The sequence below is a fragment of the Labrus mixtus genome, chromosome 6 (genome assembly GCF_963584025.1).
Source record: "Labrus mixtus chromosome 6, fLabMix1.1, whole genome shotgun sequence".
NCBI classification, from domain to species: domain Eukaryota; kingdom Metazoa; phylum Chordata; class Actinopteri; order Labriformes; family Labridae; genus Labrus; species Labrus mixtus.
Genome location: NC_083617.1, coordinates 16092937 through 16381294, shown reverse-complemented (window position 1 = coordinate 16381294; position 288358 = coordinate 16092937). Strand labels below are relative to the sequence as shown.

The window sequence follows — 288358 nt, the reverse complement described above, 5'->3', positions numbered from 1 at the left end:
CATGCATCCCAGGGGACAAAGTTGTGGTCACTAAAACATGTTTCCATTTTGGAAGTTTCACACAAAATCTGATCCACGAGCTGGTCCTAGTGAGGAGAAATCCTGTGGTCCTTTTTTCTTGTGTGTCAGTGTGTGAGAGAGACTCTGTGCATATGTGTGTGTGTATGTGACAATACACATGAAAGCCTTTTTCACAGTTCATTCCATTATTAAGACCATTGTTATTGTAATTCACATGCTGGCTGTGATAGTATTGCATGCCTTTTATGTCCATTGTTGCCTTTAAAAATACACGCACATATTGCTTGGGGGGGGAAAAATAAATCCTCACATATAATAGTAGCAGATGAATAAATTGGTCCTAATCTGAGTGTGTGTATGTGTGTGTGTGTCTATAACGCCTATAGTGCGTTATTCATAGGTGATATGTAAAAAGGCCTGCATTATCGGTTATCAGGGGAGGCCAAATTGACACAGAGGAATCACTCCATTGTGTGCGGATTCTAAGAGAGATGTGAGCACATTGGATGTCTCCATTTCCAATAACTGTGACCTTGAGGCAAGAGGAATAGACAGTGCGCTGTGCCCCCCACCCACCTTCAATATGCTGACTGCTGAATTCAGACAGAGCCAGCTGATTTTGGTTTGAAAGCTAATCGTGCTACCTCAGGGTTATTGTATGGGCCAAATTGAGATAGGTTTTTATTTTTCTAAACCCTTTGAATACAAATTACAAAGGTCTGTGTACAGCCTTCTGAGGAGTTTATTATTTGTCGTCCCAGTTTCCACATTTGCTTTGGGTCTGCAGCATTTATCACATCGCTTTAAGACTCTCAAATGTCATAACGAGAGTGAAAAAGATAGAAAAACAGTGGGATTTGAAGAAGAACAACTCCTGTTACCCATCTTCCACTCACTCTGATAGTGTAAAAAATAGGGGAAAACAGAAGTTATGATTCTTGCTGTACTCTTAGACATATTGTGCCCTTTATTACTGTGTTGGTTTTAGTATAGTAATGTGTTCTTCCTTTCTGACTCAATTTATGTGGTTACAATAGAGTTAAACAGTCAATAAGCTGAAGAGGGAGTGCAACAGTGCTTACTAGTCATGTTGAATTTTGCAAACTAGGCTTAAATTAATAGTGTTTCTTTCAGGCCTTAGACAAATTTAGCTGATTTCAATATATTTTCTGCATTGTAAGTGTAGGCCACTGTCTTTGTGACCTCAGGTCGTCCCTCTACTCCACTTTCGAATTGTTTTGTTTTGTGGAAGCCGACTTAAGTCAGATAATCATCTGCTTGATGTTGAACCAGTGATTCAGCACTGATCGGTCTTGTTGGTATACCAGAGCCCAATCGTCTACCTGCGTCAACAACATCACGCTCACTGCTTGACAGATGGGTTGTACATTATATACCACAGACAATAGTTCAGCAGTAATACAACAGAACAATAAAGAAAACACAAATTGTCCACGTTTGAAGGAAAATGTGCACCTGTATAACAAATCACACAAGCAATTTGGAAACATGGTCAGTCTTAGAACAGATTTTGTGGATATGCAAACTGTTTGCAAAAAATGATTTATTGTATGGATCAAGTTGACCTATTGATCATATTAAAATTGGAAACAAATTGACTGGTGACCTGTGTTAAAAAGCCATTTGCTTATTGGTGCGCGTTTGTGTGTTTCTTTTTGTTCATCAGGTGCTAACACTACTAAATTGTCAGCGTGTACGTTTGTCAGACCAGGTCCATACAAAGAAGCCAGCTTCTTTTTAGCACTCTGCCTAATTAATCCATCTCTCAGTCACAAAAGGATCCCAACCCCTCCTTTCCCTGGCCCGTCCCATTGGCATTTTGGGGTAGAGGGATTCAGCAGGACCCCCGGGCACCCCTCCTGCCCTGACCCCTGCCCCCCCACCAGGGGAGCATCTGTGGATCGATCTGGGGCCAGCTGGCACCAGGGGAGAGGGGCAGGACTGGTATACTCTGAACAAAAACACACACCCTTCTTATCTCGTTATAATATTAATTAGGCAGTGTAGAGTAACTGTTGGCAGGTTTGCGTGCTTCTTTTTTTTCTTCTTTTTTTTTTTTTTTACTGACTTCCAGAAATGTTGTCTCACGTGGCCTGTTTTTGTACGTGTTACAGTAAGAGCAAACTGTTGGTCCTAAATGATGCTCTGCAGTTTTTCAGAGATGCAGCTAGGGGGCAGCATACAGCCATCACCCCTCCCTCCTTCTTTATATCCTCTCTCTCTTTCCATGTTCTTCTTCCTCTCTCTCCCACTGTGCCCCCTCAAACACACACACACACACACACACACACACATACACATTTAGGTATTTAGTCTCTTGGCTCACAAAGGGAGAACATATTGATAGTCATATCCCCTGTAATAAATTAAACTTCTGTATTGTCCTTTCGCTTCCATTTTACACATTGTCACAACCTCCCAGTCCCCCTAATCCTGGCTACACTCTCCTAATTTTCTCTAAAACACACAAACACGCTCATACACACTCACATGCACACACACATTGATTGACATGCAGCATCCGGGGAAATGGAGCACATTTCCATTGTTTGCTGTCCCTACACAAATCTGTTGAGACGGTTATTCCATTATTGTACTGGGGTATTTGCATATCCTTAAGTATTTCCTATTTTTCAAGACCCCTCTCCCCCTTTTCTTCCCCATCCTCGTTTTTGCTAAATCCCCTCTTCTAAAGTGTTTGGTGCATTTAGCAAATTCATTCATAACGCGTCTACATGCGCTATTAGCTTAGTATAATAGCCAGAGTGTAATCTGCAGAGAGATAAGAGGTGGAGAGGGAGACTTCTGTTCCCCATCGTCCTCTTCACCTGATGGGTTGTTCTTTGGACAAGTTAAGGACGGTGGTGGGGTGATGAATTGTCATTATGTTTCCCGGCAAAAGCATCAAGGCTCAAATGTCAGCACAAAATGTCAAGTGTCTTCACTAGTCACACAGTTGTTTTCTTCTATGGTGTTCTTTTTCTCTCTCAATTTAATTGTTACCATGAGCAAGGATTGAGGTTGGGAGGTTGGGAGATGGAAGGATGGGGGGGTTAGGTGAGAGGTAGAGTGGGCTTGCGACAAGAGATAGAAGAGTGGAGAGACAGGATAGAATCAGTAGAATTGAGGTCAGAGAAGCAACATTACCAGAGCAATTTAAGATCGCTCATAAGTTACAGAGAAAGTCTGTCAGAGTTTCTCAGCCTGTCTGGTTTTCATGCCAACAACCTCTTATTGACCACATCTCTCCCACTGCTGCTTCAGACTTTGTTGCTCACCAAAACAAAGTAAATCAACGCCTTGGTCTCTTTTTGATGAAGTAATTATCATGAGGACATACAACTCAATACACTACATTATGACAACAACATACAAGCTAAATAAGAACACAATAACATCAAACATACAAATATAAATACAGTAATAATAATATAGGTGTGAAACACAACTAATCATTTTGGTGAACAAGGACTCAAATGAGTGGACACACAATCAGAGATGTTTGATTGGAAATGAGAATGGGATGACAATATCAAGATACCATGACCAAGTGTTTTATGTAATGTGGATGTCCAATCAGAGCTTACCGCTTAACATGAATCAAATCAATAGAAGCAATACATTCTGCAGTGTACCAGGGTACATTGCGATGGAGCAGCTCAAGCAGTCGCAGCAGGGGCACAACTGTTGCAATTTTTCTGCTTTTAGACCGCCTTGAATGAATACGGCTGAATCTCTTTGTCAACCAACAACCCATAAAAATGTTTTCTCGGCTATAACTTCCATTTTTGTGTAGCTTGCAATTCAAGCAAATAAATTAACTACACATCCAAGATGAAATAGTCTCTTGTTTCTCAAAGGTACCAACATCTAAAATAATGCACTTGTACCTTAACAACAACACATTTTGAAGTTTTGCTCCAGAGACACAGAGACTTTGACAACAACAGCAGGCTTTTTAATTTTTTTTATTTGAAGGTAGAATATTAGCGGGACACATGTAGCACAAATGCCTGTTACTGAAGGATTGTAAATAACAAGAGTGAAGTCACCATACTCATTATACTATGTTGTTGGCCAGCCTGCAGATGAATACTACTGTAATACTTATTCCAAAATTGCATAGGTTCGTACTATTTTCACTATTTAACCAATAGCTTTACATCTGTACTGATACCAACTCTGTATGGATGTCTATATGTGTATATGTGTATAAGTGTGTATGAATGAATACCCTGCGGTCCTCAGCGATAAGGCTGAGATTGAGTTTTCCCCACAGAGCCAAAGCCTCTGAGTTGTGTGCGCGCGCGTGTGTAAAGACATCAAAAAACAGGACAATGTAAAGAGCTTGTATCGCTTTATCTACAGGACACGCCAGAGTGTATGTGTATATGTATATGTGCTCTGAAACTGGTGTTGTGTGGAAGAGAGCTAGCAGCTCCACTTTGTTCAGAATTGTGCGCATGAGGGGATGAATCTTCAGGGCTCGATTCACAGCTGAGACAAGAAGGTATTTTTTGTGGTATAATAACACAAGAGTGTGCGTGTAGGTGTGTGTAGAGTTATGTGCTCTTTTTCATGCAGTCAAATAGAGAGGGGAAGCAAGTGAAATTTGACGTTTTAGATTGAGAGAATGTGTTTTATACCACCAGTGTTTCCCCAACCATTATATTAGGGGGGCGACCCCAACGCGAGGAAAAGGGGAGGGGGTAGACGAAAGGCCGGAATGTCCCCAACTGTTTAATGTTCATATTTAACAGTTGGTGACAAGGCTTTCTGACAGTTCTCATTTTGCACACTGTCCTCTGGTGAGCACTGTACACACACACACACACACACACACACACACACACACACACAGAGAGAGGCTCCTGTCACTGATTCCATAACTCTTATCACCTGGTCTGTGGCATATTCCCAAATTCCAATTTGACTGCTTGCCCCTGGCCCAGAGCACATCTGTGAGTACAGCGGATTGGCTTAAGCATGGACCTTTGATAGGAAATACCAGGAAGGATTTTTACAGCTGAATTAACAATGAGGAATGCAGGGCCCCCCAAATATTACCTTGCCCTGGATTTATCAGCCATCAGTGACCAACTACACTGTTTCTCTTTTGCCAGTCATCAGTAAAGATGAAAGAATACTTTATCCCCAAAGGAAGATGTGAAATGAACAAAAAAGGCCTCTTTTCTGCCTTTTGTTTTTGTTTTTCATTTGATTTCTGGACTGTCGGCTTAGAAATATGAGCTCATATTGTCCGTAATTTGCTTCATCTTTCTCTCTCTCTCTCTCTCCCTACAGGAGTCTCCATCAGGGCGGAGGAAGGCCTTGGCCACCAGCAGTATAAACATGAAACAGTACGCCAGTCCAATGCCCACACAGACAGATGTCAAACTCAAGTTTAAGCCCCTGTCCAAGAAGGTGGTATCAGCCACGCTGCAGTTCTCCCTCTCCTGCATCTTCCTCCGTGAGGGAAAAGCCACGTAAGTCTATGATCTCGTTTGCAATAAATACCAACAACTAAGAACAAAACGCGACATACGCATATACGCGATTAAACCTTCACTAGTCAATGCCAGAATTGCTGAGACGGGTATGGCTGCAGCCCTGGCGCTCTCTCGTCTCATGTGCTCTCGCGCCCCGCTCCTCCAAAAATGTACAACGGCAAGTGCGCTGGGTCAAGAAGCAGTTTCCGAACTCGTGCATTAATTCAAACATTACCACCGTGCCAAAAGAAGACAAGAGCATGTGTGAGTGCATATACAGTACACAAGAATGGCAAAATTGCTTATTTTTTATTTAGTCTTGAATGTATTTACATAAGCACTTAGTATGTTTGTAATATATGACGTGACAATTCAATTGCATGATTTCCGGAGCTTTATTTGGAAAATTAGAAACTCAGGGGGCGTGGCTTCAGGCCACCAGGCGAGAGCATCCTGACGAGAGCATCCAGACGAGAGTATCCAGGGCTGCAGACTTGCAGTCTTGGAATTGCTAGTCAGTCACCAAATTGACATTCTTGATACTGTGTTAGCCGGCTAGTATATAGCTGATTCTGAGATGATCTCAGACTCACACACGCAGCACGTTTTATGTCTGTGCACAGCAACTTGAACACAAATGGGACAGCTGTACACAAACAAGCTAATATGTTGGCAGTATGGACGTGACAGGTCCAACAGTAGAGGTGAAGAAGGATTGATACTCTGAAGTATAGACACAGACCATATCCTGGGATTTGATCCTGCAGGACTTGTTCAGATGAGACAGACTTACTCCGTGTGCTGCTTTGAATGGAGACTACCGACTGCAGTGTGCTTCTTGCACTTCACTGACAACATAGAGTCAAGTGCTACACCAATTTGTGTTTTGCAACTGTAGTATATCAATCATATCATGTATGAAAAGTCGGAAATGTGAGAAATGGAAATCAGCTAAATAAATTAAAATTTGTGAGTCTCTAACTGAACTTGTGAGACATTTGGTTACCAAACATTAAGAAATGTTAAGAAAACGCAGGACTTTGATTAAGTGATAACAAAATGTTCGCATTGATGACTTTATTGCTTTGCTTTTAAGTTATACCAGATTTGATGTCTTTTGCTATGCAAGAAATCACATCCAGTTTATCTGTGTGGTAACTGGTACAGTTTTAATTTATGTATACCCTTTAAAAAAAGTATTGGAAAACACACATGTTCACATCAATATTGTAGACACATAATGTGTGGAGATACATTTTACTCAGTCTTATATTCTTTGATTGTACAAAGTTTAATTTTACAGACTCTCGCATGTCATTTGAAGCTTTTCATTCATTGCCAAATATTATTCTTTGATAGCTCCAACTTTCATTTAAGGATACACTGAACCGCAATTTTTGTCGTTTGTTGTTCATTCTAATTTGATAGCAGCAACTTTCATTTAAAGTCTGGCTGGGACTCACACAGATGCACACACATACAGAGCAGAGCAACAAGGCCTTTGTTGTGGCGCGGGCGGTGGGTCAATGGTGCGTAACCCTTGTTAACCCTTCGGGGAATGATGTCAACCACACAAACAAACTCAATCACACCAGTTCAAATGAGCCTCTGGGTCTGGGAAACACCAAACACAAAGAACAGAGAGGAGAACACATTGATTATGATGGAGCGGTGGCATAGAGGGACTGGGGCAGAGTACACAAGACTACATTAAATACAAGAATACTGGAGATGTTGGTGCGTCAATGCATAAAGTGGTTGAGGGTGTAAAGTAAATGACAACAATGGGTGGACTGAGAAGAGTGACAGTAGGTAGAGTATGTATGAAGGACAGAGCCTAAATATGAGGAGGGGAGTTGTGTTGGGGGGTTTTAACAGTAAGGTGTAGAAATTAAAGTAACCTTAAATATGTTTGTGTACTAGATATTGCAGCTTTATTGGTTGATTTGTGTGTTTTCTCCATCTTCTATAAGTCATTTCTATGAAAATACTATTCTGATGACTTTTCTTTAATTCATTCATCTATGTCTTTCCCTTTTTTAATCTCTGATAATTAAGCATGTTTACTTTAAGTCTAACTACATGTATCTATGACCTATGAACTATGATGAGTGCTTATCTGTGTAATGGGTTATTTGACTTCTTTTTCTTTTTCCCGTTTCCCAGTGATGAGGACATGCAGAGCCTGGCCAGCTTGATGAGCATGAAGCAGGCTGACATCGGCAACCTGGACGACTTTGAGGAGGAGAACGAGGAGGATGAGGAGAACAGGGTGAACCAGGAGGAGAAGGCTGCAAAAATCACAGGTGAAAACTTGCAAGAAGCACCTTTTATTTTGTTTAAAGTTTGACACAGGTGAAGCTGATCAAAGTCACTGAGGTAACTGCTTTGCTGCAATCAACCATTATGCATTGGCACACTAATGTGTGTTTTCTGTGCTGTGAGTTAAAGCTTTTTTTTAAGGGCATTTCAGTCTGTTATACCAGCTACGGTCTCCAAACCCCCCCCCCCCCCCCCCCCCCCCCCACTTATTTTTGAAGTTTCTGCTTATTTTCTGTGTGGGCGTGTGCATTCTTACATAAATAAGAAGTGAGAATTTGAAAATTCATGACATTCATTCACAATATAATGCCGGCTTCAGGTTTCTTTAACTGCTAAGGCTTTACTCTCCCGCTATCCCAGTTACCCCCTGTTCTTTGCTTTCTTCCTGTGTTGGTGGACTGGTCCGCTAGCTCCCATACATACATGTTGAGGATTCATTTTATCGTCAGCATGTAAGCATTGGCCCTGCTGCCTCCTGCTTTGCTTAATCCAACTTTTCGAAGCGCAATCTCTTCATGTTAAGCTTCTTGCTTTCCCTTATTTCCCTTCCCTTCCCTGCTCTTTGTCTCATTTATATGTATATGCATCAAGGGCCTACAGCTATGCTTCACTAGTGTGCGTCTGAATCAAAGGCCTGGTCGAGCTGCCAAAACTCCCTGCTATCATATTCCTCCCCTGCACGCTACCTATCCTGCAAGCCAGCAAGCTACAACAGCAATACTGACGTGAAGCTAACCCGTGCAAACCCTGTAAAGCACATGTTCTCTTTTTTACCTTTTACAGTACGTAAATAATGAAAAGGGAATGTGTTATAACTCGAATGGATGCACTGTACATCTTCATGAATATGGATGTGTGTGGGTTTAAAGTGTTTTTTTCATCTTCATCTAAGTATTTACCTACCCAGGCTGGAACCTCAGCTATTAAATTTAAAATAAAGATAAAAAGTAAAGTTAAACTTTTTCTGCCTTTTTCCATGTTAGTGTGTCCATTATCCAGTTCGTTTTTTCCTACAGAACACATTTAAATTAAATGAACGAGAGCTGGTTAGAATACAAAGACATAACATATAAAGGTCTAGGCTCTGATATGAATGCATCTTTTTCAGCTATACACATACCTGTATGTGTGTGTGTGTGTGTGTGTGTGTGTGTGGAATACTCAAAAGGTTGTGTTATTTTGCCTTCTTCACTACTATTCTTTCTTCCTTCCTTCCTTCCCGTATGGCCCTGTCCTTTACAGAGATAGTAAACCAGTTGAATGCCCTCAGCTGCTTACATGCGGATGATGATGATGATGATGGTGTCCTTAAGCGAGCAAGCAAAGCAACCGCTAAGCCTGCCGCTTCCTCCCAAGGTCTTTTTTCACCTTTCTTCACCCCTCACCCTGTGCTTCTGACTCTTCCTCCACCATGTTGTGATCTTTGTGTCACCTCTACAAAACCATCATTTCTACATTTTCTTTCCATACATTTATTTTTCTTAATCCTTCCTTTTCCAACATTCCCCTTTTGTTTCTTTCTCTTTGGTTCAACCCTCACCCACCCTCTTATACCATCCTTGGTATTGTGATCGTGTCGCGTTCATGTGGTCCCATAATTTTATTGGTTCATGTGGTGTTGTGCTGTACAAGCTGCTGTGAACACATCAGTTGTTTTTTGTTCTTTTTGTTCCTGTTATAGTTTTTTTTGACAGTGTGGCCTTCACCTTTCATTTACTGCAATTGGTAGTGAACCAAACCAGGTAAACCCTATCCAAAAAATAAAATGTACAAAATATTTTCATGAAAACAAAAGTCGTGTTTTTATGTTTTCAATTGAGCTCTGCATTTGAATCTTGGTATTCTTCATGGGCCTCATGCTGGTGAGACGTTTCAAAGCATAGAAGCATTCTGGTTGGGACCATGGCGCTGTGCCATGTAAGGCCACTAATCAGGGAGCAATTGAAACATTTATACACCGAAGGCTGTTGCCTTTGGGAGCAATTCATGTTCAGTATCCTGCTCAAGGATGCTTTGACATGGGAACGGAGGAGCTGGTAATTTCACTGTTGACACCATGATTGGATGGCAACCCACTCTACCTGAGCCAGCTGCTTGTGATAAATAAAACAACTTAAATGTATACTCTTAGCTTTCTGTGATACAGAACTAACTTAACACTTACTAAGGCGCCTGACATTTTACACAAAACAAATCTTCATCTCTCCTGTGACTGCAAAGCACAAGTTGTTAGATTGTTATTCTTTTGTGTGAGTGTGAAGTGCCCCACATAACTTTTTGTATCAGCCTACATTAGCTTCATGTAAGACTTTAATGTGAAACATCAGATTTCCACAAATTCAGAGAAAGTCAAACAGTGCATCCCGCTTATGTTCAGAGTTTTAAATTCACCTACACCCCTGACCTTCTACTGCAGTGTTGCAGAGAGCGCTGTCAACGGAGGGGTCAAGAGGATGGCAATGGGGAGATAGTACCACTGTCTGGTTCATAAGAGGTTTTTGCCACTTTACTGACTCTCAACACCGGAGCAAAAATCGCAATAACAGCCGACAAACTGGAGTTGCACTGTCCTGTGTGAAAATATCCTTTCTCTTCATCCATCTCTTCTTCTGTCACATTTGTTTGGTTTGTAGGCATTTTGAGACTTGGTTAGGGTCATGTTTACAGCCATACTCTTGCTAGTGCATCGCTCCTTGTACAATGACGCAGCTAGAAAAAGGTATCGGGGTAGCTTCTGAATTTGAATTGATTATGATAGTAAGCCTAATGGTAAACATCACGTTGGTATTTTAGTCTTGGGGTTATCATCACTGCCTGAGACACACCATGCACACTTGTCAGGGTCTAAAATGGGTCATGACTGTTGTCAGTAAGCGTTGAGGAAAAATGCTGCACCTCTTATCAGCCAAAAACACTTCACATATAGACTGAAGGTCTCTAGACCACACTCACATACACACACACAACAGATTTTCTCTTTGCTAAGATTCTTACACAATGATCAGGAGCACTTCTTGGCATCTACTTCACACACATCTACACTCTTTTTAAGATGTCCCGCACCCTGGCAGCGTTCAGTTCAGCTCCAGCGTGGAAGATGAAGATGAAGTGGACCATTCTCAGCCTTTCTGGCTATTTTCTCCATAGCAACTCCAAAACTGCCTTAACGGTTTCCCAGAGTAACCGCCTAGACCACAGCGCAGAGATTTTCCCATAATGCTACTGCTGAACATGTGTTGAAGTGGACTGAGGTGGCAGAGGAGCACAGAGGAGTTCAGGAAGCTCTTTCCAGCAAGAGGGATCACTTAACCAAGACTGGATGGTCTCTATTGCTCATGGTTCACTCCAAAGTGCAGATATTGGTTTATTTGAGTTTGTGAATGTTTGTATCATTTCACTTTGGGATTTTTTTTATGTCCTGTATCTGTTATTTTGGACTCTGTTATTGTCAGTCTTCATCATCAGTCGTGAATATGACTTTATATTTCATTCTGTGGCAACAGAGCTGATCAACAAGCTGAACTTCCTGGAAGACGAGGATCAGGAAACGTCTCCTGCCATGAACAGAAATCCCTTTGATGATCAAGATGATGACCTTCAACCCAATCACTTCAACCCATTTGGTGATCCAGATGAGGAAGGTATGTTCAACCCATGCATGAGACCGTATCTGTTATTGTGGTGGAGTGATGTTTTCATTCATTTCAGCTGGTTTCAGACTTCGATCTTTTGGTCAAGCAGTAGAAGCTCAGGTGTTTGTTTTTGTCAGAGTCGGCAGGATGGCAGGTGATGCTAGTTGAAGGTTTGGATGTGCACATACCTTGAATGTGTGTAGTCATGTGTAACTGTCGCAGAAAGACCTCAATGTTCTCCCTCAGACAGCTAAACCAATATTTTTTGTCTGACCACCTGAGCAGACAGGTGTACCAGTATGATTTGTTTTTTCAAGTGTGGTGTGCTCCAACACAAATAAAGCTCCCACAGTTGTCTTAAAAATAATGATGACTGTGTAAAGGTTTTATTTTTTGGGGCCTTTTGTGTCTTTATTTTTTAGAGCTAGGACAGCAGTTAGAGTTAGAAATTGGGGAACGAGAGATTGGGGAATGACATGCGAGAGGAGCTAGTGTACAGGCCGGAATAGAGCCTTCGTACATGGCGCGTTGAGTTACAGTGATCATGTTTTTCCAGGTACATTACAAAATGTGTTAAGATTTAGTCAGAGTTCTCTCCTCTTGGTCAATCAGAGCCCCCCAGCCAGCCGGTCCCACGGCAGCAGGGCTATGAAGATCCTTTCTATGACCACGACTCCTCAAATCCGTTCAACGAGCAAGATGAACCTGAGACCCTAACAACCCCAGGGAACCCCTTTGACGAGCCCGAACAAGACATGGACCTCCAGCCAGACCCTGAACCCCCCAAACCCAGGCAGAGGAAAGGAGTACGGCCTGTAGACATGAGCAAGTACTTGTACGCTGACACTGCTCCCAACGAGGACGAGGAACTTGATGAGTAAGTTATCTCTTATTTCTTTGCCTTTAAGTTTTTTAATCAGCTGTCAGGGGGCATTGGTGAAATACTTGTATCCTGATATTGCAAATATGTTGATAGATTAACTGTTTGGAGGTGCAATGTCTAGAGATGACAATACCAGAGCTTTCATGTTTTGTCCCCCTTTTTTTTAACTTTAATTTGTATTAGTTACACTTTCACTTGCATTGGTGCAATATAAGAAAACTTGAAGCCTCTTTCTTAATGTATAGTTGTATTTAACCTTTTGTCTAAAGAAGAAGTTTGTTTATTGTTTGCTTGAGGATTTCGGATATATTCACTTTCCTAAGCTGCTAAGTGAAGTAGCACACTAACATGTGTTCTGTATCTGTGAGTAGCCTTTATTAGCAGCAGTGTAGGAGTCCAGGGAGCTCAGCTTGGTTACTGATGGCAGGCCAAGTTGTGTGAGAGGGGTATAGAAGGGTACTTGGAGCCCCCCTATCAGGGCCGAGTGACGAGGCAGCTCTTTCAACAGGAACAAGGGCTCTGTTGTTTCACTGCATTCTTTCACCTTGTCTCCTCCTCTGTCGTTCAATTCTTCCTTCCCTCCTTTCCTCAACTCAAACTTCCCCTCCTTTCCACCCCCTTTAACTTAATCATGAGACAGAAAATGTAAGCCATTTAATAGTGAAATAGAAATGAGTTTGCCTTTACTTTGATGCAGAAAGCTGTTGTTTTAAAGTTGTTTTAGATATTCAGCCTACATAAAGCAGTCACAGTGATACCGATGTTTGTGATTTAGTAAAATAGACGACCTCTCAGTATGGAATTTAGGTTTAACCATGAGTGGCTTGTTGTGCTATATATATAGTCACTATCCTTCTGTCTTTCTAATTGAACACAGATACAGTTTAAATATCTTGATATGAGACTTATTTGAAAAGGTTGCATTTAAATAATGATGTAGTAGTTAGAACAGAACAGAAGATAATTTCCTTTGGCTGCCTTTAAAATAATTTCCATGATCCCAGTGAACACAAAATATTCCATATTAGCATAAATATCATATCATTTACTTTTTTTTTTAGCTTTTTTTATGAATGGAATTTTTAAAATGGTAGGCAAAATAATAAAATATGACTAATGTTAGGGGAAAACATACAAATCTAGGAAGAAAATAAAAAGTATCTGTTAAGGGCAGAGATGTAAGACAGTGAAACCTCGTCCAACTGTCTGCATGAGATTGTGGACCAAACAGCCACAGTGACCAGCCGAAATACAAAGTCAGAATATAACATACTCATTAGCAACTGTATTTAAAAACATGCATTAACACAGCAAATTTTCATTAAAACTTAGAATGAGTTACTTAAGATCTGGAAAAAATATTCAGACTATCTTTGTCTGCATAGTTGTCTTACTGATAGTGCGTAACCCCTGTGGACAAATGGTTGTGCCTTAATTGTAAAAGCATGCTCGTAAATTTTGGCTGTTGAGTGAAGCTGTCACACTAGCCGTACATATTAGTCCTCTCTGCTGTCTAAATATAGACAGGTTATGGATCGGCTTGTTTCTTTTGCTCTGTCGTTTACATCAGGAGCAGCTCTCTGCAGAATAGAAAGTTCAAGAGGGCAGCATGGTGTTTTGACTGGAGCCTTTTCACATGTCTTTTAGCCAGTGTTGGTCTGTTAAAGCTGCTCTAAAGGCCTGTCTGATTTTCTTTACTTCACTTCTCTTCTCTCCCCTCAGTGTATCGCTCTGCCGTCAGACAGATAGCTAGTCAATCAGCTTTTCTCTTTCTCACTCTTGCGTCCCCCCCCCCCCCCACACACACACACACACACTCTCTCAGACCAAGTCTCTTGTTTGTTTAGGAACGGTCATTGCATGATGAGTGAATGTCTCAAGGCCTTGCCCGTGCTTTCAGTGCCACAAGCATGCCTGTATATTGATAACACTCCGGTATGTGTGTGTGTGCGCGCGCGTGTGTGTGTGTTTCATTGCCTTTGTGCTCCTACCTGTCCGTCTGTCAGTAGGGCACCTTGGGCATTAAGGATATGAGGTCACACTGACCTGACCTCAGTGCACCTGCGTCTTCTATTTCCTTCTCATTTGTGTGTGTTGGTCATTGGATTGCACCAAACTCTCTTTCCATGTAGCAGTTTCCTTAAGTTTCACTAAACAATGGTTAGTCAGAACTAAAGTGTTTATTTTCTCTCTCATTCATGGCTTGATATTTTAAGCTTGTATGCTCTTGTATTAAATGTAGTGAGACTGAATTTCAAAGTAATAATAATCATACCCATGAAAAAGAATGACTTATTATGTATTGTGTTTTTGCCAATTTCTATTGTAATATATTTTGTACAAATCTGTTTTAGTGCTATATTACAGCATTGGCAGTTTGCGTTTGTTGAATAAACTAACTTCATCTTTAAAGCAGCTGGGCATTCAATCTGAATCATTTTACAACAAAAAGTGACTCTGTGGCCATCAGGCATTAAATTAGAGTTGTATCTCCACTCTGCGAGTCTCCACCAAAGCACCAACGTACAGTTCAACAAATGTCCTAATTATTGAAAGCTAAGTTAAGTGAAATTTAAATAATCAAATAATGTTTTCAGGTTCGATTACCTCTTGCTACCACTACAATTTCACCAGATGTAAGGACATTAGCCCATCAGATCTTTATTATGTGAACTAGGACATTGTGATAGAATATATATACTGAATGTAAACCTAAATTAAAACATTTTCAAAGACGTTTTCATCCTACTATAATTATTTTTATATAACAGTCAGCAAATTTTGGGGCTTAGTGGCCTGTGGGGTCAGTGCCCAAATTAGTATCTATTCCAAATTATCATACACTAACTCAACACCTTTTTCTCGTCTTTTTCTCATTTGTTGCCTCTCCTCTCCCTCCATTCTTAGATCCAACCCGTTCTATGAGCCAAGGACATCGAGCCCTGTGCGGCCCCCTGCTGGCAGCCCCTCCCTGGATATGGACAGCAGCCAGAAGAGGAGGGCTCCTCCACCCCCCAGTTCCAGCCCTGGCCCCGGCCCCGGCCCCAGCCCCAGCGTGCAGGCTCCCAAACCCAGTTCGGGTCCTGACAGGGAGAGACCCCAGCCATTTGGGCCCGGTCCGGTTGCAGCAGTGATTGGGAGAGAGTTGGCCTCCTCTTCTCCAAAGGTAACCAGGTTTCACCTCCATGATATTAAAGTTCAAAAACACAGCAAACGCAAACACATTTTTCTATAAATACAGTTTCTGCAGTTTCTGCATGGTGATGCAGTGTGTTGCTTAATGAATAGGTTGTAAGAGGAAATAAACTTTCACACTTGATTCACTCCAACCCAAACAAGCACAACTTTTGAAGAACTTTGACCGAATAGCATTCAGTCTAAACTGCAAATCTCAGATTTATGTCAGAAATGGATAAAATAGATATAAGTACAACCATATGACAAATTTCAGTTTTGTTGTAAACTATAGCTATACTAGGTTACAGGAAACATATCAGTCGGTACAAAAAAATTAATCAGAAATAAAGCCTTTAGTAGAGCACTCCTTTTAGGCAGTGTCAGAGAACTGGCTAGGTTTATACCTTTAGTGTAAATAGTTCCTAACTTTCAAACAGATTGGGAAATACATAACACAGTTGTCATTTTATTTATATTCAGTACATATTTGACTTGGAAATTGTTTATTCCAAAGCTATTGACAATATTCTACTTACTTTCTCCTCTCTGACTTAGTCTTTTTAGCTTGTGTCAGAGTAAGTGTGTGTACGTGTGTGGGCTTGTGCTTGTGTGTCCACATCCAGTGGTCCTTACATTAGCTTTTTTTCCGCCTGCACAATCCCATCTCCTGCCCCATTCTTTATGCTCATGGAACTCCACAGCTCCTCATTTGAATATAGGTATTTGTTTATTGGGGTGTTTTCGTATGTTTATTTATTTATTAAAATTAGGTAAATCATGGCTGGGTCTAATTAAATGGCTGATGGTCACACACACTCACGGCAGGAGTCAGACCACTGGTGGGGAATGATTGGCTGGGGGTGTGGGGATGGGTGGGGGTTAAAATATGTGTGTGTGGGTGTGTGTTTGGGTGGGGGCTCAATGAGACTATGTGGGGCTTAAACACAGGGGGCTTAACTACAGCAGAGCGATCACAAGGGGGTGTTGACTCCCTGTGCACACACACATGCACACACACACACACACACACACACACACACACACACACACAGAGGTCCCTCGTCCTAATGCAGCTGGCCTGCTGACTGTTTTAGTGTAGCTGAGCGGTGATGCTGGCCGTCCATGTAATTATGGCACAGTGCCTTTATCACCCAGCTGCAGTTGCCTGTGACCGTGGGTGAGGGGGCCTAAACCACTTTAATTACCCAAAGCCAGTGGCCTGTGGTGGGTCACACTTCGCCAAAAGATGCCCCTGCCTCTGGAGCCACTGACAGAGTGGGGGAAGAAGGGAGACCGAGATGCAAAGAATGAATAGTGGGTGAGAACTGAAGAGGAAGAGGGGGGTGCAGTGAAGGAGAATAGGTGGAAGATAGTGAAGGGTACAGGAAAGGAGAACAGGGAGGGGGGGGGGGGGGAGAAGGGCGATGGCCAGGGAGTAGTAGAAGGAGAGATGGGATGTTCACAGTAACATACATAGGCCTACAGGGTTTGTTGACATATACAGCTAGTGTGAATAGGTTTCCTTTTCTTAATCACACTAAGCAGTATTACACTCACTTATTCACACACACACATGCACACACACACACGCACACATACTAACACACACACACATGCCTCAGCCATGTGTAGGCTGTGAGATGACCTTTGAATGTATGAAGTCAGAGAGGATTAAGAGAAGACATTCCCTCTATGAGAGGCCAAGACGAAACCAACACATCATCACACTATGAACGTGTGCAGAGTGCAGATGTGTGCTTGTGCTCACATGCATGTATGAGTGGTTTGTTCTTATAGTTTACAGCACACTGTAGGCTCTGCTCAGTGAGTATGTACTAAGGCTATTATAGCCTTTCCTCCTAAAAACTCATACAGTGTTTTCTCCATTTATATCTGACACCTGTCTATGTGGGTAGATGGAGAGGTAATGTTAGTGAAGTAAAGGAGATGTTGAGGGGGAAAGGGAATATGTATCATGGAGAAAAAATAATGTCAGCAGCTAACTCGCCCGCTAACAACTTATTCAAAGTAAAAGTGTCATATTTTGAAGTCTTTTGCATATTGTGAATTCGCCTGACCAGATTTAGCGTTGCACTTTGTCTATCCTCCTTGTCATTTCATTAAAAGCCACCACTTCAATGACAGCCTGTGAAAAATCAGGACATCTACAGGACATATGGTGTGCACCCACTTACTCAATACACAGGTATTACACATATGGAAGGATTAACATTAAGCTTAAACGAGAGCTGAAAGCTCTGGATTTTGGCCAGCACAACATATGTTCAGCAATGGTGATTTAGAAATGTGTTTTTATAAACGTAGAATACAGCAGAAGCAATGAGATGTGAAACAAATGATTAGAGAATTTACATGAAGCGTGGATCATCGTCTGATTGAGATGTGGATGTACAACTTGCAGCGTCTTTGGAGCTTCCAAAAGCATTTTGTTCTCTTTCTTTTCAGCGATAAGTAGCAAAACTCTGCAAACTCTCGTAAAAGCCAGCAAACATTGTAGAGAACATAAAATGAATGCAGTATCGGCCTGAGGTGCTTTTTTACTTCTTTCTAGTTTTTGGTGCTTCTGTCGGTCTCTAACTGATGATAGTAGTCAGTGGGTGAGCTCTTATCCTCATGTATCCGATGCACTTTTTTCGCTGAAAACTATTGCAGTAAATTCAATTCAATACTCTTGACCTCATTCATTTTAATATTTTGGGATTATGTTTAAGAGGCTATGGACAGATACAAAGTATTTTAATAACAAAGATGCAGACATTAAAGGTAGCTTGTTCACTTTGGTCCTCAAAAAGTATATTCATGTTACTTACTGCAGCAATATTTTCATCTCAGTCCAAACCAATAAATCTCTGGCCTTTTTGCCATTGTTGTTCCATTTTTTTCTACCAACAACAGCAAACAATGTGTTCCCTGTCTACACTGACAAGCATAAGTTAAGTGTACATGAATGGTCATGAAATTAAAATTAAATGAAAAACACATTCAGTATGTTTGTTGTATTTAACAGTTTTTGTCCTTAGAGTTGATGAAAATGACATCCAAGCACTTCTCACTTCACTCCTGAAATACCTGGAAATTACCCAGACTGGCTGCATGTGAAAAAGCAAATGTCAGAATCGCTTGATATAACAGACTTTAACTTACAGGCTCCTCTTCCAACTCTGCTTGGTTGTCATGGTTGTTCAAAGTGAGTAAGTTGGCCCTTTCATGATGTTTTTCACATCTAGTGTAGTTTTGCTTTATACTCTTCTCTGCTTGCCTCAGTTGTCTGTAAAGTGTTTTCCACACATGTGTCTGTAAGTCTTCATTTATGATGTTGTAATATTATCCCAGACAGAAATGCTTACCGTTACAGGAGACTTTTCCTCCTACCAAGGGTTGAAGACTTGCTACCAAGTCTTCAACCCTTGCAAAAACAAGCTGTTAAAATTCATTCTGAACTACTGGAAGTGCTCGAACAAATTCTACCTGTATGCTATGTGTGTGAATGTGCAAGTCTGAATTTCTTTTGACCCAGGTTGTCCACCAGATTGTCCAGAGGTAATATGAAAACCTCATGTTTGTCATGCCAGTGTGTCCATCTATTGTCATGTCAGGAAGATATAGATCCTCTAAGGCGTCAAGTTTAAGTTTAGTATCTGCGAAGGAGCTGGAAGGATGGAAATATCTGTGGGATTAATGTAAATGAACAGACGAAGTTCCTGTTGGGCGGGTTGTGAGCTCTGTCTGGTCTGATTCAGTCCATCTCTTTCCCCGGGGCTGATTTCACCCCTCCCAGTAATTCAGTGATCCCCTGCTCCTCCTTTCTGTTTCATCTCCATCTCTATTCCACAGTCAGGCCGCTCTACACTTAGATTCTCTGATCTTTGGATTTTCATCAAGTTTCCGCTTCATGAATTATTTGCCTTATTTTCATATAAAGAAAAGTTGGAAGCTTGTACAAGTCAAAAGTTTGAAGAAAAAACTTCTGTATTATCTTAATATTTTCTCAGAGAATCTCTGACAGAGAAAGACATCTTAAACTGTAAGTTACCAGAACACAATGGTACTGACATGTACATAGACAAGCTGACAGCTTCAAAATAAAACAAAGAAAAAATTGACTTTATTTTGAATTCCTTTGTCTCAACTTTTGTTGTCTGTCTCTGCAATAGAAAGTCAAAAAATAATAGTCCTAATCTAACAGGGATTCTTTACCACCTCTTATTACACCCACTCATTCTTTCTAGAGGAGATAAATGAACCAACACTAGAGGTATGTTTTCTTTCTCCCCTCCACTTGAAGGGCTTGTGTGATTACTTATGTTAATGAAAGGGTTCAAATTAAATTGGAGTTTTGCAGGTTGTGAGAGCTCCTGTGCCGGGGGGAGGCAGAGGCCAGAGCTCTCCTTCCTCTCCAAGACTTTGTTTTCACAGCCCCCTCCTTCAGTTCAGACTACCTCCAAATTGAAATTAGAATAAATTAACATTATTTAATTGAGTTCGCAGAAGGCTGCGATGTTTCTTAATTAGCTTTCACCGAGGTTCGCGGCAGGAGAGGACCACATCCGCACTGTAAGGTGTTACTCAGGTTGTCGTGACGACTCACGGATGTTTTTGGAGGACAGAGGGGAGCCCCAGAGACAAGGACAGTCATCAGTCTTCTGATCTTTGCCCAAGGTCTCTCATCTGGTTATCATTTTATTAGGTCCAAAGTTATTTTATCTTCTCTAATAACTTTGACATACCTTTAACAAAGACTGTGAAGTGTAATATATAAAGAAAAGCAAGCCTTTTGGACCTAACTTTTTCACAAAGACAGTGTTTTATATTTAACTTCGATATTACAAATTCTGTGTTTTTCAGAAGTTGAGATCTGAAAAGGATGTTTCCTGTGTGAGACCTTGACTTCACTGCATGTCTCATTTGCTTGTGAGAATGAATTAATCTTATGTTTTAAGCATTTTTCTCCAAACTTGGAGGCCTTTACCAATATGAGTGCTAGTATCGGTTGCTTGAGGTAAAGTTTTATAAAGGAAAAAAAAAAATTCACATCTTGCAATTATTATGCATAATTGTCAATAAAGTAGATAGATGACCATTTTAAAAGATATCAAACAGAAGTCACAAGATTTACTTTGCTTTAAAAATCTTGAAATTCAAAATGCAGATCTGACTATCTCACGCACCAGTGATAGTTTTTGAACATTTGCTCAAAATCTTCAGTCTGTTTTAAAAGGGAACTATTCATAACAACCGTTGCTCCATGATAGACTTAGTTTTCTCTCAGTCAATGGTGTGAATGTGATTATTTCAATTCTGGTTGGCAAATTGGCACTTTGCATAGAAGCCTTTGCCATTAGTGTGTGATTGTGTGTGAAAGAGTATATGTGACATGCAGTGTAAAACCCTTGGAGTAGTCAAAAGACCAGGAAAGTGCTGTATAAGTGCAGACCATTTACTGTTTACCATAGCGGTCCATTTCTAAGACCGAGGCATCGAACACTCAGTTACTCCCCTTGGCCACATTGGCCTCTCCATAAGCTGTGTAATATTAGAAGAATAATCCTTGAGAGGAAATAGGCTAAGTCAGTACCTCTCTATGTCTTGCCTTTTCCCAGTGTGGACCCCTCCCCAACTCTTTGCAGTCTCTGAGTGGTCTGTCATTGGATCTTGTGGGAGAGAGGAGACCCAGTTTCTTCTGACATGCAGTTTAGGTCCGATCATTGGGCTTCCTGTTGTTGTTTCATGCTGCAGGGCATCGCTGTCATCAAGTCTGGTCGGGGGGGTTATAAGAATACTGAACAATTTCAACTGTTGATTCTGTTTAAGGGAATGTTAAGATAATTCTACAAGGGTCAAGTTGTGTAAGGGTGCGGTGCCCAAGCACGCTTCAACCCTAAAGTCCAGTTCGTTTTGGCGAGTGTGACCGCTCCGTGCCGTGCTCGGGCACGGTACACTTCTGGCTACACAACGCGCTCTCTCTCTCTCTCTCTCTCTCTCTCTCTCTTTCTCTTTCTCTTTCTCTTTCTCTTAATCGTAATCGTGCTTAAGCCCGGATAGTCCTGTGTAGTGTGACAGCGGGCCGAGCCAGCCAGCGTGGGAATGGCGCAGCGGGGGGCCAATCGTGCTTGAGTACGGCACGGTACAGATAGCTAGTGTGACCGCGCCCTAAGGGTCTGTTTTTGAGTATTAAATTGACATGACCAAATGATAGTCAAGTGTTTGTATCAATTAATTCTGGGACTCAGGGAATAGGGAATGTTAGAGAAAATTGAAATGTTATCAAGTTCAGGGACTGTTTTAAATTCTGTTTTATGTACAGTTTCCATGAAAGAACAGGCATGAGTAATGTGTGCATCTTATGTGTGTTGTGGGGGATATACTTTGATCCAGTTACTGTAATGCTGCTATCATTTTTCCACCTCTTCCTCTGTTGGGTGCATGTCGAGTTCACAAGTTAAGCACTGCAAAGAGCTTGCTCTCCTCAATACCCGCGCCGACTGGTGTAAAAGGGCCTTCCGCAAAGCGCCTCTTGTAATCTGCCTTTGGTAAGTCCTCCTTAGTTTTATCTGCCAAGGATTACCTCACAAGCTGCAAGCAGGAGAGAACGAGGGAGACGCAGAGCACAGGAGAGAGAAATGAAAAGCAAGTCAAACAGAAAACGATGAAGATGGAACAAAATGAAAACAAATCGCTGTGTAATCTCTGAAAGAGAGAGACCTGCTTTAGAGTTGAAGGGAAGTTTCCTTCGCCGCTCATTTGGAGAGGGAATTGACTAATCCCTCCATGATTGATGTCTGCTATGAGAGGCTCTATAACCAGCTAATAGGGCTTATGAGGATGACCAGAAAGTCCTTTGTGTGTGCGTGCCTGTGTCTTCATATATGAATGAACCAAACCTTTTTGTCTTGTGTGTCCTCTATCCAGTGGTCAGAGAGACCAGGGGTTTGAATGACATAGCGGCTGAAGAAGGGGTAACTTTATCTTAATCTGGTCTTAATCTGCCCCAGTCCTCCAGGTGTGTGGGAGCTTAAACTCAGAAGGATCCAGGGTTTTGGGGTGAAGTTTAAGGGGGCTTCGGGTGAGGAGATAGAAGTCCATGCACTTGAAAACTCCTTCAAGCCCCAAGACGTCTAAGACCCCCCACACATTGTTGAAAACCGCGCTCACTTAGTCATGCCATACCTTCCTCCCGTCATCCTTAAGTGGCCCCCACTACATTTTAATTGAATTAAACCAACCGTTCTCCATAATTTAAAAAGTACCTTAGAAGTACCGTATGAATTAGTCTGTGTGATTTGTTTTTCAAAATGTGTGTGTGTGTGTGTGTGCACCTGTGCCTGTGTTTGAGGAGAGGAGAGCGAGTATAGAAATGATAAGGCTTTAATTGCCTCTGTATAAAGCCCTCCAGCACCCCTGCTGTTGGACTGTTACGGTATGCAGGTGTGTGCTCTTGGGTGTTATAGGAAATACTAAGTGGCGTTTTTTGGTGCTTATCTGGTTGATCTCGGAGTGGGATCATTCCCTTAGCTTTTAATTGAGCATTCTCAAAGGAGCTCAGTTTTCTTTCTTCAAAAAAGTTTAATCATGCAGTCCTATGTTGGTCAAAATGCATTCCGAACATGAATACATATGGCATGTTTCTTCATTTCTTCGTCTTGGTTGGATTTATGGTTAGAAAGCAGCAGTTGGGACCCCAGTTTTCAGCTGAAGTTGGTAGCTGCTCCTTGAAATCAAAGGCATTTCAGGCAGCCATTTCTCTAAACGTACAGCTCAAGAGAAACCTAACGAGCACAGCTTATTTTCGCCCAATTTCTATTTTGGTGTTTAAATTTAGGAATAGGAAGTCCATCTATTGGAAAAGAGTGGATCATACCTTTGATCCACAAGTAGTCCACAGTGAATCCAACTATGTAGTGCCTGAAAAATATGGTCACTCACTGTCTTCCGGATTTATTAACATGAAACTTACTAAACACCACATGCCATGGAATGGTGCAGCAATGGAGCGTTATTAGAAGACTTGCAAATTAGGATGTGTTGGTTCTGATGGTCAACCCCTGTCAGTAACTCACACACACCCAAATCTGATTCACCAGTAAATTAGATATGAAGATAAAAATGTGTTCCTGCATGACTGATCTTAAGAAACTACTTTAACTAATGCCTCACCTGTGTTCACATTTACTCTCCCTCCTTTTTTATCTCTTTACTTATCGATACTTCCTCCTATACTCTGGATGCTCTTGTCATTCTCTTCTTCATGGTCTCTGTCCGTTTGTGGCGTTCCTCCCACCACACCCTTCCTCCGTCTGCATGTGTGTGTTGATGCATGTGTATTCTGATCAGGAGTCAAAGGGGTGACTTTGTAATTATGTTCATTTTAATTGGCTGTGCTATCACCCCTCTCATCACTTTGGGGCCCACGCTGCACTGGACAATGGCAGTCTGTAGTGGGGGGGAGGGGGGGTGCACAACTGCTCTGTCAAGACCCCCCCCCCCCCCCCCCCCCCACACACACACACACACACACTCACTCTCCTTACCTGCGGAACATAATTCCTAAAGTGGCCTCCTTAATGAGTTTTCCTTTCCAAGGCTTAGATTAATTGATAAATGGCTGCATTATCAGTGCTGCTGATCTCTGAATCCATTGCACCACTAATTTGTTTGTTGAACATGGCAGTTAAAGGAGATTAATACGTTATAGATTTATAAGAGCCACCCCCACCCCGTCTCCTCCTTCTCCCAAAGCTTATTTATTTATCTGAGGAAGATGAGGGGATGAAGGAAGAGCAAAGAGAGGGGTGACTTTAAGAGTCTATTTCAGGATTCTAGAAAATGAAGGTCTTCAAATATACTTTTTTGGGGGGTATTTTGTGTTTACAGGAAGTGATGAGACAGTCAGGAAACAGAGAGAGGGGAGGGCAGGGGGCATAAGATGCAACACAGATCTGGACCAGCAACATTTTTATGTAACTATTATACCATCCAACATTTTCACTCTTTTTCTGTACATATCTGAAAGTCAAACACAGTTAAACTTGACTGGTTTTGTAAAGCAACAGATATTGATGTTAAAATGTTAAACATCCAATGATTTTTATACAGTATATAGCCAAAGTAGTGATTCTATTTTATTTTTTTCTAAATTTTGAGCAAAACTCAACTGTTGAAACGTGTCAGTTCTCTCTGTTTAAAAGACACAGATGTGAAATTAAGGCATGTTTTATTTACTGTCATGATTACATCATAGTGACACCACAGGAAAAAACGAATTCTCCTGAACTTCACTGATTTGGAAGCTGGTAACAGACCAAGTCAACACATAAAAAAAAGTTGCAGAATATTGGCACTGCATTTTAGTTATGTGTCATAACAGGAACTTGGCTTGAGTGTGATACAAAAATACTGTAAGGGAATAGACTCTGAACTACTGATTATAGAAGTTTTAAATTCATTGTTGACCTTTCATGATGTAAGTGGTATATGAGGAGAAGTCTGATAGTTGTTTGTAATGTCAGGTGGTTCCGTGTAAACGTAAGCAAGGCAGAGATGGATATATTTTCACCATCAATACTGTCATTGATATTGTCTAGTTTAGTTCCTATCTAGATCACGGCTTCCGTACCGCATTACCGCACACACAGGCACAAACATTCAATCCCAACCCTATCCACCCTGCGTGCATGTCTCTTTTTTTCCCCTCAGCCAAAGCCAATTTGCAAAGGCGTGAGTGTGGGTAATGCTACTGCTGTTTCCATGACAAGCTAAAGCCAGTGCTTACACCGCATTATACCCCTGTGTTACACGTTAGGCGAGCAAGCGGGCGGGTGGGCACACTGCAAGTTGGCACAGTCACTCGTTTGTCTGCCTCCTCCTCCAAACTGTGTTTATTCATGATTTTATTTTCATTGAATGCTTTTTATTTCAATTTCAAAGCCTTTTTCTGTCCTCGCCTGTTTTATTTTTCTGCTTTGCATGGTTATGCCTTTGGAGCAGAATAGGCCTTGGAAGCAAAACAGTACTGGAAAAGGGAACCGCTTTTTCCCTGATTTTTGCATTTTACATCTCAGTAGCCAACTGCTGCAAGGCCCTCTGTCTTGGCCTGCCGGTTCACTGCTAGATGGGAAGTGTATTTTCTTCGGAGCGAATCACTAGCAACCCCCAAACACTATCATAATGAATGTATTTACATATTTTCATACTTTGTGTTATTGCACATAGCCTTAGCATAAACATTTGTGAAACAAGATGGAACATACAGTCCTATTTCATCTGACAAGGTGGCAAAGCATCTGCATGCCTTGCTCAAGGAAGCTGTCTTTTATATGTTTTACCTCCCCGTGAGCTATCCGAGTGTAAAGGGTTATTATTCCTCAACTGTTCACACACACCAAATAAAGCCTGATTTAACATAACGGTGTCTACATGCACACGTGCATACGCCACACACGCCATCTCTCACGGCTCTCTTTGGATGAAGCCCCTCCTCAGTGCGATTACAACAGTAATGCGATATTTCCTTTGTATGTTAATGTGTGTTATTTTTCACGCTACATTTACTCTCCCCTCCTGTTCCAGCCTTTTGTACCCCCCTCCCCTCCATCTTTCCCTATTGTTCCATCCACTCCATATTCCATTTCCATAATTGAACTTTTGATTGGACTTTGCTCCCTCCCCTCCGCTCTTGTGCAGGCGACATTTGAAATCCGAAGCATAATTTCATGGTTTAGATGACGCTGGGCGATCATTCCTCTTTCTTTTCCCTCCCTGTCTTTTCCTAATGTGAAGACGTCGGTCACAGAATGCCGAGATTAAACAAATTGCTTGTTTTGATTGAAGGTGCAATTAAATAATTGAGAACGTTGGTAGTCAGAGCCAAGCCAATCAGATGAGCGCTTTCAGTAGCAGGCTGGACAGGCCACTTAAGTGCACTAACCTTTATCCTCTTAAATGTGAACAGGTATTAATGTTTCTCAAGTGTGTGTGTGTGTGTGTGTGTGTGTACATCTTGAAAAAGAGCTGAACTAAACTAGGTGTCTAAGTGTTTGCCTGAACTAAATGCTTCCAATGCACAATGTTTTTCCAAAGAATAGAAGTGAATATACATATAAAGTTAAACGATATACTTTAGACCTTGTTGTCATTTGAATTGACTCTGTATGTTTTCATGCTTTGCAATATGTGTAGATGTGTGTGTGCTTGGTCTTTTTTCTTCTTTCTTTTTTTGCCGTAGGCTCCTTGAGCGGATTACAAGTTTTAAAGAGTATGAGATTCAACACCTCCTCAAATCTGACACTCTCTGACACTGCTTTGAAGCCATGAAAGTAAGATTGGAAAGACACGGAAGCTCTTTTCTCTCCACAGAGTTGTGGGTTTATGTCATTGGGTCGAGGCCAGTTAAGTTTCCATTGAAGCGTTTTGCCCCAGAGGGAGAGACAAAGCTACCACTTAAGGCATTTCACTTGTATCTTTTTTATGACTCTGAAAGGCCGATAGTAGTAATGTCTTCTATACTCTTTAAGTAATGAATCATGTGTAATGTTTCACTTTGTTTACTTTTGTCCTTCATTAATAAGACTACAAGTGACTTTTTGTCAGATATTTACCACTTTTTGCAGTTATTGACAACGGTGAGGAGTCTGTCTTACTAATCAAGAGGTACTATTGAGTTATTGACTTTCATTTTACAAAAAGTACAACAACATTTTAAACACTTCATCAACTTTTCAGGAGAAAAATAATCTGAGGCATTGCCTTCCACTTGTGTCCAAAAAGTGAAGAAGAAATTGTTCGTATTATAATCCATATTTAAGCCAGGAGTGTGAATCCTTCTTAATATGTTTTACACTTCATATCTTTCCCCTACCTCATCCATGCCATGTGAAATTATTTTTGCTGGGGCGTTTAGTGAGTTAAGTGTTCTCCAGCGCACACAAGCAAGGCAATGTTTGCCAAGATGCTCTAAAAGCTTTTATAAACGGTTTTTGGACTCCTACAGAATAGAAGATCTAAGGGCATTGTCCAAATCTAAAAACAGCAGTTTACAGCTTACGTCTTTGTTTAAGACTTTATATGGACCATGGACAATTTTGTAATTCATATCATGGTTTATCCTCGGTACTCATGTCTTGAATCACATCCAGTCTTTCCAAAAACACATTACTGACACACAGGGGAAAAAAATCCTCCTCCTGACACCAACAGGATCCTGGTCTCTTCCATTCCCAGGTTTTTCCTATCTTGTCATTCAGGCATTGTAGTGAGCTTAACCCCCTTCTTTCTCTCTCACATCGTTTTTTCCCTTCTTCCATTTTTTCCCCCTTTCTTTGCCCCGTCGGATGTATGTTGTTGACACTGAGGCATCAGGAATAATGGAATCTCTTGTCAGTGGCTTGTATTTTTAGCCCAGGCTGTTAGCCCTGTGTATAATAGTAGCAGAGGAGGAGGAAGAGGGGAGGTTATGTGCCACAGATAGTAATGAATGTTGCATTTTCATTTTTTAATATGGAATGTTTGTAGTCCGAGGCAATGCTCCCCGCTAATCCTACCCTCGAGCTCAGCGAGCTACATGGCTGTGTCAGTGTAACAGACACACATCTAGTAACATTCACACAGACAGATAAAAGACAAACACACACACATTACACATACATGTGCACACCTTCCTTAAGGCAAGACAGCCGACTGTTTGATAAGTCAGGGTGCATTTCTGTTCCTCATGAAAATTTCACTCCCCCAGTGTTGGTGTCTTAAGGAAAAGCAGCCACTTTCTGTAAGAGCAGATTTGCTATTAGTTCAATACGTGATGGATGTCGAAGCTGGAGAGTGTAGATGCATTTGTAAACCTTTATCTGGAAGTGGAACGGTCTCGGCCGCCGATTGAGTAACTTACATCACTTTTGGTTGTGATGTACGGAGGGTCATTGCTTGTCATGCGCTGCTGTAGTTGGATGAAGCCCATATTGCTTCAAATCTGGTTTATCAGGAGTGATGAAGAGAATTATTAACGCAGGTTTCTTTTCCTTGCTTTAATGTCTGTGAACCCACTACCACTTTGTTATTTGGCGATTAACTACTCAGAATCATGTTTGATTTAGTAAAGTCACAATGACATTTGTGTTTTATGCGATTGTTTTCTGTTGTGCTCAGAGGGTTGTTTTCCATGAGTTGTGTGGAAGTTTATGGAAAATTAGCCATGTCCCACATGCTAATATGACTTTTTCCCACCCAATGTGTTACACAGGTGTGTGTGTATGTGTGTGTTCTCCGCTGGCGAGGGTGCAGGGTCTGCGGCACTGGAGTGTGCTGTGTGTCTAATTGCTTTAATAGCACCTGGTCTCTAATCCAAGGTAATTAGGGCGCTCAAATTAGACAGCTACTTTCAACCATCACTTGAAAATGCAGAAAGGGAAGGCCTGGAGGAAGACCACTCCACACTGAAACTCTACTAACACATACACACAAACAGTCACTTTTGAAGACACACTAACATGGTGCCAAAAAGCAGAAGATGACAGAAGAAGAAGAAGAAACAAGTTTAGATCAGTTGGTTAAGAAGAATGTGTTTTTAGGTTTTCCTGTTAGTTGAAGTTAATTATTTGACTGGGAAACAACAAAGTTATTTGTTTTTATAGACTTCTCTTCTTCTTCTCATACAGTAATTGCAACACGATTCTCACCGTTATTGACTTCCTCACTCTTTATCTCTCTTTCTCTTCTTCTTTGTTTTCCCTCCATTTGTTTGAGTGGCACGCAGGCATTGTCGAAGCTGCCTAAAAACATGTCTGGAGAAGCTGCGGGGAAAGGTTAAGGCCCCTCTTTTAAAGCCGGAAATGTCAAGTGTCCGCCCCTAAGGCTCCTGCTACCGTTTTCCCTGAACTGAGACTGCTGTAGGGGCAGCTGCATTACTCACACACACACACACACACACACACACACACACACACACACACACACACACACACACACACACACACACACACACACACACACACACACACACACACACACAGGTTAGGAGTTGCTATTAGAAATGGCCTGCAGTCTCTTTCATCTGATTTGGCCCTTGTGGCATCTCAGCAGGCTCCAGGCTTCATGGTCACAGGTTCAACCACAACAATAGAAGAGCCAGAGACATCCAGAGACTACAGCTCACTGACAAATTGTGCTATGACATCAATCTTTGTTCATGCTTGTTGACATTACCCTCTCCCTTTTTGAGTGTTGTAATGTCTGTCAACAGCAAAGACAAAGAAATATCTTATGGAGTGACAAACTTAAAATAATTCAATGTTACATTTGGTCCTGAAGTCTTATGAATTAGGTTTAAATTAGATTAGAGAAATGTCATTCTGCACTTCTAGGTCTCAGCACCCGTCTATATTTATATTTCAAATATAACATCTCAATTCTCTTTACCGATCCCCGGAATAACTTCCTGTCATGGTTTCTTCAGAAGGTTTAAACATGCAACAATTCAGCCCACCATCACTCGAATACCGCTTCCTAAATTTGTAATGACAAATTTGTCTTGGCCCGCATCAGTTCTGTTGCTCTCCTGTTCATGCAGTAGCAGAGAGTCAACAACAGAGGGGGTCGGTCGGCCACCGCAAGCCTTGTTACAATGCCAGATAATCAGTCACACTGTAGTGAACTGTGTTTTCTCCAGGCCTTCACTGTGTGTCTTAAAAACTGGATAAACGTGTTATTGTGGTCAATATCAGGTTGTGAAATGTCCTCATTCACCAGTAAAGGTTAAGCAAAGGTTTGGCTTGTCAAAACTTCACATGCATCCAGATCAGACATCAAGCTTTGACAAGAGTGTCAAGGTTGAAATTTGCATATTGCTGCTGTGCTTTTTTGTTTGTTTTAGACAGTAAACAATCAAAAGAGTGTTGACATGACAGCTCAACCAAAGGGCCTGACATCAGAAGTATGGTGGTATGTAAAGTCATATTACCTAAACAGAATGTCTTAAACATGGGTCGGTAAAGCAGATTTAGTCGTCATTTTGGTAATGTACTAAAATAGCTCTGTATATTTGTATATATTGATCCTGCAAATTAAAAGTCATCTGATTTTTTTATTTTTTATTTATACAGAAGCATTTAAAAGTTCAATTGAGCATGATGCAATCCTGCTGAAACATATTGAGTCATCTAATAAAGGAAGTCTGCCTTATTAGTTATATGGTAATGTCCTATTATGACATATAATTGTAATATATTCTTGGATTTTAAACACATTTCATAGTCTTCTTGATCACTAGCCTCTAATGAATTTAATCAAATCTCAGTGACATTTTTGCCGTTTCTCTCCAAAGCGATCTGAAAGAATTAGCCCATATCTATCGCAGCATAACCAGATTAGTGAATAGCCAGCTGAATAATCAGAGTAGCATTGGTTCTGCTGGCTGTCAAGAGGAGGACCAGTGTCTCCACGCCACCAAGGATTTGTGGGATTTTGAGTCTGGGAGAGGAAAGGCTCCTAATGGTGAAAGCTTTCAACCCAGATAAGACTTCAAAGGCGGAGCTAATTAATAAGATGTTTACATTATCCACGGTCATACACTGCTTTGTACATGACCCTTCATTATGCTGTGTGCGCGTACGTGCATGTGTTGGCTCATTGTATGTTAGTAAAGCAAGCTAATTGGTCCGGAGGAGGTTTCCAAGTAAAGCATTTTATTTAGAAGTATGTTTATAATAAAAATAGCTTTAATGTAAAGGAAAGGGGATGACAATGTAGGTAAACTCTAAAATAACCATAAGACACTTGACCATAAACCCACTTATTTTATGTCATTTATTTAACCTTTATTCAACTTGGAAAATAAACCTGCTGAGTTTCCCCTTCACTCTTTTTTAAGAGTGTCCTGGCACTCATCAATCAGTAATAAAAAGTCCTTCAAACTAAAAACATTTTTTCTCCTCTTTTCTCGATACTTCCACCATGTTCTTTTCCATCCCCTGTAATAAGCGTTATTACTTTATCTTCCTCCTCTCCTCCTGCAGCCTAGCCCCGTCCCCAGCCCAGTTCTGGGAGGGAAGCCCAACGCCAGCCAGTCACTGTTGGCCTGGTGCCGCGAGGTCACCAAGAACTACCGCGGGGTGAAGATCACCAACTTCACCACCTCCTGGAGGAACGGACTGGCCTTCTGTGCCCTGCTGCACCACTTCAGACCCGACACAATGTAAGAAACACACTTGCTTTAATTGTCTATGTATTTTTCAGTGTTAGGGTTAGAATTAAGACAAGAGAGTCTTATTTGATTTTCTGCCGTCCATTATATAGCTGGCCTTCTATTTTTAAATGTTTTTTTGTTTTGGTTTTTTTTGGTTTTTTTCTTAAAGATTTATTTTTGGGCTTTTGTGCCTTTTAATGGAGCAGTGGATAGAGTCGGAAATCAGGGAGAGAAAGTGGGGAATGACATGCGGGAAAGAGGCCACAGGTGGGATGTGAACCCGGGCCGCCCGCTTGAGACAACAGCCTCCATACACTAACCACTGCGCCACCAGCGCCCCATTAAATGTTATTTTTAAACACTTTTATAAATGCACTCTGTTGTGAGATTCCTTAAATGTTTAGTATTTAATTTAACCCTCAACATATAGAAAACCTGCAGCCCAATCAAGAGAGCTCCCATGAAGATAATTTATCAGAGCTGTGCTGTGCTCTGCTGTGTGTGTACATGTCTGTATATGTTTGTGCGTGTGTGTGTGTGTGTGTGTGTGTGTGTGTGTGTTTATTCTGCACTCCAGTGTGATATTTTTTTCATATTTTCCACTCTATTAGTTCTGTTGATTGCACTGCTATGAAATTGCATGTTACAGTTCTAATGCCTTTACATGTGATGCATATTTAAACACAACTCTTTCTCCACTATCTCTCTTTCTCTCTCTCTCTTTTTCCCCTCCTGCCTCCCCTCCGACCCTCCCAACTGTTCTTGCAGAGACTACAAGTCGCTCAATCCTCAGGATATTAAAGAAAACAACAAAAAGGTAAGAGGCAGCCACCGCTGGGCCCTTCACACCACTTAGCTCCCTCCCATCCAGCTCTCCATTTGGCCTTATGTAGAGTTCTGCCATTAATCCTTCCACATTGTGTGTTTGAGGCGTGTGCTGGAAACACAGGTGAAGGCAGAGAATTGCTTCTGCACACAATAGCATACATGCACTACAGCCAACATTTTACAATCAAAGGGTTCCTTGGACACTCCCCGTGCTGTGATGTGTTGATGTCTCCATTTGTGCCCAGAACATAACTTAGTCACCTGGCTGAGGTGAGATGGTATCATAACTGCTGAGACTTCTCCAAAAGTCTGAATAATATCATATAATAAGGAGTTTTTGCCTCGCTCACGTCATCTTGAGACTGTGAATTGTTGTTTTTAGGGCTTTCAGTGTTAACATTCAATGACGATGTAATTAAGCTCAGAAATTACTGTAATACATTTTAAAAATCCCATTAATGTGCTATTTTGTACCCTTTAAGGCCCTGACACACAAAGGAGATCGTCGGCCGACGGTCCTAGTTGGACTGTCGGTGAGCGGTCGTTGCCCCAGTTTTTGCGTTGTGTCCGGCTCCGTCGCTAAACGTCCGCCCCTGTCGGCCTTTTTTTTGGCTGATTCGACATGTTGAATCGGCGTCAATAAGTTGAATCTCTCTGATTGGCTGTTTGGAGGTTTTATTTATCTCCAGCTCTCGACACAGGTTTGAGAAAGCCCCATGAGCCTGCCACTGTAGTATCCATGCTTTCACCCATTAGTGCGGTTTCTCCTTATTTGTCGCCTCCAGCTCTTCTTTTCTCTTTCCACTAAAAGACAAAGGGCTGTCAACGCCAGTGCCATTTTAATTTTTTTTAAATATTTTTTTATCAAGACATTATTCTCGATTAGTAGGCTACCTATAATACGAGTGGTGCGCGACAACGGTGTGAAAATGGTCTTCTTGTATCATAAAAATTGTCAACAACCACTAAATTCCCTCAATCCAGCACCAAAGGGAAAACATTAAATTGAATAGATGGTAAAACATGCTGGGAATCTTTGGAAGGTTCAGCCATTTCGCTCTTACGGGCTGTTTTAATCAAACTGAAATTATTAATCCATTAATAATCTTATCTTTAGCTATATTCTTTGTAATGTATTTGGATATGTTACAACAGCCCCTGCACATGGGGGCAGATGTTTGGTCTCAATCAAATATGTGACAACTGAAAGAACAGATCAAAGTCACCTGTTGTATCTCAATGGTTCTGCAGTTTTTTTGGATGTCGCAATAAAACCAGAAACTGGTTCAATTGCCCGTTCTCTCCTAATAACTATAATCCATGTGGGAGGAGTATCACAGTCTTTGGTTTCATTTCCCTCCAATCCTAACAAATTACAACCAACATACGCACTCAATTCTAAAGCTAAACAGAAATACCTATTCACACCTTATTTCCCCCTTTGCCCTGTCCCATCATATCTGCACAATCACTGTTGGAGGTGAACATTCGCACACATCCCTATTTTCCCTCTGGCTCTTGGCTTTCACATTTACCTCTTCCGTACACAAATGCACACTGCTGATTCCCTTTCAATCTTTCACTACACACACACACACACACACACACACACACACACACACACACACACACACACACACACACACACACACACACACACACACACACACACACACACACACACACTGTCCCCTGTCCCCTCCTTGGCCTGAGGGCTACACAGAACGATATGCGTCGGGTTCCTGCAGCTTGATTTCCTCTTCTCATACACACTCTGGCTCAGCGATAACCTCTGGTGGCCCTGTTAGGCATGAATGCTACCCTGTTGACAATAACCACAGTGGAGGCAGAGACCCAATCCCATATCTGCTAACTGCCCCTCTCCCCCCTCCAGGTGCTCAAGTAGCCCTGAAGAAATTGGTTAGATATAAGAAATATGGGAATATGCCGTAGAAGGTGATACCTGGTGAATAGTTGCTGCAATGTTGCAGTGTGCTGCAACCACCTTCTCTGTAAAGATCTACAGCAGCTTCTGATGTACATTTGGCCAAGTGAGCTGAGCCTTTGCAGAGCATGGAAGAGACACAGATGAATATCAGCTAACAGTGCTCATGTGGCCTTCAACAATATATATATATATATATATAAACATTGAGAATATGCCACACAAGGTGTTAACAATAAGGAAAAAATAATTAAGTAGAGTCCAATTCTTTTTGGTGTATAAAATACCATCAGATCTGACAATATCCTTCAGGGGTTTGTGACATTTTTTGATGTTTGTCCAAAAGAGTCTTGGTACTACGTGTAAAAACTGAGGTTCTAATGCACAGCTAGTCAACAAACCAGAGAAATAACAGATTACAAGCAAACATGTGAATGCAACTCTTCGTAAGCTTCATGACTAGAACACCCCAAGCTGCTGTGGGTCGTACTACATGCTTGATGTTTTAGCGAACAGTTGTTATAGAACAGTTTACCGTAAGTATATAATTATACGTTTTAAGTAATTTGACTAGACTATGCAATTTCACTTTGTCACATGTCTATAAAAAGACATCTGCAGATATCCAGGCCCACCCGCAGAAATTTCTGGGCCTCTGAAAAGTCCAGTGAATGGGCCCTTCCAGGGTATGATTTAAATCAACGTATGTACATTCGATCAGTACTGTAAGTGCTAGCCTCCTGGCTAACATTAGCTCTCTCTGCCTGGCTCCCATCAGCCTTTGGAGTTGACTGAAATAAGTTTGTTAACACATTTATTATGGGGTCAAATGTCAGAGCCAGCCTCCTTTTCTTGGCATACTCACTTTGTGCAGGTCCTGGAATGGTTATACTAGGTGTGACATAAGTGGCATAACAGTTCAGCTCATTGGGCCCGCTTACGTTGGTAACATTACAAAATAAAAGGCTCATATGATTTTAAGAAGAGGGGGTTTACATGTAAGTAAGTAAGTTTATTTGTATAGCACCTTTCACAGATAAACATCACAAAGTACACAAGAAATGTGGAAACAGGCTACATTTAACCGAGGCAACAATAAATAACATTTAGTTATGTTCCTATAAAAGGTAATGGTGAGTATTTAGGTGTAAATTAAAATGTGGTCATGGGGCGCTGGTGGCGCAGTGGTTATGTATGTAGGCTATGGTCATCCAAGCGGGCAGCCCAGGGTAGATTCCAACCTGTGGCTCCTTTGCAGCATGTCATTCCCCACTCTTTCTCCCCCTGATTTCTGACTATCAACTGTCCTGTCTCTCCAATAAAGGCAGAAAATGCCCCTCAAAAAAACAACAAATAAATGTGGTCATTGTTGCTTAAAATTAGGAAGAGCCATGTTTTTTCCATGGGCCCTCCCCATGTGACTGGGCCCCAGGAAGCTTCCCCCCTTATCCCCCCTTATGGGTGGCCTTGCACATACCTTCCAAACATATGTCAGCAGGCTTTGGTTGTGTGCAGCAAAAATGTTTGTGTGGACTAGAGAGTAAGAGAGGCGAAACCGATTAGCTGAGTTACAGTCTGGAAACCCATTGGCCATGGAACAATGATGATACAGCATTTGATGAACTCCAAAAACAGACATCTCCAAAGGAGTGTCGAGATTGTAACTCCAACCACACTCCATTGCTGTGACTCAAGTTTGTACTTGTACTGTAAACAATGACCAGGGCCTCAAAAATGTTCAGGCAGAAATATCCTTAGCTCATAAGAAAAACTCCTGGCAACACCAAAAGCCCTGAAAATGGGTCATTACAAGATTGACTTGATTATGACACAGTTATAAACCTGATGTAATTTACAAAGCTGTTGCTTTTTAACTCCTGTCCCTAGTGTTTGTTTTACATGGACAAAGTAATATAAAAATATAAAGCTTTCTATTGATAAGCAGCCACAATTCACTACAGATAAGGAAAAAAATAAAAATGCCTTTACCACCATTCCCCATAAGTGATAAGCCCAACATTTAATAATATCAGTTTATAAAGTGAAACAGTTACTGTGACTGATCATTTTGATTGATTAAGAAAAAAAAACATAGGACCCACACTTTGTTATTGATAACTGTTATGTACTCCAAGGTTAAAATGAGTTTGACATTGACAGTAGCCCTTTTCAGACCGCCCGTCGAAGGCCAGACATTTAAGCCTCTGTGACGTCTCGCCTACACTATGAATGTCACGCAGGCGTAATGGGGGGGACGAAGTGATCCCACCTCTGTTCCACCTTCTGAGGTAGTAGAAGGGGCAAGATGGGATCAGCGGAGCCAGCTGGGGGAGAACAGCGCTGTTTGTGTGTGCGTGTCTGAGTGTTTGTGTATGTGGAGCTCCCACTGTTTCTCAGCTCGCCCTGCTTCCGCAACACCGTAATGCAAAGTGAACTCACAGACTAAGACACCAATACTTTGACGAAAGCTTTGTCACACTGCTGTTGAGAAATGTGTTGCATACTGAAAAGGGCTCGTGTGTTCATCTTTAAATTAGTTCTTAGATTAATTAAGAAATACTATATTAGGGCTTACACATTTGCAGAAGACTCCCGCAAAACTCCTGATATTTCCAGGAGGAGCTTCTGTGTGTGAACACAAAAGGCCAAATTTTTCACTCGGACTTGACCCGGAGTTTCTCCTGCCAGACACCTAGTATGTTTTCAGCAGCAAGTCCAAGTAAGCTGATGTGAGAACACGGCAGGATATTCTCCAAGCCCAATGGGAGAGGGGAGTGATGTTTATATACTGTGACTGCTGCACGATCACCACACACTTAATTAAACGGCTGCATTACGTTTTCTGTTCCTCAGTATGTTGTTCTCTGCTCTTCCGTTGAAATTGTGAATCTGTCAAACTACACGTACCATTGATATAAAGGGAAATATTGTCATTATGGCGTCGTGTAGCAAACACTGTTGCTTTGTCCGCTACTTCTGCGTCTTTATTTCACATCACATCTTACTTCAGGAGACCCCTGCGCCCCCCCGCCCATCTGACAGGGATAGTCTCCTGCTGTGAGGTGCATATGTGAACAGCCAGGTCAGGAGAATATCCAGAGTATATATGTGAAAACGGCTTATGTTAGATATGACGTCAGTGAGAGCAGTGCAGTTCAGTCACTGTACATGAATCATATTTGGTGTTGAATGTGACTGTGATTGTAAAAGCTTACTGGGTTCATGTCGCACCCTGAAGCTGTTGAACAAGAGAAGAGAGAGCCCATGATATTACCTGTAAGAAAACAGAAACCACTCACCACGGGCTCGGCTTGGGCAGCAAAGTGTAGCAGGTTGAAGACCCCGAAGAACAAACAGAAGAATGAAGAAAGAAACATGAAAGAGCAGCAAAGAAATAAATAAAATGTCTTAATAGGAAAATCAAAATGTGTGAAGCGCAGAATAGAACACGGTGATGAAAAGAGACTTGTTATTCACCCACAATGCTGTGGAGAGCTGCTTCAAAAGTAGAATGTATAGAATCTATTGAATGTGCAGCAGAAATGGAAATGTGTAAGAAAGACAACCATCTCTGCTTTTCATGGCTAGTTGATAGATATGCCCCCCGTCTCCTTTCACAGTCTATCTGTGAAGAGTGATTGCAATGAGCTCAGACTCAGCTGAATTATGACAGATAAGGACAATCAATACTGGAGCGTTGTTAGGGGGGGAAAAAGGAGAGAAGTGAATATTCAGAACATTTAAACCCTTTGAAATGATCCATTATTAATGGATTTGTGTATCTGTGTTAGACTGTGGATCATCCTGTGTCCACATGTTTATTTGTCTGGTTAGAGGCGTGTTTATTTGGACCACATGCTCCTCTGTCCTGTCTGTTTCCTGTGTGTGTGTGCGTGTGTGTGTGTGCGTGTGTGTGTGTGTGTGTGTGTAATGAGGCCAAGGAGAAGTCATTTGTCATGCCATCTGATAGTAAAGCACCAAGCTCCGGGCCAAAGCTCCCCGAGCACAACCGTAAGGGGTGGGGCTGAGGGAAGGGGTGTTGATGATTGACAACGATAGATAGCTGTCAGTCACTGAGAGGGAGTTGAAGGGGGAGGGGGGCTGCAGGGGCCTGGAGCTTCAGTGGCCTGGGGCAGGCCACGCTGACATTTAGACTGGACCAAAAGCTTTAGTCACTCAATTGATGGAAATGAGAAAACTAGATATGAGATATTGGTGGTAGAAAAACATTGTTCTAATCAGTAGATGTACATAAATGGCTTAAAACGCTATTTAAGGCTAGTTTTGAATGTTGCTAACCAAACATGTAAATCAATATAATTTATAATTAGAATGTTTAAAAATATTACTTCAAATTCTAGGGGATGTTAGCACTTATGATAGCCAACATCTTGTATAGCTGCAATTTATATCCTTGCTCTTTGCTATGCAGTACATCTGTCCTTAATACACAAAAACAGACATATTATTGAATATCCTGGACATGGCCATACAGTATAGTACTACATTTTATATGTTAAGAGTTTTGAAGGCCTTGAGTTTTTCTTTAGTATAATGAGTTGGGTTTTTTTTTGTACCCACTGACTTGACAGTGGGTAACGGTCAGGAAACCTCCCTCATTGCTAAGTCCTCTGCTGCCAAACCATTCGAATAATTGGAGAATATATTCAGCAAAGGGTCAAAGTCAGATATGAACCAATGGCCGCTGTGACCAGGCCTTCTGTACATTGGGCACATGATGCGATAACCACTAGGCTATCCGAGGACCCAATTTTCTAATTATTTTTGAAATGAGTATCAGGATTTTGATTTTACTTAAAGAACTTACCATGAGAAATAGAATTAGTGTCCACTTACAAAATGTAAAACATCCTCTCCTCTCCTCAGAGATTGAGATGGATAGTGATTTTTTTAAATATGCTTTCACATTTAAAAGTTAGAAAATAAAATGTTCCTGTTTGAAGTAAAAAACAATCTATAACAACTTGTGTTTAACTGACCCGTAATAAAAAAGGATACATATTTATGAATTATAACAATCAATATATCAATGAAAACAATCAAAAATGACTCGGATTATAATACCAAGTTTATCTTTGTCGAGTTATATTTCTTCCTTCCCTGTGCCCTTGAGCTCCATTGGTTTTCTTTTTTTATATTTAAGTTAGATTCAAGTTTTTTTCTGTGGTTAGTAAACGATAGATTACATAACCAAAGACGACCTAATCTCTTACCTGAGCGGCACATACTGTGTGATTCACCTTCAAGCAACAGGTCTTGCCTCAGTTGTCATCAGTGTCTCATCAGAATGACATCACCGGCACTCGACAAGCTATAAGAGAACATGTAGAAAAAATAAATCATGACTCTGAGGTCAACAATACTGTAGCAAATGTCAAGACGTACATCAACCATGAAACAAATCCAAGCTCGAGAGCTTCCCTCCTTTCTCTCCTCCTCCTCCTCCTCATGCAGCTTTCACGTTTTCCCACTCTCACTCTTTTCTCTTTCATTCTTTCATTCTGTCCCTATTGAGCAGCAAAGTTGTCGCTCTCTTTCACAGCCTACCCTGGGTGAGAAGGGAACAATGCAAGCACACTTTGCTCCCCTGAATACTTGTTAGAAACCCAATCAGGCCCTCTTATTCCCCATATTCTTTCTCTTTCTTTTCTCAATTTCTCTTTTCTTTCACACTCCCTTTCGGCCAGGGGAAGGAGGGGGAAACTTAAAACAGGCCTGCTGTAAAGGCAAACTCCTCTCTGTTCTCTCTTTTCTTTTTCTGGACGTCAGTTCTTTCTTCTTGCCTCGTCTCTGCAAGCACAAACACCTAGTTTCCATCATTTGAAAAGCACAAAAGAAGTGAGAGTGAAAGCGACTTCTAACAAAAGACATCATAATTGATTGTAAATTGAGAAACATCTCTCAGTTAAACCACTGTCTTGTTCTCTGTGTATCGCCTTTCTGATTGTGTGTCACCAGTTGTCTCTTTCTGTCATGGAAACAAAAACAGTTGAAGGAATAAGATTAACTACTTGAAAAGACTCCACCAGAAGTGTGTGGCAGTGTTTGTAGCCACAGAGACCCAACCCTATGTCGGTTTTTTCATAATTTGCTCTGACCTCCAGGTGCCAGATTATAAACACACATCCGAAATAGATACACATCCTATCCTGATGAAGGAGGCCAAATTGCTTTTGGATAACTGGAATTTCATCCATATAACTTTATTTTGTCTTGTATTGAGACTAAACATCAATAACAATGAATATAAATTCTTTGATTTAGTCCGGACAGTTAACATACTTTCACAATTTAGCTCAATCTGACATCACATAGACTTTGTGCTGGGGGACGGTAGGATAAAGTTTGTTGCATGTCCATTTTGACTTGTTCAGACATAATGGTGGAAGATCAAATCATAATAAACATTGTTTAATATTGTTCTAAACCCGGTACCAACAGTCCATATCTTCTAGTTTTTGAGTCAGGGATACACTGTGTGATTTAAGACTGCCAATTCCGATCTTGCATAGTTTAATGTGTTGTGATAAAAAAAAAAAAAAAAAAAACACGAATAGCGATCACAGCCCGATCCACTGCTCCCGACCTGTTTGATGAATTTCTAGCATGTTTGAAATTTTGGTCATATGACTGCATACACACACATAGTGAGAGTCTTTTGCTGATTCCCCAACTTCATGGCATATTCCCTGATTGTGTTAGCAAAACTGGGATACAGTGTATGAAAGCACCATGGCAACAGCAGGCATGCCTGTTTGATGTGACTTCCCCCTCCTATCAAATAAGGTATGGTGGAGAGAAACGTTGGCAGGAAACTGCTGTGGACCTCCAGTCTCCAGGGAATCAATTTTTGATTCAAATTTTGCTCGATAGTTAGCTTGTGGTTGTTGGTGATGCTGAGTGTGTGTGTTCATCTGAGAGAGTAATAGAGTTTTTTGATGGTGTTTATATTCAAGCCTTGCGTTTGATATAATTAAAATGCACAAAAATAGATCTGACTTCAACTCTGGTCAGTAGGAGTTTTTTTAATTGATTATTTCTAGTTTTATTTTCAGGCTTTTTGGGCCTTTATTGGAGCGATAGGTCAGAAATCAGGGAGAGAGTTAGTTGGGAAAGACACAGGGAAAGGAGCCACAGGTTGTACACAAACCTGGGTCACCCACCATAGCCTCCGTATATGTGGCGCACACACCACTGCACCACCAGCGCCCCATCAGTGGGAGTTTTTAACAGAAACTTTATTGACAATTCCCCATGCTCCATCGCAAGTTTATCATGCACAGTGTGAGCACTCTGGTCGTGCTTGACAATCAGACAGTAGAGTGTGAGCTTTGGTAGATCTAAAGTAGTGGAACCCTTAAATGAACCACTCAGTCCATCGTTAAAGATGAAGTGCCATCACTCAGAGACATTGACTGTTAAATAAGAATAGACCTCTTTTCAGGATTAATAAATCTAGGCATAAGTAGAGAGAGTGAGGACAGAGGAGGAGTTTTGTTGGAGCAGGACATGGCTGAAAAGGTGTTAGCAGACTCTTCAGAACAATCCCCACAGTAAATAAAGGTTGTAAAACACAGTGAGAGGGTGTGGATGTCAGAGAGGGAGCCAAAAAAAAAAAGAGGGAGATATTGATAGACTGGTGAGATCTGCGGAGGCAGTGAAACAAACGAACGCTGCAACAGGTTGGAATTAGATCAACACTATCAAGCAGGCTAGATACAAGCTCTGATACCTGCGAGAGATAGATGGGGAGGTTGTGTGTGTGTGTGTGTGTGTGTGTGTGTGTGTAAAAGGGGAGGTAGTGTCTGCGTGTGTGTTGTTAATCTATTTATTTACCTGTCATTGGCTGCGATAATGGTTTTCATCCCTTCCCTCTCTCTCTCTGTCTCCTTGTCTCAGTCTATCTGGTGATGGGGGATTGGGTTTCGGGTGTCGCTTGATAATCAAACCTGTATTTTCTCATCAGACTCTAATCAGACCAATTACACGCGTGACGGAGAGCGTGGGCAGGTTGATGCAGGGTAGCGATAAGGACACATGCACACACATAGTTTGGGATTAAGCGCTCTGTCTTGGGGTATCTGCGTCTCTCATCGGGGACAACCATCCCTGACATGACCTGTCAGCAGCCATACCAAAGGTATACTGTACCTGGCATGGTAAGCTATGTGTGGTACCTTACCTGCTGTAAGGTGTACCATACCAAAGGTGTCTCTTGCACACATAGAAAAATGATCACATACAAATATGGATCACGCTTGGATTGCAACAAATATGAATCATGTCTTGAAAGAAACCAGACAATTGAGTTCCATCCCTCCTAAGCATTGTTGTAACGGAGCCCAATTTTTCCTTTATTCAAAATGTGAAATTGTTTTTCCCCCCTGGTTTGTTTTCCCAGTGTTTTGTTCTACTGCAATATATTTGTACCATGAAATCCTCTTCTGTGGTGTGTGAATGTGTAGTTAAAAGTTTTAGTACTTATGTGTGTTTTTTTAATTTATTTTGGCAGGCATACGATGGCTTTGCGAGCCTTGGTATCTCCCGTCTCCTGGAACCATCAGACATGGTGCTGCTGGCCATTCCTGACAAGCTAACAGTGATGACCTACCTGTACCAGATCCGGGCCCACTTCTCCGGGGAGGAGCTCAACGTGGTGCAAATCGAGGCCAACAGCAGTCGCAGCACCTACAAGGTGGGCGACTTTGAGACGGATACAAATGCCTCCATAGACCAAGACAAGTTCTATGCTGAACTGAACGACGTGCAACATCGCCAGGCTGACTCTCAGCCTGTTGCCTCTGCTGGTGCTGAGTCTAACGGCACTAAAGCGGCTGAAGAGGAGGAGGCGATGGGTTCGGGTTGGAAGGCTGAGATAGGAGCCGTGAGCTTGCCAGCAGCAGGGCCTTTACATTCCCCCCCTCCTGTCTCGTCACCACGAACAGCATTAGCAGCCACAGCAACAAACTCGTCACACATGACACAGACAAGTTCTGAGGACAGGGGGAATCTGTTCAAAGCCAACACTTTGGACCTTAGCGAGTTACCGCAGAGGGTAGAGAGAGAGATGGAGAAGGAGAGACACCAAAAGGAGGAGGTGGGAGAGGAAAGAAGGGAAGGAAGTACTGAACCAGGGTCCCCAACCAGGAGAGGGCCCCCCTTTTCCTCCTCCCTCCTCCTCTTCCTCTCCACCCCATCAGAAACTAGGATTCTCCTATAACAGGGATGCAGACCTCATTAAGAAGAAAAGGGCCAGCCTGCGTCATTCAGAATCTGAGCCCGCCTCAGACACCAGCTCCCCCGCTGTCAACCACACAGACACGCCTCCTAAACAGGTAAGCAACCAGTCAAAAACACATTCTTATTGTAAATCCAAACTGAACATTGAAATACATGTGAAGTGACCAGTTCCTGAGAAATACATAACTCCTAAGGAATAAATAACTCCTACAATCTACCCATCTAATAAATCTTTTGTGGACATTTGTTTACAAGAAGGCAGAGGGGAGGGAGGTCTTCTTTGTCAAAGCGCTATTTTTTTTTTTTGTCAAAAATGCTCCATTATTTTCTTTTGCTCTTTAAAGTCTGCAAATAAGATTTTCTTTTTTCTGAGGTCCGATTAAATACTACTTTTGATTAAAGACAATCAAATTACCACTCCACTATTTTCAGTGATAGAAGCACATTCACTCTTAATTTTCCTTCTTAGACAGTCATGTACCTGCACGCTACCTGCTGACCTGAGGTCCATCACTACTATGTCTACTTTTAAAACTAAATTCAAAACCTCTCCAAAGCAAACGAATAGTTACTTTTTTTTGTATGTATGTTTGTGTGTATATATGATCACTCTTGTGGTCATCCTTTCTTCTTTTTTTATGCTGTTTATTGATTTTGTTTTTAACCTCAATGTAAAGCACATTGAGCTTATCTGCAATGAAATGTGCTATATAAATAAAATTGCTATAACTATTGCTTTATAATGACAGAAACTAAAACAACAAGGCCAAAATTAAATAAATGAAAGAATATACAGATTGAAAATGAAAAAACACAGCAGGAGTAAGACTGATGAGAACATATTAATACCGTCATATGTAAGGAAGATAATTTTTTTTTAAAGATATTTAAACTACTGAATACATTAAAAAAAGATTCAAACGAATAAAAGACTGAATATAAAATGCATTTAAGAAGTGGATACTAAAGTCACTATTTCAACCAGCTTTTTTTCTCCTCGGGCTGATCATTCCAAGCTGAGAGATAGCATAAAGATGCTCACCTTTAGATTTAGATCTTAACTTTGGCACTGCCAGAAGGCCCAGCTTCAGACCTGATGTTGAAAACTGACTCCATATTTATTTATTTATATAATTGGCCAGAACCAGATGCCTTTAAAATGAGCCGTTTGAATCTTACAATCTATTCCAAATCTGACAGGGGGACAACTGAACGAAGCAAGGCAAACCAATAAGACGCCAGCCTAACATCTTCTTTAAACTGTCTCACAGCTAATTATAAATCCTAAACCTTAAACAACGTCTTGCTCTGTCTGTATGATGAAGATTTATTTCCATCTTTCTACTTATGTCAGGCATTAACATTTGACAGCATTTACCTGCAGGTTCCTGGCTGGCCCCTAAATGAATCGTTCAGGTTTTTATCCTTGCATTGTGGCTTTGATTTAAATTTTCACGGCTACATCAGTCATAAGACAGAGGATGCAGTGAACATTCATCCCTTCCTGGCACTTGCTAAGCTATAAATCCCAACCTCATTGATGCCATTGCAGAGATGACCGTACTGAAATTCTCCCGTTCTGCATTAGATGTTGTCGTCGACCTGTCTCGTTGTCGAGACCAAGACGCATTGAGGCCAGGCCCTTAACATGTGGCGACTATGGAAGGCACCCAGGAGAACCCCCTGCTTTGACATTTCATTATATTTTTCATTATATTTCTCATCCCCTCAGTTGATGGCAGTTGGTGCCGTGACTGCTCAGGCGTGGCGACGCTTTGCGCACAGAACACCTCATCTCGTCTCACACACGCACTGGCTCACACCTGTATGTGTGTGTACACACTGTCACACACATTGAATACATTCCTGCCTGCGTCGGTTAACCCCAGATTACCGCTTCCTGTTTACAAGTCGAAAGGTCACGGGGCAGACGCTGGGGCGGCAGGGGGGTTATGACAGCTATGACACCCCATTTTGATCTGCTTATATCTAGTTTGTGGGATTCATCCTCGCCTGCACCCGGGTCAGATTAGACTTGTTGAAAGGATAAATATGTTTCAGTGTTATAAACAGCTGGGTTGTTATGGTATTCTGTTTAAGCCAAATGTAAAAGCTCTGTTTGCCCTGTTTGCACCCCATTACAATACAGCCTGGATTACCTTGCAGATAAAACTCTAAGCTAGGTATGTGTGTTTTGCTTTTCTTGTCAAAGCCGTCATGCTCTCCACACTGCTGGACCCAAACAGGGCTGTGAGCCCAGCTGTAGGCTGGCCCTTTAATGCCCAGGTGCAGGCCCTGCATATCATAGGGTGTATACCCTCGGCCGTTTTTATTCATTCTGTTTTATCTGTTTACTGTACAAGGATGAAATGGTAAAGCTGTTTGTACGAAAGATTGCTACTCTCAGTAAATAATCCAGTATAGATTTTTGAGGCATGCCTCTTAATTATTTCCACAAGGTCAGTAAATTCATTTGTTTAGGCATATTAGGGAAAGCATCGTGACTGCAAATGATACAAATTTGTTTTGAAAGCTGTGACTGCACCTGTAGTAAAAATATTGTATTTTTCTGTTGTAAAGGAGCCAACACCTGCCACTGTATCAAGCGTCACTGCAGAGAAGGTGAGTAAAAGTTTTTAGCCAGTAAGAAACTAAACGCGTTGAAATAATATTCTTGTATATGCACATTGTGAGAGAGCCCTTGTTTCTTGTCATTAGCATTGTTTCATGTCTTCACACTCTGTCTCTATTGTTACACACAGAAGGTGCTGTCTCGTCAAGAGGAGCTGAAAGAGAGAGCCCGACTGCTCCTGGAGCAGGCTCGCAGAGATGCTGCAATGAAGGCCGGAAACAAAAACATCCCAAACTCAGCTGTCAGTGCATCAAACAGAGCCACAACTGTCTGCGATGTAAGTCAAAGTGTGCTGTGTGTGCTGTGTGTGCTGTGTGCTGTGTGTGCTGTGTGTGCTGTGTGTGTGTGTGTGTGTGTGTGTGTGTGTGTGTGTGTCTGTGTGTCTGTGTGTCTGTGTGTGTGTGTGCTTTTTCCAAGGCTGAAACTGTTGACATTGCTCACTGTGATACTGTCGAGGAGGTCAGATCTGTGGTTATTTCAAAACAAGAAAAGTGGCTGTTATCACAGCAGAGGAAGACTCAGTTTGTGTCAGTCTGGGTCTGCAGGTTTCTGAGAAAGGGGCAGGTCTGTCTGACCTCTCCTGTGTGTAGTAAGTGAGTTTGGGTTGTCTGTTCCTGCCTCCTTGCTATACCATGCAGTGGAGTGTCGTACAGCATGCACTCAGTGTGCCGAAACAGCTAATAGAGTGACCAGCAGCCTCTTCAGCCCCTTCATGTCACTTCCACAGTTCTCTGCTCACTACACTTGCAACATGCTGGAAAAGCCTGTCCAGACTGTCTCATCCTCTGGCAGTCCACTTTGTTGAACACTTTATAAAAAGGCTTTGAGACTTTTCCTTATTAACTTCTTCTCTGACTCTCTTATGGACTGCTGAGCGTCGCAACCCAAACATGTCGGTAAGAAAAAAGTGGATGTGCTCCTTCGCTCTCTCTTCTGTCTCGTCCAGTCTCTCTTCTTGGTCATCTTAAGACTGCACAATTTTTATGACATTCCGACCTAATTTGTTGCCCCCTCAATTTCCCCCTGAACATTGAGTAAATGTTGTACACAAACACCTGTCAGCAAAAGTACATTTGTGGTTAAAAAAAAAGGAGGGATGAGAATCGCTGTACCAAAGCAAACTAGACCAGAGAGGACGCGAGTGAAATTGGCAGCTCTGAACCCAGCACGCTCCACTGAATATAATATACTGGAAGGGAGGGGGGCACACCGATGGACCAGGACTTACCCTGGGAATGCACTGTGGTCAAATCCTCAGTGACGAGAAAGGAAAGGGTGGTAAGAGAAAAATATGGCCTTCTGAGAATCGGACGACAAAGGATTTGAGGGTAAAATGAAATAAATACCCTTTGGTAATGAAATATCTAAAAGGCAGCAGCTGCATGCCCCTGCTTTTTCTGCCTGAATTCTTAAAGAGATATATGCCCTTGAATTAGATGGTTTTAAAGAGTGTGTTTGTGTGCGTTTGTGCATAAATAAGTGTGTTGTCAGTGGCAGGCAAATGTGTGCGTTTGTGCCTGTGTGCAGGAATAACCATTTCGGCATAATCTGCAGGAATAAATGAGGAACTTCCAAGGACTAGTGGTGTTAAAAGTCTTCAGAGGACGAAAGCAAATTAAAAGAGTTCTTTCAAAGCTGTTGCAGTGGCGATATATTTCCTTGGTGACAAAAAAAGGTCCTCTTCCCTGCCTTGTTGTGCGGGAAGATGGCTGACTTCACATAGATTAGCTCCTTAAAGAAGCCATGCCTACACTCAGCTCTTTCTTGCTCCCTCTTCCTCTGATTTCCTTACTCATTTCCAAGGACAATTGGTTAATAACCCCTTTACAAACACACATAAATACACACTCATCCCCCACACACATCCCCCACATGAATAAGCGCAGGAGGGAAAGGAGGAGGGGCGAGCGATATTGAATTGTTTACACTTTTTTTAATAGAAAACATTGATCAAAGGAATACGACTGGCCTTGAGGCCAGTGTGCTGATAATTGTTAGTGATTCAGATTAGATTACTTGATGTCTTGTTTTGATTAGTGTGTGTGTGTGTATGTGTCTATGTTATCAGCTGAAGAGGCCCAAGCTTTTCCCATTTAACTCTCCATCCGTCTAAGTAGGTGCTTTGCGGTTTAGCATGCATAAGGTATAATTTAATTCAATTAAAGCAGCCTTCATTCTTCCAGGGAAACGGCTAATGTGGGGGCAGCACAATGATTTGTGCAGAGGGAGAGGAGGGGGCTACATTAGATGTTTTGGGGGTTCAGAGGACAAATGACCAATCAGTTCATTTGTTATAGTAAGTATACATGTGTTAACTTGAAACATATCTTAATCAAACCTGTAGAACATGTGAGTTCTTTGTGGCTGCACATTTCTCTTTAGTGCCAGAAATGTTTAATCAGCCATTCAAAAATGTATTAAAAAAATAATTGTTCATCAAAATAATCACAAGATATATAAATATGTATACGGCATATAAAAAAAACGTATGTAAATGTTTTTTTGAACACTTTCTGGAACTCCGTAAGAGTAAAATGAAAAGCTGGAATCACGAACAGGGTCTGCTCCCACTGCAAAGATAATTCTTCAACCTCTTGCCTTCCCCGCTGACACAAGCCACTACAGTTTTACTCTGGGTCAGAGTACTTTATACTTAGTGTTTGTATAAAGTAAATAAGTAGTATAGTAAACCTCTATCAAAGTCTGGTACAACAGTTTTGGTGGAGGACTACGGATAATAATTGAACTCGTATTTCTCATCTTTCTTTTACATTTCAAGACAGGACTAGAAGTTTTCTTTGATTGTTTTTGTTTTGATGAAGAAAAAAAAAAGGTAGGCCTTTGTCCTCTGTGATAAATCAGATGCACATACAAACTGACGTATGAATGCGTAAGTAGCACCAGAAATATTGACAACAGTTGTATGTCTGTACGAGGTGATTGAAATGAAATTGAATTAGTATACATACTTCCTTACGAGGGGTGTAACAGTCCACAGAAGTCACAGTTTGGTTAATACTTCGATTTTGCGGTCACGGTCTGGTACTACAGTTTATTTTGAACTGACAGAAGCTTAAGTTAGAGGGTTTTTTTTCTGCACAGTGTTGACTGGAACTATCTGCAATAGTTGCTACAGCCTCTAGTTTGTTAAACATTAAATTAACAGTTACCAAAATTATGAAAATGTAAAGCAAGACTGAACATCCTCTGATCTGATAATATTAAATAAATAAAATGTCAAATGTAAGACACAATAAGATTTGTGCTTGTATGAGCAGTGTATCATATTAATGAAGGTGACGGTGCGTGATAAAGAGTAACAAAGACTACGGTCTAGACCTGCTCTTTTTGTAAAGTGTCTTGACCTAACATTTGTTATGAATTGGCTATGTGCAAATAAGATTGATTGATTGACTGATATTGATTACTCCAAGTTGATGAAGTTTGCAGTCACTGTGGGATTTTATTCAGCAGGGAAAGGTCCATTCGCCTGTTGTTAGTGCTGATGTGTGTGCAGTGGACACTTCATGCTCAATCACTGCTCATAAGGGGAAAAAAGGGAGACCAGGGACTGGCTCATGTACGCACAGGATAGGACATTGTAACGAAGCTTGAGCCCAACACTTTTCATAAATACTTGAGGCCACGTCCTCAAAGCCGTTAAAATGTACAAGCAACTAGCTTTATCACCTTATCTGCTTTCACATCCAGAGGCTTTTTAATAAGAGCGGGAATAAGTTGTTGGCACACCCGTTTTCATTTGCTTGACTCCAAAGTATGGCACCTCTGGGTGTTGCTGTCTAATATTCATGGCCATGTTTGAAGCATTTCCAGTGACATACTTTATAACTGATTTAAAGATACAGACTGGTCTTCTAGCTCTGCCGTGTCAACTTGCTTTATTATTCTTGTAATGTGTGTGTTTTGTTTTGTCTGCTTCTTCTCCTTCTTTGTTTGTTACCATGTGTGACTGCCTTTTTTCTCCACTCAGATATATTCTTGGTATGACTACATGCACCAAACCATGATGGGTTAGGATGAATACATATACAGTTACACTCCTAGTACGTACACGTCCACAGCTACAGTGACTGTGCCTTCAACATGAATGTAGTTCAATACAGAACAACATGTTGGTTACTTGTTTGATGTCTGTGTGTGTGTGTGTGTGTGTGTGTGTGTGTGTGTGTGTGTGTGTGTGTGTGTGTGTGTGTGTGTGTGTGTGTGTGTGTGTGTGTGCGTGTGCGCGTATGCGTGTGTAGCCCTGTTCTCTTGACCTATGCTCTCCCTCCTGCCATCCCTAATTGTAGCCCACGGTGACCAGTTCTTTGATCTAAGGTCACAGGTTCACTTTTTACTTTCTCTTCCTCCCTGTCTTCTCACTCACGTTCTCCTTCACTCTCTTTCTCTTCATTTATCCGTCTTTTTCCTCTCATTTATTCCCAGTCATGTACTCCCCGTGTTCTATGATAGACAAGCAGTACTAATAATAGTTTTAGAGCCCACTACACCCACCACCTCCTCCTGCTCTTCATAGCTAAACCTTTATATACCAGAAGTCCTTCACCATGCAGATGCCTCGTAATGGTGTAATGTCACCAGCCCCTAGAAGTCCTGCAGCCACATGTTAAAATAATGAACTTTCCTAAAAGAATATCTAGTGCAAGGACTTTATTCTTTCATTATATGCAAAATTGTGTTAGTCTGTCTTGTACACTTTCAGTCTGTCTCACTTTTATTATTTCGATGGCGAAGGGAGTGTGTGCATGTGTGTGTCTGCGTCTGTTCGCTCCAGGTCTCCTCATCCATTAGCAGATGAGAACAGTAATTTCACACCGGCCTGGCCAGGCTAATTATCAGCATACACACTAGGTTTGGGAGAAGTCTGTGCATTTGTGTTGTGTGCATGAAGCTGCACAAGTTTATTCTCCTGCGTGTGTGATTCTATTCTTCACCTCTGTGTGTGTGTGTGTGTGTGTGTGTGTGTGTGTGTGTGTGTGGGTGTGGGTGTGGGTGTGGGTGTGTGGGTGCGAGTGTGTACTTGTGGAATGCGCTTAAAGTGTACACAAATGCCTTGGTGTTTTCCAGGTAAGAGAGTTCCCCCTGCTCACTGACTCGTTGTGATTCCTATAATTGGGTCCCGTTTGATTTTTGCCGACCAGCACCCAAACCTCTGCCTCCTCCCCTCCTCCACCTCTTCCTCTGTCGCTCCCTCTCCTCTTCCCAGGAGTTGAGGGGACTCCTCGGGCCTCTGCAGTTGTGACCTGTGGGTGTTGTCATCTACTCCCATCTGCTGTCTGAACTGTGATCCTGACTTGACTGAATTCATGCCCTCGTTTTCTCTCTTTTTTGTCAAAACAAAGCCCTCCGGCTGAACCTTTGCATTCCTTAATGTTTCCAAAGAATGTGAGTGCAAATGCCAAGCAATTCAGATTTTACTGTCTTTTATCAAAGGTATTGCCAGTTTTTTAATAGTCTAAATAAACCATTGTTTGAGGCACATTAGAACAGGCTTTGTCTGCACTTATTGCTAAAACAAAAGGGACAACGGAAAATTTTGTCAACTTTTAAAAGGTGCAATAGAGAAGCCAGGATATCACAACAAACAGAGTTTATGTCAGTGTGGACTCACATTAAAGTACACATTTTTGGCTTGAACTGCCAACCTAAAGCATTTTGTGTGCCTAGAAGAGTGTGAGGAGTTGTATTCCTCTGTCCTTTGACAAATACTGTAATTTCAAAATAAAAATTTAAAATGAAACTAATGCAAATATTTTCACCCTCGGTTGCAACCACTGTAAGGGCCCCTTAGTGAAAAGCTGTCATCGCAGCAAATATAAAAACATGTCTTTTTCGAAACACAAATAAAGCCTTATGCACTCAATACATTGGCCTTCATCCTCCCCGCTCCTCCTTTTCTCTCTCTCTCACTTCTTCTTGAAGAATCGGCCCCTAATGAAACTAAATAGTTTAGTGTGTGTGTCTGTGTGTGTGCTTCTGTTTGAGTGTGGGGCTATGTGTCGTGGCTGAAGTTGTTGGAAAGGAGATCAAAGGGAGTCTTTAAATTGAGTGTGTCTGTGTGGGGGTGTGTGTTAACGAGCAAGAGAAAGACAGCTATTTCAATTGCATCACTAGAAATGATCAAGCCAACAGAGGGAAAAGCTTCACACACACACACACACACACACACACTATGAACACATGTGTCTGCTTTTTTCAGGTCTTGTGTTAATGTTTGACCAAATCGGAGTGCCAAATATTTTTTACATCCACATGCTGCCTTGGCTTCCTTCTCTTCTTATTTTTAAAGCGTCTTCACATTATTAACATTTTAAAATGGAGAATATTTTCATGTGAATTTCATATGAAATAAGTGTTATCCAACCCCTCTACATGCTGAAATAATTAGTGGTTGCCAGAAAAGAAAGAAAGATAGACTTGGCAGTCTATGTTGCCTTCTTGAGCTTTGTGTTTGACCAGTCAACACTGTTGAGTGCAACAAACTCCTTCGAAAAGAACTTCACTAATGCAAATTCAGTATGTCAAGGTTCCTGCAGCTGATTTAAAATCATCATTTTTGGGGTTTCTTAAAAAGGTTCCTGGAATACTTATAGAGGTCAAAATGGAGCCACAAGTAAGTTAAAAAAAAGTTAACCCTCAATAAGACGTCAAATATAAATTTGCATAAAGGTATTTATAATCTTAGAAATGCACAACCATTTAAATATGTTATACATGCATTCTGATAAAATCACGTTATGTATCAGTCACAACTTTCAAACCAGACAGATCTACCTTCAAACGCTGCAAGTCTTGTGTGAGAAAATTTGTCGCCCATATTCAACCTAAACATCAATTATGTCAAAGTCTGCTTTTTGAAAAGGGAGCAAGCTTATTCTGCTGTAACTCCCCTTTTTTCCTGGTAAAGGATACCGTACAGGTACAGGATACCTGTGTTTTCCTTTCAGCTCATGTTCTCCAACTCTTTCACTCTGCCTCTCTTCCTCTCTCTTTCTCTCTCTCTTTCAGCAGCAATTATCCTGTCTATTTAAAGGGCAAAACCTTCCCATCGCCTGTCACACTGACGAGCTCCTCTGACTTTTGTGTGTGTTTGTGTTGAGTAGTCTCCATGCTCCACTCTATACCTGTTCTACCTGTCCTACTATGGAAGTGCCCCTGTTAAACAAACACACACACATGTAACACACATAGCACGCAGTACTCATGTCAAACTGTTTACTCAAATGTAAAACCACAGTTAAACAGAACCTCAGAAATCAAACGTTCACAAAATTATCTACATGACAACATCAGCTTGTACACACATACACTTACACGTCTACATGTACACTCTTGTGTTTCTACGGCTTCTTTTGTTACGATAAACAAAAAACAAAGCATGATTAAAAGACTGGTTCCTATTTCAATTTCTCTTAAAAAAATTGACACCTTCTCCAAAACAACGTGCATTTAGTCCGACAAGAACACACACAACACTCTAATATTCAGACCCTCACACATACACACAGCTGTATATGACACTGACATAGATTTATATTTATGTACATATAACACACACTCACACACAGACCCCTATCATGGGCACGCACCCGTCGAATCATAATTAGGCCGTGTCCTGGTTCTTTGATAGCCATGTACAGTGGCTCTTCTTTAATTCTTTATCAAATGCATTGATCGCTGTGGGCCTCGCATGCTCATTGATCCGCGCACTCCGTCTGGAGCCAGCCGATAAGCTCTCTCTCTCTCTCTCTCTCTTCTCACTCTCCCTCTCCCTCTCTCTATTTCTTCAAAATATTTGCAGTCAGACATTTTGACAGTAGAAGTTTTCTAAATTTGGTACATTTAGTTTTTTTAAATGCAATTACATTATTATATTTTTTTTTTATTGGAAATGAGTTAGTGTAGTACTTTTGGTATAAACAAAATACAAAAAAAGCTCTTAGGAAACCTCTTTCATAACCACACCCAGAGAACAGATTTCCCATAAACCCCCTCGCTTCTTCCCCCAAAATGTTCTTACTGTTCGTCTTTCCAAATTTGCCGTGATGTAATTTGTTAGTAAACATTTTCACAATAACCATAAAAATGACAATGAAATTCCTGATGATAATTAATATTATACATTTTAAACCATTCGAAAAGTAGGTTTTTACGACACAGTGGTAGGACACTTGTAATGTGGTCAGCAGCTTTATATTAGCCATATGACCTTCACAGGGTAGAAGTTTTGTTCGTATTATGTCACGATAGCCAAGGTTTCTGTGTTATTTCTTGAATGACTTAATTACTTAAAAATCACAAGAGTATAATTAGTCAAGACACAAATTAATCTAAAGATCACTTTTAAAACCAAAAGTATCTTAAGCAGGTAGTGTGGCTAATGGCTAAGCTACGTTTTATCCTGTTTTTGTTATTTTTTACACAATGGCACGACTGAGCCATATCCTCATCTGCATCATGTTTGGATCATATTCCAGCATCTAAAACAATGTTTGAGTGTGTGATCACACCGCTTTGAAAACGAGTTTGTGTGTGTATGTGCTCTGTGGCTTTTTAGTGTGTGTGTGTGTGTGTGTGTGTTAGTTAGTTTGTGTGTGTGTGTGTGTGTGTGTGTGTGTGTTAGTTTGTGTGTGTGCCTGGAAAGATAGAGACCTAAAGCACCTCTTGACTGTGAATTAGCCTGTCATGACAAATGTCTGGAGCTGCATGACTGGCTGCCAGACTGGCTGGCTATCTGGGAGGTTGGCAAACCTTTTTAGATAGTGATTTAGTGTGCATCCCTGTGTGCGTATGTTTGTGGGGCATCACTTGGTGCCCACGCCAGGTCTCTGTACATGACCAGTGGTGCGTGTCCTCCCTCCCTCTTTCTCCTTGCCCAGAAAAGAGCAGCCAAGCCGACAACCTGCTCCCCCTGTTCAAAAAGAGCTTCCAGAGCGAAGAGGGGTCCTCACCCCAATGCCAAGCCCACAGAGGAGCCCTCTGTCTCAGCCTTGCACTCAACCGTTTAGCCTCTCCTCCACTGGATGTTCCCAGCAGTCAATGGAAGACACAGAACATGATTGTTCTCGCTGTCGCCATTTACAAAGAAAAGTCTCTTCTCCTCTTGAGCCTCTATTCTTGAAACTGTGCTACTCACTGACCACCAGCTGACACACTTTCTCTCCTCCTTTTTTCTATGTCTTTTGTCATACTGGCTTTGATCATGTACTGTAAGGACACGACTGGTCTTGTCCATGCGTTCTAGTCTAATTACTTTACATCTATTGGTTCATCCTTGTCCGGTGTTGCAAATTAAACTGCTGTAAATGTTATCCATTATGTGCAATTACCATCGCCACTTTACAAGTTTGAAAGAGTTAGCATAAATGTCCCTTTGTTTTTGAATCATGTCCACAGCATGGCCTTTCATCACTACACATCATGACAAAAAGTTTTCCTTGTGATTTTGAAAAGTTGTGCCAAGGACCCACATTTATTTATGAAAGGAGTGTCCATGAAACTCATTTCAATGGAGTTTTTTTTTTTCTCTGCTGATTGAGCTTTTTGTGAACGTGAATGTATATATGAAGCTCCTTCAGTACACATGCATCCTCAATATGATTGTTTTGTTTGAACATTTCTTTATATTCCTAGACCTTTTTCTGCTCAAAAGAAAACTTGGCCATAGAGGAATGTGATCCTACATGATGTCACTTATTGTCTTACACAACAGAAACCTTTCCTATCTTTTATTCTCCTTGTTTCACCTTACAAACACTCACTCCTATTTTCTAATCAGTGACTGTAGCTGACTGAGCTAGAAGCTAGTCTGATGTATTTTTCTGTAGCGTTAATCCTAGCCTCTGGACAGGCAAAGTCAATTTCCCATTTCCTGTCCCAAAACTGGCCAACAACAATAAAGCAGTGGGGTAGTGGGATTTGGAAGTGATTTTGGGCCCTAGCTGTGTGTGTGCTTGTATATACATATATGTATATTTATACACACATACACACACACACACACACACACACATACATATATATATATATATATATATATATATATATATATTTTGTATATGTAGATACATGTATTTATAAACACACACACACACACAAGAAGATTTAAATTGGTGGTTTTATTCATATCTGTGTAGGCCAGATTGGATGTCATAACCAGTCTGTAGCCGGGAGGGCATCAATGACATTACCAGTTATCATATTACATTTATTAAAGCAGGGAGAGGCCTGCATGAACATAGTGAAAGTGAGGCTGAAAAAAGAGACATTGGTCCCTTGGGTACAACTTTTTTTCCCCCCTAAGTTTTCATTCACAGTTGAGATTCTGAAAACAACATAAAGATAAACTTTATTGAAAACAGTCATGATTACTGTTATTTCTCTTGTGAATGCAGACCGTTTCACAACAAAGTCTGCCTTGTGGTCTTCCACAATAGTCCATCTTAGGTTCCCTTTTGTTTTATATCTATAAGCTGCACTAATGTAACATTTAAATAGATGTAAATTCAACTTCTGCCGCTCAACGGATGATAATAAGCTGTGAAAACTATTTGTATCATATTCAGTAGTATATATCAGATATTTAATATTATTTAAACTCCTCCATAGTTTTCCATTTGTGTCATGTTCTTTGGTCTCATAAACATATTAGCCACATTAATCAAATACCATAATCCTTTTTACCCCAAAACTCTGAGGGCACTTAAGTAGTTTGGATGCTTGACCTCAACTTTGAGTGTCAGTCATGTTTGTGGAATCTTGTTTTTTTTTTTTTTTTTAAGTTAAATATGTCCAAGATTAAGTTGGGAGTTATCTTTTTTTATTGTTCTTTTTTCTCAAAGAGCACTTCATTTTTTGGAAAGTGTTAGATTTAAGAACACTCAGGCTCATTTGTCTTCCTGCTTTGTTGCCGTGCACTGTGCTGAAATGGGAGCTGGAAAGAAGTGACACTCAATACTCTACAAGCAGTATCAACACCCCTTTCTCCTCCTGCTCCCCATCTCACTGTTTACCTCTCTTTCTGAATCTCTCTCTCTCCTTCTTTCTCTCTCTGATTCCCTCGGCCACTGTCTCTCTTTATCAGCCTCTCTCTAAGGTTTATTCCCTTCTCCCTATAGGTATCCCCTTGGGCTCTCTGTAACACACACATACACACTCACACATACACACAGGGTGCATTAGGGGTGCTGTATTTACAATACAGCCCCATTGTTCCGGCCTAACAATGGCTACAAACAAACAATTGACATGGAAATGGAGAGATGTAGCTCATTAGCGGGCGCTGCTTGTTTTGTTAATGGATAAATGGGCGTCTTCAATAGGCCAGCCCTAAAACCCCTGCCTCAATATGGAGAAGCCTGATTAACAGGAAACCACAGGGAGGGGAACAGTGACAGAGAAATGCAGCACCACTCTCCCTTGGGTCACCCGGTTGTGCATGTTTGAGAAAGGGGGCTGTGGGGTTGAGTCTCAGGGGTTAGGTGTGTGTTTTTGTGTAGGTTGAGTTGTGTAGGACGAGTTTGTACGTGTCAAAGCCCATTGGATTTGTTGTGCTGCTTAACTTCTGTTGTGTTTTGGAACAGGATCTTATCATGTAGCCGGAGTTAAAACAGTAAAGTTAAGACTGTTGTCTTACTTTTTGATGGGTCTTTACTGGTTACAAGTCAAACATGTGTGTATTTCTACCTGTTACCATGTTTACGCCCAGCCTGTGTATTGAGTGTTCCCTTGTGTGTGTGCGCTTGTTTGAGACGTCATCAGTAAAGTTGACATCATCAAGCTTTTCCTGTTTTGCTTTCTAAGTGTGTGTATGTGTGTGCAATGGCCTGTGCTATCAGGGGGATCAAATTGGATTGGCCTGAAAATGGCATTTCTGCCATTACTCTGACGGTGACGGCTCAATACTGTATGTCTAGTGCCAAGATGGTGTGAGTGTTTGTGTGTGTGTGTCTGTCTGTCTATGCACTCCTTACTCCATATTGCACTAGGATGTGAACATCCATTCTGATAACAAAAGTTCTTATCATTTATTTTTTGGTTTTGAAACATTATCAGGCAAAAAAAGAAAAGTTGCATATTTGTATTTTTTATTAAATCAAAACGTGTGGCTGCCTCAAACTAGCATGACTGATTATGTAGCACTTCTCTTTTCACTTGATTTCATCACCATGCACCAGAGCCACTAAACTTAATTTGTTTATCTCTTTGTTTATATTTATGTGTGTGCAGGAGCGGGATGCAGAGCGACGGAGACAGCTGAGAGAGCGAGCCCGGCAGCTGATAGCTGAGGCTCGATCAGGAGTCAAGATGTCTGACATGAGCATGCTGGACGCTTCCAGCACTGACAGAGGCAAGGGCAGCAGGGCCGGTCCTACCGGAGGTCAGTACACAACCTAAACACTCTCTCACACATAAACAATATAGCTTTGACACATACCACTTCTTGACTTGTAGAGTTATCAGAACATATTTTCAGAGTTTGATCAAAAGACCTTGTGTAAATACAAACACACACTCCTATTCTCTTCAGTGCTTATTAACTATCATACAAAAGAAAGTCAACACTAGCATGCTTTTTACCATACTCTCACTTTCTTCATACACACATGCCACGACTCACACACTTCCATTATGCTCTCTAAAGGGGTTCTGCCTAATCCTCAGAGAAAAACAAATTGCCATTTGACAACGGCTGTGGGTCTAAAATGCACCACTCTCATATTCAGAACAGCAATTTACCCTGCGACTCCTCCCTGGTCGCATTCAACCAGTAATTGTTAATCAACAAAACACATTGTGTGGCCAAATTATGATCAAAATACCAAACACTTCTAATGACGGCTTGCAGGGCAAGCAAATGCTGTTATGCACCTATCCCACTGCTTTCCATTTCCTTGAAATTGGGATTGTTTGGATAATGACCATTATTAGACCACTCTAGTCATTTGTTTCACATTTAAACCCCTCCTTTCTGTTCTGTCAAGGTAGACATGGTTTACTGCATACAAATGAAAGGTGAGAGCTTAGACAGGTGAAGATGAAGAGTTTGAGAGCAATACAAGCAAGGATCAAAGCAGTGTCTTGTTTCATAAAAGTAAATAGACTTAAAGTAGAGACGAGGGAAGGAATGACTACTGGAAATGCACTGATAAAAAAAAAAGGAATGGAAAGACTACCAAACATAGAGATGTGGTCTTTTGTTGGTTGAGAAAAGAGAAAGAAGGCTCAGTGAGAAATGCTGCTTCCACCATTATTGATTAATCCTTTTTTTCTATATTTATTGGGGAAAGGTCAGAAACAGATGACAAATACCATAAAAATCACACAAATTACAGAAAACCCCAAGATAAAATCCTGTTTGTTTTTCTGATTCCTATTATGCAAAACTAATGTCCGGTTGTTATTCTGGACTTTTGTGTTTTTCCTCCTCACAAATGAATCTTATTTGGCCGGCGAAATGTGAAAGAAAGTGGTGAAAAATGTCATCAAATCAATGTTCTCCACACCTAAGATCTGGCCCTCAAATGTCTTGTTTTATCCAAAACCAAAAGATATTAAGTTTACTGTTATATGAGAGTAAAGAAACAGAAGATGTTAACTCTACGAACTGTTTTCAGAGAAGTTGTCAGAAGTTTGATGTAGAAAATGTTGGCTTGAAAAAGGACTCCGTTTATACGAGTGCCAGTGCACTTTATACAGTGCAGTGCATGCATGTTAACTGATATTCAGCTGAAGTTTTTATGGCAAGAAGGAAAGGAGAAGCACAAGTAGGAAGGTCAGAGGAAGCAGGAGCCTGACAGTGATGAGAAGAGGGATGAGCAAACAAATCGAAAACTAATAAACCCTAAACAAGAAGCATTGAGATCAGTAACGACAGAAGAGAGACAGTGAAGGCAGAGGGAGGGAAGCATTTGATTTATTTGCTCTTTCAGCTTTTTCTGAATTGAACTAATTGTTGATCTCATTAAAAATGGAGTTTGAGAAAAGAAGGGAAGAAGAGAGGAGGGCGAGGTGAGGAGAAGGGAGAAATGCTGTTGGCTGTGATACACAAGGCCTGCCGAGCAGAACGGCTAATCCTAGCCCCACACTCTCCTCTCCTTCCCTCCCTCTCTCTGTCTTTCTCTCTCTCTCTCTCTCTCGCTCTCTCTCTCTCTCTCTCTCTCCCCCCCTCAACACCATTCACGGTCCTTTAATGCAGCCTGGGCAGCCCCCTCCAAGAGTCTGCCTGCAAAGAAACTTTCCAAACTCCATCACCATGGCCTACCATTAATTAGACCCCAGCCAGCCACGCAGGAATGGTGCTCGCAAGCACGCTCCGCATCGTAGCTAGCAAATTAGGAAAAAACAACAACAGGAAATGCTGTTATTTGACTCTCCCTCATTCACTCTTTGTTCTCTGTCTCTCTTACCACCAAGTAGTAAATAGCTGAGAAGGGAGCCTGCAATGTCAGACCCTTTTTACTGATTGTTTTGTTTTAATCCATGGTGGGTTATCGAAGCAGCTAGAGCTGCTCAGGTCTCCATTTGAGTTTCTTCTGACATGTTTTTCTCTTTTGTTCCTAATATGGAGACACTGTTGTTTCTATTGAGCCCCTCAGGAGACTTAATGGAATATGTGCTTTCATGTTTTTGTGGTTTTTGTGTGCCCTAACTCCTTTTATCTGAGGCAAGAAAGGCAAGCAACAGATCTTTGTTTGAATGCGGGGAATTAAACAGAGCTCTCAGTTTCACATCGTGGGTCGGATATTTTTGCACTGATGCACATGAAACCATATAGATAAATGGACGCCATTCAATAGAAGTCCCTCTTTGTCTCACGGGTGGAATCTGCTGTTGTATCAAAACAAGGATTTAGTAAGATGTTACTTACTTATTAAAATTAAAATTGAACGTCAACTTATTGGATTTTTTTACACACACTAAAAACTACAATAAGATTCCCATGTTGTCCTAAAAACCAATTGCCTTTACTTAGATTTGTTGATGAGTGTATTGTTAGGGATGTAATTATCCATCAATCTGGATCTATACATCGATTGGTTGACAATTATCATAGGGACATAGATCAGACCTGGACGGGCCGTCCGGCTTTATTCGGTGTTCTTTTTTCATCCAAGACTCTGTATGGATAAAAAATGATCTCCCCTAACTATCTAGCCATAGCTGAAGTAGTGTAAGTACCGTCTGATGCAGTCTTTTTAGGTTAACAAGTCCACTGTTTCGTTCCTCGTTGGATGAATACAGACTTTAAATTATGGGAACTTTAGTTTCATTTTTCCACCTGTCTTTTGGACAAAGACAAAAAGTGTGCTCTTGTTGTCTGAAAGATTTTGAGAGGGAAGCTGTGGTTACCAGCTTTGTTTTGAGATATATAAGACGGGATCTTTCAATTAAATTAATATGTACTTTTAACAAACTAACCAAGCTTTTTTTCCCTCTGCAACTCCCTTTGTCTTCATTACGGCCTTTTATTCCTTTAACACCTCTTTTTTTTTCTCCTCCTCCATTTCCCCCTCTCTTCATTATATCTTCACCTCTCACTTTACTTCCTTGTCTCACCCACTCACACCCTTTCATATCTCCATTCCTCTGTCCCACTACGCACCTCCAGATATTTTGGACGAAGTGAGATGTCATCATGAGGGTGATGCTGTTGATGGTGAAAGGGGTGAGGATGAGGAAGAGGGGACAGCTGAGGAAGAGCAACTCTATTTTGGTGGAGATGATGATAATGACGACGATGATGATGATGATGATGATGATGATGATACTGATACTGATACTGATGCTGCGGCTACATCTGCATTGGCTACTAACCCACTGCCACTGGAGGCCTCTCTTCCAGCCCCCTGCAGCACCCAGGGGTTCCTGGAGCTTACTAACACCGGCTCTGAGCTAACGTCACTGGGTAAACTGACTGGCTGAGGCTGTGTGGTGCTGCATGGTTTACTGTCTTCTTCACTTTTAACTAACTTATCTGTTTTACCTTCTTTTCTATAATTCCTCTATTTCAGCTAAATCTTTGTGTATGCTCTGTCACAGAACTGCAATTTCATACTCAGTTAATCACAAAAGAACATTGTAATACTCACACATGGCATATATGACTAAATATCAACGCATAGACAAGATGGGAAGCTAAGCCCTGCAGTCTGATCGAAGCTCTTCTTTACACTTTTGCCTTATTTTGTCATTCAGACAATTATTTTAGTAAATGTACATATTTCATGATGAAAGCCACATCATGAAAAAACCTCCATTAACACCCCCCCCCCCCCCTTCCTACAATCTCTATACTAATGCACTAAGTGCTTAACACAGGAGCGGAAAACTTGCAGTATACATAAGCTGAGTGCTGCCTTATTGGAGGGCTTTTTTTCTGTTTTCTTTCATTAAAAAACTTCTCTAAGTGGTAATTAATCAACTCTGCAAAGAGCTCCCCAGACGAAAAATAAAAATCATATCTTCAGGAAAGCATTTGCTCAAATCTTCAGAGGTAAACTAATTACTTTGTTTAGTATTTTTATTTTATTTTATTTGCTTCATTAATTCACTGCCGATGTGAGATAGGAGAAAGTAGAGCGAGGTACTAGAAGAAACTCACATGAAAACAGTCCAATGCTTCTTCACCCTTTGAAGTGCTGTATCTCTTTTGGTTTTCTTTTCAACATTAGAAAGTTCCTGCTGTTTGTTCTCTGTTGTTGCTTTTTTTATGAAGTATAAAATGAAATGGATTGTGGCGATTGTAACACGCAAGAAGCATTAGCTCCACTTCAATGTGAAAATATTTCCTCCCTAAATGTTCCCGTAGCTGAGGTCATTTAACCCCTCTTCTTTGTATCTTCTTATGTAGGACAAACTATTGGCATCTGTATGCATGCATGAGTGTGTGCAGGTTTGTATGTGCGTGTGTGTTTCAGCATGTATATGTGTGTCACAGAGAGGGAGGGGGACACATGAAACGGTTGCCCTTCTGTTCTTTCATCTTCTTCAGTGCAGTGGTCTGTCCTGGCAGGGGAGATGTGGTTACCAGTCCCTGCAAAATAAAGTACACAGCAACTGGTAGGCAGAGAGAAAGAAGCCCTACTCAGACGGCTGTTTCAAGCCACAATATTTACGCCACTGCGACGTTTCGCCTTCACTATGAATGTCGCAATGGCGTAATGGGGGGACAAAGTGATCCCCCCTTCTTCTGAAGTAGTAACAGAGGAGAGACCAAATCTGCTGAGCCAGATGGGGAGCGCAACGTGATGTGTTTGTGCATGTCTGACTGTGTGTGTATGTGGAGCTCCCGCTGTGCTTCTGCAACGACAACATCAAATGTGAACACACAGGTTTGAACTAGAATAATACGCCTGTGTGGAATCAGTATGAATGTCCAAAGACTTAAAGACGGCTGAGCTTAGTTATGGCATGTTTTGGGAAACAGAGTATGAAAGGTGTTAGGAGGTTAAGGTTCAGATATTGAGACCAGGTACGCTAATATTAACAGATTTAATATTAACGAAGGATGACTCTGCTAGCTTGTTCAGCCCTTCTTTTTTTTTCGCAAACTTCAGCGTATTAAACTGTTGCTATGGATGTATTTAGGATTTTGCTATTTTCTTAAATTAATGTTTGATGTTCTTTTTTATTCCTGAAACAGTTTTTAATTCGACCATATGGTCAGAGTCGTAAGAACAAACACTTATCATTTGAGGCATGTCCTCTCTGTCTGTCCTCTGATTTTCTCTTTCCCTCCACCTTGCCCCCATGGTTACCATGGTGATAGCCTCAGCAATGTACACTCAGTTCTTGAGCAGCTCTCAGACAGGACTTCAGGCTGCCTAGTCTGTCCAGATCTTAATCTGCCTTACACATCATATATATGTATACAGTATACTGCGTATCTCTTCCACTCATGTGCTTGTGATATATGTTCCTTATCAGTGGCTTTGCCCGAGTGTGTGTGTACATGAATGCAAAATAAGATGTCTCCCCTTCTTCTTCCTTTTAACTTTCCAGGTTTGTCCATGTGCGTGTGTGCATGTAGTTGTAGGTGTGTGTGTGTGTTTCTCTGTTTGTGTGTGTTGAGTGCTTTTGTTTAGTTTTAGTTCAGATACATTTTTTCTTCCTAGTTTCGTTGAACTCTTTTGTGTTTAATGTTTAGTTGGGTTTGTGACCCAAACACTATTTGTTGACATTATCCCCTTATCATCTCTCTCAGGAGCAAACAGTAAGCATGTGGATTTGAAGCTGAAGAAGCTGGTGGAGGTCAGCCCAAGAAAGCCCACCTCCCCTTCATCCCCGTCCTCCACCTCCTCCTCATCTTCACCCACTGCCTCTTCCACCTCCACACACAGCCCTGCAGAGGCCCAGGAGGTACGTACATTCTCACCCTTAAACGTTCTTTGTCTTATTTATTAATTAATTTTCCTCCTGCCCTCTCTCTCTCTCTCACTTTCTCTCTCTCTCTCTTTCTCTCTCTCTCTCTCTCTCTCTCTCTCTCTCTCTCTCTCTCTCTCTCACTCACTTTTTGTTTAAGTACCCATCCTCTCCACACCTTCAAAGGGTCATTCAATCAATCAGGGCCGGCTGACCCTGTGTACACATCAGTCAGTGGGACCACTTCATGTTAGACCCTAGTTTATCCCTCTCGTGTCCATATGAGTCTGCTTAAGCCATGAGACACACACGCTGGCATCATAATGCACTACATTACATGTAGCAGTCCCCGTTTATTGACTGACCTTTTCAGACAGGATATATGGGGGGGGGGGGGGGGGGGGGACAGTTGCTGCTGTCTCTATCTTCTGATGTGAATATTGAGTTAACAACAAGTAGTCGGCCAGTCTTAACATCTGTTTAATTGATTTTGAATGTCAAGTGGAATAAGGTGAATGTGTGTGTGTGTTTTGTGTGTGTGGGGTTGTCAGTACAAGTGAAACCCTTCGTGCTTATAGCAACACAGGATGTCTTTGATCATCGATTCACGTTAACACCCTCTTGTGTTCAAAGCCTAAAACGCTCAGTTCTTTATAGGCTAAGGAAAGTGTATGTGTGCGTTTGTTACAACTTGACCTCACAGAAGTAGAATAGCCATTATGTTCAACACACCTGCCCAAGGTTTGTGTGTTATACATATTTTCCTAACAGATATTTAAGTCTCCATTCAAATGAATTACATACTTGTCCTGAGTTGGTGGTCAGCACCTAATATGGCAGTTCCATCGCCAACAGGGGTTTGAGTGAGAGAGTCTATCTTGGTGAATATTAGGTCTTGGATTCTCTTAAGATAATAGCCCTTTACTAATGATTCACATTTTGAACACACTACCTCGCCCTCTAACTGGAATGTAAAACTTAATTTATAAACAATTACAGATTTGGTTGCTCATGCTTTTTTTTTGGGTCCATGTTTGGAATAAAATAAAAAAATATTAGGTAGATGTTGAATTACAGTGTCATCTAATCAAGAGCTGGAAACCAACCAACATTTAACTTGACCATTAAATATTTGTCAGTTATTTTCTTAATTACTTGTTTTGTTGTTTTCTCTGTAAATTTGCCAGAAAATGGTTTAACATTGATTATTGCTCCGAAAGCATGAGATAACATCCTCAAAAGTCATTTTTGTCTACACCCAAAATATATTCAATCTTCATATTTATAGTTGAAATCAGAGTATTTGTACTTTTTAATTCATCAAACAGATGAATGGATTTTTTAAAAATTGTTTGTGAATTATTTGAAGTTGCCAACTAACGGATAAACCATTGCAGCTTTTGTCAATTAAACATATTAGCAACTTTTTGTAATAATGTGAATGTTTTCAGCTAGTGCATTTTAGGATTATAGGTTTAACAGGTAAGATTTTTACACAAGTTATCATGAAACAATCTCAATGTATTTGTTTCTTTTTAATTACGTCGTTGAAAATGTAAAGATGACTTGATCTGTGGCTTCAAACCAGCTGACACAGTTTCCTCTCACAGTAGGCGTAGGTTGAGCTGTATATATAAGTCTATTGAAGTAAGCCATAAAGCCAGGCACTTGTTCAGTTTGTAAAAGTTTGTGATAGGATGCAATATTCAGACATTTATGATCAACTGCATCAATATATTACTGATCAAAAATGAATGGGAAGCTGCATAAATATCAACATAATCAAAACTAAACTAAAACAATTGGCATAAATGTGGCATAAGACTCTTTGCAAAAACAATATGTGAACATGTGTATACCAATGTGAAAAGTTGAATGAGTTGTTCATCTTTGGTCCTATTAGACAAAAAAGATGCACAGTTTTGTCCCAAGAGGATTGGGCATCCTAAAAGTCCTTCAGGCGGGTGGAACAACCTGCTGCAACATCACACACACGCGCGCGCACACACACACACACACACACACTCTCTCTCCCGCTCATTAGTGATTGTGTATATGCGCAGCTTTGGAAGCAAACGATAAGGACATGCAACGCCCAGCAGACTGCATCGTTAGTCACGCAGCCTCCTGCATGAACATTCACAAACTCACACACACCAAAAGCACTGACTCACCACTGCTGCAGCGATGATAGCAGTGATAAGTGATAAAGAGGGGGGAAAGAGGGGGGGGCACCCTAATATCTGCTTAGCCCAGAGTGTAAAGGGATACAGAGGGGTAGCCAAGTGGGCAGGTGTTCTGAGTGGGAGATTTTACAAAAAGACAATTCTTACGTTTCAATATGTGTTGTAGGCCAGCAGAGATTTGGTCATCCTCGTATTTGTGCCCTTTGTTGTCCATCCAGGTTTAGTGGTTTTATATAGTTTAACTTAGAAACAGCGCTTTTTTTAACCTCTGCTTGTTACCCCTTGAAAAAGTCAGACTGTCAACAGTTAAACAGTCAGTAATAATTGGTCAGAGAGCCTCAGTGTCCTAATCAGTTTCCCCTGGGAGTTTCCTCTGTTGCTACATCAACATTTCTCTGTAGATATTGCAAGGCCTTGCAGTTTTACTAGTCAACACACTGAACTGTATTTTGCCCCAAAATATGACAAGGACAGCCGTGTTAATCCCATAAATCCTTTGAAATCCAATTAACAGTGTTTGTTACACATTTCCTGCAAACAACTGGACGAGATGTTTATGATAGCAGTCTGTTGACAGACTTCTGCTCCTACTGTGGTAACTTATCAACACACTATACTATGTGTCAGTGAGAATTAAGAAATGGCCACCTATGAATGATTACTTATTGCTGTAAAAGACAAATCATGCAATCCTTTGGGTTTCATGATGAAGGCTCATTTGCCTATAAACTTCTATGATTCTGGGATGTAAACAGAGCCCCAGGTTCACTTAGAGAAAGGTCACCTAATGTGCATTTATTGAGAAATCCTGTAAAAAGTTCTGTATCACAATATCTTTTCCCCAAAGAAGAAAAACCTGTTTACAGAAAATACTTGCAGTCAAAAGATTTCTGTCTTTTTGCCACCACCCCATCAATCACATTTTATGATATTTTTAACTTCATGTTTTTGTTTTTTGTTTTACAAACTGGGACAGGTACCATTGTAAGTTGTGGGCTAATGCCCGTTTGAAACCGAACTATTATTTGCATATGACCCAATTTATTTAACTTTCTTCCCTTTGGAAGATATCTAGAGTTAGTTTTTTTAGGACGTAGTTTAAAGCCGTCAGATGCTTCCAAAAAGCATAGCAAGAAAAAACAGTTTTCTGTTAAAAGTTTCTCTTCCTCCTACAATCAGTAGTTTAATTTAATTTTTGCTCTTTTGGATTGTTGCACTTAAAGTTTACACGCCCACACAAATCATAAGCTTCCACATAGCCCACTTCTGGCCTCGTGTTTAAAAAAGTTTAATTGGGTATTTTGTGTACAAGACTTCATAAATAAATTTGCCTCCGTTTCAGAAGGTTTGATGAGGCTGCAAGAAGCTGACAGGCTAATAGACGAAGAATAGAGGACTGACTAATTGCTGCCATTGTTTTTGAAAGTCAATAATCTGAAGCTAAACTAACAACTCTGGATCTACAGCTCATTCCACACCCGCACCGTCTCTATTAGTTCTCCTTGCTCTGCACGCCCTGCTTGACTATCTCTCTCTCTGTCTCAAGCAGTGGAACATGTTTGCCCTAATTGTCGACTTTATTACACGTTTCGCCGTCTTATTAGCGTTGCCACAACGTCAATCTTAGCCCGAGTCGGTTTCTTTTCCACTCGGCTTGGCATATTTGGAGGCCTGGTAATAAAGCATTTCTGTATGCCGTTTTTGATTGTGGGAGAAGTGAGCGTGTAGCTTTTTAACACATGTTCACTTTGAAAACAATAGCTTTTTTTTCTTGCATTTTGCATAATTTGAATATATTTTCTGGCTCGAGGTTTTGTTGAAAGTCAAGTTAATTGCCTCCTTTTTGTCTCTCTCATGAGTGAGGGAGAGAATGAGAGAGAGTGTGTGTGTGTGTGTAGGGACGTGTATATAAGTGTGTGCGTGTGTGTGACTCTTCACACAAACAGCAAAACCATAATGAAGTTAATATATATCAACTTCCAGCAGCTTTATCTCAGGGTCTGTCAGTTAAGTTTTTGTGTGCAAACGTGTGTGTGCGTTTGTGTGATTGTTTGATCACATTAATCACAGAGCAGCTGTGAAATCCTGAAACCTTTCTCTAATAAAAGCCTGAGAACAGATCTAAGTGGCTGGTGGAGGTTGACAAACTAATGGACAAGATGTGGAGAAGAAGTAGACTATTTGCTGTTTTAATTTTATTTAGTCAATCACCTAAAGTTAAACCAACAACTGTGCTAGTACATGTACATCAAACAGCCATTTATATGAGGTAAAGTCTTTGACACTTAAAGTCTCATGTGTTCATCTGCGGCTGTTAGACACCCAGCTACTTGTCTGAGTCTCTCATGGTGGGAAAATATGTAAGCTGTAAGAAAAATAAATGACCCTTATGTTTTATGATGTGATGTATTCCCTTTCTAAGACTGCAGTTAGATTTATTCCCGGCACCATTTGTGACTAATTGATTTTCCTGTATGCCATGTACTCACACCTCTTATTTGTCCCAAGAGATTTGAGCAAGTGGAGGATACAGTTTGTCTTGTTCTGCACTAGATCATTGCAAACAGCTTGTATTGAATGCACTTTGGTAAATGTAAAAAAAAGTCTACTGTAATTACTACCTGTTTATGCTGCATTCTCTCTGTGTTTGACAGAATAATGCTGAGGAGCTGCGCGCAGAGCGTCTGCGCAGAGCGACAGAGAGGCTGCGTAGCCCGGTAGTCTTCAACAAGGATTCTGCAGTCAGGAAAACACAGCTCAAGTCCTTCAGCCAGTATGTGGAGACTCGACCAGGTGATGGACAGTTCAACACACACACATACACAATGCATGTGCATTATTTACCCAGGGATGGTATGTTTGCACTACTTGACTTGCATGCATGCAATTCACACCTGAGAGCAGGTTACAGGAAGGACATGCACAACCCTTTGAACTAGCAGTGGCATTACTAAAAATTGTCACAATTGTTTTTTTCATCAGCTCTAAACACATAAACAGTTGAAATTTGTGTTCAAAGTTGTGAAAGTCCTGACCTCTTAACTCATATTTGTCATAATACTTTTTTTTAAATGATGTGAAAAGTTCATCATTCACTGTAGGAACTGGATCTGACACTTTTTGCCTTTTTAACAAAAGAATATCCAGCTTTTTTATTTAAAGTAGTTAAAGTATAATAATAAAACTGCCAAAAAGTCTAATGATGACAATTATTTATTAATTTGTTTGTTCTCTGCTGTAAGCATGCTCAACCACAATAACATGTCCTGTTAGTATATCTCTGAACTTCTACATGCATCTCACAGTGAATGTACTTTTTCCATCACCAGAGGTGAAGAGACAAAAGTCTGTCCCTGAGGATCTGAGGAGGGCCGAGGAGGATGGAGGTTCACCTACAGAGCTTGATATCCGCCGACCGTTTGAAGAGGAGGTTTGTTTGGTTTTCTTTGCCATACGTAACTTATAAGTGGATACTTTTCTCCAAAGAATGACATCAATGAAATTTAAAAAAAAGGTAAATCCGTTCAATGAGAGGACTTCTATATTTAAAAAGAGAAATTGGGGGGGGATAGGATGTTGTGTCACTGAAATGTTCCTGTTATTCTGCTTTCTGTTAGTCTGTTCTGTATTGTCTTTGATAAATCTATCACTGAGCTCTTCTCTTTGCACCGTCTATGCTTAAATTTCCCTCCTCCTTTTCACCTTGTCCCCCTCTCATCCTTACACACACACACACACACACACACACACACACACACACACACACACACACACACACACACACACACACACATTCTTGCACTTACTGCCCCTCTCTACTGTCCTCTCTTCTCCACACAGACATCAAGTATTGATCTAATAGACTGCCATTTTAATTATTACAATGGTAGATATCTAGAGGTGTGCATGTATCTGCAAAGAAGCTGTGTGCCTACGTGTCCTTCAAGTGTATACACACACACAATCACTCTCACACACACACACACACACACACTTCTCAGCCTGTGTTTGAACTTTAGCGTACAGAGACTGTGTCTACAAGTAGGCTGTAATTTTAGCTAGTGTGTATTTAAGTTTGCATGCCTCTGTAGACCACGAGGTGAATCACTCTTCGCAAGCAAAGTCTCCTACCCTCGACCCTGCACCCTCCACCCCAGTCTCATGCACGCACACACACTCACACACACACACAAACACCCTCCTCCCAGTGCCTGGGCCCCAGGGTTAATGGGTGTTCAACCTTTCCATTATCCCGATCAGCCAAGAATTACCTGCTGAATGATGTTTGCATTAATATAATATATATGGTAATTTCCCTCCTCTTAATTACGGCTGGGCCGAGCGCGGCAAGGGGAGTGGGCTGATCATGTGTAAAATTGATTTGCCAAGGAAAAATATGGTGATAGAGTGAGAGCGCGCAAGAAGAGGAGGAGGGAGGGAGGGCTGTTGGGAATCGACGCTTACACACACACACACACACACACACACACACACACACACTTCCAGAAATCACACACGCACAGAGCCACAGAGTACATGATAAAGTGCTGGCCTGGGTGGAATAAAAAAATAAAAAAAACTTTCTCCTGCTCACTAGTTCCCCTTCCCATTAAGAAAAATGAAGTGCATCAGCAATAAATGGAGATATTTTTTCGGATGCATCCTCAGTAGTGAATTTGAATAAACATTTCCCTCACTCAGAGCATTTTCTCTAGAGAATAGCAAGCAGCCAGGAGACAGAGGTGAAGAGGGGTCAGAAATGGAGTGTGTAACCACTGCATTTGGTCATAGAGTGATGTGTGTGTGTCTGAGTATGTATAGGCATGAAGAGGCTAGTGTTTGTGTGTATGAGACTTATCCCAAAGGGCAAAGTGTATGTGTGGGTAATGGGAGACATTTAACCTGCAGGTAGGTGAGGACTATTCTGCAAAAATAACTATTTCAGATTTAAAACAACTTGTTATATAATGTGTTCATGTTTAGGAAAGAATTCTTTAAATCCATTTTTTCTCTCTACCACTAATCCCTTAATATTCAAGACAGGAAGCATTTTAAGACTATGTACCTGCCACATCATGGATTTCCACTTTTGAAAAGTTAGTATTTAAAGATGAAAGGCCAACACCCAGTGAGAGATGACTATTGGGTGAAGTCACCATAAATATTATCATTGATTGTAGATTGAACTTTGGCTGTCAACCGCATGAGATAGAACTGGACTGTGTACTTAGGATCAAAGTGCTATTAGAGATGTGAATTATTTATTGATTAATCAGCGCAGTGGTGTTAACTGCTCACTGCACGTTGAGCTAGCATGCTCAGAGCCTGTGATGCTGGAGAGGTATTTTGTCATAGCCCAGTTACTGTGAGAATTTAAAATAGTAGGAGGCCCAATATTTGTTCAAGGTAAAAAAAAACACACATTTCAACTTATATATTGTGAAGCTGTGGAGATTTCTCATTCAGTCAAAGTAATTGCAGTTAGTCTTTTTAAATAAAAAAATAAAAAACTCAATACAAAGGCATGAACACAACTCTTGTTTGTAAACCAGTTTTATTTAAGCACATTTTCTCCTTGGTTTAGACATTTGCAGGCGACACTACAGCCCTTCTCATTTATAGATAATAGGTTGACTGAAAGTTCTCTGCCTGTTTGGTCTCATTAAATAAAACATCATTCAGCAAATCCTACACTGTTTCTGTGCGCATGTTTTTTTGGATTTGGTTTGACTCTTTTTCTGAGCAGACATTTTCTGCATGTGTCAATCTTATTTGTGATTGCGATATATCGAGGTTACTTCAGTCTGGATGTAGTAGGAAATGTTGTATTTTTTGATTTGACCAATTAATATACAAGAATATTTGCTACAAATGTGTAACTTTTATCTTGATAGTTTGGTGTGAATTAGGATTTCCTTTCACATGTCTTCTCACTAGGTTTCTAAAGCTCTTAATGCTCTTTTTACTACAGTAGGGAGTAGTTTTGATGTTGTAAGAGAGAAATTCAGAAATGAGCTCCTAAAAACAAGAAGCAGCACCAGTTAGTCATTAACTGCAGTGTAATCTCTTATTTTGAACTACACATGCTCTTTATTGTATGTATGGATATTTAGTAGACACTGCCCATACATTCTTACATTCCTCATTTCTTTGCTTTGTATCTTCTCTTGTCATTTCTTTTGTTACCTTTTTGTTTCATTCCACGTGTGTTTATCTCCATTCTTATTGTCTCATCCCTCTAGCCTTTTTTCTCTGTCTCTGTTTAATGCTATATTGCACCACTTTTCCTTTTCTCTCATAACAATTCTCTCTCTTTTTCTTTCTTTCCCACTCTCACTCCCTCTCTCCCTCTCTCTCTCTCTGGTTGACAGAAGGCGTTCAAAGACACCAGTCAGTATGTGGTTGGGGAACTGTCTGCACTGGAGAGCGAGCAGAGGCACATAGACGCCCGAGCAGCTCGCGTGGAGAAGAGGCTGCGCTATCTCATGGACACAGGTACCCCAAGCCCAATTACACTGGAAAAACTGTTTTGGCAAATTGAGCGTACGCACGCACATACACACGCATGTACACCCTGGGAGTTTGTGTGTGTGTGTGTTTATGTGTGTGTTTGTGTGAGAGAGAATCTTTGAAGCCCCCGCTCCCTCCCTCTCGGTTGAATGTTGCACGACGGAGCGCTGGGTGGATATGAAAGGAGGGGATGGGGGGGGGAGGAGGTGGAGAAGGAGGAGGGAAAGGGTGGATGGGGAGGGAGTGTGTCTCGGGGATGGGAGAAGAAGGGAGACCTCTCTGGGCTGGGGTGATAAGGGAGCCCTTCATGGGGGAAACGATAACTGGGTGCGATAGCGGAGCCCCAGCCGAAGTCTCCTCTGCAGCCGTTTGCCAGCCGCGGCCCAAGCCAGCCAGCCAGCCTGCACACTATTGAACAGTGCGCTCAGCCATGCACGGCTACACACATACACCCTCCTTTCCCTAGTACATATCTGGCCTTCATTGATATGCTGTATAAGGAAAGACGAGGGTGAGTTAAAGGGAGGAGAGAGGGAGAGGAAAAGAAATGTTAAAAAAAAAAAAAAAAAAGGACGGGGCAACACAACAAGAGCACTGACACAGTTCACAAATCCACAACAGACACACACAAATGCTTACACACCCGAGCATACAAAGTGCAATCTGGTTAGGCGTATGGAGCCAGATTCAGAAGGTTTTTATTTAAGATTTGGCCAGGGGTAGAGCCTTGTTAAGACATGAGACAGTGTGGCGAGCCAAAAGAGCGGCCTTGGCTGCGTTAAGTCCCTAACTGAAATTGGAGAATAGCATCTCATTTGTGATACTAAACCATCCTACCACTCATCCAAGAATGCTGCTGGGGGGGGAACGATTCCAGTACGTGTAAAATCTGTGTGTGCAAATGTCCTGAAAGTGTGACTACAGTATTTCCTGTTGTAATTTAGTAGCAGCTCTCTTGCTTTTTGTGATATTTCAGTATCTACCTTGGTGGATTTAGCTCCCAAAATCCTAAATAAAGGCGACACAGGAAGGATAGAAGAGGAGGTTTTTAGAAAAGCAAACTGGGGTGGTGGGATTTGCGCTCCCCATCCCCATCCCATTTGGGTCCTGATATCGAGACTATCTCCACTCCGTTTGTTGTATTTGCTTTCCTCCTTTTCTTGCGCCTCCCTCCCTGCCTCTGTGCCCTCTTCCCCTGTCGGAGCGCGTGCCATTGTGTCAATCTGAAGGGCTGTTTTTTCCTTCTTCTTCTTCACCCACTGATAAACCGGCCGTTAGCCAGCAAGACGCCAGGTTATTTACTTCCAAACACCTTCAGCCATAAAGATTTCTCTTTATATATTTATATATATATATATATATACCTGCAGTCCCCTCCAGAAAAATATGATTCACTAGAAAACGGAAGAGGGTGACAACAGGCAAGACGAGGACAAAATAATAAAAGGATATCAGGGAGAGAAATTCACCTTGGTAGCTTTTCACCCCTTTATAAAATCAGTGGGGAATGATATCGAGAAAATGTGGTTTACACAAGTCAACACAGTGAAAAATGGAGGATGTAGTACAAAATATGTGTGATATGATGGGTTTTCTATCCTACAAATCTCCTACATTTTTTGATGTCATACATTTGGTCAGTGCTGCACCTTGTATACTCATCAGAAGGGACAAAACATGTTTCAGTTACTTTTTTTCAACCTCAGTATTTTAACTATAAAAATCCATGCTAAACTTTGATCAATATTCCAGCTCATTGGAAAATAAAAAACGAATGCATTCTGAAATTGGCACTGATTCCACACTGGCATTGCCCAGCAGCACGGGAATAAAAAGTTAGCCTCACAAACCTTTCTCACTTCCTGAAAGTGCATTTGTGTTTCCATATCTCATTTTGCAGCACTTATCCCAGAGACTCATCCAATAGGTTATGGATTGTACCTTTGGGCCGAGGTCTGGAGGCATCAGAGTGAGATGTGCAAGTGACAGGTCGTAACTAAAGTAACCTTTATCACCTCGGCTTCTGAGGTCACCTTTCTATAGGCTGTCATAGATGATAGATATTTTTCCCCAGCCCCAGAGAGTTTGATTGAAGCTGAGGCTGATTGGCTGTAAGCAAAACATCTGGTATTGATCAGTCACATCTGGCTGGAGTCTGTACTTTACCAGAAGACATAGCCAGAAATTACCACCAGCTACCGTTAAATGTTTATATGTTTGACTCTGCTGGCAAATGTCCAGAGGTCTTCGTACATGCCCCAAGTAAGAGGTAAAAGTTAAGGACTTTCCTCGAATCATAATGAGATCTTTCCTTGGCTGCTAAAAAAAAGTTATGTTTGAGTCTTCCTATCATGATGAATTAAAAGGAATGATCCTGATTAAAATTGAACACCAATATGCCAGCATGCTGTTGTGTCTTTTTGTACAGCTCACAGACTGAATCATTGCAATTGTGTCTCTGCCCAAAGTAAACCAAGACTTAAACTCCACTACTCCGCGTGTACATTTGAAAAAGCTCCTAATGCACTTAAATACAGGCACATAAGAAGTGTTGTGCTTTTCTACCTGCAAATCATCACAGATGCTACGTATACATGAAAACTTTATCAACTGTTCAATTAGATAGTTCTCAAATCTCAGTAGAAAAGTAATTGTGTTTTTTCTCGAACTTTTTATAATCATGTTCTCTGTCTGTATGAAAAGTTAAGTTACCTGAGCATGCAGACTTCTCTTTACTTACACTCTGCTTCAAAAAGTCAGCACACAGTTCTGCAAACATTTACACATGGAAACGGTTCCACGGCATCCTTTTGAAAACACAGAGCAATGTCTCACACTATCTACAGTCAGAATCAGAATCAGAAATACTTTATTAATCCCAGAGGGAAATTCGTTCATTACAGTTGCTCTAAAACACAATATAGCAGCAGAAATAAAGTTATATACAGTCAGATTTTAACCAAATAGTATTTGATCAGTATGATTTTTTTGTTTATTTTAATCCAAACTTCAGAATGTTTTTTATGAACTTCCAAACATAGCATTTACCTGTCTAGGAACAAGAGATGGAAATTAGTTGGTAGCACAATCTAGTTAACAAACAAAAAAACCTATTTCTGAGATTATTCTAATTTCTAGATAGTTACTAATGCAGATAAATTGAATACATCAAACCTAACATGAGGCAGCATTGAGAGTGCAGGCCTTTTAAGAGGAAAGCTTGGATGGAAGAAAGAAAATCAGCTCTTTTGAGCTATTTTAATTGAGCCGCCGTTCAGATGTGATCACAACAAAAGATTAGATAATAAGAAGTTGAAAGTTTGTGAATTAAGAGGAGCATGGCTCAGCATTCAGACATAGAGGTGAAGTGGGCAGAAAGTTTAAGCTGCGTTTTACGTGTTAGGAGATTCAAAGAACTGTAAAATAAAGTACTTGTTAGTGGTAGTGACAGTATTTTAGAACCCTTTGTATTCTAAAGGATTGTGTATCTCCAAATTTACATCAGAGCATCTCTTTAATACTTGTAGTTATACCCACAAGTTTATGCACTTTGTTCATAGTCAGAGAGAAGACTTGTGAAGCAGGGTAGGAGTCACAGCGGTGCATATGATCATATGATTCAGTCCTCTTACGTAGGTCTGGGTGAGCTCAGTGTGCAGTGATGCTGTGGTTGCTCACAACGCTGCAGGACTGATGGGCAGATGTGAACAGACAGACCAACTGACCCATGACTGATTGTTCATCTCTCTGCTCCAGTAGCAGAAAGCCTGGGAAGATCCACTGTGCTCTGCTGCTCCTCAATATTCCCTGCTTTGATATCACATGCTTTTGCTTTGTGATTCTGTCAACCTCTTTTTATCGTTTATTCTCCAAGCAGAGTTTGTCATTCTGCTCATTGGTGCATGTTTAAATGTTTACCCACAAAGAATAGTTTTTGTGTAGCTTAATTTCAAATTCTTCATCTTTCAAGTAACTTATCCTCATACTTTTTGAAATGTTTGATTTCTTTCTTTTTCTCTTAATTTGATTTCATCTCTCTTTGTTTCTTTTATGCTTCCTCCTTCCATCCTCTCTGCTTCTCTGCATCACTTTTTTATTTGCCCCGTTCCTTTTATCCCTCCAAATCTTTATTTTTGCCTTCTGTCTCTCACCCGGCTCTCTCCCTCTTTTTTTCCACACATCTCCTCTCCTCCCCCCTCCCTCTCCCTCTCCCCTGGTTTGGGCACAATGCAGCATTTTCTATTACGCGGCGGCCCTCCCCAGATGAATCCCAAGTAATTGGGGTGGTTAATTTATTTACTCAGAGGCAGTTCACAGCACATTAAATAATAGAGATAATTGAACAAGAATTGTCAAGTGTCTTCTGATATCAGACACATTACAGGAGGGAGTGTGCATAAAACTCCATTTCTATGCCCCCATTGTTTATGGTAATTAAGTACACAGATTTATTCCTTGGTTGCCTTCCAAGCTTATGGCAAGCGCCATTGTTGTCTTCTATTAATATGTAATCAGTAAATAGTTTAATTTTCTAATCTGCGGTTAGAGAATTCACTTTCTAACAACTCTTAATTACTGCTGGGCTCTAATGAGTCTCACCATGCCGACGCAGCCAGCCAATCAGAGGCCAGTCCCAGGCCGGGGGGGAATTTGAATTCCTTTGGCACCCCCCCTCGACTAATGAACTTGTTATTCTTGCACCACTGGGAGCACTGTCCTTCACATATGCAACATTAGGAGAATGTTCACCTCCTGCAACAGACCAAATATTTGTATCTGAGTTTATTGATTATATAAGAACAACAGAAGCTCTGCTATACTTCCACGTTATAATTTTTGACTAGAATATTATTTCACTGGTGCCTTTCCTCTTTAGGCTCATATAAAACTTGTGTAGGTATCATGTTAACTTTTGGCTAAATGTTCAACAGAGTAACAAATGGACTATCTTAAACTTTTGACGGCATCATTCAAATTGGTTTTATCACCAGGTTGATCTTTATTAGAATTAATATCCAATTCATCCTTTGTGTGTTTCTATTTCTTCCCATTCATATGATGCCTCTGACCTTGGCATTGTTAGTTTTCTAAAGGTATTGTTAGACCGAAAAAAAATATCACACAGTAGTTATTGAAAATCCAGCTTTGGGATGAAGCATTCAAATGCGTCATGTAGTCTTGGTAGAAAATCCCCTGGCCTCTGTTTGAATATATCTCAACCACCCCCTACCTGGCCCCTGCACCTATTTACACACACCTCCCATTTCCAATAGCTGTATAACCTGCAACAATGGACGCAATTATCCAAATAATGGCACTTAGCCGCACCGTAAAGCCGCCTCTCACCTACTGAGCATTTGATAAGAGATAAACAAGCAGAGAGAGGAGAGAATGAGTTTTGGCTTCCCCAGATTAACATATGTTTAAAAATTGCACTTGACGCCGATAAGATTGACACTGGGTTTTTATGGCGTGCGCTCTTTTAATCTGCCTTTGTGTCTGCGAGGCGACGAGATGAGAATGGCACAAGGAGGGATCCAGCAAGAGCTTAATGTACTTTACACATGCAGCCTATCCCCCTCAGTATCTGAGAAAAGAGACAGACTGGACTGTCAATGCCTCCATCTAGAAAGGGCTGCTGGGATTGTGTGGAGGATTGTGAGGCTTTAATGTCAACCTGTGGCTCCAAATCACAGCAAACTAATGTCTGCTGGAATATTTTATTTCATCTAATTGTACTTTTCTGTTTTTTACATTATCAGGGAGTATGTGATTTAAGACCATTACTTATGCTATATTTGAAACTGCAGCCGAAAAAAAAAGAACATTTATGCAGACTTTGTAAACATCTAGTATGTTAAAGTGTGTGTACTGACGCATGCATGTCATTAAAGAAATATTACTTTCATAGGTGAAATGTCTGAAATGATGTTGAATACTTTATTCTTTGAAAGCCATATTCCAGGCTGATGACGTTAGTTCCCTCCAGGATCCTTCATCGTTGTCAGAGTGCATGTGTAAACGTTCATATTTCCCTGACTCCACCACCAAGTGAGCCGGCCTCTCACTTCTTTTCCCATGCCTGTCGTCCTAATCCAGCATTGTGGTAGCATCAGTTTATAGTATGACTAAAGATTTAAGCTGAGCTATGTGAGTGGCATAGGGACTCACACACACACACACACACACACACACACACACACACACACACACACACACACACACACACACACACACATACATCAAGCCCTGCCTTGTCTTGTTGCAGCAACACAAACAGCGTGTGCAGCTTTAAGTATATTATCGGGGCCAGTTCTTTCACAAACGTATTGCTGAAGAAGCTTAACATTAATTATTGTAACTTTGGGCAGATTACATCCATGCCCGCCTTGTAAGCGCAGACAGACTCATCTTGACCTCCTACACGAGAGCTTGAAGACACAAGAATGGCATTTTACCAACTTTAATGGGATAACCAGTCTAATCTTTCAGAAGTGACAGAAGAAAAAGGGTTTAGACTATAATACCCTCCTCAGTTCACAGGCTGAAAGATGGAGGGAGAGTGGTTTTGTTTTTTAATAGTTAAAATAAATGTACACAGTGTTTTTTGTGGGTGCCACATTTTACAACTGCTCATGTTCCTCTTCTGTGTTTTGATCTAGTAACTTTAAACCTCCAACATCACACTCCCTCTGAATCTGTCAAAAAAAAAAGTTAGGTTTGAGGATTACCACAGGCTATGCTGAAGGCTTTTCCTCTGTGTGAATTTAGATTGTTGAGCACAGAGATTGAGACTATTGTTTATCCATGATCACACAGCCAATTCATAAGCTAAGCCCATGGCACCTGAGATAGACACAGCCAAGAGAAGATGTGCTCGTTTTCAAAGCCTTTGGTCATTTTCTTGTTGTTGTTGTCAGAGATACAAAAAGAGCACTCACTTTCAATTGCATTGTTTTGTATCAGGGCCGCAGTGGAATGTGTTTGTGGTCATCTTGAATTCACTTCAGGAACAAATGTACCGTTCTTTCCCTATGGGGGAGAAAATAAATCTAGGGATCACTCCTTTAAAACCCATTGCCTTTTTCTTGCCTTTGAGGGGACAAAACAAAGGATTTGAGTTTTTTGTTTTGTGTGAAATTGTGTGTGTGACTCAAGGTTCAACTGGGTCAGAACACAGATTAACCCCCCCCCCCCCCCCCACACACACACACACACACACACACACACACACACACACACACACCCGTTCCCGCGCATACCCTTAATCTCCTCGCCCATTTGAATGTTTGAGCAGCAAAACTATTTAATTAGTGAACTTTGAAGGACTCTGCACAAATGACCAATGCTGAGCTCCTGCGCTTTCTGTCTTCCCTGTCCCCCCTCCTCAGTCCAGCACAGTGACACCACCCTCACTCCCAGATGTGCAGAGCTACTCCCCCCACCCTCCTCCTTTTCTCCAGCACGGTGTCAGCCTTTCATACATTCTTTAACAGTGGGGATGAAAGAGGGATTTTTAGGAAGATTAGGGAACGGGATCCTCTAGGCATTGTCTGAGAATCTTCAGATAAAACGAGCTGGGTGGATGGAGTCAACGGGTGGGGATGAGTTTTTTTTTTGGGAGAGGGTGTAGCCGTTTGAGAAGTTGTGGATGAATAATGGTGGAAGATCTTAATTTCTCTGTTTAATATTATTTCCCCTTGATGCTATTTTTCTGTTATTATTTCACTTTTCCTCTAAATTAGTTAAACCTGCTCTGATTGGTTCAGGCACTTCTCCTTACCTCTGCCTGCCAGCGATAGGGACGATTAACATTTTCAGCAGAGGGGGTTAGTGGGGAAGGTGGGGGGGGGGGTGTTGGAAAGAATTGGGAGGTGGACAATGGATGCTTATGATAATCTGCTCTTTATTGGAGCATCCCGCCAATGCTTTCATCAGCCGCCTCTCTGCCTGAGACACCATGCAGCAGGCGGGCCAACAAACTATGCTGCAGGCTGCCAAACACATCGTCATGTACACATACACAAGCACTGAATACACAAGTCACACTGAATCTATTTCATACACACACTCACAGACTGCACATTCAGCTACACTTAAACTGAACTATTTGATAGTTGTTGGTTTTTTTTAAAATTATTATTAATGTTACGGTTGCAAAGTGAATATGTCCATTTTATTCCACCTCACTGCTCCACATCTTCCGACATTTTTACCCTCAACTTTCTTTCTTCTGTGTCTGAGGGAGTTAAAACAACAATGAAATAGCTACAATGTAGCTCAGATTCAACAGGCATATTTATTAACTTATTTATTTAATGTGCTGATAATGATAATTATTCAGTTAACAAACTCTGGCCCATAATTGAATTTCAACCATGCAGTCAATTAATCAACTCTTTCTTATGGTAACGTCTGTGGTGGCACTCGACAATGCAGGTTAATGACAGAGGTTTGGCCAGTAATTACACCATTCACTTGCTAACACAGCTGCTCGCCATGCTACCGTTGTCATCACCCCCCATACACACTCCTCCCCATTTCCCATTGTAATGAGCACTCCAGGCTACAAATACCAACAGCTGTCTTTCCCAATGCATTTCCATTTAAATATCTATTTAAACAGTAATTTAGCATTTGTGTATTGAATCAAGACTTGAACCAGTGGCTGTATCAGACTGCTGTTGGTGTAATGTAATGCGACTTCAAACTGAAAAGTATGTGTTTGGGGGGTGTATTTGACACATTTACTAACACATTAGGGTTTATGTAAATCAGGGAGTTTATTAAACAAACCCGGACTGATTTATTTTCTGCTTCACCTCTGAAGGTGTGTTGGCTTTTTCGCCACAAATTAAAATATTTTGTTGATTAAGTTACAGTACAGGGTGATGATTTAGCCATTGACCAGAAGCATGAGAAAGTGGAGACACAGAAGGAGCAAAGATGAAGAAGCAAATGTTTTGTAACAGAGAGAGAAGAGGGAGTGACAAGTGAATCATAGCAAAGAGGTGTGTGAAGGATGACTAATGTTGTTAGCAGAGCCATTACTGGTCCACAGATTAATTCATCAAGCAAATTCATCACTGCTCGCCTCCCTCTGCCTCTTGTCTCAAGGCGTGTAATATGACACCCCTCAAATTTGTTCTAACATCCACCCCAGGGGGGGGTCCAGGCCCCCCCCCCCGCCCCCGCCCCCACCCACCCTACCACCACCATCCCTCACACACACACACACCCCTCCCTCTCTTTGCTAATGGAGCAGGCGGAGCCACTTATGTTAAAAAGATTGCAGCTGTCAGCAGGTTGGGAGGGGGTCCTCTGCTTGGGGTTATCACTGCTTTCTCTCACATTCCCCTCTTTTTTTCATTCAGAAATGTCTTCATCATTTATTCATAAATATAATCTGCATAGAAGTGGCTTGACCTGCTAAACAATACTAAGCTACAGCTGATTTAGTTTCAGTTTATAAACTAGACACCAGTTTGATGCCAAGCAGGTTTCACAACCCATGGAATTTGTGTTGGTATTTTGTTGCGTAAAGTTCACAATAACAATACAGAGTTAATCAACAAGTGCTTCAAAAAACAGTTATGGTAAATAAGTGTATCATGTGTCTGTTTTAAAAGAAGTGACACAGAGGATAGACTGCATAAAGTCATTTAAACACGACATGCAGAATCTGAAGAACTATACATCAAATGAAGAATTTGAAGCACCTAACTTCATGAAATCATGAAATATTTTAGGAAAGAATGAATTAACTTTTGATGCCTGCTCTATGTGCTTGACATTTATCAGCAATCTTGGATTAAAAAAAAATAGGTCTTTATTATACAAAGTCCTACTCTTGCAGCGTGTATTCCCCTACAGGATGATAAATGACTCGTGGCTCATATCAGGAAACCTACAAATGTATTCTGACGTTTGTGTTAAGCTGTCCCAATTAACACCCTCAACAGGTACTGAGGTTTACATTAGCACTAAATCAACTCGTGTTTCTCCGCCCCTCTTAAGCTCCCCAAATGGTTCACACCACAGTGTGTGTGTAAACACATACTCAGGGAGCTAAACCACCTGGCTTAACCTTAGCTTAGCCCCACCGAGCCCTGGCTTATCTGCACATTTCAACAGTGATTCCACAACAGTGCTTTTAGCTCTGTAGCTGCATGTGGCAGAGAGGAAGGCCTCTGTGTTTAGTGTGGTTTTATAAAGATGTTTGTTGATCGTAGAAGCAGCCACATTCTGGAAATATAGAAAAGCTCACTTTATTATTTTCAGACTGAAATCAATGTCCTATCTTGGTCGCTGTCCCCAACTGTTCTTGATTTCAGGTTGGACTACATAATTATTCACACAAATTACCACATGAATAACTGTCTTAATATTAAGAATGTGTCTTTTTCATTTTATGTAATGACTTTCTGTATTGTTTTTAATAGATTAATTATAAACAGACCAGAGTAGATGTAGGAGAGTTTGATTGTTCCTGTAGTGAATTATTTTGAGAAATATTATCTCAGCTTGTGTTCATTTAGAGAAGTTTATAACTTTTATTAAATATATGTTGCTTGAATGTCATGGTGTTTCTCCTGGTCTTCGCGCAAGACTGAATTAACCAAGAAAGAGCAAATATGTTATACGATACATTTCTGTTAAGTCAAATTTATCAGGACTAGTTTAATCATTTTAAAAGCTTTTAACTTCTGTTAAAAACAAAAAAGGTCTCACATTTCATCGTAGAATTAAAGATATGTGTTGTCTGAGCACCCTTCAGCCAAATGGCATTGTAGACCCCCTCTCATGTTTCTACAGCTAGCTGTACTGATTATGTAAAAGAAAAAAAGGCCCTGACTCCCTCTCATGCAGAGCAGTCAGAGGGGAAAACGAACCCAGGGCCTAACAAATACATGAAGGTTTGGTTTAACTAAATCCCACAGATAATGGCCACTGTGTCAAAGACTAAAGATAGCGGGAGGGGTGGTGGTGGTGGTGGTGGAGTTGGTGGCGGCAGTAGATGGAGGGGGGGATTACTCCGGCGTTTTGCATCAGTTGCTTTCTGCTGGGTGGCCCTGCTTGTCAAAAAAAAGACGGGAGAGACTGAGGGAAAGAGAAGGAGAGAAAAGCATTTAACGCGGCACATTGAGAAGAAGAGAGCTCTTAATGCCATCAAAGCAAAGGGAGAAATCAGCCATTAATTTATTCTGGCCCTCACACACACAGACACACACACACACACACATGCAGGCAGGCAGGCACACAAGTACACACACATCCACAAAACATGTACACCCCTTCTGTTGTTTCCTCCAAATGTTGATAATTTCAGTAACATCTGGTCCACGCCAGTTTTGGAAGCCCACCAGAATCAAGCCTGACAAAATGTTCCCACTGATCCCCGCTCCTGTGTGTGTACGTGTGTGTTCTATTGTGTGTGTGTGAGGCGTGTGCACACCTTAAATGATTTGTGTGTGGATTGAATTATAGACCTGACGTGAGGAGAAATTTTTCGCCCTTAGATTCAGGAGGAGGGCCAGATGACTGGGCTATTCATTGGCTGATAAGAACTGATGGGGAGGTTAATAAGCTACACACCCAGGTCATCACAGGCTTTTTACTGGGCTACAGAGGAGAATGGAGGACGATGATGATGATGAGAGGAGGTGTGTGTAAATGTGTGTGTGCGCGTGTAGCAGGTTTTGAGCTGGTGGAGTTGGAAGGAGTGCATCTCTTCAGTGTCTGTACTCTGAAATACCTTAAATGTCCCTCAAAGTTTTCTCTGTCAAACTGAAATACCTAAATCCTCTCTCTCATGCAAATTAGTGTGGCTGTTTAGTATAAATGGTTAGTTCGACAGCGGAATGAATGTTCATTTGTCCTTAAAAGTGCTAAATCTGCAGCCCTTTACAGATCGTGATTCAGCAACAATCCACGTTTCTTATGGCTTTATCCCAACACATTGCATCAGTGATGGTGTAATAGCAGTTTCCCAGTGTGTGAGTTCACTTTTCATTACAGTGTTGCTTGTAAAGGTGAGAGGCACAGCATGCGAACACACTGCGTCACCTGCCGTCTCTGCCATTGCACACTGCCACCCTCGTCCCCCTATAACACCTCTGTTACTACTTCCGATGGCAGATCGAGGGCCAAACGACTCCCCTGACTATTCCAGCACCAAGTATTACACATCGCAGGAGAGAAATAACAGGGGCGTAAATATCCCACCTTCAGCTGGCAGTGTGTGAGAGCCATGTGAATAATGTCACATGTTTGTGAACTAGTGTGGATCTGCAGCAGTACTCCAGTTTGATTTATCAATAATAACTTTGCAAGTGGGTTCATAAATCAAGAATAGCTTTTATTACATTTAAACTGCGTTAAAACAAAGTCTTGTGTGGTATAATTTTGGCTACTTTAGATCTGTTGGTTAGTTACTTTTGTGTTAACTAGGATGGCATTTATATGTCTTGGGTCTTGTCCTGGTTTTTATCGACAATAAATTCAGTATTACAATTTGTATGAAATTATGGCATAAATTATAGCATATATGCCCTTTTTTTTACATTCAGACACACCTGTACAATGAATTATGGTGACCCACTTATTTTGGATTATTTTTTATTATTTATTTAAGACCTATAGCATATTCCTGCACAACTGTATAGATATTTCATTTAAAATGATTTACTACTTTTTACTACTTAAAACAAGATTTTTATTGTTGCAGTTTTTGCTCTTGTCTTTAATTGCTTAATATATTGTATGCACCATAATACTATGGCTGATTCCTTCCATGTTTAATCCATTGGTGTTATTTAGAAATAAAACACCACATTGTTCAGGTCTGCTTAGTGCGCTATATTCAACTTTTATAACACTACCCTTCCCCGGCTAGTTTTCACATCTTACATGTTCGTAGCACTTTTCACTCCTCCAGAGATGTCCCACTCTTGGCGTGTCTTGATATTTCATTCATATTTAATTTAGCAGTGTTTCCTTAATATACTTCTGTTCTAGTTTGATGTTGTGTTGTTATCATGGGTCCTGAGGCGCTGCGCTCTGGGTATAGCTTCATAGCTGCGACTGTTGAGTTGTGACATCATAACCTTAAACAGCTCATTTAACGGCACATTTTCCCAATACATTTCTCTATTTCCACTAATGAATGAACATGTATATTTAACAGCAAGATATACCTGTTTTACAAATTAAGAAAGCAGAGTAATATTTCTTTCTACATCATGAAGCTTTTTAAGACCAGGTCCAGCATTGCTGTCATACACAAACAGAGCTCATGCTACTTCTTCCCCCACAATTCCCCTGTGTAACCTGAGGCTAGAGGCAAGCGCCCCACTGAGCAGAAGACAAAACACTCAAATAGAAAAACAGACTAATCTCTCTTCCTCTTACTAGGAATACCCCCCACCCCCTCATCCCTTACATCCACACTCTGACTATTAACTATTTCAGCAGTACTGCTGTTGGATACTGGAAAAGATGAGCCCCAGTCCTGTAAAACACAGATCTCGAACAGCTCTTTGAGTTGTTGAAAAGTTGATTGAAATATAGACACATGGAGTCAAACTTTTTAAAGAGTTTTGACATGATTCAGATATGTTTAGAAAGTGAGCTCATTTATTAACGTGCATACCTAATATGTTTTTGTATATAGCTCAGCTAAAACAACCATGCAAATGTACAGGATTTTTTATGCTCACAAACCAGAAAACACACTTATGTAGTATTTAATTACTCATTCCTTCAGTACATAGCATTATTATTGGAACTTTTTAGTAGTACACTCTTTTTTTTTTTAATGCTAAATCAAAATGAAGGTAAATCGGGTAATGATGCAGCTCACAATGTTTAAAGTAAGAATTCCTTTGATGACTGCTCCCTGACATGATAATGGCTGGAGTGGTGCTCAGTAATAATGTGAATCATCCTCAGAGGTGGAGCTGGAGATGTTTTCCCAGTGAGCATCACTGCTGGTGTTGAGGTGATTGATTGAAGAACCTCTCCCACTTTGTGTTGTATCACTGAAGCCTAATAGAAGCCGGCCCCCGAAGCTCTAAGCAAAGGCTCTCATTCTGAAGAATAGAAAAAGGCACCAGGCAAGACCCTAGCATGGGGTCTCTTCTCTCTACGCTCCCCCTCCATACTTGCGTTGTCCCAGGGCTAATAGGGAGGCACTGGGCTCCTCTCTCGCTCCCTATCACCTACTCACCTTCATAATAAAAGAGAGCCCCCTATGGAAAGGAGCTAGCATGAGCTGGTGAAGATCACGCTGTTAATAGGATGATGCCTTTTTGCCTTTTGTCATGAGATTATGAACGGGGATAGCCTCTCCTCGCCTCTCCTCTCCGCTCTTCCACTCTTCTTTACTCTTCCCACACACGGCTACAGGCATCCTGGAGGGCCCTGTCAAGTTGGAGTGGAGACAGGCGTAACCGGGGCTTTGTTCCTCTGCTTGTATGGTAAAAGGCTCGCTAATGAAATACCTTTTAGGGGGTATCGGCAGGTGAGCTCCCCAATCAGGCATTTCAGCAAAAACACACACAGGCGCACATACACTCACATATTCTCCCTCTCTTCTCATCTGCCCCCTCTTGCTATATTAATTACCTGAAGTGCTCTGGCCTTGCAAAAAGCTCTTGATACTGCCGCTCTTCTCCTTTTTCTTCATCCAACACGACAGACACAAGCTAGCCTAAAGTGTGGGGGTGCCACAGAAAAGAGAGGATGATAATAGTGGTAATGAACACGGGTGACAATAATGAGAATGGTAATTGAGAAATGGTTGTATGGCAGGCCCCCCTGATTTTCCTTTTTCAGCCCCGAGCTAAGTGGGGACAGGTTGAAAATCATTTTATTTAGAGCTTAGTTAAATGGTTGTGAGAGAGTGGGGACTTTCTGACGCTAAAGCTAGAGCAAGCTGACAAGCATAGTGCGGCGTTACAGCTGCCTAATGGGTTAGGGAGTGTTTAAAGTCACTTTTGCCATCATAGATTTTTTTTTTCTTTTAATTTCTTATTGACGATGAGTGTCATGGTCAAACCAGCCACCAGTGCCGTACTTTTGGATTATTGTTAAACACTTCACTGTGGTTTCTTTTCTTTTCCAGTCTGCTCACTTTGGTAGTTTTCTGTCTGTGTTTCTGGATGTGAGAAATCACTCCCTGAAGGACCCTACATGCATCAAAGATTTGCTTTTCAAGCATGTCTGTGTTTTTGTTTTTCCCCTGCATGTATTCTGCTTCCATCTTATGTTTTCTATAACTGTGTGTGTGTGTGTGTGTGTGTGTGTGTGTGTGTGTGTGTGTGTGTGTGTGTGTGTGTGTGTGTGTGTGTGTGTGTGTGTGTGTGTGTGTGTGTGTGTGTGTGTGTGGACTTTTCTACCTTTCTTGCGTGTCTCTCTGTTTCCTCCTGGCCTCCTCTTGCAGGCTGTGATAGAGACAGGGCGGTCTGGACTTTAACAGACAGAGGCTGCCTCCACCAGCCCATAGTCTGCCACTCTCTGATAATGTTTATTGATTTGTGGCAAAAACACAATTTGATGGAGTGGGGTGAAGGGGGGAGGGGGAGCGTAGGAGGAGGGGGAGTATTGTATTTGTGTGATTGTCACAGCTTGGCTGGTTCTGCTAGACAAACAGAAAAAAAAGACTCCAGTAATGTTATCGATTTAGTGTTAATCAGTCTAAATTTTAGTCACCTTTAACTAATAGATGATTGATCAGCCAGTTTTTAAAGATTAAGTCAAAAACACATGTTATTTAGACAATTAGAGTAATAACATAGAGAGAGAAATAAGGGGAGAAGACCTAAATTGCGGGTGCGTGCAGATAAAACAGAAAGCTGAATAAATGACTTCTCTTTGACAAATACACTCTTCATCCCGCTGCACAAGCTGAAACAGAATAGTGTGTATGTGTGTGTCTATGTGCAAAGTGAGGACTCCTAATATGAACATTTCATCTCCAGAGTGAGTCTATTACGTGAACTCTGTTTGCCCGAGCCTCCGCCTCTTCTTCACCTCTAAGGTGGAGAAATAACACCACAGATGAGAGGTGTCTGGAGGTTGGTCTACTGTTAGCTCTGAGGTCAAATGTGTTTGCCCAAGTGTGTGCATGTGTGTGTTTCTGTATACATAGCAGAGCTGGTAGAAGAGAGCGAGGAGGTGTGTGTGTTTAAGAGAGATGAGGTTGAGAGGAGGAAACATATTAGCACGGCAAACCGAGCGTCTGTGTTTAACATGGTCTCTGAACACAAATGTTCAAACAGTGACATGATAGATGCTGCATATGTACACTCTGTTGCTCATTAAAAAAGGCTTTGGCAGCTCCACTTGCTGCCTTTCAAAGTTGATCTCCTCTTACAGCAGAGCTCATGGACAGGGCTGCAATGACAAAACGGTACAGCACCTATTTTAAAGATATCAAAGCACCAATACTAATTATTGATCTCTGACATTTTGCCCAAGCTGAGAACATGTCAGGACTTTTGTTTATGTCTGTCTCTATCAATGAAAAAAAATAAGATTGCTGCCTGATTACATTCTTGTAAAATAAAAACATTGGCAATGAATCTTTCTGTAAATACTCAATCTGAACCGATGTAAACGTGTCATTGGGTTTTAATACAACATCCATGGGCAGCAAAGATAGCATGGTTAATATTATTTATTGTTATGTGTTGGCCCTCACTATTTTTTTCGTCTTTGTGAAACATTAAAAACCTGTGGGTCTGCCCGTGAGTTTTCAAGGTCGCCTTTTCTCTCCATGAAAGTCAAATGTGGAGTTTCTTAAGTCTCCATTTAAAAGGTTGTGTAGACAAGTGTGGATTTATTCCTGTAAGATGAACTGCCACTGTTAATACACTTTTAATTAGTTACAAATGATAACATTGCAGCCCCGTGTATGATTACAGACCTAATTGATCCCTCTGAACACATAACTCTGTCACACCCGGCTCCTGCTTCTCATGCATCCTTTTTTTTGTAAGTTGTAAAGCAAGCAGTGGTTGACAAATGACACCGGTGGAAAGGGCAGTCATTGTGTGTCAGTGTGAGGGGAGGTCTTTTTTTTCTCTCTCTTTCATTTTTTCTTATTTTACTTTTCTCCTTTTTCTACCATGGGGGAGGGTAAGAGGTGAGTGTGAATCGGTTAATGTGTTCCATTCAGCAGACATTATACACAGGTTCAATAAAGCAGGAATCTGCTCTATACGCTGGGCCATTGTGCCATTGAGGGAGGCTAAAAAGGCCCCGTACAAGCCTCCCTGGAAAAAAAATAGCCCTCAGCACCACTCCAGTGGAGAGCAGAAAAGAATAGCACAGAGCAGGAGGACTCACATGTGCAATGTAGAGAAGATTGGGGGGGTTGTTTCTTACACAAGTCACAAGTGTTGTAATGTTGCTGATTTGGGGATTGCTGCAAGTGTTGCACTCAGAGTATGTTTGTCCTGAAAAGAGTTTCCATTTAACTTTTAAAAATGGGTTTCGGCTTTTTCGAGTTTAAGGTGAAGAAGAGAGAGAAGGTAGCAAGCTCTCAAATCTAAATATCTGATTAACTTAGATGCATTTGAATTCAGTAACTTAAAATCTCCTCTAGCATTAAATAAAGAAACAAACAAATGCAGGATTGATGCTGAATTTGGGAGCACCTCAACCTTTCTTGTTCACATGCTGCACTCTCACTCTCTCTGTGTCTCCTTCCTCTCCTCCCGTTAATTAAATCAAGTCTTCAGCAGGCTACTTAAGCACAATCCCCCCCGTCCCCGCCACAGACTTCTCTGATTAGGCCGGCCCCTGTCATGCATATTCAAGTCTCTGCAGTGACAGCCTTTTAACGAGCTCTTACCTAATCACAGGAAACAATGTTCATCCTGTTCTTTTTGTTCCTTCTTTTTTTTTCATTTCCTTTAATGCGTCTTTGGCTTTCATCCTCCCCGATCCCCGCTGATATCAGACGAGCTTGACGCTCGGATGGAGAGAACGATTGTAGAGGCACAAGCGCGGCTCGTCCCGAAATAAACCGCAATTCAGAAAGTGACTGGGACACAGAAGAGAAGTTCAGCTCTATCTCCTCCCTCTCCCTCCTCCTCCTCCCAGCCTTTTTTACATGTCCGATATACAAATTGGATTAGCAGCTATTGGATTAAATGGCAAAATGGTGGGATAAGAAATGAGATGACCGTGCTGTGATCACAGCTTTTTAATGTTTTTCTCTTTTTGTCTCGTTCATTTTCCCCTTGTAATCCGAGCTTCCTCCTTCAAGGCACAGAGACGTTTCTTTGGAGAAGACAAGTGTAGGAGTCCCCGCTTTAAAAGCAAACATATTTGATAATATTCCAACAGATACGTAAAGTTCTTAAATTGACAGATGGTCAAATGGTAGAAAGGTTGAGTCATAGCTAAGGTCATAACTAAGTGTTGACCCTTGAAAATAAGCCCTGGAGCAATAAGTTAATTTAACATTTAGTAAAATGAGAGGCAAATTGACAAAAATGTGATCAGCTTATCTTATAAGGTAAGCTGTTCATCAGATAGAAATGCCCTTTATGTGCTTTTCTTTTTAACTTCTCAGGATTTTCTGCTTTTTTTTGTTTAAAGTTTAACTTAAGAGAGAAATTAAAATTCTTCATGAAATCTTGAGTAGTCTTACTGCAACAGCTCTTTAGTTACTGAGCGACGATGAAGTTTGCACACTTTGAAGACAAAGAAACCTAGACAGGTTCCAAATCTTAAACCTGTAGCATTAGCCTCTAACTGTGTAAATGCACATCTTTACCTGCTCGACAGATGTGAAGCCCCCCCCTGCTAGTTCCTTTTTGCTATATGATAAACTGCCAAATCATACAGAAGCACCAGCCTATTGCTGTTTTTGATTCTGCCTACAAATGTTGTGTATTTTGCAAATGAAAACAATCCACTAAAAATACAATCAGTCACTAAAACTACTCCTTGCGTTGACTTGGACCTAGCATGGTAGCATAACACATTTAATTGAAACCCTGCACAAGCCACCAGCAGCAGCAGTTTGACCACCTCAGGGTGGGTTTCATTATTCCTATCTACAATGAATAGAACAGTGTCCCAGATTGCTATCTTAATCTTATTTGGCTATAGAGGTTCTTTCACCCGCCTTTCCTCCTTTCTGTTTCTTTGCTTCTTTTCTTTCTCCCTCTTGGTCTATCAATCAGATGCATACAAACACACACTGACCCTTGCTAACCAACCTTTTTATATACCTGAAGAAAAGTCTTCCACCCTGCACAGCAGTTTGTGTCATTGTATCCCATTGGTGCTTGTGTGTGTGAGACAGAGAGAGTGAAACAAGAGAAGGAGGAGACAGGCAATCAGATAGAGGGGTTGTCAGGATGTGTGTATCAGTTGTATCTTAGTTGTGTGTGTATGTCTGAGTTGATTGTATCTTGTGTGTTTCTCACTATCGTGGCCTGATTGATAGCTGAGGTAGCATCAGACCTGATATTTATGACGATAAAGTTTACTGTAGGTAGGGAAACCCAGTGTATCTGCATCAGACATATTTCACTTATCCTTTGATGTCCTGATCAAACGTTGTACCCATGCCAAATGTGCCGCCTCAGTCTCGGTTGATTTTGGCCTGTGTCTGCTCTGCCCTGCTCAGTGCTGAGCACTGAGAAATGGCGTGTAAGGCAAGCAACAAGACCCAGAATGCAACCTGCCAAACCACCAGATGCTTTGATCCAAGATGGCCCCCAGAGAGCCAGCATGGATCCACGGCTTCTCAGAGCCAAGACTTGATTCACAGACACAGTGTCAACGGTGCCTGCCAGGGATATTTACACCGTTTGTCTTCATACGACATAATGTTCACTAGTGTTTTCCTTCCATTGTTTTCACTCTTAGCTTATGCCATTCTGTGGGCACGCTCATTATATTAGACCAAGTGTGAACATTAAAAAAAAAAAATAATTACCACTGGGAATCAACCCTTGCAATGGAGCCTTCATTTATTCAAGCAGCTCATAGTATCATCTATGTATACAGTAGAACAGAACAGAATTAAAGTTACACAGAGTAAATGTGAATTGATGTTATTGGGAAATAAAACAAACAAACCTCCATCTCTTTATGAGTCAGGTAGGATCAGAAGTCTAAGGTACTCTGGTGAGGATGAATGAAAGGGGAAAGGAGGCTGATCAGCTGTCGAGCGTCCTCCCTCCAGCCCTCTATTCCCTCCTTTCTTTCCCTTTAGCTTTGAAATCGCTCACCTGCTTACCCTCATTCCCCCCTTACCTCCCTCTCTCCCACAGCCCTGACTTCTATATTCCAAATTCCCCCCCTCCATCTCTTCTTTTTTCCTTCTTTCTACACTTTTCTGCCTCCTTCATCCTACTTCCTTTACCTTTCCTTTGACTTGCCTTTCTCTCGCCCCTCTCCTCCTTTCCTTCCTCTCCTTCCCTCCGCCTCCCCTCCCTCTTTTCATAAATTGCGGCTGGTGGTTGGCTGGAAGCTGCTGGCTGGGTAGCGGTGGGGGATATAGCTTTATAATCCCTCCTCGTCTTCCAGCCCGCCTCGCCACAATGTCACAGGAGCTTAATATTTGCCATTATTATTTGCTTGTTTTATTTGACTTCGAGGCAGCACAATGACCTGTCAGCGCCGGCTTTATCCCTCCTCCGAGTGTCGTCCGTTTCAAAGTTGACTACAGTAATCCACGAGCCCCCGATTCCGCTAAATCCTGAAGCTTTCTTTCATTCGCTCGTTCTTTTTTTCTCTCTCTCCCTTGCCCCCCCTCCCCGCTCCACCCTCCTAAATGAAATTACATACATCTGCTGGCTCAGAGTATCACAAATGTCCACACACTCACCGGTGTCCGCGAACACATCCACGCGCCTGCCTTTTGTCATCAGTGATGCAGCGGCCCAATACTCCCCTCTCCTCTGCGACGGGTAGCTTGTTTTTTATATAGAAGAAACATTTCTCCTGTTTATCTCTTGTTCTTCGAACTAAGCTGAAGTTTGTGATCTTTTTAACATACAAAAAAACACCAAATCTTTGATATATAAAACATCACCAAATCTTAGAGAATAATGAGCTTAAAACCCTACATCACTGATTTAAATCACTGAAAAATGTTGCCATAATTTTGGGACAACCATACAAGAATTGACCAAAGTACTATTGAATAGAAAATAATGGAAAATACAAATCATCAAAACTTGACACAAATTTAATTCCTACACTTTACAACTTGACAGTGCCTAATTCATTATTCAGAGGGCTCCCAATGAATAAGTAGTTTGACACATCTTCTTAGTGTTAATTCTGTTATGATGCTCGTTGTAGCTTCCCAGCTATTAAACCTCCATCTTGAAAGGGAGAATAAAACAGCGAGGGATAAGAACATAAGCCCTAAGATGATCTTTCATCTGGCGTCCTCTGTTTTTATCCATTTCTTCTCCTCACAGACGTACTGAGTGTCAGATTAGTGCTGCTGTCGCTGTTTAAATGGCCCCTAGTGCCACAAAGCTCACATCCCAATTTCTAGACATTCAACAATGCTGACTGAACTGACCACAGCAGAGTTTATTCACACAATTACAAATAGAAACACAGAAGAAATTATAATAAATATATAATAAGATCTAACATATCCGAATTAAACATATTTAGTCACTACTACTGTTGGGCCTAAACTCATATTTACATGACACAAAACTCTGACATTTTTCTTAATATTGTTACAGGTATTCACTGTGCTGTGATTTTCTCCAGGTTTGTATGGACCTGGAAAGACATGCCTGTCACTTTCAGACTCTCTAATTTGTTGTAGGAGATGTAGATATGTTGCATTTTGTCTAAATATGAAACCAGAATATGATTGAAAATAATGTATTTGTTGTTAAAGGAAAAATAAACACATCTATGCAATGAGACAGATATGAAAGGCGGGAGAGGATTAAAAAGTTGCCCCCCCCCCCCCCCCCCTTTCATAACAATTGTTATCAAGAGACACTTTACAAAAAGAGCAGATCCAGACCATACTCTGTTATATTAGATATTATTATTTACAAAGAGCCAACATTAATCCTCCACAGCACTAAGGAACATTTAGCAACGTTACAGTGGTGACGAGAAACTGACTTATCCCATGTTGTTATGCATACTAATAAATGACTCTAATATGTTAACATTAAAAAGGTTGATTATTATAAACTTCATCCTTAGAGCACAAACTAAATACAAAACTAGATTTAAATAAAACATTGGTAAATTATCAGTTATAGCAGGTAAGATTTGTGAATCATCCTGAAGGAATACATTTAACTCCACTGGAAAACTGAGCTAACTTGGATTTGATTTTTGACTTATGACAGTCTCTTGTTCGTGTGTGATTAAACAGTTTTGATTGTCGTCTTTTATTATTCAAATTCTAGAATAACTTCTTTATGAGCAGTGTTAAAATCATTGATAGTAGATGCTGAATCATTATTTCATAATGAAAATAACCATCCAATTGAAGTTGACGTAACATAGAAGGGTCTTCTTTAAGTTCAAACTGGACTGATTGAGGCTGTTTTGTGACAAACATTTGAAGGTTTACATTGAATGTACATTGTCCTTACTAGTAGTTCACATCCTCTTGTTCTCTGTGAGTAAGTTACAGCACAGAGCTTTAGCCCCAGGTGTGGCCGAAGCTTACATTAGCCGTGCATCTGAGCCTTGCTGGCTCCCTGTGTGTTGACCAGGTATTACACGAGGCATCGCAGAGAACCAGAAACATGTTTTTGTTTTTGTTTTTTTCCCTGAAAGCCCGCTGAGTGATTGGTGGGATATATGTTACCCTACAGTGAGAGGGGCTCCACTCTGTAAAGGCGCGTGACGGTAATCGTCGAGTTAATCCCGCCCCGGTTGAAGCAGTATTGACGTTGTAAAGACATGGTGGGAAGTATGTGAATGTTTACACAAGTGAACATTGGAGAGCAGTGTATTAACACACACACACACATACACACACACACATATGATAATCCAGTGGACTCCGTAGAGGAAAAAGAGTTTACGGAGTAGTTTATCTACTTCATCTTTTTTCGTGTGTGTGCACATGGCATGAACTGTATTCTTCGATTCTGTTATTTAGAGACACAGAAATGTTTAACTCCCGTCTGAGTGCCTTTTTAAAATAACGAGCCAGGAAACAACTGAGGAATTAAGATGAACAGTTGTTGATTGTGAGAATGATGCACTATCTTCTTAGTAACTCATCCTATGTGTCTGCGTCTGTCTGTTTTTTTAGGCAACAACAAAGAGGAAGAGGAGGCCATGATGCAGGAGTGGTTCATGTTGGTCAACAAGAAGAACGCACTCATCAGGAGACAGAACCAGCTCTCTCTACTGTACGTGTCCTACTCTTCTACTGTTTGTTACAGCACTAACAAATACATTCACAATGCCTTGTTTTCAAAGTGTTATTTCCCCGCTAGCTTGAGCCCGGTTGATGATTAGCATCTTGTTTGTTTGCCTTTTATTTTTGGTCCGTCAGGATGCATTAAACACCTGGAAAATGTAACACTTCTATTCAAGCCTCAGATCAAACTTGTACCTTCCACTCCATTCACCCCCTCTGTCTATCCGCTCATTGATTTACATGTGGACGGGATATGAAATCAATAGAAATGTGAAATGTGTCTCTTTGTATGTGGTCAGCTGCGACAGGTGAAGACACACACACACACACACACACACACACACACACACACACACTGCCTTTTTGTCTTCATTTGTGGCTGTTGGGATTTTAAAGTGTGCAAGTGGAGGAGAGATTGAAGTATTCATAATCACATTATATCATGAGAGAGGGGAGCCTTTTAAAGTGGCCAATTGACAGAAGGGCTGATTATTAGCCCTTTCTGTTCTCTCTTTGTGGAGGAGCAGAGAAAAGGCGCCTGTGAAGGACAAATTCTATTAGGGACCGAATAAGCTCATTTTATAATATGGTTGAAAGAGGAAAGAATTCAATTTGTGCCCCCCACACACACACACACACACACACACACACACACACACATCCCACATCACATATACCTTGATATGCAGACATGCAGACCACACACAGTCATTCTATTTTCATAAAAACATATATATTTTTGTCTTTTTTTCAGTTATTATGCATTTTACCAGCTTTCCTCTCCCTTTTTATTCCCTTTTCCTTCCTCAAACACCCACATTTCACCCAGGGCTGTCTAAGCGCAGTATGTGTATCAGTTATATGCAGTAGATTAATGCAAAGCCGGAGAAGGTTCAGGCGAGTAGCTGAATCAATGTTTATTGCAGGTTTCTTTAAGTGCTTAATGATTTAGTCATTAACATATTGATGAACTTTGTTGTGTGTGGGTTTTTTCCTCTCTTTCTCTCCCGCTTTCTAACTTGCCACAGGGAGAAAGAGCACGATCTGGAGAGACGCTTCGAACTGCTGAACAGAGAGCTGAGAGCCATGCTGGCCATCGAGGGTAAGGCACACACACACACTCGATAGGTTGCCTCATCTATTATGGTGTTTGATGACATCATTCAGTAGAGATTTTCCTCCCCCTATGTCTTAGTTTTACTGCAGAAATTCTCACTTGTAAATATCAAGAACTCATAACAATTTCAAAACCTCGTAACTTTTTTACAAACAAGTTCAACTTCAAGCTCCTCTGAGGAACTTCTTGTTTTTGGCAATTGGCATCCCCCTGTGGTCACAGTTATCTCTCTGCTGAGCTTAACGTTTATGTTTGTAAGGGCGCACTCACACTAGCAAAGTTTTCCCGTACACGGTTACCTCTTGCACATAAAGTCGTAATACAACACACGCATGGATTTACGTAATTATGAAGCTCAGTTTACAAGACAGGCAGACTCGAGAATTATTTTTTTAAAAGGACGCGCTGTACATCAGAGAACAACACAGAGATCAAGACAGCTACTTTGTGGCTTATTTTGAATCATTTTAGTCAGATACAGCCAGAACACTCTGGGATTTCTCCATTAAAAAAAAAAAGGCTGTGCTTTTGCATGAACTGTAACGTGTCGAAGCACACCTCTTCAAGGCGTGCCAGGGTCAAGGAAGTGTACTGTGCTTGAACACAGATCAGAGCACTCACACTAGTCAAACGAACTGGACTTTAGTGGTGAAGCGTGCTTGGGCACAGTACGGATTGCCTAGTGTGAGTGCAACCTCAGTAGTGTTTGCATATAAAAAATCTTATCCTGCTTCATTTTACAATCTAATGTTTCACTCACTGTGAATCTTTGCTGTGGAAAATGTAAAGAAGGCTGTTTCTTCAGTGTGCTGTGAAGTGTCTACTTTGACAGTTACCACATGGTGGAAGTTACAGGCATTACAAAATACAATGCAGAAACAGTTCATCATATCACAGATGATCATGTTTGCTTTTGTAGGTCGCAAAGAGACATCAGTTATTGAGTTAAGTCAGTTTCATTACCAGCTAAAAACTCCTCACAGGAGCTTTAAATCAGCCAAAAGTCTGGTGACTTTGTACTTTGTACCAGTCAGGTCTCTTTTGTTAATAATAATGTTGTAATAGCTACAGAAGACAAATGGCAACAGCTTATGTTTATTCTCTTTATATACTGTGAGGATGGTTGAAAATGTTCATCGTTCTCCATGTGTATTGTTTTCTCCAGTCCTTTTCTATTCTTTTGTTTCTCAAGCCCTTATAAAGAGCCTAAAGCAGGTTGATTTGAATTCTGCGTCGGCTTCTTGATGAGGATTAAGATGCGAGCTTGCGAGGGATTTCACTCCCTGATACTTGATCAATGCTATCTGTTTCTTAGCTAGACCCCTACTAGCCCATGCCAGATTTGAAATCAAACTGCAGCCACATAGAGACAAGATTTGCGAGGCAAAAAAAAAAAAAAGTGGTTATATTATTGAAAGCTTGTTAACTATACCGCAGCCAGAAAAGCAGCCATTGTGTCGTATCAAAGTTGTCAGGGGGCCAGGGAAGTTTAATCCCCTTCGACTGCGTTCTCTTTGGCAAAATGAACCTTTTGCCAATCAATGCTAATTGATTTTGCCATTCGACATTGACCACCTCTACCCCCAGCTCAACCCCCCTCTTTCTCCTCACAGCCTTCGGACACCCATTGAAATTTCACCGGGCACCTGATAAGCTACCTGGTCCATAATAAATCAATTGTAATTAGCAAGAAAGGAGGTGGATTGGGCAGAAGGGGGTTGAGGAGGGGGGGGCAGACATGCGTAGCCAAGCAGGAGCTGCAGACAGTACCACGCTGTCCGTGTCCAGGTTGATTTTCTTCTGTCTTCGCTTGGCTATTTTTTATTTATATTTATCGAGCTGTTACGTGTCAACAAGATTTTTTTAGTGGTTCATGTGCCACAGTGTGCTTGCTTCACTTTGTTCTCTTTGTTTGGCTTTTTATTGTTTTAATTATTACTTTGCCCCTTGTGTTTCTTGAATGTGTTTCAGTGTTGCCGTCTGTGTTTGTGTGGATGAGTGTGTGTGTTCTGGTACTTCTGTTAGCGAATATTTCTTTATTCATGGAATGTGTATCAGGTGTCTTCCTGCTCGGCTGTGTGTATGCACATGTTGTGTGGAGGTGAGAGAGCAGAGATAGTGTGTGTGAGGTGGAGAGGTGGTGTGTGTGTTTTGTCGCTGTGCTCCTCTCTGCCTTCATGTGGACTTGCTGGATTTGCAGCTGACTAACTTATCAGCCGGCCTTATTTTTGCCCCTAAGGGAGGTACTTAACATTCACAGGCTATACCTTTCTGTAGTCGCCACAGATAGTTCTGAGCTGCCTGGGAGAAAGCTGTGACTGTGTGTGTGTGTGTGTGTGTGTGTGTGTGTGTGTGAGAGTGGGAGAAAGAGAGAGAGAGAGAATCTGTTGATCTGCATCTGTGTGTTTACATATTACAGGTGTGTTTGGGTGTCCACCTGTGTGCCTGTCTTTTTTGTGTGTGTGTTGGCACCCATCTCCCAGGCTCTTATTTGGTGCTTGGGCAGGTCCATTGAGCGATGGTCGGGCGTGCGAGTAATTGCTGATTTGGTTGGCCAGTCGATGACAGAGAGAGAGACGCACTGTGAGTCCGAGCAGAGAGAAAAACACACATCTCTAAGATACACCTGCCATCGCTCCCTCTCTCTCTCTCACACACACACACACACACACACACACACACACACACACACACACACACACACACACACAATGCTGAAAAAAGATGTACCTGCAATGATCCCCATACGTTTTCCTCTGTGTTGTTGCATATAGTCAGGCAGTGAGTGCACCTCATTACACAAACACAGTCTGTCCAGATCAATATGTGCTACTGCTAACCGGCTAACACTACTAACAACACCCACAGTATCTAATTATATCTGTCAGAATAAAAAGTTATTAAATTATTGGCTGAGCTGCTGTCCAGCGGCAGCAAACGCTGATTATTGTTTAAGTTAACTACCTGCTGCTTTTAGTTCCTGCAACTAGATGAAGATACTTGTGCGGACTAGAACAGCTGTAAAAAAAAAAAGTTTGAGTCCTGACACTTATTCGACTTATATTTTGCTGACTAGGACTTCATGATGCACAGACACACGAGAGGAGAAAGACAAAGGTGCTTAGAGGTGTAAAGAGGAGTCAGAAGGAGATGACACCTCTGAAATCAAGTTAGCAGATGAGTTAAATGTCAATTTCAAACTCATTTAGAAGTCACTGAGTAGAACATGAAGAGAAAACTGTTCAGGAGAAGAGATAAAGGAGCAGACAGGACATTTCACCATACATGATTACAGCTGCAGTTTAGATCTAAAAATAAACTTCAATATAAAATTAAATGAAGGTTTAACCTAATTCAAAGACATTTAATAAGAGACATGGATTACAGATGCCGGCATAGTACACGAGCAAATCAGCAAGAAAAAAACTAGATTTCAAAATAGACAACAAAAATAAAAGGTATCCACTCTTAGTGGTGATACTTCCTTTCCTGTCCCTGTGTGTTACAGTCCAGATCACAGATTGTTGATAACAAGAGATGATGAATGATTAATGGTTGTGTAAACTGAAAGTCTAATATTATCTTTAGCTGTTGTTTCTCGTTTTTGGACTTCAGTGAAATACGCAGCTGCTACAAGAGAAAATTCTCAAGTAGATGCAGGATGAGTGTAAGGCCGGTGCTGATGTTGTTTCTGAGCATGCTCAGTGGTAACCACCTCCTGTACCTCCTTGGTGTGATGCCAGATTCCGAAAATGCCATCTGTATGCCACCCTCTCATCTCCCTGCCACAAAATTGATCCACTATGCCCTCTTTATCTGCTTACCGATTCACACCTATGTATGCACACACACAAAATTCCGTCTTGGCTCCCTTCAAGGTGTGTGTGTGTGTGTGTGTGTGTGTGTGTGTGTGTGTGTGTGTGTGTGTGTGTGTGTGTGTGTGTGTGTTTCTGTTTGTGTTTGTGTGTGTGTGTGTATGTTTTAAAGTGGACGCCCTCTCGCCATCTAAAAGGGATTTATGCATAGCCGGGTCCCAGAGTTTTTCCTGTTACGGTTTGATATGATAAGCTTTTTTATATGTTTAAAATCAATATGTAATCCTATGCAGGAGCTTATCCTGCTCCACACCCCCGACACACACACACAGACAACACACACATACACACACCCCATTTGTAAATCTATTTGGGCTTTGTAACACATCGGGGCGGCGCACCACAGACCCTGATTGATTAGGTGCACTATGGAATCCTATCACATGGCCGACTTTTGATGATGTCGCCAACTCTTTCAGGGTTGCTAGTTGACTGGAACCGCTGATAACAAGTAGCTTCGTTCCACGAGTCATCAAACTTGAGTTTGGGGGAATTTAAGAAAATAATTTATTTGAATTAAGCTTGTTTGTGCTGATTTTTTTTTTTTGTTGGGGTTGTTTTTCATTTAGGCTACACAGAAAGCGAAGATAAAGTGTGTCCTTACTTTAAATGTAAGTCCCCAGAAGATGTTGGAACAAGTGGCTCCTGCAGTGTAGCTAACATCATCTTGTATGCTGGTTATTGTAACATCTGCTGGAACAGATTCTGTTTCCATTCATGCTTCATTTTCTGGATCCTTCTCTGCTGTGTGATCTGCCTCAGTTTTCGTCTTGCTCACTCTAAGGATCGTTAACTATACTGTTTGAATTTTTCTCCAGCTGTAGTTTCTCATAGAAAGTGTTAAAAATGATTCAGTTTAGGAGTCAGGAGGTTGTATAACAGGTTCTTACATGTACAGTGGTTTTAAGCTGTCCTTCACAGGTAATGATGCAGAATGAGCCCTAGTATAAAAACCTTGATACATGTCATGAAGAAGATTGTAACGAGACATTTTAAAGCCCTTAAAGAAACCTTAACAGATTATAGGCTGCTATAGAACATCTATTCAAGCCTTGAATTGCTTTGAATAGCTTTACTAATTAATGTTTTGAGTTCAATTACCTTAACCTGTTGCTCTATTAATTAGTACACACTTAATGTTGCACTTTATGCATTTTGCAGTAACCAGAGCAAAAGACAGGATAGTGCCTAAATCGAGCTAATAAATACTTTTAACATCCCTGTTCATAAAGGAATCATTTCTTTAGAAACAGCTGGGCAGTGTAGTTTTTTATCAAACATTACTCACTTCAGCTTCAGATTTAAATATATTTGTAGTTTACAGGCAGTGCAGTTTTGATGATGCAGTGTTTATTGAATAAGAGACGTTACCGATTATTAGTATAATATTAGAATATTACAGAAAGTCCTTTTTGTTGCTGATGAAGCACAATTAGTTTTAATCAGCAGAAAATAATCATTTGGTCAGTACTGGATTAAATAAAAAGGCAATTCAAATGCTGCATCACTCTGCTGCTCTTCCTGTTTAAAACATTTTTTCTGTAATCAAGAATTAAATAAGCAAACTTTTTGTTTCCTGTTTTAAAGTTTGCATATGACACGACAATAATCATGCTGCTGTCGAGAGAGTTTTTTTTAATTTATCAGCCGTCCCCTCTTTCAACTTTTTTATTCTCTGGTGACACTTTTTGTCTCTTGACTCCACTTGGACTTCGGCCAAAACCAGCTTCTGGAGGCCTTTTACACCAGAACAAGAGGTAGAGAGGGCAGAGAGGACAAACAACAAAACATATGCAAAGAAATCAAGAGAAGAAGTTTATCAATCAAGCTAACAGAACTGTGTGTGTGTGTGTGTGTGTGTGTGTGTGTGTGTGTGTGTGTGTGTGTGTGTGTGTGTGTGTGTGTGTGTGTGTGTGTGTGTGTGTGTGTGTGTGTGTGTGTGTGTGTGTGTGTGTGTGTGTGTGTGTGTGTGTGTGTGTGTGTGTGTGTGTGTGTGTGTGTGTGTGTGTGTGTGTGTGTGTGTGTGTGTGTGTGTGTGTGTGTGTGTGTGTGTGTGTGTGTGTGTGTGTGTGTGTGTGTGGCAGAAAACAACACACACACAGATTTGTGCGGGACGTTCTCTCCTCGCTTTGAGCTTTTGGGCTGGTTTGCTCTCTTGAATAAATTTAGCGTAAGGGAGAGGCAGGGGGGGTTCAAGGGGATTTGAACCAGTGCATTCTTGTGTGCCTTGTGCAGACTCACATGGTTACAGCGCACGGCGAGGGTTATCTGAATACACCATGTGAGATGCACACACTCCTCCAAAGTCTTTCCCCTCTCTCTCTCTCTCTCTCTCTCTCTCTCTCTCTCTCTCTCTCTCTCTCTCTCTCTCTCTCTCTTACTCTTTCTCTCTCTGATGGGGGAGGTGGGGTTTATGGAGGGGGGGTTCTGAGTGGCTGCAGGGTGTTTTGTTTGTTCCTGGGTGTCTGGTTACCCAGCCTGCCCTGCTCTGGTGTTGCCTGGTCACGTCTCTCATCAGCTCTCTTTATTGTTTACCTTCCTAATGAGGGGGGCGGGACATGTCATGTGATTGACAGCAGAGTGCTTGCCCCCACCCCACCACCCCTGCCTGGGTCGAGCAGGATTTTGGCTTTTTGGCTCTGAAGGAGAAGGAGGACAGGATCAAGATGAAGGATTTTTTCCCTTTTGCATACCTCTCTGTGTTTGTGTGGGAAGTTTTTCTTTTTTTTTGTTCTTTTCTGAACCCTCCTCCTGTAGGCTGGCCATGTTGACAGAGAGGATTGTGGGAGAGTTTTTGCGGATATGGACGCTCACATTCCTGTCTTAGCGTTTATCTAAAGATGATGACTAACATGATGACTCATCAGCTTGACACAGTTTCTCCTGATTTCCAAATATCGTAACTCCCCTTCTTGTTTAAAGCAGGAAACCAACAAAAAACGGCCTTCAGATACACGTTTGGACACATGTGGGAGTTATGAAAGTGTTTGTCGACCGGCACACAAGGCCAGAGGAGAGCAAATTTGCTTCCCTGAGAAAGGAAGAAGGAAGGAGAGAGAGAGAGAGAAAAGAAGAGAAGAACATAGAGAGCCAAATATTGGGACTGTGTTCATTTCGCTCTGTGGTTGACTTCAAAGGGACGAGCGAGGCCAATGAAGAGAGCGCAGACCTTTCAGGACAGACACACTGGGCTCAGCATGACACACACACAGACACACACACAGCCTGACTGCTGCAATTTGACTCAATGAAGGAAGGGGGAATATTTATTTTTAATAAAGCCACACTTATTTTGGGGCTGACATTTTACAACATGGCGTTTACTCCTGAATCAATAGCTGGTTAAATATTGATAGAGGGCTGAAGTTGCCTACACGCCACAGAAGTTACACTCAGCTGTGTTTGAGATGGAGAAGATTTTTTTCTGTATATGAAAGGAAAGGGGAAATGTTCACAATGAGCGGAGGAGAAGCTGGAGATTCCCTGCTTTGCTTGAGCAACAGAAGTTTTCTGAATTTAAATGTTACACATTTCCTGGATTTGTGTTTGAATTATACAAAAAGAAGGTAAACATGTTAGTTATGAACAGCTAGCTGTGAACATGTTCAGGGGTTTTTGGGGTGAGGGAGGGGGGGGGGGGGGGGGGATTGCTGCCCTGGTGTTGGGTGAATGTGGAGCCAAGGGCGTCGGGCGGATATCTGAGCCCCAGGGGGGAGTGAATGCTCTCCTGTGGGCATCCCTCTTCCCCTCCAGGGAGAGGCTGAGGGGATTTGTATCAGGGACCCACATGGACCCTGTGGGGCCCCTTCCTGCAAAGACCCCGGAGAACTGAGAGGCCAGAGTCGGGGGCTCGCCTGCATGTTTGTTTGTTTGTTTTTAACAAACAAGGTACAAACTGAGTGTAGAAAGATGAACAGAAACGTATTCATCTTCATTTTCACTAAAAAAATGACACAACACTTTAAGAATTTGAAGCAAATTACAAATTAAAAACTTTTTATAAAAGGGCTTTTTTTTTTAAAGAATATCGTACGAAAATTATAAACTTAGTTATATACATATTCCTTTATTCTAGAAAAAATGATCTTCATGCTATTTCTTACAAAATTCTCTAAATTAACAAAATTGTCTGAGATTTTACTTGAGCTGTGTTCTCCCGTTCGACTGACTCGGTCACATATCTGTGTGTGCATCATGAAGCTGCAGATTAACATGACTTTGTCCTTTAAGTGTGATTGCTCGGGTCAACGCACACAGTGCACACACACACACACACACACACACACACACACACACAACCTAACAGAGTGTGTTTAAATGTCATATCTACACACTTATCCATAGATGGCTCGGGTCTGGTGTCCGTTTCTACAAAGTCCAGGCAGTTAAAGAGGGGGGAACTGATACAACACGTCCGACATGTCTGGAGTTCCTTTAATATGACTCACAATGTTTTTCTCCCGATGTGTTTTTGTAATAATAAAAATTAAAAAAGTTCAGTAAAAGTGCTCAGTTCTTTCCCAGAGGGATCTGTAGTAACTTGTTGTAAAATGTAGATTTGTGCTGTGTGGTAGCTCAAAAGTCTGATTGAGCCTGCAAGGACAAGAAAATACAACTTTATATCCAGGGGAGCACGTTTCTTGAGATTTTCAGACTGAAAAAAAGAGTCTTCTTTAAGTCCTGGTGTGAAGCAGTTTGTTTCTCTGCTTTGGTTGCAGACTGGCAGAAGACCGAGGCCCAGAAGAGACGAGAGCAGCTGCTGCTGGACGAACTGGTTATACTGGTCAACAAGCGAGACGCGCTGGTCAGGGACCTGGACGCCCAGGAGAAACAGTAAGTTACCCACCATCCTCCAACACCAGACACAGAACAAGTCCAAGTCGTGTTAAAATAGATACAGAAAAACTCTTCAGCCCTGAAGAGGTCTGCTGCAGTTATTTTCTTTTCTTTGGGTCTTGAGCGTCCAACCAGCGAGTGTCTGCTGCCTATCTTTACATTTCCAGTAGTCCCCCAGAAACCTTAGCATGTTCAGTCATCCTGCATGTACAGCACACCTGCATGGGCGGGACTTCTTTCAGATTGGCACCGCTGTCTGCCAACCAGCTGCAAGGCAGCTGAAAGGTTGCAGCTTGGCTCCTGGCACAAGGCCACTGCACAGGCGGCCACAGCGACAGTTACCATGCCACCGACTGTTTTACCTGCCTGTGTGAGAGTGTGCGTACCTCCACCCCGTCTCCTCTTCCCCTGACACTTCTGACCTTTTGACCTTTGCCCTTCCCAGGGCCGAGGAGGAGGATGAGCACCTGGAGAGGACGCTTGAGCAGAACAAAGGAAAGATGGCCAAGAAAGAAGAGAAATGTGTCCTTCAATGATTGTCACTTCAGAGGAAACACAACCAACAAATGTAGCCGATAAAGAAATGTATCATTATTATTGATATTCTGAATATTATTGATAGTGGCTTTCCTAGACATTTCGAAAAGTTATCAGAATCTGAAATCCGATGGATTTTTGTGTTGTTGTTTTGTTGGATTGTTTTTTTTGTTGTTGTTTTTTTTTGGGGGGGGGGGCAAATTTAGTGCAGAGACATGTCTCTGTGATGCCTTTGCACCAACTTTTTAAGGACTCAAAGTGTTCATCTTATATAAAATATTTTTTATTTTAACCCTTCTTCGCTTCACCATGAACGGTACTTTAATGTAATGTAAAATGTATGAGAGGAGAGCAGTGCAAACACAATTCTACCGTTTGATGTTTGCACGTTGTGATGCTGCGGCTGCCTCTCTCTCCGTCTGAATGTGGAGACCAGTGGGTTGGAGGTACAGCACAAGTGGGTTTACTTTTGTGGGGAGGGGGGTTCTTTTATTTTGCTACTTTTTTCTGTACCATTTGAGGAGTTAATGCACGGGTTGAAGTTTTAAAAAGGAAAAAAAAGAGTTGTTATAATATCAGTCTTTTCAAGCTACTTCATTACTTGACTGTGTATCTTATAATTATTTCACTTTTAAAGTTTTTACTTATAAATGATCTTAAAGGGGGAACCGTTCATAAGTCGTAACTTTCCTATCGCTTTTTTTTATTGTCTTGGCTTGAAAGCAGTTTACCAAAAGAGAGATTGTGTTTTAAAAAAAATCTCATGTTGTATATTTTCATCACTGCTCTGACCAGTTGCTTTCAAAATCCTCTTTTTTTTTGTCAGGATTCATGCAGTCAAACACAAAAAAGATATATATTATTTATTGTCCTCTAAAGCTGCTTGTAAGTGAAACTACCATCACAGTTCATGTGCATTTTTGCTCAACAAACTTGTTTGGTTTCTATTTATTGTACTCAGAAGAGGAGAAATATGCCTCCACATGCATCACTTAGAGCTCCACACCCGGTGCAGTTTGTCCTTCAATGTGTTGAACATTTATCCTGTTTATTTATTCCAGTGTCATAACCCAAGTCTTCAATAATAAAGTCCTTATGATTTCATACTCCACAAAAGCAGTGTGGCCTCTTTTTAATCCTCTGGACAAAAGAATCTGAATGTTTTAATCTATTAACCGTTTTAAAATTATTCCAACAAACTACAGATGGATTGTAACGCAATCTGGGCTTCAGAGTTTGTATTTGTATGTTTTTTTATAATTGCACACACGCTGTTAAATCGTGTAATCTTGCAACACTTTACTCGTTTTCTCCATCAGTTTCCAAATTTCTCCAATCCCGCATGATCAAGATTATATGCCTGATTTTTTTTTTTCTTCTTTCTCTTCACATAAAAGTTATTGAGAAGCGTGCACGCCTTTGGCTTCAGTGCAGCACATAAGTGGTCCCTATCACTGCATTCACCAGCGAGCGCTGCGTTTAGAGAGTGCTTTATTATTCGGCTCTGTGTTCAATTCCCCTGCGACCTGCGCGTGTTTATAAATTAAAATTAGCGTTCTGGTGTTTTTTTGTTTGAGGTCGGTGGAGAGCAGGTTCCTCTGAGGAAGATTAGAGAAATCACTTTGTTCCGAGCAGATGTTTTTTTTTTTCCCCCTCTTTTGGCTCTCCTTCTATGTTTCTCTTTGGGCCGATCCTGCGCGCGCTGGAGACGGGGGGCAGAGATGGAGAGGCTCGGTCAGCTCGATCGGGATGGATAGAAATTAAAAATTAAAAACATTTAAAAAATGGAAACGTTTGAGAAAATATTGAAATTAATCTTAGATGTACAATAAACCCATCTACTTAAATTCCCCCTTTTCAACGTTAGCTGTACGTGTTATGGTCGAAGAGTGATATCAAAGTATCCTTTAATAAACGTAGAAAAATGTCCCCATAATAAAGGTGAGGATGAACGATGTAACCCTCCGCACTGCCCCGCAGGCTACCTCACATCCCCGATTAAAGCAGGGAAATCGGTTGTGACAGCAGACGTCCTCCCGGCCTTTCTAATACTTTCAAATTAATTTGCTGATTCGTTTCTTCTCTGCTTGGGACCGACTGTACGCGCACATTACGCACTCTGCGTCCCCCGAGGCGCTTTGTTTTACTTTGTGTTATAGCGCGTTTTATCGCGGGGGTCTTTAATCTGGAGAATAAAGCAAAGAGCCAAAGCGGGGAAGGACGTTCTGCTCGGTGCATGTGGCAGTGTGTGAGTTTGTATGTGAGAGAGAGAGAGAGTGTGTGTGTGTGTGTGTGTGTGTGTGTGTGTGTGTGTGTGTGTGTGTGTGTGTGTGTGTGTGTGTGTGTGTGTGTGTGTGTGTGTGTGTCCACACAAAATAATTCCCAGCTCCTGCGTGGATTAAAACTGATTTTAAAAAATGGTTTAAATATTTTACGGTTTTACAAGCTGTCAGAAAAAGTTTATGCGTAAACCTAACTCTAAATTTTACATTTAACTAAAGGTTTTGACATTTCTTTATGTTAAAATCACTTTTAAGATCACTAAAGTTATTTATTTGATCAACATTTAATTAAAAAAAAAACCCAAAACAATTGATTACAGGTGATAAATTAAATGTTAATATTCTGTTTCTTAACGTAGTATTTACGAGGAAAGACAAAATGTCAGAATCATTAGTGCCTTACCTCTGCAGCATCGACCGGGTTTGAGGCTCTTGTTGAGGCAGAAAAACATTTGGAGTCAGTTTTCTATTTTTCAGGGAATAAGAGCTCGGCGCTGCGTAAAAAGGCGGCGGTGGCTCTGCGCTGCTGTGCAGTTGAGGATCCTTCAGCTGAATGGATTATCTCCTGAGCTTTGATGTCTCCTGGCCTCACCTCACAGGTGCTGCGCGCCGCTCGGCCCTCTGCATTACTTCCTTTCCATGCCGCCGTCCAACAAAAAAAAAACCGTGCACCTGAGGGAACCCGGGTCTCCGCGTGCAGCACGGGGGCTCCGACAGCAGCTCTGTGTTTTATGCATCATCGTTTTAATAAGCACCGACAACATCCCCGCAGATCCCCGCTCCCAATCCTGCCGGCTGAAGGGACAAAACTTTTCCCCCTCCTCTCTTCGCCGCCTAATCCTAGGCTTTACCAGCTCAGCATTAAGAAAATTCAACTGCAATTTGGGATTAGACAAAATACTCTTATTACAAAAGGTTGGTGCAACTTGATAACTTGATACTTGTTCAGGGTTTTATCTCGGGGTCTTACTCAAATCGAGAGAGGAGGGGAAAAAAACAAGAAATGTAGGGGAAATGTCAGAATAGCCCGTCTCTTTTATGTTGTGAGGGCCATATTTGTTGAATGGCCTTTTTGCATAATTTAACGGAGCCTGTGTGAGAGTGTGTGTGTGTGCTGAGGAGAGGAGGGGTGGTGGTATTTCCATCAGACCCTCCACAGGCCCTCTGACCGCTCGGACTTCAGATGTGGTGGAAATAAAAAGGTGCGTAAAAGTGTTTGACCTCAAGCCGGGAACCATCCAAACAAATGAAAAAAAGCGTCACTGTAAGGCGCATTTTCCTTGTCTACACCACCTCTTTTCATTCATAAATCTGACCACAGGCATCACCATCACACTCTTTTGAACAGTTAATTTTGGCCTCTGTGCGTAAAAACATGGAAGGCCGTTATCCACTTTTATAACGCAGCGTTTTTGGTGCGTTCAGGTGTCCTTATCCTCCAGTGTGTAATAAGCAGCATCACTACAGGCCTCCACACACAACCTCCAACATTACTTTGTTCTCTTTTTATGCTCCACCGACTATTGATGTCTAAGTTTCTCTGTCAAAGTGCTCTCGTGGATGACTTTTAAGTCTCATCGGCCTCCACTTTGATGCCCCTCCTCATACACACACACACACACATACACACACACACACACACACACACACACACACACACACACACACACACACAGAGACTCGTAAAAATGGGATTTTTTCTTTACACCCTCTCTGTCTCTCTGAAAATTAGCTCTCTTTCAGAAGTTAGTGTCTGTGCAGAGATCTACATAGCCTAGTCCAGCCGATCACTGCTACATCCACACACTTAGCTCAGGACCAGAAACAAAAAAGAGAGAGAAAGAAAATGTAGTTTGTTCTGTGTGTGATGGGTTAAAAAACATTAAACACATCCTACAAGTGCAGGATTTGATTCAGTGACCGCAGCTTCTGCTGCGGCTTTTTCTTCTTCTCTCCTTTTTCCTCCGCAGCGAGTTTGAGGTCTATCCCTATTAAACTTTACGTCAACCATCCTCAAATGTAATTCTAAATGGGGATTAGACCTCATTAATATTCATGAGGCGTGTGTGTGTGTGTGTGTGTGTGTGTGTGTGTGTGTGTGTGTGTGTGTGTGCGCGCGCGCGCGCGTGTGTGTGTGTGTGTGTGGAGAGAGAGGGAATGGGGTGCGTCACAATAAAATCAAAATGGATGAATTTACCTTCCTCATTCTATTTTTTTCTCATTTTTAAGGCAGAATAAACTGAAACTAAAATGACAGAAGAGTTAATAACAATAAAAGCAGCGTTTTTTTAAAGGGGGAGGAGGCAGGGAGCTGAGAATTGTTTTATTTATTCTTTTTGGTGTAGATTTACTCAAATTTAGTTTTCGCTTTGAATCAATCATACATGCGTGCAGTTAATCCTCAAATGAACACATATTTATTTGACTCACTTCTCTTTGTTGGAAACAATACATTTTTATTTTATATAGCCTAAAATCTGATCAGATACTTTTAAAAGTCGAGGATCGAACTGGTTGTGAAAGTCAGCTGGTTTATTCTATTTTTGGCGTAACTAGCACTTTTATTGGTTTCCCCAAGACTCTGCTGAACATGTTGGTTGTCCAATAATTAAATGACAAACTTTCTATTAACCTCTCATTCCTTTGCTTCTTCGTTTATGCACCTTTACTCACAGCAGAGCTTGACTCTTCCTCCTCCAGGCCTGAGAAACATTTTCATCTTTTTAAAAACCTTTCTTTGGTTTGTCCGGTCTCGGGAACGGGACCGAGGAGGAGGGCGAGGGGAGGAGGAGGGGGTTAAGTGGGAGTGGGCTCTTCCCGGCTGCTTCTGCGCGCCTATTGGCCGCCCCCGCCGTCCGTCAGCCCGTTTACGCGCGTTGGTTGGCTGCGAGAGGCGGATCCGCAGGTGTCCTCCGCTCATAGAGGCGCAGGGCGGAGAGAAGGTGATCAATCTCCATCCGTCTCAATCACCTTAACACTCTGACAGACAACGACAAGCCCCCTGAAAGCAAATGAGTCTGATTTATTTGGCTGTAAAAACACCAGGAACCGCACCGAGGACGCGGTGACGTCCGTGTGCAGAGAAGTGCGCGTTTGTCCGTGATGCTGCTCGGTTTGCACGCGGTTGTTTGTTTTTGAGCGAGTCTGCTGCTGTTGCCGTTTGACTATTTTGCCCTGCAGACTTCCTACTGCTGGATAATTTTACTGCTGCTCGTCTCTTGTGGCCCGAGAGCTCGGGAGAAGGGGAGAGGAGGAAAACCAGGTAAACTTTCTCTACTTTTCTCTCTTAAACAATTCACATTATTTGACTTTGTGTTACTCTAAGTAACAAACGTAATTTAAACAGGAACCTTAAGCATTAAAGTCTCCTTTTTCCAAACATTTGGAGGACGAGTTCTCGCGTTTAGCCGTGACATGTGGTTTTGCAAGATTTCCATTTGCACCCTTTAACTTTGAGATCTGTTTTTGGAAAGATGGGGAATCAATTAATCATTTGAGTACATCGACCTGAACCGGATTAATTGAGTCAACTTTCTCCAGAGGAGATAATTTTCATATTTCCATTCCAACCCATTCGTTTTTATGCGCAATTGGCCATTAAAACGTTTGAAGCACTCGGTAGATAATTGGAGAGGCGTGTTTTGGTCTTTTCTTTTTTTAATTTATTTTGCAGATAAGAGCTCTTCTCAATCGCTCTCTCCCCGGAGGTCTAATCTAAATTCTAATAGAGTTCATTTGCACCGAGATCTGGGCCCCTTTCACTCCGGCCTGGCAGGGCTGCAGTGCGGCTTTAGAGCCGCGGAATACACGTTTGGTTAGTTCACGTTTGGTTTGGTCAGTTAGGAGCTCATTGTTCAAATAATCTCCCACTAAAGAGTCACTAATTTAATTCACACGTTTCAAACTTCAGGCTGTATGATTTGGCTTCAAAGAAACGTCAAGTTTCCAAAACCTGACTCTACACTTGCAAACATTGATCAGCAATATCAGAGTATTCCACATGTAAAATCAGATCTAGTATTTTTTTTTAAATTACAGCAAACTTGTTTTGTTTCTAAGTTGAAGTGTTAAAGACAAACTGATCATTTAATTTCCTAAATTAAATATTACAGTCAGAAGTCTTTCCTGAGAGAACCAAACAAAATCATAACAATAACACGACTGAAACAGTCGTTATTTTTTACACACATAGTGTTTTAACAGAACCAGAATTTTTTTATTCGGTGAAAATTGAGTTGTCAGAAATAGTGAGCTTTTCTCCAGAAGAGGTTTCCTTGTGAACGGAGTGAATGTTACAATAACAGGAGAACTGCAGCTGAGAGTGAGTTATTTCAAAATGTGAGTGAAACTATGTTTAGAAACAATAAACTCCCCACACATTTGTCTCTCAAATATAGTTCACATTTCATTTGAGTTCCAGGTCAGTCAGTGTACTTTGTGTTTTTATTTGTGGATTGAGTAGCTGTGAGCCGGGCTCAGAGGGGTCCACAGTCTGCTGGAGTCCAAGACACACAAAGTTAAACGGCCAGAAACTAAACTGAAAGACTTTAGACGAGCACAGCTGTGATTTTAAAGATGATCAAATAACGTAAATAATCCAGAATGTGACATTAATGAATGTGTGTTCAGGCCGCCTTCAAGTGAACCAAACACACACACACATTGCAGTCCAACCTTTTTTTTTATTTGAATATAAATTCAGCACACTTGAAAAGACACAGAGCGATAAATAAATAAAAATCCAGTCAGCATTGGTTTTTTAGTTGTTGTTTTTTTTAACTTGGGTATGGTTTTACCGTCAGACCGGATTTAGGTCTTTCAAATTATTCGTTACATAACTGATGTCAATAGATCATTCTATTGACATCAAATATTGATGATTGTGTGGGGTTAAATAAGTCATTCTGATGTTTAAAAAAAAAAAGTCAAATTTACGCAGGAAATAGGCTAGTGAGATTTTTGTGTTATTAGAAGCTTTTAGCAATAGTCGGTGAGATCATTAATAAATCTGGTTTTCTGAAAGCTGCTGGACGTCATTCTGCGTGTTTTTTCCCTGTATGTGTTATAGCGGTTTTAGAAGCCATTTGACCCAAGTTATCCTCTGACCAAAAATCCAACTCCTGAAGAGATTTAATGTGCAGACTCTGTTTCTAAATTATAACGTCATTATAGGCTACGATGGTTCAAGATTTAAATCCGCTACCACTTAATTATTGGGCCACTTTATCATTTCTTATAATGCTACTTCTGTAATTTATATGGTACAGCCTAACACAAGTTACAAACGGAAAGACAAAAGCTCATTTTAATAATAGGCTAAGTATGACACATTTCGAGACTTCACCAATTTCTCTTTCTCATTTTTGCAGAGAAGAGTAGGCCTGTACATGTCAGTAATCTATTCTCTGCTGTTGGCATACTAACTTAAGTTGATTGTATTTTCTATTCGTGTTTCTAATATTTTGGTCCCGTTTGTGTGACCGCAGTGTCTTGGATCGGCCCCCTGTCCCGTCAAGCTGCAGCATCGGGGGAAACCGAACCACTGGCCTGAGCTGGGTGGAGCAGTGACCGCCTGTAGCATGATGTCCTACCTCAAACAGCCCCCCTACGGCGTCAACGGCCTGGGGCTGAGCGGCGCTGCCATGGACCTGCTGCACCCGTCAGTGGGCTACCCGGGTACGAACGAACACACACAGTAGCCTACACACACTACACACACAGTACACACACAGTACACACACGCACACACTTAATAGATGAATGCATCCAGTCGGGACCATTTTATAACGATGGAGGTTTCTGAACAGAAACAGGACATAAAAGGAGCTCCAATCATTACCCTACAAGAAAATAGCCCCAGATTCACCTTTTTAATTCTTCTTGAAGTAGGCTACAATTTCTTGAAGAATTAAAGGGGGTACGATAAGTAACCTAATAAAAAAAAAAAAACGATTTAATAATTCATGTGCAGCCATATATTTAAAACTATAGGTCTAGTCTATAATTAGATAACACTTATTAGTCCAGAGTTCAGAACACACGACAAATATCTTTTGGATTGTCAGCTGAGTCTGCCTGTTAGTCTACATAAAAAGACAAATAGGCCTTTATTTAAATGGTGTTTAATTCTTTATTTTGAATTGCGTTAGGCCTGAATTTAGCCGATAACTTCACGTAGGTTATTTAAACTAAATTAAACCAATGCAAAAGTTTAGTGACAAGTAAAAAAAAAAAAAAAGAAAAAGAGAAAAAAAAGAGATTCTGGTTTTATCATTTGGCCTTTTTAATTGTGATATTTTCACCTTTTTATTCTGAGCACTTTTACGCACAAAGGCAGAGCAGAAAGCCTTCAGTGAAAAGAAGGATGTAAAACACGCTTTATTCTGTCTTTGTGCAGCTACTCCCAGGAAGCAGCGGCGGGAGAGGACGACGTTCACCCGCTCTCAGCTCGACGTCCTGGAGGCTCTGTTCGCAAAAACCCGATACCCGGATATTTTTATGCGCGAGGAGGTGGCGCTGAAAATCAACCTACCTGAGTCCAGAGTCCAGGTAACAAAAAATGAAGCATTTATTTTCCTCGACCCGTCTGTGGAAAGTAGAGACAGCTCTAAAGTTATGAGCTAAATGAAAACTAATAATACGTTTTTGATGTCTTGTTTTTATATGCAGAATCATTAAAATGTCAATATTTTCCACCTTGCTCGCAAGTTTAATATGAAAAATATCACCTAGAAGACAACACTTCTTCAAGACATGCTTTTACAAAGACTCGAACCAGGATTTCGACTAATTCCTAAACAAAAACATTAAGCTATAGCTAGTCTAAATGTTTCAGTCCTGTTGTTTAATCACATATTTGTAGCCTTGCCCCTTTATTAATTTGCCTGTTATTCTTTGAGAGAAGAAGTTAGATTTAAAAACATTAGTCTAATATAAATATTTCTGTGACAACAGATAACAAATATTTATAGGCTATATTATCAACAATTACCTTTTTTGACTTAATTTATGTTTTTAAAGTGAACGATTAGATTTATTTGATGTAGTTTGGCTTTATTATGTCTCGGGTGTTCAATATATCAGATTTGTTTAAATATCCTTGTAATATTTATACAAGTAAAAACACCTAAAACTCTATTTTCTCCTGTAGCCTAATCGTGCAGGATTTCTTTATTTAGTCCTATACAACGTGCCTATATGCTAGCAGGGTATTTATTTTAGACAAGTTCCTGATTTCAATGATTTAAGCTCCTTTTGAATAGATAATAACAAACCAGTGGATCCATTTTCAAATGATAATAGTGAGATAATGACAGGAATTAAAATAACTCAAGAGGGATTTGTTAAGGAATTAGGCCGACTTTGAAAGTGGTGTGTTACTTTATTACCATTTAGGGAAGCTCAACTGCGATGGTTGCGTTCAAGTGCTGTGATTATTTGGCTTACTTGGATTCACGAGACATTAAATGCAGCGTAAACTGTTTGTACATATTGATACAAACAAAACAACCTTTCAGATGTCTGGCTTTCTGTTCCAGCTGAATCCATTCATTATTATTTGATGTAAACCTGACTGCAGGCAGTGTAATTTGACCTGAAATATGGGATCTGTAATGTAGAGGCCAGGAGTTTACCAGCAAATGATGCTCCACAAACAACTCACAGGTGTACTGTGATTTTGAACAAATTCTGCTCTTGAAAGGCATAAGGGGAAAACCAAGGCTAGCCTTTCTCTCACACAACTTGAGTTATTCTCAGAATGTGTGTGTGAAACAAAACGCTCTACATGATCCTACCCTCTCTGTGCTCTACAGTTACCCTACTGTGTGGTGAAACCCAATAGCCTGTTATCTTAGAGCCGTCTACCTGGTATGAAATTAGACCCCTGGCTGGTCCGAGCCAAGGGGCCGGGGTGGAAAAGAACCTTGATGGCTAATAACCTCCAATTTTCTTCCATAATGTACTCCCAGCATGGCCTGGGAGTGCCCTTTCAGTGTAAACTGCTGAGGTGGTTGTGTGTGTCTGGTGGCTAACTCCTGGCTGGTGTTTTTGCTTGTAGGTTTGGTTCAAGAACCGGAGGGCCAAGTGTCGCCAGCAGCAGCAGAGCGGCAGCAGCACAAAAGCCCGGCCGCCAAAGAAGAAGTCTTCTCCAGCCCGCGAGAGCACTGGTTCCGAGAGCAGCGGCCAGTTCACACCTCCTGCTGTCTCCAGCACGGGCTCATCTTCCTCCTCATCCTCCTCCACCAACCACACAGGCCCAGCAGCGCTCAGCAGCACCTCTACCTCCATCAGCACCGTGTCCTCCATCTGGAGCCCCGCTATCTCCCCTGGAAATGCTCCTGCCCCAGCCGTGGCCCCACTCCCTGAGCCCGGACCTCCTTCTAATGCTTCCTGTATGCAGCGTTCAATGTCGGGCTCGGCTGCCGCAGCCACCTCCTACCCCATGTCCTACAACCAGACGCCGGGCTACGGACAGGGCTACCCGGCCCCATCCAGCTCGTACTTCAGCAGCGTGGACTGCGGCTCCTACCTGGCCCCAATGCACTCCCACCATCATCCCCACCAGCTCAGCCCCATGACAGCCTCCACCATGTCAGGCCACCCACACCACCACATCAGCCAGTCTTCAGGCCACCACCATCATCACCACCACCACCAGGCATATGGCGGCTCCGGTCTGGCCTTCAACTCGTCTGACTGCCTGGATTACAAAGAGCAGACTGCAGCCTCCTCATGGAAGCTCAACTTTAACGCCACAGACTGCTTGGACTACAAAGACCAGGCCTCCTGGAGGTTCCAAGTCTTGTGATCTGGCTTTTTTTCCGTCCTTGCTTGTCCAATCCCTTCTTTTATTTTCCACATCAGCTTATTGCCTGTTTTTAAAAGACAAAGAGGTTTTGAACCATAAGATAACAAAGAAAGCAGCAGGAACGCTCACAGTCGGACTTTGTTTTTCCTCCCTCTGGTCCTCCACATCTTTAAAAAAATATATAATAAAATAAAAAGAAGAGAAACAGTCGAGTCCGTCGAAAAGAAACCATCAGGAGCAGTTTCCTGAGGATGAAAAGTGTTTTTTTTTTTTTTTTTTAAACAAACCTGCTTCTAGGATGATCTTTAAACTGTTTTTCCAAAAAAAGAAAAAATGTCATTTCAACCAAACTCCTTTGACCACCAGCTCTCTGGTTTTCTGGATGGGAGGAATACTTTCCCCTCTGCTGCACCGTCAGGAACTGCCTGCAGTGCCCCTCTTTACCTTCAACCCACCCAATCAAACCCTGTATAGTTTTTATTTCTGAAATTTGTTATTTTAGGATGACAGAGATTTTTAGTCAGCTTCATCAAGCAGCTGAATTATGTAAATATGTATTTGGGTCAGTTACAGTGACCATGTTTAGTTGGTGTTTTTTTTCTGAATTTGAAATTGTTTATAACCACTTTGGGAGAAAAAAAAAGAAAAAACCCTGTATGTAAATCTACCAAAAATTCCAAAGAGATCAAATTGGCCATAAAGTTCAGCTTTTATATACATTGTTTGACTCAGAAATTTGGAATGTCATGGAAAAACCTAAAAGTATAGCTGCAGAAGAAGTGCTCTTGGCGATTGTTTTCCAGATATTATTATTCTAGCCTCTTCATTTTCAAAGCAGGCCTCCTCTCTTGGGCATTGTCGTGATTTAATGGACATGTTTAAACGCAGCACTTGGCTTGATATTGGAGTCAGAGCATCTTTGAATATTTGGAGTGGATATGTGGTTTTATAACTCCAACAATGACAGTGAGATGTTGAATGTATCTTAAAGGCGAGCACCCTTGCATACATGTTCATCCAATAAAGATCCGTTAAGTCATATTTATTTCCCACAGTGTCTCAGTTTGATTCTCAACAGGGAGTCAACTTTTTTTATTTTATTTACTATTGAGATGCATATATACCAACAATTTACACACTCCACATTCCTGGTCGCTCTCATTTGAACTAGTCGTACTTTTATTCAAAAGCTTGTTGAGATTGTTTTTCCTAATTATAAACCGGGTAGGCTATATGCAAATGAGTCCGTAATTAATACAAACCGTGAACACCGCATTTCCATTTTAGAGAGCAGCTGGATTAATCCTTTCTGTCTTTCTGTCTCTGTAAATTGAAACACTAACATCTCTCCCCTTGCTTAAGGGACACCAAGTCTCTATTTATTTTTTTAAATCGCGGAGTTGAAAAGCCCTAAATATCGAGCCGGAAGACATTTGATCGAGGCGTAATTGAATGCAGCGCTGTAATGGCGCGATAATTACTCCTGCGCCCTGAGTCGGTGTCTTCAAAATAACCTGCAGGAATTTCACCGCCTCTGATGCGGTAATTACGTAGGTGGGGCCAGGTTAGGGGGGTCACATGTAAGTGTGTGTGTGTGTGTGTGCTCTCAGAAATTAACACATTTTAAAAGAAGGGAGGGTGTAAAAAAAAAAAAAAGAAAAGAAAAAAAGAGAAGAAATATCGTGTAATCTTTCTGGCGAGGTCATTTTGAACGAGCAGTTCTTTTCACCATGAAGGCCGCACTGAGAGCAACAGAGGCAAAAAAAGTGGTTTCAGGCCAATTTTAATTGCCCCGATAAAACAATAAAAAGTCCTTATGCAGACAAATTAGAGAAGCGCGTGCGCCATTCTGCCACTTTTAATTAAGACAGAATTTGTTGGTTTTACAGTCACATCGGATTTTTTTTTTCTTGAGGCCTGTTAAGAGTCAGGTGTTTGCGTCTGCTTCCAGGAATCATTATTATTACAGGTTCAACCTCTGATTAGTCTTTCGATAATCACAGTTATAGTCTATAGCCTGTAGCCTACATATAGGCCTGTTTTTTTGTGGTCTTCATAATTCTTTGTCTGAACTGAGTTTAATCGGTTTTAAAAGATGAGTAAAAGCAGCAAATATAAATTATATTGTTGCTTGAAAGTGACAAGCAATTACGATTTAGTTCCAGGTTAGGGTAGGCTACTTATTTCTTAAATAAGGCGATCATATTTGACTCAAAATATGAACAAGATTATATACAGGCTAGTCTATCTGCTGCTACATTAGTCTAAATTACACCATTTCGCTTTGCTGTCCTCTTGTTGAATATTTCTAGCTGTATCTCTTACCCGAGAGAATCACCACATGCTTAAAACTCATTAAATGAAAACTTTGTTTCCGGGGTCAAGGACTTGGCCCAGACATTTTTTTGAAGAGCCAAAAAGTTTCTAAAAATGTACCGAGAACCCTCAAGACATTCAACACGAAGACTATTCAGAGAAAAACGTGCATTTTCCAATAGTTCTCTTCTTATACTGATACAGCCTACTTCATCGGGCCTCTCAAATTCATGGGAATCAAAATGAAAAGACAAATTCATCTGAGTAGTCTCAAACCAAAAATGTCCAGGAAACCAATTTCTCCAATTACAATAATCAGTTTATGATCGATGCACACTCTCCGTGTCTGTGTAGAGTCACTACTGCCTGTGCTCTCTCTCTCTCTCCCTCTCTCCTTTCTCTCTATTTATGTAAATTTTGCTCGCAGCAGCTGAATAAATATCTGCAGACCAGGACATTAAACATGTTTGCGCCAAGACGCGCAAACAGCGCAGCGAGTGTCCACCAACAGCAGCGGATTTGTTCGGATTTGCATCAAACAAACATTTGCTAGCAATCTTGTGGGATTGTTTAAGGAGTGTGAGGGAGCCACAGGTCCCGACGAGACAGCTGCTGCTGTGGCTGCGGCTGCTCACCTTCAAGCAGCCGCAGGAATGAAAAGAGAGAGCCGAGATCCTGGCAAAAGAAGAGCAGATCAGCTGTGTAATGTTTCCTCTGAGGATGTGAAGCTGCATCAAACATGGCGCACATGCAAGAGATGATTCTCTGCACCTATGAGGACCAAATTTCATTTTTTTCAGCTGCACGATCGTACAGAACACAATATATTAAATATATTATTTTAAAGATATTAAGAAAAGGTAATACAATCTGGCTATTAGATAAGTTACAGCCATCACACTAATGAGACTTTAAGGCAAAAATAGGCATTTAACTGTGAAAAACTCTTCAGATTAACGCTTTAAAATATTACTAAAAATCGACTAACAGTATTAAAATACAAGACAAAGTCTAACCTTGTGGTCTTTTCATCTGAAGTTACAGGTTTGTTCACAGCTGCAGAAGGGTGAAATAATGCCGGGTCTTGTTAACATCATAGAATAGAATGAAATATAAAATGTAACACAGTGTTGATTAGATACGGAGAATAAGGTAATAAAATAAATATTCAATTAAAAAAAAAAAAATACCAACCTTGAAATTCACAACAACACTCGTCATCAGTGTTAAGAGGAAACAAGTTGAAAACAAGTTGTGACATTTATATTCAACCAAAAAATAGAATAAAAAGTTAGAAAAATATAGTAAATTAACATAGAAACTCTAAACTCTTGACATTAATGTTGAAGTTTTAGAGTGGAGTCATACTCTCTTTCAAAATGTCTTTTAAATCCATACGTGAATATTCATGAGGTTTTGTATTCAAATCGACTGGTGGGAGAGAAAAGTGAAATATGATCAAACAAAAGTGTTCGACCTTTAGACAGAGGGAGGAATCAAAAATCGTTCAGTGATGAGGTTGATGATAAAATCCAAAAGTGAATCTCTTTGATAAACGCATTCTTGAAAAGTTTCAGATGATTAAACCAGCACAAGGTTTATGAGGACACAAGTAATGAAGTAAAAAATAATGAAGATCTTCAAATATGGACATTTTTCTAACTGAATAATGTATGTTTTTAATCTGTAGGCATGTTTCATTTATGGAAAGTATGATACTGAATGGAAAAAGAAAATTGATGGACTAGGTTGTGTGCGTGACAATGTGTTTGTGTTTGTGTTTGTGTGAGTGTGTGTGTGTGTGTGTGTGTGATGAGTGTTGTTTGAACCTGAGCTGAGGGTCTGACTCCTCTCTGCTCTGTTCAATAGGACAATCGATCGCACCACATCGCCTGTTGTCAGCCGTCGACCTGCTGGCCTCTCGTCCAGCTCCAGCTCCGGCGTCTGAATGTGGCTGGACTGGAAACTGTTGACATTTTGTTCACACTTGTCCAGGAGATGAACTGGAACTGAACTGGACTGTTTTTTTTGCATGAGTGGTTTAGATGTATATCTAGGAAAGAAAGAAAGAGACAGACAGACAGATAAAAAGACAAAAATCCGACTGTATTTTCCATTGGTGAGACCTTAAAGGCCTTGATATGTCAGAAATAAAGTGTGTGAGGGAAGGAGATTCAAAGATGTTCTGATAGCAGCCTGCATGCTGGGACAGTTTTCTTCCATTTCCATGCAGGAACAAAAAGACAGCACTTGTCTTTCATTGGCTGTCGACTGTCGCCAGACCTTGGCATCGTGGTGTGTTCGTAGGGCGGTATGAGGAGTGAGAGGTGAGACAGAGGAGGATTATATTTACCTGTGAGGTAAATCTAAGGTCAACTGTACAGCGACATGGGAGGAGTCTCCGGTTCTTCTGCTTCGCTTGTAAAGGCCTCGTTTTTTGTTTATTAGGAAGTCTGGGCACATGGAGTGGAAGATTTTGATGTCAATTTCATAAGTTTCCTAGTGTGAAAATAGAGATTTCTCAATAAGGCTTTATATCACTTGGATTAGTCAGATCAAAATTTAAAGGAGGTGAGTGCACCGATGGTTCCTCTGAGTTAAAGCAGCTGAGTAATCCCACAAGACATGGAGAGCATTCATGAAATTCCTTGTGGAGTTTACATACTGTTGGTTGAAGTTGAACAGAAGCCAGAATCAGGAAGACGAACCATCTCTCTGTAAAGTTCAGCTGCTTTTTCTCTCTTTCCTCTGATGGCTAACCCTACTAGCCTGTTAGCGTGACTGTATTTGGCTCTTGCCATATGATTATGATAACGATAATAATCAATTTTCTGTGACAAGCATTTCTCTTAAAGTGAAAAAATAAAAGGCTTTGGTAGTTTTGCATCTAGATGACAATTTGAATGAAATGCAAAATACTTTTATGTGACACAAAAGTTGAGAGCAAAGAGCTTTAAATGGAATCAAAGTTAATATTCTCATAGATAATGTGTGCAACGTTGGCCACAATTCAAATGTTTCTCTTCACTGATTTGTAAATAACTTCCCTGAATGCTAACGTATCGGCTAATATGCAAGATGATTTGAATAATACAGCTTAGCTAGCCAAAACGTGAAGGAGGTAAATGCTAAAATAATGCTAACAGTGCACAAGGACCCGATGACAACAAGCTACAACTTTATGTCAGTATTATAAATGAGCTGATCAACAGAAGATGGATTGGAGACTATTTCGATGGATGAACAATATTAGTTGTTTTAAGAGTTCAAACAACTATATCTTTGATATGATTTATTATCTGTAGTCAAATGTGCTGACATTGAACAATCTCTTGTTCTGGACTGTTCATAGATGACACGAGACATTTTATTAACAACTTTTGCTCTCATATATCTTTCACAGTTTTTATTTAATAAACTAATTGAGTGTTTAGCTGGTATGTAGCATGCTAACACTTGCTAATGAGAAGCAAACGCAGAGTACAGCTGAGTTTGAATGTCATTAGTTTTACACATATTAACTACTGGATACATTTAACTAGTATTTATAGAGCCATCATCAGGATTAAAATGTGACCAGTTATTAGGCTTTAATTGATCCTGATTGATGATTGAGACCATGGACATCTTTTTAAAAATTCATGGCAATCCGTTTTGTAGCTGTTGAGACATCTTAATCAAAACAGGAATTGTGGACTTCATGGTGGTTAAATTGGAAAAGTACAACGTTAAGTCATAAGGGTATATCTTAAATGTCTAAACTCAATTTTGTTGTCATCTATTCAACAGTTGTTGAAATAATAGGGACCATAAATCCCAAACAGACTAAAATATTCATCCCTGTATTTTGCCAGAACATCCAATGTACATTAATATTAGCCTAGCCTAGGACATCCAGGTGTTAGCTTGTAATGAGCTACTGGATGAATTCTCAGTGTAGTCATTTAACACTGTATCAGTAACTTGTAAGTTCTGAGGCATTCCTCCGATGGACTAATCTTTTCTGATGGCAGTGACGCAGCCTCCTCTTAGTCCTTCTTTAGCTGATGTGAAATCTGACATCTGTTTCTCTGTACAGAACTCCAAATTCTGACTTTGGCTGATCTTTGTTTTCTCGTTGACTTCCTCACTTCCCTGAGATTCATCTTAAACGAGCGACCTAGAAGAGAGGTATCTGCAGAGAGTTAGTGTTATCTCATCTGGAAAGGATGCAGAGGACCCTCATCCCGAGTCACAACTTGTCTTTTCCTTTAAGCCTCCGGACGTGTCACGTGGGAAAGCTTGATGGAGGCTTGTTGTTGGCCTGCAGGCTTTAATGGTTCCACCGAGGACGCCGTCGTTGGTGTGTTTGCGTGTATGTCAACAGTGTGCCGTCTGACATGTTTGCTACATTTCCTTGCCGTTTGGTTTGTTCCTCACTGACAAATTTCTCTCCACATGCAGAGCTGTAAGGCAGCAACAGTCGTCTAAGAAAGTTCACTGACGTACTGAACTGATGTAAACCAAAAATAAAACTTCCTCATGACCTTTGACCTTTAAATGATAAAATTACAGATTAAGGTGACACCCTCTTTTACAGTTTGTGGGTACGTTTATAAGTTTGGCAAACTGACTACACAGAAGAAAGCATGTTTGAGTTTTGTCTGTGATATGAACCTTTTTACCATTAATTTATTGAATTGCTTTTTGTTTGCTCTTTTGAAATCAAAATATGTAGATACGTAATGAAGCAGGGGCTCATATCTGATCTATCAAATGACTTTAAATATAGTTATAGAAAACTTTTTATCTTTATGTTAAAGTGGTCTTGCAAAAGCAAAAAATGTTACGACAAAGAAATAAAAATAAGTTCCGTCAAGTGAAGTTACTCATTTTGAGCCCAGTGAGACCCCGAAAATGAATAACAACAGAAATAGAACATTAACACTCATGGAGTTTGACACTCATGGGAGTTTGACCAATCACAGACATGAAGCACGTGAAAATCTATTATGGTTGAGTTCTACATCTCGAGTTAAAATCATATTATAAGAAGTTCTCGTAAAATTTGTAGAATTCAGGAAGTGTCATTGCGATAAAGCAGGTAAGCAACTTCAGGCAACTATTTAACATAAACTTCAAAACCATTTTGATGGTTTGCTGATGTTTAATGGAAAGAACTGTTGCTTCTTCAAGTACTCACATGAACACTTATTCTTGAACTCTACAACTGGTTTGGTTGAGCTGGTACAATCCTTCAAGGAGGGTATACTGCATGGCTCTGTGGCAGAAAGTCCTGAAGAGAAACTCCTTCTGTTACCTTCCCAGTGTGGACATCACAACAGAGACGATAAATCAAAGAGGACGTTGACAGTAGAAGTTTCGATAAGAAAAAGAGATAGACCAGGAACAAGGACGAAAGGGGTAATTTGAAAGAGTGACTGGGACTTGGAAATTGAACATGTGGCAAAATGCTAAGAATGGCAATTCTTCTTGCTGTGTGTTCTGTAGCCTCTGAAAAGGAGCCTGAGGTCTTCCCAGCAGGGCTGTGGTGTTGAGGCTATTTGACAAAAAGTTGACCACAAACATAATGAGCAATGGAGAAATTTTCTTCAGGATTAATTAAGTTCTATAATTTCTTATCTTAACATGAATATTGACTCTAGTCCCAACAGAGTTCTTGTGTTTCTCTCTGACCTCAATCAGAATGAGGATCAAGTTAAAACTATTCTTTCTTAAAGCCTTGTTCAAGACACAATAACAGCCATTCAATACAGATGCATTGTCTTGTTCTAGATTACTAGTCTTGACGAAACACTGTCGTGTGATCTTTGTGCAAAGTACATCTCATTCACTGACCCCTGTAAACCAAAAATACAAGTGAACTTCTCTGTGATTTCAGTGGGGATTGAGGTCCTTCAAATGAGACCCTGTGGAAAGTCACTTTACTCTCTTCTGATGTCTTTAATTGTCCTGACATATTTGTCCATAACATTTTGGGTGATCTGGCTTGTGGAGATCATTGAAACCAACCTATAAAACTCACTAAATAAAATGCCATGAGGGAAGGCAGAATCAGTCCAATCAGAGCCTTCATTAGCTGTGATAAGGCCTCTGCACAAACACTGAAACACAGCTGTTGCTCTGAGGAGAGAGAGAATAAAACAAAACAGATAACCTGGATAATAGCAAGTGCTGCAGGCTTGATTCATTTCCAAATGTTAACAAGGCCGTTTCACAGCTCCAGCGTGCCGCGCAGTATGTTAATACCACTAATAAGCCTATCTGTGCCAGTCATCTTGGATGGCAGAGATCTAAGCGCGAGGCATATTTCTCTAAAAAAAGCTGCTGGCCATATTTTAAATGAGGCAGAACTATTTATGATTCTACAAAGCTGACATAATTGCTTAAAGGGGAACTGAGGAGAGCATTACTTTGTTTTCTGTATTATGACAGAGGAGATTTCACTGTTTGCATGTCAAAAAGACTACTGTGGAGGCCATCACAGAGATGGGAGGATCTCCTGCTCGCCTGTTAAGCAATTTTGCAGTTTTTATTCAAGCTGTCAAGTCAAACAATCAGGAGATAATGCAGCCTTGGTTTGGAAATTATAAACGTGTCAAGAGATGCACTAAAGGCAACGACAGATGCCACTTATCAGCAGCGGCCTCTGCAGTGTGACTGTATCATCAGTGGGGAAATATAACATTTTGATGTTTACATAAGAGAAGTATTAGTATCAGTCAGAAATGTAATTCCTTTCACCCATCCCTCTCGCAGGGGATTGACTCCCCGGAAAACATACAATGATTTTTTTTAAAGCTAACAAAAAAAAAAGGGAGCAGAAAAGCATCCTCGCTGATCTTCTGTCCATTTCCAACATTGCTTCTTGTATATTTTTTGGTGGAAATCCTCTTAGAATGCAAAGTAAATAGATTACGATACAGTGAGGGATTAGGGCTCGCGCAGCGCTGTCAGATTAGTCGCTGAGCGCAGCGCGTCGACAGCTCTGACACGGCCATGGCTGCTGTTCAGGAAAGGGGCTCCGTGCGATGCTTTAAAGACGCTGGTTGGCTCTTATTCATGAATAAAACTATGGCCCCTAATCTCGGCCAACACACGCACACACACATATCTATACAGCACACACAGACGCACACACAAAGTCTGGAACGTTCAATATCATCGGTGATAGACGTAAAACACAAGTATTTATTTTTCTGGCTGATTGATGAACAAAAGAATCTTTTTTTAATGGCAGAGCCTGGTGTAACTGTTTACTCTTAAGGTTCATTTGTCTTCATCATTAAAGTACAAAAGGTCTTTAAAATAAGGTGTTTTGGAACAAACATAGTTTCTCAGTAAGTTACAGAAGTGGTCGTACAAAACCAGTTTATTTACAAATACTGCTCTGGTTTTATGATCAGATATCTTCATCGTCACATGCTGCTCTGTTTAATCAGTCTTCATCCTGGTGTTGAGACAGGTAAGTAAACAGACTTCATTTAAAAATATCCACAAAGAGAGCCCGTTGTTGGTGAGATGCTGTGTTTGCTCCTCAATGTCTCGTTGGGATTTATAAAGTGCTCTTATTGTTTTTTTTTCAAACCATTCCTAAGTGGACCACATGAAGCGTCCCGGGATCGTCTTCATCCTGGGAGAGAACAAACAGAAACGTTGTGTTTAATGACCTGAGCTGAGTTTGTTTATGAAGACAGCACATGGAGAACATTGTTTCGACCTTTCAATCCTGTAATCGTGTCCGATCTGTACTGACAAACACAAGAAAACTGATTTTATATCTGAAAATATACAGACATCTGTTTATTAAAAGTTGAAGGAGTCAAAATTCAGCTTACTCTCGAGGGGCATAAGATTAATTTAGCAAAAATATCAGACATCTTCATTGTCACATAACATATATGGCTGAAATCCACTAACATTTCTGTTGTCTCCAAGTCCTCTGCTGCTTCCTGCAGATCAAAATCAAACGACAGAAGATGTTGAAGGATATTAGACAGATTCCTGTAAACCAGCCATGGCACTTTAAAGTACATCAACTCAACATTAGACATGCATAATCACACTCTGCAGCCCTTCAGCACATAAACACACACACACACACCCTCACACTGAATGCCTGAACAAGTTACATGCTCCCTCAGTGGCGCCTTTTCCTTGTTTAAATGAATGTAAACCGTTGTCACTCATGGCGATCTGTCTGTTCTGAGCCCTGTGTTAATAACATTATGATTGACATTAAAACCCAGACGTGCCTTAAACTGATGTTTAAAAAGCTGATGCAAATTCCCAGCTATAGCCTACAGTCGGGATTATCAAATGACAGAGCGATTTGATAGCGACACAATTGCTAATCACCCGAAAAATTTAATTATTAAAATGGAGAGAGTAGAAAGGAGGAGAGGAAGACGGCAAGGAAGAAGTGATGTTCTCTTAATGGTTGTTTTTCCTAAATGACCAGTTAGTCATCCCAGACATCTGAGACCTGCAGAGGAGAGCACTCAGGCTACGTTTAGAGACTACAGCAGGCTAAATGTCGCAGGAGAATTGCTGCGAGGCTTAAAAACGTGACCTGAAACTGGCACGTTGAAGATGATGAGATTTATTATAATTGGCTGACTTTCTGTCTGCTGCTTGTATTGACCAGGGAACGGGCTTTTGTAGGTTGCACAGGGGAAAATTAAGAGAAAGAGTGGGTTTGTTAAAAATCTAAAAGAAATAAAGGAGAGATGTAAAAGTCATCTATATTGAGGGCGGGTAAGTGTGCGTGTTTATGGTTGGAAAGCAGCAATTCATCACAAGGTGGACATGTATGAAGAAACACACTTTAGAAGAGAGAAACATTTCAGAGCACGTGAGCATAACGACGTGGGGAGGAAAACGTGTTTGGATGGAACACAGATCACGTGTTATTGTTCAAAATAAATCGTTTTTCTTAATAGATAAATAGAAATCATTGTGTCAAAACAACAATAAAGTTCTTTACAGCTGATGTTTCAGATTGTAATTTAAACAAAGGATGAAGCTTCATGAACAAACGAGAAGATTTTTTAAATTATTTATCAAATTGTTATTCATATTCTAGAGACAAGTTCAGCTCTAACATTAGATACCTCTTCAGAAGCAGACAGACAGGATGACACAGACACGCGCGCGCACACACACACACCTGTTTGTCTCTGTGTCCTGAACACGTCCGGGTCAACAGCCACACGTATGCTCTGTTCCTGTAGTCTCCTCTGATTGGCTCTTCCATCAGCACTGCGGCACAGAGAGAAAACAGAAGGATGTGTTGGCTTTTCTTTTTTTTTTCTTTTTTTACACCTTAATGTACCTTGTTCAGTTTTTTCTTTAGTTAGAAGTGTTTAAGAGAAACAGAAATAAAAAGAACTTCCCTTTGAGTGAAAACCATCTCTCAAACTTTCTACTCTGTTGGGATTGTCATGAGTGGAGAAAAGGAAGTCAAAGGAAAGTAAAGATGTGTCCAAAAATCTGCTTTCATTCTTCACATCAAGAGGTCCGTTTTGTTGTCGTAGTTTGTTGTCGTAGTTCATGTCCTGTCACACTAACAGTTCTAAAGCTATTGCCAAGTGTTGTAATAGAAAGTAAAAACAACAATGGTTACTGCTATGCACACTGTTGGTGTCGATTAAGTCAGGACCCACAGTGGGTCAGGAAAAACAGAATCCACTTTCCACGAGAAGTCCGAGTGGAGGAAATGTCCGACTGAAAATGAAGGTCTGTGTAACAAGCACACAATTCTGTTTGATATCAGACCAAGAATAAAAAGGAATGAAAATGTACTCTGAAAAGTAACATAAGGAGTCAAACCAATAGTTGAATAAAATGAACATTATTTGTCATCTGTATGTAGATGAACAGAAGTACGAAGTTGCAAAAAATCCAAACAAATAACTCAATTGAAATCAGAATTAGGAAACTCACTATGAATGTTATTCGAGGTGGTGCGTGGCTGATTTCTTTGGCATCATTATTCTCTTCTGCTTAATATAGCAGCGTATAAACCTGTCAGGCAGACATCGTTTTATTATTGATCTGAGCTCATAACTTCATGTTAACTTATTTCTTGTGTTTGGAGATATACAATGTCCTCCCCACAGGCAGGGCAGAATGAACATGAACCCTTAATGAATCTCAAATAAATCTATAAATCTGTTTTTAAATAAAGGCTAAATGGTGAAACTGACTTTGCCTCATTAGCATAACAATAACTTTTGCCTCTGCTAACCAACCATAAACATATCTTCTATTCTCCTAGCTCCACTGACAGAGGAGTGTGTGATGACTGAGAGGCCAGCAGTCGTCAAAGGAACGTTGGGATGCTTCCCAGATTCCCCGCTCGTTCTCTCTCTCACTTTCGGAGTCGGATTTGGGGAATGCAGGAATCTGCAAGAAGCCCCCAAACTGCCATTGTGCTTGCCTCCCTCTTTTTTTTCTCTGCTCTTTTTTCAGCTTGCCAAACAGGAGAACGCCCGTGCTACAATGCCTTCCCTACTCCATCTCAGCTTAGCTGTCATTGGCTCCACATGAGAAATAATGAAACTTCATCGGAGACCAGATTACAAAAAAAAAAAGGGGGGGGGATATAAAAAAAAAAAATGTTCTAAAGAAAGGAGGAAATTGTGGAATAAAAAAGGCAGAAGCTTTTGTCCCTTTCTCTCTATGGCTATTATCTTTTGGGAGGTTTGGGGATCGGCTTTCTCTGCCTCTGTCAGCAGTGCAGGGGAAGACCTGGGGTAGTACAACCCGGGCCTTTCGCTGCCAAATCACCCTAACACTCTTTACCACACTTTTTTTCTCCTCTTTCTTCTTTTACTGTTTTTTAAAAAGAGCTTAGGACAGAGCATCTCTCTCTGTTTCTGCGCCCCCCCTCTCACTCTCTCTCTGGACCCGGCTTGTTTAAATTGGCTGATAGGAGGGGATTTGGGATGGATGGAGGGGGCTTAGAGAAACGTAGAGTGGAGGGTTTGGAGGCAGAGAGTCATCAGTGTTACAGTCAAACAGCCATGAAAAGCCTATGAGGATGAAAAGAACAAGAGCGCCTTTTTATCTAATACACACAAATCCCATATAAATACTCCAATATGTTAGTAGGGATATGACAAGGAATGCCCCTCCATCACTTCCACCCGTCCTACAATAATGGAGACATGGATGGATATATTTGTGTGTGTTTGTATGTGTGTGAGACAGGCAGAGACAAAGAGGGGCATGCAGTCAGTGTGTCTTTAGTCACACTGTTTCGACACGTCATTCACAAAGACAAGTGTATTAAACAATCACTCTGAAACAGTGAGTTTAGTCTGCACTCTGGAGACTGATCCATGGTGAAAATGGACCCTGTGGAGTTTTAAATGTGGCTCTGGCTTCAGCGTTGGGAAGCATAAGACCCGGAACTGATGTGGCTTTGACATTTGAAATGTCACTGGTAGTGAAGGCTTTTAGGCTGCAGCTGGGTCATTTGGCCACAGATGCTCTCATGCAATTCATACACAGACAACAGTGAACCACTGAGGAATAACAGGCAACATGTCAAAGTGAAAAAGAAAAAATCTGCATTCAAAATATGTGACAGGATTCATTTAGAGTAAGTTGAAAATATTTTTTTCAAGTGGCTTTAATAAATATTTTCATAATAACAATGTGAAACACAGAGAAGGTTGACTTGCAGTGATGAGCCTACAGAAATATATCAAATGGATCTGCAACTCTGATGTACAGAAGTCAAGATTGAGATTGAGCTCATTGCTGAGCTGTCCAGCTGCAACTTATTTTTTTTGGTTCACCATGACCGCTATCACAGAGCAGCTGTGTGCAATATATGTGAATTGTCGCTGACAGTCATTGTTTGTTTCCTGGATAGCCTCAAACAGCAAAGAGACTAGCTGGTGCACATAGTTCCTAAGGCACAAGCCTTAGGAAGCCTAAACCAGACACAAAACGTTACATGTAACTCACTGTGTTGTTGTGAGAGTTTCCGGGTATGAAGATCTTGTTGTGCTCTGGTTTCTTTCTGTTTGTCTGTCCCCGGGGCTGGACTCACATAACCCACCATCTCTGTCTCTCAGAGGATCCTCTAGGACACACAAACACACAGACACATAAACACATAGCCATAACAAGGTTGAGAAACAGTTTTGATTTACCTGAAAGTGGAATACAGAACATCCTTTATTTTTAAAGTTTTAAACTCCAATGTAAAACCAACCTTTGGCAATATACACATAGTATGTCTTGACTTTATTTTCTTTAATATGAATCTGTCCACAGCACAACATTCGCATCTTTTCTATTAGAGTGTCAGTATTTGACGACCTGAGAATGAGGAAGCATTGGCTCCTGACCAAGAGAAAAGTCAAGATGAGTTGCAGGTAGGATGAATACTTCCAATGGAAATACTTTATCATTAAAGATGTGCTGAGTCAAATTTGGTTATAAATGTAAGTTAACGTATTTACCTATTGCATTTAATGGTAGCTGTTTGTACCTGAATATAAGAATTTGCCAATATGGCTGTCACACCTCGAAGAGCAAGTTTTCTGATGAACACATCATGTAAAGTTTCTGAATACAGACAGGAAGTCACAGCGTAATGAAGGTTGTGCGAACAGAGCGATCAACAGAGCCGAGAGGGGAACGCAAACAAAACACTGCTTTCCATCAACACACTGGAGCTAACAGGCTTTCCCCACAACCACGGAGAAAGGATGGGGAATGAGAAAGAGAGAGAGAAAGAGAGAGAGAGAGAGAGAGAGAGGAGGAGGAGGAGAAGTGGATCTTCAGATAAAGCTCTTGTCTCTTTGCCCATTGAGAGACCCTGCAGCCACATCAACCTTTGTGAGGGGGAGACACAACGATCAGGCAACCAACTTGGCTTCTCCTCTTGGCAAAACGTTCTCCAAAGAAAAAAAAGGGATTGAGAGGAAGAGAAAGAGGCCTTCCCTCGCACTTGTTCGCCACTCTGCCTCTCACAATGCTTTATCTATCCGAATCAACAGACTTGTCAGCCAGACAGCTATAAGCGATTTCCAACGCTGTTATAAAAAGGGACCATACCTAAGCTGAAATGTGTGTCCTCTATTGTGTGCTCGTGTGTGTGTGTGTGTGTGTGTGTGTGTGTGTGTATGTGTGTGTGTGTGTACAAGCGAAGGCAGAATCTCTGTTTACAAAAGATGCACATAAATATGAGAGGGGTGCATAGAAACATGGTGTATCTGCCCAATTTGATTCTGAGTCCACCTTGAGGAAACGCTACATCTGCTATTGAGTCATTTTTGAAGCGACTGAAAAAACATCCAAACAATAGCACAAGATGTGTTCCTTTCCAATGCAAATCAACTTTTCCCTGTACTTTTATCCAGGGTGGTGAGGTCCTAGAGCAGCTGATTTTACTCCTGCTCCTTAATACAAACACAGCTGGTTGCCTAGCAGTTAATTACAGTTAATTCCAGGAATGAAATAGCATCAGGTTCATTTGTTTGGATTCAAAAACCAACTGAGAAGTGTTTGTGTGCATGTTTGCCTCCATACACCAGGTCAACAAGAAGCTGACCTGCCGTTTTCAAAATGTTCTCAGGACCTGATTACTACGAATGGTTGGTTCATGTAGGATTCAGAGCGACCTGCCTCAGTGTCACACCTAACTGCGCACATACAGTCCACATATTTACACAAACACATATGTCTCCGATGTGTAGTGTGTGAATAGGACTGAGAACAAACACTTTTGGGTCTCTTGTGTGTGTTCAAACAGAAAATGTCTGTAGCTGCACTGTGGGAACTTGTGTCAGGAAAGCGTGTGACTGTTGACTCACGTCTGTGTTTTGTCAATGTGGAGGGACAAACAGACTGGGGGCTGCCGCTTTTCAAAACACAGTTGTAGGGGCTAACGTTTTGTTTATTTTTTATCAAAAAATGTCTATATTTTTACCCACTTATATTTAGAAAATCCATGTACATCCTCTATAGGTGGTGTTGTGTGTGGCTAATGTTGTAGAGAAGGCATTGACCTGAGCCTCAGCTGATCCCTCGGGACGTTAAACGTGTACGGCACCAGCACCAATGTAGTTTACATTAAAGAACTCTAAAGTTGTTTTAATTAATTTTTTTATTTTTTATTCAACCCCAATTAGGAGAAACAGTGAACAGTGTCCTGTTGTTGGATAGAAAAAGCTAAGAATTAGACTGACTATACCCACACTCTCCATGTTGTTAAACATAATCTTATTCCTGCTTACATGAAAACTTCAAACTGGAATTGTAACTGGAAAAAAATTTAGGCTGCAAAGCAATATCTGTCTCCTGGTTTACTTGTTAGTTATTGATTTGTTTCTCTGTAAAAATCATTTGAGTGTTCATGAAAGGCAGAGCTGATCTTGTTTTTTTTTTTTTTTTATGGTCATTCTGTGTGTGTGTGTGTGTTTGTAAAGTGAGACACCTGTTCATGGAGCTCTCTGCTTGAAGCACACTACTCATTATTGATGACCTGGCTTTGCTGCCCAGTGAATATGGCTGTCTGTCTACACACACACACACACACACACACACACACACACACACACACACACACACACACACACACACACACACACACACACACACACACACACACACACACACACACACACACACACACACACACACACACACACACACACACACACACACACACACACACACACACACACACACACACACACACACACACACACACACACACACACACACACACACACACACACACACACACATACGCATGAGGCAACATCAAGACTGATGGTTACACTGTGTCAGGATGTGTGTGTGTTTCCAACTCACTTTCTGTCAAACCATTTAGCATGCTAATGGATAATGTGTTTGTGTGTCTGTTTTAAGGCGTGGACCTTTAGATCTTTACTATGTAAATGTATCTAAACTGACTTTCTCCTCTCTGCCATTTACTCTTGACATTAGAATGTCATTTTTAAAGAAGGATTCAAACTCTACTTTTTTGTCGATTAACTTCGCTGTCTACACCAGCAGTGGTACTGAGTCAATCATTTACTGCATGAATGTTTTAAATAACCAAACATACTACCTGACCAAAATAACATACGGCATTGAGGACTACCAGAGCAGGAAGAATACTGCTTCTTCTACAATAAGAGAAAACTAGTGAGCGCACGTCCCGGCAAAATGCATAAAGGTGCAGGACAAGAAATGTACTAACAGCAGAGAAAAAGGTAAAAGGTCAGCTCACTGTAGGGCTCCCATCTATCTATCTCTCTCTCTGTGATCAGCTGGTTATGTTACAGAAAACGTTGGTATATAAAATGTGGCCGACGGGTGAGCAGCACATGTATAAATGGGTAAGAAATCCCAATATTTGCAACTGCCCAAAATGTTAATAATTTGATCAAATTCATCATCATAATGATTAGTTAGACATATTTGATATATATTACAATAGAAACATCTGGTTAGTCAACAACTGGGATGCACAGTAAACTAGTTCAGCTTGTTGTAAGCTGACTAAGGCTCTAGAATATCTTCTGATGTCTACCGCAAATGTTGTGTTGTTAGGTCCCATGACCTCCTTTAATAGTGGTTTAATCATTCGTTCTCAGTTACAGCAGGCAGTGTGGACTTATCAGGATATTCTTCATATCAAGATTACCAAGGCTCCACAATAAAAAAATGAAGCTAAGAGACACAAGAAAATTGAACAAACTATAAACAAGCAGGTAACAAGTCAATAATACACCTAAATCTTTAAAATTATTCTTTCATTTCCCTTTTCCTGTGTTAATCTATTTTTCTTTCTTCTATTTCTTGCAATTCTAATATGATCATTTTCTTCCTCTGCTGTCATCCCTCCTTTTTCTTTCTCTTTTCTTTCTGTCCCTTCTCTGCAGCGCTGTTGTCCAAGGATAGGACATGCTGCAGGTGATGAAGGTAAATCATCGAGGACATAATTAAGAGGCTTATGAGGAGGAGTGTGCGTGTTAAGCATCACATTAAAAAAAAGGAAGCTGCATGCAAACAGGCCTCACAGTTACACAAACGCTCATTTTTATTCACCGACAAACACACAGACACCCAGCCTCAGGGGTTTGACCTTATACAGTGGAGTTAAATACCTCTCTGGCCTCATTTGGTTGTGTCTGAGTACACACACACACACAAGCACATTGCCTTTGGTGTGTTTTAAGCACCAATGAAGGACTCATCAGACATGTTCATCTAGTTCCCTCACAAATTTGAATGTTTTCTGCTCACCCGTCGGCTCTAGAAACCTCTGTGAGGAATTGCTCGTACGCGTTTGTCCGTTGCCGTGTATGTGTATGTGTGTGCCTGTGCATGTTCATGCTCTTGTGTGTGTCTGTGTAATCAGGAACTCAGCTTGATCCCCTCTGGTATGTGCTTTGGGGAGTGTTTGTCAAAGGGCAGCAACACAGCCTGAAGTAACAACAAAAAAGGGCCTTTGGTGGCTTTCCTCTCCTTGTTGCTGCTCAAAACTTGGTGAAATCTTTTTAATTATGATATTGAACTATTTGTCTTTAATTAGTGAGTTCTTCAGCTCACTTTACTTTATTATAGGAGATTTGTAAAATTGTTTGCATCCTAAAAAAGTTCTCCATACTTTATAAATGTTAATTCAGGAACATTACACTTTGTATGTGGTTCTATAACATGGTATACAACTTCATGTATCCCACTTGTTTTAATCACTTCAAAATATGGCATTGTTATAAAAAAAAGCAACAGGTTGTGTGTATTTAACATGAACATTTTCTTCTGTCAAACATGATCTGATTGTATTTCCCTTTCTGCTACCAGAAGAGGGTGAGAGCCTGAGAAAAATACCCAGTGTTAGATGTCAGGACAAAGTGTGCCGGAGTATCTGAGTTACCGAGGTTATCTGGAGTCCACCTCCCATTTCAGATAAAAGAAGAAAATAACGAGTCACATTTGGTGTCTTTTTGGTTAGACATTATGATTATTTCCTTACCGTTGCTTGCGATGGCCCGGGCCTCGATTTCATTAGCTTTCCTCTTGGCCACATCCGCGAGCACCACCTCGCCCTTATCGCCGGCAACATAATGGAGGTCCTTTGAAGGTAATGCAAGAAAGAAAGACACGTGAACGTTAATCTAAAATGAATCTAGGCTTCGACGACAATAGGACTTTTTTTTGTGTGTGTGTGTGTGTGCGTGTGTGTGTGTGTGTGTGTGTGTGTGGGGGGGGGGGGTGTTTTGGCGGGAGAAAGAAGAAACAGATGAAATGACAGAAAAAATGAGCTGTTTGAAGCCCGACATCAGAAAGAGCACCAGTTGGATGAAATGCCGGTTCCTCCAAAAACTTTGAAATCAGCCCCCAGCCCCCTCCCAACACACACACACTCAGTGAGGCACACACACAGACCCTCGTCTCTTCGGTTTTGTACCCCGGCGGATGTTATCTGTCACATTTCAAAAGTGGGAGAGGAGGCGAGGGACTGTTCACCTTTCAGAAACGCTGGTACACTCTCTTTGCGGAGGAACATATCCAGCAGAGCCCATTACTATATCAGCCTGTGAAAATATTGGAAACAGCATGTATCCTCTGTATCTCCCTGTTTGAGTCTTCCTGGCCATAAAGAGAGATTATATTGCTAAATGATGTCTGAGGGTGGCTGATTTTTATTTCATTAATAACCACATTGAATCAGACAGCTGGACCCGTTTTAAGGTTACAAGCAAAGCTGAGGTCATTGAATCTTTTTAAACACCTGAGAAGTATAGATCTTTTCTGAAAGCATCATCAAAATAAACGAGATTCAATACGATCCATTCAAAGCTTAATAGTCCTGTGAGGGATACGTGCTGTGTTGGTACTGTGTCTTAGTTCTCAGCAGGTTTGGAATAAGCTGAGCGTTCATGCATTAAAAGTTACAAAAATAAAACAAAGAGAAAAAATGTAAACCTAAAATGCTTTGAGTGTGCTGTTGAAGCTGAAAGATTTAACTCTACTCCATGCTTTATGTTTGTTGTGAAAATGTTAGGCAGTGATGGTCAGATGACAGTCAAACCTTCCTTTACTCTCTCCATGAAAGATGTTTAGTATAGTTTATATTATCTTTAATATAAACCATCTGCAACATCAGTTAATTTTGCAGTAAAATGATAATATTGTACATACTGTATCCATCGCAATGGTAACAGAGCTAAAGCTTTGTCTCGTGTTGGTAAAAATTCAGATTTTAGTAAGATTATAGTATGTATGATTTATGTGTTGATGTGCATCAACTCTGGTTTGACCATGCTGAGCAGATATAAAAAATAATTATTTAAAATAAAAACAAATCATGATGTACAATCAGCTTAGTTTAACAAGAGTGTGTGTCCTCCTGACATGACCGTTTTGACTGTATTACCACAGCTCAGAAGTCTGATTGAAAGATGATTAAAACAGTATCAACAGCAAATAGATCACACATTTCTCAGTCTAAAAAAAAAAACCTGACTGGGGCAGCAGCATGATGGTATAAAACTTGGTCTTGGGCAGAAAGGTCACTGATTCGAAGCTCTGAGAACGGCTGTGAGGAAAATGAAAAAACACACCCTAAACAACGATCAACATGTTTCCCCAGTCTCTCCAGTGGAGCCCGTCAATAACCAGCAGTAAAGGCCGAAAAAGTACTGGTCAGCTACCAGCGTGAAGTTGTTACTGTTGGTTGGAAGAAGGATGCCCTGAAGGACAAAAAAATCTACAAAATGTCAATTGATAAAAAAGAAAAGGAAAGAAAAAGAGCAAAAAATACATAATTACTGCACACTCAAGTCAACCTCCTTAATTGATTAAACACAGAGTGAATTAACACCAACATCCTGGCACCCAAAGAGAATCTCCTCAGAGTCACAGGGTTTCCTTCGAGGCGAATGCAAGTCTGAGGGCCCATCAAAGGGTACAGCATGTTAAGGAAAGTCTTCCGCCTCAGCGACATCACAGGACATCAGTGCCGTGACTCAGGGCTCGCCACGGATAACCCTCAGCTGGCTAAAGCCTCCCCCCAGCTGAGCCTGCACCCAGCTCTAATACCCCCATATTGTCACCACGCTTTTGTACCCCAAGAGGGAAAAAAAAGAAGGGGGGTGGGGGTGGGGGTGGTGCTGGTTTCCAAACGAGGAGGGGAGCAGAGAGGAAGGCAAAGAGGGGGGAGTGAAAGAGAATGAGAGCGAGCTGCTGAAATTGAAGAGTATGAATGGGAACAGATTGGGTAATTATAGTGTGGTGCCTGCCCTCTGTGGTGACGAGTTGGAGGAAATGTGAAAATGGCCGACAACAAAATGGCCTCAAAAGAACCTAAATCGGCTCCCAGGACTGAGGTGGCTAATTCACAGGCCACGGCCCCTCAATTAGATATGAGTGAGGCTTCTTAATTGATAACAAACAGAGCAGCAGAAGATTAAAACAGGCAAGGAGGAGCGGAGGCATTACAGAGAAATGATAGTAAAGTGTATGTGAGAATGAGAGAAAAGGAGTGTGTGAGAGAGAGAGAGAGAGAGAGAGACGAGGAACAAGACATAAAAGGTGTTAAGAAGAGAAATTCACAACAAGGGTTTTCATGTGAGCGGCAGTGAGAGATTGTATGACAGACAGAACAGAACAATATGAACATTTGATGCCGGGGCGCTTTATTCCAGCTTAGCTCCTCATAATACTGTCTGAATCTGGAGAGAGGGACCCAGAGAAAGAATAAACGAATGAACAAACGTGGAACAAGAGAGAGAGGAAGAGGGAGTGTGAAAGAGAGAGAGAGAGGAGTATCAGCCCGACTAAGAAGGGATAACAATAATACTGCATATAAAACCATCAGATATTACACCTCTTATTCCCTGACGCTCAAACGCGACACTAATCTTATTTATATAAGAGCTTTAGGGGTTGCAGCGGCTGATAAAGAGGGCGTTTTAGTGGGCCATTCTCAGGGAGAAAAGGGGGAGCAGAGGGGGGTTAGGTGTTGGTGTTGGTGGACTCTAAGAGCCCGATATTGACTGATATTTGGGCTACCTCCAAATAAATGAGGGATTAGGTGAACTGGCACACGGCAGCGCTTACGACACATAAATAGCCGTGTCTCACGTCTGTGGATGGGAAACAGGATCGATGAGTACATAAACGTTCTCAGAGGATTTGCACACTGTAAAGGCATTATGTGCACATGTACAGTATATAAACTTAATATAGAGTGGTAAATGTAAAATCTCCAATTGCAGCATCTGAGTTGTTGTTTTTTTTTTTTTTTGTTTTTTTAACTGTGATTGTAGAAATTTCCAGCCTGTTATACCTCATTCATCTGTATCGTAAATAGTTGGAGCTTTTGAACTATATATCGTTTTGTGTTTACACCTGCTACAATCAGGCTCTTCAACATTTGCACAACAATATGGAACAACTTGTTGCATTTGGGTGTAAAAAAGGTAATACGACTAGTGTACTCACAATAGCTGGGAAATAATTCTTACTTTTTAAATTATTCATCTTGTGGCTTTTTTTGCAGTCTTTGTCCTGTATGTGTGAATCTGTCTTTAAAGATGTTACCTACCATATATCTCATATAACTCTCTATCATGCCTGAATGCATGGTATTAAACGTCCACTGTTTTTTCTTAACCAAAACTTTTTTGTTTGTTTATCATTATTGATACTTTCAAGCAAATCTAGAAGAGAACATGAGCAACACTTGTTTTCCATGAACCTGTTACTTCACATCTTACAAGTGTATATACATCCTTTTTTTCTTACTGTTAAGGGATATTTATCCATTAAGTTTACTTAATTGACAATTTCATATCAGTTTACGTTTGCTTCAGGTTTACTTGAAGACATTTGAAGGTGATGACTTCTTTTAAAAACAGCCACACTTAAGTTTATATTTGATCTTTATCAAATATTATTCCAACAAAAGAAAAATAAATCCAATCAATTAATTTATTCCATCCAAATTTTTTCCAAACATTTATGAACTAAATAATGTCCTTGAATGTTCACAGCATTTTGTTTTAAATGCCACAAGTACCTGACATTGCAAGTACATCTGTCATGGATGAAAAAGACAATAATTAAACCTTTCTGGATCCTAAATAAGTATGGAATACTGAATGAGTGTAGTGTATTATCTGTGTTTCTTGTTTCTGTATTTTTGCCTGTAAGATAAAATATCAGCATCAAACATCGTGAGAGAGAGAGATGCCTCTGTTCTTTGATTCTCAGGGAAGGGCACTGAACAGTGATCATAGGCAACTATATTTAGAGAAGATAAAACATCACCTGGTGAAAAAATGTTTTCAGGTGGAATTTCACTTTGCCTGAAATGTAGACACACGTGCACAAAACTTGAGTATATACGGAACACTTATTGTCTTCAGGAACTGATCCCTGTGCATGAGAGCATTTGCTCAAGCTGCACACAGGGATGCAAACCCATTTACAAAAACACACACATTGCATTCTAAATAACCTGTTAACCAAAAGCATTGTGTTTGACTCACACTTCTATCAGATGGTGCTAAGGACTTAACACTTCAATAACGCTAATTACTCATCTGAGCAACAACAATGAGCTTACTGCCAAAGACGAGCAACGCCACCTCCTTCGCTTCCTCCATCACCTCCAAACTGCGTCAGATAGGGAAGGAAGATAGGTGAACCCAACAGACACAGCTCCCCTTACTGCTCGTGTTTCCAACAAGAAACACTACAAGCTCTCATTGGGGAACAAAAGAGCCGAAATCTGATTTGACTATCACATCAATTAATTTAATTAACAGGCTACATCAAGAGCAAAAGACCCAGGAAGGAGAAGAGGAGGAAAAAGGGCGGAGGGTGGGAGGTGGAGAAAAATAACTCGTCGGCTTGACTTGGTTGACGAATGACCTAATTGGTAACATTATCAACTCATAATCAAAGGCTAATTAGGGAGCTACAGAACTGTGCCAATTATGGAAAAAATGCAAACGACTCAGTAACCCCCTACTACAAATGCTACCTCCCCAACCTCCACCTCCTCTAAAAACACACCCACCTCCCCCAAGTCCTCCTCCCCCTCAATTTAGCCTGACACTAAAGTGTTTCATTTTAACAAAAGCTTTCTTTTTGTGGAGAAAAAAAGCTTGGAGGGCTTCCATTGTTAGCTGAGAAACAATGGGGCCTTAAGGGGGTGGGGGTCCGGTGATGGAGGGGGGTGTATCCTGCTGGGCATTTCCAGAAGAGGTGAGGGTGTTCGTTTTATCTGTGTTTGCTTCAAAGTATGCATTTTCTCAAGTCGATGGTGCGTTATTGAGTTCTGCAGGCAAGTTTGGAAGTTATAAAGAGTTTGCTGAGGTTGGGGGTTGCCCTCATTAACCCCCTCCACCTCGACTCAATCAGCCGACCAGCAGGTTAAAGCAACAACACAACCTAATTAGAGCCAAGGACAGAGTGAGGGGTGAAATGTCAACGTCCTCCTTTTCTTTCTCTTTCTCTCTGTCACTCTTTTCAGATGCTGAGCTGCTGCTCTCTTGGGCGCTGAGGCAAAGAAGTACCACAAAACGCTTGTTCGTACAAACTGTTACAAGCAGGTTGAGAGTGCTGTTGGATCGAGTGTAATTGGAGTACCCCACGTGTATTTACATGTATTTAATTTACCCTTAGTTACTACATAATGATTTGTCTTTTTTACCTATATAACTCAGCAGTGCAATATTGTGTATTTATTGTACAGCCTTTGTTTATTGTTCTTATTTACCTGTTGTTTATGTACTTATTTGTATGTCCTATTATACACCCACATTTACCCCAGGGATGAATGACTATTTCTAATATTGATTCTGATTGTCATTGTAACTCTGGGTTTGTGTGTATGAATCTGAGCTCATGTTTTTGGCTTGACTCTTTTGTACTTTACTTCAGTGAATTTTGTAATACACCTGTTCCATTGATGAATGTCTATATTGTAATAAAAATAATAGAGACCTTCTAACAGGCTTAGTTTGAGAAGTGTTTTCAATCAAGTGTTGTGTTGGCTGGAACGATGGTGGCCTAGTGGTTCGTGCGCGTGCCCCATGTACGGAGGCTTTAGTCCTCAAGCGAGCAGCCCCTTTCCTGCATTGTCTTTCCACCCTCTCTCTCTTCCTGATTTCAGACTCTATCCACATTCTATCTTTAAATAAAGGCAAATAAAAGCCCCCCCAAAAAGTGTTGTGTTTGTTGAAGAGGATATATCGAGACAACAAAAGGTTTTATAAATCTTACTCTGTCTTTTCAATTTCTTTGTCTGCAATGTATTTGGTAGTGATTTATAAAATTTCTGTGATTTCCTGAAATGTTCCCTCTTAGTTAACTGAGCCATAAAAGGTGGCTTGACTAAATATCATAAATGAAGTCATTTTTCCGACTCTGTAAAATACAAAAATATAAAGAGAAAACAAATTGAAATCTATGAAAAGTAGCATTTCTATTGGCTGATTCATGTTTCGAATTGAAATTTGCAGATTGCCTTCATTTTGCATTTAATAGAGGAAAAACTTTTTAAAAATAATTGAGGCAATACACGTTTACAAGTGATTTGAAATGTATTTTTTGATTGTCCTGTAAATACTAAAGAAACACTCTCAATTTGGTCAAAATCTACATTTTAGTATTAAGAAGTATTTATCATTGAAATAAAACAAAATCATTGTAACAGGAGTATTGCTGACTGTTCAGGTTGTTTGGTCCAGACTTAAATTGTCCTGAAGTGTTTGAACCCACCCGTTAAATATTCCACCTTCATGCCTTTGTTCATCACGTGTTTGTCTTACTCCTCCAAAGTGACAGAGCAAAACCTTGAGTCACCTTTCTCTCATATATTTTGCATCGCTCATATAGTTTTCCATCTACACCACTGCCCCCTCCTCTGCTCTCTGCATCCCCTCCTCTGAACACTTTCAAGGTCCACAGACTCGACTCCACCTTTTCAATTCGGCTTCCCAGCAGCACTACTTAGTGGGGAGGTAATTGGAACCAGTGCTATCAGTGTGATTGAGAGGGAATGAGGAGGGTGTGCTGTGTGTGTGTGTGTGTGTGTGTGTGTGTGTGTGTGTGTGTGTGTGTGTGTGTGTGTGTGTGTGTGTGTGTGTGTGTGTGTGTGTGTGTGTGTATGGGGGTCTGTATTAATGTCTAAGGTGTTGGTGGAGCATGGAGCAAAAAGGGGGCCCCGTGAAAAAGGGGGTCAAACACATAGAGGAGCATTTCAGCGTATAGAGTCAAGAAAAGAGCGAGGTGGAGGGAAGATGAGAGAGGAAAGGAGAAGGCCGAGCAGAGGCCGTGGAGGTTGTGAAAAGATAGGGCCCCTTACTGAGATCACATCTGCTCCGTGACAGACAATACACATACACAATTGTAGGGATTACAAGTCATAGCCAATGAAAGAGTCAACAGTTAGTGGACAATTATAGCCTGTTGACTGTTAGTTGACTCCTGTTTTAATTTTGACCATTTTTTTAAAATATAGCTTTAGCCTTTGTTGTTTACAAAAAACGGTTGTTGGTGCAAAGCCATACTTTAGTCTTTTGTTCTGTTTATGCCTAATTTTAGTCAGAACAATTACTTGATAATGTTTTAGATTTGGTTGAGCTATTTCCCCTGCTGTAAATAATGAGACAAAGGACTTCCATGCTGATAAAGCTAACAATAAAGTAAAAGCTTGCTTTGATGATGCGGAAAGGAAAACAATTATTTTCTACATGAACACTATGATTCTCAAACAATCCTGCATTTAGTTTTTTGTTGTGTGCAGGCACCAGACACTCTGCAATTTAAAACAGAGTGTATGTTATATGTATTTTTTTTTTATTCTTATTTTTTTTATAGATACTTAATTGTTCTTAAGAAACCTGCAGACACCCTGATGGATATCACAAGACTATAATGATATATTAGCAACCTGAGTAAATACTTTATTTCTGGCCAAACTCAAATTGAGCCAACACTTTTACTCTAATCACAATCATTTTGAATGATTGTCAGAGCAGTTTTCAAGACAGCAATATAAAGTAAATCTTCTTTGCTCTCACCATGAATAAGTCCCGGGCTTCTAAGTCTACGGCAAGCAGGAAGGCCTTCTCAAAGCGCTGGTGTCTGCAAAGAGATTAGAGAGAGTTTAAGAAGAAATAAGACAACAACCTTACATAAAAAATAAAATCATCATCTAAATTAATACATTGGATTAAAATGCATTGATTGATAGATCAGTAGTACATATGTCCTCCTTTCAGTGACAGCACACACAAACAACCACCCACATACACCTCTACATATAAAACTGTCAATAACTGAACTGAGAGTAGCGAGTCCTCTTCCTATTATCCAGTATTAAAGCTGGAAGAGAAAGCTCTATCTTCCAGTACAAAACAACTCAACTTTCCCTCGACTAGAGCCAACATGAAACAAACAAACACGAGCAGAGAAGGGAGATGAGGGGGTGGTGGGGGGGGGGGGGGGGGGCTTCCTTCATTTGATGTCGATGGAGAGAAAAAGAATGCAGGTAGGTGATAAGAGAGGAGAGGAGGAGGGATGCCAAACATCGCTCACGCTCGGCTACAGAGGTAGAGAAAGAAAGAGAGGAGGAAACAGGAGGTAATTGCACGATGGAGAGTGGTAAGCAGCGGTGTGTGGGAACAACAGGGTCTATTTCAGTCAAACAGGCATTTCAAAAGGCTCTCATGGCAGAAGGGAAAATGAAACAACAGTCTAAACAGGTGCATGCGAGGTGCTTTGCCTTATGAATGACTCAAAGCTGCATCAGTGTGTTGAGGAAATCCAAAAGCTATTCCTTTTTAGATTTTTTTTTTTTAAATAGAAAGGTGAGCAGCAAATACACTGGATTAAATTGCATCTTTAATGGATGTGATTTTCTGAAAGAAACAGGAAGTGTTATTCTGATTCTGCTTCCTATGACGATAAAATACTACTGTTATTAAAAATGTTTTCTAATACCTTTTAAAAACTGAGAAAATTTGTAAATATCAAGGGACATGACCAAAGGTAGCATCTTTTAGTCATTGATCAGATGATGTCATTTGTCATCTTGAATTTTTTTTTTCTCAAAATTTACTGATCTGTGTCCTGAAGGAGGATCACACAGCTTATCTTTACACTTAAATGCATAAAACCCCATTTTTACTACTACTCCTGAACAAAACTCCCCCACACTGAATCACACAAGTTTTCTTCCACAACTACAACTGGTTAAACCTGATCTCCAAAAGCCTTCCTGCCGACAAATTATACATTTAGATGGTTAGCTCACAATTTACATTGACGTGAACAAGCTTGCCTTCGTCCTGTTGTTGTCAAGCCTCTGATGACGTTATGGCTGAGTGAAGTCTTCATATTTAACTATATATATATGAATATAACTAGAGGTGTTGTACATGAAAGAGTGGAAAGATGCCTGATATACAGTAGTATCTGCTTCAGTGCAAGATAACATGTTTTACCATTTTTAGACTCAAATTTTATAAAAAATACTTTCCTTTCTTAATTGTGTTTTGTATTTTTTTAAGCTAAATTCCTTGCTTAGTAAGGATGTACGGTAAGTCCTCTTCAGGATGGAGGGAGGTTGGTTATCTATTATTTGTAATGCGCGATTCTGATACATCTCTTCATGACGTAACACTGAACTGTCAAAGTTATATTATTATTAAAACTCAGAAATAAAAGAAAAATGCATTGATACAAAATATAAGCAGCAATAAGGAGGGCAGACGCAGCAGGTGAATTTACCTGAGGAGGTGGTGAAAAAAGCGGCGGGCGTACTTGCTGATTGGTTCCCTGTACGCAAGTATCACCACATCAGACAGAGGAGCAGCTGGAGCATAAAACACTCCAAGAGCAGCTTCCAGCTGGGCTACAGACAGGAAACAGAAACAATTCATAAATATATAAAAAAATAAAAATACAGAGGGGTTAAACAAGTGTATGGCAGCAAAATATGTAGTCAGGGAGTGAAATATAAGTTTCCCATATTTATTTTAAATGATCCTGTTGAAAAAAAGTTATATAATCTGCTTTGATAATAAGTGACCTAAACCTTTAGGCTAATAAAACTCCTAACTTTTGAATCCAACAAAACAACTTTAAATAAGTCTCAAAAACACTTATTGCTCGGAACTGACTGCAAAGGGTTTGAATAACACAGCCAGATTATTTCCACCAGAGGAGAACTTTTAAAGTTACAGAAGCATCTATTAATGATGAAGCATTATGTGAATTAGCATTTCATAGATGTTTCACACAGGAACCCACCCTCCCGCTCCGTGTTCAGCTCCAGCCTCAGCAGGTGGTTGGTGACCAAACTCAGGCCTCTGTAGCACTCGTCTCCCACGATGCTCCAGTCCATGGCCTCCAGAATGCCGAGTGCCTCTCTGACCTGACCACATCGCAGGCGCTGCTGCAGCAGCTCAACAGGACCCATCTGTCCTCCAGTCAGAGCTCCTGTCATGAAAAGTTTGGTTTTAGGCCATTATAAGAAGAAATAAAGCAACAGCATATAATGTAATAATATTAACATATAACACTTAATTTGTCTCTCTGACAGTTTGAACAGATGGTTTGATGAAATTTCTTATTTATATATGTTTTATCTCCTGATGTTTTCATATACAAATACAAAACCTGTCACTGTTGCCTATGAGTAGGAACAAAGCATTATCATTTCAAGGCAAAAACAACAAACAGCAAAACCAGAGTAACACAGAAATGTCTGTTATTAGAAACAATAAAAACTCTTGTTATCTTGTCAAAATGTACTCTACACTTCAAACATATACATTTCTACATCCTTGTTTTGGCCCATTTTTATTTTAGAAACTTAGTTTCTGAATTTTTTGTTTTTAATCTTGTTGAAGAATTTTATGAAGTTTGATTTGATATAAATACAATGTTGTTACATTATTATGCATATTTTATCATTCATGCCACCTTTGTTACACAGCACACAGCATGTGCACATAAGTAAAAACAGTTGTGTGAGATGTGTTACTTTGCCAGGGATTGTCTTTTGAGCAGAAGAGAGGCATGTAACAGCTAATTAGGCCTTCAGGCCAGAGGTGATTAATTATGCTTTTGTGTGTTTGTGAGTACATTAGGACTTTGCTGAATAATGTAAGCAAAATGTTTTGTATCCTTCCAGGTAATAGCGGTGTCTTGTTGTGTATGTAAAAGGGCAAAGGTGTTCGTGTGTTTGTGGCGTCATACGGGAAATGAAGGTAATGTATTGAATGCCAGGTTAATGTCCAGTGTCACATGACTTGTTCTTGTAGAGGCCTACATGCAGTTAGTAGCATAAAGCATTTTTACAGTCATCACAGAGCAGCTACACAATATATTCTGCTACAGTATAGTGTAGCTTGTTTATACAATTTGGACCATGTGGCACTCTTGTGGGCAATGTAGGTGATCACCGACTGACAGCGACACTGTCAATGGGCCCGGCTGCAGGCAGGCAGAGTTACCACTGACTCAAGTCTAATTAATTGAAGAAGTTGTGTGTGTATGATTGTGTGTGTGCAGGGGGTGTTCAAGCAATTAAAATGACAGGCTTGCAATTAGCAAGCCCCCAAATCCCCTAAAGAGAGGGCTAATGTGGCTAATACACCAGCTGAGTGTAGTGTGGTGTGTGTCCATGTTTGGGTGTGTGTGTGTGTGTGTGTGTGTGTGTGTGTGTTTCACTGTGTGCATGTGGGTCCTTTAGTTGGCTGGTAATGTCTGCTCTTAGCTAACTTTGAGCAGAGACAATGGATCATTGTGGTGACACAGAGATACAGTCTGTTAACTTTTTTCCTTCATCAGTGAGAAGGAAGAGAACAGCAGCAGCATGAGCACTCAGCAACAAAGAATCAGAACCATGCACCACCGACACGACAAGAAGACTTCAGAGACAAGAGAAGGTGTTTGACTCAAAAGAGTAAATCACAGTTTTTGGTAATTAATAAAGGCTGCTAAATATGCTAATACAGCACAGGTGGGTTTGAACCTCAATTGTTGAACAGACTTAGTAAACAGAACTTCACTAACAGGCTTCACCTCCAAATTAGCAAACAGAAGCTCATGCTGGGGAAGACAGAAACTATCTTTAATCTATCTCAATACCTGCTGTTTTCAAATTAATATCAACCAAAGATGCCACAACTTGCGCTTTCAATCTCTCTTATAACCCCACTTCCATTATTTATCTTTTAGCGTAAAAAAACTTCACTAAATTCTCCACAAAAAAGGACTATTTTCTTGCGTGCCCTGAACTCATTCCCTGGTCTGCACGTCCACAGTCAGTACCAGTGCAGGCCCAGCCGCGGCCAATGTGTGCCCAGATGAGATAACTCCGTGCAGGCAGGAGGGTAAGGGTGGGAGTGGGGGTGGGTGGCACTGGGGAGGGCTGCCTCATACGGAAAAAAAGGAACTTGGAGCATGGCCAAGTCTTTCTTCTTCAGCGCCTCCCGACTCACTCCTTCTGTCATCTAGCGGGCCTTATGAAACAAGTCAATGCAGAAAAGGAGCACAAACAAACAAGCGAGTTGGAGTGTGTGTGTGTGTGTGTGTGTGTGTGTGCGTGTGTGTGTGTGTGTGTGTGTGTGTAGTAGCACAGAAATAGAAGAATACACATATGTGTGTGGGGGAAAGAATTATCATGGAGAAAAAGACGTGCAGTGACTTTCTTCATCAAAACCTTGGCCGGCGATCAAAGCAGGCAAGCTATTGTTGGAAGACACCCTCCCCTTCTCCTGTGCACACAGGCAAACGCAGTTGAACAAACACACACCCTCATACACACACAAACTCAAATGCACACAATCTTCTACCTTCCTCCCTTCCGCCCCCACGCTCCTGCTTTCAAACTTCAGCAGAGAGCTGCGTGCCACTGTCACATTTTCTTTCCAAAGTCACAATTAAAGACGCTGAACGAGTGTATGTGCAGGCGTGTGTGAGACCGTACGAGTGTGTTTGTGCATGTGCATGTTAGAGAGTGAGGTGGCAGTCTGAAAAAAATTTGATTGGCAAACTTTATCTGGGGGCCCCAAGGGACTGCGCAGCCACTGTAAACGATTTATCGGAAAAATGCATCCCAGAATGCACCTGGGGGGCTCTTGCCCCAGGGCGATTATTGAATGACCTCTGAGAGCGCGACTCCTGCTAACCTTCCCGCCCGTCAACAAATTAACTTCCCTCAGCAGTGAAGAGGTCGACCCGTTCAGCAGCCATATTTACACAGAGGGGTTCAGATACAGTGTCAGATCCCAAACAGAGGAGGAGTCTCTGAGGGGAGGAAGGCACCTTCATAAGGACGAGACAACTGTGATGGTGTGGCAAGTTTGTCAATTAATTTCTATTTATTTTCTATCTCTGCAGCCTGTCCCAGAATGCATATTGTTCATATATAATTTATCAAAGTAGTACACATGAATCCCTCTGAAGCCACATTAATGCAGACTAGTTTATGTAGTCCCATTCATATGTTTCAAGATCTTTAGAACACATTTGCTCTAGATTATGATAAATTTGATTTCAAGCACTTCATGTAAATACTGCCTATATGACGACAAAAACAATAATCCAATGGTCAGCACTAATAAACCTATCAAAACCATTTCCTGATAATCAATAAAAGTCAAAAACTGGCTTTAAGCTTCTCAGATTTGAACATTTTGAGCTTTCATCATGCAATCTGTAACATGAACTTTTCACTGTTTTTTTGACACCTTAACAGTAATTAAAATTATTATTATTATTTTTGTTTTCATATGGGGCTATATTGTCTTATTTCACCAACCTAGTCTGAATCTCAGGGCTGCCAGTGGTCCTCCGTGAAGAGCAAACATCAGGATATCGGTTCCCTCTGGGGCTCCTTCCAGGCCAGCCCCCCACCAGAGTCCTTCCAGGCCTCCACAGCAGCGCAGGTGCTGAGCTAGTCTTAAAGTAGCAGCTGAAGCTACCTCCTCTGCTAACAGTGCCATGCCTAAAGGTGCCAAGCCAAGATCAAAGCACATCAACTCCCCCTGCCCTCCCCCTACCATGACCACAGCCCCAGCAGGGTGCCAAGCCAGGAGGGTGGGTGGCAGAGGGCAGGGGGCCAAGAAAGAGACCCCCCGTCGCTGGTCGTACAGGACCAAGGAGGAGTCCCTTAAACCAAGTAGAAGTGTGACCTCAGAGGGGTGACGGGAGCAAGAGACAGGATGGGATGGTAGTGGGATGCGGATGACGGACAGACGGTGCAGGCGCTCTCGTGCACATTCATACACACAAGTATGGGCCCAAAACCCCTCTCTGGCTTCTTGGGGTCCTGGAGGTATCTCCACTGTTAGCAGCTGGTAGGGCTGAAGAAGGCTAAATCGACAGTCCAGGAGATTTCCTTCTGTCCGGACAGAGCTGAGAACCTTTAAGAGGGAAGAAATGATGAGAAGAAGAAAGGAATATTTTAGAGAGTTTTTAACTGATGCACACTTGAACATCCTCCCTATGAATCTTATCCATTAACTTAATAAAATCACAACTGAAGTTATTTCATGTCCCTTACATATTTTACTCTGTTCAATATAAATAGTCCAACAATGCACAGGGAGCTGACAGCAGTGCAATGGGAAACTTCATTTTAAAGGCAAGAAACTATGAGCAGAACCAGACTTATTGGTAAGAAGCCATCTGCCAAGACAGGCTGGGACTGATCAGACAAAAACAACAACAACAACACCTCCTAAACAAAGTTCTCTCACTTTTACTACTTCTTAGTTGGAGGACAATAATGGCTAACATGTGTTATAGTGTGTTTAGCATATTCACAGCAAAGAAAGTGATTGAGTAAAAAAAATATTATGCAAGTTGTTTCAATTTAAACTTGAATTGAGAATCTACTGTCAAGTGTCACAAAGCATCGTATTAAAAGCTAACCTTAAACTTGATCTGTTAATTTTGTTGCTTTTTTAGCATTTCCTTGTATTTGCCAACTTTTAAAAGCTTTTTTCATAACTTATAATGAACTAACCTGATTTTGAATAAAAAAAGAGGATAAGAAACGAGGGGGAGAGAAAACTGAAGAGAAAAACAGAATGAGTCATGAAATGACAGTAGCTACAAACACCCCTCGAGATGGGGGAAATGTAGCCATCCTATTTGCTCATAAACACATGGCTGTCAATCAACTCAGCTAATGATAAGAGCTCCATTTTAACTCAAGGTCAACAACATCTTCTCCCTGAGCATGCCACTGTTTGGCACCTAGTGATAAACAACACCCTCTGTTTACCTGTGTGAGGAGCCAAGTGCTCAATAGTAGTCCTGCTAAGTGACAAGAAACAAGTGTTTTTTTCAATAATAGGAGGAAAGAGGAAAGCATGGAAATATTTGACCAATGGTCGAACCCAGAATTAAGATTATTCATCCCTGGTGGGAGTGGGCACAATGGCCCCGCTTAGCAAGCAAACATTGACACTAAAGGAGATGTCACGGTGGTGCTGTGGATAAAACATCCACAGTAAAACCAGGAACTGTAGGTGGATGACAGGAGACAACAGGCAGTACTATACAGAAGCCCAACACTTCCACAGTCACTAACAGAGCTTTTAAGGAGAGATTTCACCCTACCAAAGCCTCTATCAGAGCCTTGCATTGACCGTGGCAGCTTTGGCTAAATGAGCCCATTTCTTTTCGCCGTGCTGACAGAAAGAGGGATCTGCAGCCTGCCTACCTTCCTTTCCTTTCCCAAAGCTGCCCGGCCCAGTTTTTTGGCAGGCATTGCCAAAAAGGGACTTAGAGGGAGGAAGAGAGGAGTTTTTTGCCTGCACATGGTCTACAGCAGGAGAGAAGCAGATGACTGTCCTCCTGAAAGCTTTTTTCCTTCTAGATAATCCCCCAGAGCCAGCTCCTGCTGCTCCACAGGGGGTGGGTGCTGTTTGTGTGTGTGTTCATCTAAGGCAGCAAGAAAGAGGGGCTCAATTCATGTTAGAGGTGGGATATCCTTGGAGTGTGCTGTTCTCTGGATAGGTACATTTCTGCTTGGACAAAGTGGCACATGCATTACATAAACTAGCACACAAACAAATAGCAGGAAGTCCATCCAACAGAAAACTGTCACAGGATTCACAACACCTACTTCCACAAACGCTGACCCGGCCCCCTCCAAAAAATAGAAAATAAATAAATATCCCTCCCAAAAAAAGACATCTTATCCTCTCAGCTTTTCATCTGGTGCCCAGCTCACTTGTGCCCACCACCCGCTGTGCCAGCAAGCCACCGTGGCACCATCAGGGCTAAGGTGAGGCTGATTCAGCTCTGCCTCCCCCTGATAGGTGACCCTCCAAGTATAGGAGAAGGGGGACAGTGTCAGCTGCAGCTCAGAAGCAATGAGTAAATACTGAACAGCCAGGTTCAATCTGCAAAAGCCAGTCAAGAGTTCAAGATCAATTTGTGTTTACCTTTGTTTATACTCCATGTGCAAAAACCAGGTGTGACCAGGTATGGTGAGAGTGAATAAATATTTAAAATCAGTTTGATTTTCAGCTAAATCATGCCATGCTTTTTTAATATGTTTAACAGCAATAATTACATAAGTAGAAAATGTCCCAAATGAGTCATCATTTAATCCGTTTTTATGTGTGTGTGTGTGATAAGTTGCCTAGGTGTTCACACAGATCTCCAGAACATTTAAGATCCAGGTAAAGACCTTTAGATTTAATATATTCATACCTAAATATCAGCAAGATAATGTGTCCTTACTTTCCCTAGTGCCTGATCTAAACTGAACATGGGGATTAATCTGAAGTAGATGTTGCAAAAAAGAGCAACATCTAAAAGGCAGAAGTCTTCAAATCCAAATAGTGCTGCAGTGGAGTGCACAGAAACCCTGCATCAAAAACATTCCTACACAGTCACAAATTTACAATCACAACATTTTTTAAACGGACTGCAAAGCAGCATTTTGACTCTGGGTCACCTTTTAAGGCCATGGTGTGCCTCATTTTACATTCCACATAGACAGAGCAAACGCAAGCAGAAGGCCCCTGAAGGCAACACGGCTGATTAGGAGATTAGAGCATGGCACTCATGATCTTCAGGGTTACAGGGCTAGGATGTGTCGGAACATAAACTCTTAAACTGCTAAATTTCATGCCGCTGTAAGCACAACAGGACACGAACATGACGTAAAATATAAACATTCGCAAAAACTGACTGAGGCTTTTTTTTTCAGGACATTTTTGCCTTTACAGGATAGGACAGCTGAAGGGAGACAGGAAATGTTGGAGGAGAGAGTGGTGGATGACATGTTGAAAGGGCCGAGGGCCGTTGTGACGAGGACTTTAGCCTCTGTACTTTTGGCGCACACTGTAACCACAGAGCTAAAACATCGCCTTGTATGTTCACCTTTTACTCTTATTTTTTATAACAATTCAACTTGTTTTACAAATTTCCACATGCATAAAATATTGTAAAAAAAACATGTTGAAACTAGAACAATGCCCAATCTTTAAAGGGAAAGGGAAAATGGAATGACTTCTCCAATACATTATGCAAGTGTCATTGTAAGATTTTTACAAAAGAAAGCCTTCTGTGCATGTGAACTCTCCAGAGTACATTGTGTCATGTGAAAATAATGTATTTCCAAATTGTAAGAGAATAATGTTGAAAATGATGAGTAAGATCAGGAGGGAGGTGGAGCAAAGTGAGTATAGATGTGTGAGAGAGAGCGAAAGAGTGGGAGAGAGACAGAAAGAAATGTACGCAAAAGATGATGAGAGAGAGTGGAAATGGAAGTGAGTGAAGACAGTGGAGAGGGAAAGAGGGGAAAAAAGAGGAGGTGGATACAGAGAGAAAGATGCAAAGAGAGCAGAGAGACAGACAGAGAAGGGGGGGGCTCTAGTAAGTAGCTTTCTCCTGGTTATTGGTTTCAGTGACTGGTCAAAACTATTCTTCTCCATTCTTCTTGTCTCTCTCTCGCCAGCACCTTTTTTTCCCCTCCGTGGCGTGAAAGATAAAGCGGACGGGCCCAACTGTGTGGCTGGCCCTTGTTCACAGCAGTGGCCTTTTGAAGCCAATTTTCCAGCTCACGGAGCAGAGAAAGACGGAGAGAGACGGGTAGAGAGACGGAGGGACTTGGAGGGATGAAGGGATGAGGGTTGTCGGTTTGGGAGGGGGGGGGGGGGGGGGGGGTGCTGGGAAGTTTTAGGTGTGTGAATTAGGGTTAGTGTTGAGGTATTGGTGTGAGAAAATGCACAGGCACAGCAGGATTTCCAATCAGAATATTCCTCATACCTTAACTGTCATAATTGGTACCGCTGAACATAATTGTAGGGCAGGGTGAACATTATTCACTAGACCTGAAACTGTGGCAGCAGCATTTCCTGTGTGATTTTTACAAAGCGAGGAAGCTTGGGGGTAATTCTGCTCTTTGGATTCCATTCCCGACCCTTTCATGGTCCAAATTATGACTACAGCTCATTTTTTCTACTTCCCATGCTTTAATTCTGCATATTAAGGCTGCAGCTTTTTATGTTTCACAGGCTAAATTAGCCATTTTACACTGTTAATTTGGCTTCTAATATAGTCTAAATCACAGCATTCTAGCAGGAGATGAACTACACATTTCGTTTCTATGCAATTATATTTTCTTTTTATATAATTTACTCCCTTTGGTGTTTTCTTTCTTGGACAATCCGTTTAGGTTTTTTTTTATTTTGAAAGTGAAAAAGGCCTTGCAGCTCAGTGGTGAAGTCAAAAATAATTAAAAGACCACAGAAATCACAGAAACGCAGATCAACAACTGCAGAGAAAATGTGACAGATAACAGGATAGTCATACACTTTATAAACAACAACAACAAAGGATGTTTTCAAACACAAATATATTCAAATATGGCAAGAAAAAAAAATCATCTGGTGTTTTCTTTCTATTAAGATGATTAAATTCCAGGTAATTGTTTGTATGTATGTGTGTTTGTGTGTTTGTTTAGGGTGGGGGGGCATGAAGGAAGGGTAATTAAAAATGTTAACCAGCTGTGTAAAAAACGACTATATGTGTTTTCCTCTCCTGCCGTGAGAGGCATGCCGTGGCTCCACTTATCAGCAGGAGGATGGGGGTGGGGGGATATGAATTAAGACCACATAGGGAAAGAAATCAGACTTTTTTAAATGCCGAGAGACTGGCTAGAAAATTGGCTTAGTGTGGCAGATAGCGAACTGAACAAAAGGAACATATATATGAGCTTGAAGTGATTGAAGTAGCTGGCGTCTCCCGATGTTTGCCCGGCGTTTGATTCCCGCCACGGCTCTTACATAAACTGCTCGTCTAATTTCACACCGCGCATCTGAAAAATGACAACAAACGCTTTCATTAGAGCGCATTGCCGCAGCCCCATGAAGTACTTTAATGTTCTTGAAGCGTGGAGGAAGGAAGGAAGGAGAAGGAGGAGAGGGAGGACGTGTGAGTGTGTGTGTGTGTGTGTGTGTGGGGGGAGTGTGTGTGTGTGTGTGTGTGTGTGAAGGAGACGGAGAGAATAAACTAGGTGAAGGAGTGTGATAAATGTGGAAAGTGTTCCAAAAACAAGAAGCGGAAAAAGCAGAGAACAACATCTGCTTTGCTTATTTCAATATTCAAGTAATCCCCCCCAGCTCCCATATGTGAATTTGTTTTCCTAGCATGCGATTGGTAACGCTCATCTTTCCTCCTTCTTGCAGACTCTCCCTCTCTCTCCCTGGTGCGGAGAAGATTTTGCATATGTTTACCGCGGTACTAGGAGTATAGAGTTAAGCCCAGTTCGGTAATTTGGGATCTTTCATCTGCTTTGGGCACGAGGCCAATCCTAGGTTGACATAGAATTGGGTTGTAGTTAGGGTTTTGCCAGGGGCCATGATGATGTGTATGTGTGTGAGCATGTGTGGATGTGGAGGCGTTCTCCTTCACACAGCACCAAGGCTTAGTGCTCCTGCTTTCTTCATATGGTGATGCATGGAGGTGTAACACAGAGGTGCCACCCTTGAGGTGACTAACACACCATCACCAATCCCATCTACCACAACACAGGTCTCCACTGAAAAAAAGCAGCTTTGTTGCCTTTCACTGTGCGCGTGTATTTTGCAGAGCGTGTGTGAGAGGTTGCCTGAGTCTGTGAAAAACGAACACACAGATTAACCACATGATCTGTGCACTGAGTTTAAGTCTACAAAGAGCAATGAAAAGTTTAAAACAATCTATAGATGTTACACATTTTATAAACAGCCTGAGTGGCTGTTTATAAAAAGTGTAACAAATGTGTAACAACTTAATGTTTGTTCTGTCTCATTTACTTTTGTTCCATATTCTGTATTCAATCGTGATGGTTATTAGCTAGAATTAGCTTAGCTTTTTTCCTCTGTCATAGTGCAGTCTTAGCAGCCATGTCCTGTTCCTGAGAGATTTGAAGATGGTCTCGGGCCAGGTAGGATATGTTACCTTACATTGAGTTCATGGATTTCTTTCTGGCTCAAGTTTCCAAAAAGAAGATCCACATGAGACAGAATGATCAGACATATTTCAATGAGAAAATGCAATAGTTCTAGGCTGAACTCTTTTTTTCGATATTACTATTACTGATTAAAATTGTTGTAGATCCCCTTGTGAATGAAGCACTTTCCCTCTGCCTTAGCTTCATCTTCAGTGCAAAAGCTCAGCACTGCTTAAACATCCCCAATTGATGGAAAGCTTTCACACTTACATCCTTCAATTGATTGCACTTCCTCATTTTAGTCAGCAAGTTACTCAGCAAGAAACAAGATTGTATCATATTCTATACATTTTTTTTGTAACTGCTGGTGGTGAAATCCTGAAATCACCAAAAATTGACATTTACATGCCAGGTCTGCAAGTATCACTCATTAAGCACAAGCTGGAGTTATTTCCAGGAATATCAATATACTCCAGTTGTAGAACCCCACAGCTGGTTTCCGATGGCTTCACCTCCTGATATTTCACCAGTTAACCCACAAGACTTCACAGGTACACATCTGCAGGATCCTCCTGACCCCTCCGGTGATAAATTGTCTGGTGCATCCTTTCCCAATAAACCCAATTACCTTGCCTTGTCCTGTGTTTGCATGTGTTGAGATATTTCTGGACCAAACAGTTCTTGGTAATCACAAAGCGGAACTGCCCATTATGAGCTTCCAGGCGATCCACATAACCTCCAGATTTTTTTAAGTTAACCTTTACACTACCCATAGGAACCCTTAAGTGACACAGGCCTGTTTGTGGTTTCTATAGCAATTTAATATGAGACAACAATGAGATAGAGGACATATTGGTAGGAATTATTTTGTTTCTAATGGATACCATGAAGTGATGGGGACTTCCTAAAGTTAGACTCCACCTCCAATCCATTTTAGCAGCTTTTAGTAATTTTTTGAGGAAACCAACATGAGCTGTTATAGAAGAATTTAAAGATGGCAGGTTCATCCTGTGGTATTGGATCATGTGTGCACCTATCACCACACATTATGCCACTAAGGGTTCATGGTGTTCTGGATGAGTATCTTTTCCAAAAAGGCTAAATAAGTCTCTCTATTCCACGTTCTCAGACCTACGACTCTGCACAGTTCTTGCAGTGCAAACCCTTGTAAAGCAGGGTTGCTTTAACTGCTCTGTATAATAAAGTTCCTCCAGTGCAAGAAGTTTTTATATGTGTTTGTTTGTACCTTGAGGCCTTCAGTAGGTGAGCAGCTGAGCAGGACCACGTTGTTCCTGGGTGTGTTTGAGGGAGTCCAGGTCCACAGCTCCTCGTCGAGCTTGTCCAGGTTCCACCACACCAGTGCCACATCCTGGAGACGGTTGAGACCGACACGTCTGTGAAGCCTTCGACCCTGTCCACTCACATCTACACAGACTACCTGGACATTGAGACAAAACACACAGATGCACTGATTATAAGCACCTAAAAGAGCTTCAGATTTTTGCAATAAGGTCAGAAGTATGACGATAGACACTTAGAGACACAAGCATGGAGTTAAAAAAAACTTTTTAAGAAGAAGGGGACGTTTTCAGTGTACCTAGGTGATTTGGACTCACATGCCTGATTTGTGTTAACACTTGAGGGCTGTATATCTTCCACATCTGTAGCCCCAAATACCCCCCCCCCCCCCCGTCCTTCCCCGATCCTGTTATTGTTGATGTCTAAGGTTGTTTTTTATCTTCCATTATTAATGTGCGTGTGTGTTTTGGTCTGTCAGGCTTGTTGTTTTAGTGATGTGCATATTTTTGGGGAAGGTCTGCCACGCTCTACGGGCCACAACAAAGAGACCCACAGTAATGAGCTCTCGTGGTGCTTGAGGGGGGCACACACAATCCCAAAGAAACACACACGCATATACATGAATGCATGCATGTATGCACACAAATACACACGTGCATACATGTAGAAGCACTGGTGTAAATGGTGTCAAAGATACACTTTTGCAGATAGCAAAGTTCACAAAATGCACATTAAACAAACAGAACTCTTTTCAGAAGCACTTTGGTTGATGGTGATATTAAAGGTCTTGCTGTCAACAAGCGCACACACACTCCCATATTCATACAGGCCTTACATACTCTTAATATTGGTAGTCACATTTCCTAACACAAGTGACCAGATTCAATCAAGTCAAGTACGCACACACAACAGAACACGTTTTCATGACTTCTGTAAAAGTGCAAGGGAGCGGCCAATACCTAATGTGTTGTCAAAGCAGAATACAAAACTTTTTATTATTATTACAATAAAAAGGCACAGTAACACACAAAAATTAATAAATCGGCATGCTGTACTGTATGAGTAGAGCAGGTTTAAGGTTCAGTGGTCCATGTCTGCCCTTCTTGCCCCCTTGAGGGGAATATTTGCTTTGGACACAAAATACAGAGCCAAATTAAAAAGATGGAAGTATATCTGATGATAAAGAGAACAAAGAGTTGCCCCCAAAACAGCTAAATGGCAGATCACTGACAGATTAGAAATGGAAAAAGAAGAAAAGAAATAAAAAAAATCGGAAAATCACTGGGGTTAATAACACACTCTATATCTACCCCCGCATGCCCCTCCATCCCTACCCGTCTCTTCAAGCCTTTTTTTTTTTTGCTGGCGTTTGCTGGTCAGCAATAATCAGAAACCACTTTCTGTGGGCCGGATTAGTTTACCCCCCCCCATCGTCCCCCACTATCCCTCTCCAGCTTAGCCCACTGGACCAGGGCAGTGTGTATGTGGTTGTGCATGTGTGTGTTGGTTGTGGGGGATGGGTAGTTGGGCGTGCGTGTGCACCTGTGTGTATATTGCAGGTTACATGCACATGCGTTGACAGAGGTCTGGACAATATAGGGTGGCTGTGTGGGGTTGGTGGTGATGGTGGGGTGTCTTATCAGGGCTATGCTTCTGGAGACAGACACACAGAAGGAACGACTGCTTTTATACACAGACAACATGCACACGCACACACACCCACACACACCTCAACTAAAGGGCCTGGCAGTAATGTGATAATGACAGGGTTAGCTGTTAGCTTGCTTGTGACAGAGGACATAGTGTAGTTTTGTTTAGGGGAAGGGAAAAACGAGAATGCAGATGCCTGTTACAAAAAAATACAAAAACTCCATCAGATCACACATCTTTTTTAGGGAATTATAGACAGAAATAGGAAAGAAGTAGAGGGTTAAAGGTCACCGTTTGTGGTCTTATTCACAGGATTCTGACATTGAATGTGGTTATGAGACTGTGCACCTGTTGTGCAAAAGATAAAAAGGGAGTCAAACATTAGTTTGTGTCACAAAATTGTGTCAAGCCAAATGAACAGCATTCAAGGGTATCAAAGATAGACAAAGATCTTGGGCACTAAGACAGATTTGATGGCTAACCAAGTGACCAAGTGTCTTTGACTTTTGAACACAACACGTCTATATCAATATTAATGTTGGAAAAGCAATGTCTCTGAGGTGCTGATCACAAGTTAAAATAGTCTATCATAACTTAAAAGATTCTTAGTAGATGTTTTATAAACTTGCTGCCAGCGGGAAAAAGTTGATAATGTAGCAAAGACCCAGATAATGCTGCAAAAACACAGAAGGTATCTTTTCCTGCTAACCTTCCATTTATAAATATTAGATTTTGAGATTTTGCATGTTCAAAGGTAACCATTTTGTATCTCTTATACAATGATTAGCATACTGTTTGGCTGTTTGTAACAGAAGAGCACCATATAGGTTTTTTTTAAACTCATTTTGCTTAATCTACCTCGGCAAAAACACGTGGTTAAACATGAAATAGAAGACATTTTGAAAATGTCATTCTTTGAGCAGATACAAAAATGTATTTGGACAATGATACGTAAAGACATTTCCCGTTTTATTCTCTTGCTCTTCATCTTCTTCCTTTGACTCTGCCACTGTCTACTTCTCTCTCTTATAAACAACAACCTAGCTACACACACACTTTAAGCACACACACTACTGACGCACACTCCATCAATGCCTTCCACTGTACCTTGATTTCAGAGGCTGAAAGTTTGTCTGTTCGCCTGCCAGTCTCTGGTGTGTCCTGGTTCTTTTGGTTGAGGTAGACTGCAGCCACTTGGCTCTGCTCCAGGAAGGACAGCAGAATCAGCCTGTCGCTCAGCACCGCTGGGGATGACATCATTGCACTGCTCATTCAATGTCATGACTCAAAACAGAAAACAACGGTATATTGTTAAGGTGACACTCACAGAGTTCACTGTCTCCTTCACAGCAGTAAACTGTGATTAAATATCACTACGCACTGATTACAACACATTCAGGTTTCCATCTATTTTCTTTATCTTTTAGATATAAAACAACAACAGCTTGAATCAGGATAGAAACAGGGATACTAGGTAAAATGCTGCACAAATAATTAAGTAAAAACACTAACTATTTAAACATTGATTATGTTTTACATTTTTGTATAGCCTGTAACTGCCTAAAGCAGAGAAACTTAAGCTTTGTCAAAAGTAGAGGCATAACAGAGCAAGGAGCCAGAACTTCATCCTCGATCTTTCATATTGATAAAAGATTGATAAAATACAGTATGTTAAATTTTGACATGAATTTCCTCAGAAAAATAAAAGCCTGAGCATTTATAATCTTGGGTGCTTAAATCCCATTGTGACAGAATGAAGATGTTGTCATTCCAGAGTTCTGGCCTGGCTGTTGTTTTATGTAGTTTTTTGAGTTTTAAAATTGAACGTTTCAAGTAAAAAAAAAAAAAAAAAAAGGTCTCTTAAGTCGCTTTTCTTAGCGTATTAAAGCTTTTTTGTTTGCAAGATTCCTTTGAATGTGAAGTTTACATTCCTGGGAAAAAAAAAATCACATGCACATCCATCATCACACAGCAGTAGTTTACTTGTAGTTGGAGGCAGTGGTCTTTTTTCAACTCTTTGTAAAGTTCGGAATTATTGGATACTAAGACCAAAGACAAAACAACTGACACTGACACTTCAGAAACCAGTGATGAACTGTAAAAAAGTCAAAAAGGTTACTGTTAGTGAAGTGAAATCTCACCTGCAATTACTGCCAAAGGTGTCACCCATGGTGTCAGCGTACGCTTGAAAAAGATCTTTGTCAAAGATTCACTTATTTTAAAATGTATAGCATATATATGTCTAGCACATATTGGATACATAGAAACATGCTGATGAATAAAAGAAGATTCTTTTAGTAAGTTATTAATCACGGCAGAGATTCATTTTGATGTAATCGACTCCATTAACAAACTAATCATTTTAATTTAAAACTTTAAAACTTTTGGTTAATGCAATGGAAACAATGAAAAAAAAGGATTTAGTCTGAGTTTCTCCTTAATGTTATCGCTTCATTATCCAGCATGAACATAAGTTATAATCCCTGTTTTCCTATCTACTTTAGTCTGATAAGTATGAAGTTAGAGGAAACGCATTTCAGCCCCAGTGTGTCTTCATGCTATGCTTGTTCTTTTTTCCCCTTCTTACTCTTTTAACACATTTTCCCCCTTCTCCTCACTCTCACCATCTCTTCTCCTCTCCTCTCCCCTGCCTCTTTCAGTCTTTGTATCTCTTTCCTCCCCTGTTCTCCTCTCTCTCCGCCTGTTAGTGTACAGCAGGCTCTAAGGCCTTTTTGTGGTAGAAGAACACACTTGATCCTGTTCAACTCTTCAGGAGGTGCATGGAAACACTGATTAGCAATTAAGCCCCCCTCTCCTTCAAATTAATCTGTTTATGAAACCAATTAAACGGAAAGGAGGGGGGGGGGGCTTGTTACACATGTCTCTCAGATATCCTGCTTTGAGTTGAACGAGTAAGGCTGCACCCCGAGATTTAGAAATCTAACTGCCAATTAACCGTGGCATGAGTGTATTTATAAACGTGAGGGTTTAAATTATTCTGTTGTGTTAAAATTTCAAATTAATATGCAAATATTCACAAGGGAAGCGAAACACAGCTTGAAAAGTCAGGAAAAACTAGCATCTCAAATCAGGTCAATCCACTCAGTCTGTCCTGAAATTGCGGTTGGATTATAAAGCATTTGTAATAAAAAAAACTGGTTCAAACCTTAAACCGTGAGGAAATACACCCATTAATGATGCCTGGGCTTTCCGGACAACATTTAATGCAATAGTAAGCGTCTTTGTAATAGATTACAGACAAATCAAGTTAAATGCAGTTTAGTATTGATCTCTATGGGTGTCTATAAACGGGATTAGGTTTAATCCCATTCATTCCAAAATGAAGGAGGGGATATGAATCCAGGCTGTGGCCCAATCTGGGACCAGGTGGCTGATTTAGCATTAAGGGCCAGACCTTTATGACCCACCCTGATGCAACCCCCTGACACACACACGTGCACAAACTGAGTACACATACACACTCATACAAGCCCTTAGAACACATACACAGATAGATATAAATATACATTTTTACATTCAAGCCTGCATCCATGCTTCATGCATACTCAGTTACACACACCAACACACACATTCACACCCACAAGCAGAATAACCAAGCACATGTTAAAAGTACGCACATGGTCTCCTTCACATACATGCACACGCACACACACAGTCCTCTAAATCCATTTAATGCCATCTCCTCAGCAGCATGTTGACATAAGAGGCCAATGGGCTTAACCAAAGCACATTTAAACACGGTAAATGAAACCGGCTATGAAAAATCACTTAAGGATGCTTAATCGTGGAGCATATGCGCAGCTTGGCCCAGCCGTCAGCCAAAGGGAGCCGGTAATACTTTGATGGTGTAAAATATATGTAATCTATCGCTCCGTATGATGCAATCAGAGCTCGTGGTTGAAACAGGAAGGTAACAGGCATTGAAGAGGCAAAGTTTAAGAGAGGACAGTAAGCCTCCTGCTTTGTCACACCATGAAACAAAAACAGACCTGGCTGCCATAGCTTGATGTCTCAGAGAGGAGAATATGGACCAGGACTCACATTCAGCTGAATCCATGGGAATCAGTAAAGGGATTTTCTTCAGCATTCAAAGACTGAGAACGTTTTTGTTTTACAAAGTTGTCAAATCCTGTCCTGAAAATGTGAACAACTCTGTCATGCAGGGAGGGGTTAAGAATGGAGGGAATATATAATTTGATGATTTACTTTGATGTGTAATTTTACCTCCATTAATGGAAATTAAAATATTTGATCACAAAAAAAACCCAACTCTGTCATGCACAGTGACTTACAGTGTGGTTAGCTGAGTCCAATAAAGATTAGACTGCAATGAATACAATGATTCATCTATTGAAGGAAAGTTGGTCTCATAAACTTTATTCATACTGCTAATTGACAGCAACATGATGCTGTTTTAATTAAAGGTGTCATGAACACTTAGATTCAAAGTTTGACCATATTTGTGTGTCTATAAAAACATTTAGGAAAGAAGAAACACTTCTTTCTGCTGCTTACACGCGGTTAGATTCTGCAGCGTGGCAGAAGTAACAGCATTAGCAAACGCTCTAAGCACAGATCCATTCATCAATCAATCAAGGATCAGATTTCTACGGAAGGATCCTTTAAACATTGGATCCCGAATCAGATTCAGATCATTCAGCGGAAGAGGACAATCAACTAAACTTCTGTTGGATGTATCTGACTGTTTCAGAGCCATAAGTTGAATGTGTTAAGACAGAAAGAGATTATCATGAAATCACTACATTCAGTGAGATGCATCTATACAATGTTCTGTAACTCTGCTTTGATTGTAGACCTGCATTGTGTTTTTCATATCAAAAATGGATTATAATACACATTTAAAGCTTACTCTCTCATCTCCTTTACTCTCGTACTTTACTGTTACTTATTTGCCTGCATATTTAAAATCAGTAGAACTAGTCTTTCCCAATTTTACGATGAAACCAGAACCAGAATCAGATCAAAGTTTTACCGTCCTGTAAAGTGAGGGTCTGTCTTGTCTTGTCGTAGTGGAGCTAAAGGAATGGCAGTAGTACCTTCCTAATGTTTTAACATTTTCGATTTAACATCTCAACGTTAAAGCAAAAGTGTAAATTATTTTCAAATGACAGTTACTCAAACTAGAGGAATAAACAAACAAGATAAATCCTATTTTTTAGTGTTGTCTGACTGGTGCTCAAATAAAAGGTGTTAAATTGTAAAGTTGGGATAAGCTTTTTCTTCATCAATTGAACAATACCGGAAAGGAAATACGCAGATTAATCAATTTAAGTAAGTCAATATTGTATAGCCTATACGGCCTTTTTAAAAATCTATATAATATTTTAGAGATTAAATACAAATTCATGCAAATATAATAAGGCACTTGTACCTAGCATTTGTCACAACAACACACACATGCACAAACAACACACACACACACTTCATTACACAACTTGATTGAAATTGAAAACTCTTTCAGTATTTGTACGTTGTAAATGTGTTCCATGGTGTGATCTGGTCGGGAGCTCCAATTGTCTCAGGCTAATTTAACAAGTGACAGATGTTAGAACAGCCTCCTACCCTGCACACAATTATACACACTAATACACACACAATCCCCGGAAACCACCCTCTCACAACCATTACTCTAATAATTAGTGCCTCTGAGGCTTTGAATGGAGCGCAGTGGGAGGTGAGTGGGTGTGTGTGTGTGTACCTGGGTTTGTGTGCCTCAATGTGTGCCATTGTGTAAGTGTGCATGTGTGTGTGTGTGTGTGTGTGTGTGTGTGTGTGTGTGTGTGTGTGTGTGTGTGTGTGTGTGTGTGTGTGTTGAAGTCTGTGTGTGTGTGTGTGTGTCTTCCTGTGAATGTAAGCGTACATACAGTAAGTGCTTGTCTTTATTTTAAAAAACAGCTGTGCCTCTGTAAATACATATGAATGCATGCGAGAGTGTGTGAGTGTGGGTGTGGGTGTGTGTGTCTACTTCGTGTATGTGAGAAAGTGTGTGTATATGTGTGAGTGCATGTTGGGGGCTTTATCAGGTGTCTGGAGACCCGGACGGAAGCAAGGAGGGCAGTGTTATGAACAAATAATTGATACAGAAAGAAAGAAATAATTAGCAGATTTGAACGGCTGTCCACGGCCTCTTATTCTCTCCTGCCAGGTCTGCGGTGCGAGGGAGTGCTGTGTGAGGGGGGCGGGGCTCCCTGGAGGAACGCGCGATGGAGGAAAAACACTGATGGATGCTCTTAAGGGAAGGCCCCTGGACACACACAGCACAAAAGGATTTGCCCGCAATTAGCTAGCAGAGTCGCCCCGCTCACCTGTGGCACCTGTTATTCGTTTGTGTGAGGCAGCGCATGTGTGAGCGAATGATTGCGTGACAAAGTGGCAAGGAGAGTGGGGATTGTGTATGCGTGTGTGTGTGTCAAGCTGATTGTGTGGTGAGCAGGTGTAAGCACACAGTGGGTGCTGACATTGTAAGAGAAAATGTGTGGTTGAGGGTTTTTTGTGGTTTGAAATACTAAACATTTGAATGAAAACATCTGTGTTTGTGTGTGTGTGTCTCTTGGCAGAGATAGGTGGCCCAGCTATGTGGCTGAAACAAAGATTTTTTGTGTCCTTAAATCTGCTTAAACCACAGTGAACCTTTAGAAAATCTATGTCACATATAAACCATGATTTCATCCAGTGAATGCAAAAATCTCAACAATACAGCCGTGTTGGTTACGCAACAGCTCTAATTAGCATCAGCAGCACCAAAGTAACCCCGACCACAGTCAAAAATGTCTGAGGGCTTTATAACAGCAGGCATCAAGGCTGGATTCAAGAGTAAGACATTCAACACAGATACAGCATATTGTATATCCCAGGCAAAAAGAAAAGAAGCTAAACGAATAAACACAAAGGGTGGAAATGTCTCACACCAGCCAGCCTGCTTAATGGACATTGTTTATTACACATTGTGTGTGTAGGTGTGTTTGTGTGTAACTTACCATCAGTCACAGTGTTGGCTGGTAATCGGCCCACTAATGTTCGGTCTATAAACACTTGTTCAAGTTGAGGTCCATTAAGGGTCATGGTCACCAGGACTCCACTGCTCATCATCACCTGCAACACACACACACACACACACACACACATCTTTACCTGTTTTACAAGTTCAAACAGTAAATTTTGTGCTTTACAACCTTTTTTAAAGCTAAATGTTCCATTCAACAAGGTTCAGAAAAAGGTTCAGCTGATGGTCGATGACAGAAGTAATTTTTCTGGATTCAAATTTGGCATATTGGGGGCACTGGTGGCGCAGTGGTTAGTGCGCGCGCCCAATGTATGGAGGCTATAGTCTTCCAAGCAGGCGGCCCAGGTTCGAATCCAGCCTGTGGCTCATTTCCCGCATGTCATTCCCCACTCTCTCTCTCTCCCTGATTTCCGACTCTATCCAATGTCCTGTCTCTCCATTAAAGGCCCAAAAATAAATCTTAAAAATAAATAAATAAATTGGCATAATGAAATCACCTGTTAACTTCTATTACAGACCAGCAAAGCTCTTTTTTCCGGAGGCCTATTCTGGGAAGACCACGGGAGGTTCATTCAGCTTCTGCCACTCTCTGAACTGTAAGAAAAGAGGCTTGTGTGTGTGTGTGTGTCTTTTAGTGCTTAGAAAGGTGTGTACCTGGCAGCAATGTTTGCTCCTCCATCTGGTCTGAACGCAGGTGTTGGTCTGCAACAGCTCCTGAATACACACAATAGATAAACAAAGAAAAGTACAACACACAGAACTGAGTAAATTGCAGCCCAAGCACCCGATGAAACTGAAAATAACTACAGGAACACAGAGATAATGCAGTTCTGTTACTGAACACAGATTTGGGTACAGAAACTTTAAATGTGGTATTTTTTGTGAATGATTCTTTTTTAATTGGTAAATAAACCATTAGAAGTGACGTCTGCTTGCCTCTACAAAACTTGTGAAAAGGGTTAAGAAAATGTGTACGGTAATTTGTACTGTATTGTAAGCTGTATAAAGCACATAATTATCCTCGGTTATATTTTGTTAATATTTATAATTATGTGCATGTTACTTGACATTTGAAATGCTTGTTTTTTAACCTAATTTTCTCACGTTTAATTGTAATGCACTTATGTATCAAAAAAAAAAAAAACCTCAGTCTCGTATGTAATAATTTGTTTTTTTTAATAAACCTAATACTTCGAGTCAAATCTAGTTACTATCTTTGTGAAATGCCAGTGTCGCTCAAAGTTGCAAGAATATTTCTGAACATACACAATGTCAGACACTTGCACCCACAGGTGGCCACAGCAGCAGTTCCTGCTCACAAGGGGGCAGGGAGAGAGTTGAAGGAGGATTCAGGTAAGTACTGCCTGTGCCCATGTCAGCGTGTGTGTGTGGGCGTGCATGCGTAAGGTCAGTCATTCCAGCCACATTCCAAACCCAGCTGGGGTGATTGGATGGGAGGAGAGAGGGACAGAAAAGGAGGAGGAGAAGGGGGAGGATGAGGAGGAGGGTGGGGTGTGGAGGTGAGCTGGGGTGTTTCTCGTTTCAGACAATGGTTACGGGTGAGAGGAAGGAGGTTGATGTGTGTGTGAGAGAGTGAGAGTGTGTGTTTGTGCGTGAGTGTGTGTGTGTTAGTGTGTGAGAGAGAGCAACATCCACAGGCAGGTTCCAGCAAACAAAGCTAGGCTTGTACGGCCACAAGTACAGGGGGGGGGGGCAAGGGGTGGGGAGGAAGAGGGGATGAATGAGGGGAGAGGAAGGGAAGGGAAGGAGGAGGAAGAGAAGGAGGGAGGAAGAAAAGAGACGAGGGGGCAGCCTGCATCCCCCTGATCCCCTCAAATATCCCCCTCGATGACAGAGCTCAGCCGAAAGCGAGGTGATGACAGAGGAGAAGAGAGAGAGGAGAACAAACGGGAGCGACAGGGAGAGTGAAGGGAGAGGGAGAAAAGAGAGAGAATGCCCCTATTTGTTAATCAATCGGCCGTTTCGGAAAGGGAAAACTCAGAAAATCCCCAGAGGGAGGAAGAAGACAAGAGGGGGAGGCTGGGAGGGGAGTTGGAAGAAGGTTTCACAGAGGAGGCGGGTACCTCAAACTCCTTCAGCGAATCACGAAGCTTCTCTGGTCTGCGGTTCTTGGGGGTCCATGAGAAGCCTCGAGCTATGAGGGAACAACACGAGAAAAACCTAAAGATCATGTGACTGGAAGTTTGAACGCAGACATAGGAGAAATTATTTTTCTCGATAAAGACCCTCATGGGAATTCAAGGGAATGTGGTAACAAAAACAGAGAGGGTAAAAGGGCTGAACTTTATATCTGGCTTTAGATCTAAGTATGAGAAGGGTGGAGGAAGAGAGGGTGGTGACAAGACTGACAGGTGGAATAAAGGGATGCTACTAATGAAATCATGGACAAGCTACATTTTGACCACAGGAAGGACTTCTGGGTCCCAATTAGTTAACCTAATAGAATTGCTTTTCCCTTTTCCAGCTTTTTTGATTATTAATTATTCAAATCCTTTATGACATCTAATATTATCTGTATTTATGTGATGTTTATAGGGAGATGTATGCAGCACAAATTAATACTCCACACTATGTTTTAAAGCCTAAGGTAGTTTGCAGTAACTCCTTTAAAGTCTTTAAAACAAAATGTTACTACTCACAACAGCACTAATAGGTCCAAAAACAGAATCACAGGCACCTTATCATTCTTTACAACACAACTGACGTCTTCTCCTGAGTTTAAAATCATCCATGTCATTGTTCGTTCAAGCTCTGTGGGTGAGGAGTTCCACAAATTGAACCTACAAACAGTTGAAGCTCAAATGAGGATCTCTATAGGGGCACCTTAAGGTTTCTTTTGGAGACACCCTGTGTTACTTAACCAGGCATTCTGAAAGGTACATGGTTATATAGGTTTTTATACATCAATTTCTTTTCTATATAAACCTGATGTCAACTTTGCTACATGTTAGCATCAGCAGCTAAGTCACTCTTAAACTTCTGTGTTTAAAATCAACATAAAACCCTTACTTACTAAATAGAAACTACATTGATGTAGTCACATGTTTTATGTTCCTGACCACCATATTCCCAGAGCAGCAGAAGTCTGAAGTCTGCTGTTTATAGATTGATTTAGCTGCGCTAAAAGGAGGGGAAATATTCTTCTGAAAGCAAAAATGTCCCTTCAAAAACACACACTGGTCCTCAAGGAGAAGCAAATATATTTAAATGTGGGGACTTTTGGACGTTCTTGAGTTGAGTTATCTCCCAAATGCAACCTCAGAGTTAGCAGCACATATCTCAACACGTACCACACCAAGGCCCCTTCATTTTAATTTCCCAGCACTCCCTTTTCCCCTCCATCTCTAGTGGTTAAACAGGGAGAGGGAAGGATATGAAGAAAAAAAAAACAGCTAATTGAATTTGTGCATCTGCTTCTGCCCACACTTACACATGAAGTTCAGTAGGAGAAAAAAAAAGAGGAAAGGGAGGACTGCTGTTTTCAATATGATGCAATCACTATCTGTTTATTTTATAGTCTCCCTTTTCATCTTTACTGAAACGAACCATTAAGGAGGGACTCTCCATTAGGAATAAGTGGGAAGAGGAGGTAAACAGATGCATGCAAATGAGGTTGTGGAGGGTGGTGGGGTGGGGGAGGAGGGGGTCAGGGGAGAGAGGAGGGAGGGGAGGGCAGGGGGATGAGTGTTTGTCTCCTGATAAGGGTGTTTGTACTCCACTACTGGGTGAAAAGCAGAGGGAGTGAGGGGAAGAGAGGGAAGGAAAGAGAGAAAATAGGAAGAAGGAAGGTTATGAGGACAGCAGTTTCTGAAAGATGCATTTGTAAGATAATTAGAGAACTGATCATAACAAAAAATGTATCACTGTCAATCACTTCTTTTGAGTCTCTCTATTGGAACTTACCATCACAGAAATTGAGTTTCTCATTGTAGTAGTGATGCTCCTGAGGATTTGCTGTGAAAAAAAAATGAAAAGGCCAAACGTGGGGTTAGATATGGGATATGAGCTTTATGAGCATGGTGTCCAGCCTAAGGACTCTAGTCTATATGTGGCAGATAATGAGGAACATGTAAATGAACTGGAGCTTAAACATCCCCCTTTATCGCCAAGAGACCTTGTTGGCACAGTGTAACCTGTAAAAGTACCTCATGGCCTGGTTGCCATGAGCAAGAAAGTGGCCAGTCTGGTGGCCGGCCTTTCTGGCAGGCAGGAAAACCTCCAGGATTAGTAGTATTAATCAGATAAGGGGGTGAGGGGCCAGACAGGCCCAGACATGGGCACCTGCTTTGGGGCTGGGTAGGGAGGGTTGGGGGGATGTTTTCTTATTTTTTGGCTGCAGGGGACCCCCAGAGCTGCTCCAATGAGCCTGGGTCTACCTCTAGTGGGGAGATGTGGAACTGCGTATGATGCTTTTTTTATTAATACAGGTATAGAGAGCAATAAATTGCCCAATGAATGATTGTCACTGACGTACACAGTTTGTTTTGACATGAACAATGTTCACAGGGCTTTCACCTAACTGTTACATAACAGGCGGTAATACTTAAACTTAATTTTAAGCGTCTGTACACACAATAATTATTGTCCTTTATTGGCACTGTTCTGGGTTACAGTTGTAAAGTTTTTTTTTTTATAACTACTCAGGACTTTATCTGTGATTAGTTCAGCAACATTTGAATCAGAATCAGATGATAGCACTGTCACTGTCAATCAAAGTTTTCTAAACTGTACCCACACAGGTCCAAAAAGCTTAAACTAATGCAACTGTGTGTTACTTTTTCCTACTATCATCTACTGTCATCTTCTAATATCAAAAACTTTTAATGTTACACTGACAGTGAAAAAGGAGAACAGTGCCTCTTTGACGTCCACTCTTCACCTGATCTTGCATTTTTAACCCTAATGTTGAGCAGGTAGAGTTTCCTAGAGAGGTTTCTGATTTTAGGCAGAAAACCCTGAAGGAAAAAAGCCTCCTGTTATAGTGATACAGTGCCTTTTCATATCTGGTTAATTAGGCATTTATGGATGAATTGAATGTCAGCCAATTCAGTGATATAAACTTTAATCTAATATAAGGAGCAGGTAGATGGTATCTTCCCTATGAGTCAGATAAAAGCTTTTCTAACTCTTAGTGTTAGTAGCTACTTAATTGTTTAAAAGTGATGCAGGACTAATACTTCTCTACTACACTATAAAACTACATTCAAAGGCCTCTGTGGTATTGTAATGCTATAGAGAAACGCTCAGGTTTTAAAGCCAAGATGCTGTTTTAGATTTGAAATGCAACATGGACTATAGGGCATAAAAGCCCCAAAATATATATTAAGTATTTACATTTTTATAGTCTAACTTCAGGAGTGTCCAAACCCCCTCATTTTAAATAAATTTAGTGTAAATGAAATTGTGTCTGAGCTATCACAGCTATGTGAAAATGTTGTGATACTTTTGGATAGTGACTCTTCTCCCCTGCTTTGTCCCCCCCCCCTCCCCACTCTGATATCAAGCCACACTTTAGTAATCCTCCAAATGAAAGGATTTGGAGCGGGAGCATCGTCTCTCCACTGACGATTGGACTAAAGAGAAAGCAGCTTCTCAGATGATAGAGAAAGGAGGAAAACCCTTTGATGAGAGTGAGAGAGGAAGAGACAGACACACTGTACACAAAATGAGCAAGAGCAAAATATACATGTGAGAGAGACAAAGAGAGGGAAATCTGTGAAAGTGAGGCAGAGACGTCTGAGACAGGAAAACCCAAACGTGCTGATGGAGAGAAAGAGACTCTAAAATATTCAAGAAATGGTCGACGACAGAAAGCGTGGAAATAACAGAGACATTCAGCAGACAAATAACAAGGCATTCTGAACTTCTTTAAAGGGAAAGACATAATAAGACAACATTGTGGTGAATTCACTTTTCTACAAGGGGAGCAAAGTCAAGTTTAAAAAAAATAATTTTCTTTCTATGAACAACTAAAAATGAACAACTAAAAATTACTAAAAATTACTAAAATGACACCTTTGACTTATTCAAAGGTGCTGCTTTTATAAATTACCCAAGAGATAACCTTCACCAGGCTGCTCCCCCTCAGCCTTACATTTTTGTTTGTATTGAAGCTACTGGTATATTCTCGTGGTCAAAGTAACAGCTCTTTTTTTGACGATTCAAACTAAATATTATGATCAGGTTTCTCATTATGATAACAAATGGGCTATATCGGTGGTATGTAATGTTTGCTTTGGTATTGAACAGTATGTACTAGTTTTCTAAAATATTGATTTAATCCTTTTTACACATTGAAATTGTACTTTCATTCCTGAACAAACACATATTGAATCCTTATTTTGGAGTGACCTATTAGAACATTTGAAGACTGCAACAAGTGCATACAGCCTGTTATTTAGTTTTATTGTTCTTTTTTAAATCTGGCAAATACAGGAGGTGACAGCTAACCAGAATGTAGCCATCTTCCTCATGAAACTTAGTGTGGACTCAACAATACATTTATGGAAACAAACTTAAAGTGAAGGAAGTTCAATCTCGTTTCCACACTTCTTTGACTGTGGGGGAGCGATTTGAGCGCTTCCTGATGATAACTGAAGCCTCTTTGCCTGAGGCAATATGAGGCTGGACTACATGGGGCCTCATGCTATGTGATCTAGCAGAAAGTCAACAGTTTAGTTTTCCTATCGCTGTGTGTCAGGACCCCAGGTCAACAGGAACACAGAGAGTGTAAGAGATAGAAGCCTGGAGGCCTAATAACCTGGGTGTTTGTGTGTGGTATGTGCAGAAGGTTTTAGGGTGTAAATCCTACATACTAATAGCTATTAGCCTGTGGACGAGCGTATGTGTAGCTAACGGGTGTGAGACCCTAAAACAGGCAAAACTAATAATTTGTGTGTAGGAGTGTATGTTTGTAAGGGCTTATGTGAGCGTGGGAGGCAGCTGAAAGCTCTTCCTCATATATGAGGAAAGCACATCGATTCCAAAAACAAGACAAATGCAACTTATCTTAAACACAAACAGACATCCAATATAAACACTATTTACCTGGCTCTCCTTTATCGTAGTACTGATAGGTGCCAATATCTGTATCTGTGGAGCGAGAGAGACAGAGAGAGAGAGAGAGAGAGAGAGAGGATGATGATCATCTTGCTGTCAGGGAAAAGCAGAAGACAGATCAGCAATTTCGCACCGTGGGATAAACAATCACTATCAGCCAGTGGCCTGTCCCGTCTGCCAGCACCACGGTTTGAGCTGAGATAAGGCCCTGTGAGGGGGAGGAGGAGGTGGGAGGGCGGGCTGGGCTTGGGGGGGGGGGGGGGGTGTCCGAGCCAGAATAGATGAGGGGGGGAGCAGAGGGGTATTAATAAAGACGGGAGTGTGCCTGAACCCGTCCCACCTGAGGTTGCAGACTGATTTACACACATACAACATATACATTTGAAAGTAGATGAACAGAATCAGCAGATAGCTTTAAAGACATACGAACAGCGGGTAACCAGTACACACACACACACACACACACACACACACACACACACACACACACACAAACACGCAAACTGCTGAGGTGAGGCTTTTTTTTGTCAGTGTTATTCCTGCAGGCCCAAAACCATAAGCAGCCAGATTCGGATTCGCACAACACATCGTTTCTTTATCGCTTCATGACTGTTGCTGCTGCTGCTGCACCCGAGGCCAGGTCACACTAACACAACAGGAGAGCTGATAGCAGACACAAATACACACAAGCACACAGTTAGTAAATACTTAATTTTAATTATTTGTTTCTTATAACCTTGAGTATCAGCGGGACACTCATTATATTAAACAAAACCCAACGTGGTTTCATAGCAATGAATTTAATGTATAGTGCAAGTTAGGTGCATATTGTGAAATACAGGTATGTGCATTGAGTAGCAAAATTAGTTTTTTCTTTTGTAGGCTGATATGGCTTGGAATATCTACAGGCTATATTAGCTTGGTTTTATAGTCTCCACATCTGATAGTATTGAAAACTTTAAGAAGCTATGCTTTCCAAAACAATAGTAAACATGATTATATAGAACAGGGTGCATTTTTACACTATTTTTTGAATATTCTGTTATATTTTCTTTAGAGAAATGCATTCAGGTACATGTAGGTACAACTCTGCAAAATAGCAAACACTGAATAATGAAGTGATACAACTGACTTATTTAACAAGAGGTGCATCAAACTGCCACAGCTCATCTAGAGGACTCCTCCACATAAAAAGTGAGTAGCAAAGCTCACTCACAGATGTCTGGCACATTGTGTACAAAAAGGGTCGAGTCATCTTACTGCTGGCAAATAGTTATCACCCTACACTCCTAAAACAAGGTCTACCAATAAGTCTGTTTCAGGCTCAGACGAATGAGTCACACCATGAATGATTTATTGACAAATCAGTAGAAATAAAACAGGTTTTTAGAACAGACTTACCCAGCAGAATGTGTGGTGGAGGCATATTGCATGGCATTACAAGAATTTATATGAACTGTTATAGAGAGATCCCACAGAGAAAAATAACTACCCCATCACAATTTATACTCTAACTGTCACAGTCTAAAACACTGGCACACATCGGACCCAGCAATATCTACTGATCTGAAATAACCACCATTAATAGTCTATAGGAGAGGACATAACCTAAGAGATGGCTGTGTACATGCAGAACCGAAAGCAGTGAAAAGGAGCACACAGGCCTTGAAAACCTCTTCCAAATGGGTGTTACAAAGTCTGAGGATGTGCTCAATGAAACAATATGGTCAAATCTCTACTTATCATACTAGAAAGAAGTATTTGAACCAATTTGACCGTGTTAATGGAATGATGTCTCATGTCATTTACGTGATCTTATGTCCGTGTCAGTCATCCTATGGTAGTGAAGCATCACGACCACTAAAGCCAAAAATGAGGGAGCATAAGAGCTCTCAAAAGGAAAAATTATAGACATTTCCCAATAACATAGCATAGAACAGCATAACATGCTCCCAGGAGTTCTGGTCTTGGTATGGTACAGAAAAACTACAAATACAGTAGTTCATATAAATATACTTTTTTGAATGATTTACGAAAGCTGCAAGGTCGATGTTTTCGTTCATTGTACATGAAATCTCAAGAAATAGTCCTGTAAACAGGTCCAATGATGTGTCGTTGAGTCTCATTTATTTAATCAAGTTTAGCTTGTCATTTTTCGTATTTCTGTTTGTTTTTTTATCTTCATAAAAGTGGTTTATGTAGTGAGTGATTCAGCACAGGTCACTGCTGATGATTGATCGACAATCCCAATTAGATCAAATGTCCCATACCTGTGTGGGCGACTGGGTGGAGTATTGTCTACTAGCTTTGGGAATAGTTTGAGAACACACTTGGTCCACATGGACTGAAACATGTATTTTGTAATAAACATTGATGCAGAGCAAGAGCAGTGAGCAGGATTTTCTCTTTTCAAAGCTACAACTATACCTCCTATGCATCTGCTGCCTGAGACAGTTGGATGTGCGAACACCTCCTTTATAACAATAACTGGAAAGTGTCTCAGAGACTTGGGACTTAAATAATTCCTATTCAACTAAGAGAGATAAGAAGAATGGATCAAGGGGTCGTATCTGAATATGCATTTTTAATCTTTGTTTTAAATTATGATCAAATAATTAGTTTTGCCATTGAAAAGGTTGCTCTATGAGCAATTAACTCATAAACTGCGATGCTGCTCAGTGGCCAACAGCAAAAGGCTTTGGATACCAGGAAGGTGTAAAAACAAATGTAGAACAAATCTAAAAAAAACTATGGTGTCATGTGGTAGATGCTTTTATGTGTCTTTTATGTTTTTGTTTTTGAGGTAGATGTGTATGATGTAAGGAAGGTGGTGATATGCAGCGTCACACCTCAGCGACCAGGCCTCTGTGCTCAGATGTATCCATCCACATATATTTCTGAGATAGCAGAAGACACACACAGCAGGAAAAAAACAAACAAATAAGGATATGTCACCATCACCTAGGATATACACCCTGTCTTACCTTTGTGTATACACATAGGCCTATACACACACACACACACACACACACACACACACTTACACACACAGTCAGCCTCTGAAAGACACTATCTTTGTGTAAAGCTCAGCAGACTGTGAAAGACAAGACAGAATGGAAGGGAGGAGAAAACAAGAAAACAGATGGAAATGTTCTTTTTCTCCAAAAGAAGAGATGTTCTGATAGGTGGCGAGCAAGAAAAAAAAAACACAAAAAACTGCCAGAAAAGTCAAACTTACACCCACTCAGCCTCACGACAAAGCATCGGTCAGCCGGTAAGGTTTCTCGAGGTTTGCATAATGCTGATGTAGGAGGTGTAATGTGCAGCTCACTTATCACAACTTATCGATGAGTGCTTCCCACAGGGGAACTGGCAAGATTTTACAAACAAGTCTGGTAAAGTTTAACTGTGTAAACTATGTAAAAATAAATTATAGGAGCTGTTTGACATCTGATAATCTGCAGGATAGAGGCACGCTGTTACATTTGCTGCTACTATACATAATACATTAGAAACCCAGATCTCTGACTCAACTACTACTGCCTGAATGCATTGTGTTAAATATAAGCTGCCAGGTTATGAAAGAAACATGGGATTCATTGAACACATAGACAATATCTTTGATTTTGCAGCATTGATTTTGATATTTGAATATATTTGCAGCACAAAGTCAGTGCAAAATTAAACAGTAAACCTCACTAGCTAGTCCCAGGACTTTTTTTTCATTGTAGTGATTATAGAACATTAGGCAGTAGCCCCATATAAAACAATAATGTATAACATATGTTGACATCAGGCTGTAACTGTCAACACTGTCAGGCTCAAATACACACTTCCTATTTAAAGAAACAGTACATTTTAAATAACAACAAGCAACCCAGCAAACTCAGACCATGTTCAAAGCTAAGTTATCTGTTATTATTTACAATTCCAACTGAGTGGTTTACTTCTGTTAATTTTTTATTTTTTTTAAACACTGCACCGAATTTACACTTGATTCAAAATGAGGGAATCTGGGAATGTAACCAGCTACAAGAATCCTCGAATATTTAATTATTTTGTTGAAATCAATTGCGTAATGGTGCCCTCTTTTATCACAATTAGTTTATTTTATTTATTTAATTGTATTTGTCCATACAGTCAACATTTGTGTGGTCTGGATTGGAATCTTCTGTATAATGGAACATACAGAGTGATGGACTGAGAATTTGAAGAGAGTAAAGAGAAAGTAAAAAAGACAGGGTGAGAATTGGTGTCGACTGAGAGTCAGATTGTCTTAGTAGATAGAGGTAAGGTGTGGAGAAGGTGTGAAAACAAAGTGAGTGATGACAGAGAGAGCCAGAGTAAGACAGAGTGAGAGGTTACAGAGAAAGGAGACGGGGAGAGAATCACTGAGAGAGAGGCCGATTGAACATGCTGATAAGTGCTACCTTTGACTTGGAGCGAGCTCTTGGTGGACCACAAGTGCAGCTCAGCCAGGCAGAACGCCATCTGACGGAGGAGTGTAACCCGAGTCTGCAGAGAGGGACGAGCGAGAGATAGAACAAATGAGAGACACAGAAAGAGAGACGAGGCAGAACGAACACAACCGCAGATGCATATCTTGACAAGAGGACATAACAGATTGACATAAACCGGCCCGGGGGTCGAACAAAGCATGCATGTAGGCACAAGTGCTTACGTTCACACAAACTTGTGTGACCGATAGTTACTACCCAAGCATGTACCTTGAAGGGAAAAATATATACATAGAGAAGAAAAAAACTCTGTTTCTAAAGTGTTGCACTGATGAAAGACCAATAAGGAATTGTGTAAGGATTGTTTGTAAGCTTAAAATATCCCATGATGACCAGGTAAGAAACATAAGGTATCGATTGACATTTGACAGCATTGGTAATGGACACAATCCTAATGGATCAATAAAACTATTTTTTATTGGATGGGGGTGATAAATGATTTAAGTGTTTCAAATTGATAAATTTTCATAAGTAGCTTTTCAGACAGTTATAGCTCAAACACAACATGTCAGAGGAAACAATCCGTATAGGGTTAGAGGAAGAGATCCAGGTGTAGCTTAATATCAATCATTACTTTGCAAGTTAAGGTTAACTTTCACTTGAACTTACGAGAGGTGTTGATTAGAAGAATGGTCTTACATGAACAGCTGACTCACAGCTATTTGATAAAGTATAACCAAAGTCTCATTACCCTAATGGTTCTTCTGCTGTATTGAGGGATACATAGTGGATGGGTTTAGAGGTAGGGATCATTTACATAAGGGTTCAATCAATAGGACCTCCACCTTTTTCCTGATTTTTAAAAAAATGTGTTTTAATGTAGTTGTCTGATTTCTATCCACTCTCCTATCTATCCATTAAAAGCATAAAAAGCCCAAAAATAAATCTTGGAAAAAAAAAGAAAAGAAAAAAAAGCCAAGACATGGTTGATTTGTTTGTACAGCATATACATATACAGGAAAGTCATCGTTCTTTACTTAGGCAAATGAGAACATTAGAATGAGATTTAAAACATGATGAAATCAATAAGAACAATAAAGTGATGACGTTAAAAACAAGATGGAACGAAACAAAACACATGAATTAGAACAATGCCTCAAACACAACAAAGGCCATATCAGGTTCAGAGGACACAGATGTCAAGGAAAGGCTGAAGGAAGCGACAGACTGAACAAGTAACAGTAGTAGAAATGGTATTTGTAGTCATAGTGGTCAAGAGCTGTCCTTAAAATATGTAACATTAGTCCTGTAACATCATCCTCTATTGTAGCACGACTACTTTACTAGTTATTCCTGTATTTCTACAGAGTTGGACTTAAAGCAGGGGGTTGCTCTACAGGTATGAAAGCTCATTTTGACCACAGAACCTATTACCAAACACAGACAGACCTGCACATGAACTCAGACTGACTCTGAGACAAGGTCTCGGCTGGTGACCTTCATTCACACATCACAGCCGAGCAGTGATGGACGCACACTTTGCAGCTGACAGGTGAGACAAAGCAAGCAGCATTCCTCATATCAGGCTGTGAACACAAAACAATTCTATGAGACAGGTACTGGCGGGTCAACCTTCTTCATCACACACTTTATTCTCCAGTCAGTAAACATCTGTTCACTGAGGGTTAAGCTGCTGCTTTCCTCTCCTCCTCTCTGTGGGGTTTCCCCTGTCATATTGATGGTTTTCATTGAATGTTGCTGGAGTATTTTGTTCAGTCTGCGAGAGCAGCTATGTATTAAACTTTAAAAATGTCTGGTGAAACTTAATTTTTTCCCTATCTTTTCCCCCCCATTATGTCATCCTTCAATTACATTTATTTATACTGCACTTGTTGGTGTTGTAGTTTTTTTAGAGCAAACTAGCCTGTTACTAAACCAGAATTATTCATGAAACTCCTATGACCTACCTTTACGTAAAACACAGATGAGTAAAAAAAGAACGCACACACACACACACGCGCGCACACACGCACACAACTCAGTCACATCCTCCCAAATGAAACCTGTCTAACCTCAAGTAACACCCAAACAAGAAGGATAATTATCTTGATGATTGGCAATGCTGAGAATGCCGACTGAAACATTTCTCGCTCTCTATTTTCACACAGAAAATGGTGAAGACACTGACCCATTGACATTAGCAGATTTGTGTGTTTGCCATTTACAGGGACTGAGACTAAAAAGAGTCCAGAAAAAATCCTACCATTGTAAATGTGTAAACCTTAACATTGTATTCTTTGAAGACAGTGTGTCTAATTAATCATCTGTACCTGCTGGAGTGAGCAGAGTTAAAAAAAACAAAAAAACTTTTCAACTCTTCTGAACACTATCACCTGAAATAAAAACAAAGGTCATCAGTTTTTTAAATATTTTGTTTAAAGTTACAAGTCTGCCCATAGAAAGCTTAATGTTAACACTTAAATAAAGTACACAAACTCATGCACACAAAAACACACAAACAGCACGTTGCACAGGTCCTGGACAGCTGCCACACTCATTCTGATTTCTGGCTGGGGTTGCTGTGGGTTACCTGTTCGCCCGCAGAGCTTTGTGGGTGTGTACGGCCAGTGTACAGAGGGCTGTGTGAGGGGTGGGGAGTCTAGGTTATTGTACCCTGTCTTTACACTGGTAAAGAGGCTGCTTTAACATCAAAGGAGGGGATGGAAAACATCTGACTCCTCTTTCAAAGACAGTCCACAGGAACTACGACCTTGTCTGCTCTCTGCATCTCTTTCTCTGCTCTTCTTTCACTGTCCCCTCCGGGTGGTTACTGTGTACCAGTGTGTGTGTGTGTGTGTGTGTGTGTGTGTGTGTGTGTGTGTGTGTGTGTCTGTGAGCAAAGAGGAACAAGAGCAAAAGAATGTGTCTTTGTATGAGTGTGCTTGGCTATTTGTGTGTGTACCAGAGATAGAAGAGAAAGTAAAAGACAGAACTTTATGTAAATATTTATTTGCAACTCAACAGTAGAAGAGAGAAACAATAGGAGCCTTTCAACGCTTATAGTTTGCAGTCCTGTCCATCTCTCACTCTTTCATGTTCTCACAGCCACAACCCAAACAGACATTTATTTAAGCTAACAGACCAAATAACATAGAGCTAGTGTTTTACACATGTTCTGAGTGTACAACTGGACAGAAGGTGTTTGTACCACACAAATATTTTACTCCGTTAAATTTTGACGGATGCCCTTTCTAACATGCTGTTCCTCCACAACCTGTCACTGGTGGAAGACTGACGTGTCCTGACATTTCTACTCTAAGCAGAACAAAACGCTTGCAAGCACACAGCAATTCCATACCTTTGACGAAGTAGCACATTTCATCTCAAAAACATCCGAATGATTTACTTTGCAGCTTGATCTGCATTTAAAATACACACATATTAAAATCACAGCTTCGGGTGAAAGCAGTATTTCGTGGAGACTATCCTAGTCTTTAATGAAAACAAAATCTAGAGCCAAGAAATTGACAAACAAATATAACTTCAAAGAAACAATAATCCAAAACTAGCCCCAACAACTAGATGTGTTTTGGTATAACAGCATCATCATCAATGATATGATAAAGTATTAATGATGAGGTACTGGATGTGGACATTTTCTGTCATGTTGTACCTTTACAACAAAGCTGTATGGAACCTTAAAAATGAATGAATCTGTTATTGCAGTGTTTCACTTTGCTCTAAAAATGACGGAAAAACCAGAGACACAACCTTGAGAGATTTGAGTATTATGATGGTAAGTATGTATCTATAGGGAAGTATATATTGATAGTAATAAGAGTTGGTGGGTGTAAGAAATATGAATTGTCTAATTGACTCGGGGTGAGGATAAAGTGTACGATGTAGAAACATGGGACAATCAGGGACAGGTCAGTCCGCCACGTAAGGAAAAGCTCAGAGGTGTGTAAGCTCAAACATTTTGTTACTCTATTGAAACCTTGCTGGAAATGTGCAGAGTTGGTTTATTCATGATTATTAATAGAAAAAGATTCCAAATGTTGAACAAGTTGAGGAATATGGAAGAAAATTCTGTTCCTCAAATCATTACATTTTAAGTTACATTGATTTGAGCCTTATTTGCACAGCTCTGTAGTCACCAATCAAACAGATACTGTCATTTCTGGGGATAGTGAGACACATCGACGGGCAGTTTGTGAACCTCCTAAACCTCACACATTGGAGTAGCCACATCTCAAAAACACAAGTTCTAAATTTGACCCACCTGGGTGACAGGTGCAGCACAGATGTAAGACTGTGTTGATTTAATTCAGTTTAATTAGTATGGGATGTATTTATGGATGCAGTACCTGTGATTGAAATCAACCAAACACAAGTGTTGATTTAACCCAGTAACCCAACTATAAAGACAATAATAACAAAAATATTGCAAAGTGATAAACCATGTCGATTAATCCAAACAGGCTAAAGTTACCAGTTCACATTTTGGACATTTCTGTATAAGCACCAGAGACATCTTGACTTATTTTTGAGTTAAACCCTTGGCAGGTGAAATAGCAGTGTGTCAGATTTATCCAGTATGTTTTACTTTTTCTTTTTTTTTTTTTTACACCAAACTCAATTTATGATTGAAATAGATGTTTCATTTGAAACAACGAACAACAACGTTTTTATTTTATCAATAAAATTACAACAAAAAAATCGAACAGATTTTTTCTTCGGAGGTTAATAAAATAACCGGAATTTTGGGGTTAAAGTGCAAGTTGTAAAATTGTCTTTAAAAGTTTAAAAATGCACTATGAAGTTTCAGGCTACAGTAAAAGTACAGGTGACGCAGAGTGTCTTCAACACAATACCTGTGGCTGGGTGCCACATACCTGGGGCCAACCAGCCACTCTGTAGGAATTAAACAAGGGGAGGGGGGGGGGGGGGGGGGAGAGAATGTGAACTATGGGAGCCCAATGGGAGTGGCAGAAAACAAGATTTATCGATTAAAATGATTTATCACCCAGCCCTATCATTAACCTGTATTGGGATGACTTGTTTTCAGTTTGTAAACATGGGGGCTGCATGTCCTGTTATTGCCCATCGACCTATATCACAGTGTATTAAACAATGTAAACAATGTGGGATAAGAACTAAAGTGCAAAACAGTCCAATAACAACAAAGCCCCCTAGATGTTTGTGAGAGTATCATCAATGGGAGGAATTCAACATTAAACTATAAAGTTAAAGCCTTTTCCATAGGATGCTTTACCTTTAAGGCCAGGTGAGACTTTTGAGTGCTGCTTTCTTTTATGGCCAGTTGGGACAGGAATGCATTTAAGAGGATGTTGTTGTTTTTCACTCAATCGAACAATGAAATGCATTGGGAATCGCTGACATACAGATGGGAAGGCAAGATGCATTATGGGATGTTTCTTTTGTTAAGATATAACTTAGCCCTTCTTAGTCACATAACAGTGTATTTATCTTATTTACAGGGGATGAGGACCAAGACTAAGAAGAATAGTTTCAATGATATGTGGTGTTCTTACCTTTTTTTTCAGAAGTCACCTTATGTTATTATTACCAACACATTCTCTCTGTCTTTATGTCTTTAAATGCAATACATGTCACTTCTTGTTTTCTATAAGGGTATAAAGGTTTTAAGTTTCATCCACTGGGGTACTTACAGTAGTGATGTGTAGTTTATGTTGAAACAGATGAGAGGTCATACACTAATTTTGCAGTCACCCCAGGGACTATCAGGGCCTGGTCCAGATATCTGGAGCTCCCACTGCAAAAAGAGAGAGAGAGAGAGAGAGAGAGAGGCCTAAAATGAATGCAGGCTCACAGCCATTTTGTTTGACATCTCAAGAATCCTTTCTCACAAGTACACACATTTTCTCACACACACAAACACACATGCCAGAGGCAGTGCTGTCAGTTAGTGCAGTGGTCCCATCAGTGCGAGAGGAGTGATGTGGTAAATTACAGGGTTAAAGATCTGCCATAGGGTGACTGACACAAGGCCATCTTCTCACCCCCCTGCCTCCAACACACACACACACACACACACACACACACACACACACACACACACACACACACACACACACACACACACACACACACACACACACACACACACACACACACACACACACACACACACACACACACACACACACACACACACACACACACACACACACACACACACACACACACACACACACACACACACACACACACACACACACACACACACACACACACACACACACACACACACACACACACACACACACACACCACAAACACAGCCTTTCTTTTCTTACCTGGCTTTGTCTAAGTTTGTCAGTTTTTCCTTCCATTTCCTCTCTTTTCCTCCGCATGTACCTTCACTTATCATCCCTCCGCTTACTCGTCCATTACCTTTTATCTTTTCTTCCCCCTCTTCCTGTCTCCCATGTTTTTTTTCTGAGGTACCTTCTATTAGAAATGCATTAAGCTTTCTGACCCTGTCTTCAAGCGTTCACTCTCTCTCTCTTTCTGACAATTTTTCTCTCCTCATCCTTTGTCTCGTCGCTCTCAAAGGGCAAACATTCGGTATGTCTGATTTTCTTTTTCTCTCTTGTAGTTTGTTCTCTACTCTTTATTGTCTCTTCTCTCATACAGGGACCAAGTTTGAAAAGTTTGTGACTTTTTTCCCCCCAGAAGCTTTATCTCTGAGACACTCTCAGCTACTGCCTGGTCCTGTTTTGGCTCTCAGAGAGGAAGTCAGACATGAAGAACATACAAAGAACAAGCAGAAAGTATACCCTCAGAGATAGTTGGGCTGACAGTGTGTATTAATGTGTGTGTGTGAGCGCATATTTTCTGCTCCGAGTTGCTTTCGAGTCCTTGCAGGGTCTCAGCTATATGAACACATACGCTCATGTATTCAGCAAACACACTTAGGCACTCAAGTCAGTCCTACACTGCACACACGCCAATCTCTCCAACTCCTGATATGTGAACTCTACTGCACATGGGCACATAGGTATGCATGAAAAGGCGTATGCAATACGGTGCACACTCCTCTATCTTTTAACCTTGTGATACCTGAGGAAATGTACACATGCACACATTTACATACATATGAAACCATGCACACTGACTTCCACTGACTCTTATCTTCAGTATATTCTTGAGGGAGAAGTCCTCAAGCTTCCAGTGTCATATCAGAGCAAAGCAAGGTGGACAAAATCTGTAGAAAACATGCAGCTACAGAAAGAGTGAGATAATGAGAAGTGAAAACCCAGATAAAACAAAGAGTCTGAGTCCTCAAAGGAGTCTGATGTTCATCATGGGAGGGCTGTGGCCACTGAGACGGTGTGCAGATCTTGTTTTGATTCCCTTACTCTATTCGTGTTTTTTGGATCCAGCACCCACTGAGAGATGTGTGTCTTTTTGGATTTTTCTCTGGCTTTTAGAGAAAATAATAATTATTGAGAGTGATATAAACAGATTTTTGTGAGTCTGATTAAACTGGTATGTCTCATGGGGATAACCATGCTCCACATTTTGGCGATTTCTTCCCAGGATGCTTTAGTTATATATACACAATAAATATAATGTTGACTTGGATTAAATGAAATGCATCTTGGCTTTCAACTTCAGTCTTATTTGTGTGAGCTGTATTTCAGCCGAAATTTTAGCAAACTGGTATCAATATAAGTGTACTGAAAAGGCAAAACGTTCTTATTCTGTTCTTATTTTGTTGTGTGCAATTTTTAAATGGTTGTTCAAAAAACTGGCTTTCATGCGTGCTCTATATAAGGAGTTACTATCCTAATTAAAAAGTTTTAATACAGGTGGCATGATCCCTGATGTTAAGTACTTAATGTTTCAAGTACTAGCCACAATCCAACCTAACAATTTGAGTGTGTAAAACTTTCAGACAACGCATTGGATTTTATATTTTTGGTTTTCTATGTTCACATCATCTCATTGGAAATCATGCAATATATTTTACCCTCACCATGTTAAAAATAACTGTGGGCATTTTGTTTACACTAAAAGTCCAGAACAGCTACTTGTCAAGTGGCAGCAATGGTTAAAATAATATTATTTTGATATACAGTACATTAAAACATTTTTTCAGAAATATACATATTTCTGGATGGAGTTACATCTTGTACAGCAGCATCAACGTCATCTCACTGAATGCTAGATTGCTAGATTGTTTCCATTAGTGCTGAATGGAGTCTGAGAATGCTGTCATTGATCCATTGTTTCTTTAACCATGTAAAAACAGCTGTCAATGAGCACACTATATCAGAACTTCAGCCATTGTCTGACCACAAAGAGCCTCTTGGAGCAATAGCCAACTTTTCAGGATTCTGGTGTAGCCAGCAGTTAGCGATAAAGAACTTCTGGTAACAACCTGTGAAGCACCTGTGAAATACCCCATTTTTGGCCGCACTTGCACACAAATGTCTGTTTAAATACATTGATTTAACTAATAATGTAGTTGGATGACTTCAGATTGGATCCAGGATTGAATCACGGCAGAGTGCCTTTCCCCCCTTTGAGCTTCATATTGACTTTTTAAAGGCCCTCAGCCAATGCTGGCTGAAACGCTAGTGGACGATACCAGTCAGATACGTAAATTGTTTATTATATCGGGAGACACAAACAATAAACCATTTCATATTATCATTACAGTTTGTAATGAGTCACCCTTTTTTAAGAACATCTTTGCTACAATATTGTTATGGCGTATTGTGGGGTGTATTAAACAGTGGAGCCTCTAGGGGTCACTAAAGGGACTTAGGAGTCAAGTTCTCTTCTCTTCTCCATTCTATCTCCCTCAGTCTGTCTGTCTCTTTGTCACTCTACTTCAGTGGTTTTGTTGAGGACCTAAGGCGTTTCAGAACTCGACCTGCTGAGGGGAGAAAAAAGAAGGGGCCAACTGAAAACTATTTTCTTCAGAGTGAAAGTGCTGCGAGGCCTGCCGGCAGAGTATTCACTTACACACATGCACATGATAACAAACACACACAACCACAGGCAAGTACAGTGTATGTTCTCAACTGTCCCTTTATAAGACAGATGGTCTGGAGGATGGAAAGTGCAGGGTGGGCAAGGTGGCGCCAGGCAGCAGGCTGAAAACCTTTCACACACTCACACACACACACACACACACACACACACACACTTAACACACACACTTAACACACACACACACACACACACACACACACACACACACATTTAACAGAGTCCCACAGGAGTCCATTCATCTGTGGGAGGAAGGAGAATAGAGTTGATGGACAGGCAGAACAAAATGAGGTAAAGTTAATACTATTCAAGAGAGGTGACAGGTACAGTCACTCAGTATGCATGTGTGTTTGATGTGTGAGTGTGTATGTGTGTGCGGACGGTTTAACAGGACATGTCAATCCGCAGGAAAATGAAGGTGAGTGACATGACTGCTGGGCTCGTCTCTTCATTGAGTGCCGTTTGGGAGTATGTGGGTTTCTCAGAAAGTGTGTGTGTGTGTGTGTGTGTGTGCATGTTTGTACGTGTGCATGCAAATGCGCATGTGTGAAGATCACCATAAGTAACATTCCTGGTCGGGGGCATGTGGAGGTGAGAAGTTGAAAAGTTCAGGAGTCCAGGGAGGCAGAGTAGGAGAATACTTTTGCTTCACAATGAAACATCTCTTAACATAAAGGGCACTGAAGAATATACACTGAATCAAAATCAATGTATGAAAGCGTTTGACTCCAGTCTTGAAATCTGAATCATTACTTTTGCATTTGTCATACTGTGAATCAACTTCTTCAGGACCAAAAAGTCCAATGGGATTACATTTATGACATTTGTGATTTATTACTCCACCAACTATCTTATCTTTTTCACTGTTTCTATTTTTTTATATAAAACTTCAGGAAAATGCAACAAACGCACCTTAAACTTCCTGAAGCTATAAGCGGTATCTTCAAGATTCTTATTTTATCTGACCACCAGTCCAAAAAATCCAAAAGATAATACGTCTTTTAACAACATAAAAAATGCTTTGAATCCTTACATTTTAGATGCTAAAATAAACTGTATGGCTTTTTATCAGTTAGAGAACTTTTATTAGATTAACTGTCAATGAATTATAACAGCCATCCATAAACTTTGCAACCATTTCAACTTTATGTGACCAGTACTCAATAAAAAGGACTTTTATACTCTTATGACTCAAAAGACCAAACTATATTACTGTTTCTTTTGTACAATTGGCCAAAATAAGGCACTTATCATACATTGGTAAACTAAAATTCTATAATGAAAGATTGATTTTTGGTGATTCAGTAGGGAAGGAGCTGAAAAGTCTTTGCTTAATCATTGATATTAGAATATCAACTCCACCGACAACTAACGAATAGAGAGTCCAATTTCTAACCACATGTGCTTTTGTGTGCATGTGCAACAGAGAAAGAGAAGAGAGAAAGACTGACACAGCTATGACTGAGAGAAGAGTGGAGGTTCTTCTAAGCAGATGTGTAAACGTCATTAGAGGAGGTAATGGAGGGAGGAAGGTGGGATGTGGGGGGGAGAAACCTCCTCCAGCAGAGGTATTTACCCAAAGCCTGGAGTAGAACACAAACGCAGCAGCAGCAATGACTCAGACAGGGGGGAGGAAAAGAAAGAGAAAAATACATGTTTTCTGATTAATGTCTTTTAGAACTAATTTTCTGCCAAATTAAGAACTGATTGCATAAATGGAAAGAAAGAGTTATACTACTGGTTTTAATGACTGAAACATTAACATATTCAAAGATTCCTCCAAACCAAGGATAGTCTTCTGTTCAACTCCTGTTCAACTAATAGGTCTAATCCTGGCAAGTGTTTCAGTAAAAGCAGAGTTCATCTGCCCAACAGAAATGCCCAAGGGCAGGAAAGACAATACTTCCAAACCAGCGGCACAATTGCTGAATGACTTCAAAGAGACTATGTGCCTCTCCGGTGTCTGTCCCCCGTCACAGCGAAGGTGACGCGTGTCACACTGTCAAGGGTTTTGTTTATGTTGTTGGATTTTCTGCCTTTAAATCCGTTTGGCATCCTGTTGTTTGTCCCTCACCTCCTGACCACAAACACGTCAAAGACACACATGAACTCAAACACTAAATTAAATATTTGTGTGCAGACATACCTTAATATCTTATATTATTGTCAGTAAGGTTGTTGGCCAATCGTTTTTGGACATAAGTTTACATGATTAATCAGGATTTGGCTATACAGAAATACTTGTTGGAAGCATCAAGTGATTGTTAGTTTTGGTCTTTTAGTAGGATTAGTTGACAATAAAGAAAAACAAAGGTTGTTGCCAGCACTTTATTCTAAAAAAGCAATGAAGAATCAATTGCAACATGCTGGAACACAATCCCTCCCTGGGTATGCCATCAATTTACTGTGTTGATGTAAAATTACTTTTAATCTGTATGTTTAATCAAATGTAATGTAGTTAAGTTACAGTCAGCTTCTGTTTCCTTTGTGTACACAAATACATAAACTACAGATAAATTTAAAGCTTTCCACAGTTGGTTTAGAGACTTTGATGTACACACACACACACACACACACACACACACACACACACACACACACACACACACACACACACACACACACACACACACACACACACACACACACACACACACACACACACACACACACACACACACACACACACACACACACACACACACACACACACACACACACACACACACACACACCTGTCAGCGGATCAGGAAGGAGAGGTCTTTAAAAGTTGTTGTCAGATGCACAGAGGGAGATGGACCCTGGCAATACGAAAGGTCACGATGAACGTCCCCTATACTTCTCAGCAGTCTTATTTCCCGTCACACACTCACACACACGCTGTCTGTCACCTCCCAGACGAGGCCATGACATCTTGGACACCTCTCGGCAGGCAGTGCCTCCCTCTGCCTCTCTCTTTCTCTGACAGGTTGTCATGGCACAGAGTGGTCGGATGTCTATGGCACTTGGACTGAGAAGTTTGTTCTCTTTGCCGTGACCTCAGAGGCGGACAAGTGTCATATCTCTTCACCTCCTCTCTTCTGCAGTATGCTCCTGCCTTGAAGTCAAATCAGCGTCTAGTCTCTGCACCTTTTTTTCTTTTTCCTGGCAGTTGTCTCACTTTTCATCCGTGTAGTATAATCTTTAATCAGAGCGGTGCGGTGGACCTTTCAAACTTCTATTTTAGAATCGCAGTGACCTTAATCTAGATATTGAAAAATATCATGGAATGTCTCTAGTCCAATCAGATTACTTAGTTGGAACTCTTGCATAATAATAATCACACACCTGCTGTAGCATGACAGTGAGGACACTGCAAACTAGGACAAGGATATTTTAAGATAGATGTGTGCAACAAATGCATGTACATTGTGAACATCTGACTATCCTCCTGGCAAAACAGCTCAATCTTGATTTAATACTCTTTCTTGGACAGTACAGTCATACTGGAAGTCCAACGGCATCCCCTGACACCCAAACCCTCCACCCACACACTAAGAAGAAAGGGGAATTCTAAAACATTGGTTTCTGCTGTTTATTCAGAACAATAGCAGGGCTCTGCCTTGACTGCTGGGTCAAGTCATGTCCTGTCATACACTGTCTCCTCTTTCCATTGTAGCTTTTGGTTACGTCTTGAGTACCACAGGGGCCTCTACTGGGCCCCATGTTAAACAAATTCACCCTGCAGTCAGACTAGTCTGTCAGGAAATAGTCTCGTCTTTCACATCAAATGAACATACAACAGTACCAAACCGCTACAAATCAAACAGTGCTTTAGGAAAATAGTTACAGTTGACTGCAGGAAATAAGACAGCATCTTACACAAAACAGCGTCTCTATCAAATTACTGTTTGATAGAGATCTATTTAAAATTCAATCCAACCAATGCAGATTGTTTTTTAACAATTACTCAAAAAAATTTAAAACATTTAAGAAGTTTTAGTCAACACCTACTGTATGTACCCAAAGTGACTTAAAATACCTTTTTCTATCCAACTAAAAGCCCAAAACCAAAAGACTTGAAGAAGAGACTTGTGACATATGGATAAAGAATTAATCTTCCAACTGTAAGACAATCCAAGCATTTAACAATCGTCATTAGAGGCCCTGTTTGACAAGCACTTGAGAGCTTAGCAGTTAAAACAACACATCACATTAAAACACCAGCTTGTGGGGTCAGAGTCGTGACAGATGATGTGAGACTGTTGGTTTAAAGGTTGCATGTCTATATTGTTAAAGTCGCACCTTACTGTACAGACAGTAGAAAACAGGCTAATAAAAATGTATTATAGATATTTAAGTTGTACTGTACAGCCTTTGAGAAGATATTAAAGGGTCTGGACCTTAGCAAGTCTGTCCTGAAGTCACATTCTCACCATGTTAAAACAGTCAACACAGACCAACATGAGGCCAAAGATATGAAGCTTTCCATGTCTGCGTGTCTGTGTGTGATGACGATGAGAAAACGTGTGGATGAATTAGTTTGTGACCACTGAGACAAATTTTCAACCACTGTTCTTTTCATGTGTGACACCCTCTTCACTGGCTCCCCCCCTCTCTTATACATGTACATAGGCTTAAAGTCATCTGGGCGGGCCGATCCCGCCGGCTCACTGTCGGCACGGCAACAAGCTCTATCCTGGCTAACATCTGCTGCACGACCCGGGGCAACTCAGAATGGGTCTTAATCCCCACACAGCCATGTTGTGGGGGAAAACATTCTTTCCTTTTAGTGAGTGCAGACAAACAGGGACGAGCAGTGCTACTGGTAACCTGCAGGCAATATGAAGGCAACCGGCCTCTTGGAAGGACCAGGAATGCTGTCGGTTATGTGGCCCCCCAATTGTGTGGCGGCCCATTATTGCTGTGCAGAGGGGTGTGACCGCCAGTGTCGGCAGCGAGTTGCCGTCACTGGTCCAGTTGGAGGGATTTGGGTTTTGAGGTATGAATGAGGTGGTTCGAGCAGGCAAGGTGGAGTGGGTCAGGGAGGGTTTGCCAGCCAGCCTTGTTATGCTTAAACAACAATTGTATTGATTTTAAAAAAATTAACTACCTTCCGTCCTCTCTTATGTGCATTTGCTGCCACATCAACTGGCAGTGGATCCAGAAAGCGTGTTGCAGTTGCATTTTTTGTTATCCTTCAGTGAGTTCTGAAAAAGTGTGTTACAGTAGAGGGGCCTTTCAGTTAGGACATCAGCATGTGGCAGTTTGGTTCCCCCTTGTGTCCACTACGAAGAAAACAACTGCTGTAGAAGTACACAAAACACTCACATTTACACATACTCAAACCAAGATTTATTCAAAGTCAGAACACAGAGCACAACTCAACCCCTCCCTAAAACATGCCGAGCCATGATCCTTCATATTACTGTCTCTGATAAAGATCTTTGGCGCTGACGCACAGAGGAAATGAAGACACAGCCCCATCAATCAGTCCATCAACTGCTATGAAATGTGTATTTGTCTTAATATGGAGTTTGATTCCATCAAACAAATTTCACGGACCATTTCCTTATGCAAACACCTCGGGGAAGAAGAGAGAGAGAGAGAGAAGGTGGCAGAGTGTAGTTGAGGCTCGCTTATAAGGGGAAAATACCTCTGAAGGTGGCTTGGTGTGTGTGTATGTAAATATTAAAGATTTAATTGAATAGTTCTGCATCAGTGCGAAGAAGTTAGTAGGTGTGTTTGCAGAGGTTTCTTTTTCTATACATGTGGGCTTGCTTGGTTGTTGTTTTTTTCCCACAGCAAGCAAATACCTGGCTAGAAACAAAGTCCTCAGGTTTCAATCACAGACAATCAGTGAGAGAGAAACTCACAGAGAAAGATGTAACATCAAGGAAGATGGAAACATATTTAAGCCCCCAGGCCCTGTTTTATAAAAGAACCACAGCAACTTCAAACATTTTTAATCGAGATTAATCGCTGGATTTTGGTAGTTAATTGCATCTAAACAGTTTTGCTTGGCATTTATTTTGAGTTGTACTTGCTTAAGCTAAGGGTACTTCTACATCTTGTTTGAATACAAACCTGTTTTTATTTTGAAATAAAATAAGGAACGTCCGCAGATGCAATGTTACAACATTTACTTAACCATCGAAGAAGGAACTCATTACTAGTCGAGAACTAAATGAAAACAGCTAAAGGGAGCGGAAAAAAATGAAAATATTTGATGTCACAAGGTGGATACTGGACTTGTCAACTGTGCAGGGATATCGATCTTTTTCATCACTGTGACAACCATAAACTGTTTCTTAAAGGGCCTAAAGGGACACGCGAGAACTTTAAAAAAATCCCAGTTTAACAAAAGGTTATTTATATTACATGAACTCTGCCAATTATGAACAAAAATGATCTTGAAACACTATGTTTCTATAGAAAGAATATGGAAATATTTAGGGAATTTAATTATTTCAGTGATTTTTTATTATTATAATAACTAGTAAGAAATAAAAACAGAGGTATTTACATTATTCAACACAGTAAAAACTTGTACCATGGTGCAGTGGGTCAGCTATGGACCAAAATTCTGTGTATTCGGTGTATTTCCACATGACATGATGACAATTCAAGGTAGATTAGGCTCCTTCTGTGAATGACAACACTCACATTCTCACATAATCTGCATTAATAATGTGCTCAAAGATTGATAAACCTCTTCAAAGCAAGCTGCAAATTTTCTTCAGTGAACTTTCCTCACCTTGTCTGCATTCATGTTAAGCATCTTAGAAAAACCTTAAAAAAGGAACTGGCTGACTTTACTTAAAAATCTTCAGACACATAATTTCATGTTGCCAATAGATCCTTTGGTAAGATTTCTGCTAAGTTATTATGTTCGAATAGTAAACTATTAATAAATTGACAACTATTATGATAAAAGATAAATCATTTTGAGTAATTTAGAAAAAAAAAAGTTCTCTCACTTAAGAACCTTTTTTTGGGGGGGGGAGGGTTGCCTTCTTTAGAGAGAAGGGACTGTGGAAAGAGTTGGAAATCAGGGAGAGAGTGTGGAAGGACATGTGGGAAAGGAGACACAGGTCATATTCAGACCCTGGCCGTCCACCTCGAGGACGACAGTCTCTGTACATGGGGCGTGCAAACTAATCAATAGGCTACCAGCGCCCCTGACTTTAGATTCTTAATTGTGAAGTTTCGCTGGTTTTATTTCACTGGTTTCAGTTCTTAAATGGAATATATTTTATTTTTTTATCCCTCAGGAAAACCGAACATTTGTAGCAAGTGAGTGAGAGAGATATTTGAGGATGTATTCTGAAGCCCTATAAAAAGACGCTGATGTTGTAACATTTTTGACATTGTATAAACCAACAAATTCATTGTTAGCCCTAAATTGTACCTATATCAAAGGAAATAGGTTATTCAGATTTTTGACAATTTAACAGTGGAGAGAAATGGATTCAGCCTACCCGAGGCCACTATTGTATGTGCTTAACCAAAAGTTTACCAAATGGTTAGATCCAGTTAAAAAAAAAAAAGGTGACTGCTTCAGCAACAAGTGTTTTTGAAGAGTCTTCACAGCTAATCAATCATCACCAATCTCAAAGCGCTAACTAAAGTAACAGTCAAGTGTGGTAAACTATAGCCATATGCTGACACCTATTGTTCAATTATGGTAACTGCAAGTAATAGTAAACGAAAGGACAGGGCCACATGGGTAAAAGGGGACAGAAAATCATCTCCATCTGATCTAAACCTCCATCAACTAATCTAAGACAGAACATGACAGCACACAGACACAGGTATGCCACAAAGTAAACAGGGTGATGGCACAGGGATACAGAACTTGAATATGATTGGTGATAGAGGAAGAGATGGTGCAATTGTCTTCTGAGTTTGTGATTGCTGTTTATGTATTTATGTGGGTGTGCGAGCTTGTGTGAATGCAGCCTGCTATCTCCCCGTGTCTGCTGTTACACTGTGAGGGCTATTTGGTCTAGGAAGGCAGATAAGAGGGCGATGATGAGGTCGGTGGATGTGCCGGCTATCTGCCTCCGAGCTGCCAACGTAACAGGGTCACTCAGGTGCACTCTGCGAGGACAAGTGGAGGAGCAGAATAGGGAGAGATAAAGTAGGAGGACAGAGAGGGTGGAGATGAGGGAGGTGAAATATCGAGGGAACAAAAGAGGAGGAGGAGATGGATCGGACAAAGGAGTGAAAGATGGGTCAGCAGAGGAGGCAGACACTGTGCAGAGAGAGATGTGTAACAGTGTATGTGTGTGTATGTGTGATATCCAGACATTGCTGAACTTTTAGTATGTTCACACCGCATGTGTAATTATGTGTATTGTGTATGCGTCGTGATAAGCTTGTGTGTTTAGCTTAGAGATGAGCATATGTAAACTTTGCCCACTTCCATGGCTTCTGTGGGGCTCCAAGTTCGGCCGATGGGTGGGATTTAAAAACCACAATGCGGAATGTTTTTACAGCACACACACAGGATCAGGCCAGCATGGCAAACTGGCACCAGATATTATCATGTGTGCTGCTGCTGTGTTTTTGGTTTCATTCTGATTTCCTTCTTTCAAAGTCAAGGTATGCTTAATCCCCTCATGTCAACCTGACTATGGAAACTGCCAGAGAAGAAAATAAACATAGGAATCTTCCTTGTCAAATATCAGTTAAAGCAGCGGCAGACTATTTCACATATGCTGCTTATGTGAAAGCCATCATTGTCAAGAGTTGTTTTTATTAAAAATGTAGGGAAATTTTAGAGAATTGTGATGGCTACACACATTTATGACTGCACAAAAGCCAAGCACACTGACAGGCTAATTTATACTTCAAATACAAGCAGAACACAAGGGATTTTCCGCAGACAGTTGTTAGGCCCACTGGCAAATATCGTTTGACTTGTTAATAGATCCCTACATCAGAGGGGCTGATGGGCCACCGGCTCGTGATATAGCAAAGCATTACATTTTCGGCTTTTCTTTGTATGGACACAGAAGGTAAACTACACTAACCTCAGACATACTGTTTTTCTCTAGTGCATAAATGTTTGAATCAAGAACTGATGCTGACCTTTCCAACAGTCACATCTTTGTTTTCAACTGAACTCCAAGGTAACTGTATAAAACATCTTCAAATTTATGTTTTGAAGAAGGAAACCTTGAAGCTTTAGGCCTGATGTAAGTGGGTAAAAATAACCAGACAAAAAAATAAATAAATTGGGCTCTCAAAAATCTGACATGCCCTTCCCATCATGCAGCCTCAATCTGACACATCAATGCAGCTGTATGTTGAAAAAATTAAAGAGAATCAAAATGCCCTGAATCTCCCATTTCTCTCAGCTGGATTTGTCACATGATGAAATGCAGGCTGAGTATATAAAAATGCATGACTCACTCCATACAAAAAAAGATGAATGATAATATTATGATATTCAAGTTCCATTTCAGGAGTATTATATTGTTGCAAAGCACCAATGAAAAGAAATATGAGGGGAACTGTTTTTATCCTTAAGTCCAAAAAGACAAATCAAAGTCTGACCTGTATGTTCTGTTTAGAGAGGACCTCTGTGCACTGAAGTAAAGTTAAACAAGTTTAGAGATTATTTAGTTATGTATCATGGTTTATTGTAGCAAGCTAGCAGCAAGAAAGAATCGTAAAAACAACTCCAATAAACTGCAAGACCACCATCAGTACCAATGAAATAAAAGCAAAGGGTTGGTATTGCAGGCTATACATTACTGTACTCCGATTCAGAGGCTGATATGTTTTGGGATATCATTTCAGCTATAATTAGAATAATAATAACTGGTCCTCTACATCATAAAAAGTACAAAATAATCAAATGCATTCAGAAAAATGTACCTTAATCTCACAGGGTACAATTTATACTCTTCCACTCATAGATGTTCTAATCCTGAGATCTCAATTCTGACAATTGCAATTACATTTATTTTTTAACAGAAAACTTTGGTCCCTCTACAAGCTGGCCTCTTGAGAACGGTTCCCACATTAAAGTTGTGAGTTAAGTATTTTAAAATAAAACGTGTTCATAACTTTAAAAATGGCACTGAAGTTTAGACATGGAGAACATAAAACATAATGAACACAAAACAAAACAATAATACGATATATTTTGTTTTGCACATATACTATTCCTTGATAAAGTACCTTGTTGTTATCACATTTTGTATCCCTACTCAAAAGTACAGTGTTTGTGAGTTAGTGACAACTAGTGTTAAAGTAGCAGATTGCAATGACTCTCCTTTTAAGCATGTAGGAAAACTCACATAGGACCCCCGATAGGGCTATAGGCTCACTCTCCAGCAGGTGTTTTTTTTTTTTTTTTCAGGCTTCTGTTATATGAAGGGCTCTGTGGTTAGGACCTGCTCCATCTATCCAAATCCCGGTATGTACAAACTCCCAACTTCATAGCATTTGGTCTGGTAGCTGGAGAGGTGCCAGGTCACCTCCGAAACACTGCTGAGGTGCCATTGAGCAAGGCACCGAACCCCCAACTCCTTGGGTGCTCTTTCAGGTGCAACCTCTCACTCTGACATCTCTCCATTATTGCACGTCCATAGGATCCTGTATTTCAGCCTGTGTGTGTAGCTTGTCTCAATAACAGAGTGGAAAAGTAATTTCACATTGTGGGATTAATCTGTCTCAAGTTGAGAGTACATTACTTTTGTACGTTATGTTTGAATTCAACCCTACTTTTTTAAAATAAAGTAAGGACCTTCTGGTAGATCAAAGATTACAGCACTAACTTAACCACAGAAAAAGGAACTTTTCTAATGGAAAATGAAATGAAAACAGCCGAAAGGGACGTTAAAAAAGTGAAATTTTTAATGACATATGGTGGACATTTCTTTTAACTCCTCAACTAAGCAGTCTGAGAGTTTGTTAAAGTGAAATGAGACATTCAAAGAAGCAGCAGTGTCGTTCTTTTCCATCACTGTGACTACAAGGAGACACTGCTGAAGCTTATCCATGGTGCTCCTAAAGGGACTTAATAGCATCAGATAAATCCAGATTAAAAAAAATTCAGACCTTAATTAATAGATATTAACTAGTTAATGCTTACAGCCATAATTTAAAATGTTTTTTTTTTTTTTTTTTTTTGGGGGGGGGGGGGGGGGGGGGGGGGGAATAAAGCTGATTACAAAACACTGACAGAATATATCATATTTAATATTGACAAATGTTTAGCAAGGAGTTCCCTACACATCCAGCAGATAAAGAGCAACATTAACATATTTTTTTTAAATATTGTTTCTGATCACCTGACTTATGTCTCTCTTCTTCTGTCCCTACCAACCTCTGAGGGATACTGCACACCAAATGTCTTGATAGCTAACTGAACTGCTAAGATGCTAAGATATGCTAGCTACTGCAGCTGCCTGACTCTGGGTGCTGGGCAAGTAGTAAACAATGGGTTTGGTCTTTAAACAGTTTTCTTTCTCTGCAAACAGGTGTCTTTTGCTGATATCAATAGGGTTGATGGAGCATATTGTTGTACCAAAATAGTAGGATGATAAAAACGCTCTGCTACTAGGCAATTTGCAAACATGATGATAATGTCACTTAGTGGCATGAAGAAAGAGCCTCATACAAAAGCCCCTCATAGCACTAAAGCTGAACTTATATACCACTTGATAGGCTATGCAGATTATCAACAATAATCAATTTTAATAGGATGTCAACCTTACCCACCTCTTTGTGCAAGGGGTAAAAAGTTTCACCTTATCAATAATGAGGGAGAGTTAAAACAATAAACTAGATCACCGACTATATCATTTTTTTGTTAAATAAAATATAGCTACAGTGTGAACATACAGTACAATGCTAGCCAAAAGATAGCTTTGAGCACCAGTTTGTCCCACACAGATACCTATGACAGACACAAGCAGATACCACACATAGGTCTAAATGTAACAGGAGCTGAGAGAGAGACTGCCAGGCCTTGGCAGCTGCTTCAAACAGCTCTCAAAAAAAAATATATATAGAGAGAGACTTTCACACACAGAGCTTTTGAGAGGGCATGAGTCCATGTCACTCAATGTCACCTGCAGGGGGAGGCACAAGAGCACAAACTGTTTTGGATGTGTTGGAAGATTAGTTGCCCACTTTCATTTTGTTCCTTTAGTGTGAGAGACACTACAAGGGAATATTAGACAAAAGTTAATTTTATCATGATGTGAGAAATGTATTTTTCACATGGTACCACATGATACCACCAAAAAATTACCTGAGAAATAGCCCTTGAGTACTTTTAACGAATCCAATAATGCTTCTTCTCTAACACCAAAACTAAAACCACAGGGATGAAGAAGGTATGAATTTAATTTGTGTTTTTGACTGACTGATTTTGATTCCCTGGAGAAGGTCTGACCCTAACAGTTTCAAAATTTACGCAATTCCCCCTTGAAAAAGCCACACCTAGGACCTTATAGGACCTTAGGTATTCTTTTTACTGCAACAGAACGTGCTACAAGAGCAGCGAGCTGATAAATACATTCAAAAGTTTAATCCAAAAGGCAACTGGACTTGGTTAAAGTTCTTGAAGATGTTTCACCTCTGATCTGAAAGCCGTGTTAAAAACAATTAGTAAAACCTATCATCTAGCTTCTTAAAACAATGATAATCTTGTGTTAAATCACTTAAAATATCTTCCCAAAAACAACTTGTCTTGTGCTTCTGAATGCAATTAATATGTTTTCATTTGTACATCTGACCACAGCCTTGCTAAGAATAACCCCAAACATCTTAACTTCACAGCAATACAAAAATCAAAAACTGAATCAAAAACACAATTGAGGATGATTCCACAAACGTCAACACCTCAGAAGGATCTTTTTTTTATGTCATATACTGTAATTCCAGGCCAAGCTACCACAGTGAGACCAGTCTGATGCCAGCCAGGTGTAACGCTATCCCCTCTGCTTTTTGTTCAAGTCTTGTAATGAGGCTGTAATGAGTCATGAAATATTTATAACCATGCTCACCTAATCCTGGGCTCCTACAAGTCCTCTTCATTCAGAACAAGAGAGTAGAGAGACATTCTTTACACCTGCCGTGATGAAGAACCAAAGATAAGGAGACTAACATCATTTAAATCATTTGTTGTTGTGTTAGTTTTACTCTGTGACCATGTCCACACTTAGAGCACATTGAAAAGCAAGGGAACAATGAAGACATAACTGAAGTCGACTACTTAACAAAGCTATGCAGATAATGATATGTAGGCTACTGATTGTAATGATTCCTAAGATTTATGGGAAACTGAGTGCACTGATATTCGTTGCCATGCATATGAAAGGATGAGACAGATTTCTAACTTACCATGAAAACTTCAGTGACGAAAGCTTTATCTTCCGTGGTCTCTTCCAGGCTCCTAGCCCTCGGTGGTTTTAAAACTTAGCGAACGTAATGAAACTAAACTAAATGCTTTTCACTGCAAGGATGCAGCTTTAGTAGGCTACACAACTTCTGGTTACAATGTGATGATACGTGAAGACCAGTAGCTACTCATTCTTAACCAAACTTCACACCTGCTTTTCACTATAAACATTAACATTTATCCAGCTTCATCTCATACGAATAACTTCTCACTCTTGTTGCTGTTGTCACCTTCTTCCTAAAGCTAAGCTAAATTAACCAACAAACAGTACTCTTCTTGCGAGCTGCTAGCTCCTTACTGCTGCTGTACCATAGACTACATAGGTCGCTAAGCAACAGCAAGCGGCAATTCAAAAACTGGGGGGCTATGCTAACGAGCTAACTTATAAGCGATCCGGACATCCGGTAGCTGCATGTCATGCAACCAGCTGACATTTTTAATAGTGGTATACTTTGTAAGAATGCAGGTAAATACTAAGGCTATTGGCGGCAGAGACGATAAGCAATTATCAATAACTATCTACTACGTTCACCCTAAAAAACTACAAATACCTGCACCTTCACTATGCCGTCAAGCCGTTACAAGTGTCGTGATCAACTGAGCGGTTAAATAGGAGTGACCTCCGGGTGGATCGACAAGTGGGAGAGTGAGTACAGCAAGCTGTCGAGTGAACATGGTGAGTAAAGGCAGCGTAAATATCGGTTACTCCTTTTTTTAGTAATGCATTTTTACGTAGTGAATAGGCCGTGACTATTTGGATGTATTCAATATAAGGGTCTTAAAGTTTCGCTTAGTTCCGCAAAGTACGCTGGCCACACAGATTTAACAATATTTGAACTGCAGTGGAACTACCTTGGTGCATTACGTAACCTACCTCTTAGGACTTCTATATTCATTTTGTTGTATAAATGAGCTCGTCTTCATGTAATATTAGCACAGTACTTTTGCAGTGAATGCTGTGGAGTGAATGATAAAGATGGCGATGCACTTGATAACCTATATAGACTATATGCTGGTTTTGTTATGCAACAGTGAATCCTCTGTGGAAGAAGCACAGTCTATTTTTGAACTGACCCCCTGCCTTAGTAAATCCTGATGACAAGAATAGTCAACAACTAGTCCACGTGCGATTTACAATCAACCTGTCACTCTCATACTTGTCCACTTAGTGAAATCAATGCCAATAGTACTAACAACAGTGTTCTTTGCTTTGTGTCTTACAGGCTGAGCCTATTAGAGTTCTGGTGACCGGCGCTGCTGGGCAGATTGCCTATTCTCTGTTGTTTAGCATTGCCAAAGGAGATGTCTTCGGCAAAGATCAGGTAAAGAAGGGCTTGCGTGCGTAACACACTCAATTCCCCTTATCTTATTAGGCTGTGTAAGGGCCACATCACGACAGGCTGTTAGTTGGATCCTGACAGCCCCCAAATGAACAGCTGTGGATGTCACAAGTTTTCCAGTTCATGTCTGAGGGTGACATTGAATAGATATTCCACCCCTGTGGAAAACGATCAAATTGCACTTGCTTGTTCATGTGCCTTTGGGTGAGACAGGATTGTCCTTGAAGTTAGTGAAACAAATCCAGTGCCAAGAGTCTTAGGTCAACTTAAAAACCACTTGATCCATTTGGCACAGGCAGAGAGCCACATGGCTTAGGCCTTCACACATATTTCGAGAGACAGCTCCCTACCCCTGCTCTGACTGTCATCTCATTTTACATGAGAGAATCATTATTTAAGTGCATTTCATTTGAGTTCACTGTGTTTAATTCATCTCATACCATTCATGCTTACTTTCCCCCAACTCCTTGCTCCAGCCCGTCATCTTGCTCCTCTTGGACATCACACCCATGTTGCCAGTTCTAGAAGGAGTTGTCATGGAGCTTCAGGACTGTGCCCTCCCACTTCTAAGAGGTAGCCATGTTAGGATGGAAAAAACAACTGACACTGTAAAATTTTGCTATCTACATTTTATATATTTTTTGTCTATTTTAATGAAAGCTTATCTTTACATGTTGCTGTTTTTTTTTGTTAAAGGCGGGTGTGCACACTCTGTCGAACTAATTCTTGAAACAGTGTATCATTTTATATTAAAATGAAGAATATATTGTGCTTTTTTTAAAGGTTTTAATTTCCTGTCTGGTTGGATTAATAATGTATTGTAGATTATTTTCTTGGTTTTGGATACTCTCAAATTTGTTGATATATTCTTGAAATGTAAAAAATAATATATCAACCTTACTTTGACCAGTAGTGATAGTAACATTATGAGCGGTTCTATCATTACCACCCCCTGTATACATAGCTCTGTTCTCTAAGCATGTAGCATCATCACGGCAGAGTGCTTGCATAGAATAGACGCTTCCGCATAGATTTAAGCTCTCTGCCTTCTCTCAAGGTCATTGGAGTGACAGAAAAAAGAGAGACAAAACATTAAGGATTATAGATGCATAACAACATGGATTTACAATTATTGATGATATACCCACAAATAGTCACCGTTACCATATCTTCTAGTTTTGTATTTAGGTTAACGTGTCAGATCCTCTTTCTTGAGCCCACGTGCTGTTTTGCTGCTAACATGCTATCGCTGACAGAATGAACCATGTGGTTGTTTTAAATCTTTCATCAAATATTTAGTATACTTGAGAATATAATTCACTGTGTTTGGAGCTGCTAACCCCTACGCAGCTTCTCTAATTATCAGAAAAAGCGTACACATTTTTTCCTTCTCTGGGACACTTGACAAATGTGGGCAGTAATGTCCATCAGGATTTTGGGTGTCATCATAGTAACCCCTGTCATGACCTCAGTCGTGAGGCGCCATTTGTGCCACCTCCATTGTGACCTGGAATTTTTCCTTTGAATTGATGCTGTCCTTTGCTTTGTTTGGATAGAGGCTGTGAGAGGCCCCTGTATTAACCAACTGTGCTGCAAAGACAACGCTTCATGCACTGAGATGGGCCAGTTGTATAGTACAACACTAGTCACACACATGAAGTTTGATTTCCAGTTGTCACGTGGAAAGACGCAAATGAAGCATTAGTATTTGTGTCCTGTGTACTTTAAGGGAGTGTACGGCCAAGTTTGTCGTTGACTCAACATTTATCACATACTGATAATTGAACATACAGTACCTTCTATGTTCCAAGTAGGAATCTACCCAAAAAGAAACAAGTTAAAGGCTTGTAAAATGTTATCCATGTTACATTTTTATGTTAGTGTGCTATTTTCTTAAATTCAGAGAAAAGTTGGCATATTTATTGACTCGAAACCAAAACTGAGTACTTGTCAGTCAAGTGTTATCCTTGTTTGGTATGGAGCCTGGGAGTTTGTTACAATTTGGGAAAGCACTCTTTCAGAATAAAAATGTCATGAAACAACATATTATAGTGTATAGAAATGCTGAGCCAGCACCTGTATTAAATTAATTTGAACTTTCCACAGAAATTGTCCCCACTGACCAGGAGCAGGTGGCCTTCAAGGGCCTGGATGCAGCCATCTTGGTGGGCTCTATGCCTAGGAGGGAGGGCATGGAGAGGAAAGACCTGCTTAAAGCAAATGTGTCTATCTTCAAGAGCCAGGGAGCGGCCCTGGATAAGTACGCCAAGAAAACTGTAAAGGTAATTACACAGGACTTGTTGACATGCAGTGACATGCTGATGTACTGTGACACCCAGTCCCTTTCTTTTCTACATGTGTTGACAAAGTATTTTGCTTCTGGGGAAGTAATGACTGTGACATTGTTTCCAGGTTGTAAAAATGTTAACCAGTTGCTTCTGTGCTTGTGCTGGGTTGATTCCCATTCTTCAGAGCCGTGATGTAACTTTGCAGGACATCATACAAAGTTACAAGTTTCTTCTCTAATGTTCAGACTTTTTCTGCCTGTTTTCAAATAAGAGAAAATCCATCCCAGTTACCTTCATAGCACAGTCTATTCTCTGTTATTAGGATGTTTTGATAATAAGTTATTAACATTATTTACAACAGCAGAGCAACAGTGGTTCTATTTTTCTATAAATGTGATTGTGTGTTTTCAGGTCCTGGTTGTGGGAAACCCAGCAAACACCAACTGTCTGATTGCAGCCAAGTCTGCTCCCTCCATCCCAAAGGAGAACTTTTCCTGCCTCACCCGTTTGGACCACAACAGGGCTCGCTCTCAGGTTCAAATTTTCCTACGATTTTTTTTTTTGCAGCCAAATTGTCCTTTCTTTGTACGAGCCAGCCGTGAAATCTAAATTTGTTGTTGCTCCTTTAAACTCCACCCCTTTAGGTGGCAATGCGCTGTGGAGTTCCTGCCACCCTTGTTAAGAATGTAATCATCTGGGGCAACCACTCGTCCACCCAGTACCCAGACGTGCACCACTGCTTGGTCAACGTGTCTGGTAGCGAGCTGGCGTGCTTTGATGCTGTCAAGGATGATGCCTGGCTTAAAGGAGACTTCATTGCTGTGAGTTTAAAAAATGTTAAATCCACTGGACTGTGTTACACTTTGCATTGGTACAAGGTTCCTGTGGCAAGTTTTCAAAAATGTACGCAATGCAAACTATACTTACCTGGTCTGCTGAGGTATAGGAAATAAACACGTTGAAATATTTTGCAATCTATAGAAAATTGTTGATAGATTTCCTAAGATGAAAAGTAGGAGATGTGTTAGGCAATAGAATCAACTTAATTTAAAAATAAATCAGGCCTTTTGTAATGAACAGTAAGCAGTGGAATCAGACTTTACATTATGTCAAATATGGATATTCAGATGTTTTTGATTTGTTTTAGCACCATTGACAAACATTCTTTGAGATAACAGCTGCAGATATTTCAGCCATTGTCTTAAATCCTTCACAGAAGACACCAAAGCACAGCTCCATTACACAGGATAACCACTTTAGGTGTGCTGCTTCTGCTCACAATCCCATTGACCGCCACATTTCCGTTTTTCAGACAGTGCAGCAGAGAGGAGCTGCCGTCATAAAGGCCCGGAAGCTGTCCAGTGCCATGTCTGCTGCCAAGGCCATCTGTGACCACATGAGAGACATCTGGACCGGCACTCCTGAGGTAAATACCATATTTTTTTAGACTGAAGTTATAATGTCTGTTAATGCCACATGATGCTCAGGAGTTTCAATTACATTTAATATTTTGTATTGTTTTTGTTCTTTTTTTTTTTTTAGGGTGAGTTCATCTCCATGGGTGTTTACTCACATGGAAACTGCTATGGAGTCCCAGGCGACCTCATCTACTCATTCCCTGTCCAGATAAAGGTGAGATCCATCACCTTTTTTTTTTATCTAACAAACTGACAATAATAAACAGCAATGAACTACGCTGTGTCTCCTCAGAGTGAGAAACACTTTGAGTTTTTAGAAATGATAGACCATCGTCAGTGGAAATGTATTAGTTAAGGTCTGTTAGTATATGTTACAAAAATCAATGCTTATGAAAGTGTGCTGTTTTCTTAGGACAAGACCTGGAAGATTGTAGATGGCCTGGCCATTAACCCCTTTTCCCAGTCGAAGATGGACACCACTGCAGCAGAACTGATAGAGGAGAGAGACATGGCTGTGGAATTCCTGGGAGTATGACTAGAACCTTCAAGGCCACCCAACCAGCACTCAAACTGCCCCAAAACTCCAGACTCACGCCTGTGAGAAAGCACTCCACCAACCCCTGCATTACACTGTGTGTGTGTGTGTGTGAGAGAGAGAGAGAGAGATTGAGTCAGTGTATATAGGTGTAAAGATGGATTTATACTTTTGCGTTGGAAGGCAGAGCATAGAAATAAGCTTCTGCACTAAAATTTGAAGCAGCTAAGATTCCAAACAGTGAACATGATTGGCTAGTTTGGGTTTTCTTTTCCAAATTTTTCTGAAACGTATAAGATTGTTGAGAGTAAAAAAAAAAATAAGGTCAGTTAAAGAAAAACTCTGAAAGTGTCCCCTTTACAGTCTCAATAGATGTCTTTGTACTGTCAAAGCCATTTGCACTTTGATTCGCACTGTCTCTCAAGAAGTGAAATAAAATTTTTACCAGGTTTACTTAGACCATAATTTACTGCAAACCATTATTCTCCTTTACAGCAGCCATAAGGTCTGCTGTAAACTATAATGCATTAGTATATCTCCACCTTGTTTTTACAGTATATCCTGAAAGTCCACCAACTCTGTTAACAGCTTATTTGCAATTATTTTTCTCTGGGGGTAAGTGAAACATGGATGGTTGTTACATATAGTCAGTGGTACATTAAGTTCTCTAACTCTGAAATAAATAACTTTAAAAGCTGAATTAAAAAAAAAACGATGTAGTTGTGGTATTATTTGGTGTGTTTTTTTTTTCTAAATTTCTTTTGTAAGTGTATTCCCCATTTTGTATGGGCATCGTCGCAGTACAATAAAATAAACAAGTGCGTTATTGACTCCTAGTTTAAAAAAAAATAAAAAATCAGTATTATTTTTGTGCTGCAGGAATAGAAGATACTTTTGGAAAATATGTGTTAGACTGCACTTCAATCATTTTAACAACCAAATGCAGTATAGAAAACTGAAATATAAGAGGTGAGAGTAATTTGTTAGAAAAACAAAACTTTATTTTTTTTGGGGATCTTGAAGAATGGAGGTTGGAAGGTGAATGGGAAAGAAGACCAATATTCTTCTAGTACCAAAATACTGTGCATCACAATAAGATACAAATTACAAATAGTTGGAAACACACTGTAATGTGTTTGTGTGTGTGATTATATAAAATAGATTTTTTTTACATAATTCTGGAGGAAGTCCTACTTCAATGCATCGTGCCAATCATTTTAACAAACCCAATATTCTCTAAGCGATTTAAGCTTTAGTACATCATAAATATAGTTTAATCTGAAGAACAGTGCGATGTCACAGGTTCACCAGACAGGGGCGGACAAGCCTTTTTTTCCCCCTCGCAGAAGCACGAGGTACAATTATGTAACATTTGTAATTTGTTAAATTCAGTGTGTCATTATTTGAAGACAACCACTAAAATATAGGATATGGTAACAACAACATTTTCTAAGGTAGACTATTTTTCATTTGCGACATTGTGGGCATTCTTTAACCCGGAACTGTCAGAAATCATATAGTACGTAGCTTAAATCTATTGGTAGTAAAATCTGCGTCACAACAAAAACAGCCTTTTGGTTGGCTGCCATCCACATGCAACGTTCCTATTCGCTTCTGTCCAGAATGGCACTGGTGTAAAATATATGTATATTTTTTTTTTAATCAGTTTTAACAATTTATTAAAGTTATATTCTGTGACGTCGAAAGGAAACATATGCCCGATATTTCAGGGTTAAATCCTTGTCGAGTTTTACAAAACATATTGTGTGTACCCCGCTGTCTCTTCTGAGGAATTTGCGTGGTCCTTCAGACCTGCAGGACCAGGCCGACCCATCGACTTTTCTTCCGCCAGCACCCTACAGTCACACAGTAAGAAACTGCTTTAAATATAATAACATTGTATCACTTTGACACTTAGCAGCATCATTTTTTTTTACCCAAACCAGTAGACTGAGGGTTGTATCTTCAAGTTAGCCACTGTGTATCCTTTTTTAGACATTTGTCGAAAGCGGTGGTTTTTCCTCGTGTGTTGTTCATAGTACCTACGTTACCTTGAGTTGTCCTACCTTGTAGGTAGTGTTTAAATTCATAATTTCCTGAGTACATACCGTCCCTCTTGGCCCATTAATCCATCAGTCATTCATTTCCGCAGCCTCTAGCCTCTGAAGTTCCCCTTCAGGCAGCTCATGCTTATGGACTCGGCAGTGTGCATCTTCCCGGTTAATAATTGACGGGATGTTAGACGCCAGTGTAAGTGGACTCTGGTGCAGAAAACGGGCTAAAAATCGTTCGACTATGTTGCAATAAGGTAATAAAAACGAAAGGAGGGGGCGAGGCAAAAAAAGGAACAAACATGACCAGAGGTTGGGAGTCACAGCCATGAGGATTTGTGACGTGGTTTACAGTATTGGGGTCGGAAAATAAGGGCAGAAAACGCAAGCAATAAAAGATCATGCGAGAGCAAATCTAGCTTCATGTGCCTGGGCGATGTTAGGCTGCTGTCCAAGAAGACAAGCGTGATAGGATCCTTGATTTTGATCGTGCCTTTTTTATTTTTTCACAAATGTTTTTTACACATCTGAAGGAATGACCATTTGGCGCACAAGGCAGCTCAAGGAAACTTTTTGATATTTATCTACGTCTTGTCAGTGACACCTCGTCTTTCACTGTGAATCCTCTGTTGGAATTCTTATTTTGACCGTCTGATTTGGTGTATTGGTGGTCAATATCTGGCAACTGAAACATGGCACTTTTTGTGAAAGGTAAGTGGTCTTATGGAGGATATAGTCAGCTCTTTACCTTAGGTAAATGACCAAAGCTGTGTTTATGTTTCTTAATTTAATTTACACTTTCTGAAGAACCAACGTTTTTAAATCTGTTGCTTCTTATAAGAAAAATTAACTTGGAAGTTTGACTCACATACTGACTCATTCATCACATAGGTCAAAGTGTAAAACACTGCTCAATGCCTTAATGAGAAGTATTTATAGTCTGAGTTATAAAATGGCCATTATACTATGAAACTTTCAGACAGCTCAGTTGACAAGTCAAAAGTCTATACATTATGACATCGAGCATTTTACTTCTTTACACTTCCTTTTAGCAGTTGTCATATTTTTTGATCCATTCCTTTTTCTGTGGTTATGTTAATGTCCTTACCTTCGATCTACTAGAAGGTCCTGTCATTATTTCAAAATAATGAATAATGAAATGAATTGTTGAATTCAAACAAGTACTTTCAGCTTAAGACAGTACAAAAATTAAAAAAATAAATAACTATTATAATTATTAGATGTGAAATAATGGCATTTAAAACATGTGATTAAATATGTGATTAAATTTCTCGAAAAAAAACAAACAAAAAAAAACACTTCTTTTAAATGTTAGGGTAAGAAAATACATCAGTTACCCAATATGTTGGTCTGTTTGCATTAGGATGGAAATATCAGATCAAGGGCTTCACTTGTATTCATGATACAACCTTGAAGTTTGAATCCTCAAACTGCTCAACAATTACAATAATTACAGTACAATGTTTAATTTAATAATGAACTGTCTTTTTCCTAATCAGTAAATACTGTCAAAAGATCATCTAGTAAAAGTCACAACTGTTTTAGAAACAGTTTTTTCAAATCTAGCAAATTTTAAATGCCATTTGTTGTTCATTATCCAAGTTATAGATGAACCATTTATACATTTAATAACATAGTTTCTTTATGAATCAATAGATCCAAAGATGTATCATTGACAAAGTCACACTTACAGTTCACACTTTTGTTTTCCTATGTCCTTAATGAAACAAGTTAGTGTTATACCAAATCTGTACATTTCTTTTAGCTGTAGAAGCCAGTCAGTGGTGAAGAGGGATTGGTGTTGTCTCATTTTACCAAAGAGGTTAATTCCCTATAATGACATTGTATCTCTGGTTCCAGAAGCAGTGAATGCTTCTGTAGTGAAATTTCTCCAGGTCATAAATATACTGTTACCATTACAATGAGAAATGAGAAGCCTACTTTAGTCACTGCTTACTGAATCCTCTTTGACTATCCTAAACTTGGCAGGCTTTGTGTTCTTTCATCGTCTGATCTGCATCTGTGTTTAGCTATAACCAAAGATAATTAGACTGTAATTAAAATATTTTGGCTCAGAATTGCTTTGTGTACCGATATAATTAATTATCCCTGTCGTATTGACAGAGATGCGATGACTAAGAGCTTTTCTAGTTTCTGCCTTTGCTTTATGTAATACCATAGTCTGAATATTATTATGTTTAAGGCTGATACATAACAATAACAATCAAGCATCAAAAACACAGCGCAACAACAGTTCTTCTTCTGACCACTGTGTTGGAATTTAAAAGTTGAAAAACTAACTACGACTTCTGTACTGTGATGACCAAACATCCAGCCTGTACACTATCATAGTTTAATGTTGATACGCCCCGCCGCCCTTCTTTAGAAGATTATCTTTGTTTTCAATCACTGAGATAACAGGTTCTAAAATGATTCCAGATATATAGCAGACCTATTACATCACCACAGTTTAAGAGATCCACCTTCTGACATTGCTTTATTCCTGTAGTGTAGTAATAATCATGTGGTAGCATATAAAACAGTGTGTGTAAGTAAATACAAAGGGACCAGAAGAAGCTACACTTACTTTATTAAGGTTGGATGATAAATTGGGCGGATGTTACAGCCTTGTTAGGTTGTGCTAAAAGCTTCATACACGTTTTTGATGAAACAATGAAAATGTAAGCGTACAAGCTAAGGCCATTCATCACCTAAAATAAAAGTTGACCTCTGTGACTTTTACATCAAACAAATGTGAATTTTAAGATCAAGAGGAATATCTTTATCCCTCACTTATCTGTTTGTTCTCAGCATTTTAAAACCGTATCTCACATCATCTAAGTGTTAAACCATGTCCCACATCTTCCCCCTTTCCAGGTCTGAGTAAAGGAGAGCCTGACAGAGGGATGGCTCAGTTCCAGGAAATGATGCGGCAGCAGCTGGAGAGCTCCATGCACTCAGAGCTGGAGAAACTTCTGGACACCACAACAGGCGCAGAGAGAGAGGTAGCACTAAAAATCTCATCCTCCTCCCCCCTCTGTTTCTCTCTCTCTCTCTCTGTCTGTCTGTCTCCTACCCTCTGTTTCTCTCTCTCTCTCTGTCTGTCTGTCTGTCTCCTACCCTCTGTTTCTCTCTCTCTCTCTCTCTCTCTCTGTGTCTGTCTGTCTGTCTCCTACCCTCTGTTTCTCTCTGAACATCTGGTTGTGATTTTAAGGGTTGTTTGGTCACACATAACTACTTGGAAAACACAGAAGTGACACATACTGCAGCACAGTGCCAATGAGAGTTCCACCTATAGCTTACAAGCACTATTTGCGTAAGTCAACGTCATTCAAATTTGAAGGCAAGGTTCATGCATTTTATCTTTATCTAAGTCTTAATCATAACTTAACTAACCATTAGAGGCCCCAAGCCAAAATTTGAGCATGTAGACTTATACTGTTAGCCCAAAACAGATTCTGGTCTCGGGGGTAGTCACCCCCAAGCCAAAACAGCAAATTATTGAAAGCGACTTTGTAATATTTAAACAGTCTCCTATAAAGAGCAAAGCTAGGTTATCATTATTTATTCCTTTGGTTTGAAACAACCACAGCCCTTGAGACAAAGCTGTTAGTTTATAATCTCGTCATTACCACTTGGGGTTTGGCAGCTGCCTCCTTTAGACATTATCCAGGCTCTTTCAAACTCCCAGGAATCACAAAAGATGTATTTTATACAATAAGAGAAGAGGTTAGTGAGTAAACTCAGGCGTGACCAGTACTTCATACACACTTAAATGTAAGGGTTTTCAAAGAGAAGTCTTGTGTACTTCACCAATAGTTATGTAAGGTAAATGTAAGTCTGCACAGCTGTAGAGTCTACACACTTACTTACAAAGTGGTTGGACTGACTGTTCATTTTAACAGTCATTCAAATGTTGTGAATTTAAAGCAGATCAATAACTGACACTTAACATGATGTTTTGGATGTAGTTCCTGTACTTCCTTGTTAAACACAGATCGTATCTGAAGGAGTGTTGATGTTTCCTTGCTACCGCTTAGAAATGAAATCTAGTGAAGTGCTAAGATTATACTGCATTCTTATCTGGCTGCTGAAAGAATAAAATGTGTTATAAACAAGGAATACTAGTAATTGGAAATGATAATGGTCTCAGGTAACCAAAGGTAGCTCTAAATATTTATGGCTGTATCCTCAAAATTCAATACACCAGAAGAACTGAAGTGGAGCTTGTTCATCAACTCAAATGTTATAGCTAATGTGTTTCACAGTTTAAGGTCTGGGTATAGATACATATTTCACTTCAGTGACGGCTTCAGATGGAAGAGATTAAATCTCAGGTCTCACTGGTCCATATAACCAAACCCACTTAACCTGACTGATTGTGTTGTATGGCTTTCCATGATTACAGCAATACAATTGTTTTGATTCCTTGATTACTGGCTCCACTATTAGAAAATTGGTATGAGGAGAAATACACTGCATTCAAAAGATTATGGCTAATGATACAAGAAGGAAAGGCTTTTTTAAAATTTAAAACCACACTGTAAATCATTTATGCCTAAAATGTTATAAATGTTTACTAAATGAGAAAAATTGAAGGTAGAGGTCAGCAATGTGCAAAGTTTCTTGTACTTTGTCTAAATGACTTAGGTGCACTTTGAGAAGCCATTAGTACTTTTTTTGTGAATTACGACTACGGTTGTGCAGTCATGTATCGTTGAGTTGATAAATATGAGTCTGCCTCTGGGATGAATAACCTAGAGCTAAAATCTTTATTTTTTGCAGGTGTCCAGGAAAGACTTTGAGGGGTTCAAGAACCTGTTCCACAGATTTCTGCAAGTGAAAGGGCCTTCAGTAGAGTGGACAAAGATACAAAGACCTCCAGAGGACTCGGTAAGTCTTGTTTGTTGAGTTTTTGTGTGTTTGTTTTAATGAGAGAATGTGGGCATTGTTTAGAGAGAGACAGATCAAAAGCGTTGGATTGATAGCCCATACAACAGCTTTTGTCTTCGGGAGTAGTTCTACATGTCTTTTGTGTTGTCTAGTCAGGAGAACAATTAGCCTGAATGCAACAAAAAGTAATTAACATCAAACTAGGACTGAATGCACAATGAAGGGAATTTTAAAATCAATGACAATTTTGGCCTTCCCAGGATCGAAGACCCGTGACTGACAGCGATTATAAACGTCTAAAATACATGCTCAGCCTGCTCAAAACTCTTTTTGGTTGTTCATTGAAAATGTTTACCTTACCTTATTGTGTTGGGTTGACTATCATGTATTCTCTACCTTTTATTAATGTTTGTTTACTTTCCAATTTTGTCAGCTTAACATGCTTGATAGCTACAATTATGGTGCATCGACCAGAAGGAAAATCTGGCACCGTGCACAATGCAGCTTTATACTTTGAGTAACTGGTGTGTTTTTATTCTGGGGGTCAGAAAGAGGCTGAGACAACAGCTTTGGATATGTGTCTGCCTAATTGTATTCCATTCTTATTCATTTTCTTACACTGTGGATGTGGACTTTATGAACTACTTAAGACTTTGCAAAGGCTGTTAGTTTTAAGGTGGGCTCCTTTTACAAGCCCTCAGGGTTTTTATTATCACACCTCTTTTATATGTACATGTCTATTTCTGGGTTTGTTTTTGTCAATATTTTCTTTGCACATAGGGAGCAGTTACAGCAATCAACATACTGTAAAACTTTAATACCACTGATACACTGATTACTCACAAGCAGAGAATTCAAGCTAATAACATATTTATTGTTGGGATTCAACAGATAACAGCAATATCCTTCTCATAATAATGTTCCAGAAACAGATTCATTTGACATACTACATCATAAAGAAATAAAAAGTTATAACAGAATGGGTTTTAAACAGGAGGAAGTATATGCCACAACGATTGTAGATAGAAATCCGGGATCCCTACTTTGATATCAAAGGCAACAGTGTTTTAAATAGTGAGGTTCATAACCAAATGCCAGGCAAACTTTTAACCACATCAAATGTCAGTGTCTGGATATAATTAGAGTATGAGTGGACTGTGGAGTGATTAATTATCCTTTGTTGTTCGAACTATTACAAACAAAAGTGATGTTATGTAAAGAGTTAATATCACTTAAGCCAAATAAAAGGTCAATACTTTCCAAGTCAAAGCTGCCTTATCAGTGCAGCATGTCAGTGACTTGACTCTTTCATCAGGGTTTTTATCAACTGGGACTATTGGAACCTGATCCTGATCCAGTCATTACAAACCCTTTGTAGGCTGTACATTTTATATTTACAGAGCAAACTATGGGGGTATCACTTACAAAGTCCATCCAAGTGCAGAGTCAGCATTGTTTCTCTGAGCAGGATTTCCTTTCCACATTTATGCAGCATTTCTCCTACTGTTTCCTGAACAACAGGTTTGTCTGCTTTGTGTTAACTTCAGAGTACATGATCGAAAGGTTTAAGAGAGTATAAAAGTGCACAAGTAGTTGATTCCATTTAATCTTGAGGAATGACAATAAACCTGAACTCAAAATTTATTTTCAGTCAAAATGTTAAGCAGGGGCAGGCAGCACTGAAGAAAAGTCAGACTGAAGACGCAGACTTCTCAATTTCAAACTCTGAGAAAGATCTTCCTTTCTTTTCACAGTGACTTTAGGCAGAAATATCCCACAGATATTGTTAGATCTTATATTATAAAGTCCTTGAGAAAGGGACATTACTTAGGAGAAAATCTTGCATGCGCAGAGACACCATAGTGAGAAACATGAAATGAATCAGATGTATTTATTTTTAAATCACTGTGAAGTAAAAGCTGGATGCTTGTTTACTGCCTCTCTACACTGAGACTGTAAGAGAAGAATTGACGTGTTTTTATTTCGTTGTTATGGTAGAAAGTATGACTCACAAAGAACTGAACCACTGCAGCTGTGAGTTGGTAAAGGTTAAAATCAAAGTGAAGGCATGCTAAGAAAAAGTCAAATCTTGCAGTGAAGAAACGAGAGGCAAAGTATGGATTTTGATAAAGAGACTTTTATCTGCGCTCTGTTAGCAGTGGTGCTGAAACCTTCAGTTTAACTGTTGGTGAATTTGGAGATCATCCATGTAATGACATACTGTGATTACTCAAAGCCTAAGCCTGAGATCTACAGCACAGAATGATTTATTGAGTTTCATTAGGACAGTAAAATAATTAAATTTTCAACTTATCAGATTCTTCAGTCTCTGCCGCTGTCTTTCCCTGAAGTACACGAGTCACACGACCAATAATACTTTGATTAGTGAACTGTTTTAAGTTGTTATTAAAGTAATATATGAAACGTTAGATTAATCCAGCATTTATATTTTGCACATGGTTTTAATTTTGGTTCTACATCAGCTTACATAAATTAGTCCCAGTGTCACATGATTAAACACTCAGCAAACCTGTATCCTGTACAGCGTTCAAACCAGTTTGATATGTGACCATTTGCAAATTGTAACCTTGCGTTGTATCTCAAAATGTGATTTTAGTTTACGAATGAAAACCATTTGTCTAAAGGCTCATGATTTGACTTGATTTTTATAAGAGAAGAGCCATTTATGAGGTCAGTCAACCCTGCAGTGATTTGAGGTGAGCCGCTGAAGAGGGAAATGGCCCAATGTGACCCAGAGAGATGTTTCGAACACTTTGTCAGTCAGATGAACTAAATGTGAAAGTGACAGGAAATGACTAAAGTGTTTCTGAAAGCTATGACACGTTAAAATTGAAGTCATGTCTACTTCCAGCCCTGCATCATAGGTCAAGCTCTTAGTTTGGATGTGAGTTATAAGCTGTTAAACTAAAATATGACTTCTACAGCAACACTAAAGGCATGCCATGCAAATGTGTTTTTTAAATAGATGCTACCATTAGCTTTCAATCTTCAATTAATAATGTATAATCATTAAATGGGAAAATAATTAAGCATATCCTTACTAACCCTTAAGAACCAGTTTTGACTGTAGTAATGGTTAGCTTCAATGTGAATTTATATGTTACCATAGCAATGACCCTATATAGTCATTATAGACTATATATATATATATATATATATATATATGAAGTAATTTGAGAATTTCAACAAATAACAACATTGTGTGTGATTGTGAGAAGTGTCTAAAACTGTGGCTTTTAACAAAGTTTGGAAACATGTAGTGCTTTTGTAAGACATGCTGTCCCTCAAAAATATGCCTACTGAAGTTAAAATATATCAATCAATCACATTTATTTATAAAGCACATTTAAAAACAGCAACAGCTGACCTAAGTGCTGTACATGAAACAAGAGAACAATACAGATTAAAAAACAAAACAAAAATAAAAATAGCAAGGCAAAACTCACACATACATGTTTGCCTACACACATGCACACAGAATACTAACAATATAATTAGACAATAATATTATAAGACATTTGAAAGAAGTATAAGCAACCTAACTAGGACTCAAAGGCCAACGTATAGAAGTGTGTTTTGAGGCGGGACTTAAAAGATTCCACAGAGGGGCAGACCTGACTGAGGGAGGAAGGCTGTTCCACAAGCGAGGGGCCTTGACCGCAAAGGCTCAGTCACCTCAAAAGTTTATATTGAGAGTGAGGTACAGCTAGGAGGCCCATGTTAGAGGATCTGAGGGGCCTGGCTGTTGTGTAGGGGCTGAGGAGATCAGTAATATAAGAGGGTGCCAGGCCATTTAGTGCTTTAAAAACAAACAATGCAACCTTAAAATCAATTCTGTAACGAATTGGAAGCCAGTGAAGAGAGGCTAAAACAGGGCTGATAGGCTCCCTTTTACATGAGCCAGTAAGCAGCCTGGCTGCAGCATTGTGAACCAGTTGCAGTCGTGATAGGGATGACTGGCTGATCCCCGAGTACAGGGAGTTACAGTAGTCGAGACGGGACGAGATGAAAGCGTGGATTATTATTTCTAAGTCATGAAAGGAGAGGATAGGTTTAAGTTTCGACATGGTTCTTAGCTGAAAAAAACTGGTTTTAAATACTGATTTGATCTGGTATTCAAATGTGAAGTATTCAAATATTACTCCAAGGTTCTTAGCGTGTGGCTTGATGAGGGAGGAAAGATGACCTAAGCTGCTTGGGACCTGTTTTATGGCTTCGGAGGGGCCAAAAAGAACCACTTCAGTTTTGTTCTCATTCAGCTGTAAGAGATTCTGGGCCATCCATCATTTGATGTCTTCCAGGCACTGTGTAAGAGAATTTAAGTCTGATTGATTTTTTGAGTTTATGGGTAGGTATAATTGGGTATCATCTGCTTAACAGTGATAAGAAATGTTGTGCTTTTCCATGATTTTTCCAAGCGGGAGCATGTAAATGGAGAAAAGAATAGGGCCTAGGATGGAGCCTTGAGGGACCCCGCAGGACAGATTGGCTGTAGAGGAAGAGGAATTGCCTATGTTCACTGAGAACGTTCTGTTTTTTAAATAGGAGATGAACCAATTCAGGGCAGAGCCTCCAACACCAACCATATGCTGAAGGCGATCAATTAGAGTGGCGTGATCGATGGTATCAAAAGCAGCACTCAAGTCCAATAAAACCAGGACAGCACAGTTTTCTGAATCGACTGTGAGGAGGAGATCATTATGGACTTCTAGTAAGGCGGACTCAGTACTGTGAGCTACCCTGAAACCTGACTGAAATTTATCAAGTATATTATTTTGGTGAAGGTAGGGCAAAAGTTTGTGCAGAACAACCTTTTCTAGTATTTTGGAGAGGAAAGGTGGTTTTGAGATGGGTCGGTAATTACAAAGCAGTAAGGGGTCCAGGTTTGGTTTCTTTAACAGAGGCTGCACCACAGCATGTTTAAGACAGGATGGGACTTTGCCGAATGCCAAGGAGCTGTTTACAATTGAGAGGATACTTGGCCCAATGGAGTCAAAGGCCTCCTTAACAAGACGAGTAGGAACTAAGTCATGCAGGCAGGTTGTAGATTTCATGTTAAAAACAGTTTCTTTAAGTGAGGTTAGGGAGATGGGCTCAAACCAGTTCAACTGGGCAGAGCAAATAAGAGAGACAGAAACATCCATCTTTGGTACTTGAATGCTTTTTTGAATGCTTTAAATTTTACCAGTGAAGAACTTCAAGAAGTCGTCACATTTACTTAACGGCATACCTTGGGTGATTCTGGTAGACGGACAGATGAGAGAATTTATGGTACTAAAGAGGACCTTAGGGTTATGGTAGTTCTTTGAAATAATGTCAGAGAAATGTTTTGCTTAACTGCTTGCTGGTACCTTAACAGCTGGTCCTTTAAGATATCAATCTGGAGCTTATCCTGCGTCCATTTCCGCTTTTACGACAATCGCTCCTTAAGGCTCTAGTTGTGTCAGTGAGCCAAGGTTGAGATTTTGGTTTAGGTTTTTTTTATTTAAAGGGAGCAATGGCCTCTAGAAATGGAGGAGCAGGTGGAATTAAATAAGGTAGTGAGTTCCTCTGTGCTGAGCTCAGGAGGTGAGGCCTCAATGATGTGAATGTTTGGGGCAGCTATGAGGGCAGTTGAAAAAATACTAGCAGTAGAGGAGTTAATGTGGCGAGAGCAGAGAACAGGAAGGAGAACAGTTGACTAAGAAACAGGTCGAGAAACATTAAACATAATTACACTGTGATCTGAGAGGTGAGGGTCAATTATTTCCATATTAAAAACAGGACAACCAGTTGTCAAAAATAATCAACTGTGTGCCCAAGTTTATGGGTGGGACCAGTTACATGCTGTGTGAAATTAAAAGTTTCAATTAAATTAAGAAATTCACCAACCAGTGGTTTGGAAGGACAGCACACATGGATATTAAAATCACCAAGAATCAGCACGCTGTCATATTTTGACATTATCCGAGATAAGAGGTTTGCAAATTGAGGAATAAAGGTGTTGTCAGGTTTAGGAGGGAGATATACCAAGATAATTAACAAAGGGTGTGCCGTCCATACTTTAAGGACCTGTACTTCAAAACTGGAGAAACGACCCAGCGGTAGGCAGATTTTTGTGTTTTTGGGTCACGGTGAAGCCTTTGTGAGATTCTCACAGGTATGGTGGAACTGCGTGAACCTTGATCGAGAACGACAGAGGCGTGAGGTGGAGATTATACTTTGTATGATTTACTGCCAATTCACACATACTCTGTGCGCGCCACGGTCCGTCAGCGCCGCGCACTACGTTGTACTTAGCTGCCACTCTAGTCAATCATTGTGTTCACACAGTGCGCGCTGCGGTCCGTCTCCAGTGCGTGCCACCAACGGCACTACGCTCTGCTCCGTTTCAAATACGCAGCGAGTCTATTTTCGCCGGAGTACGCTGCAGGAACGCGTCAAGCTGGACAGAATATGACAGACCGGACAGGAAGTGAGACAAGGAAACAAGGAAACGCACAGAGCATCCGATTAATTTCAAAATAAAACACAATATACGGACTCGCGATCGTATTTTTCATCACTTTATCAACATTACGTCAAAACAGGTACCGAATGAACAACAATTCATCATCAGAAAGACAAAGCAACATGTTGTTTGCATGTTTTTCTCTTTATTCCTGAGGGATCTTGTAGTTCTCCTGTGATGTGTCATGGGTGCACTCCGCTGCGCTGACGTCCCAGAAACTGATACAGGGTGAATGGGCGCGAGCCGTCCGACGGAGCAAAACCGTGGCGCTGACGGAGTATGTGTGAATTGGGGGTTAGACAGAGCCTGCACTGCTGAGTGACAGCGTGGGAACGCGGAAGCAGAGGGGTAAAAACAAATTATCCCAGAGTCTGATGGCTTAGACTTTTGGTTCACAGATACATTACAATAAGATAATCAGATTCTAAAAGTGTAATGTAAAAAGCTGATGATCAAAACATGAAAAAAACAAGGTAAAATACCGAACACTGTCTGAGCTTCCGACTGACGTACAAAGACGCGTGTCAATAATGAATTGACATGGAGTGTAAGAGCTGATATGAAAAAAAGATTGGACTCATTTTAACAAAAAGATTGTTGTTGTCGGCTCTGATAACAATCTCAGATTTTTTGAGTATCAATAAAGCCATTAAAATAAAAAATAATTTAAAGAGGGCCTCATGAAAAAGGTAGATCTGTATAATTTCTACATTTTTTACATTGAAACACATAAAAAGAAATTTCCTGCACACTGTCATTTCACTGCTGCACTCCTGTTCTACAGGCTCCTGACAAGTGTTCTTGCTGCTGAGCAGGAATTCTGAGTCAGTAGAAAAGAAACCTGTATTACCTTATTATCCTCTCTAATTACTTTGCTCTCTCATAGAGTCAGTCTGGGTCATGTCAGAGTAGTTGTGCATTAGTTGTCCACGTCGACTTCTGTCTCACTGAACATTGACAAAACTCCCTCACTTGCTTTTTGTCCCGGCACCGGACTCTTTAATCAAACACGCACATCCCCGAAACAAAGCCTGTCTTTTTCCTCTCTAGACTGCAGCAGCTGCTTCACTCCCAAATTCTGGGCTGCCTCATTAATTTTTACAGACTCGGATGCTAGAGAGTGAAAGAGGGAGAGAGAGAAGATAACAGATGGAGAAAGGCAGAGGGAAAGATGAATGGAGTGCAAAATTGAGAGTTACGTAAAGAGAGACTGAGGCAAAGAGGAGATGTGGAGGGATGAGTGTGATGAGTGTAAGTAAGAGAGACAATGACAGGGGAAACACAGTAATGAGAAGAGCATACAGGCTTGTGTGAGAGTTCAAGAAATAGAAGATAAGAAAGTAAACTGAACTTCTTCTTTTTTTAGATTCACAGCTAAAGACAGCCTCTGGATTTAGAATCTCTCCCATCCAAATTAATTATTCAGTAGCTTTTTGGTCTATAAAGCCAGTTTTGACTCAGATTGACCACTAGCTTCCACAGCTAGTGAAAATGACAAGTTGACCTGCTGCAGTAATCATTTATTGGTATATTTTTACCTCTTCTTTTTTTAATCAGGAGAGGCAATACTTGGAGAGGAGAGGGTGATGGTCCCAATAAATATATGATTTGGGGAATAGTTATAAAATCCAAACTATTTTTGTACCAGGCTGTAAAGTGTTTCATTTTATTGTTAAGTTGATCTTTTGTATATGAACTTTAACAGGATTTGACTCCCTTTTTACCTAACCCCAAGTGGCCGCTCAAGGAACTGCACTAGTTTAAACTTTCCGATTAGCTTTATATATCAGACCTGAGGTTGCTACTTGCACGAGATTAACAAAGTATACTGTAGTGTGGGAAACTAGACATTTATAATGATTACTTGGCTCTGTTACACTGGTAACTGAAAACTTGAGCGTCCATGCAGGAATGTTGCTCCTCCAGCAGACAAAACAGAAACTGGAAGGGTTGGATAATTGTGAAAATAAGGTGTGCATGTACGTGTGTGTGTGTGTGTTGGATTTAAATGTGGTTTTGAACTGACTCAAGCAGTCTGATGGGTCACTGGTTTGGCCTGCTCTGTCAGTTACATTGACAGCATGAAGACTTAATTACGGTACATGGTGTTCTTGTAGTGATCTTGTACATAACCCTTTATTGGACAGCCTGGTGTTTAATCTTACAGTTTTACTAACATTTTCTGCATTGTAATGATGCTGTGGCATTACATGCCCAAGGAAAGGGGTTTACCGCAGCTCAAATGATGTGCTGATTTTTTTCAGGGAACCATGAGAATTCGAAAGGACAGAATGTAGTCCTCTTCTCTCTTATTATCGAGGACAAACTCCTTTATTTCTTTCATTTGGTGTCAATTATTACACAGGAGGTTCAAAAGTGAGACTTCTATCTAAACCAAACTTCCAGATATTTCTCAAATTGAACAACTTAAATTTCTATATAAAGATCTTTATTAAATTTTAAAAAACATTCAACAGGGTGTCATCTGCATAAGAATGTACATGGAAAGTCTATGTTCAATATGATGAATAATAATAGAGCAAGTTTGAAACTTGTGATATCTGCCCAGCTTTAAAAGGAGGTTTATTTGAGACCATCCCTACACATCTCTCATGATTATCATGTAAATGTATATCATGTAAGGATGTTTATGAATAAAATGCAGGTGTTTGTTTTATATACACACATTTTCTCTTGTATCTTATGTGACTGTCAGGCAGCCCCTCTTTATAAACTCTGCTTTAGTAGATATCTGTCACACAACAGAAAAAACTTTCAACCAGAGGCCAGTGTACATCCTACATTACCAACGTTAGTCAACGACAGAGTAATATATTGTGCAATTCTTCTACTGAAATGTGATGACAGTATAAGATAAGATAAGATATACTTTATTCATCCCAGCAGGGAAATGTAGGTGCCAGCATACATACAAACACACAACACATATATACATACATATCCCACCCATACAAAAGAACATGAGCCCACAATACCGTTTGATATATGATATATGCAACTCAGGATAAAGTTTAAATGTCTTCTGTCCTTACTTAAAGGGGAGTCGTTATAAGGTGCAATTGCAGTAGGTAAAAAAGTATTTTTAAATCTGTCCTTTTTGCAGCTTAGCTGCCGTAGCCTCCCACTAAAAACACTCTTTTGTTCACACACGAGATTGTGTAAGGGATGCATGTTATTGTCTATAATGTTCAACAGTTTCTGTATCATCCTTCTCCCCGTCACCACCTCCAGGGGCTCCACAGCAGTCCCCAGCACAGAGCCAGCCCTCCTAATCAGCTTGTTACGCTTTTTAGAGTCACAAGCCCTGATGCTGCTGCCCCAACAGACGGCTGCAAAGAAAATGGCACTTGCCACAACAGTCTGATAAAACATGGATAACATTTTGCTACACACATTAAAAGACCTAAGCTTCCTCAAGAAGTAGAGTCTGCTCTAACCCTTCTTGTAGACAGCCTCTGTGAGGTGCTTCCAGTCCAGTTTATTGTTCATGTGCACCCCCAAGTATTTATAGCACTCCACCACCTGCACCTCATCTCCAAGGATAGAGATGGTGCTTAGCTCAGGCCTGTCCCTCCTAAAGTCCACCACCATTTCCTTGGTCTTTGTTACATTTAACATGTCTCCAGTCATGCAGACATCTTCTCCGCTTCACTGATACTGATTAATTTTCTGTACAAACCATATTTTATTTGTAAAACATTTTGAATCCCTTTTGGTGTGTGTCTTTGTCAATCCAAAACTATACTCATTGCCTGGCTCTGTTATCTTGAGGTAAAATATCCTGTTGGTTCTCCAAGGTACAGCAGCTATCTGTCAAAGTCAAAAGTAAAAGTAGTATGGATAAGTTTGCACCAAAACTGATTTCAAAGAATTAAAAATAATACAACTATTACTAAGCACAATGTTTGTTTAGTTCTCTAGAGCTGTACCAAAACTGATGACAGTATCAGAAATGTCCAATGACTTGTTCTTTTTCTCCAAAACAAAAGCCTGCATAGAAAATATTGCTGCCACTAGCAACTCCTGTTTTTGACCAATTAGAAGAACACCTTTTAGTCACATATTCATGTTACAGTAGAGCAGTGCTAGCAATGTGTAATGTGCCCATGCACTTACTCCATGCCACAAAATGTTTGATAATCAATCAAATGATTTTCATTGGTTGGTTTGAAAAATGTGGACAACACCCATATAGATTTGCAGACGAAAAGCCAGTGACGTGCCATGACGACAGGTATGGTCAAACTTGCAAATAATCCCAAGTTGTAAATACGTCCAAAAGAAAATCAGTGTTTTCAGTCAGTATTTTTAATTAAACCTTCATTGGAAAAAAAAAAAAAGATGGATGAGTACTCTGTGTCTGCCAATACTCAAGTCTAGGTGTATGAATGAGTATGTGGAAAGAAAAATGATACTGCAACATCTGTTGTTCCCTGCAGACCACTGAGTGTTATGTTAATGTGGCTGGAGTGGCTAGCTACACACAAAAGGCATCTGTTTTGCCAAGAAGAAAAAAAAGAATGAACTTCTACAAATGGAAGTAGTTTAACTTCGGGGGTACAGGGGGGGGATGTGGATCCCAGCTGTAAGACATTTTGTGCAATTTAACAACAAATACACCTCTGTTACCTCTTTAGTCGCTCTATAATCTTTTTCAATTTCCAATGACTGCATTGGTGCACTAAGTCAAGACTGTGTTATTCATTAATAGTGTTCATCATCATTCAGCATACCTTTTCTGAAAGTTATGTGTAAAACCTTTTGACCATGAAATGTCATTGTCCTCCGTGGAGAATGTTTCTATCTGAAGGACAGACATCAAACAGCAGCTGTATCCAGGTTGCCTGTTGTATTTGTAACTTCAGACTACATGTCATGTGAGGTGAAGGGACGAGGAGTTGTGAGTAGAGGGGGGGATGGTAAACGTCATAGGAGAGACCGTCTGTTTCCATCAGAAGGTCTGCTGTGTGTCCGCTGTCATTGGTAGGCATTTCTGTGCTTTTAGCAGGAAAGGACACAGGATCTGTGTCAGGATCTTTGCTGCTTACACACACACACACACACGCTTACACACACACACACACACACACACACACACACACACACACACACACACACACACATCAGCTAAAAATCTCCTTTAAGAACACAAGCAAATTCATTGCAGAGCTAGCTTTGAGCAGTGACATACTCCTAACAACAAAAAGCTGTTGTAACATCTGGTTAGTATTTGCTGTCCCTGGATGCCTCTGCACGTTGCTCAGAGTTTTTTTTATATGATTCCAAAAATTCCTCCTGAAAGAACGGAGTCAGAGAAAGAACTTTAAGAAGCACACCACCAGTGGGGAAGCAATTTCTGCTGCTGTAACACTTTCAGTTTGATGTTAACTTTCAATACATGTTTTATAAAGAATTTGTATAAGGAACTATCCTTTGGTTCACTATAGTTCATGCTGTAATCATCACATCCTCTTTCATATCCTCCCTTCACTCCTTTCTGCTCTGTGGGAGATAATAAAAGACGTCAATACATGATCTGTGAATATGCTGATAATAAGCTGTGGTATCGACTGCGAAATGGGGCTTCACAGACACACACACACACACACACACACACTTGCACACACACATACCATACAGCAGAAGTGCTAAAGACCACTTTTAAAGCAGGCTGTGTACATTAATTCATTTTTACGTCTATTATCTGCACCATTGATGCAAACACTTGAAACATAATGTATCATGTGTCTTCTCTGTTTTTTTATTTAAGCATTTAACATTTACTTTCTGGTTTTGAAAAAGCTTTTCGCTGCAGTAGAAGTCAATGGTTTGTGATATTTTCACTTGTCCACTTCAGTTTAGCCCATTACATTGCTAATATAGAAATGAATGAGTCCATACATAAAGCAGTTACAGTCACTTTTTTACAGCTGCAAGGACTAAAAAAAATAACTTGACATCACTTTTGATTTAGTGTGCAGAAACACTACGGTTACACTTTGTAGTGAAAGGATAAATTGCAGTAAAACTTAAAGACACAGTTGAGGGGATGATTTTAAGAACTCTTTAGTGCTTCACCTGCTGTTCGTCTGACCCTCTGGCTCATCTCTTTTCCTTCAGATCCAGCCCTATGATAAGATTGCGGCCAGAGGTCTGCCGGACAACGTCGCTGACTGCCTCAACAAACTAGTGGTGGTGAAGCTGAACGGAGGCCTGGGGACCAGCATGGGATGTAAGGGCCCCAAGAGCCTGATCAGCGTCCGCAACGAGAACACCTTCTTGGACCTCACTGTGCAGCAGATAGAGGTACAGAAAGCCTATGAATGCCTCACTTCAAGGCCTTGAAAGAACATAAGACAAACAATATCACCCAACCTTGAAGGGTTGTTGTTCAGCAGCTTCTGAGAGATTCTAGTGTGTAAAAAAGTTTGGCGGGGGAAAGCCAACTAAGCAAACTGTTTCTAAGTATTTCTATTGTCAGAAAATGGGTTTTTGTTAATAGTTACATGTTGTCCTTTAATATGCCAACCTTATAGCTGCTCACCAGAATGAAAGGGGAAAAAAAGAGTTAAGGATTTTTAAAAGAATCATTGTGGATTTCTTTCTGGGTATTGTCCATGGCACAGTCAAACCCATGGCTGACAGCGCTGTAAACCTGCCCTCTTCAGTGCAGGCTGATATAAATCACATGGATACAACAACAATTCTCTGATGCTTCAACTTCAGTTTGCCCCACCATGAGCTTGAAAACCTCGTCTTCTTCTGCTTAGCAGTGTGAACACCAGCCCTCTAGTCTGGGCACTAACTGTTCCCTTGTCACCATTGTGCAATTAGCTTAACCTGTCTATCAGGAACCTCCATAAATCAAACAACTACAAGACATCAGAGAGAGTGAATGACATCAGTAAATCTGTTAACCTTACAATTATAGTGTACAAAAAACAGTTAAATCAATCTATAAACATGTGCTTTTTTAAAATCAATGGGACAGGTTTCCAGAAACATTTACATGGACGTTGTTATTGTGTGCCTGTTGAAGGATGAGTGAAGGATGACTTGTACCTTCTACTATTGTACACATGCGCTTCTATTTTAACATCAGCTTCATTCTTTTAAGAACAATAGTTCATTTTTCTTTTCTTGGGTGGTTTATCAACAATAAGGAATCGCAGCTTAATATCACCATACAATACGAGACATGTGGAATGACGGTAAAATACTGTATTGATGAACAATGTAGAGAAATGACTCAGAAATATATAAAATGTCATTGTATTGACGAATAGATAGAGGTGTGACAGATTTGCCTGCTGCTGTACAGGAAGGCTTCACAGTGTGTACGCTTCGTGGTCCCTCACATTGCACTGCGAACAGCACTTCTTTAAGAAACACATTCCTACTGTGGTTGAGTTTTGGCAGCAGGATTGAAAGTCATATTTTGATCTTCACAGAGCAGAGGTGTGGAGTTCACAGCAAGGAAAAAAGAGAACTGAAGGAAGGAAAAAAATGTCTGTAATTTGAGAATGGGTGGGACAGGGGAGCAGGAAGTGATTTACCATATGATGCAATACAAACCTCTGCTGTGCTGTTTTGCTCTGATGTAGTGATGTTTGAATATTGTCTGTGTCTCATTCTGCTTTTGAATTGAGTTCTGGTAATCTCAAAATGGGAAGTTAGACTTTTTTAGACTATTTATCGCAGCAGGATATAAAAGACTGAAACTATTTATTTTTCAGAGGATTTAGGGAGTGAAACAAAACCACCACTGCCTTTTTGTCAGCATCATTTGAAAACATGTTAAAGCTGCATGCAAAATGATTCCTCCAGGATCAAGCTTCTTTATACTTTATGTATCCGAGGGGCAGGGGGAAAGACATTAGTTGTTGTTATTTGTTTATTTGTTTTTTAGGGGTCTGAAGGTCTTTTGAGAGGAGTTCAGTCAGTGTGATGTATATGTAGTGTGCCTGTGGTGAGTTGTAGTGAAAAAGGATCTGTTGCAGGTCTGCAGGTCGGCTGGCAAGGAAACAGAGGAGGCTGTGTGCAGGAGGAGAGGAGTGGGTCTGAACATGTGTGTGTAGATTTTTGTGCCTGATCATACATCAAGATCAGGCACAATGAATGTGTTCATTCACCTTGGTTCATTCATGTTCTGAAGTTTAAAAATAATGGCAGTTTTTGAAAAGTTTTTGGGATACATTTCAGAGAGTAAATGAACAGAGTAAAGTTTTAGGGCAGCTTCAGTATAGCGAAATCTACCTTGAGATGATGATGATGATGCCAGAGGATGGTGTGTACAGGGTTGTGTAATTGAGGTTACATGGGGGGGATGTGTGGTTACCTAGTGTTTGCGTTTCATAACATCCCCGTGGGACGCTCCTCTCCTGCCGACACACTGCTCTCTGTGTCCGAGACGCTGCTCCACATTTTTCTGCTCGGGTCTGGTCAGATTACTTACTGACTGAATTGGCCTATTTAAAAGTGAGAAAATGGATCCTATAGACACACCTGCACAGCCACACACACTCACATATCCATAACCCTTTAGCTGCCGGACTGCCTCCATGCACATTTATTTGGAACACTTCTGTTTCAGAGAGCTGTACATTTTGTATTTGAGCTGAAGTGTAAGATTGAAAAGGCGCCCCCTGGCTGCTGAAGATTGAACTGCTTTCTCCCTGAAACCTGTTCATGAGGTGGCAGTTTTTAGCCTTGGATGCAAGACCTTGAACAGGGTGTCTTAAAGGTACAGGGCAGTTTTAAGATCAACTTCTTAAATAATGAGGGGAGAACTTTTCCAGATATCCCGACCTTTGGGGGTAGCCAAAAACATAGAAAAGCTTGTAATATTGAAGCACTCTTTTCTTTCAATACGTCTATACATTTTCAGATGAGCTTGCTTTTTAAACTTACTCATAGTGATGATCTACTGGCTGTTTGAGGTTATTTTAAAATTCATTCTTTAGAACTAGAGATTCAGTCAATGTGTGTTGATCATCTGATTCAATTAGATTAATCAGCAGAAGTTTAGATCACATTTTTTTATTATTCTTTCATAAAAAAAGAACAAAAACTCACTGGGTGTTGTTAACATGTGATTTCCATTTGCAGTATTAAACAAAATATATATATTGGTTTTCAAATTGGTTCAAAATGACAAGATATCTGAATAAGTCAGATTGATTTTAATTTTGATTTTCACCCAATAAAAAAAATATTCCAGAGAATTTACAGGTTTATTACGAACAATTAAAATAGCGTGCTTTTGCTGCTGTCCTTCTGTATTGAACTTTGAGTCATTTTAGGTATTTGAAAAAAATTGGGGGTTGAGCATTTCTCCTTCATCTAGCTAATCCATGGTGTCCATGGTAACTGAAGAATATAATAATATAATTAAGCTTGATTTGCTGCATAAAAATAGGCTGAAACATCAGACTATTAAAACCCTTTTGTAGACTTGTTTAACTGACAGTTTGATCCCTGGCTTGTTGCGCTTTAAATCTCTCTCTCTCTCTCTCTCTCTCTGTCTCTCTCTCTCTCTCTCTCTCTCTGTCTCCTAATTCTTTCTCCAGACATCCACTACCTCTGACAAATACAGGGGAAGAAGTTACCCCTGAAGTTTTATCGTTAGCTCTTCATTATTGAGTGATGAACAGCCTTTATGGGTCCATCACGTATATATCGGTTATGCTGTCTTTGTTTTCTGATCTGTGATGAAATTAAAAGTTGTGTCATCATGTTGAAGAAAGTGCTCTGTCTCCATAGTTCACTTAGTAGTGCGGTTTCTGCAGCACATGAGACAGAGATGGTCGACACTACAGTTTATAATCAAATAACATGCTCGTGACGTCCATCTTTGTAATTTATTTAAGAAAGGTTTGGGCTTACGTTAATCTTAACGACACTTACGTGTGTTTATGATGTGTGTTTGAGGTTGACAAGTGAAAGATGTGTTTACAGAGCTCTTCAACATCCTGAAGTGTTATTAGTTTTCCACACAAAGGTGTGCGCATGCAGGATAAACACCGTCACATAGCTGAACAGCTTGTTGAAGCATTCTAAATGAGAAGTGAAGGCCAGCTAACATCCATCCTGCTTTATTCAAGGCAAAATGTTTTCTCAGAGGAGTTTTTTAGGGTCTCATAATCTCTCGATTTTTGTCACTGGCTTGAAATTCCACCCTTTTGCTTCTTACCCCCGTCGTCTTCCTGATTTATGTTTGATTTCTCACCCCTCTTTTCTATTAACTTTAACCTTCTCTTATCTTGGTTTAAAAAACAACTTCCATTGCTCCCGGGGCACTACTTTCCTGCTTTGTATTCAGTCTAATCACATGATCAAGTAACAGAGATAAAGTCAGGAAACTGTCTCTTGTGTTGTTCTTCTTAGTACTCATTTTGTGGTTAAATGATCGAGGAATTCAAATATATATTTTGTTAACTCTTAAGCGTCAAAAAATATCCCCACTTTCATAAAACAAAGTAAAAAGCTGTCACTTGTATTTAAAGATAAATTCAACAATAAAAAGTTTGCTGCTATCAACATTCAACAATAATTCTTATTTCTATCAACTATGATTATCTTTATATATTAACACTACAGGTGGTATCAATTAAGCATAATAAAAATATAGAAACAAATGTAATAATCTGAATAAATAATGCTAAAGCTTTTTTTTTTTTTTTAATGTCCCTCAGCACCTGAACAAGACGTACAACACCGACGTGCCCCTGGTCCTCATGAACTCTTTCAACACAGATGAAGACACAAAGAAGATCCTGCAGAAGTACACACACCACCGTGTCAAGATCCACACCTTTAACCAGAGCAGGTAAGAAAACACACTGATGACACAAGGGTTTATTGGTAAATAAAAATCTATGGTTATGTATTATCTTTGACCCTGAATTTGTCCCCTCAACCGTTGACTCTGTATTTTGTTTTACCAACACTGTGTGTTATCTCGAGACGCTTTACTAATACATAAAACATGCGTATCAGTTTGAGCAGATCATTTCACTGCCACTCTGATGCCACAATTGATCCCAAGCAAGCAAATCTGAGTTGGCTGAAGTGAGAAAGCACCAAGATGTAATCAGGAGAATTCACCTTGATGGAGTGGGAGGGGGTGGTGACGATAATATCTTGTGACCAGTGCACGGAGCATAGACTGTATGCATGTGACCGCTACGATCTCCGTGCACATAATTTTATGTCTGCATTTCGTTTTCTATTCACCAGTGCGTTCTTCTTCACTCTTTAGTTGATATTGTGATTCTTTTGAACTACTTGCAGCATTGATGTAAAGGCAGTGTTCTCATTATAGTGTCGCACAGCGGACTCTGTTGCTTCATCCGCCTACTACCTATCTTTTTTTTCCTCAGTCCTCCTGAAATTATCTAGATATTTTCAGGAGTGCATATCTGAAAACAGCGTTAGAGGAGGAATTACAAAGAGAAAAAACTCACTGCTTAGGTCTGTGTAAGACTCAAATTTGACTTTTAAACTTTTGACATAATGATGTAAGAACGGTTCCTTCTGAGGCAGAACGTTTTGTTTTTCCTTTTCTTGGATCAAATGTTTCACAGATTTGGGGTCAGAGATGACACCAAACCTTTGAAGTCTGCGACTGCACATCATATCCACTTATCTGAAACATCTTCACAGAACCGTTGGCTGGAATTAAACCTCAATTAAAAAGGCTTGGACTGTGCGGCTCCTCTCACCTGACCAGCTCATTTGCGCTCTGAAGTATCCTCAAACTGCCAAAACCTGAGCCGGCGCCCGCCCCTATCTCGTCCTTATTACGGGCTTGGTAACTCAGCCTGACGCAGATCCTTCTTTGAAACCCTTTGATCAGTTTTAATGCAGAAAGCCTTGATGGCTCTTTGGCTTGTTGCCTCATTTGCCTTCTTGGAAAAACTTAAAAATTATACCTCCTGACGTGGTTGTTTGAAGTCCTGTAGTGATAAGAGAAGAAGAAATTTACATGGCACCTGGCAGGCTATTTGCCTGCAAAGTTTCCCTGGCTTTACCTTTGATGCCTGTTTTCCCTCTGTGCTGATTATTCACTTAATATCATGAGAGTGAGATTCACAGCTCTGCAGTGGGTGACTAATATGAGTCAGTGTGTTATTTTACTCACGTAGAATTATATACTTCTATATATATGCTTAAGCTGATTTGTTTTCATATTAAATAATAAGATTACATGTAAATTTGTGTTTTGCTTCAGACGCCCTGCTCTAATTAGAAATCATTTTAATTAAAATATTGATCTGGTTTCAAAGCATAAATAACCTTATCATTGGTACCAAATACCAGATGGAGAAAGCTAGCAACTTGCTGATGAATATTTCAATAGCTTAAGAGTCTGATATTTACTTGGGGAGTTGGAGGAGATTGTAGCGGCCGCAGCGTCAGAATCGCATTGCTGCACACCTTTAAGTTGAATCGTGACTCCATTCATGACTTCCTCTGTCATCCAAGCCCACGATCATCTCATGATATGGTGGAGGGCATCCACAGTTCCCTGCGCGGTCTGAGTCTGTCTTCTTGGATGGGCATTTGTGGAGTCCAAGTCGCCAGTGAAGAGGAAGAATCTGGAGAAGAACGGCAGTGTTACATTGGCATAGAGCGCGTTGTTAAATCTGTGCTGTAGCCTTTTTGTGTGCCTGAGCCAAAATTAAATCATGTCAAATCCGCTGCATGATAAAAACCAGTGCTACATGAAGAATAGATATTGGACAAAGGTCAAAATCGGCCCCTTTGCTCAAAAACCCCAATATTAACTCTTATCTTTTATCAATGTAAAGATGGTGGTCTTAAGTTCTCTGGAAATTCAAAAAGTCTTTTGAGTGTAATCAGAAAATGAATTATGTTATTAAGTTATCATCTAGCAGAAATTCTGTTAACATAATGGCTGATCATTTTCCTCCTCTGTCCAGGTACCCTCGCGTCAACAAAGAGTCCCTTCTCCCTGTGTCCACCACCTTGAGCATGAACGGGCAGAGCGCTGAAGGCTGGTATCCTCCAGGGCACGGCGACATCTACGCCAGCTTCTACAACTCGGGCCTGTTGGACCAGCTGATCGCGCAGGGCAAAGAGTACATCTTTGTGTCCAACATCGACAACCTGGGAGCCACCGTGGACCTCCACATCCTGCACCACCTGGTCAGCCAGCCCAATGGCAAGCGCTGCGAGTTCATCATGGAGGTGACTGATAAGACACGGGCAGACGTCAAGGTAGGATCTGTTGAAAACACGTTTTAGTTTGTGATGTTTTATGTTTACAAGATTTGAGATACGTGTGTTTGGTTTATAGAACAGTGTTTTGTTGCAGACAGAAGACATCTTTACATAAACGCAATCAAAACAAATAACAGTATAGTGGTGAAGCATTTACCATACGTTGTAAACAAAGAGATTCAAACTGAGAACAATTGGAGATTATACTTAATTTAACATTGCTATGGTTGTAAAAAATGACACATTTATGATCCCTTATTTTGTTCATTATGCAGTTGAGTGTAGTTTTTCTTGCAGTAGTTAATGAATAACCCCCCCTTTGGAAATCATTATTTCTCAAATACAATTGTAATATATTGTGCTAAGTTGTAAAGTCAATCACTCACACACACTGAATGAGTTTTAAAATCGCTGACTCGTTGATTTTCAGGGTGGCACGCTGATCCAGTATGACGGAAAACTGCGTCTGCTGGAGATCGCACAGGTCCCCAAGTCCCATGTGGACGAATTCAAATCAGTGTCAAAGTTTAAGATCTTCAACACCAACAACCTGTGGCTCTCGCTGCCTGCGATCAAGAGGCTGCAGGAGCAGAAAGCAATGGATCTGGAGATCATAGTCAACCCCAAGGTGAGTAGAGGGGCAACAGTGAAGGGAAAATGATGAAAACAGTATGAACACCCATGAGGCATAGAGGAAGTAGCTGGCTTTACATACAGTTAGCTTTTGTTCAGTGAAATACAGAAGAAAAAACATGTCGACATACCCAACTTAATTATTCAGATGTTGGATTAGTTGCAGAAGAGACTTTTGAAACAGTAACTTCTAAGGATTTGCATCTGTCCCATATGGTGGAAACACTCACTGCAACATTACAAAGATTTTGCTGACTAAGCCTGATTAAAACAGCTTTCATCAAACGGCCTCCATCAGGACAACAAACAAATCTCTGTTATGTCAGCAGCAGAGTAAACCAAACCAAGATTGTTTTCCCTTCAATCATGTAGCAACATGATGTAAAGATATTGAGAGCTTCCTCTCAGGACTACTAGTTATTGTAGATTGGGCCAATCACCAACAGGATCAGCACGATGCAGCATGAGGCTCCAGGTCTTCTATGGACATGTTTATCCTTTACCAAAGGTCTTGGTCCTTTTTATAAAGCAGAGTAGACAACAGATCTGACTAGATGTTATTTTGGTTGTCTTCACTTGGGGGCACAACACACACACACACACACACACACACACACACACAAAGTGGAAGGGCAGGTCGCCAGCGTAATGAATTCCCTGCACAATCATCTTTGCTTTTCTTGGCCTTTAGTTGTAATTTTCCAGCCCCAGGTTACAGAATGCACCATGACATCGCAAGTGTTATGTCACTAGTGACGAGTTGTGTGTGGCTTTACATAAGTGTGTGTGGTCCCATTAGGGTACGAGTGTGTCACTAAACTTGGGAGAGTCAAAGGATGATTGTGAAACTGTGTGCACTTATGTTAAAAAGAGGCACTTAAGATAAAAGCCTCCAGGAAGTGTGGAATGTTAACTCTCTCTGATAGTTATACCTGTGACCTGGTATAATATGTTGTTATATCACTGTTGTCATGGGAATCCTTCCAGAGTCTAATTTTAGCTCACAGTGTTCAACTTCTCCGTTTTAGGAAAAAATTAGCGCTTCCTAAACTTGGGCATGAGGGTGAAGAAGCTCGGTGTGGCTGCTCTGAGACGGAGTAATGCTTAGTGCTAACATGCTGATGTTTAGCAGGTGAAACTGTTACCATGGTCATGGTCTTAATTTAGCCTTTTAGCATACCTACATTTACTGATTAGAATTAAACACAAACTCAGGATGAAGGAGGCTTCCTCAATGTGGGAGGTGTTTGTTTGTTCTTTTGTTTAACTTGGTCAAAATCAGAAGTTTCACCGGGTGATTGCACTAGAGGAAAGGTCCAAGTGTTTATCAGAGTAATTCTGACTTTTTCTATCGTTAAGAAAGTGAGGTATTTCAGTGAGGACTACAATAGCAAACCAACAGACAGACTTTCCAACCTTTAAGGTAAATTCTGTAGGTTTTCGTCAAACTGGTTCAAATATATGAGCACTGAAATGACATAAATATGAAATACTTTGTGCACTTCCCCACTTAGTTTTTTCCCTTGTTTTCTACATTGGTTTGTATGTAAATGTGCTTTGTATTAATGTCATATATAAGACAATGTTTTTTAAATTCTCCCTGAGATGAGATTGATATGAACCTGAGGTCATTTGATCTCATGCTGAGGTTCTATCTCCAGCCTCTCCTCCTGCTCTGGACTGTCGGGATAGTAACCTTTACCTGAAAGTGAACTACAAATAGCACATGAGCTGTATTGTACTGGCCTAGATGACATGTCTGTTCTGTTCTACAGTGTAACAGTGAAACTATAATCATTGCTTCCAGATAATGCCAGAATGTTTAATGGCTTCCAAAATGTAGAGGTTACATTTGTAAATTGTCCTGCTGTTTTCTTTTCAAAGAAAGGTTGTGTTGAATGAGGTGTGGGGTGTTTTTCCTCCTTGTGGCTCATTAATGTATCGAGAGATTCAGAGAAGGAAGACAGTAAAGAAACTTCCTCTTAATTTGAGACGTTACACTCAGTTCATATGCACTGTTTTCGCACAGTAACCAAAACGCCCCCGTTCCTCTCTTCTGTTGTTTGTCATCAGACGCTTGATGGCGGACTGAACGTTGTCCAGTTGGAGACGGCTGTCGGAGCTGCCATCAAATGCTTCGACAACGCCCTGGGCATCAACGTACCTCGAAGCCGCTTCCTGCCCGTCAAGACCACGTCAGACCTGCTGCTGGTCATGTCCAACCTGTACAGCCTGGACGCCGGCTCGCTCACAATGAGCCCCAAGAGAGAGTTCCCAACAACGCCGCACGTCAAACTGGGCAGCTCCTTCACAAATGTAACTATAACAGGCAGCTGTGGTTATATAGAAGAGAACGGGACACTCTTTACTGACAGGGACCTTTTTTTTTTTAAAACAACCTTGGCTCGGTAGAAAAATGAAAGAGCTGGTTCATCCAAATGACAAATAATAAATGCAATTTTCTCGTTTTCCTACAAGAATGTGTAAGTTGATAAAGGTGGATCTGGTGGAGAAGATTACCATTAGCACAAAGCATCAACAGGTTGTGTTTAAAACGTGTCTTTTTGGAAAAGCAATACCTTAAATTGATTTTTTTCAACTTCATTTTTCCTCCAGTCCCATGGATGAATCCTTTCTCAAGTTCATTTTCTAATTCAGTTTGGTAACTAACTAATATCTGTACTGTACGACAAATTACAGGTTACATTTCTGGTCCTCAAAATCACATATTTAAATGTGTTGTGGTATGTGTAGCACTGGATTAGATTTGAGCTAAATAAAACCTGAAAATCAGATAAAGTAGATATGAATGTTTTCCCCATGGATGAATAGGGATGAATTCATTCAAACAGATCCCTAAAGTTGTCACCCACCGACAGTAAAACGTTTATAAAAAACCTTTCTGTCCATGTGTGTTCAGGTTCAGGAGTATCTGACTCGCTTCGAGAGCATCCCTGACATGTTGGAGCTCGACCATCTGACTGTGTCTGGAGACGTCACCTTGGGGAAAAACGTTTCCGTCAAGGTAAATATGTTTTTTAAAGTTTGACATACTAATAGAAAAAAGTTAGTTACATTGTTTATCAGGACATCTTTCAGTGACGTGTGTTTTTACTCGGCCTTGGAAGAGGCTCGAAGTGTAACAAAGGTCAATAAATGAAATAATAAATACTTAATTAAGAGTAAAACCAGTGTACATGTTATTCGTTATTTCCAGCCTTAAATTGAACAAGGATGTAGAAAAGGATGAAACAGAAGCATTCTGTGTTAAATTGAACGGCCCTGCTGGCAGGTAGCTCTCATTGATTTATGGCTTTAATTAAATCCCAGTGTGAGAGTGTCGTCCTGTCGCCCTTTCTCTCTATTAGAAACATAAACAAACCTCATCGCTCTTCCTCCTCACAGGGAACTGTCATTATCATCGCCAACCACGGAGATCGGATTGATATTCCAGCCGGCTCCATGCTGGAAAACAAAATCGTATCCGGCAACCTCCGCATCATGGACCATTAACGCCTTGATAAAAACACCCTGCACACACACACACACACACACACACACACACACACACACACACAAACATCCTCATCATGTCGCCCATTTGGCTTTTTCCCTGTGATGTGACCCGTTTTTCATGTTTCCCCCTGACACCAACAGATTGTGAGACCAAGTGTTTTCCCCTGAAGGCTTTGTGATGTGTGAGTGCTTGTGCTCTTCCACTCTGCAGGGGATGGGTGTAGCTGGGATATACTGCCCTCTACAGGCTGTTAATTATATGATATCAACATTTAATAGTATTAATAAACTCATAGCTGTGACTTTAAACATTGACCTAAAACCATAACCAGATTTTATTTTATATTCCTATATAGTAACTGTAGTGATTTAGTTTCTTTGTCACAAAAATACAGGCTGCAAAAGTACTCACAAAATGCACAGGGACACAGGAAGAAGATTGTTCAACTTATTGGGAGACTAATGTGGCTACAGGTCAAAGAACAATCCAGATGATTTTATCCCCATCCTCATCTTCAGTGTGCTCTAATGGCATGTTTTTGCAATCACATACTGTAGTGTGCTTACTTAGAAAAGTAAAGGGATGGTTTGTGACGGAAGAGTTAAGAGCATTTGTTTCCTGCATAATAATCACACTATGAATTTATACCTGAGTCTGGAGCCTTTCTCAGCTCACTCTTCATAAGTCTCACACAGAGATAATATATAAAAGTAAGCCACCATTTTTAATGTTTATTCTTTGAAATGTTGGATAAAGTTGATGAGACGGCTTACTGGAGAGTTAGTGTGAGTAGTGGATGTAGACATACATTTGATCACATTTCTCTGATACAAATTCCACGTTGGGTCATAAATATGAGCGTCAGCTTCTCATAAAAGTTGTTATTGGATGTATTTTGATTAAAAAATATTAGAGAATAATAGAGAAGCTTAATGTTGCGATGTCAACAACAGTATTTCATGAATTCATGGAACCATTTAGACATCAAGGCTACAGTCAAGTTTGTGCTAAGAAATTAACTGTGAAAATTCTTCCAGAGCAACTTTTACTTCCACATAAAAAGGCGTAGAACGAACTTCCACTGGAAGTTATTTATGACTTCAGTATCCCAGGAGTTTGTGCCATAGAGGAGAAACTAAAACGCATACCTATGTTCTCCCTGAATCGCCTCTGTCTCCGCCTGATGACTTGAACCTCTCTGTGATATTTCTGTATGAAGACTGTAAGGATCCATATCCAGACAGGACCCCAATGCCATGAACTCACATGTAATGATTGATCTAATATCATTTTAGAGTGCAGACCTTTAGATGAATCAAAAAGGCCTTTTTGATGAAAACTATCAACCATGTTTTGTATTATTTTTGCTCACATCGTGACCTTAATGTTGTGTGAAACCTCATACCTCCATTACTGTGTCAAACCAGCTCTGTCTTCTCTGTCCATCCCGTCATTCAGGGTTATCCCTTCACACACTTCACTACAGATTCAGACGGTAGACATTTTTAAAACATGTACGCAAAGTTTAGATGTGAGAATACTTGAGATGGGTTCAATGTGTGGACCGAAGGCCTGAAAGCAATAAGTGTTGATCTGTGACGGTGATGAGGTCTCAGCCCAGCCCTCCTCTGCCTCCTCAGAGCAGAATAAAGTGCAATATGATATTACACGTGTCTTCCTTTGTTTGTACACCCACAATTTATCAACAATAAGCAGGAAGTCAGTCCTGTTTTATATTTGCAAAAGTGAAATATAGTTTGTTGTAACTCAATAATGCTGTCACTTGTGGATGAAAGTATTCTCTAAATAAAGGAATTAAATTATCAGCATGACCATCAGGACAAAGTTCAGCAAGCCTCTATTGGGTCATTTTCCCTCTGTGGTGGGAAGGAACCCACTGGTACAGTGAGTTTCAGTTGTAGCAGGGTGTTTTCTCCAAAACCGCCACAAGGGGCAATAATGAGCCCATTCCAAATTAACATTAAACTTCGACTAACAATAATAACAAACCAGTGTTTGAAATCTTGTTTTCTGGTTTTCTAGACAAAAATGTAACTATGTATTCATCCAGATGAAGATTAGTTAGTGGACATCTGATTAACTTCCCCACCTCCATTAGCAAAGCATTCATTTCACTGAGCTTTTCTGAACTTAGACCACTTGACCACTTCAGTAAGATACAGTAAAAACGTTTTTTTAATATATGTTGTTATCTAATCTGGTTTCTGACAGCTTTCCTTTGATGTATCACTGTCCTAAGGAAATCATTTTCTTGTCCTTCTACTGGGTTTATAATTGCAGTTGTTCGATTGTGCTGATAGAGAACACATTCTTCATGGGAAACATGTTCCTGTCAAGAGTAAGATGAGATAAGGTATACAGCTCTCCTGTCGGGAGTAAGAGCAGTTGCTGGGCAACGGCCTAAAATCTCACAATGAGAAGAGGTTCCTCTAGTTTCCATATATTCAGTACAGACCTCTGCTGTGTTTTTAGGAATTACTGAGGTTGATTTTAAACGGTGAGATCATGAAATCATGTTATGCCTTTAGACTGTCGCCTCATAGTTAACCTTAAACACTAACATCAAAACTCATATTCATTTACTTTGATTTTATCATGTAGAAGGTCACAGTATTATATATCATGGCCCAATGGGGGTTGCAATATAAATGAATACTTTATATCCTCTATGGGTGGAGCGTAATACGTCATATTCTCTGTGGGTGGAGAATAATACATCATATCTTCTATGATTATTAATGAATATGTCATATGGGTGTTGCGTTAAAGTGGGGTGTAGTCTATGTACTTGATCAGATGTGTATCTGAGGTTATTCAGAGTAGGAGTACTACAATACTTCTCTAATTGATCAATATTTCTTGATTAAACTTAAATGTTTAGGTGCCCTCTGAAATTGCACTACAAAGCATTAAGATACCACTAGTTCCAAGTTTGACTTCTGTCCTTCTTGATATACTCAATAGAAGAAAGTTAAGAAACTTGGTATGTGTGTTCGGCGGTATGCACTGGATTTCTTCAAGATATAGACAAGACACCAATTTTTAAAACAAGGGAGGGAGGCTGATTTCAACTCATTTAGGGTAACTGTTTTTGCAATAACCAGACCAAACCTCAAGACTTGTTGTAAAGCCGAGGGAGGAGTCAAAACATGTTTGGACAAACCCAATATTACAGAAAGGCTGTCAGGACTTAGCTGTCTGTTATGTCACTGTTTATTCCAAAGATGTTGTCCCAAAGAGTTTTGTGTTTAGGACAAGACCAGATATGGTGACCAGGGGTCCCATCTTCCAACTTGCACTTATCAAAGATAGCAGAGACAGAGGGAATGATTATATTCAGTTTGGCCCTCGAATAGTACATACATTCTCAACAAAACTCTGTGTGTATCCTTCAGCTGTTGTGAATGAAGTCCTCTAATTATCAGCTCTTACGTGTTGAAGCGATTCTCTCTTCATAAAATACAACATTTCACTCAAACTTCATGGCTGTTATTACTATGCAATACTCACCTCTGTGCTGCTGGTTTCTAAGATGCAAGAACAGATTTATTTTATATCAAGCTGTTAATGCGAATCAAACTGCACCAATAAAAATGTGTCACTTTTACACTTTATTGTTGAAAGTTGTTACAAAAAAGTGTTTGCTGGAAACATTCTTTGCTTTCGCCTTTACAAGCACATAGAGACCAAGACACAGGAGAAGAGGACGAGCGAGTGAGTGGAGGGAGGTGAGATGAGACAGCATGACTGACTTACGTTTGTGTATAATAACAACAAACAAACAAACAAACAAAGGGGTTGAGATAACAGTACAGAGTGAGTGTGAAGCCCTTACTTACACACTTAATCCACAGAGGGATCCATGAAACAAACCTAAACTGTGTAAAGGAGACTCAGGACACAAAACCTTAAATCCAGAATACACCTTTTACTTTTGAGGTATCCTAAGAAGACCTTAGCAGTGTGTGTGTGTGTGTGTATCTGTATCTATGTGTGTGTGTGTAGATTAGACACAGGTCATATTTTCTCTCCCTGAGGCGAGTTGGTGTGTTGCAGTCCGAGCACAGGAGTGATGAACGTGATCCTTGACTGAAAAACGACCCACTTACAATCATTCTCAACATAAATTACAATTTCTCTCTCTCTCTCACACACACAAACACACATTTGCCTAGGGGTGTTTGATGTGTTTTGAAGGAACGTTAATGAAAGTTTTGTGTGTGTGTGTGTGTGTGTGTGTGTGTGTGTGGGGGGGGTTCTACAGTTTAAGTGTGTCACTCTCTTCCTACACTGACCGTGGCTGCACGAGTGCACTGGATGATCCACAGAGATGCGCTGCAGACGTGTTGTGTGTGTATCTGAGAGCATTTGTGCTTCATGAAACATCATGACCGTCCTCTCTGCACTCCTTACTTTGTCTCAAACTGTAAGTGGAATTGTTTGGGAAGAGTAAGGGGTTATGGACACTCCAGACTGTTTTTAGTTGATGCACATGCATATGGTGTCTGTCATTCTTAACAGTAGAAACTGCAACCTCCAAAAAAAACGATTTATGCTTAAGGTCCATTTTGTAGGCATTTCCAGCTTTCTCTTTTGTCACATGATCTTTTGTTGTAGTATTTTTGTATCTCCATTTCTCCGAGAACCTTAAGGACTGTGCATCAAACCTGAGTTAAACAGCTACAGTTGTGTTTTGTTGCTTACTTGACGAAATTGATGACTTCCTCAATTTACCTTTTCCCACTGGTTATGGCTCAACGAACAGTCCCTATTACATAAACCATAATAAAAAACATCACTCCCAGGGGACTCTCCACTACAGAATCTTACAAAACAGACTGGAGTTTAATTTATTTTCAATTTAAACAGACAGGAAGGTTTTTCTAAGCAGCCAAAAGTTTTAATTACTCAGCTTAATGCAAAATTGAATACTGGTAAGAATACTGTAACTGGCTAAATGATCATGGTTTCTGTGCCAGTGGGACTCAAACATCACAGCAGGCAGAATAAACCCGACTTCACTTACATTTCATAAATGTATTTGACCTGGTCTGGTTAAACTGTGTGTGTGTGTGTGTGTGTGTGTGTGTGTGTGTGTGTGTGTGTGTGTGTGTGTGTGTGTGTGTGTGTGTGTGTGTGTGTGTATACATTAGCTACATTGCTGGGGTATCATGGCTGACCAATTATCAGAAAAGACTCACTCACCCACAGAATCATTTCACTTTAAAGGGAGGGAGCGTCACTCATGCTGTCTGAGTGTTACACAAACAGGACTTTAAGACTCAGTTTCCCATAATGCTTTAGGAGGTGTCTGTTCAAAAATCTATTGCTTTGAATGTGAAAAGGCTGTTGTAATGCCTATTGAGTGGAAAACAAATAACTGAGGGGTTAACACACTTAGTGAGAGCACAGGGGACGAATAAATACAACAAATAGTTCTGAGAGGTTTACATGGTGGGTGGGTGTGAGGGCGGTGGGGGAGACACAGAACAAAACCCTCAGAACACACCTAGAAATGTATCTCTGATCAACAATATACTGTGTTTTCAAATTTAAATGCTAAATAGTATTGAAGTATCTGACAGATAAAGGATGAAGCGATGGTTCCCAGGCCATAAATAAACATCTTTGTTTATAATTAGCTCTAAGAGATGTACACAGATGTATATTGCAACAATAAACATGAGTAAAAACCGTTTGTTTGCGCTACGGTATGTTGTTGTTTTTTTAAAAATACTGTTGTTGAAAGTTCTTTCTGAGGAACAAACAAAAGGTTTACCCAGCAGTGTTCTTTGTTTGGTTTTTTGTGTCTCTGGTTTCACATGAAAATATAGAAATCTTTGTTGTCATTCATGAAAAAGCAATACAAAGGTCACTTAAATATGAGAAAGAGACAAAAGGTCCAGAAAAGAGTTGTTTTTATCTTAACTGCAGAGGGGGAAAAAGCAAATCTGAGGGAGCGCCCAGTTTTTCATTGCAGGTCCAGACAAAGAAATCCCCCCTGCTTTGCTTCCACCAAAGGATGCCGGGACGCTGGCCCTGCTAGTCTAGCGGTCCCTGGAAGATGAGTCTGACGTAGCCCTGCTCACCAGTCAGCTGCTGCGCGCAGAATGGGCAGGCAGCGTGGAAGGTGTGTGTGCCGTGCGGCAGAGGGATCTGACTCCAGAAGGCTGCTGTCTTCTCCGAACAAACATGGCCGCAGGGGTTAAAGGCGTGAGTGGGCGGGGCGGCGTCGACGTAAAACCCTGCCTCGCAGCCCAGCCACAGTGGCACGTACGGCCCTTTTGCTCGGCACATGGGACACTCGCGAAGTCGTCCCTCGCGGCCCTCCCTCTCCTCGCGGTGGTTGCCCCAGTTGTGGTAGCCATGCACGTGGCCGCACTGGAGGTAGACCCAGGGCTGCTTCTCGTCTGGCGTGTCCTTGCGTCGCATTGAGGGGAAGGCCAGTGTGTTGAAGCCAACAGGACACTGCGGCCGGGCTGCGTTGATCTCCTGCCGCAGTGCCTCCAGGTGTTTGAGGGTGGGAGTGCGAGAGAGGCCTTCAGCCGTGCGCCACAGGAGGGTCGCACCACAGAGGTCGATGAGAGAGCCGTCAACCAGCTCCTGACTCTCAGTCTCCACCTGGAGGAGAGAGAGGATACAGAAGTGAGATAAAAGTAGTATAAAAAATAGTACGGACATTTATCATGAACCCTCCAGATGTTATTATAACAATGAGGGGCGGATCCCAGGGTTTAAAGGATTCTGAGAGTACATGAAAAAAAAACTGTAAAAATGTCTTATTGTTATTAGACAATTTGTTCCCATTATGCTAAAAATGTCTTTTTCTACAACAGTAGGTTTGAGTTTGTTGGAAAGGTATTCAGATAGTTTTACTGTATAACTTTAAGCAGGTTCACTGACTATATTACATTTTGTGGTGAAGAGGAACGTATGAACTTGTCACAACAAACCACAAACTTCATGATGCTGTTAGATAAAATCACAAAGGTCAGTACTAAGGAAACTCAGTGGGGACGGGTACAACATTTCAGATCAAATCCATCTACTGTAATATTTGTTGTGACATTGCGTGACTGACCACCTCCCTGCGCCTGGAGCCCCACTGCTGGCTGGGCTAAAAATAACTTGAATACATACAGTGACTTTTCAGTTGATCAGTTTCAGCCTTATTTCTGTTAACAGACAAAAAGGAGCCTTGTGTGAAGTGACATTATTTTCAATGCAACCCAATCGGAACAGAACAGATTAATATCAATTAGACAGTTGGTATTTATGGTACTCAATTTTTAAGTTTGTAGTAAAAGTCTACAAAATAGAAAACACCACAATTAGAATATTTTCTTGTTTTTTCTTGTATACCTTCCAAAGACTCCCAAATGTTGAAGGATATTTTTCCTTCATTTTGTTTTCAAAATGTTCCTACTTGGGTTTTCTTAAAATATTGTTCAGATTTCCTAGTATCCTGTGTCACACCCCTGACAACTCTCCAAATAAATGTTGGGACAGAGTCATGCCCCATCATGACACTGAAATGCACAAAAAAGTTGAAAGAATGTGTGTATGCATGACTCCTTCCTAAAGTTTGTAGTACTGATATGAGCGCAGTAGGAGGCAGTGTAACACTTTTTTCATTCAGTTTGTCCTTCAGACAAATGTATGATTCAGGGACTGACAGCTGGGGTCAAGATGACTCAAGGAAACTAAAAAAACAGCGATGGGAGGAGGGGGGGGGGGACCAGAGGGCTGCTGGAAAACTTAGTCAAGTGCTGTCTTGAGGCTCTGTCAGATTGGACAGAGAGGGAAATTCCAGGTTTAGATAACCAGAGGACAACAGGGAGGGACAGAAAAAAGAGGATGGAGATGGGGGGTGGAAAAAAGGGATACACACGAGTTTTTAGTGAGATCACTCAAACTAAAGCTTGTGATGAGGTCACGAAGAAGCATGGGTTAATTCATTTCTCCTAGTGAGAGTACTCAGCCATGCCTTTTTCATACACTAACACACAAACACACATCCACCCAGGAAACCTCAGTCGTGTTACTATTGGCCAACAAGCTGCTTAACTGTAATGGGACATGTTAAGGGTCTCGCTCGAGGTAAACAGCTGTTTTTGTTTTTGTTCCTCCTACTGCTTAGATTTGTCAAGCTTGGTTTTCAACCAACAACTCTCGTATCACAATGCTGCTCCACTAATCAATAACACAAAAGATTAGAATTATGAAATCGTATATGTCTGATCAATCAATAACCACAATCAATGTTAATGATCTGAGAACTCCAGGTCGGATTAATCCATGTAAACATCCACACGGTCTCAGCCTCGACACACAGTTCTAATTTAATTCAACAAAATGTTATCATTATCAGGACAAAAGGGTTTTTTTTAAACTCAGATAATCTACTTTTCTCATTTATTATAAGCCAAACAAATGGAAAAAGTGTGTGTGTGTGTGTGTGTGTGTGTGTGTGTGTGTGTGTGTGTGTGTGTGTGTGTGTGTGTGTGTGTGTGTGTGTGTGTGTGTGTGTGTGTGTGTGTGTGTGTGTGTGTGTGTGTGTGTGTGTGTGTGTGTGTGTGTGTGTGTGTGTGTTTGTGTCTGTAAACTGCACTGTAAGATATTTCTAATTAGACTGGCTTCAACCTTGTGTCTAACTGCAGAAGGGCAAACAAGGCTGAGTGACTCTCTACAAACAGCTATAAGGCTATCTGGAAAAAAAAAATCTGAACAAAAAAAGTGTTTTTTCAGTAGAACAATTTATTATCCTGAATTTTGCCTGATTTTATTTATTTATTTATTTATTTATTTTAGGCGTCATACTTTACAACTAATGGATATTTTCAGACAATGTAAGGACAGTAAAATTCACAAAAAGATTTGAAAACCCTGAATTAATTCAACAGCACACCTCAGGACAGAGACCTATTAACACACATACACATTATTTAGTCCAGATAGCTTTTTGGCAAACTTGCTGAGACCACTTCTTCCCTCTACTCAATCAGAAAGTCCTTCAGCTGTTAACCTTCATGAATGCAGGGCACTTATCCAATTTAGAGAGCTGTGTGCTTCCAAAGGCGGTGAGGGGAGGGAGCATTACACCGGACTACAAAGCTCAGAGGTCTCTCTAACGTGACTGTACACTCATCCAGAACGACTGAAATCACACTCAGTTTTAGCAATTAAACATGTACATTTTATAGTTGTTATTATCAATATAAAACTGAGTTGAAATGTGTCCTATGTGTCTGAAATACATGTATGGATGATAAAAAAGAAGAAGAAAAGCTCCTTGTATCAGAGGCAGGAGGGCCAGTCAGAGTCTATGTTTGATTGACAGCTGCTGGCAGGGAACAGACAGTTAACAAAGTTATAATGTTGCTGGTTTTTCATGGGCAGATGACGTGTTTTAAGCAGTGTTACAGAGAAAGAACGTACCAGCTTCAAAGTATAACATTGTTTCAACATTTATGTAGTGGTGTTTTTATGCCAAATTGCCTTGTTCCATCTACACATTCATTTACAATAGATTTATCTTAATTGGGCTGTTTTCATTTAAACTGTTAGTGATTTGCCGGTCTTGATTTGCTCGTATTACGGTTGATATGATTTGTGAGATATGATACTAACAAAAATAGATCTTTCAAACTGTGACGTAAAGAACAGATCTGTGATAGCATAACCGTCAATGGAAGGCTTCACAGAGTTGTCTGCACTTGAGTGTGCGTTCAGCATAACAAATAAAACCCCCATCATGTTCTCACAGCACACATAATGAAAATAGGTGCTTTCCCCGAGCCCACTATCTAAATTGTCAATCAGCTGTGGAATAATGAGTGGTTTCTATAGAGGTGTTTAATGCACACTCAGTTAACTCTGGAGATGGTAAAGGGCAGGAGGAGATAAGAGAGCCGTTAATTAACGCTGCTCTGGAGAGACTTGAAAACAGGTGGGACACCAGATAAAGAGACAGCATAATGTTTCTGAGGACACTCTGACTGTGTGCTCGTGTTTGATGATGTGTACAATGTGGGAGGCAGGATGGAGAGAAGAGGGGGAAAAAAAACAGAGACCTAATTAAACACACCATCAACGGGGGGCGCTGGTGGCGCAGTGGTTAGTGCGCGCGCCCCACGTATGGAGACTGTCGTCTCAAGCGGGCGGCCCGGGCTCACATCCCACCTGTGGCTTCCCTCCCGCATGTCACTCCCCCTCTCTCTCTCCCTGATTTCCGACTCTATCCACTGTCCTATCTCTCCATTAAAGGCACAAAAAGCCCAAAATAAATCTACAAAAAAAAAAACACACCATCAACAACCTGAATCCAGTCAGAAATGCCACAGGTGGTCATGCTAGTGAGACAGAACGCAAGTCATGATTGGCTGAGAGGCTCTGATGTCAGCTAGACGATCCCCTTACAAGGTCCTATTACACACTGCTCTTACAGCCAAGACTGTTGCCATGGAGAAGGGCATCCGGATAACCTCCCGGTGATGTTAGGCTCTGACTGACCCCTGCTGTCTGAGTGACAGAGTCAGTGTGAGTGAGTGTTTTGAAGCTTTGTTTCTTTTCTCACCATCTTTCCCCGTTGCTGCGCCGAGCGGGTCTCCCGTAGGGTGAAGACGTTGCCGCAGACCGAGATCTCCCTCCAGACGCCTGGTTTGGAGTCTTGGGTGAAACCGTTTCGTGGATGCATCACCAGCACGCCGTTAGTGGTCAGCCCGTCCATTTGACCATCAAAAGTCTTCCATTTAGCAGCTTTCTCCTGAAAAGACAAAAGTAATTTAAAGGTGTTGTACCTAAGAACACTTTGACTGGATAATAGTTAGTGTTACTCAGAAGCAAACATGATTTTATCTTCATGATGGCTGACGTTATTTTCTCATACCCTTCATGAGTAAATAAAACACAGCTCACCCCGAGGAAGATGTTTTTGGAGGAGTCGAAGCCTGCGGCGTAGATGCGTGCGGTGTAAGGCGGCGTGCGCTGGCACTTAATGCGGCAGGCGAAACGGGAAATAGTGCTCTGGACCGACTGGGTGTCTGCGTTGCTCTGGCTTCCTGCCACTGTGTCCGTCACTACAAAGTCTATGGGACTCTCTGTTGATCGACCAATCTGGTGAAGAGAGATAGACATATGTTAAATCAGTAATTAATGAATTCAAGCCCCGAGAAAAAAATATAATAATACACTCCATCTGGAGAAGTTAGTTAAAAAAGGGGATAACTAAAGAAAAACAAAGTGTAGAGGATAAGAATATCTAAAGTAGGATGTAAGGATATGGAACCCATTGGTGGTTGAAATAATCAAAAATTACATGTTTTCTGATGAATGTCTGAAGATGACTTTGGAGACAAATTTACCACTGGCTCACACACATTGCTGCTGGCATGAAACCCATAATAACCTTGAGGACATTGTGCAGTATGATGATGGTACTTTGCAGCCCCTGACAGCTAGCTGGACCACCACTGTACCATAATCACAGTACACGGTAGACTCACCTAGTGTTAGTGCTATAATCAAGAAAAGAACACAATGACTTTGGATAAACGTTGTTTAAGAAATGCTGTGTGAACAACCTTTAGTATAATCCAGGACTGATATCAGACTTTATGTTACACTTTGTTTAAATAGCCTAATTAAAATAGCTAAAAAGTGCCTTCATTAAAAGTATCTGAATGTTTTAATCTGTATTTAAGTAACAGAAAATCATTGAGCCTCAACATGCTGTACATCAACATCTTCACAATTTTACAAGTAAAAAATGTTAAAGTTGAAGATCCTTACTTTGCTGATACTTCAATAACTAATGATCAGATTAACAAGGCTCACAGAGCGTGGCACTTAAAGTCTCCCTTAAAAAAAAGGACAGCTGAATGACCCATCGAACACCTCTACATTTGGGTGGCTTTTAAAGCTGTTATTAAGAAATATAATATTGGGAATCAATGAGTTGGCCATGTTTGTTTAAAGGTGCACTATGTAGTTTTGGTAGAGAAATGTAAAAGTTGGAGAATTGTACAGATTCTGTGGTATCTGTTCATAACTCTATACACAAACTGTCCTAAGAGGAAAATTAGATCCCTGTAACACTGTTTGAAGATAAAATGATACGCGAGAAGTTGTGGTAGTGGCCTGCAACAGTGACACCGTAACTCTCCTGGTAGCTTTTGAGCTCTAAACAGTGTTCCAGGGGCCCATTTTTTCCTTTGAATAAAGTTTGTGTATTCAGTTCAGAAAATATAGCGTAGAATTGTTTCACTTCTCCAACTTTCAAATTTTACCACCAAATCTACATATTGCACCTTAAGTGGCATATTTAAAATCTATGCTAAATCTGCTATTAGTCAATCTTGTTTGCAGTTTCATTTTCAGTTTTGACTTAGTAGAATATGAAAATTGCAGATAACTGCATGGGTGCAGATAAGATGCATTCTTCCCCAGACATAAATGAGATGTATCAAACAAAGGAGCAGGTGATAACAAATTACAGAATAGATGTAAATGAAACACAAGAAAGATTGTGATTGAGAAAACAAATGATAATTAATTTTCAGTATAAAAAACAACAACATTCGACATCACACACTTCTCTCTAGGGCAAAACAGACAACTGAAAAAATACATAAAAAAAATAGAATGCAGCATGTTTTTGCCTGTGCCCCCCTTCAACTTATATAACAGTGCCTCACAATTTTAAAAACCTCTGCACTCTACACATTCAATAGTGCAGCTCCATGACTAACACTTCTTTAAACTGGTGCAGCAGTGAAGTGGAAAAACATCATGACCGTAACTGCTGTTAAAACTCCAGTCCTGGTGGTAAAAGCTTGGGCCAGTTACCTGGAACATATCCGTATTGCTGTCATGGGTGTACTCCACCACCACCGTCTGCGCTCGAGACAGAGTGTAAGAGATGCTGTGCTGGTCTTTGTTGCTTATGGCCTGAGGGGACAGAGACACAAGAACAGACAGATGAAGATAAGCAAACAGAGAAAGACCAAACCCTTCTCTTAAAATATATACAAGGATTTGAAACTGATCATGCTTTATAGCAGAAAACCTCTGACATGTGCTCACTGTTCCTTTCAGAGAACAACAGAAACACAAAGGATGGGTGTGGTGGGTGAGGGGTTCAGTTTTCTAGTCACTAGCTGGACTCAACACAGGCTAAACATCTTACCAGTCCTTAAAGACCACCCAAAGGACAAATGCTCCACCAGACTCTCTACATGACTGCAGTAAAAGTCCAGTGAGAGAAAGTTATAGTACAAATGTGCGTGTCCACAATAAATCCCAAAAGTGCAGATGTTAAACGTAAGGTCAACGCCTTTCATCCACTGTTCATTAAACAGATTTTGCAGGATTTCTGGGCAGCCTTGTAACTGACCATGGAAACACACACACATGTGCTTGAAAGGACTATGATAAGAAATGCTCAGTTACCTTTCGCCAGACTGTTCAAATTGTTTCTCCTATAAATGTCCTGTGTGTTCTAGGGGTTGCACAGACTTGTCGAATAGTTGACGTGTCGACTTTACAGCTGTGTGATGACGCTTTGTGCCTGATGTTGACTAATCGCGCTTGTCTTCCTTCACAAACCAGGATAGAAAATCTAAAACTGTGTCTGAGCAGGACTATGGCAGTGTGTAGACAAAAACACACTGCCATTGTATATTTACCTGACTTTTTCTCTCCCAAGTGTGACTTTTTTTCTTTGCACTCACTTATATGGGAGTTGTAGCACAAGTGTTATTGTTGCATATTTTATTGCAGCTGCAACCTGTTGCTTTATGTGCCAACTATCTGCTTTTAGCAGCATATGCAGTAAGTTTAGCAAATAAATATGTTTGCTGGTTGCAAAGCATTTCCTTCTCCCGTGGTTTTATTGACTATTCGACATCGATTCAACTATTGTCACATTAGTGTCAACTTTAAAAAGAATCTCAGTTGTGCAACCTTTAGTGTGATCCAGTTAAAAGCTGTGGTAAAACCACTGCTCAAACAGCTTTTAAACATCGGCTGGGCCCAATAGCTTCTTTTTGCTAACTCAGGGGAGCTTTGCTGAACTCTGTCCTTTTCCTGTCTGGTTGATGGGGTGTGTTGTGTGTGTGCGTATTACAGAACAAAAAGCAAACAGAATTTCACAAAAGCCTTTGGTGGAGCACTGAAGGCCAAATCCACTCAACTGGGTGTGTTTTATTTAATTCTATCAGAGAAACTGAAGCACTCTCCTAAAAAGACAGTGTTTTTGAAGAGTGGGAGGAACACGGATAGTCTTTACTGATATATTTGTTCATTTTATATAACTCTTTCGTTTTGCTATATTTTTTATAAACTCTAAAACCACAAAGCTGCCAAGAAGATAAATCACATCAGGTAAGCCTTCCACTTTCAGGTCTGAAACTGCTAATGTGTGGAATTTCAATGTGTAGGGTTGTGTACCTGGATGACAAAATCCTACAGTAATGTGGTTTCCCCTTTATGTGCGTGTGTGCGTGTGTGTGTGTGCATGTGTGTGTGTATGTTTATGCATGTTTTACCTTGGCTGCCTGTGGAGAGCAGGCGACATGGACTGTGCTGGGTTTCACCCCGTTTGCTTTCGGTCTCTTACAAAGTGCAAAACGGCTTTTACGTCGGCCACGGTCCCCGTTGGGCAAAGAACCATTGTACCTGCACATACATACACAAGCACACAACAACATAAACACACACACACAAACAAACACACACAAAGAAAACAATAGGGCATTATTGTCTGAGCAGCAGTACAATACACTAGAAACCAAGTCATTGTGATGAATGCTTGAGGCATTTTGGTGCACTCCCTGCATACCCCTAGGAATACATACAAGCATACACTTAAAAACACTAACAGCAGCCTATACTTTTCTTATATGCACAAAAGCACATCATGCCCCATAAGCATTGAAGCAATCATAACCTCAGAAAGGCTGAGAAAATAAACAGACAAAGAGTCTCATTTAGGCTGATGTATGGTCGAAGAGAGGAGAATAAACAGAGGCGTTCCCTCTAACAGAATGGAGTCTCTGTGACTTCTGACAACACTGAGTCTGTGTCTGAATGTGTGTTCCAGTGTGTCTCTGGCTTAATATGAAGTAAGTCAGACAGTCTACCATTTTGACATCAGAGTAACATGATGAAAATAAAGGATTAATCCCTCCAGACAAATGTAGAATTAATAAAAGCAAGATTTTAAAAAAGCTGAATTAATTCATAGGTAATGGAATAAGGTTTTTTTTTTTTTTTTAAATCCTGCGTCAGAAAAAGTGCATATTGGGTTTCCTTATATGAATGTATGGACATGTACTGTAGCACACTGACATCCTCTGACTGAATATGCAGAGATAACACAAGTTACAAATACAAAACACTTGTGGGTAAAATGTGAGTCAGTTCCAGTGTGAGGTCATTTTCCTGCTAACAGAACCACAGCATTATAAACACCACCATATGCATAAACACCACTCACTGCTTCAACATTGTTATGACATCCAGACACCACATAAGTTATGTACTCCTCTGGCTATACTGCAAATTTACTTAACTGCTGTAAATGCATTGTGATAACTAAAGAATCAGTAAATACATAATAATAAATATTCTCCTAAAAGCATGTATATTTACTTAAAACTTTCCCAAACCAGCTTTTAATGTTTCAGAACTTTCCAAAAGTTCTTCTTAAAGAAAACAAACTTGTTCAAATACTGGACAACAGAGTGACAAAAAAATGAGTAATAAAGGGTTCATTGTTTAAACCTTGACAGGAGATGCATGTGTAATGTCTGAAAAGTTTCTTAAAAGCAGTAAACATGAAGTCCAGTAATGACAGCACAGACAGTTTGAATGCGAGCCCGGCCTGCAGCGAAGTTTCTCTGAGAGAGCAGATCTGCTGGGATCAAACGATGCTCCGAGGGTTTATGTGTAACCATGGTGAGGGAACAGAGTCACAGCAACATTTTGGGAAGAGTAACCATGGCAAGAGCGTAACCATGGTGAAGTTTAGACCATATCCGGAGAGAGGGAAGGGCAGTCTGCTGGATAGAGCTCAAAATGTTGATGGAAGTTCAAACTAAAGTTCCCATGGGTAGCAGTAATGTGTGAGTTTACAAATGTGTATCCAAGAACTCTCTACACAATAAGAGGCTGAAGGGTAGTAACAAGTTAGCATCTGTTCACATGTGTTTGTATATAAAGGTGACTCAAATATGGAGGCAGGAAGGACCACAGTGAAGAAAAAGTTGCACAAACACTATATTTTTCATTTCCCGAATTAGAAACATGCATGTGTGTATTTTTCCCCTCAAAACACTACTAAACTAAAGCTCAGTGTGCAGCAGCAAGCTACCACCCATACACCTATAAAGACAAAGATAGGTTGTGTGGGTAATTACTGCGTAGGGCTGAGTCACTCTGTGTCTCTGTTTACACGTGTTAACATTACAATGATATTAAAGTACAGCAAGAAATTACAAAATGTATCAACAATAGTTTCTGTGAGCATAGAGTGCTTAAACACATACAGTTGACGATACAGTACAGATGTTTACAATGACAAATAGACCTTTAAATGTAGTTCCAAACAAAATATATAGCATGTCGTAACAAACTCCAGAGAGAATAATTTTTTGAGTGAACTCATCTCCATGAGTTAATATACATGTAAACATAAATATTTGAGAAATTAACGACAGTATGCTGAAGCTTGTAAAGCATTCCACACTGGTTCAACAAGAATCATCCCACACATGTGAAAAATGCTTTTACATAAACACTCATGAAGACACACATTTGGTATGTTAATACAGAATCACACACTTGTTTAAAATGCCACAAGGATGTCCAGAAAGCCTGAGCGTCCCTGCGGACACTGCAGCATTCTTCGGGATTAGGCCATTAGCATCAGTGAGCTACACACATGGTGATGTTGGACTGAGGTTAGCTGTGGGGTCAGACACAACACTATTCTCTGGGAGTCTTTGCATTTGCAAGTAGAGTCAGTACTTGGTCACAAAAGGCGTCGCAATTAAATCTGAGCACTTGTTTTAGCCTGCTGACAAAAGCAGACGTGTGGAGTTTGCCTGTAGCGAGCTGTTTCATAAAAGCAAACAACAAGTAACATGTCATTTACTTTACGACTCCTTCTCCTGTTAAAATAAACCATCCCAATTAGTTTAAAGACATGAGTTCTGAAGATGATTTTGAGGAAAAGTAAAATAGTGTGCAGTGTAGATTCCAGAGACTACCAAGTGTATCTTGTATTTTAGCCGTGACTCAGAGGCTGGAAGCATTGTCCACATTGTTCCCCTCAAGAAAGAGATTCAAATCTCAAAGAAATTAAAGTAAAGTGTACAATGAGCTGATTACTACCACACATTCTGTCACAGCTTCTTTGAAACTGATTGTCAGGAGGGATTTTCCGACAGTGCTTTAAAAGAAGAATGTGCAACATTTTACACATAAATAATGCAGAAATCAAGTAAATCCTATGACTGTCTGAGTCCTGACTGTCTGCAGTGAGTGGAACACGCGAGTCCTGCTGGCTGTGTTGTTGTCTGAGCCGTATTTACATCGTGTTAACATGGACAGGACGGCCAGTTCCTCTCCTCGTGTACAAAAGCTGTTAAAGTCAAAGGCTAGAGACAAGAAGAATAACGTAGCCTACTCACACTCAAGTGTTTTTAGATCATGTCATTCGGTGTCAATTTATAATGTGAGGCTACTGTACTAGCACGTTGTTAACGTTAGCACGTTGCTAACACAACTATTCAGGCCACAGGCAATTGCAGCTCGAGCTTAGGACAATTTTGTCAATTTTGCACTTGCGCTTCATGGTGTTTAATTATAGTGCTTTCCAATTTATAACTCCTTCGTGTGAACGCGAGGAGAGGGGGGTTGGTGGTGTGTCGCTGGATGAGAGCGGAGGCTTCACTAGGGCGGAGGTGTCGCCAAACAGCTGTTTGTTTTGGTTTCATGCTGGTGCACAAGGGCGACATCTACTGGATCAAAAAGTTGCACAATCTTCCTTTAAAATGTAAACATTAGGTTGCATCATAGTCAGGTGTCATTTGAGGGTATGGATGTGTAGAATTCTTTGTTTAATATTATTTGTTTGTATTGCAGTTGTTTCCATTATTTGGGAGTGTAGTGTGCTGCAACTGGTTTCCTATTTTTCTATTTATCAACAGTTGGCTGCCAACAACCTCTTGATGAAAATATACCCTAAAAGTGTGTTTTTTTCTAATGTTAAATGGGAAGGAAAATGCACTTGAGTGTAAACAAGTAAGCTTTGGCAGTGCAGCACTATTACCCCTAACTTTGGGAGCATGCAACAGGTTATTTACAACAAAAGGGTCTGTCTGTTCTGCTACATTAAAGACTAGTTGTGTGTTTGATAGGAGGAGAAGAGTATCCTAAGTTTCCTTGGCTTTTATAAAGTATAAACCAAAGTTGTCCAGAGTGGCACAGTGGAGGCTTTACCTCAATGGAGATGGTTTGAGGAAGAAGCATGGTACTCAAGTCAGGGTTAGAGGATAAACACAAAAGTCTGTTGGTGTTCTATACACTAAGAGTGGCCTTACTTGCGACATAGAGTGTGATTACTCATGCGTTCCAGGGATAAGTGCTTCTGTTGACCTTTTAAAAAAAGGCAGGCCTGACCCAATATGAACACGCCTGACCTAGAACGCAAATCTAGGAGTGGAAAAGAAAGAGCAAAACAGAAAACAGGGGTTCTCCCTTGTAAAGGCATGGAACTACATTTACTGCTCAGTGCGTTTTTCCACTGAGGAAAATTTCCACGGTCATCTCCCTGACAATATCACTCAAGCACAACTCAGAACAACAAACTGTGAGTCAGCTGTGAAGCCAACTGTGTGTCTGAGTTAGACTTGTAAATTTGCGTGTGTTTATGTGTGCGTGATTCTAATGTACTTGCATGAAAAGGTATGTGCGTATGTGTGCATGTAAGGAGTCTTTCCGACATTCTGCATCCCTCTGTGGAGTGGGCTGGGATGGGGAGTGTATTGGAATAGCCCTTTGGGGAATAAACAGGAGACAAACAGATAAAGGAAGTACTTCACTGTCAGTTGTTATTGGAGAAAGTGTGTGTGGTTGTGTGTGTGTGCAGTTATTTGTCTTCTATGCTGAAGATGCAGGGTGGGGTTTAGGGTTTTTCCTACAGCTGAGTATGTGCAAGTTAAAAAAAACTCAAAAGGGAGATACAGCAGAGGTGTTTATAAGAGTATCCGGTCAAATCTCATCCTGTATTAAATCAAGTAATTGGGTTCTTTTCATGGTGAGATAATACTAAATTCTAGAGCCCACCGATTAATCAGCCAGCCGATACTATATCTGTGCGATATTAGCATTTCCAGTGACTATCGGTATCTGCTAATTTTATCACAGATACTGTATATGTGTCGATATTATTAGATTTATTTACCAGTCAAAGAGCATTTCATTTGAGTATCGATGTATTACACCAGCAGTTCTTTTTCAGGTTGTCACCAGCAGAGGGTACTACATGGATCATAACAAGCATTATCACCCTCCAGAGTGTCAAGCGGTGACGTAGTTACTTTCCATCTGAGTGCCCATCTTGTCTATGTTATTTTGTATATCGTGTTTGATAACTGCCTTTGACAAAAAAAAACGCAATAAAAGTGTATATGTATATCGATCTATCTCTACAGAACGAACATAGATCTAAGAAAGATATAAATTGGGATCAGATTTTTTCCTCTCCCAAATATCGATGTCGGCTCCACTAAATTCTAATTCTGGATAAACAATCTAACTGTGTGTACTCTCTCTGTGGAACTTGACAAAAACATGCCAAGTCTCTTTTTTTCTGGAGGAGCATAAGACATTCACAAGTTGAATGACCAATCAAAGTGCTTCTGAAGCCTTCCTGATGATTATCTCGAGACATTGGTTCTGTACCACAACAACAAGCCTTTCTCTCCTAATAGCTACTTCTATTGTTCTAAAGTTATTACTTTAATTATGATGGGCCATCACTGGCATTTATTGTAAACAAAGGAACAAAACACAGACACATCAAATATGAAAACATTCTACAATGTTGTGTCTGAATCACAGTGCCTTAATATACCCTGTAGAGTTTGCCTATGAACAACATAAACCATGTTTACAATTAAAGGGAATTTTGCTCATCATTATAATATATTTCTCCCACAAGCACTATCACTTGTTGGCTCAAAAGTACCAAAAACAATATAATCTGCAAAACTGAGCTTCAAACAGTGAAAATGGCTCGCCAAAATGAAAGGTCAGCGTTTTTTTTGCACAAGGACATTTTACAGTATTTTTGCTCACTAGATTGTCAGTCCTTTTATTAAATATTAATGATTGGCCTTTCTGCCTTCATAATATAAAGGAAAGCTGAAGAGAGGTGGAGAGTGTGGGAGTGGCGAAAAGAGAAATGGTGGATGATATGCACTAAATGATCGGGACTGAAACCAGCTTCAAATGCCTCAGGACTGTAACCTCAGCACACTGAGCGCCTGCTTTACCAACTGAGCAAACCAGCACCCAAGCCCTCTACATTTGAATCAAAATTTGAAACTGTCTTTAGGGCATAGAGCAATATTACTTTAACAACTGCATACACCAGGGTGGCTCACATTTTCAGGTCCATAAGCAGAGGGAATTCTTTGTGGTTCCCACTGTGTTAGAAACACTGATCAGACTGAGATAGAACAGTAAACAAACAACCATGACCTACGTCATCTAACAGTTATCAGCCATGACTCATTGATTAATCGATGACCAACACAATCAATCACAGCCAATACATACAACACATTCAATACTTACACAATGTCATCTAGTTTCTGACCACCTGATAAATGTAAGTGAATTCGGTTGCTTGGGGCAGGTACAGAGTTTTTAGAGCTAATTTTGGAATCGTCATTCAGTTGATGAACATCACTTATATTTGCTTACCCCAGCACAATGAGCTCTCCGTACTTCACTGGCACTTTGGTGGAGGAGGTGGTGGAGATGTTTTCCTGCTCTGGGGAGTACATTGGGTAGGGCTCCATTCGAGCTTCCACAAGGAGGGGAGGCAAGATTGGTGAGATCCGAACAGGGCGAGGAGGACAGGAAGGGAAAGGAGGGGGGAAGGTGCTGATCGAATGAAGCAGGGGGTAAAGGAGGAGAAGGAAGGGGAAGGGTCAGCTGAGCCTCAGCTCCACCCTCTCATGCTTCATGAGCCCGTCTCTCGCAGCAGCAGTGCCACTTGTCCTACAGGGAGACAGAGAAAGGATTTACATTGAGATTAGTATGTTAACTCAAGATTTAAAGCAGAGATTCTAGAGAATTTAGGTTATGTTTAATTTGGTGCATGTTGATATTGCTCACATCTCATGACAACAAATCTGTAGGGCCCCGACCGATATGAGTTTTTGGGGCCGATACCAATATCGATATTGGTGAGACTAAAAAATCAGATACCAATATAAGCTGATATCTTTCTGTGTTATCTGTGTGATATCTGTTTTAATCCATATAATACATTCTGCTTGTAACGGCCAGAAAGAGAACTGCTAGTGTGATACAATGATGCTAAAATGAAACGCTATTTGACTGGTGAATAAATCTAGTAATATCGTTATATCTGCGATAAAATTAGCCGATACCGATTTGTCACTGGATATGCTATCGGCCGATAATAACAGTTGGCCGATTAATCGGTCGGGCTCAACAAATCAGGTTCGTTTTTTGGATCCTGAAACCTTGCATTACATCATCCAAGTGAAACTGGGAAAAGTAAGTAACAGGAGGATGCAAATTGTAGCCTTTTTCCTTTTTTGGCTAAAAGTGGATTTTGTTCTCCCAAAGGATGAAGTTAAAGGGTTAGGGGCATTTTGAATACCATAACTTAAATAATAGAAGTAGTAAGCAGCATACAGAAATCTTTTGCTAAAAAGTTGGCTCAGCTCAATTTCACTAATTTATTCAGGTCATGTAAAAAAACATGCTAACTTTTGACCTAGTTAGCGTCAACAGATCATCAGAGCATTACTAATAGTGAGAGTATAACACCATGAAAACAAAACTATCATTTTATGCTTGATCTTAACAAAGTGAGCAACCACAGGTAAACATGCAAAGTACACCCACGTATACTTCAAACCCCTGACCAAGTTTCCAAAAAAAAGTCTTTCATCAGAACATCAGGGCCAAGATATAGTTAGGAGGCGCTAGGTTGGGAGAAAATGTGACTTACTGTTTTTTATGAACTAGGTGTGTGTCTTTAAATACTGACTTTAGAGAACCAGTCCATGGTCAAATATATCACAGCAAGAAGGAGAGAAAATAAGTAATGGATGAGAAAGAAAGCATGAAAACACGTTGAGGATGAACTTCCCGTTTTTTCCCGTTAAAGATTCCCGTGTGAATCTCAACATTCTGGGTTTTAGTTCAACTTGTTTCCTCTTCAACACAATTGACATGAAAAACATTTCATTAATAGGTTATTTATTCTGAGTGTAGAACACAAACAATAACATCACTTCCAGGAAGTCGCCCCTTTTATAAAGCTGCAAATTTCTCCTACAATTCCCAGAGTGCCTTTCTGCTAAGAGAGTGCAAAACCACATATGAATAAAGGATAGGAAGTAAAGTGTTTTGATGATGTATGGGATCGAGGGCTTTGTTCCTGGATGCTCTCACTGAGTTCTAATGAGCAGATACAGATACATTCCCATCAGAGCGAGTGGGAGAAGTTCATACAGAGGTCTTCCAAGTAAATATTTCAGACGCAACGTCAGACGGAAGCTTTATTCAGAATACATGAAGGCAATGTTTTCATTATCGTCTCTGTAAAAATGTACCCTGTATTTTAACTTAACCTATGAATTACATTGTCAGCATCACATACCATACTCTGTGAATTTCAAAGATGCTTTACTTGAAAAATGTATTAATAATTTAACCTTGATTTAACCAGGAACATTCTGATTAAATTTGACCATTAACAAAGGTCCCTGGTAAATTGGTATCATTCTGTAAAGTAATAGTCAGTGGGTTATAAAAAGTCAGTGGGATTTTGAAAAAAAAAACAGAGGGTTCACTTTGCCTCTAGGTGGACAAAAATAATTTCTTATCTGACTTTCTTCCACAAAATGAATATGTTAAAAACAGTTATTTGGATTATTTTCTACGCTTCCAACAAAAAGTATGCACAATACAATGTTCTGCAGCCATAAAGACAATATTGCGTAATTCCAGTACAATGTTTTGCCTGCACTTACACACCATTTAATGCCAATCACTCTGAACAGAGGTTCAGTTACACCTCCTGCCCACATGCTCACTAAAGTCCTGTATGGACACACTACTGCCCAACGCATGGTAAAAAGTGCAAAGAGTCAGGAGCCAAAAGCTAACACTATCAAGTGCTAGATTGACCACTTTTGATGCACTGTGGGTGATGGTGGAGAGGAGTTTCTCATTTAAGCTATATCAAGCTACAAAGCCTACATGAGCACATGCATCAATGTTAATTTATAAAGCTGTTTAACAGCTTTACACCTGTTGAAGTAACAGTAACAGTTAGATATCACACCCAGATATCTCTCTCCAAAGGTGTTAACATTGTGTTAAAAATAGCTCCATATTCTCTTATCAGGGACTGTATGGGGAGAAAAGAGGATTGAGGAAATCAGGGTTCAACAAACGGAAGTTAACACATGCAATTCATATAGTTAGTCCAAATACCTCTCATGGGCAGAGTTGGTGTGATGGTTTTGAATCATAAAGCTTTTTCTTCACAGTGGACATTGAGATGAGATCAGTATGTAGGAGAGAGGTTCTCTTCAGAATGGAAGCAATGTGCAAAATGAAGGAGCTGGGAGAGTGTGCAGCAAGAAAAGGGGGGTGGACTAGGGTGTGTTCGAACTGCATAAAACTGGATGTAAGCCTGAGCTCCACCTGCTCCCCTGACAGAAGGGGTTAATCCCAGACACTCACATGCATGCAGCATTGCCAGTGCAAACTAAAACACCCTGCTATAAAGTGTGTGCATGTAAAATCCTCCGTGTGCACGCACTCATGTGCACACAGTCAGCAGTGTCCAGGGAGCTGTTGGGTAACTTGCCAGGAATTGATTTTAACCTATGGATCCAGATCCTAAAGACCAACAGAAATATAGGTCTGATTCAGTAAGAGCTGTTGTGGAAAACGTGTCTGTGGTGCTGAATTACTTTCCTGAAACAACTCTGCTGTTACCAAGAATTAAAAAGAGTCATTATTTGACTCTGCATAACATACTTCTTACGTTTTTTTAGATCAACACTTTTTTTCTCTTGTTGTCTCCCCTGTCGCCCAACAACATCAACTCATCCACACTCCTAGAAATAATCTTCATACTGGACCATTCTCTGTTCAGCCTTCAGGTGTAAAGCAGCCCAACAAAACATACTTATATTTAATTGTATTTATTTCAAGGAAACGTGTACATACAGCTTTGTTTTCTTTAATTCAACCTTTATTTATTTTTTCTTAATTAAGTTAAGTGATGCTGGAAAACAACCCATGTCAATTGTATGAAAGAGGCATTAAACACGCATTTTGTCTAATCTTGTATAACTTTCTGCTATGCTTTTGAACTTCCTTAGAACTTGGCATCCTAGTTATACATGTGTTAAATGTATGGGTGTGTGTCTGACTAAACTCTCAGCCTCTGCAACTCTGTATGACACAGAGCTCAGTTTGGCTGTGTGCCCGCCGCTGCTTAGCTACCAAGACACACAGTCCTACAACAATAGATCTAGAGCTCAGAGAGACTGACTCTGCTGGCTGGGGTCAGGGATGGTAACAACGTGCTGCTGACAGCAGGAACAGCAACCTCACACCTACAAAAGTCCTTGTGAAACTTAACTGCAAGGAGGCACGCATGGATAACACCTGCCATTCCCACTGGCTGCCAACAGAGCATAACACACAACAAGCAAATGTACTTTCACACAGTTAGGAGCAAACACATATCTTCGTGTTAACACAAAGGCAGGCTTGCAGCTGCACTTCTGCATTTGAATGCATCACCAGCTGAGCCACAGTGAAAGATGTCAACCTGTCATATTTAGCATGCCAAAAGTGACATATAGCCATCCCACAGGGAGTTCTCTGTTCAAAGCTTTCATGTTATTTAAGGTGAGTAATGCTTGACAGGGGTAGGTGCTGGTAAGTCAAAGGGTGACACACTTTCAGGATCACAAAGCACGACACACATCTTAAACCAGAGGGTTTCTCCTTCATGATTTCTGAGTTATATGATAGTGTAACAGGGTCACCCACAGAGACTCACAGAGGGAGTTTCAGTACAGTGCTGACTAATCTGCTAGGTCAACTGGATGCATAGGTAAGAGGTAGATTCTCGGTAGCAGAATCAGTGGCACTAAAGCCTACGGATTAGGTGGTTTTGGCTTATTTGACAATTTATACCATACCTAACATCTTCAAAAACAAATTGAAAGCTAAAGTTAGCGAACGATAATACTGTATATCAAGTTTAACCGTACAAGATCTTGAGTTAAATGGTTTTCTGTAAAGTCAAAACATTTTACCTAACAGGTAAAACAAAGATTGAGCCAGCAGCCCACTGACGGCAGCTTTCCATTTGATATAGACTCAGGCATTACTAATTGATTGTGGAGTCAACATTCAAAGGCAAAATAGGCAACATCACAAAGCAATGGTTGATGCATCACAGACACAAGGTCGCTGAAATACACGTCAAAGTTTACATTGCGAACCGAACCAATTAAAGATCAATAATTACAGACGTTGAAACTCTGGAAAGAAGTGAAGATACAAGGGAGGAAGTTATATGATATTCAGAGGAAAACACCCCAATTGTATGTGCTTAATCTGCTGCCAGACTGTTGAGATTTGCGAGAACTTGGAAAAAAGTCTTAAATTTCCAACACAGTAATGGTCAGAGAAAAAGCTTCATTGACAAACTATTATGTAAGATTACTTGTGAAGAAGGTGCCAAAAGATGCATGAGCTGTTTTTATCAACAACTGACAATTTTCTTCTCGATCGGTCTATTCATCTTAAATAGAGTTAGAACTTTATGCCTGTATGACAATACTGATTGGCCATATCCACGGTAATAACTAAAGAGTAGAGAAAATAAAGGCAAACAGAAAGGAGCATGAAGCAGCTTAATAATGTGCACAGTGATCCCACTGGTTGCATGTTATGAACATCATTACCACAATGAGTGTTTACCATTACCAAATGTTTGCCGTTTGTGTTCACACATGCAGCTCTTTTGTGCATATGTGACAACACCATATATTCCAGGTCAGTGTTTTGTTACACCAAAACTTTAACTAAATTATATCCAGTTGTATCATGAAAGAAAAAAGTAGTATATGTCACATTTAAGAAACTAGGAACATTTGAAGCTTCAGATGGACGACTGAACTTAAAAAAGGTCATCACAAAAAAATAGGTGTATCTATTATTTGTTGCTTTACTGGACACAGATGCAACAAACACATTAACAACATGAGAACTTGAGCAGAAAGCGCCAAACTCCAAAAAAGCCAAAAGCTAAAAAATCAATTCCAACATCAGGCATCAGGTCAAAGAAGGGCACAAGAGTTCAATACAGGTATGTAAAGGAAACCGAGGACCACATTGTAACATCTGCGTTACAGGAAAGTGGTAATGATATCCTTCTCCTAAAGTTGGTCGTAAGATCAATAAATAAGAACAGCAGCCTGGAACAAAGAGAGTGACATGTATTTAGTTGTCTGCACATGCCTGGCTATTCAATATGAACACAACTGCTGCTGAGACCAACCGGTTGTCTTCATTTTGAAAGTGAAACAGTTTTTGTTTTGGTGTTTATGTGTCCTGCTCGAAGAAGAAAAATTAGAGCATCTTCTCACTTGTGGCTGCTGTGATTTTTGAAGTCCTTCATCAAGAAGGTCATCAGATACCTTATCATACCAGTATTACTGGCTCTCCCCACATCCTCCAACACTCAAAGGCTTCAAGACATTTTCACACGTTTCATGTTCCACATGAGTGCCTTGTGGGAGCTAAAAAGAGACAGCAACAATTTAAAAAGACTGCAAGCTTCTCTAATTTTTTCCAACTCTTCTATATCTTAATTGTGCGTCTCTTTTGATGGATGGTGTGTACCCTTTATGAACCGATGGTGGACTTTAACGTGGGTCGACTAAGTTTACATAAAACCAGCACAGTAGCATGAATTTTATTTTCCTTTTTCCAGCCCAAAGCTCACTTTACGTTTGTGTGTTCAGTTCTAGATAACAATCCCGATCAGATAAAGTAACAGAAAGCCAAGTCTGTCACCAAAGAGGCATTTCTAAAGAATGCTGACTAATGTCTGCTGTCAAAAAAAAATTGGGCAGCACCAGAATTGCCACCTGTTCAGTTTTCAATCTATAAAGTCAGACATTGCATGTGAAGAGTGGGGGCAGGAAGTGAATGTAGTTTGAGTCACTCAACAACATGATCAACGCTTGATGCAGCAGTGGCTGCTATCGAGGCAATTAAGGTACTTCACAGAGATGTTCCACAACCATTTTCACGCCACTATTTTTGATCCTTCAACTTTAGAATTAACAGAGTACTAGCCGAACACCCGTGTGTGATAGTAGGGCTGAGAAAAATAAATAAAAATAAAAAATAAATCGATTTTAAATCTTAGAAGAGAAGAATCTCGATTTGTACATAAAACGATTTTTTTTCCCACCTGTATGTGACAGCATTCAAAAACAGCTTTGAGACTTTTAAAGAAATCTGATGGTCGATTTGTGGGCGCCACCATCTGATTTAGGGCTGGGCGATATGGACCATATCTTGACATTGATTAGCGGAATGGCAATACTCGATATATATCGATATGTATTTTAGTAACAGTGAAAACACGTGGAAAATAAACTACCTGTTTGTGAATTTAAAAAGTAATATTATAAAATAAAACATTTCCTTAAATACAATAAAAGAGAGAAAGAGGAGGAGCAGGGTTAAGAGGGACAGACAGTCAGTGTGACCTGGCACCTTTATAACATTATTTTAATGCGACATAAACTATAGCGATATTAACGATATTGTCTTACCCTATATCTTGTTTGAAAATATATCGATATATCTCAAAAACTTGATATATTGTCCATCCCTAATCTGTATGTGTGTATATTGTGCAATGCCAGTGGTTTTTTGTAATCTTTGTGAAGAATGTAACAGTACTTGTTCTACAACAGCTTTCGATCAACTGAAATAAAAAGTGTTTGTATTGATTTATTTCATCAAAAACAATATAATTTACATGCCTGAGTAGAACCATGGAATAGTCAATCTGGTAAACAGAGGAAAAAGAAGAAAAACATCTATAGTATAAACAAATTCCAACTCACACTTTGAGGTCTTTTTTCCTTTGATTAGATTTTTCGTCTTTTTGTTCACAAAAAACAAACCGGGTATGCACCCAATATTGAAATATAACAATCATTTTTGAGGAAAAAAACAAGTTACATTTCCAGATTCCAGCCTCTTCGTGTGAATATTTTCTGCTTTCTTCACTTTTTTTGACGGCAAAGTGAAAAGTTGGTTGCGGACAAAACAAGTCTTTTGGTGTAGTTATGTATGGCTTTGAGAAATACTATCCAATAAATGTATTGATACCTGTGACAAAGCCAGCATGTCTTCAGCCAGCTCAGAGTCCACAGTCCTCAGCTCAAAATGATAAAATAATCTGCCAGATAAAGATTCCTCATTCAGAAAGGAGTAATCCAGCAATGTCAGCCAAAACTGAATGTGCCAAAATACACTGAGTGGAAGGGACGTGTTATTACCTCTTCACCCCTGAGTACAGCTGACATGATGTCTAACTCAGTGAAATAAATAGTGAGAGCTACAATAAAACATCATATTAACATCATTGTCATCATGTCTTTTATTGGGTTTTTTTTCAAAATGGTGAATAAACCAAAGAATTATGCAGCACATCATGCAGGAGGTCTCACAGCTGCAGGAAAAGGGAGGAAGGCTGAAGCTGACCATAAATCTCTTTCTTGTAAATGGTGCTGGTTTTCAGACGCCCTGGGTCTGGTGTCCAGTGTGTAAAGTTTCACAGGGGGGTCAGACAAGGATTGGTTTGCACACTGTGAGGATTAGACGCTCGATGACTCGGAAACTGATCTGTGGGGTGGAGGCGGCTGGAGGGAAGGGGGACTGGCAAACCTGACGCCAGATTCTCTTTTTCCTCTTCCATCTTTGATTCTCTCTCTTCTCTTTCACCAAACTGGCCTGATCAATGATCGTGAACAGATGGCGTCGGCATTGCAGAACATGAAAAGTGTGAGGGAGGATGAGAGGTATTGCATCATCGTCACCTGGGAATTGGGATATGGAGGACTTTTTTTTTTTAGTATTTCTAAAATAAGTATAAACAGTGAGTAGGTGTGTTAATGACATTCCACTAAAATAAGCTTCTCTGTGCTCTATTTTTCTGCTTTCCTTTACTTACTTTGATCTCTTTTGTTTATAAAGCCAATTGCATGTTGCAATGATATCTAAGCAGAAACACTTCTACTTTAATACTCTACCCAGGTGAGACCCCTCCCCTAAGCAAATATAGTATTTCTGTTCATTTTAAAAATGAAACAGGGTAACTTTGAGCATTAACCTATTACCTGATTCACCAATCATTGTATGGAATGCATATGAGAAAATCGCTTCAGAACTAAACTAAAAGAGCTATCACGTGAAAAAAGATGTGTCCACCTGCTCTGCATTGAGTCCCATATAGTGCAGTCTTGTGCAGAAACATGGTATAACTGCATGTTTTTAAATACAGGAAACGTGTTTTAAATCCAAAGGATTTGTGCACTAAATATAACGGTCGTCTGTAACTGCTAGTTGCAATTTTATTTTTCGTTCATTACACTTACAACACTGTACAGATACTACTATAGCAAAGTCACCAATTGGTCAGACCATGTTTAGTTGATATAAAAACAGACTAGATTTAATGGCTCATATCTGAAATCTTGGCGCTAGAATATTTTATTCTGTAAATAGTCATCTTATTGGTGAGATCCTATCTATCTTTTAAAAATCTCAGCTCATTTATTACTAGCAGAAAAGGTACAGCAACAAATTACACAATACCAATGACTTCATTTTTCATCATATCACCACAGGAACCAATAGAGTTTCAGAGTAGAGCGAGAGAGACCAGCAAGAGTTTAGCTGGTTACCTGCCAAAACTAACTTAATGTCTGACAACACATACTGACAACAAAATCTGCCCAGTTTTGCTTTTCAGCGTGAAATGGATTTTATAAATAAGGCACCAACAATGTTTGATTGGCGGTGTGCTGTGATGATAACTGTAACTTGCTAATGGTCTATCCATCTCTCTGTAGCTGGCAACTGTTCTTCCTGACTCCAGCAGTAAAAGATCAGACTCATTTCCATTCACACAGCGCCATGCAGACCACACAAAAACTCCAATCTACTGTCTGAAAATAAGCCCACAGAGTGTACTGGCACCACATAAACCATTTCCATCGAGAGAAACTATAAAATCAACGGAGAGCCTTATGACGGGAGAAATCACTGCTGATGCAAGGTTATAAAGACTTAATGTTGCATGAAATACATTTCCTGAGGCTCAGCTGTCTGTACCCACACAGATAAGACTGTAATATCAATACAAACCAGAGTGTGAGCTTCTGACATGAGTTACAAAGACAATAGTAAACAGATAAATAATCTTTCATGTGTATAAGATTTTGCATGGTTTGAAGATAACTTCATTTCAATATTTAACTAAAGCTCAACACATACTGGACCAACAAGAGACTAGAGGAGCCTACACACAGTGTAAGTCTAAGGTGTAAGTCTACTTGAGTGTGATTTATACAGACGAGTCAGCATATCAATGCACACACAAAGTCCCAATTCCCTGCCCACTCTCAGACAGACACACACTTCTCATGTTCAATGGTCCCTGGAGGTCTTCTCCTGTGTGTGTGTGTGTGTGTGTGTGTGTGTGTGTGTGTGTGTGTGTGTGTGTGTGTGTGTGTGTGTGTGTGTGTGTGTGTGTGTGTGCGCGTGTGTGCGTGTGTGTGTGCGTGTGTGTGCATGTGTGCTTGTGTGGTCTAATATTTATTCTAATATGGATGGAAACATACAATATGGAAAAATCACATGAGTCCCATGACATTGTTATTTGAAAAGCTGCAGTGATCCTTGATTCCTGAGGGGGATTTGTGTTTTTCACTGTTTTTGGAACAAGCTACACACACACTTAGGCTGAAATACACACATGCACTAATGAAGAAATGTCAGAGTGAGGGGCTGCACACAAAATAGCTCCTGAGCAGCTAGGAGTGTGGTGCCTTGCTCAAGGGCACCTCTATAGTGCCCAGAAAGTGAACTGCCTCCTCTCCAACCGACAGCTACTTGAACCAACTTGGATCTGAGCTAGCTGACTGCTGCCCACAAGATTTCGATGAATAGTCAAATACTCAATTCATATACCGAGGTTTTTCCTGCATTTAAACCTGGCGGCAGCCGCCTTCGCCTAACTTCGTACTGCAAACCGGCAGTCCTCCTTGTAAACTAAGCTCGCTTCATGATCACGTAAAGTCATGCATGTGTTTTATAGCGATGTTACGTAGGCTATACGGTAAGTCCTGGAGCAGTGTGAGTGCAGACAACTGGGCGTAGTGTGAGTGCGCCTTAAGGAAGACACCTGCTGTGTTGAAACGTCAGTCTGTTTGAACCATATTAAAATAAATTGACCATGTGCTCAATTTATGACAAGAATTACAGTGTTTGATTCTGAGAATTTCCAGGGGGACGACCCCAAGACCCACCAGGCTTAAATTGATTCAATATCTTTGCTTTAAACGTACTGAACACATTAGCTTTTATGTTGTATTGATTTTAATTTTGAACAGGGCACATGAATTTGTATAATAAATTAAGTTTAATTTGAGATTTTTACTTTCTTCCGTTATACATATTTAGAATTCCTAATGTTGCTTGTAAAAGTGTTGACCCTGTATGCACGGTACAGATGCACATGTACGAGGTTTGGATTTTCTCTTGGCCTCAAATGTAGCCTAATCCTGGAATGAATAGCTAATGAAATTACAGATAGGGAATGATGTTAGCCAGTAAATCCACTCATCATGTTTACTCTCAGCTGCATCTTATTGCCACCTTGTCACTATCACCAAATACCATAATTCTAAATATGAATAAACACTAGACCTACCATGTGATGAACAGCCTGCTTAGGAGTGCACACATGCCCACTTACATGGTGAATAAAATATTAATACATTTCAGCCATCTGTCTTTTTTATCGCCCTTTTTACAGAAACATATTACAGGACATGCACACTCGGTGGTGTCTGGGCTCTCTGAGGTAACCATTAGCATACACCAGAGAGCTTATAACTGTTATACAAAGCAAACCACTTCCCAGGTGCTGTAACCAACACTGTGACACTCAAGTGGGCAACTTTTAGCCATGATGAGCTTCTTTATAGCTATGAGTATGGCGGAAAAAAGGAGTAGTGGGTAACAAGGCAGATTAGAATAATCCACTTGGGCCGGATGCCAAGCACTTGACCTGAGGAAGCGTTGCCACAACAATACTCACACTCATCAGCTATAAACAGCAAGGCATGAAATATGTGGAGTGGGTCAGGAAAAGGCCTTGAGCATTAGAAACAAGGTGAGGAATGTAAACCCAGGCTGTGTTGTTGAAAGCAGATGTGAACAAAGTGAAGGTAGATTAAGACAGGGGCTCATGCTTAACAAAACCAACACATGAGGACACACGCTGAAATGTCCAGTAGATGTTTTCTAGTCCGCTAAAGGGAACACTTTTGTGCCTTACCATGACACAGTTCCCCTTAAGAAAAATACACACACACAAGTATGTTAAGTGCATGCCGGACCAGATCTTCCCTGTTGCATGACAGCACCATTCACACCTCCCACATCCATTCCTTAAAAAAACAGCCTGGAGTCGGACCCTTCGGCGCCAAACTCTTGCTGAGTATTAAATTGACTCATCAAAACAAACTACTGGTTGCTCCAACAGACTGGCATGTCAGAAGAATCCTGGCTCCAGGACCGAGCCCTGCAGAGACATGGTCCTCAGATTGAGCCAGAGGGGCTGTATGGGTGGATGTTGTGGAAAGAGGTGAGTTTGAATCACAACCAGTGTATCATGTCGGCTACAGGGTTTTCTTCCTTCCTCTGTTACTGTATTTCAACTCTGTTATGCCTCATTAAGCAGCTTAGGAACAAGGATTGTTCCTGTTTTTCTTTTCTTTTTTTGAGGAATTGATACTTCAGTAAGGCTTAAGAATGCATTCACAGAAAAGTCATCATAACACCTAATCTGGTTTTGTGTGAAGTTATCTATATAGTCGATACACTTGTACAAATGTCCAGAAATCAATGTAATTCACGGGAAACAGTCTTTGAATAAATCTTTGAGTGTAATATTGGATCTTTTAATACACTAAATCATATGGAGTAAAATATCAACAACAACTGTTATACTTCCAATTCCTTCCACACAGGAAACAGTGCATCCTGCAAACTGTCTACCCCAGTCTGGATGCTGCAGGCATATTGTTATCTCTCAATAAAAAATGTGTCCTTCTCAAAGCTCATACAAACTACAAGAAGACAAACCAAAAAGTTACGGCAGCTAGTGATACTAACTATAATGTTTACAATACAGACTAGTTGGAAATCAATAAAAGTTAATCAGGGCACCGGATAGCCTAGCAATGGTAAATGGACTTAAGCTTGTATGGCTCTCTATTCTGACTACTCAAAGCCCTTTTTACACTACAGGTCACACCTACCCATTCACACTCATTCACACATGGATGGCAGAGGCTGCTATTTAAAGTGTCCATCAGTATGAACAAATCCATTCACACACATTCACACGCCGCTGTCAAAGCAGCTGGAGTAACTCGGGGTTAAGTGTCTTGCCCAAGGACACAGCGACATTTGGCTGCAGGAGCTGGGGATTGAACCCCCGATCTTTCAGTTGAGAGACGTTCGACCCTATCACTGAGCCACAGCCTGTGTAATAATGCAATAATGTCCCAATGCGCCATGAACGGAGGCTACACTTCAGTCCTCAAAGCAGGCAAAAAAGATGAGTATGTTAGCTAATCGGTGATATGGCTAGAACGTGTCTTAAAAAGCCTTAAAGTGTTTTAAATCTAAAAGATCGCCTTCTGTGCTGCTTTGTGTATTTTTTTAAACTACAGCCTCTTTTTTTCCGTTTGCAGGGCAGGTCTGCAGCCTGTTTTTTTGTCAGAGAGCAGTATACTGGTCTTCCTGTGAGCGACGCTGGGAGGAGGCTAACTGATGACAGACGGTAGGGGAAGAAATAGGAGGGCAGGCGTTCGAATTACAGCGTCATAAATGATTCAGTGAGAAGAACACATAGACCTAGCTTATGTGCACAAACAACTAACAGCCATGTTAGTGGACATACAACAAGAGACAAACCCATGCAAAGTCTCACACACACAGACATCCACAGAGAGGCAGATGAGTTAGTGAAGGCATGTAAAGCACACGCAATCATCCACTGGTACATGTTGAGGTTTGCACGAGACCAGTAGTATGTGCGCAGTCATGCACAAGGACCTACTGTACACTGATCGGACATCACATTGGTGCATGGTCTCACTTTGTACACACCATGTGCTCTAACGGCCTTCTCCTACACAAATCATGCACTGTGACCTTCCTAGAAGTATGGTACAGTACGCAGAACATGGCATCAGTGTGTATTTGTGTGTGAATCGTAGATTAATAATAATCAGCAGCATTCATTCCATATATAAAAGAGATATAAAAAAACAATTCAAATAGCCATTTTCCATTTAAACACATATTTAGGCAGTTTGATAAACCAATGTTAAGGGATGAATATTTAGATAACTCATTCTCTAGACATTTAATATCATGACTGTACACAGCAGCATGTGGAACAGAGCATACAGGGTTGGGAATTTGAAATGAGCAGCATTGTCTGAAAAATGGCAGACATTGATTTGTTTCTCCAGATTTTGTGTCTTTGACTCCACTGCTCGGTTTTCTGTCACTCCAGCTTATTGTCAGCTTACATCTTTTTGACAAATGAATGAAAAACAGAAGCTCAACCACACTGTTTCTGTAAACTATGTGAAAATAAAAATGCAATTCATAATCAAGAAAACAATTTAGTTCTATGTCTGATTCCAGTGTTTCTACAAATAATTTTGTATTTTAGGGGAATTTTTCCTTTTCGGTTTCACAGTTATCGTGATGTCATAGAGACCATTTTTCTCGTTATAAAAGAGAAGTTTTTTTCACTTCTTGTTTTTTTTTCTTGTAATGCTGATGAAGGAACACTGAGGAAAGATTTAACCCTTTAAACTCTGGATGTACAGTGTTGAATGGTAAAGCTCCAAGTGTCCTCAGTATATTACATGACTGTAATCATGGAAGATGGATGCTTTTGACCTATCAATTTGTTAAGATATAAATATTTAGGCTAAATCACAAAGAGGATGGCTTTTGTTTGAAACAGTCAGAAGGGAGGAATGAAACCTTGCCATACAGATATGCACAGAAACATTCATACCGTGAATTTAAAGTCTAAAAGTCATGATTGTAGTACAGTCTGAGTTGCTTAAGGCCAATTCATGTTTACCGGTGCTGTTGAGGGTTGCATTTCTCAAAGAAAAGGACTCTATGTTTGTAGGTCTAATCATGCAGCACCTGGTCATAGTTTGTTATCATTAGCCTTTTGTCTAGAGGAATGAGACAGGTCAGTGTATAGTGCTGCATTCAGACTGCAGAGGGGGTTAGTTTGAGTTTTGGCACTGTTTCCAACTCAGACTTCTGGCCCTACTACCAAGACTTTTTTAAATATAACACAGACTTAAGACTTTTTGGAAATAAGGGGGAATTCCTTTTTTCTTTGGTCCAAGCTAAAATGTAATATGTTATGTAATATATTACATTTAACAATGATATATTCCAGCAACTGTCTGATGCTGCTGTCGTGAGCACATGGACCCTCAGACGCCTATTACTCAACATCAGTAACCACTGCCCAGTCTGTCAATAAATTCACAGAACAGCAGAGCTCCCTTGGGAAATTGCAACAAGTAACAAACTCAACCGTTTGTCTGTGTGTGTGTGTGTGTGTGTGTGTGTGTGTGTGTGTGTGTGTGTGTGTGTGTGTGTGTGTGTGTGTGTGTGTGTGCGTGTATGAGGATGTACACACAAGCTCATTTGAGACAGGAAGGTTGGAAAGTGGAGCAGGAAGTAGCAATCATGTACGATCAGTAGTAGATAATTACAGGTCTGTGTGTGCACATGTTAGTGTGTGTGTGTGTGTGTGTGTGTGTGTGTGTGTGTGTGTGTGTGTGTGTGTGTGTGTGTGTGTGTGTGTGTGTGTGTGTGTGTCTGCAAATGTGTGTTCAAAAGAGAAGGTGCCAAATGATATCAGTAGTTACAGCTGGAGTAACTACACAGCAGAAAACCCACAGAGAAGGTACCTTGAGAATCTCCCACACACCCTCACAAAACGTTATATCTTTTTTTGTATGACCTCAACTGAGCTTTAACTTTCTGCTCGTAAAAAAGTGAACAATTCTTGTGATGGAAAGGTAAGAGAGCGCATGCTGTGGTAGAGGCATTGAACACACCCAAAACAGAAAGATGAGACAATAAGAAGGCAATTTGCCCCTCTCTGGTATGAACACCCTGTCTGTCTTTTAGCCTCTGTACATGGGGAGCAGAAACAAACTATTGCCACTACACTACCGGGGCCCTGAACTTAGTTAAATATGCTTAACACTGGTAATCCTTAAAACCCAAACAGTGCAACTACATGGGACCAAATGATGAATTAATATTAAAAAAATGTATTACACCAAGCTAAGTAAAACCTTGTGATTGAAGCATTACTGATATTATGCTGCTGTAAATTTGGTTGTTGTGGTTACTACACCATTGCATTGTGGGATATTTATTAATGCTGACCTAACATGTTTGTTGCAAAAACAAAATAACTGCAGTGGTATTAGTTTTCTTTCCCTATTTGTGTCAGACCTTCCCCGACATTAACAGATTTTTTCCTCTTAACTGCACCAACATTTGAAAATAAGGATTCTATTCATAAATTCTGCTGGCCTACGGTTAAAGAAATAAAGTTGCCAAAACAGACAGTGAACTCCCTGACAGCTTTTAAAAAATAACTGAACAGCTTCACTGTGCTTCAGCCCCCACCCTTCCCTCCCACTGACTCAGGTATTGGCAGCAGGGGACAAGCCTTGGTGTTACTTTTAATGACTGAGAAGCAAAAGGGATGATAGAAATACAAAGTGGGTATGGAGTGAACGATAAATTAGAGAGGCAGAGACAGAAAATTGTGGATTTATTAATTAATCCTATGGCACAAAACAGGTGACCATACTCACCCCTGTGTACAAAAATACAACTAAAATAGCTCTTTAAATAAATAAAAAATAGTCTCCTCCAACTTGACAGATGGTGTGACGGAGAGGCACTCAGAGACAGAGAAAGGACTACACAACAATCTGAATTCAATCAGCAGATGTAGTCAGTTCTCTGACTAAGGCTACCAAACCTGTGCGTTAATGCTATCACTCTGAGACTTGAATAATTTGTTTAAATTTCTATAGATCCATTTTCTACATAACCTGTAGGGCTGGGTATCAAATTCGATACTTTTTTGGCACGGATCGAATTGCTTCGATACTACAGAGTATCGAAATATAGCTTGTCATTCGATACCTACAGAGTTTGATGGTCCGCACCATTACCACGCCGGCGTATGTCTGAGGTGCGCCGTGTGCATATCATTTAAACGGCGTATCGTTTAAAATACACGACAATACTGCGACAATACAATACGTGCTAAGCCAACCGTACCCATTTTTTGAGCAAAGAGACAAGAAGCATTGCCATGGGTGAAACTTCCACATCAGAAATATTTTTTCATACAAGTCAAAATTTTATTAAGACTTCAGTTTGGGGTGTTGATACAGAACTTAGGATCAATGTAAGTCAGTGAAACTGTATGAAAGGTCAACGCAAAAGAGAGATCAATCAAAATATTTTTGAAATCTCCGTATGACCACGTTCTGCAATTCAGGCTGCAAAAGTCGCTGGGGCGCCAGTGGTTAGTATGATGCCCCATGTACAGCGGCTAGGGTTCCAATCCCACTTTAGGTTACTACTTCCCCACATATCATTCCCCACTCTGTCTCGCTCCCTGATTTCTGACTCGATCTACTGTCCTATCTCTGAAATAAAGGCTTAAGAAAAAAGCCGCAAAATAAACCTTTTTAAAAAATCCCAAAAGGTGCAACTTTTTAGATAAATTGCTGCACTAGTCTTAAAAAAATCATGTTCCTCAGATGTAAAACGTGGTGTTTATCATGTCACATGATCATGATTGTATTTGTTTTTACAATATAAGAAATGCAATACAAAAATCAATAGGCCCACCATTGCATCATAATTGTATTACCTGTACATTTTTGTTGTTTATCCTGCAGCCCTTGGCAATGTAAAGAGACAACTGGACAAATATGGTTGTGAGTTCAGCACGGTTCAAAAAGATAAAAAGTAACAAATTCAGATTCTAATTAAATATTCATAAGATATGAAAATCTGAAAAAAATCAATGAGATTTTAAGCATTTAAGCACCCATACACACACACACACAAGCTAAATAAGCCCCTGCTTACATCTGCACAGATATAAAAAAAAAAAAAAAAAAAATCCTCGAGCATTCTTATTCATGAAGGTAAGAAAAGGTTAATATGACTTCTTGAGACAAAAAGTCTTTGCACAGAATAAATGTGTCACTTAATAAACGCAGGGCGTGGCCAAGCAGAATGTTGTTTGCAGGGGCATGGGAAACTGATTGATAATGATTCTGACAAGAGAGTGGAAGAAAAACCGAGCACATGCTGCCTCAGGCAACACTATGGAAAAACGCTGCTGGTTTAATGTTTCCCCCTTCTACTCTTTCCTTCCCTACCGTACAGAAACAAGGCCATAAAAACGTGCCCACTGTCTGACCCACTTTCCATGACAGACATAATCTCCCCTCACAAACTTCAGTCTGTTTACCAGCCAAGCAGAAAGTTAGCCGGACCGGGAGGGTAGTACCAAGCTCTTTACACACAGCAGGGGGGGAAGATGCTGCTCAGCTGAATAATTCTGCCATCACGGATCCCTGCTGAGATGAGAGACCTCTCCTGATGAAGTGAACCACCACAAGCATGTGCAAGCATAAATATACATTTGAAAGCATACCCAAAACAAAAGTATTCTCACATGAAAACCATGCTATCAATGAAGCTAAGAAAAAGTGCAAACACAGGGCGCCGGTGGCCTAGTGGTTTGTTTGCGCACCCCATGTAGAGCGGTTGTAGTACTACAAGCAGGTGGCCTGGGTTCAAAGCCGACCTGTGGCTCCTTTACAGCAGGTCATTCCTCACTCTCTCTCTCTCTCCCTACTTTCTATCCACTGTTCTGCCCAAAAATTAAGTGCAAACATACTGCCATTTGGGATGTTATTGATTTTTTTGGTTTGAATCTTAAACACATTCACACAATGTTAAGGTGTTAACCACCAACTGCTCAAAATATTGCTTAAGCTGTAAACTATCTATCACTAGTAAGTGATAAAAGTAGTGTTCCACCAACTTTACACTTAGTTCCTTCTACACAGCCTAACACTGACAAACTCAAGGGTTTAATATTTGATTTTGTTTTAAAGTTGCGGTCTCTGTCTTTTGATACTACAATTATGCAATTATCCTGGAAGGAAATTATAAAGATCTTCACTAGCTTGTGCATATTAAAATTTGCAAACTTTCCAGCAAAGTTTTTACGATTTCGAAGTGATGGGGTATGAGGATCTCACCAATATTCAGTATATTATCAGGTGGGCGGTATAGCCCAACCCCTGTTTGAAAAAGCCGGTTGGAAAAGCTCAGCTATGTACAGCTGTGGACAGAGTCCTCATGAATAGGATTTTTAGCCATTCCAAGAAAAAGTCCCATCCTTCTTCTTATAGGCACGCCGTGCATTGTTTCACGCCCTACATGCGTTGATTCAGCCAGAAGATGCTTTTGAGAGCTGACACCAAACTTAACTTTCAAGATTGTGCATGTTTGTGTTTTTCTATGCGGTTCAGAAAGATTTGTCCTTGCCATCAGATTTTCCTTTGAGTTATCTTTGCGTTAGACAGCTGCAGCCAGAAGAAAAGATTATGTATTACCACTGCTTATAATGCCAGATGGACACATGATGAAGAGCACAACTGAAGAAAAACATCAGAAAAGCTTGTGCTAGATAAACAATTGGGGAAGTTTTCACTCATCTGAAAAATGTACTCTGTGTACTTTTCCTCTTTCTGAACATTTCATAGATGCTGTCCTTACCACGCACTTGTATTTTCTTATTTAAACTATGCTTTTGAACTCCTGACCTGAAAGCTTATTTACACAGTGTGCAGCATACTAAGTAATATGTATATTGTTTAGTTGAAACAACATGGTTCTAAAAGCAAGGAAACTGTCTGATTGCAAGGTGAAACAGTCAAAGTTAGTTAAAGAAATAGCATTCACTTAAACTAAATATTGATCGTGAGAATCGAGACTTTTTAAGGTGGCTAAATATTTGGTCTGAACCCTGTCTATAGGATTAAAAAAGCTTAGCTCCTGTGTCTGTACTCTGAAAACTTCTCCAAACAGAGGAGTGGTTTAGGTAATGCAATTATGTAAAAGTACCTAGTATATTTGGACTTATAGGAGACTGTTTTTATTTCTGTTACATATTTTTTAAGTACATTTTTTGGTCTTACTTGCCAGAAAAATATTTCCATTAAAACGAAAACATCATTAAAAATTAGTGAAACAGTGGTTATGAGGGTTTTTTTCATTCCTGGACAGTGATACAGCTTCCAGCCAAGGTCGAGACTGGGAGGCCTCTCTGTGTCCCTACAGACTGGGTTACTACGGATACAGGCAGCACTGAGCCTCCATTAAGACATCAGAGCTCTCTCCGCGCTCCCGCCTGACACCATCAGCTCTGGTTTCCTCCCTGAAACTGACACTCCAAGCGGTGCTGGAGAACACATACACACACCAACACACACAGTCCTGCAGGAAACACACCCAATGCAAATGTGCAAACACAAACTTGTACATGCAGCACTTACACTCTCCTCAGTTACACGGCAAAGACTGTGTCCTAAGCACTTGGTACTCGAAGTTATCACCGTTTATAGGACTGTGAGAATGCAGACTTTAAATAGTCTGCAAAAAAAAGATTCTTCAGCCTTCCTAATAGGAAGGCAGTACTGTTTTAGCAGGTATAAGTGTTGCAACTTGACTCTTGTATATGGCTATAACAAATTTAGCTCAACGTTAAAGATTTGAATTTGTAACGCAGCGATTTGTTGCCTTAGTACTTTTGTTTGCAGGTGTGTAAATATCAGAAATATAGTTTCGACAAAGTTTTTCAAAATGCACAGGGCTTCTGCTGAGTGTTTCCTGCACTCAGTCCGTAGCTCTTTTGGAACCTTTTCAAACTACTCAAACACTTACATAATAGTTCCCTTCAACCACACCTTGTTTATATTTTTCTCCTGCCTTTAAATCTCAATTAGCTCACAAAAAAGTAAAGGAAAAACAGTTCAAGTTTTTTCTTGCTTTTTGAAATAAAGGATTATTATTTTTTTTTAAATCTCCACAATTGCCCAACCTTTAAAAAAAAAAAGCTTCCTTATTAATCATCCCTATGTGACAAGCAAACAATGGAAATAAGGCCTGGGTCACCCTTTTCTGAGCAGATGGACTTCACGCATGTCTGTCTTTTATGTGGCATTTTGAACATGCAAAAGGGAAGTCTGTGAGATCTCTATCAGAAGCAAAATTCATTCCATTGCAAAGTGAAATAAGGAGATAAAGAAAGACCGTAAGACTGGTTGGAGAGAAAAAGAATGAGAGGGGGGGGGGTGAAAGGGGGTGAGTGACACCATAAAAGATGAGATGGGAGATAGCGAAAGGAGGGAGGGGAGGGAAGTCATTAACTGGCAATCAAGCTTCAGCAATGGCTCGAGTCCGTGCATTTGTGTAATTCCTTATCAGGCAATGTTCCCTTTCTCCCCCCCCCCCCCCCTTGTGACAGGTCAGCATGCAGACTAGAAGTGATGTAAACTAATACCTGCATCTCTGAAGGCTCCATACACACAAGCACAGTCACTCACCACCCAGCACAAGCTTTATCTTTACGGAGCCTCTGATTTCCGCAGAGATAAAGAGACAGAGTCAAAACAGGTGCATGAGTATGTGCATGCAACTTGATAAAGACTTTGCTGCTGCAGCATAAACAATAACAGCCCTGTGATGACTTACCCACTGTGTGCATTGACATTACTGAACGAGGAAATGTATATGTTCTAATACATCATGTAATAAACCTGCCCATGGGCGCAGAGCCCTTTGCTGGACAAAGCAGGTGACAGTTAAAAACAATACACCGATAAATCAGCCTTCGACCTGTCACCGTTTTAACGTTATTAACGTGAAGGAGCGAAGTCAGGTGTCTTGTAAACGTGTACTCACTGCGATATGAATGATGAAGACCTTTTGTTGTCTTCGATGTGGCTGACAGGGCTGCTAGCTTCTCCACCAGCTGGTGCCTGGCTTCCCAACTTGCCGAGGCTAGCAAGCTAGCTTACGCTCCACCGGCTTAAAAAAAAGGAAATTTCGTCTTAATTTCTCCCTTCAGGACTGGATACTTCAAGAGAAAAGCAAGACCCACTCCACGTAAAAAAAGCAAAAAAAAAAAGCAAATAAAGGTATGTGTCCTCCTCTTTCTGAAGTCGGGAGTTAGAAATGTTAACCGTAGCACTAGATGTGCAGTGTTGTCTTATAAATGACAGACTCTCCGCGGTGCGCTGTCCTTTGTTGTAAGCATCTCAACGTAAACACAGAGCCGATCTGTTCTGCTCCGTTCTGTGGCTGTGAGCGTGCGTCTGTAGGCGGAGACCGACGTCACCGCAAAGGATTCTGGAACTTGTTGTTTTACGTGGAACAAACCATGTAAAAGTAGACACATTTCTCCACATTGAACGTTATCCTTTTTGTAACATTTTTATTTTTGACAGTAAACACTCAACATACAATTACTGGTTTTATTTAACCAACTTAAGAAAGAAATATCATACAGGAATATTACTTGTAATGGATATTTTACATTTCACTAATAATATTCAATGTCAGAAGTTCTGTCGAACCATTTGCATTATTAATGTAACAATAAGTATTACAATAATTTGTTTATTTTAATGCATTAGAACCAATCTTATACATAATACAAATACATAGTAAGTTAGCTAATGGCAATAGGAAAAAATAAAATAAGGGGTACATTAGAACTTTTTTTGCAAATTAAAGTGATGTAGGAGAATCCTGACAAAATAATATTCTAAAAAAATAGCAAAGAAGTAGCCGATCAGCAGTAAAATAAAAATATTCACTTGATCCTATTCAGAGTGTTATGATGCACTGTCCGGATAATACACCGCTTCTACAGTATAAGTCAATACTTGAATCTTATTGTGCATTTGAAATATAATTTAACATCTGATTTGTAAAGTTACTTAAGCAGCTGCCAGGTTAAGATATTTGAGAACAATCTCTCTAACAGATAAAGGATCATGAGTGTAGACTATAAATGTCTAGTTTATCATTTTAAATTGTTGAGTTCAACTTCAACAGCAGCACAACCTTCAGCAGCTCATCTGCTTCCAGTTGAATTCTCTGAATGTGCAGGATTCGAGCTCCTTAGATCCATGTAACAATTCGTTTCTCATATTCCCTTTCCTGCATGGGGCTCATATAATTCTTTCTGTCTTTTTTGCTCTTGTTCCTCCATCTTTATATGTATCTCCATGTTGATTACATCAATATTTCTGCTATAGCATATATTGTACTTGTGGGTGTTTGGTTGATTGTTGTTTTCTTGAATGACACCAGTTTGTTTTAGAACCTACTTTACATTGATCATGCTGTGTTTTTTGTTACATTTTCATGTTTTCATATATTTTAATAGTATATACATCTGGATAAAACTAAAGCTGGTTGAAGTGATATCAGCATGCTCGTAAAAATATTCCATGATACTTTAGATAGCTGAGACAAAAATACATGCAAAAAAACCACAAAACTTATTTATTTTCAAGACTGTACTTGTTTGTTTCACAAGTGGAACAGAGAAAGTAAATTAATAAAGCATTTATTTACATTAGAAGAACAACAACATCCACTTTTTATTTCTAAAATGAGAGCACGTGGCAGACACGTGCTTAATTCCTTTTTTTTCTAATTCTGTTAAAAAAAGTTCCCTGTCTATCTAACTTATCTCTCCAGTAGAAAAATGTTTTCCTTTTCTTTTAAAACATAGATCCTACCCGCTTGAATTATTATTGTAATTGTGTGACTCTATCAATAAATATTTGCTTTTCATTCTTAAATGTAAGTACTCTGAATGTATTCTATTCCAGGGTTGTTGTCTCAACAACTGACCAAAAACAGTATGATTAGATAAATCTCCACAGGAGAAACCAATTTCATGGCCCTTAAACACAGACAATTTGCATAATGAGATGCAATATATATATATATATATAGCTTAGAAGCAGACAAAGCTGCAAAATAAAATGTGATGTACAGTTTTGGATGTCGTTTCTCAATGTATAAATACTAGATGTTGCTCAATATTGATGTTCTTGATAATTAGAAAAATAAAAAAGGTGATAAACATAAAATCAAACTTTACACTCAAAGAGCAAAGAGGTGACAAAACCTCAGAATAATGTTAAAAGTACATATTTCTTTGAAAATAAACTCAAACTATCAAAGAGAGTTTGACAGCTTTTGGAACGGGAAAAAACACCTTAAAGAAAAAGTCTTTGGAAGACCTTTCATTTGAGCTGTGAATCCATTCCAGATGTTGAGGGAACAGCATCATTGTAATTCAGTTCCAACACTGGTTTGTTAGAGAGAGAAAGAGCGAGTGTGAGAGAGAGAGAGATAGAGAGAGAGAGAGATAGAGAGAGAGATAGAGAGAGAGAGAGAGAGAGTGTGTGTGTACACTTGAGTGGGCGACAATTAATTCAGTGCAAGAAGTGAGAATGAGTGGAAAAATCAGTAAAAGCCAAGAACAGATTTAACTTCTCTTATGATAATAATAGACATACTCACACATGTATACGCATGTAAGTGCACAGTCTTATTTTTAAACTGCTGAGATGCTGTAAAACACACACTTGAGAGTGCTAATAAAACACACGCCTGCTGCTACACTGCATGCCAGAGGTGAGTAGTGGGTGTTTTAAGCCAAAGTGTTTAAGATGAGCTGCAGACACTGAAAGGAGATTCTGCCTTTAAGACTTAAGAAATATAAGAAACCACATGTGCCTGTGCTTCTACACACACACACACACACACACACACACAAATACACACACACACACACACACACACACACACACACACACACACACACACACACACACACACACACACACACACTAGCCGTGCACACATCTTACGTAGTCTTAGCACACATTTTAATCTGTGTTGAACCCTGCTGTTTATGTTGCTATGGCTTCAGTGCCAACACCTTTCCTGTCGACACACCTTCCTTTGATTCTTCTGCGGGTGGAGGAGCTGCAGCCAGCTCACTTTTACTCCTGATGGATGTTTTGACAAGTGCTTCTCTTTCCAAGAGCCAATTGGGCTGCGTGTCTGTGTGAATCGTCGGCAAACGATGAAAATTGTAGACACACACACAAACACACAAACACGGTGGTCTGATTACAACCCTCAGGTACCTGTCTTTTCACAGTGCAAATCCTTGCCTGCTTGCAAACACATGTTATTTTAAGTTATAAGATAAATCATCAGTTGTCGTTTGAAAAATATTTCAAAATTGATAGAGTTTCTTAGGAGAACTTTTCTGAAAGCAGAATAATATAGCAATGAAAAAACATTAAATGAGAAACACTAAAAGTCATGGACAACTTAGACTCAAAGTATTTCCATGTGCACATTTGTGAGTAACTTAAAGCCAAGACTTTAATGAAGATACAACTTGGCAAAAGAGATAAACAGTATACTCAAAAGGGGAGGGAAGCAGGCACTCTAGGCAAGTCAAATATAAAAATGAGGAAGGAAATACTTAAAAGGCCTTTAATATCATGGCTAAATCGTTTTCAAAGCCGACATTTTTCTACCACAGAGAGGGCAGTCACATGAATTTAAGAAAGAGAACACTGGTGAACATTTCCAAAAAGGCTTACCAATTAACAGTTATGGAGTAGCCTCACCCATATACCGACTCACATGAGCCAGAGAAAGACAGGACAGGTGAAGTAAGATGAACAGCAATCAGCACATAATTAACTCAGAAATTAACCAAAAATCATTAAAATAAATACATACAGTATGTCAACAATATAATAAACACATCCAAAACACAAAGATACAATTCCTTTTGGTCCGTAAGAAGCAGGAAGTCACCCACTGAAGGCATGAAAAATACATTACAGAAAGCATGAAAAATCCGAATCCTCGTTTAAATCAGGATACATTAAAGCATCAAGAGAGATCCAGAAAGCTTCCCTTTAATTAAGTCCCTTGATTCTGTCACCGCCTCTGCCCAAAGGCTTGATGTGTTCAATGCCCTCTATGTGCAATAACAAACTGGCATTGTGAGATTCACTAAAGTGGCTAGCCATGGGGCAATCCTGATTCATTATTCCAATTGCAATCAGGTTATTCCAATTATTCCAATTGTTCTCAGCCGGACGATCCCACGGTCATCTTTTTGTACGTCCTTTGTAGAAAAAAAACTCCTATCATGGACAAATGACAAATAGTATATGACAAAAGTGATGTTACAATCAATGAAATCTTGTTGTGTGTTGTGCAGTTGTATGAACACCCAAACCTTCAGATTATGCATCATTTTCACAGTGAGGACAATGCATGCATTTAAAAGTACCCACTGGTTTGTTCAACCAAGAAGCTTTGCAAATACTTGAGGAGGAATTCATTTTGCAGAGCAGCATGCTGAAGAAATCTGCAAAATATTAATATCAACCTGAAGTCTACATTTTGACGAGAAATGCTGAAAAGAAATACCTGCATGCAAGTTAACATCAGCTGCTGCATTTTGAATCAACTGGAAAGTTGGTTCTGCTTGCAGAGGATAAAAATAAGGTTTGGATTCCGATGTGTCTCTGCAGCAATTTCCTCCCCAAAATACAGGACAATAGTAAATCAGTGTAGGTTTTTTTTTAGGGAAATAATTAATCACAAATGTCAGTATTGCATGCTGCTCTTCTACTGAATGTTTACACGGAGATTGAACTATGACCTCAGAATTCCGAGACTGTTTATTAACTAAAACCAAATCCATCCAAGAAAAAAAAAAGAGTTTTCAAGAACTAAATTGATGCTTTATTAAAAAGAAGGATAAAAATAGCTCATCTTTTCTTGTTTTCTGGCATCAAAGTGAGGACACTATCTGTGGCACCCCTTGCGGTTGTGTCACACATGTCATGTACAGAGACTGTAGTCCTCGAAGTGAGCAACCCAGGTTCCACACTGACTCTCAGCACCCCATGTAAACCCCCACTCTCTCATCCTATTTCCCTACTCTATCCACTGTCCACCTCTAAGATAGAGGCATAAAATCATCTATAAAAAGTGACACTTTCAGCCACACAAACAGATCTGTTTTTGAATTACTCAACTCTCTATATTTCTTAATAAGATCTAAGCACCCTTACTTTTAACAAACCATCTGACCCTGTCCCATGAGATGCTGACATAGACAAAGTCTGTGGGATTGCACTGAGGGCAGACTGTTCCCAGCTAACATTTCGACTTTGTTGTTGTTGTGTGATAAGACCAAAACATAGCAACAGCTGGCCTGCGTTCGGAGTCAGTGGGGCCGCACAGAGAAGTCTTCACCGCTGTGACAGGATTATGTGTTAGAAACATGCTGTGCTCATGCGAGGCCAAATATTAAGCAACACTACTGTCCCGTGTTTGAGGGGCTGGGCCGAGTGCTGTTGTCATGATGCCATGGTGACAGTAACCAGGCACTGGATAATGTTTACAGAATGTTTAGCATATCATGAAGCAGGCTCATCAAGTTTATGTCTGTGTGTGTGTGTGTGTGTGTGTGTGTGTGTGTGTGTGTGTGTGTGTGTGTGTGCGCGCGTGTGTGTGTGTGTGTGTGTTTGCTCATCAAGACTGAGCACATTTCTAACTGACAGACTTTTGTATTGGTCTGTGTGTGCATGTCTGTATCTGATTAACACACATAAGCCAAATGCTCATATGGTGAATGGGTAAGCTGTGTGACTGGCTTTATTTTCCCGCTGAAACACCAAATATCATAACAGCGTTCCATATGGTTCAGTTTACAGTACTAAGATATTCTCCAGATGTCTTGTAGTTAACCAAACAGAAGGAGACTCCAAACATGGTAACAGCGTTTCTAAATCTTTCACATCAGCAGCACCTGCCTGCATGCATCACTACAAGCACACAAAATGCAGGCTACAACCGACACTTGCCAACCCTGAATACATCTTGGTTGTAAACTGGTTATGAGCAATGATAAACATGCCAAGACAAGAGGCAGACAACTGGCAAGATGTCTTTCCGTCTCAGCTGTTGGGAACCCAGGTTTCTACGGCTAAGCACTTTTCCCTACATTAAATTAAACTTCATCAACTTTTTTAAAATACACATCTAGAGACTGTTTTTTAAACTTTCCCTGACTGTTACTCATCTCCTCAATATCCCTGCCTTGAATCTATAAATTCAATATTATCTTATATATTCTTTTTCTCTTTGCTCTTAATGTCATTTGCAGGTAGAAATTTAAACTCTCAACAAAGGAAGGAGTCATTGACTGAAAATGTCATATTAAAAAGACGTTTAAATTAGGAAGTAATTCATTACAATAAATGTAAAAGGTTCCATTTGCTCAGATTGGTCAGGATTTGTTGAACGTGTCCCAATTAAAAAGATGAGATCATCCCCCAAATAGTGAACAGCATAACTTTTATTGCCACATAAACTTCTCTACTGTAAACACATCCCTTCTGGCTTCATGCCCCTTTGTGAGCTGACAGCAGATAATTTAAAACCAGGTCTAATTTCACGTTTTAGTAAACTACAGCCAGCTTTTCAAGAACAATAACTTATGGAACATTGTGTAAATAATCACATGACGTGTTGCAAAATGATGAGAGGAAATGTAAACCACATGTGGATAGATGGCTCTTAAAGTTACTGGAATTTTTCCTTTAATTAAAAATTGTGAATCATCCCAGCATCTGGACCCGTTTCATCAATTACCCAGAATGCTTCTCTTCCATGTTTGAATAATCATCGTGCCCTTTTTCTCCAATAATTACATTTTAATGGGGCATTTTGTACTCTCTATCACGAGGTAGCAGGTCACATGTATTGATACTCAGTTGCATGAAGTCAAAACATATGGTGTCGTCCTACGAGACTTTGGGTGTCATTG

At 40.4% G+C, this 288358-nt stretch overlaps 6 protein-coding genes across 9 annotated transcripts in view; 4 read left to right on the top strand and 2 right to left on the bottom strand.

The window, feature by feature from the left end:
• The window catches only part of ehbp1 (EH domain binding protein 1), a 146707-nt gene extending 38348 nt beyond the window's left edge, over positions 1 to 108359 (top strand). The window contains 22 exon segments of the mRNA XM_061040269.1: positions 5347 to 5528; positions 7698 to 7837; positions 9096 to 9209; positions 11357 to 11494; positions 12098 to 12362; positions 15276 to 15534; positions 31568 to 31746; positions 32506 to 32554; positions 43044 to 43675; positions 43677 to 43866; positions 46352 to 46393; positions 46534 to 46680; positions 58653 to 58803; positions 62035 to 62331; positions 64630 to 64784; positions 69628 to 69766; positions 70303 to 70403; positions 73345 to 73468; positions 96768 to 96867; positions 97907 to 97980; positions 106589 to 106703; positions 107152 to 108359. Of these exon segments, the coding sequence (XP_060896252.1) occupies positions 5347 to 5528; positions 7698 to 7837; positions 9096 to 9209; positions 11357 to 11494; positions 12098 to 12362; positions 15276 to 15534; positions 31568 to 31746; positions 32506 to 32554; positions 43044 to 43675; positions 43677 to 43866; positions 46352 to 46393; positions 46534 to 46680; positions 58653 to 58803; positions 62035 to 62331; positions 64630 to 64784; positions 69628 to 69766; positions 70303 to 70403; positions 73345 to 73468; positions 96768 to 96867; positions 97907 to 97980; positions 106589 to 106703; positions 107152 to 107242 (3684 nt within the window). The 3' untranslated portion in view covers positions 107243 to 108359.
• A 6616-nt stretch (positions 108360 to 114975) lies between these two features.
• On the top strand, positions 114976 to 119375 carry otx1 (orthodenticle homeobox 1). Its single transcript, XM_061040268.1, has 3 exons — positions 114976 to 115201; positions 115923 to 116074; positions 117585 to 119375. The coding sequence occupies exons 1-3, from the start codon at positions 115105 to 115107 to the stop codon at positions 118332 to 118334; spliced, it is 999 nt and encodes a 332-aa protein (XP_060896251.1). The 5' UTR covers positions 114976 to 115104; the 3' UTR covers positions 118335 to 119375.
• Positions 119376 to 128093: 8718 nt separating this feature from the next.
• Positions 128094 to 202508, bottom strand: wdpcp (WD repeat containing planar cell polarity effector). Of its 3 annotated transcripts, XM_061040271.1 has the most exons (19): positions 202045 to 202508; positions 185343 to 185446; positions 179623 to 179707; positions 175181 to 175225; positions 172037 to 172087; positions 170197 to 170267; positions 168767 to 168826; positions 168087 to 168201; positions 162175 to 162311; positions 159365 to 159556; positions 151480 to 152083; positions 147960 to 148148; positions 147438 to 147561; positions 145727 to 145790; positions 137662 to 137761; positions 132630 to 132747; positions 129820 to 129911; positions 128571 to 128602; positions 128094 to 128283 (listed from the first exon to the last, which is right to left on the bottom strand). In XM_061040271.1, exons 2-19 carry the CDS (start codon positions 185382 to 185384, stop codon positions 128233 to 128235), a joined length of 2172 nt encoding a protein of 723 aa, XP_060896254.1. In that variant the 5' UTR covers positions 185385 to 185446; positions 202045 to 202508; the 3' UTR covers positions 128094 to 128232. The 3 variants fall into 3 exon arrangements, with proteins under 3 accessions (XP_060896254.1, XP_060896257.1, XP_060896255.1); XM_061040274.1 differs by lacking the exon at positions 172037 to 172087; XM_061040272.1 differs by lacking the exon at positions 185343 to 185446.
• Positions 202509 to 202642: 134 nt separating this feature from the next.
• Positions 202643 to 208395, top strand: mdh1ab (malate dehydrogenase 1Ab, NAD (soluble)). Its single transcript, XM_061040278.1, has 9 exons — positions 202643 to 202778; positions 203326 to 203424; positions 203919 to 204015; positions 205549 to 205724; positions 206142 to 206264; positions 206375 to 206551; positions 207043 to 207156; positions 207273 to 207362; positions 207561 to 208395. The coding sequence occupies exons 1-9, from the start codon at positions 202776 to 202778 to the stop codon at positions 207681 to 207683; spliced, it is 1002 nt and encodes a 333-aa protein (XP_060896261.1). The 5' UTR covers positions 202643 to 202775; the 3' UTR covers positions 207684 to 208395.
• Positions 208396 to 209261: 866 nt separating this feature from the next.
• ugp2b (UDP-glucose pyrophosphorylase 2b) lies at positions 209262 to 240242 on the top strand. Of its 2 annotated transcripts, none has more exons than XM_061040276.1 (10): positions 209262 to 209552; positions 212633 to 212760; positions 214541 to 214648; positions 227301 to 227486; positions 231875 to 232008; positions 234125 to 234422; positions 234856 to 235053; positions 237132 to 237374; positions 237979 to 238083; positions 238464 to 240242. In XM_061040276.1, the coding sequence occupies exons 2-10, from the start codon at positions 212662 to 212664 to the stop codon at positions 238569 to 238571; spliced, it is 1479 nt and encodes a 492-aa protein (XP_060896259.1). In that variant the 5' UTR covers positions 209262 to 209552; positions 212633 to 212661; the 3' UTR covers positions 238572 to 240242. The 2 variants fall into 2 exon arrangements, with proteins under 2 accessions (XP_060896259.1, XP_060896258.1); XM_061040275.1 differs by lacking the exon at positions 209262 to 209552 and adding an exon at positions 209955 to 210445.
• Positions 240243 to 242194: 1952 nt separating this feature from the next.
• peli1b (pellino E3 ubiquitin protein ligase 1b) lies at positions 242195 to 281755 on the bottom strand. Its single transcript, XM_061040277.1, has 7 exons — positions 281362 to 281755; positions 259591 to 259890; positions 253143 to 253272; positions 251443 to 251544; positions 249514 to 249711; positions 249173 to 249361; positions 242195 to 245217 (listed from the first exon to the last, which is right to left on the bottom strand). The coding sequence occupies exons 2-7, from the start codon at positions 259686 to 259688 to the stop codon at positions 244639 to 244641; spliced, it is 1296 nt and encodes a 431-aa protein (XP_060896260.1). The 5' UTR covers positions 259689 to 259890; positions 281362 to 281755; the 3' UTR covers positions 242195 to 244638.
• Positions 281756 to 288358: the final 6603 nt, after the last annotated feature.

Bases quoted from the DNA above. Each gene is read 5' to 3' on its own strand.
- otx1 (XM_061040268.1), top strand. From the start codon at position 115,105: ATGATGTCCTACCTCAAACAGCCCCCCTACGGCGTCAACGGCCTGGGG. The intron at 115,202-115,922 runs GTACGAACGAAC...GTCTTTGTGCAG, and splicing joins CCCGTCAGTGGGCTACCCGG to CTACTCCCAGGAAGCAGCGG. The intron at 116,075-117,584 runs GTAACAAAAAAT...TTTTGCTTGTAG, and splicing joins TACCTGAGTCCAGAGTCCAG to GTTTGGTTCAAGAACCGGAG.
- wdpcp (XM_061040271.1), bottom strand. From the start codon at position 185,384: ATGACCTCTCATCTGTTTCAACATAAACTACACATCACTACT. The intron at 159,557-162,174 runs GTACAGTGGAAG...CTCAATGTCCAG, and splicing joins TTTCAGCCTCTGAAATCAAG to GTAGTCTGTGTAGATGTGAG. The intron at 147,562-147,959 runs GTGGGTTCCTGT...TCCTGTCTGTAG, and splicing joins GCTGAACACGGAGCGGGAGG to CCCAGCTGGAAGCTGCTCTT.
- mdh1ab (XM_061040278.1), top strand. The intron at 205,725-206,141 runs GTAATTACACAG...GTGTGTTTTCAG, and splicing joins ACGCCAAGAAAACTGTAAAG to GTCCTGGTTGTGGGAAACCC. The intron at 207,363-207,560 runs GTGAGATCCATC...CTGTTTTCTTAG, and splicing joins CATTCCCTGTCCAGATAAAG to GACAAGACCTGGAAGATTGT.
- ugp2b (XM_061040275.1), top strand. The intron at 227,487-231,874 runs GTACAGAAAGCC...AATGTCCCTCAG, and splicing joins TCACTGTGCAGCAGATAGAG to CACCTGAACAAGACGTACAA. The intron at 237,375-237,978 runs GTAACTATAACA...ATGTGTGTTCAG, and splicing joins TGGGCAGCTCCTTCACAAAT to GTTCAGGAGTATCTGACTCG.
- peli1b (XM_061040277.1), bottom strand. From the start codon at position 259,688: ATGGAGCCCTACCCAATGTACTCCCCAGAGCAGGAAAACATCTCCACC. The intron at 253,273-259,590 runs GTAAGCAAATAT...ATGTATGTGCAG, and splicing joins GGAGAGCTCATTGTGCTGGG to GTACAATGGTTCTTTGCCCA. The intron at 249,362-249,513 runs GTGAGCTGTGTT...TTGTCTTTTCAG, and splicing joins CCAAAAACATCTTCCTCGGG to GAGAAAGCTGCTAAATGGAA.